The 259,256-nt window shown below is 37.1% G+C and overlaps 21 protein-coding genes, 3 long non-coding RNA genes, 2 other non-coding genes and 1 pseudogene across 29 annotated transcripts; 12 read left to right on the forward strand and 15 right to left on the reverse strand.

Annotated features, from left to right (window-relative positions):
- Positions 1–10,483: 10,483 nt before the first annotated feature.
- LOC130749141 (uncharacterized protein At2g29880-like) lies at positions 10,484–14,719 on the reverse strand (annotated as a pseudogene).
- On the reverse strand, positions 12,042–13,344 carry LOC130743741 (protein ALP1-like). The gene is made up of 3 exons (XM_057595968.1): positions 12,916–13,344; positions 12,589–12,814; positions 12,042–12,511 (listed from the first exon to the last, which is right to left on the reverse strand). Exons 1-3 carry the CDS (start codon positions 13,342–13,344, stop codon positions 12,042–12,044), a joined length of 1,125 nt encoding a protein of 374 aa, XP_057451951.1.
- A 332-nt stretch (positions 14,720–15,051) lies between the features above and the next one.
- TRNAG-CCC (transfer RNA glycine (anticodon CCC)) lies at positions 15,052–15,122 on the forward strand. The gene has a single exon. It is a non-coding gene; the product is annotated as a tRNA-Gly (tRNA).
- Positions 15,123–26,401: 11,279 nt separating this feature from the next.
- Positions 26,402–28,279, reverse strand: LOC130743742 (uncharacterized). Its single transcript, XM_057595969.1, has one exon. The coding sequence runs from the start codon at positions 28,277–28,279 to the stop codon at positions 26,402–26,404; it is 1,878 nt and encodes a 625-aa protein (XP_057451952.1).
- Positions 28,280–38,097: 9,818 nt separating this feature from the next.
- LOC130749375 (uncharacterized) lies at positions 38,098–39,891 on the reverse strand. The gene is made up of 2 exons (XM_057602720.1): positions 39,578–39,891; positions 38,098–38,402 (listed from the first exon to the last, which is right to left on the reverse strand). Exons 1-2 carry the CDS (start codon positions 39,845–39,847, stop codon positions 38,283–38,285), a joined length of 390 nt encoding a protein of 129 aa, XP_057458703.1. The 5' UTR covers positions 39,848–39,891; the 3' UTR covers positions 38,098–38,282.
- Positions 39,892–57,747: 17,856 nt separating this feature from the next.
- On the forward strand, positions 57,748–66,954 carry LOC130748214 (protein disulfide-isomerase 5-4-like). The gene is made up of 15 exons (XM_057601382.1): positions 57,748–57,972; positions 58,347–58,437; positions 58,667–58,761; positions 59,823–59,880; positions 59,996–60,180; positions 60,294–60,351; positions 60,724–60,764; positions 60,914–60,988; positions 63,863–63,919; positions 64,238–64,304; positions 64,415–64,558; positions 64,842–65,063; positions 66,264–66,416; positions 66,508–66,585; positions 66,675–66,954. Exons 1-15 carry the CDS (start codon positions 57,932–57,934, stop codon positions 66,750–66,752), a joined length of 1,443 nt encoding a protein of 480 aa, XP_057457365.1. The 5' UTR covers positions 57,748–57,931; the 3' UTR covers positions 66,753–66,954.
- A 683-nt stretch (positions 66,955–67,637) lies between these two features.
- LOC130749414 (early nodulin-like protein 9) lies at positions 67,638–68,922 on the reverse strand. The gene is made up of 2 exons (XM_057602769.1): positions 68,628–68,922; positions 67,638–68,354 (listed from the first exon to the last, which is right to left on the reverse strand). Exons 1-2 carry the CDS (start codon positions 68,824–68,826, stop codon positions 67,900–67,902), a joined length of 654 nt encoding a protein of 217 aa, XP_057458752.1. The 5' UTR covers positions 68,827–68,922; the 3' UTR covers positions 67,638–67,899.
- Positions 68,923–70,559: 1,637 nt separating this feature from the next.
- LOC130709521 (uncharacterized) lies at positions 70,560–77,183 on the forward strand. Its single transcript, XM_057558905.1, has 11 exons — positions 70,560–70,950; positions 71,955–72,050; positions 72,415–72,518; positions 72,763–73,040; positions 73,669–73,791; positions 74,324–74,412; positions 74,687–74,792; positions 75,146–75,243; positions 75,577–75,840; positions 76,006–76,089; positions 76,792–77,183. The coding sequence occupies exons 1-11, from the start codon at positions 70,861–70,863 to the stop codon at positions 76,804–76,806; spliced, it is 1,347 nt and encodes a 448-aa protein (XP_057414888.1). The 5' UTR covers positions 70,560–70,860; the 3' UTR covers positions 76,807–77,183.
- A 1,135-nt stretch (positions 77,184–78,318) lies between these two features.
- On the reverse strand, positions 78,319–81,004 carry LOC130743625 (thiamine thiazole synthase, chloroplastic-like). The gene is made up of 3 exons (XM_057595862.1): positions 80,515–81,004; positions 79,278–79,766; positions 78,319–78,697 (listed from the first exon to the last, which is right to left on the reverse strand). Exons 1-3 carry the CDS (start codon positions 80,950–80,952, stop codon positions 78,530–78,532), a joined length of 1,095 nt encoding a protein of 364 aa, XP_057451845.1. The 5' UTR covers positions 80,953–81,004; the 3' UTR covers positions 78,319–78,529.
- An 8,013-nt stretch (positions 81,005–89,017) lies between these two features.
- Positions 89,018–91,460, reverse strand: LOC130748514 (protein translation factor SUI1 homolog 1-like). The gene is made up of 5 exons (XM_057601745.1): positions 91,303–91,460; positions 90,839–90,925; positions 90,147–90,361; positions 90,011–90,064; positions 89,018–89,255 (listed from the first exon to the last, which is right to left on the reverse strand). The coding sequence occupies exons 2-5, from the start codon at positions 90,873–90,875 to the stop codon at positions 89,211–89,213; spliced, it is 351 nt and encodes a 116-aa protein (XP_057457728.1). The 5' UTR covers positions 90,876–90,925; positions 91,303–91,460; the 3' UTR covers positions 89,018–89,210.
- Positions 91,461–93,005: 1,545 nt separating this feature from the next.
- Positions 93,006–99,063, reverse strand: LOC130748704 (uncharacterized). Its single transcript, XM_057601946.1, has 6 exons — positions 98,906–99,063; positions 97,720–97,803; positions 97,429–97,526; positions 97,141–97,240; positions 93,852–94,034; positions 93,006–93,266 (listed from the first exon to the last, which is right to left on the reverse strand). Exons 2-6 carry the CDS (start codon positions 97,774–97,776, stop codon positions 93,144–93,146), a joined length of 561 nt encoding a protein of 186 aa, XP_057457929.1. The 5' UTR covers positions 97,777–97,803; positions 98,906–99,063; the 3' UTR covers positions 93,006–93,143.
- Positions 99,064–99,359: 296 nt separating this feature from the next.
- Positions 99,360–104,663, forward strand: LOC130748455 (uncharacterized). Its single transcript, XM_057601673.1, has 8 exons — positions 99,360–99,597; positions 99,682–99,737; positions 100,321–100,483; positions 101,455–101,543; positions 102,700–102,832; positions 103,299–103,391; positions 103,740–103,842; positions 103,932–104,663. The coding sequence occupies exons 1-8, from the start codon at positions 99,409–99,411 to the stop codon at positions 104,294–104,296; spliced, it is 1,191 nt and encodes a 396-aa protein (XP_057457656.1). The 5' UTR covers positions 99,360–99,408; the 3' UTR covers positions 104,297–104,663.
- A 1,963-nt stretch (positions 104,664–106,626) lies between these two features.
- LOC130749103 (F-box/LRR-repeat protein At4g14103-like) lies at positions 106,627–110,628 on the forward strand. Of its 2 annotated transcripts, none has more exons than XM_057602390.1 (4): positions 106,627–106,821; positions 107,804–108,774; positions 108,905–109,060; positions 109,160–110,627. In XM_057602390.1, the coding sequence occupies exons 1-4, from the start codon at positions 106,731–106,733 to the stop codon at positions 109,433–109,435; spliced, it is 1,494 nt and encodes a 497-aa protein (XP_057458373.1). In that variant the 5' UTR covers positions 106,627–106,730; the 3' UTR covers positions 109,436–110,627. The 2 variants fall into 2 exon arrangements, with proteins under 2 accessions (XP_057458373.1, XP_057458374.1); XM_057602391.1 differs by lacking the exon at positions 106,627–106,821 and adding an exon at positions 106,856–107,122 and having other exon boundaries at positions 109,160–110,628.
- Positions 110,629–116,248: 5,620 nt separating this feature from the next.
- LOC130743864 (DNA (cytosine-5)-methyltransferase 1-like) lies at positions 116,249–125,504 on the forward strand. Its single transcript, XM_057596086.1, has 13 exons — positions 116,249–116,404; positions 117,147–117,204; positions 118,280–119,774; positions 120,176–121,673; positions 121,950–122,114; positions 122,938–123,136; positions 123,220–123,331; positions 123,424–123,571; positions 123,657–123,854; positions 123,958–124,236; positions 124,324–124,485; positions 124,563–124,781; positions 125,077–125,504. The coding sequence occupies exons 2-13, from the start codon at positions 117,195–117,197 to the stop codon at positions 125,212–125,214; spliced, it is 4,623 nt and encodes a 1,540-aa protein (XP_057452069.1). The 5' UTR covers positions 116,249–116,404; positions 117,147–117,194; the 3' UTR covers positions 125,215–125,504.
- Positions 125,505–130,980: 5,476 nt separating this feature from the next.
- On the forward strand, positions 130,981–133,727 carry LOC130742390 (F-box/LRR-repeat protein At4g14103-like). Its single transcript, XM_057594494.1, has 3 exons — positions 130,981–132,412; positions 132,570–132,725; positions 132,800–133,727. Exons 1-3 carry the CDS (start codon positions 131,471–131,473, stop codon positions 133,076–133,078), a joined length of 1,377 nt encoding a protein of 458 aa, XP_057450477.1. The 5' UTR covers positions 130,981–131,470; the 3' UTR covers positions 133,079–133,727.
- An 871-nt stretch (positions 133,728–134,598) lies between these two features.
- Positions 134,599–135,812, reverse strand: LOC130742392 (uncharacterized). The gene is made up of 4 exons (XR_009021141.1): positions 135,661–135,812; positions 135,385–135,578; positions 135,254–135,294; positions 134,599–134,937 (listed from the first exon to the last, which is right to left on the reverse strand). It is a non-coding gene; the product is annotated as an uncharacterized LOC130742392 (long non-coding RNA).
- Positions 135,813–137,584: 1,772 nt separating this feature from the next.
- On the forward strand, positions 137,585–150,962 carry LOC130748593 (putative multidrug resistance protein). The gene is made up of 7 exons (XM_057601821.1): positions 137,585–137,963; positions 139,285–139,339; positions 139,493–139,680; positions 140,656–141,113; positions 141,487–142,027; positions 148,133–150,102; positions 150,402–150,962. The coding sequence occupies exons 1-7, from the start codon at positions 137,784–137,786 to the stop codon at positions 150,775–150,777; spliced, it is 3,768 nt and encodes a 1,255-aa protein (XP_057457804.1). The 5' UTR covers positions 137,585–137,783; the 3' UTR covers positions 150,778–150,962.
- A 1,264-nt stretch (positions 150,963–152,226) lies between these two features.
- On the reverse strand, positions 152,227–153,523 carry LOC130748720 (protein NDR1-like). The gene has a single exon (XM_057601965.1). The coding sequence runs from the start codon at positions 153,264–153,266 to the stop codon at positions 152,580–152,582; it is 687 nt and encodes a 228-aa protein (XP_057457948.1). The 5' UTR covers positions 153,267–153,523; the 3' UTR covers positions 152,227–152,579.
- Positions 153,524–160,856: 7,333 nt separating this feature from the next.
- LOC130742460 (uncharacterized) lies at positions 160,857–161,729 on the forward strand. Its single transcript, XM_057594566.1, has 2 exons — positions 160,857–160,965; positions 161,183–161,729. Exons 1-2 carry the CDS (start codon positions 160,899–160,901, stop codon positions 161,449–161,451), a joined length of 336 nt encoding a protein of 111 aa, XP_057450549.1. The 5' UTR covers positions 160,857–160,898; the 3' UTR covers positions 161,452–161,729.
- A 453-nt stretch (positions 161,730–162,182) lies between these two features.
- LOC130748538 (uncharacterized) lies at positions 162,183–164,038 on the forward strand. Its single transcript, XR_009022726.1, has 3 exons — positions 162,183–163,189; positions 163,261–163,388; positions 163,464–164,038. It is a non-coding gene; the product is annotated as an uncharacterized LOC130748538 (long non-coding RNA).
- Positions 164,039–167,367: 3,329 nt separating this feature from the next.
- On the reverse strand, positions 167,368–169,463 carry LOC130748811 (uncharacterized). Its single transcript, XR_009022781.1, has 2 exons — positions 168,742–169,463; positions 167,368–167,614 (listed from the first exon to the last, which is right to left on the reverse strand). It is a non-coding gene; the product is annotated as an uncharacterized LOC130748811 (long non-coding RNA).
- A 23,440-nt stretch (positions 169,464–192,903) lies between these two features.
- LOC130744219 (pentatricopeptide repeat-containing protein At4g04790, mitochondrial-like) lies at positions 192,904–214,030 on the forward strand. The gene is made up of 16 exons (XM_057596413.1): positions 192,904–193,313; positions 193,524–193,580; positions 193,727–194,350; positions 194,858–195,037; positions 199,953–200,017; positions 201,045–201,152; positions 208,676–208,789; positions 209,080–209,175; positions 209,286–209,384; positions 210,734–210,853; positions 211,482–211,586; positions 212,382–212,546; positions 212,621–212,751; positions 212,836–212,914; positions 213,123–213,340; positions 213,596–214,030. Exons 1-16 carry the CDS (start codon positions 193,142–193,144, stop codon positions 213,804–213,806), a joined length of 2,544 nt encoding a protein of 847 aa, XP_057452396.1. The 5' UTR covers positions 192,904–193,141; the 3' UTR covers positions 213,807–214,030.
- Positions 214,031–216,219: 2,189 nt separating this feature from the next.
- Positions 216,220–228,209, reverse strand: LOC130745938 (uncharacterized). Of its 3 annotated transcripts, XM_057598387.1 has the most exons (20): positions 227,966–228,209; positions 227,754–227,842; positions 226,689–226,798; positions 226,522–226,576; positions 226,007–226,095; positions 225,637–225,703; positions 225,487–225,549; positions 225,085–225,255; positions 224,891–224,984; positions 224,720–224,796; positions 224,521–224,596; positions 224,364–224,407; positions 222,473–222,540; positions 222,055–222,140; positions 221,614–221,771; positions 220,184–221,516; positions 219,765–220,048; positions 217,850–218,056; positions 217,618–217,774; positions 216,220–216,807 (listed from the first exon to the last, which is right to left on the reverse strand). In XM_057598387.1, the coding sequence occupies exons 1-20, from the start codon at positions 228,075–228,077 to the stop codon at positions 216,509–216,511; spliced, it is 3,639 nt and encodes a 1,212-aa protein (XP_057454370.1). In that variant the 5' UTR covers positions 228,078–228,209; the 3' UTR covers positions 216,220–216,508. The 3 variants fall into 3 exon arrangements, with proteins under 3 accessions (XP_057454370.1, XP_057454371.1, XP_057454372.1); XM_057598388.1 differs by lacking the exons at positions 225,637–225,703; positions 226,007–226,095; positions 226,522–226,576; ... (1 more) ...; positions 227,754–227,842; positions 227,966–228,209 and having other exon boundaries at positions 225,516–225,549; XM_057598389.1 differs by lacking the exons at positions 225,637–225,703; positions 226,007–226,095; positions 226,522–226,576; ... (1 more) ...; positions 227,754–227,842; positions 227,966–228,209 and having other exon boundaries at positions 225,506–225,524.
- A 1,594-nt stretch (positions 228,210–229,803) lies between these two features.
- Positions 229,804–237,597, reverse strand: LOC130743743 (uncharacterized). Its single transcript, XM_057595971.1, has 4 exons — positions 237,384–237,597; positions 233,560–234,031; positions 230,612–230,695; positions 229,804–230,353 (listed from the first exon to the last, which is right to left on the reverse strand). The coding sequence occupies exons 1-4, from the start codon at positions 237,595–237,597 to the stop codon at positions 229,804–229,806; spliced, it is 1,320 nt and encodes a 439-aa protein (XP_057451954.1).
- A 3,094-nt stretch (positions 237,598–240,691) lies between these two features.
- Positions 240,692–243,987, forward strand: LOC130749386 (probable galacturonosyltransferase 12). Its single transcript, XM_057602734.1, has 6 exons — positions 240,692–241,136; positions 241,511–241,566; positions 241,891–242,046; positions 242,158–242,748; positions 243,116–243,418; positions 243,567–243,987. The coding sequence occupies exons 1-6, from the start codon at positions 240,926–240,928 to the stop codon at positions 243,849–243,851; spliced, it is 1,602 nt and encodes a 533-aa protein (XP_057458717.1). The 5' UTR covers positions 240,692–240,925; the 3' UTR covers positions 243,852–243,987.
- A 1,982-nt stretch (positions 243,988–245,969) lies between these two features.
- Positions 245,970–246,049, reverse strand: TRNAL-UAG (transfer RNA leucine (anticodon UAG)). The gene has a single exon. It is a non-coding gene; the product is annotated as a tRNA-Leu (tRNA).
- A 1,438-nt stretch (positions 246,050–247,487) lies between these two features.
- LOC130748060 (transcription factor ILR3-like) lies at positions 247,488–252,406 on the reverse strand. Its single transcript, XM_057601148.1, has 5 exons — positions 252,074–252,406; positions 250,658–250,720; positions 248,381–248,458; positions 248,109–248,271; positions 247,488–247,940 (listed from the first exon to the last, which is right to left on the reverse strand). The coding sequence occupies exons 1-5, from the start codon at positions 252,217–252,219 to the stop codon at positions 247,674–247,676; spliced, it is 717 nt and encodes a 238-aa protein (XP_057457131.1). The 5' UTR covers positions 252,220–252,406; the 3' UTR covers positions 247,488–247,673.
- Positions 252,407–259,256: the final 6,850 nt, after the last annotated feature.

Raw genomic sequence — 259,256 nt, forward strand, 5'->3', positions numbered from 1 at the left:
GAATGCTCACCACTTTTTCCGGCCAGCTCTCCAATTGAGTCATGAACGTGACAAAGAGGGGAGTCGAAGCCATCATTATAAATTTAGTAAGGAGTAGTAGTAAATCTTCTTTCAAAATACAATTTATTTAAATCTTAGATAATTAGGGAAAATCTTTTAAAATTCAGGTTTCAAGATAAAATAGCACAACATAAGAGAGGCTATCTAACAAATTGACAATAAAAACAAAACAAAATCTTTAAAAAATATTTAATAAAAATACGATAAAAATTCGGATTTTTTTTAGAGTATTAATTAATTTAAGATAAAAATAAACAACCTAAATCCTAATTGATTTATACTCTAAAAACAACTCTAAAATAGAATAAAATATTTCCTGTAGAATCACATACAAAGGAGAATCAGAAAACATAAAAAACAAATCAAAATATTGCAAAATTCCATATAGAATATAAAATGGACTCACCATCCATGGCTTCCAAAGAATCTCTTTTGGTGGAATATCTATAAAAAAAAAACCTGAAGAAAAGAATTTGAAATTAGCATGGCAAGTGATGAACGAAATTGACCTTGAAGTCAAACATGAGTGAATGAAAGTTAAAGGTAAAGTAAAATAAAATTGAAAAAAACCATAACATATTATGCAAGCAAAGGAAGAAAATAATTTGAAACCTACATCTGCAACCTTCCCAATCAGTCCAAGGCAGCAAATCGGAGGGATGCAATTGCAAGTCGATGGCAAAGTGGTTCCGTTGAGAGATGAGACGATTTTGTGGGGGTGGTTCCGTTCAGTGGAGAGATGAGATGAAAATTGCACGGAGGAGATGAATTCCATGGAGGAGATAGTGGAGGTAGGCAGGGTTTTAAGAGGGTTTTTGCTGATGGAATGTATTATTGATTTAAATCACTTATCACAGATTTTATATTAAGATAAAATCATGAAATAAACAACATAAATCCTAATCAAATCTAAAATTAAAAAATGTACCAAATAAATATAGATAAAAACTATCAAAATCTAGCAAATCACAATAAAAACTCATAAAATCAGGAATTAATTAAAAATCCGAAAATTCAATAAAAATACCATCAAAAAATAAATAATAATATAAATTAAGATAAAATACAGAAATAAACAACATAAATCCTAATCAAATCTAAAATTTAAAAATGTACTAAATAAAAATAGATAAAAACTATCAAAATCTAGCAAATCACAATAAAAACTCATAAAATCCGGAATTAATTAAAAATCCGAAAATTCAATAAAAATACCATAAAAATTAATTAATACTCTAAAAATAAATCAAAAATAAATTAAGATAAAATCAAGAAATAAAAAACCTAAATCCTAATCAAATCTAAAATTTAAAAATGTATTTTTTTATTAAGGAGAAATAAGGTAAGTAAAAATCAGGGCACGTGTGGCAAGTGGGGCCAAGGAGAAAGAGCTTACATGTAAAATATTATGTGAGAATTAATCTGGGAGCGACACGTCACTAACTTGGCCTGTGAGAGCGATACGTCATGCTTGAAGTTGTTCTTTTCTAATATATATAGATTTGCTAGATTTTGATAGTTTTTATCTATCTTTAATTAGTACCTTCTTAAATTTTAGATTTGATTAGGATTTATGTTGTCTATTTTCTTGATTTTATTTTAATTTATCTTATTATTTATTTAATGTTAATTCTAGGAAAAATGAAGTTTAAGTTCTGAGAAGCGGATTACATTTTCCGATGTAATAAAAAAAGAAGCGGATTACATGAGAGGTGATCACCTCATACCATTTTTCTTCCTATAGTCTTTTCAATAGATTCTTTTTTTGATACATCATAAAGATAAATTGCGTCCGCCAAGATTTGACTCCTGGACCTCCTCCTACTCAACTCATATATCCGCTAGCTCATACCACTTGAGCTATCTTACGAGGATCTTTACAATAGATTCTAACTCTTTAACACGATAATAGAAGAATTTAAGAAAAGAAAATATAAGGCTAACGTACAGGATTTTTTGACAAAAAAAGGCTGACGGGATATTTCACATGATCAGATTTTCCAAATTCAAATAAAATGTTGTTTTGTTTTATCTTATATTTTAAAAGCAAATCAATCATTTTTTGAACGTAAAGCAAATCAATCATAAACTTCTGCATAATAGCCAATCATATATTTAAATCCATTGTTTTTTAACAAATATGGCTCACTAATAATTTTCAACGCAAAGCAAGGAAAACTACTCTTCACAATTTTCTCCTGGTTCCAAAAATGTTAACAAGGGGAAGGAAAGCGTTTAATGTGACAAAGAACCACCTCTTTTTCATTTTCTATAATCTATTTCCTTAGTGCAATCTACTAATTTTTTAATCTTCTCTACTGTTAATATACACCAAATGTAAATAAAACGATATTTTAACATACAATTTATCAAGGGCAATGTCATATGTACTGATCATCGAAGATGAATTTATAGCAAGTGCTAATTCCTTTCTATTTTGCTTCTATGCATGTATAGGGGTATTTTTGTTTAAGTTAAACTATATGGTTAAAAGTTTCTACGAGAAGGACATTTTACAAGAAAATTCGTATTAAATTAACAGAAAAATAAATTTTAATAAGATGTCACTATTTAACAATGTAACTTTAAATTAAATATAGTTTATTTTTGCCGGATTTAAGGCTAATCAATAATATGAGTTTATGTTGTCAAAAAAAAATATAGTCTATTTTTATTTTCTTTTATTTTGTTTAAATTACATGGAAAAAATGTCCTATGGGAAAGAACATTTTAACATGGAAATGCTTTATTGTCCAACATAATAAGAAAATAAAATTTTATATATGATTTAAGTCTATTTTTCATAGTTTTTTTAATGATTTTAGGAGTAAATATACATAAAATTATGTGAGATCACGGGGTGTGTGGTATTTCATTTGTGTTGTGGAGTTGTTTTATTGAATGATTATCTTTGTTAGTTTCTTAATTTCATCAGGTAAGAATCTCAACAAATAGTGTTTTTAGCATGTCAAATTTGTATAAACCAAGGTATTGATCCATGCCTCAAACACGAGCAAATTTCACCATAAAAACACTAGAAAGATTTGTTTTGGGATGCACACGATTTGCTATTGCTTATCCTTCTAAAGGGTCCTCTAGGAAATTGTGTTTTTTCTTATGAGAATAAGATTTTCTATCGTGTACCTACTCCAAAAATCTCAAAGGCAATAGAAAGATTTGGTCTGAGGATGCACACAATTTTGTGTGGACGATGGTGTTAAGGAGAATAAGATAATGATACTTTAACATTTAATTTAATCTCTTTTCATTTGTATCATGTAACTCTACTTTTTTATGATGATTTTAATTTTTCATGTGGAGATTAATATTTATTGATCTAAATTATCTGTGTATAATTTTTTTTAAGGTGTGTAATGTGTATATTCAAAGTTTGCTACTTTTAATTTGCTACTTCTGTACATGACTTCAAATGAACAAGAGGTAGAATACATTTTTATTCAAAGTTTGTCATCAAATTTTAATTTTAATTTTTTTATGAATGTATGAAGGGGTGGAATCACGGTGTGGTAATAGAGACAGTCACCACCCTTAACACAAAATTAATTGTTACTTGATATACTATAAAAGATAATAAACTCCCTATATATTTCGGCTCGCATTTCTTAGATGACAAACTTCAAGTAGACTAATCAATATATATCTCTTGCACATTTTTTTATTATATGCAACTAAAGTAGTACTAACCAAATTAATAAAAAAAGTCTGATGTATTTCATAAATTTTGTAGGTACCCTATAATATTGGCTCAAACTTGGATGATTTGGTATAAACACAAAATGATGTCGTACTTTATGATTTATCTTTCACAATCTTGATTTGCGCTACTATCACATTTTTTTTCTAAGATTAATATGTGTTCTGAAGGCTTTATTGGTGATTTCTTATATCTATGTTTTGTGTTATTGTCTTCATGTTCATGAAGAATGTGAAACGATTTTCTGTTGATTTGGATCAAGCTTAGTTTATTTTACCGTGTGAAAACGAACTCGCATAATCACATTTATAAAGAATCTTTTTTCTTTTTTTTTTCACTGTATATTAAATCAGCTATTGTTTATTAGTCATCATTAAACCATCCCCTTATATATTTTGCAGAATTTGAGATTGAGTTAAGCAGTCTTTTTATTAGTTATTTTACTGTACGAATTTCAATCTATGCAACAAAAGTTTCAATTTAAGACTCTTTGTCCACTTTGCACATCATTTCCGACTCTTCTATTTCATTTGTTGTTTATTATATTTTTAATAATTAAAATGTTAATTGATGTATAAAATACAATAGACATATTCCCCGTGCAACGCGCAGGTAAAAATACTAGTTTCAATATTAAAATTAGAAGTCAAAATCAATTTTCCCTTACCTATTTGTTTTTAAAATAATGTGTGGGCATTAAATTGGTCATTAAGTATCTCTTTGACTTATTAATTTATAATTTGTGCATTTCTAACAAATATTGTAACATATATTGTTATTGTTTCTATCTATCTATATATTTATTTATCTATAATCTATCTAATCTATAATATAATGGAGAAGTTTTGGCAACCTTGAGGTAAAATAGTTATTCAACAATTTATTACACTACATTGAAAATTTGACTATGGTTATTTTAGTAAAAATGAAAATTATTCTCTCAGGTTCAATCACAGTTGTCCGTTTCGTAGCAATGACATTGTATTTTTGCATTCCCAAATGCATTCACTAAACTTAATTATAAAAATCAATGCATGCATTCATAGGGGGTCCTAAGAACCTTTCAATAGACCTTCAATATTCTTCAGTTTTTTAAACCTTCAATCTTCTTTAAAGCTTAAACTACAGGTATAAATACGTCTTTGCTCCATTCTTTTTTTGCCGGTTTTCTTACCTTTATCTTTGCTTTTTATTTGGTTTATAGTAGACTTGGTCATAGTCCCTTCAAGTTTGATCAAACTCTCAAATGAGGAATGCTCTTTCACTATACGTTTTACTTTTTCCTTCTATTTTATAATTTCTTTGTCTTTTGCCAATTTTTTAAAAAGTGATTGTGTCTATCAAAGCTTGAGCTTCTACTTTAGAATATCATAATTTGGTTTTTGTTAATTTCAGATTCAGACTGTGCGAGTGGAAAGAGGATAAATTTAGATTGTTATGAGGGAATAGGTAAAACAAGATAAATGTTTAAAGAAATCACGATTTGAAAGTTACTTAATAAATTTGTATTTCTTTCCTTTAAACTTTCATGCTTGAATTTACAAATTGCTATTTTATTGGGTGAAGACTCAACTTGCATCATTTTTTGGCGTGACTTTGAAACACAAACATAAGAATTTGTGTTTGCAATTTGGTTTAAATAATCAAAATAGAGGAACTCTTGCATCTGTAACTGAACTAGTTGGAAGATAAACTGAATTGACTAGGAAAATGCACATTGTGAAGGGTAGTTACTACAACAGAGACACACACATCTTTAGAAGTGTGGATTAAAGAAGAATGAAACAAACGACGGTTGAAGAATCCAACATTGCTCATTAAGGTTTTGTAAGTTCGTGGAAGAAGATTGAGAACTCTGGTGGCTCAGAAAGGCTGCATAGTGCATAGCCTATTATGAAAAACATAAGAGTATGGTAGACAATGAAAAAAAATTGGGGGAGGGGGCAGTGATGCAGAGAAATGTTAATTGTAAGACCCGTGATTTGTAAAATAAGTAAACTCGGTTAATTTCCCATAGCTTTAATGCTTGTTTTGATGTGATCTTTAAGACTAAACTTGTTTGATGGATTTTATTCAATGGTAATGATATTATGTTATTGATATCGAAGTTATTCTCCAAGTGTTTCATTCTTCGTCTGTCGGAGAATTCGGCCGCACTTCGGAAAACGGTCGAACCGACGCGTTTTCGCCTATAGCGCCTTTTGTCATCAAATTATTATTCGAGTGTGAAATAAATATTTTCCTCATCACTATGACGATCTACGCATAATTACGAGAATTTTGACTATAATATCGACCTATTGTCAAGAAACTCGCCCGGTAGTGTTTTCGGCTTGAAAACGAGTCGAGTCGGCTCGTAAAGGAGCCAATCACGAAAATGATCAAACATTTTACGAAGAGGGGGTTGATTTTTCAGTTTGAGTGTTGGAGGTAAAAGGAGAATAGAGTAGGCTCATGAACCAAGAGCAAAAAGCCTACTATCATGATAGGTTTTGCCAAAAATGGTATGCATGGGTAAAGGAACCAAAACCAAAAGCACAGTTCTTTCCACTTCTGCTTCCCTAGCCGTCCATCACCCTTTCAACGGGCCTTTCACTCAGTTTTTTGAATCAAAGTAAAGGAAAGGAGAAGAGTTAGAGAGATAAGTGAGTAAGAGTGTAGAGAGAGAGAAAAAGTTTTCTTCTTCATCTTCAAAAGGAAACCCTAGAGAGAAATCCTTCTTAAACACCTTCAAGACTTCATCTTTACCTCTTCCACTCTTCACAAAGGAGATAGAATTCAAGGTGGGGATCATGGTGATGGTTTCCAAATTCGAAAAGAAGCCATCTTTCTCTTCATATTTTCAATAATCTGAGTTGTTGTTGTTGTTGTGCTTGTGGGCGAACTTGTGACCTCTTTGGCCTCTTGTTTGTGAAAATGCTTTTGAAAAAGATTGAAGCTTGTTGTTAGGGCTTCAAGCTCTTGTGTTTTTGAACCTTATATTTCGAAAATGAAAAACCAAGGAAGGAACTACTCACCATGAACCTTTTTCTTGTTCAAAACGTTGAGTCTTGATGTTTCAATGTTCTCATGAAGCTAAGACTTCAAGAGTATGTCTTCAAGCTTGTTTCTTAGAAGCCTTGAGGCTAAAAGTTTAGTTTTAAACTCTCAAAGATCATTCAAAGTGTTGTTTCAAAACTCAAACCCTTGAACTCTTTAGACTAAGTTGATTCATGAGAAGTTCTAGACTTAGTTAAGAGTGTGTGTGATTTCTATGTGATTTTGGTGATTGAAGCAGTTAATCAGCATTAACTCCGCTCTCCAAGCAATCATTATATCCCTCGATTAACTTACACGCCGTTTCAAGAACCAATTAGGCCAGCGCGTGAACCGACGCGTTCGTTGCCTTCGGTCACCATCACGACGTTAGCCAGCCACGTCAGATACTTGATCTACCTCAAGAATCCCGCCTCTAACAATTTACTTGTCTCTTGGCGGATCTCCTCTATCTTTTCATATCCCATTTTTCTTTTCTTTTGTGTCACTACCTTTGCGCCTGGATTTATGGCGAGTTGGTGACAAATTAAGTTCGGGTCAATTCCTGGTACGTCCTTGATGTACCATGCAAACAAATCCAGATTCTCACCAAGTAGTCTCGCCAGACGAGTTTCTTGATCCTGACTCAAACTTGTCTCGACCTTGAGTACGCGTCCCGCAACTATTAAATCTTTGAGCGATTCAACCGGATGAGTTAATTCCTCCCTCATATCATCTATAGGATCCAGGAAAGGGTCGTCATCAGGGCCAACTTCAAACACACGATGGCCCTCCTTTGCTCCTCTTTCTTCGAAGATACTGTACAGCTCGAGGTTATTCTCATAACACCTTCGAGCCGCTGCGTGATCCACTTTTACCACCCCCACCTTTCCATTGTTGAGTGGGTATTTGACAGTGAGATGCGATATGGAGATACACACTGCTATGACGACGTTGTAGGAGGAGACACACATATGACCACGTATTTGACGTGTACCCGCTTCACGTTCTCGCCTCTTCCAAACACGGTTTCAAGTTCCAACCATCCCCATGCAACTACCTTTTCTCCAACGAAACCCATTAAGCTCCCGCTGCAAGGTTTCAAACTGGCTGGATCCAATTTGAGTTTCTCGAACGCATCGCCACATATGACATCTGTTGAGCTCCCTTGGTCTAACAAGACACGTTCAATGTCATATCCCGTTATCCTTAGTAAAACGACTTTCGGGTTATCCTCATGCGGGGCTATCCCCTCAAAGTCTTTTGACGAAAAGGTGATATTTAGATGATCGAAGCCATGTTGACCGACATGGACAGAGCTGACCATACGTGAGTATCTCTTCCTTGCAGAGACGGTCTCACCGCCTCCAATAAAGCCACCGGAAATGTTGCATATTTGCCCCAAGGGGTCATCCAAATCAGAATCTACCTCCTCCACTAGCGCCACCTCATTATCTGCGTGACTGCGTTAGTGTCAGTCACAAATTCCACCAAGTGACCCTTCTTGATTAAGTGTTCAATTTCATGCCTCAAAGTCCAGCACAGATCAATTACATGCTCATTCATCCTGTGGAAATCACACCATTTCTCTGGATCCATGTTCATCGGAGGCCTAGAGCGCTCCCTTGGAAACGAGATCAGTTTCAGGCGTGCCGCCTCTTTCAAGATCTCGGAGACTGGCGCGTTCAGAGTGATGCCGCCCCGTGCTGTTCCTGTTGCGTTAACTCCGGGTCGCGCTGAGTAGGGTGCTGGGCGATTTGTCTTTCCTTGATTGAACTTGGAGGCGGGACCCGAACACTTTGCTCCTTTATTGGACGTGGAGTCGTCACACATTTGCTTCTGGCGGTTGTTCTCCTATCCCAGTATGTAACTTCGCGCATGCACCCGAATCTCCACCCTGGATGTTATGAGGTGTCTCGTCAATTTTTCATTTAGGCATTCTTCTCTAAGTCCATTCTTGAAGGCTGCTACACAAACTGAAGGATCGGAGTCCTTTAGATACACAGATAACTCGTTGAATCGAATCATATAACTCTTTATCGACTCGTTTTCTCGCTGGATCACCGTCAATAGAGCCGCTATGGTCGCTTGTTCAGATCTGCTCGCTAAAAACTAGGACAAGAATCTCGTCGAGAACTCAGTGAAATCTACGATGGATCCTGCAGGTAGTGTGGTGGACCACGTCATAGCAGATTTCCCGAAGGTGGACGAAAGTAGTTTACATTTGACAAAATCATTTACTCCGGCGATTACCATCCGGGTGTTGAATTATACCAAGTGCTCCTTTGGATCGGTGGTCCCAAAATATGGCTCCAGAACAAGCATCTTGAGGTGCTACTGGATATCCACCTCCGTGATCGCCCCGGCAAAGGGCTGGAAATTGACCACCGTCGCTGTCGTGTGGCGATCGGACCCTTGGTGATTCGTCTTGTCATGCGTCAACTCCGTCACTTGAGCCTGCAAGGCCTCGTTTTCCCTCTGCATCCCGTCGAGCCTGTCTAGGATCTCTTGCAGACCCGGATTCACACTGGCGCTCTCCGCCATGTGTGGTGGTCCCTGTCGAATCGTCGTTGATCTCGCCGCAACTGCTGTTCTAGTAAATCCAGCCAGCTCTCACTCTAGTGCGACTTATGGGTGTTGTCGTCGGGCCCCACAATGGGCGCCAAAAAGTGTTCTTACACGGCCAAGGACCCCTCCGATCAAGGGTTTATGGTCTAGGGTTTCGAGCCACAAACGCAATAAATGTATACAAAAATGAGAACTTGTTTATTCAATGAAGTCGTAGCCTTTTATAGTGGGGTTGTTACATTTACCCTAATCTATTACATTTGGGCCTCATCCATGGTCTATTGGGCCCTGAAACTAACTCACACACTTAACTAAGCCTGGCTAGATACTTGTGCGTCTTCTGTGTACTCGCCAATCCGCGCTGTCCTAACCTTAAGGTCCCGTCAACTCCGTACTTGGCGGGACCTGTCTAGATTTATTCTTAAATTTACATATATGTCCATAGAAAAATGTTCACTCATGTGCATTGTTTTATTGAATTACTGTTTTACCCTTAGGGCCCGTTTGGTGGCCAGGATAGGATATGATAGGAAAGCAGGATATCAACAGGATATGATAAGAGCAGGATAGATTGTTATCCTGTCAAGCGTTTGGTGTGCACCAGATAGGATATACCCATATCCTATCCTGTGTTTGAGGTGGACTGGATAACAACAGGATATGATAAATATTATACTCAAATGACAAAATTACCCTTTAATGTAAATTAAATGTATATTTTTCCAAAATTATATTTTACACAGTATTTAAAATTTAAAATTAATATCTAAAATTATATCTATAAAAATGGTTTTTGATTAGTTGTATGATATAAATAATTTAATTATTTTCATAAAGGACACTTTTGTTTTATTTCTTGGAAAACAAAAGATATGTTTGATTAAATAGTAGCATAGGCTAAAAACTCTCTCAAGTGACTAACAAAGATTATAACCAACATACAAAAACAAGAGCAACAAATATTATAAACTAGTCCTAATGAAATTGCTCTCTAATAATAAAAACCAAAATAAATAAGTTCAAACAATAATTTGAGACAACATTATCAGCACCCCAAGGCACATCCAAACTTGAAAAACCATGGGTATTAAATAAGGATACCACAAACAGTGAAAATATAATGGATAAGTTGAATCATGTGCTTTTTATAAATAACATAAACATCATAAACATCCTCCATCAAAATAAAGTAACATAGCATAAACACCGTCCAACAAAATGGTGTACTATCCGAATGTAATAGAGGAGCAATGTCATCTCCACCCTAGAAATAGCATAACAAAGCAAAATAACATAAACATCCAACAAAATGGTGAACTATCCGAATGTAGTAGAGAAGCCAACATAAACAAAGCAAAATAGCATAAACATCGTCCAACAATATGTCATTCTCCAAAGCAATTACTCAAAGCAATTATATCAATGACTTCACAAACTTGAGACGGTCCTCTCCATGACAAGCCCAAAACATGTGCACACGATGAGGCATAGACATTATCTTATCTCCAGCTGCATAACGCTCTTGATCCGTTAAACCCATTTTCAGCAGCTCATCCATGACGCCCCTGGAATCATCAAACATGTCTTTATCAACTTTGAGGCTATTACTAGCCTCAGCCAATCTTTCAGCACTCAATTCAAGCCATTTTCCAAGAGTATTTCCTAATTCAGATATACTATTAGCAATCAGATTTGCTCCTCTGTTTTTTTTTCCTTGATTGACTTTCCACAAGGTCATCTTTTCTGCATTGTGATTTATTAACAGATGATGTCGGGGTCATCTCCACTCTAACATCATCAGGATCAGCTTGTTCTTCCTCTTCTTTATCCAATTCCTCAACAACATCTGCAGGTGAATAAGCTAATTTTCCAGTAGCACGATCTTTTCCAAAGGCATAAGCAAGCTTTTCAAGGAGTGGAATCCGTGCATTCTTATAATCTTTTGCATTTGGATGACTCTAAAACAACACAAAATGAAAAGCATTTAATTTATCACAAATACATTGTCAAAGAAAAGAATTCATTAGGGAGGAAAAATTATAAACACTAACCTTTATATACTCATTCCACACATCTTCACTATCCACCTTAATCATCTTCTTCTCATCATCCCAACCAAATCCACTTTGATTTAGCATATCATAAACAACATTATAAACTCCTTTGAGCCTCTTCATTGCAGATTCAATATGTGGTTTCACCGTAATACCACATCCAGGAAACTTCTTCTCTAATTTAGCCTCAGCCGCTTTCAAAGTATTTCCTTTGAATTGTCCATTTTCATATTTTTGACCTTGGTTAACAGCTTCAATCAATATGTCTAATAATGCTTCATCCTCATCATTAGACCATTGTCTACGATCTCTCTTTCTCTTGTTGTTTTGCTGGATGCTGCTTTCAGAGTCCATTCCTATGAGATACTCAAACTTTTATTCAACATATTTCAAAAAAATAATTAAGACATAAGGCATGAGTATGTCATAGGCAAACACAATGACACAAATTCCATAATGTAGTGCAATAAATACAAACAAACAAACAGATGTCATAGTTCATTATCAAAGTACACAAACCAAATACATAACCAAATTTCCAAAAACATAACAGACAAGAGTACACCATAAACCAGCAAAGTAACTCAAATTCCAAAATTTATGACAAAAAATACAAACAAATGCATGTCCTAATTCATATTTCTAGTAGCAACCCATTCATTCCACATCTGTGTAGCTAAATTTTCTCTCCAGGCAGACCACTCCTCAGTTGTCTCAATCGTACTAATAGGATCATTATGTGCCACATCCTCATTGTGTAATTGTGCTTCAAGTTCCAAATCTAGTTGTGCTTCCAATGGGTCGATAGACATTTCTCTTCTAATGAAATTGTGTAAGAGGCAACAAGCAATTATTATGTTGTTTTGGACTTTGAGTGAATAAAAAGATCGACTTCTAAGTATTGCCCATCGTATCTTTAACAATCCAAAGGTTCTCTCTATCATGTTTCTAGCCATAGAGTGCCTCATGTTGAAGAGCTCTTCTTTACATTGTGGTGTGGATTCACGTTTCAACTCACTGCGGTGGTAACGATAACCTCTATATGGAGCAAGAAATCCTTCAGAGTTCGCATACCCAGCATCCACGAGATAATAGTAACCTATAATAAAATGTGTCAATTTAAAATATTTTTAATTTATATAATCATATAAACTTTGCAATATGCAATGCTTTTACCTGTTGGAACTTTTAAACCATTTCTCTTAGAAATTGCATCTCGTAATATCCTTGAGTCCGATGCAGATCTTTCCCATCCGGGTAACACATATATAAACCTCATATCTCTAGCACATACACCTAGGACGTTGGTAGATATATCCCCTTTTCTATTACGATATCTTGGTTTATCAATTGCTGGAACATTAACTTCAATGTGTGTTCCATCTAGTGCCCCAAGACAGTTCTATAGAAAAAACCCAAATACAAAATGAAAATCTTAAAAGAATAATACACAACTATTGACAATGAAAGTCATTTCTTGATCACAATAGGCTAACATCATACCTTAAACCACTTCCATCTTTCATCTAAACAATCTTCTAATACAGGATCCGGTGCTCTAAGGAGTGATGCATGCACTCGTACAACGCTATTCAACACCTTATTAAAATACCTACTAATTGTTTCTCCCGACCGCTTAAAGAGAAACTTTATGACACGATTCTTTGAATGATGTGCCAATATGTGTAGAAACATAGCCACTTGTTCCTCAATTGTGACCAATCCATCCCCTTTCAATTTACCTTCATTACGGAGGAGAGCACATAACAAATTAAAAGACCTAATATCCATACGAAGTTGATCAATACATGTCACATCATCTTGATTGATCAATCTCTGTAATAACTCTCCTCTTAAACCTTCTCCACTTATAGGTAGTTGCCTAAGACAACTATTTTCATAAAACCATTGTGCAGAAGAGCTAACTGCCATTGCAATGGCAAAACAAACCCCCACCATCTGATAGAACGTAGTTTCCATAATTAAATATGTTAACATTCGACGCTGCTTTTGATTCATATTTACCCCTGTTATCAAGACACAATTATGACAAGTATAAACATAGTAAACTATTAATGTGAAGTTTATGGTTCTATAGGGAAAAAATAGCAAGTTAGTAAACAAAATGTTCATTTAAGGAGGTACTAGGGGTACCTCAACCCAAAAGAAACAAGGAAGAAAGGGGAAGAGAGAATAAAAAAACTCAAAAGACAGAAGAAAGAGCCACCTAGACTACCCTAAAACTCAACAAAATCCTACTGCCAAGAATAGCATGCCATATACAAAGAGTCTACGAAGCCTTAAAGCCAATGGGGTCTACAAACTCAAAACACAAATAGCAGACCCAAGGGAGAAAAAACTGGTACATTAACCGTGAACCTTCAACCATGTTCTTCTCAACATGAAACATAAATTAGGCTACTAAATGCCAATGCAGCAACCAGAAAAAGAAGGGGATAAATATAACAAGCTTAAATTTTAAGCTTGTGGTTTGGTGATTACCATGTGTACTATTAATATTAAGTTTGAGCTTGTGTTTAGAGCTTTTGATGTAAATTGCAGTAAAATAATTTTAAGTTAGAAACAGGGCAGCAAATACCAGCAGCAACGAGGCAAGATAGGGAGCAAACTACAAATACATTTGAAATCAATGGTGGAGAAGAACTCATATATAACAAGATTAAATTTTAAGCTACACCCAGAAATAGAAATTAACAATTTTAACAGCTCAATTGAAAATTACAGCAACTGAAATTTTAGGGTTAGAATTTCATTCATTCACATGGCAACCCAGACCACCATATCAGTTCAATAAATTAGGGAAAATGAAAGAAGAGAGGAAGAAATCGTTTTCCCCTTTCTGAAAAACCAAGATAAATAAATAGAAGAAGAAGGAGGACGCAAGAGGAGAAGAGTTGACATACCTGCAACAGGTGCGTGCGGCGGCAGCGGCAAGAGCGGCGGGCGGCAGCGGCGAGAGCGGCGGCCGGTAGCACTGGAAGTAGAAGAACGAAGGAGGAGAAGAGTAGGGCTTGCAGAAGAGAAGACAAATGAAACGCGTGAAGAGTAAGGAGAAGAACGTAACTTTTTTTCTTATCCTATTCGGTCCGTTTCTATCATGTGTCCCCCCCTAGGATAAAAAAAAAATAACTAAAGAGGTAGGATAGGATATGATAAAAGGATAAGCTATCATATCCTATTGGGCCACCAAACACTGGATTAAAACAGGATATGATAAGTATCATATCCTATCCTATCCTTTCCTGTTTACCAAACGGGCCCTTGTAAAAACTTCTCCTTTATATATTATAGATATCCACCGTTTTGGTATTTTTTTCATAAAAGTACTCGCGTGTGTATTAACACATGCTATTAGTTGCAAAAAAAAAAAACATAATATTTGTTGATTTTCATCTATCTTATGATATGTTTAGCATAATCAATTTTTTAGTTTCATTTTGATAAAAATTAAGATACTATATATAACAGTTCATAAATGACCGATAGTTTTTTCGAAGGAGAAAAAATAAATTAATGACCGATAAATACTGCTTTTGTGTTTTGATATTAACATTGTATTCTTTATTTTAATGGAGTAAACGTCTATATTATCATTATTGCAGTCTTCTACATCAACCAGCGCATCTGGTGTAGTGGTATCATAGTACCCTCCCACGGTACTGACCAGGGTTCGATTCCCTGGATGCGCATTTTTTGTTATCCATTTATTTTGTTTTATTTATTTATTCTAAGTTCAGCATATTCTGTCAAGTAAAATGACTCAAGTCAATTATGTTATAAATTAAAACATGAATGTTAAATTTTAAACTAGAAATATACAAGAGCAATGCTTCTCATTATCACGGCCAAAAGTAATGGAAACCAAGTGTGCTGAAGTGACAATTGAATTTGCCCCATACTGGACATGTGATGACTGTTGGTTGCTATTTTTTTCTCGAAAGCACAACTTCAACTTCAGTTATGAAATTAATTAATAGTTATGAGGCCAACCTTCTCAACAAATCATAGACAAGTTAAATCTAGCCAAAATAAGTCAATAAAAGTAACCCTAAATGCAATAACGAAACCAACAAACGAAAGGGAAAACAACCCAAACTAAAAAAACATGCCTCAAGTAAGTGTGTGTTTAGACACAATTGATTGTAATTTTAACACATTTTAATTCACTTTTTATTTTAAATTAAGTGTTAATATCTATTTGTACTTATATTAACAGGTATAAGTACTTGAATAATATATATATAGCTCAAGTTGTAAGAGTTATAAGACATATGAATTAGAAAATAGAGGTCCAGAGATTAATTCATGAGAATGCAATTTATTTTTTTAATATACTAAAAAATATTAACAGTTATAAAAAACATAGCCATCATTCCCAAATAAAAAAATGTTATCACGTAAGGTGGCTTATTTTTAATAAGGGCATCTGCTGTTTTGTTTGGTCTCTCTCTAGACTTAATTAGCTGTAGGGTAAGCTAATAGGCGTAGCTAAATTATGGCTATGACAGACTGTGACGAAAATCTACATATGGGGGGCGTTTATTATGGACCACTTTTTTGTGGTCTATAATTGCACCACCTCCTTTTTGACTTGCTATTGTAGGTTTCCTAGTTTAAAAAAAAAAACAAAAAATTCATATTTATTAATCACAAAAATTAAAAATGATAAAATACAAAATTAGGTTAAATCCTTCTTCCCAAAATCTTTCTTATCTTCATCATCAACCTCCAAAAACCAGGTTTCCAAAATCAAACCCCCTCAACCACCAAATTTCAGAACGCAAAACAGTAAAACACAATTAACACGGCTAAGTATAACATGACCTGAATGAAATGTCAGATTCATTATTACATCAATTTATGAGAAATTATCACAACCTGAAATTATTCCAAAAAAATTTTTCAGATTAAAATGAAACCAAATCCAGGAAAAACAAATCCTGGAAAACTGAAGAACATTCGAGACCCACAAACTTTGATGGTGAAGTCGAGACCCAGGAAAAAAAAAACCCAAACAACAAATCGAGACCCACAAACAAATCCCAACTTAGAGAACCCAGATCGGAGCTTCTATGACCACCCAGATCGAAACTTCTTGGAGTTGCATGACAATGGTTCTACATAACCCAGAAAAACAAAATCCATTTCTCAATAAACACCAACCAGCACAAACGAAACAACCCCCACCCTCAACAGAAACCCCAACCGAAACCCAAACCCACCGGAGCGTCATCATTCACCGGTAGGGATGGCAATGGGTCGGGTAGGGTGCGGGTTTTGCCAAACCCAAACCCAAACCCGAAATCAAAAACCCACACCCGCACCCGCACCCGAACCCGAAATGGGTGGTGAACTTAAACCCACACCCGAACCCATTGGGTTTCGGGTTCACCCGACCCGTACCCACACCCGCACACAACCTCAAACAAACAGCTGAACCCGGAAACCCGACCCAATCCAATGGTGCTCTCAGTTCTCCAAAACAGCATTAGCTTCATCCCTAAATATTTTGCAAAGAACTTCATAACTCTTGTCCATCTGCATTTGAGAATCCATAAAAAATGAAGAATGAATAGCAGTTTCTTTTACCATTTATAACAGCAACGTTTACACCTTTTAGGTGTGCAATATTAAGTCAACCAATGCAAAATCAGATGCTGCATCAATATTAGCCCAGGTTGAAGGTTAAAGTGTCATACTGGATTTGCTACATTAAGTAATATGTCATTCTTTTTATCCTAGGATTTGCAAAGAGAATACTCATTAATGGTTAAACATGGATTTTCAAATTTGTAATTAATCTTCTTGAATCCTAATTTCATGCTAGTATCTTGCTGACATGCTCCTTCAAAGTTCAAACAGAATAAGCTATTTATTAATGGCTTACTTACAAGAGAGCAGAATGAAGACCATGTGTGAATGCACACCACAGACAACTGAATATATATATGTTAATCTAATCATGAATGAACAGATTTTAATTTCACTATTTGATGTATATACAATGAATCGGAGGCCTAAACTACATACTCCAAAAGTGTGAATTGATAAATTGATCAAAGTTGTTCCGAACATCCAAATCAGTGTTGACCCAAAGTGGGTCCTTTCCATCCAATTTCCAATTACAATTGTTCCTAAACTGGAGCCTAATGGAGGGTTCCTACAGCTGGAAAATGGAAATCTAATCTCCAATTCTCAAGAAAACATATGACTTTGAATAAAACTAGACTATGATATATGCATGTAAGATTATTATAGTAGCTCTAGTTGGGAAGAGGGGAAATTAAAGAATAGAGAAGAGGAGATAGAAGACATACTTTTGTCATGAGAATCAGTATTGAGAATGGGAATAGAGCAGAGATAGGCAGCATTAGTTCTACTTGAGCACTAATAGCATGAAGAAGCCACTTTTTTTATCAAAATCATCACTTCTCCAGTGACAATTTCCTTCCTCCCTTCCCAGGCAGTTGATGCAGTCCTGATTGACATTATATTTCACCTCAAACCCCTCATCCAAACCTTGTTCCAGATCAAACAGAGGCTAAGGGGAAACGGTTGAAGGGAAGAGAGAAAACCTGAAGCGGAGGTGACGGCGGCTCCGTGGACGCTTGGACGGTGGCTCCGTGGACGGAAGAAAGAGACGGAGCGGGCCTGGAAGAGGAGAACGACAGCTCCGTGGACGGAAGAAGGAGACGGAGCAAGACTGGAAGAGGAGAATGGCAGCTCCGTGGGCGGAAGAAGGAAACAGAGCAGAACTGGAAGAGGAGAAGAAAGTCGTGATCTGAAAGTGGAGAAGAAAGCCGTGACCTCAAACCCTAATTCTATTCTAATAACATATATATACCTAAGGATATATCTGGAATTTCACTTATACAAACCGGGTTCGGGTAGGGTTCGGGTGCGGGTTTAGCCAAACCCAAACCCGAACCCGAAAACACTTTCAGCAATCGGGTAAAACCCGAACCCGAACCCATTAACTCGGGTTTTCACCCAAAAAAATCGGGTCGGGTTGGGTCGGGTGCCCATGGGTTCGGGCTTCTCTGCCATCCCTACTCACCGGAGCAAACAAACCCACCCCCACCCCAACCGAAACCAAACCCAAACCTCCTACTCCCCACCCCCACCCTTAACCTCAACCCCAATTTAACACCAGCACCAGAAAGGGGAGAAGACAGAAAGAAACAGATCGCATGAAGAAAGAAAGAAACCCAGATCGCCAACATCGTGGTCTCCGTACCCAGATCGCGCCTCTTTTCTCCGATTCGACTTCAGATTCGAAGAGAGGGGGTGAAGATCTTCAAGAAAAGGCCCTCCTTTTTCCATAAAAAAAGCTCCCCGGAGTTTTGGCCGGAAGTCTTCTCCGGCGGCAGAGCAGGTAGAGACGGAGATGCCTCCATTCGAGGTTGAAGGTGGGGTGGTGGTTGGGGTTTCGGTTGGGGTGGGGCTGAGGGTGGGTATGGTGGGAGAGGAGGGAGGAAGATGAGAAGTTCAATGAGATCTAGGGTTAGTCATGCCATTAATCAGAATAAATGATGAACAATTAATTAAAAAGATTAAGAAAATATGTTTTTTTATTTTTTTTAAAAAACCTACTATTGTGGGTCAACAGGTAGTGATTTAAGTTTACATCACACAAAACTGGTCCATAGTAAATTTTCCCGTTCTTGCATGATGACAGATTTTCCATACAAAAAGTTTCTAATCATGTTGAAAATTACGAAAACTGGCTAACCTACATCATGCAGATAGTTAGTTACATTCGCATTATTGAGAATAAATAGTAGTTTGGCCAAATTGCCTTAAATGTGCTGCATTCCATTTCTCCTATTTCATGTTTGATTGGTTGGAAATACTGAAATACCTTCCTATTAACCTGGTCTGTACCCACCGATCCAGCGGCTAGTTTGTTTTAATATAGGAAAAAAAATTATTCACTTGTTTAGGAACTTTTCAGAAGAGAAAGAAATGGTTGTTTAACATTTCGTTCTTTAAATAAGTAGTTGGTGATTTAAATTTCAACTCTTGTGAATGAAAAAATTCTTTCACAAGCCTCCTATCGCCTATTCCGCTGACAGTAACGATGAAATTAGTCTCACAATTACCGACTGTATGACTACATTAGTTAACACCAAATTAAAAGAGTGAGAATAATGACGGATACAACTAATGAGTAATATTATACGAAAAGAATATATATAGAAATAAGAAGATCAAGTGAGTGAAAGTAAAATGAATGAAAATTAAAATGAGTTGAATGTTGTTGGCGCTCATTGGTTATTTTCATAACAGCTATAAACAAGTGAATTAAAAAGACATGTTAACTGATTTATGAGCAGCTAGCCATTTGTCGAGACGGAGCAAGTAGCCAATTAGTGGACAAATACAAAGAGCTTAGGCATGAGGACGAAGATATTCCCAAGTATGTGCTCGAAGTCTAGGATTTAACACGTGGAAATTGGATATGGTTACATCCCTTAAATGTAGGAATGACTATTATAAGCTTGGGACCATCCTATACAAGGAAGACCAGTTTTCCAAGCTAACTAGGAGTGAGATCCGTGAACTCTCCCCGTGATTTGTAGTAGATTTGCATGGAATGAGGATGTGGGTTAGTGGTTATAGGCTTGGATAACTGTTATAGTCAGCCGTGACTCTCCCTATAAATATGGAAAGAGTTATCTAGGTCTTACAAAAAACTTCACGATGATGTGAAAATGAGTTTGAAACGTTAAGGCTTTTATGTTAGAGATTTCTCAAGTTGAGTTTTTAAACTAAACTATTTTGAATAAGTTATTCACCATCTCTTGATCTATATAGGTTGAGTTATTTTGCTTTCCCAAAAGTTGCTTTTCTAAGAGAAAAGTGATTTTGAACTTTGGATTTTTGACTAAGCTTCATTATGAAAGTTTTTGTAGATGAAAAGGGCTTTCTTTTGATATATGCTTTATGTTGAGAAGTTGTTGTAATTAGAAGTAGTTTTCTCCTAGAAGTGATTTTGGACCAAGGAAGTAGTTTTTCCTTACATTCTCACTGTCCTCATGCTTGTGTACTTGTTTTGAAAGAAAAATCTCATCTTGCTAATTAAAAGTGTGTGGTTGAGCCCTATGTGTATGTATGGAGGTTGAAACTTTATTTTATGAACTAGTAAGAATGCTTGATGATAAAAGAGTAATTTTTATAGCTATTGACTAGGTTTTAAGTTAGAAAAATCTCACCTTTGGACTTGGAATATTTCGTCCATGACAAAATATGAGGTTTAGGGTTTCGTAAGAGTTGATTAAGTGTTCTTTTTTTTTTGATAAGTCAAAGAATATATTGAAGAGAAGTACAAGGGGTACTTCAACCCAATACAAAGAGGAAGGTGATGAAAGAAAAGTAACAAGCAACGAAATATACAACTGAAGAAAACCCACTAAAGCTAATACTACCCGACCCCCTCCCCCACCTTGAAGGGAGATTTCAGGGAAAATGCCTCATTAAAACCTTACCAGGATAAAACCCCCTTGGGAAAACCTGGACAAGGAAAAAGAGTACCTAATCACCAAAATCAAAAGTAACCCTCCAAGGAGAACTAAAAATCAGAGCAAGAATTACAACAAGACAAAGTGCTCCTCGTCCCAACCCACAACAACCCATCCAAAGCAGTAAAACAATTTTTCAACTAAGAGTTCTTCCACTGAAAGGTTCTGCCAGAAGAATAGGGGACCCTCAACAGAATAATTTTGCCAAACTCCAATTCATAAAATGCAATCAGATCCTGGCCAAGCTCCACGACAAAGTCTTTAGGTACCATAACCAATACTCTTCAAACTAGAAAGCCAAAGCAAGATGAAGTGCTCCAACAAAAAAATCAGCACAGTGCGCAATGCAACAAAGCTCCCCTGCGTCTAGACCTCCACAAATTGCTTGTATCAGGACCTGAAAAATATACAATAACAAGTGCGAATATCCACCAAACAATTCATCAGCAAGAGTATAAGCATAATTAGTGCAGAGACTTGAGGCACTCCACTGGGTTGGAAACCCATTCATAGAATGAAGAGAGAAAATTATTCTCTTTAGTTCTTAACCACATCCACACCTTATATTGCACCAATTCCACAATTCGATCCACCTCCACCCTCTCTCCCCTAAAAACAGAACCATTTCTACATTGCCATATAGCATTCACTGCAGCGATCCAAATTAGGAGCAAGCTAGACCAAGCTTTCTTACTAGCCAGTAGAAGATTTTCATGTTGTCTAAAGTGAGACTCAGCATCTATTAACAGAACCGTCTTGATCCCCAACCAATCGTAGAGTTTCATCCATACCCTCCAAGATACTTGACAACTGAAGAACAGATGTTGGCAATTTTCATCTTCAATGGCACACAAGCCACACACAAGAGAAGAGTTCATTGGCAGAGCATGCCTTCTTGCCAAATCAGTTCTTGTTTGGACTCTATTAATTATCACCTTCCAAGCAAATGCAATCTGATTTGAGGGGGACCTTGCTTGCCATAATCTCCTAAATACTCGACTTTCCTCCGAGTCCAAGCCAATATCACCAATCAACTCCACATATGCAGACTTAACGCTGTAAATCCCTGAACCCTCCTTAATCCAACACCAAGAATCACTAGTCCCCATCTTTGGAGAGAAACTGCCAATTTTTTGCAGCATCTCCTCAACTTTTTCCACCTCTCTTTCCAAAAGAGATCGATTCCAATTAAATCTCCAGCCCCAGCTTCCATTTACCCGTAGGCCCATATCAAAGATTGAAGCATCCTGCTGAACAGACAACAAAAAAAGCCTTGGAAATAAACTGCAGAAAGCACCACCGCCAGTCCAGTTTTCCTTCCAAAACGCAACATCTCTGCCATCCCCCAGCCTTCTACTCACTGCCTCATTAAACCATTTCCCCTCTTCATCACCATAACATACCGAATGCAAATCTCTCCACCAGAAAGAGTCTTTTGAATGCACGGAACCATTGTATTTTGACATCAGAATTTTGCACCAAAGACTACTTCTTTCTCTTAACAAGCGCCAACGCCATTTTCCTAACAGTGCACGATTAAACAAGCGTAGGTCCTTTACCCCCAAGCCCCCATCCTCTTTAGGTCTACAAATTTTAGACCATTCCACCCAAGCAATCTTCCCACTACCATCTGCTCCCCCCATAAGAACCTTCTCATAATTTTATTGCATTCATAAACAATACCTGCAGGCATCTTAAAGAATGACAGATAATATAAAGGAATAGATGAGAGGACAGCTTTTATAAGACACAACCTGCCCCCAAACGACAAATGCCTCTGCTTCCAGCTTGATTAAGTGTTCTTAAATGATAAAGTAGCTTTGAAAGTGTTTTGGGTAAAAAGGCAAATTTGGTTGTGTACATATGCATGAGGTCGTGGCTATGCTTAAGGTTTTAGGTCAAGATTTTGTACGTTGTTGGAACTTGTGAAGTGTTTTGATGCTTGAAAAATGAGTTAGGGACTAAGCTATGTATTCTATGAGTTAGGGATTAAGGATCTTTTTATAATTATGTGATTGTTATAATTTATGATTTCTTCAAGGACTTATTAATAATTGGTGTTTTCCGTAAGGACGTTTATAAAACTTGAAACTCGTTTTCAAATTGGACCTTGTCCTCTTTATGTGATGCATATGCATATATAGTCCAGAGGAACTTGTTAAATTAGACTTGAACCTTAAATCGTAGAGACTGAGTTTAGTTTGAATGTGTGCTTAGTACCTGATTTTTTTGAAAGATACCAAATGCATTAAACTTGTAGGTGAAAGTAACAAAAAGTACCCTTTTACAACTTTAATCGATGTTTGCAAGAGATTATCAAGGGGACATATATATATGCAATCTGAATATTCTGATCATTGACCTGGACTCGCTCAGTCAGAGTAAAATGATAGTAATCTTTTTTGTTTTCTTACTATTCAACATTTCAACGTCCCCGAGGGTTAACTCAAGTGGTAAGAGCTAGGGGACATAAGGGTTGGGGAGGGGAAGGTCCAGGGTTCGAATCCTGGAAGAGACATTTAAATGAATTTTCTAACTTACTAACAACTAATAACTAACATTTACCTATAAAAAAGAAATTCGAACATTTCAACTTACTCGTCACTTCATTTATTCCATGCATTCAGTGTCTCATGTTTGGTCTGCTTTTTACAGCAGAGAATATCCTATAACCAGTAGTGTGCTATTTCGGTGTAAAACTAGCATGCATGTACTGCTACTCCAAAGGACTAAATTAGGATAGAGTAGTTAAAAATGGTTCACTACTATTCATCATATCTACTACTTCTTATTCTTCGACTATTGTAGCTATAAAACCGCCAATTACACTTCGACACGTGTCCTTCTTTGACTTAATTCTGTTTTATATTTTTTTTTTCAACTCACAAAAGCAAAAACGACGCCGTTTTCCTTTCACACTGTTCATCACCGTGTCTGAGTCTCTCATCAACTCTAGGTCTCTAATCGCGTGTTCTCTCCCTCTCTACCTACTGATTTCAAGTTTTCGACGGTACCCATCACATCCCGCCAGACTCTTCGCTAGATACAGTTCATCCGCGTACGAGAAATTGTTCCCTGATCTGCTAGGTTTCCTCTTTCCCGTGGTTTTCTTCTCACAAACGGCGTCATACAACTTTCAAATCAAGAAAGGGTTATTAGGTAAGGATGCAGAAGGATAAGCGAAAATCGTGGAAGGAGAATGAGGAAGCGTGCTCTGTGTGGGTGCGTATGAGAAGGAGAAGCGAAGATCGTGGAACAACAGGTTCGTCTCCTCTATTCATTTCCTCACATCTGGATTAAAATACCATAGTTAATTGATCGTACAAATAGTTACCTAAACCATATGCAAATGATGTGCTACTGGTAGTAGGGTAATCGGTTTCTCCCTTTTTGTACTCAAGATCCTCTATAAATACTGGCATTGTTTAGCTGTTTTACCCATCTTGTTTCTGCGTTTGTATTTACGCTCAATACACCCCCTTTATCTTTGTTGATTTCATCTTTGTTGATTTCATCTGATGTCTTTTACCGCTGGATCCTTGAATCCTCTCTGCAGCTCTAAAATTTACTGATTGAAACAACTGGAATAATGGATGTGTAGCTTTTTAATTTCTCTCTTCTATAGTGTCTTCATTGAGTTTTGTTTTCCATTTTCTTTAATGCTTCAACTGCAGTTTCCATTTATGGTCAAGATTACAAGTAAGAGTCATGTGATCTTTAATTAACTTCTAATCTTTTCTTCCTTTTCCATTTTTTGTTAGGGTACTCTTGCAGATGAGGCAGAAATTGCTTAGAAAGGCTTGCAGAAACTTGGTGTGTTGCTTTAGAGGTAATCTTTTCTTCCTTTTTCCATTCCGTGTTGTTTTTTGTAATCTTGGTGTGTTGTTAATATGAGGTATTGACATTTTTATTTGGTGAGGTTTAAATTGTATCCCTTCTCAAGTATATATTAGGAAGTTGAAGGCATATAGAATCCTACTATGAGCACATCTTAATCATTTATCTTTAATTTTAGGTAGATTTACTTGCTATTTGTTTGCTGTCAAACTGGTTGAAATGAATCTTCGTTCACATTTCATCTTGATGTTATACTGCAATGAATAAGATTGCAAGAGCTTTTTGCTTATCATTTAATTGGAGGATTATTGATCTTACTTACTATATTTATGCAAACTGTAATATCTGTTACCAGGTGTGTAATTGCTGAGGATGGGAAGTGAAATTCGTATTCACCTAGGACAGATGTGATACACAATGTTGCAACAATGTGTAGCACAACAAAACACAATCAGAGTATCAATAATAAACAAACAGTTAAAACACAAGGAGTTGTTAACCCAGTTCGGTGAACATCACCTACGTCTGGAGGATACCAATCCAGGAGTCAATTCACTATCAAATAATAGTTCTCAGGTCACATAAAAGTCCCTCCTATACCTAAGTACTCCCCCTTAGTATAGAGCCTCTTATATGTTCACCACTATTACACAAGTGAATCAAGCTTAGCCCTTCTCCTCTAAGCTATGAGAAAACTTTCTCTAACTCCTAACAATCACTGCCACAGTGATCAAGACATGTTTATCAAAAACAGTTTGATGAGATTACAACTCAACTAAACAAATTCAACTCAGTACTTTGATGAACTAAAGCACTAAGTTGGTACAACACTCACAAGAGGACTCACAAACAAAACCCTAACACACTTCTAGGGTTTACAAGTTCCTTTTAATTCAACTCTGAATCCGTGCACAGCTAGGGTTTACAAGTTCCTTTTATATAGACGTTCACATGGGGCTTGGATCTTCAATGGGCTGAACGTCATAGAGTCCACTAACACACTTCTGGAAAGAATCTTCATGGAATCAAATCTTACCAGAATAAAATAACAGAACCAAGTAAAACAGAATTTGAGATAGACTTGGTCCATACGATATTAATCTTGTTACTTCAGCCAAGATTAAAACAAACACGCCTTCAGAAGATAAAACGCACAGCATAGGATAAAAACTTCTGAATCACCATACAGTTAACAACCTCACAACAAGCTTGACTTTAACAACTGAACAAGCAACATATGTAATTCCACCATGTTGCTCCAGATGTTGGAACATATGGTTGCCCATCATGTTTTGAGCAAAATGCAGCCAATCAAAAGAACTACAATCTCCCCCTTTGGCAAATTTTTGCTAAAACATGGTCAGACAGCCAAACAATGCTAAAAACAACAAACTCATCCATTTGCACACAACAGCACACAGCATATGATGAACGTACCACCCTACTGAACAACATCAAACTTAGTCTGAACAAAAACACTCAAGCAACAGTACTAACAAGCAACAGTACCATTCTCCCCCTTATTAGCAGAAATTGTCAAAGGGTGCAGAGAAACAACAAAAGTCAACAAAATAGTACAACCATATTGAAGAGATGAAGGAACAAGGGCACTAATCACTAGTAGTATCATCATCAGAAGTACCAACATCATCTTGAGCATGAGCAGCAGCATTGTCTTCAAGAGGCCTCTTGCCTTTAGTCAACTGCAGAATGAGAGTGTCCACATTCTTCTTCCTCAATGTACAACTAGTAATTGTGTCCTGAAGCATCTTAGACACAGCAATAAGCGCAGCAATTGGAGTCTCAGGAGTCTTCTGAGAGGAAGTACCCTCCCCCTGAGTCATCTCAGCCAAACCAGCAACATCAGAAACATGGGCACCAGCTAGCAGCCTGGAATCAATAGTGAGAAGACTAGCTTTCTGGCTAGGAACCTCATCATCACGGAGAATTTGAGGATGTTGACTCAAAATAATCCCACAAATTAAACAAGGAAAACCAATAGGAAGCCTGACAGCAAAAGTTTCAGCATGCTTCATAGTTTGAGCAAAGACATATTCACCAAAATCAAACTGAGTTTGAGTTCCAACCAGATAAATTAATTTTGCCAAACCTGAAGAAACATTTGAGCTATGAGTGGTAGGAGCCCAATTTGCAGCACCAATGCGATTCAAGATAGCATACTTCACACTCAAATAAGTAGAAGACAGCAATCCTTTAGCAGGCCATACCATAGTCTGACCAGCCGTGAGTTCTTTAGTGATAGCACTCAATGACAGCTCTTCATTTCCTGTGGCAACAGTGCTCCTTCCCAAATACTGGTTAATGATCTCAGGTGAAAAATGGACACACTTACCACGCACAAAAACTTTCCTGAAATCAGGATGCCCAGAAACAGTGCAATTTGTAGTCACATTCACAATAAATTCTCTCACCAACTTGTCATAGCAGCCACCTATCTCAGTAACAGTTTTCAATAACCCAGCAGCCTCAAGAAGTTTCATAATTTCTTGACAATGCAGAATCTCACCAGTCAATTCCCTCTCTTGAGCAATCCTGCGCTGATAAACATACTTCCACTTACCAACACTCTCTTCAGAGTGAAAAGAAATGTTATCCAAAGGAGCAGCAGGCACATTTTCTGGAATTCGTTTCCCAATCTTGCGCTTCCGAGCAGCAGAACCAGTATCTGACTTATCCAACTCCTCAGTTGGAGTCTCATCAACAACAGGAGCAGCATTATCTTTGTGAACCTTTCTCTTGACATTCTGGACAACAGGAGTATCATCATCAAGAATAATGGCCTTCTTGCTCTTCTTGTTCTCACTCAAACCCAAACCTAACTTCTTGCCAGAGGAACGCGTAGAGTACTTACGAACAACAGTCATCTTTTGCCTTTTTGAAGCAACAGAAGCAGAAGCACCAAGGGTGTTGATCAACACCTCATCAGATTCTGAGTTTTCAATAACATCCTGAACATCCTCGACATGCATAGTTTTATCAACAGAGGGAGTAGAGATGGGAACCATTACCTCTTCCTCAAGATGATCAGAATCCTTGTTGCAATCAGTATCAACACCGTGGCTTGATTGGTTGTTGCTTGGTGATGGAACAATTGGATCTACATTTGCATGTAAAACTTCCTTGAGAGGAGTTTCCAACACTTCAGTGATACGAGAATCATCAACATCGTCACCCGTACTTGGATTGATCTCAGCCTCGGAATTCACTCTCTGAGTAGCCTCAGAGCCTCTCGTTACCATCTTCCTCTTCGCTTTGGACGCATCTGACTTGGATCGTGCCTTTTTCCCTTTCTTCTTGTGCGGATCAGATGATGGTTGAGAGATACCTTGAGCAATTGCGATTTCACTGGTATGAGGAGAGGATTTGGAAACCCTTGAAGATTTTGGGGTTTTGGATTTCAGACCCATTACCTTTACTCCGTAAGCATTCATCTCAGGAGTGAGTTTCTTGCTAGAATCTTGACTCATGGTGAAGAAGACACACAGAAGGAAACACGGGTCTTCAAGAAAAGAATGGACGGTTTTGGAGTGAGTTTCAGAGATTGGAAGTTGCACAGTAGAAGTTGCAGGAGAGATTATCAAGAAACAATGGAAATTCCTGATTAAGCGTGTCTCAGAAGTAATAACAAAATAGCCGTTGGCACACAAAAATCCCTTTAATTGCTATAATTCCTCAAATAAACAGATACCCAATAACTGCCTCAATTTTTCAAACTGTGTGGCATCCAAAGCTTTGGTAAAAATATCTGCTAACTGCTTCTCAGTTGAGACATGTTCCAGAGTAACAGTACCATCTTCAACCAACTCCCTGATCAAATGATGACGAATATCAATATGTTTTGTTCTGCTGTGCTGAATTGGATTTTTGGATATGTTGATAGCACTTAGATTGTCACAAAACAATGTCATAACATCTTGTTGCACATTATACTCCTTTAACATTTGTTTCATCCACATCAACTGAGTGCAACTGCTTCCAGCAGCTATATATTCAACTTCTGCCGTAGAGAGAGAGAGACACAATTTTGCTTTTTACTGAACCAAGAAATTAGATTGCTTCCAAGAAAGAAACATCCACCTGATGTGCTCTTCCTATCATCAGCACTTCCAGCCCAATCCGCATCACAGTAACCTGTTAACACTGAATTAGTGTTGCGAGAGTACAAAATGCCATAATCACTTGTACCACTGATATACTTAATGATCCTTTTCACTTGAATGAGATGACTAGTCTTTGGTTCTGCTTGATACCTAGCACAGACTCCAACTGCAAAAGTAATATCTGGTCTGCTGGCAGTGAGATACAAAAGACTTCCAATCATGCTTCTATATAAACTAGGATCCACATCAGTACCTTTCCCATCCTTTGTAAGCTTGATATGAGTTGCAGCAGGAGTTCTTTTATGGCCAGCATTCTCAAGACCAAACTTCTTAACAATTCCCTTGGCATACTTACTTTGAGTGATGAATAAGGTATCTTCCATCTGTTTTACCTGAAGTCCCAGAAAGTAAGTTAATTCGCCTACAAGACTCATTTCAAACTCAGATTTCATTTGTTCAACAAATTGTTCCACCATATGGTTCGACATGCCACCAAACACGATGTCATCAACATAAATTTGAGCTACCATGAGTTCACTGCCATTTTTCTTAACAAACAAGGTTTTGTCAATGCCACCTTTGTCATAACCATTGTTGATCAGAAACTCTGTCAATCTTTCATACCAGGCTCTAGGTGCTTGTTTTAAGCCATACAGAGCCTTTTTCAATCTGTACACATGATCTGGAAAACTTGGATCTACAAACCCTTTAGGTTGTTCCACATAGACTTCTTCATCCAGGTAACCATTCAAGAATGCACTCTTGACGTCCATTTGATATAGTCTGAATTTTAGCAAACATGCTACTCCTAACAACAATCTGATAGATTCAAGACGAGCAACAGGAGCAAATGTTTCATCAAAGTCTACCCCTTCTATTTGAGAGTATCCCTGAGCAACTAGACGAGATTTGTTCCTTGTCACATTACCACTCTCATCAGACTTGTTCCTGAATATCCACTTAGTTCCCACAACATTTGCATCATCAGGTCTTGGAACCAATTCCCACACTTCATTTCTCTTGAACTGTCCCAGTTCCTCTTGCATGGATTGAATCCAGAACTCATCAGTCAGAGCTTCTTTGACATTCTTTGGTTCTATTTTTGATATGAAGCATGCATTAGAAACTAGATCCCTTGACCTTGTAATAACCCCATCATTCAGATCACCAATGATATTTTCTTTTGGATGTATCTTCTGAATTCTAATAGAGGGTTCTTTGGTAGCTAAAGGCAGTTGAGAGACAGTGTCTTCTTGTTCATTTTGGAATTGAATTGCTGGCTCATCTGGTTCCCCATTAGTATACTCATACGGTAGATCATCTTCATCATGTGCTTGTTCCGTTCTCTCATTGGATGTATCATCAACAACAACATTAATGGATTCCATCATGACTCTCATGCGGATATTATAAACTCTGTAAGCTCTGCTGTTTCCAGAATATCCCAGAAATATTCCAACTTCACTTTTAGGATCCAGTTTTCTCCTATGTTCTCTGTCAGTCAGAATGTAGCACTTGCTCCCAAAAACATGGAAATACTTCACTGTAGGTTTCTTTCCTTTCCATAGTTCATACTGAGTGACTGTGTCTCCTTGACGAATAGTGACACGATTGTGAATGTAGCAGGCAGTGTTGATGGCTTCAGCCCAAAAATGATATGGTAGATTTTTTGCATGCAACATAGCTCTAGCAGATTCTTGCAATGTCCTGTTCTTCCTTTCAACCACTCCATTTTGCTGAGGAGTGATAGGAGCAGAGAATTCATGTTTGATTCCTTCAGATGAGCAGAACTCAGAGAATTGACCATTTTCAAATTCTTTTCCATGATCACTTCGTATTTTGACAATCCCACTCCTTTTTTCCCTTTGCACTTGGAGACATAGTTCTTTGAACACTTCAAAGGTGTCTGACTTCTCCTTCAGAAATTCTACCCAAGTGAACCTGGAAAAATCATCTACACAGACAAAAACGTACCTTTTTCCTCCCAGACTTTCCACTTGCATTGGCCCCATCAAATCCATGTGCAGTAGTTCAAGCACTTTTGATGTAGTCAGATGTTGTAACTTCTGGTGAGACATTTTGACCTGCTTCCCAATCTGACATTCACCACAAACCTTTCCTTCTTGGATGTTCAACTTTGGTATCCCTCTAACTACTTCCTCAGCAACAATCCTTTTCATACTCTTAAGATTCAGATGACCTAACTTTTGGTGCCAGATTCTAACTTCATCTTCTTTAGACATCAAACATCGAGCAGACAAAGATGTTGTTTCAGAGGTCCACATGTAGCAGTTGTCCTTTGATCTAGCTCCTCTCATCAGCACATCCTTGTTCTTATTTTTGACAACACACCCAGACTGTTTGAACACCACCTTCAAGCCTTGGTCACAAAGTTGACTTATGCTGATCAAGTTTGCAGTTAACCCTTCAACTAGCAAGACATCATCAAGGTTTGGAGATCCTGTGTCAGACAATTTTCCAATTCCTCTGATCTTTCCTTTGGCTCCATCCCCAAAAGTAACAAAGCTCTTAGCATGTGGTTTCACTTTCTCAAGATAACTTTTTACTCCTGTCATGTGTCTGGAACACCCACTATCAAAGTACCAGTCTTCTTTTGATGATGCGCGCAGAGAGGTGTGAGCAATGAGAGCAGTAACATTAACCCTAGGCTTCCACTTTCTTTTGTCTGGACTTTTCTTTTCATCTTCTCGTGATACACCTTGAAGCATAGGATATCCATATAGCTTGAAGCAATATGGTCTAATGTGACCAAATCTGCCACAGTAATGACATCTCCAAGTTGAATTTTGATAGTTCCTGACTTGAGCATACGAATGTGTAACCGATTGCTGGGGCCTGTGGTTCCACATTTTAACATTTGATTGCCTTCCAATCTGCACATGTTCCTTGGTCATGTTCTGACTTGCCTTGTTAACAGCACGATAATCAAATCCTATCCCAGTCTTATCACCTGCACTTTTTCCCACATCAAGAATTTCATCCAGAATATCAGTGCTTTTGCTCATCATGCGAATGGACTTGGTCATTCCTTCCATTTTTGAGTTCAATAAGGCAACTTCTTCAGTTAGCTTCTTCTTCTCAGCTTGAAGGTCAAGGACTTGCTTCTTTTGTTGCTGACCATAGATACATGCTTCTTTCCACTTAGTGTAGAGAAGTTTATAGGCTTCAGCAAGTTCCTCATCGGAGATTTCCTTGTCACTGTCTCCATCATCTGAATCACATCTAACCATGAATGATGTTACTTTGTTTGCTGTTACATCTTCACCTTCAGTATCAGATTCATCATCAGACCAAGTGGTGACCATTCCTTTCTTCTGTTTCTTTAAGTATGTGGCACATTCAGCCCTGATGTGGCCAAAACCCTCACATTCATGACATTGAACTCCTCGGCCATTTCCTGCCTTGTCTTCATCTTTCATTTTTCTTTGAAATTGCTGATTCTTGAAGTTGTCAGGTCGTTTGTCTTGCACATTTGGCCTTGATCGTTTATCCAGCCTCTTCAAAACCTTGTTGAATTTTCTTCCCAGAAAAGCAATGGCTTCAGATATGCTTTCATTAGTTTCATTGTCAGACATATCATCATCCAAATCTGTGCTTGAGACAAGAGCAATGCTTTTATTTCTTTTCTCAGGTCTATCATTCTGAGTCATTTCAAAAGTCATCAAAGATCCAATAAGCTCATCCACCTTGATACTGCTTATGTCTTGAGCTTCTTCAATAGCAGTTACTTTCATGTCGAACTTCTTGGGAAGAGATCTGAGAATCTTTCTCACAAGCTTCTCCTCTGACATTTGTTCCCCTAAAGCGAATGAGGAGTTTGCCATATCACGCAGTCTCATATGAAAATCAGAAATGGTCTCATCTTCCTTCATCTTTAAGTTCTCAAACTGAGTTGTTAGAATTTGAAGCCTCGACATTCTAACTCTGGAAGTCCCCTCATGAGCAGTCTTGAGAATCTCCCAAGCATCCTTTGCCACAGTGCAAGTGTTGATCAATCGGAACATATTTTTATCCACTCCATTGAATATAGCATTCAGCGCTTTAGAGTTGCCCAACGCTTCCTCATCCTCTTCTTTATTCCATTCATCCTCAGGTTTCAATTCACCAACAGATGACCCTTCCTTGGGTATATTGACCGGATGTTTCCAACCTTTGACAATAGCCTTCCAGGTCTTGCTGTCAATTGATTTAAGAAACGCAATCATACGCGCCTTCCAGTAGTCGTAGTTGGTGCCATCCAGAATAGGTGGTCTATTCACAGAACCACCTTCCTTTGAGTTGTCCATTGGAACCGAATCAGTCTTCCCTGGAGCTCACCCAACTAGAACAGGGTGCCTGCTCTGATGCCAATTGAAATTCGTATTCACCTAGGACAGATGTGATACACAATGTTGCAACAATGTGTAGCACAACAAAACACAATCAGAGTATCAATAATAAACAAACAGTTAAAACACAAGGAGTTGTTAACCCAGTTCGGTGAACATCACCTACGTCTGGAGGATATCAATCCAGGAGTCAATTCACTATCAAATAATAGTTCTCAGGTCACATAAAAGTCCCTCCTATACCTAAGTACTCCCCCTTAGTATAGAGCCTCTTATATGTTCACCACTATTACACAAGTGAATCAAGCTTAGCCCTTCTCCTCTAAGCTATGAGAAAACTTTCTCTAACTCCTAACAATCACTGCCACAGTGATCAAGACATGTTTATCAAAAACAGTTTGATGAGATTACAACTCAACTAAACAAATTCAACTCAGTACTTTGATGAACTAAAGCACTAAGTTGGTACAACACTCACAAGATGACTCACAAACAAAACCCTAAAATCAATATCTGAATCTCTGAATCCGTGCACAGCTAGGGTTTACAAGTTCCTTTTATATAGACGTTCACATGGGGCTTGGATCTTCAATGGGCTGAACGTCATAGCGTCCACTAACACACTTCTGGAAAGAATCTTCATGGAATCAAATCTTACTAGAATAAAATAACAGAACCAAGTAAAACAGAATTTGAGATAGACTTGGTCCATACGATATTAATCTTGTTACTTCAGCCAAGATTAAAACAAACACGCCTTCAGAAGATAAAACGCACAGCATAGGATAAAAACTTCTGAATCACCATACAGTTAACAACCTCACAACAAGCTTGACTTTAACAACTGAACAAGCAACATATGTAATTCCACCATGTTGCTCCAGATGTTGGAACATATGGTTGCCCATCATGTTTTGAGCAAAATGCAGCCAATCAAAAGAACTACAGGAAGGTTATAACCTCAGGCAGGAATCGAACTACTGAGACACGAAATGTAATATGATCCATGAACTCTTTTCATATAGTTATCTTCTATACTTAGTTTCATATTTAGCTGTTCTAGGATATTGACATTAACATAAAAGAAATTGTGGAATAAATTGGAACTAAATTGCAAGTGAGAAGTTTTGTAGTGCTATTAGGTAAAGGAAGAAATATTTGTCATAGCATGGAAGAAATCATGAATTTAAATAAGTATTCAGTGGCTATATGAGCTCAACCTTTGTTACAATATCATGGTAGCAACATAAATATGAAGGTTGACTCATACATTTCTACAATCTGTACATCATAAGCTAAATTTCTTATCAACCGAACTCAAAAATATTGATTTATGTGATTGAAAGCTTGTGACAGAATACTTATAATAATTGGATATGAGTTATATGCTTAAAACCCCAATAGTGGAAACTGATTTAGTCATATTCTGACCTTAAAAACCATAAAGTATTTTTTTGAACATTCTATGCACTCTTCTAGTGACAGAAAATAGATAGAAAATTTGGAAAGTTGGAAAAGGTGAAAACATTAACTTAAATTGCTTCCGTTGATATTAGGTTTAATTTGCATGACATTTACACATGATCTTTTTGCACTCCGTTATTGGTTAAGGGCCTTAAGTGAGTGATCATTCACACAACTATGAAACTCTTGCTGTGTTATCATTTTTGCTATTTTCACAATGTTAATTCTGCAACTAGACCTTAGTTTAATTATATTATTCTTAGTAATTTCAATTGATGATGACTATATTACATGTTGTTTTTAATAGGTACTCTTTCAAGATCGAAGTGTTTAATGGGGCCGGAACTTGTGACAAAAGTTTACCATTTTACACTTTTCATTCCTTTGATGAAAATTGTTAATGCTGCAATGGTTTTTCTTTCTTTCTTTCTGTAAACCCACATGTACAGGTTATGGTTGCAAGTCTTAGTGAGAAGAAATGTGCAGAAGGCATTGGTGCACTGGATTTTCAAGGACAACTTGATGACAAGCCCCAAAATGGGGGAAGGCCTTGCAACATGGCTCATCTTAGGTTTCTTCTTAACCCTTAGAAATTAATGTCATGTTTTTAAGGTTGAGAGTGGTTTTTATCCACTTCTGGTTTCTGCTACTGTTATTTTCGGCTGTGCTCCTTGCTGATTTACTGCAGAAGTTGTTGTTGTGTGCCAAGCCTCTTCATTCTATTTTCGTTGCTGTTGGAGCCATCTTTTCTCAGGTTGATAGTGACCAGGAGTATTTATCCACTTCTGGTTTCTGCTACAGTTAAATTCTGATGTTCTCCTTGCTGAATTAATGTCAAGTTGTTGTTGTGTGCCATGCCCCTTGATTCGTTCTTCATTGCTGCCTTGGAACGTGATTAGAAGTGAGGATATAGACAACAGTGTTGCAGTTGTTCTTTTGTGTTACTGTTATTTATACAGGCTTTCCTTATCTAATTTCCTTTGCTAACTCTCTTTTATTTGTGTATTTTATTTTGCCCCTATCATGTAACTCTTCTTTAGGCTTTGCCTTGATTATATATATTTGGATTTTTCAAAAAACTTAGGGGCTAATTTGGCTTCAACCGCACAAATACATTTTGGCAAATTCTAATCATTTATGATATTTGCTAAGGAATCAAGATATAAGTAGTCTTTATCATTTAAAATTGAGTTGGTTTTTTTTTTCCAGGCATCATACTTATTTTTCCATGTTTCAGTTTTTCTGTGATAGTTTGAGGGATAGATTACAAGAGTCATTTTCATTGTTGTTTTAATGGTTTTCATCCTTAAGCGTCTCCTTCCTGTGTGCCATTTAGTCTTCTTCTTGGTTCAAGTTCAGGTATAAATACTCCTATTTCTATATTTTATACTAAGAGTAAGACTTATCACTTCTTTCTTTCTCAGTATGTGTACAACTATTGATTATCTACACCTATTACATAGTCTCTATATTGTTGTTTAGCTATGGTCTCCCAATAAAATATCATGAATTTAAAGCTTGATATTGCTTTTTCTCTCTTGGCCCCTTTATTTTTATTCTATACCCTCTTTGTCTCTAATTTTGATGATATGATATCTGATATGTTGCTGAGAAATTATCTGATGGTGTATATGTTTTATTGTGCAAGACAATAAAGAGAATAATGGATTCATCAAAAGTTGAGTGTTGTCACGGAGCAACTAAATGTTGTAGTTTTAGTTTTGATAGTCAATGTCAATCCTCAGACAATCTGTTTCTAATTAGTGACTTATGTTCTGTTCATTGGTGGATGCATGAAATGTTTTTACTCATCCCATAGGAGGGCTTTTATGTAATTCAAGGTTAAAAATGCAGATGAACATTTGTAATGCAGATGTACTGCAATATTTTGTTTCTGCATCTTCTGTTTGCAGTGTTCCTTTCTACATGTCTCTTTTTGCATACTTAAGAACTCACCCTCTAATTGCATATTTCAGCTTAATTGAAATTATATACAGCTGAGAAGTATCTTCATTCAGCTCGGTCCGCTGAGAAGTAAAAACTTATGAAAGAAATAACATCTATGAAGAAATTTTTCTGTTATTATTGCCCTTTAGTGGTTTGGACTCATGGAATAATGTTTTGTTGACATTTCTTATCCCCATCCACCTTAGATATATAAGAAAACAAAATAGAGAAATGTGTGGAAATGAGATAGAAATGAAAGTGAGATGAATAAATCATTACTCTTAGATATGTATACAATTTTAGTTTCAAATATCTCCCTCATAGTCTAATATGTTATTATATTTCAGCCAACTTTTTATCTTTTACAGCCAAAGCTGCGCTGAATTACAAGTCGACAAGGGGGTCAAACACAATTAACAATTAAAACTCATAATTCATATATATAAGAAAGATAAAATATTTAAACATAAACATAAGATAATAACGGTACAAGTGTTTGGCTAATTAAAATTGTATGTCTTAGAAAATTGTATTATTCCATATATATCAAATACTCAATAATTGTAATTAACATTGTAGTTCGTAAAAAATTATCCGTGCATCGCACGGACAAACGGAAATAAACCTAGTGCTACAAGTTCCACCACAATTTTCTTTGTGAAAATGGTTGGGCTAAATAAGAAAGAGAAAAAAGATGGAGAAATTATTAGCATGTTTGATTACTCTTTTGTAAAACGTTTAGTTTTTAAAAACAGTAAAAGAGAAAAAACACGTTTGGCATGAACAATATTTATTTTAAATTTTGAATCCCGAAATATTCTTAACATGTTTTATGTTTTTATTTTTGGCTTTGAAATCACATGTTTTTCAGCTCTGAAAAATAAATATGTCACCCAAAAAATATTTTCTTTTCTACTTTTGAAAAATTTATTTTAAAATTTTTCTTATTACAAATTTTAAATTCAAAAAGCTGAAAAGAGATTCAAACAAATCATATATAAGTAAATATTATACGGCCTTCATATATTAGCACATATTTTTATCTTTAATCGCATTTTCGCTGATTTTTATTTTTATTTTTATTTTGTATGGCATCATCCCCATACCTATTACTTCTCTCTTCTTTATGATTTTCTTTTTCTAGTAAATCAATGTGAGACTTATCAACACATATTTTAAGTGATATAAGTGGTCTCGATTAAATGATTGAAGATAAAATCTGATACATTATTATAATTTAGAAGATTGAAGATAAAATCTGATACATTATTATAATTTAGAAGACCTAATTCTACCAAAAAAAATTTAGCTTGACTCGTCTTATATATAAGTACTATTTTTACTAGCTATATTTGTAATCAATGTAAAATTTCTAAAAAAAAAAAGAAGAGAAACTAGATGAAATGAGATAGAAAAGAAGTTTAAGTGTGTGTGAATATAATGTATCAAAATCACAAATTTTGTCACCCACCCGCTCAAACTTTTGAGATATATAGTTAACTTATGACATCATCATATTTGAATGTTACCAAATAGTCTAGATTTCAATGAGATGGATGAATAATTCACATAAAACTAATCAACCAAGATAGTTAATTTGCTACCATTGGCTAAGGAACTACGCAAAGATCTCTCTTCTGTTGTTCCGCCGTGCGGTCGCTATCCCTCTCATTATTAAAACTCATCAATTCTTTTCGCCCTTCTTTTTGTCCTGAGGTATTGCCTTTCTCCTACAGGGACAAAACAGACAGGGCAACTAGTTAGTTGAAAAAGCACTAAATTCATTCCCTTCCAATTCCAACATGCATGTGTTTGAAACTGTACACAACTGAAATGATAGGGAACAAGAAACTTCATTTCAGAAGCATAAATGTTTTTGTTCACACACGTGAAGGGAGAAGAGAGATCGATAATAAGAAAAAAAAAAAAATATATTAGATGTGATATATAATATGATAAGAAAATATGACAAAGATAAAGACAAAATCAAATGAAAATAAAGTGAAAAAATATGAGGTATGAATAAATCGATGCGAATAAAAAAACTTTCTCACTTCACTTACACTTGACAAACAAAAAGGAAGTTATACATTTTTTTTGTTTATGTAATTCTTATCCCTTTTCCTTACCTAGTACAACTTTCTCCGGAAAAAGAAAAAAAATCATAAAAAGTACACACACAAGAATACTTTATAACATATATTTTATGTCAAAATCATTTTGATTGAACCTGGGAAAGGTTTACTATTTCTTTTTGTTTTCGGCCTGTCAAACTGTCGGTTGGCATAGGAATCCAAAGATTAGTAAGATACCATTGTTAAGTTACAGAACTAGTAAAATTAGGACAATTCGACTGTGGACCTGTTAAAATATTTGGTTCACTCATCATATTTTTTATGTAATATTTAGTATATGCTTATTTTTCTTTGCACATAATAGAAAAAATAATAAAAGTGTGTGTTTAGATCAGAGTTAGCAAAATTTATTTTAAGTAATTGATTCTACTAAAATTGCATATGATATGGTAAGCGCTTATAAAAAATAATAATATGGTAAGCGTGAGTTGAAATAATGTGAATTTTGTAAGATAATTATATTATATGAATATCAGCTGTAAATTTTTTGAATTAAATGTGTTTATTGCGTAAACAACTATTTGTTCATTTTTCGATGGAGAAAAAAAAAACAATTATTTGTTAGCAAGTATGAAATTGATTCTGTAGAATTGTCGAGCTGATTCTGGTTTAGTATGATGCATCCATCATTTTGAGATAGAATTGATTTTGAATCAAGTAGAATTGATTCTATAAAATTAATTGTGGTTTTCAAACATTCTCAAAGTTAATGATTATTAATAAACTTACACTTACTATAAGAAGAAAAAAAAATAATGTAGGAAAAAAACCTTGGGACTATTGAGACAAGAAGTTGCTGTGTCTTCCAAAGCCTCATCAACCAAAGCTTCTATAATATTCCTCCTCCTCTTGAAACTTGATCTCTTGTCGTTTTCATTCAAAGAAGAAAGCTCCTCAACATGTTCGCCACTAGGAATTTTTTTCTCTACCAAGGAAGTGGCATCAGAGACAATATGGGAGGAGCTAGCAACAACAGATAAAGACATGGAACAATTGTGATTATTATGATGATGGTCATTAAAGAATTCCTCAAAGTACATGGTCCAGCCACTTTCCTCAGTGGAAGTATCACAATTAGAGGATAGAGGAGTGTTCTGGGAATGAACATTGAGGAAAGGTATAGTACCTAAGGGTAGAGAGATTGTGCTAGCGAGAGAGAATAAGAGAGAGAATGCTGGATTTTATGTGTTACTTCATCAAATGAGCAAAAAGTCCCTTACACTTGATAACTACCTCCTATTTATAGAGCTTGGGTACTACCTATTGGGCCAATTGGGCCTCCGAGGTCAAGGCCCACCCAAAGGCCAGGGCCCCGCCTCAGGGCGGGATACATGCTGGGCGTTGCCACTCTAGGGGCTCGCCCAGTCCACTAGTCCACAAGACACCGAGCTCGAGGTACGAGAGCTAAGGGTGTCTTTTAAATGCTTTTACATATGTCCTACAGTACACCAGAATCTGCACTGCCAACATGGCTTAAGAAAAAAGAAGTAAACTATATCGCCAACACGGCGTGAGCAAAAGGAAACTTGCATTTTCAGTTACCCAGTCCACTGACTTGACGAGCAACCCGAGCTGGCAAGTCCACTAGTCCACAAGCGGCGAGAACGATTACTTCGTATTGGCGATAGGTTGGAGCAGGTGTATGATCGCTCGCCGGCGGGAAAGGTGACAGGCATGGGTCATGTGCCGATCATTCAATCATTGACTGGCGGTGACCCCGGCGAGCGACTGAACTTTGTTGTTGGTGTCACCCGTCAGGCGATGGTGTTTGATCCTTATGGTGGCGAGGCTTTTCGCGCTTTCCCTTATTTTAGAACCCTTTCAAATCTCTATCTGCCTCACGTGGCTGCCCCACGTGATGTGTTGGTTACATCAATTTCCCTCTTTCTCCGGAACCGTCACTTCTCCTTTCATAACCGTCCCATCGTGCGCAGTAACTCCCCATTGCACGCGACCCACCTCCCCAAAACCATCATGACTTCCAACCTTCCACACGCGTCCAACACGCGTCACCCCTCCAGCTTCTCCCCTTCTCCTATAAAAACCCTTCTTCCCCACTGTCATCCCTTTCCGAGACCCCTCTTTACTTCCCTAATCGCTTACCAAACTCCCTCTGTCCACTTCCGCTCCGGAGCCGTCGCTTATCACCCTTTCCGCTACCCACTCTTCACATCCTACTCCGGTGAGTCCCACTGTCCTTATCTTTACATCGCACACATACTTATCTTTTCCTTTCTTTCACTTCACTGTCTTCTAAAAATGGCTTCAAACCCTACCTCCCCTAATCACTCTTCTTCCTCCTCCGAAAGCGACCCTGACTCCACCGCTGCCGGCGGCCTCCGTTTAGAGGTTCCGGAGATCCCAGCTCACCGACTAAAAACCTACGCCACTCTGCCCCTTCCAGTCCAAGTAGCCCCCAAACACGAGGCTATAGATCAACCTTCCATCTTCCAAGACAGCGATCCCATTGTGCAATTCGTGAACTCCCTGGGTGGCTTGTCCAATGACGATGAGTTTAACGCCAAACTCAGGATCTGGGTTTGCAGTCCCGGGGATCGCCCCTGGCTTCACAAGCCAGACGGCGACGTAAAGAGATCCCATTTTTTCTTTGCGTACGAATACATGTTTAGCGAGCTTGGAATCAGGCTTCCTTTTTCACCCTTTGTCCAAACCGTCCTCCGCGACATCAACGCGGCTCCCTGTCAACTCCACCCTAATGCCTGGGCTTTCATTCGATGTTTTGAAATCCTAAGCGCCGCTGTCGGCATCGCCCCATCCCCCACCAGTTTCTTCTACCTTTACGACGTCGACCCCAAGTCCATCAAAAACAAAGGATGGATTTCCTTGAAGGCCCGAGCCGGCCGGAAGTGTTTGCATCCTCACAAAAGTAACGCGAAGTCCTCCTTCGCACGAAAGTACTTCCGTGTGGCGGTTCATCCCGCCTACCCAGAGGCATTCACCCTCAGAGACGGGACCGCCCTCTTTCCTCTTTACTGGACGGAGAAGCCCAACGGGATCACCGATCTTTCAGAGGAATCCTTGTCCGCCAACGATAAAGCCTTTCTTAATCTCCTTGCCCCACTTCCCATCCTTGACTGCACAACAGTCCTTGAGGGCGCTGACCTCTCAAGAACTCCCAAATACTTAGGTTGCCCATAGCTCACTTTTATTATTGACATTTCCTTTCTCGACTCCTATGTTGTCACTGATCGTTTTTTTTTATTGTTACAGAAGATATGAATTTCACGAACGCCGAGCTCCTGAAGGCTCGCGAGAGGAGAATGGCTCGCTTCTCCCCAAAATTCAACACTGAGGGCGACGCGAAAAAACGGGGCGGTGCTGAGAACCAAGCCGAGAACACCAAAGCTCCCAAGAGGAGAAGATTGGCCAAAGCCTCCTCCGGCGCCGGCACATCCAACCCTGGCGCTCAGCCCACCACTGCTGCTACGCCTAAAGGCAGAAATGTCGCTGAAGCCTCCGTCGCCGCAGCTACCGAGCCAACCGCCGCACCAGCTTCTACTCCTGCCTCCGCCGGTGCGACCGCTGCTGTTGCCGCTGAGTCCTCTGTTAACGCCACAAAAGCTGCTGCGTCTTCCGACACTCCTATTGGAGAGAAGGAAAAAGAAAATGAAACCCCAAAGTCTCCCCCTCGCCAAGATGCGCCTCCTAGCCCGTCCTCAACACATGATGCGGGCTCCATGCCTTCCCCGCCTCATCAAGGGGAACAATCCTGTCCTGGCGCTGCCACTACCTCTGAAGCGGCTCAAATTGAACAAGCCCCTGCTCCCGAGGTTGGTTCTTCAAGCTATTATAATATGCTCCCCAACGCCATTGAACCCTCAGAATTCTTACTTGCTGGTCTCAACCGTGACGTCATAGAAAAAGAAGTTTTGAGTCGGGGCCTGAATGACACCAAGGAGGAGACTCTTGCTTGCCTCCTACGCGCTGGGTGCATCTTTGCTCACACGTTTGAGAAGTTCAATGCCGCCAACGTTGAAGCTGAGCGGTTGAAGGCCGAAAGTGCTAAGCATCAAGAAGCCGCCGCTGCTTGGGAAAAGCGTTTCGACAAACTGGCGACGCAGGCAGGAAAAGACAAAGTCTATGCCGACAAGATGATTGGCACAGCGGGGATTAAAATCGGCGAGCTGGAGGATCAGCTGGCGCTGATGAAGGAAGAAGCAGATGAGCTGGATGCAAGCCTTCAAGCTTGCAAGAAGGAAAAAGAGCAAGCTGAGAAGGACTTGATTGCCCGAGGCGAGGCGCTGATTGCTAAGGAGTCAGAGCTTGCCATACTGTGCGCTGAGCTGGAGTTAGTGAAAAAGGCGTTGGCAGAGCAAGAGAAAAAGTCTGCGGAGTCCTTGGCCTTGGCGAAATCTGACATGGAGGCGGTGATGCAGGCTACGTCCGAGGAGATCAAGAAAGCGACCGAAACTCATGCCGAGGCCCTCGCCACGAAAGATGCTGAAATTGCTTCCCAACTAGCAAAGATCAAAAGTCTAGAGGACGAGCTGGCGACGGAGAAGGCCAAAGCCATTGAGGCGAGGGAACAAGCCGCTGACATCGCCCTTGACAACCGCGAGCGCGGTTTCTACCTCGCCAAAGACCAGGCCCAACATTTGTACCCGAACTTTGACTTTAGCGCCATGGGAGTAATGAAAGAGATAACCGCCGCAGGACTGGTTGGTCCCGACGATCCTCCCCTGATTGACCAAAACCTCTGGACAGCGACTGAAGAAGAAGAGGAAGAAGAAGAACAGGAGAAAGAAAACAATGAATAATGTAATTTTTAACATTACTTTTATCTTTTACTGTCACCTTGTAGTGTACTTTTCCGCCATTCGTCTATGTTTAAGCAACCCTTCGCCATAGCTTTTATATCGCCGTTGGATATTTTGTAAATCATGTTGGAATGCTTCCGCCGTACATTTTTTAGTCGCCGCCGCATCGTCATCACCATCTTGCTTTAGCCTTGTAAGAAATTAGTTTGACTTGCTCGCCATTCTCAGCGTAAGGCCGCCACCATTTTGCGGTAGGTCGCTACCCTCATTTTTGGCGGTAGGTCGCAACCCTCTTGCGGTAGGTCGCGACCCTCTTGCGGTAGGTCGCCACCATTTTGCGGTAGGTCGCTACCCTCATTTTTGGCGGTAGGTCGCGACCCTTTAGCGGTAGGTCGCCATCCTCTTGCGGTAGGTCGCGACCCTCTTGCGGTAGGTCGCCACCCTTAGCGTGAGGTCGCCACCCTTTTGGCGACTTTTGTGTGTCTAAACTGAGTCTTACAGGTCGCCACCCATAGCGTTTGGTCGCCACCCTTTGGCATGAGGTCACCACCCTAGCGGTAGGTCGCCACCCTTGGTGTGATCGTCCCATTTCGGGACTCAAAGTGCTTTGGGTTCCAATGGCCAGTTGGATTACCAAAGCGGTGCTCAGTAGAATGGGTAATTTGTACCCCACACATCGCCAATGAATCCGGTTGTTACGTGGGCTTTTCCGGGGCTAATTTAGTTCATCGTGAAACTTGTTTCACTTTGTAACTAAATCGCGCCATCAGGAGCTTGTCCCACCCAATAACAAACCGCTTATGGAAGAGTCTTCCAAGTTTCACAAAACTTTGATGGTGTGCCTCAATTCACGCACTCTTTCTCTTTGATCCGATTTGCTCCTCTCTGTCTGAATCAAAACCAGTGAAGACAATATAACTTCTAATACCAACTTCAAAATAAGAAAATTAGGAAATACAACAACTGAGAAGGGAATCAAATGAAAGATGGAGGAAAAGTTTGAAGGAATTGGAAAATTTGTTGGCCAGCGATCTTAACCATAGCAACGCTTTACTCGCCAAACTTCCATGGCCAAAACAAAACGTGCCCACCAGAATTCCGCCGCCGGAGTAAAACGTGCTTGATTCCAACGCCAACGACATTCTCTCGCCGTCGAACTCCATCGCCAACAACACTAGCTCGCCGCCTACCTTCAAAACGTGCTCGCCAAAACCAACACGTGCTCGCCAAAGCAAACGTGCTCGCCAAAGCAAAAACGTGCCCGCCAGAATTCCAACGTCTCGGGATTGGCTCTGCTCCTCATGTATTGTGCTCTGGACAGATTCCTCGCCTTTGTTCTTTTCTTCGTCATTACCGATCTGCTCTCCCTTGCCTACATGCTTCCTCGATCTGAAACTCCTCCTTTTATCGCTGCTTGGGCGACGTGTCGCCCTTTTCCAACTTCGCGCGCTTTCTTTTGAAAGCGTCGTCCTCCTCATCAAGAATATAAGTGCTGGCGCGAGCACGCATCTCCTCCATCGAACGCGCCGGCTTACGTGTCAATTTGCTGTTCAACCCTCCCGGTAGCAAACCGTTTTTAAATGCTAAAGCACAAGCTCGAGGCTCCTCGTCCTCAACCTTGACCGACGCTGCGCTGTACCTTGCCATGTACTCTTTCAGTGATTCTTCTTCTTGCTGGCGAATATTACATAGGTCGTTGATCGTCACCGGCTGATTCTTATTCGCCGAGAATTGCACTAGAAACTTGGATGAGAAGTCTCTGAAATTTGAAATCGATCCGCGCGGCAAAGTTGTGAACCACGCCATCGCCGTCGATTTGAACGTCGATGGAAACATCCTGCACTTCACCGCATCTGACGCCGCAATTATCACCATCTTCGTATTAAAATACAGAAGATGATCCTTCGGATCGGAATCTCCGCTGTAAGAATCCAGAACTAACGTTTTCGTGTTATCCGGAATCGCCACACTCTCGACATCTTCCGAGAACGGACGGAACTCAGCCACGGAATCTGCTTCTCTGCTTCCATCATCTCGCTGCTCGCGACGGTAGAAATCTAACTTAGCCTGTAGACGCTCATTACGCTGCTGGATGTTGCCAACGCTGCGCATCAAACGGCGCCATTGCTCCTGTGTCACCGCCGGTTGTTGTTCCGGAGAATCCAGGACCACACGATGAGGCCGCCGTGAATGATGTTGCCTCCTGCGTCGAGTCTCCATCCAAACCAGAAACGATGCAAACTCGATCGGAAAACCAATCACTAGTCACAGAATCAAAATCAGAAAACCAGAGAATTGCCTAATCACAATCAGAGGTAACTTCATGCACAATCAATCCACGTGAATGGGAGTAGAAAGTTTACGGTTCCCCACAGACGGCGCCAAATGTTCTGGGAATGAACATTGAGGAAAGGTATAGTACCTAAGGGTAGAGAGATTGTGCTAGCGAGAGAGAATAAGAGAGAGAATGCTGGATTTTATGTGTTACTTCATCAAATGAGCAAAAAGTCCCTTACACTTGATAACTACCTCCTATTTATAGAGCTTGGGTACTACCTATTGGGCCAATTGGGCCTCCGAGGTCAAGGCCCACCCAAAGGCCAGGGCCCCGCCTCAGGGCGGGATACATGCTGGGCGTTGCCACTCTAGGGGCTCGCCCAGTCCAAGGAGCTTTGCTTAAGGAACTCATATTTGAGGCTGTAACTGTTCAATGAGAGAGCTAAGAAGAGAAGATGAAGAATGATGTGATTAGTGGGGTTCGGTGACCAGCTCTAAAGAGGCAAGTTTCCAAAATAATACATATATAGTTGAAGAAATTCTTTGGTAGCATTATTTATTATTTATTATATACAATTAGAAGAAGGGTCCATCGGCCGGGCAGCATTGATAACTAGAAATTAGGTTGTGTAAACCATATCAAAATCATCTGTTCTCAAAGGAAAATATTTTCTTCACACCTCATCTTGAGGTGGAAGGAGGTGAAGGAGGAGAGAGATAGGAAGAAAAGAAAAGGTAAGAGAGAGAAAATATTAGATGTGATAGATGATAAGAGGAGAGAGGTAGAAATAAAAATAGATAAAATGAAGTGTTTAAAAGATGAGGTGTGTATATATCATTACTCGTTCTCAAATGGTGTTTTCAGTCCAAACAATGAGATTATATTATAATTAGGTTAAATTCATGTCCATAAGCTTTTTAATTGACTTTACATAATTTCATTAATTTAGACAAAAAAAATTATATACTATTTGAAACAAGCATCTTAATCCGTCTTAGGGTGATTTATCTTCACCCTAATTGACCAATAATATCATTTATTTATTTTTTAATTTTTGATAACAAAAGTTATATATATATATATATAAAAGGTCGATAGTACAAATAGTCATCTAGTGCTACAGAGCAGATATTAAAACTGCTACCCAGTGATCATGAGAACAAACTCAGATAAAAAGCGTACGAGGCAGACATCCGTCGGGGACCCAAATTGTGACAAAAGTCACACAACCCAACAAAAACGGAGCCACATCTCGGCACTAGAAAAGAAACAACGCACGAACTATCGACCATAAGCACCTCAGAACTAAGCCCAAGAGATCAAATCACCACCGAAGGCTCAAGCTGCATCATGACCACCAACCTAGTATGCATCGAGACTTCAGAATAACTCAACCGCACAACACCTCAAAAGCAGGTCAGAAGAAGCTCCTCAACTGCCGCCGGCATCAAAGTTGCAAAACGGTGAAGGATAAAACATCAATAAACACTCTGAAAGGTTCAAATCTGAGAAAGGACGCCGAAATCAACAGATTTGAGGAGCCACGAGCAGTGTTCTGAAAAACAGGGTGGAACTCCGAGCGAGGGAAAACAGGGGCGCCGCCGTCGCACTACACGGCCACCACAGACTCGTATCTGGCCTCAACAGGCTAGCACAGATCAAGGCAAGCAACGAGGCTCACCAACGACGACATGTTTGCAAGGCGCACTACCGACGGAGGCGCCAAAGGCGAGGCTCCGAACCGAACCGAACCGAACCAAAACCACAACGCAGCAAAACGACCTCTGATTTGAACACAACAGTGGCTTTCACACCAAGGGGGAAGGAGGAGGACGCCGCCGCATACAAGGCCACCACGCTCCCAGATCTGGCCTCAGCGGGCTATCACAAATCAGGCAAGCCAAAGACTTACCGGCGACACTCGCTACAGAGAAGAGCAGCGATGTCGCCTACGGCGAGGGGGAGGCCGAGCAAGCGTCAGAACGCCTACACCATCAGGAGCTCGAAAAGACTGAGGATCCCAGATCCGCCGCCGAGAACCCGGAACTGCACAGCCAGCCCAGAACCATCGTCGCCGACCTCTGACGGCACACCAAAGCCCAGATCCCGATCAACCAGACCCGTTGCAACGCACGACCACCCATCCAGACCCTGCGAGCCAGAAGGGGGCGGCGCACCGAGGAGGAAAGCGGAAGCAAGAACGAGCTGCGCACAGACCGAGCGGACGAAACCGGATCCGATTTATTAGCACACAGGAAGAAAATAGAGCATGAAACAAGAGAAATAGCAGAGAGAACAAAGTTGAATGCAAAAACAGGAGAAGGAGAAAATGGCCACGAGAAGAAGAAAGAAACGCCGGGAAACAGGAGTGGGAGGCGCCACCTCCGTGTAGGAGGGGAGGCGGCGCCGCCGCTGATGGCTAGGAAAGGCAAACCCTAGCAGAGGGGTTTTACACGAGCGCTCTTCTCAGCTAGTACCTTAAGTCAGGTTAAGGCGTGGTACCTAAAATGATATAAATTAATAGAAAAAATATAATTTGAACTTAGAGGGAGAGGAATGATGAAGATTTGCAAGGTTCAACATAGGTGGGGCATGGAGGAAGAGAGTCGTGACAAGAAAGGAACTTAAGTGATCTCTTAGAGCTGCAAATTGAACTTAAAACCCTAATTTTTCAATCGTGCATTGAATAACATAAACAAACTTAAGAACAATATGTTATTAGTTTATTAAGTCGTTGAACTTAAATTTTAAAAAATTGAAACAATAAATCATCCATTTCTTTTCAAGAAAAATAACAAAATTATAGTACATGAGGTACCACACCAAAAAAAAATTATGGGTACCACAAAATTCACTTTTTTTAATATTTTTCTTAAATTTCATTAAAAATAACAAAACACTAGCTAAAACATGAACTGTATTGCGTGAGTATATTACTACTTTTGTTTCTAATTAACTATTTGGAGAGAAAAAAAACTCAAATATTAAGGAGTGCAAATAATTACGTTAACTTTAGAGAAGTGTTATTTTTTTTCTTCCTATATACTCTCTAAAATGTATTTTTATCTTTCTTCATTTATTTTTTCTCATAAAGGCATTACTTGGAAAATTATAATTTAATATTCTCTTAAAATGCTAAGGAGACAAATAAATAAGAACAATTAGTTTCTTCTAAGTTTACAGTTAAAAAGGAAATGAAATAGTACTAATTATGTTTTATTAGTTTTATCAGTATAAATTGAGGTTGACTAAATAACCCATGGAAGTTATTTAATCGGTTAATTTCACTTAAATTTACCAATAGAATTATTTTTAAATAAAATAAAAAATAAAAAATGAAAATTTTATTCTATTTATTTTAAATGTGATTGGTCAACCGATGATCATGGGTTACTTAACTCAAACTATTCTACATACCAATACATCATGTTGTGATTTAAAATTAATAATTCGTTATTATAGGGATAAAATATATTTAACCCTTAAAATTATGACTCTACAATTCAAACCCTTGACATGGAGGTACTGATCCGTTGAAAAAGATCAATGTTATATCGTTAGAATATTGGGTTTGTGTTATTGACTTATGAAGGTAACCAACAATCGTTTTGAAATGTATTAAAAATTTAAAATAGTTGAAAACCCCGGCGTTTGTTGTTGTCCACTTCTTTTTTTTTGAAAGTGGATAATATATTAAAACTTAAAGCGCCATAGAGGCTAAAACATCTGAAGACACCAAAAGGTCAATATATGCCACAGTTTCTTAGCGGCATCTTCCATCTTCCATCTGAAAACACTCATTTGCACAAAGTTTCTTAGCGGCATCTTCCATCTTCAGCCTCAATATATACTCAAAGGATTAGGGTTGTATCTGTTGCATGGAATGCTACCGTTAGAGGGAAAATCTGTAACTTTCAGATTCTGCTATGGCTGAACGTCTTAGGTAAGGTCGTCAGGATAGTACAATTGCTTTTGTACTAGGATATCGACGTGACCCTTATCCTAATTGACTTCTAATCATGTGACTCTTCATTTTGGAACTTGTGAAGCTTGTTGATCAGAGTCAGAGGGAAGCTAGGATCTTCTGAGCTTCATATCTTCTGCTTCTGGACCTCAGAGCTGGAAGTACTTGAACTTCAGAGCCAGCTTACTCTTGAACTTCAGAATCTTCACTTCTTTGTTTCTGGACCTTCAGAACTTCTGGACCTTCAGAGCCTCTGGGCCTTCAGAGCTTCTGGACCTTCTGAACTTTTGGTCTTCAGAACTTTAAGTGATCTGAATCCACATCGGAGCTTGTCATCTTCAGAACTTCTAAAGCATATACTACTGTTCAAAAGAACATAGTGAGTGCGAAAGCGTTGCGTTGACTACTCTTTGGGCTTAATCCTTCTGATATGTGTGAGTATTGACCAGAGTTAGAGCCTGTCATTTAAACACTCAGAAAACAACGTTAGAGTACCATAATTGTTCATACACAAAAGTTAACATGTAATCATCAAAACATAGAGTTGTACTACATGACCAAATCTTGGTCTTACACGCCCAATGTCACCCTAGTAGTGCCGCTGCAGCCAACTCGTGGTGGATCTCATAGCGGTCGGAAACAACCTCAAGGGAGCGGCGAGGATGAAGTCGCTAAGGAGGAGAGGTGAGAAGACGATGGGTTGCGCAGGAACGAGCTGAGTTTCCTCTCCTTCACCATTTCACTATGTTTATCGATGGGATCTCCGATGTGGTCGACTATTCTCAAATTAGAGAGTTGTTTGCCCATATTGGAAGGGTTGGGAAGATGTTTGTGCAACGACATCGCAAGGTTGGGAGGAGATTCTGTTTTGGGTTCGTCCGTTTTCTTTCCAGGACATACACTGAGACGACACTGGAACGTCTCAATGGGGAGAAGCTTAGTGGAGTTCATATTTCAATGATGGTGGCCAGATCCCGCTGAGGAGTGGTTTCTTCTACAATCTTGGGCACTGGTAGTCTGGGTTCAAAAAAGAAAAGGCAGATGGTTTGATTTCTGATTCTCAGTCGTGTATGTCCAAGGAGGTTGGTGCCTTGCCTGCTCCCTCTTCTTGGCATGATATTGTGGTGGGCAAGGTAAGGGGGAAGCTTCTTCCGTCAGCAGAAGAGAGCACGTTCACAGGGTTGGGGCAGTTTTGGGCCCCGATGGATGGATGTTGTACTGATCTTGTGTCTCTCGAAGGGGCAATTTTGCGCCCCAGTGCGGTTCTCTCCAAACGGCGTGGGAAACCAAAGAAGGTTAAGAAAGGGCTTAGGGCTTGCGTTCTTCCCGTCGAGTCGGGGAAAGGGGTTGTCAGGGGTCGTTGTCCCTTTGATAAGCCACCTCGTCTCGGGAGTGGCCTAGGAAGGAGAAGCATATGGTTGTTGGTATGGAGGTTGAGGGTTCTTCATCACTAAGCCAAGACGAGGTGGACTCGTGCAACCAACTGACGGTTTTTTAGCCCCAAGGGCCCAAGAGTCCCCCGGGTGTTATCATGAGAGCGAGAACAACGTTGATCATGGGAAAACGACTAGAATTGTCTTATGTCTGCTCGGATGAGGAGGCCCTTTAAGGCATAACCGCCCAAATTGATGTCTGCTTTCTTTGCTTGGCCTTGTTGGTTGACTTGGTGTGTTTTCTCTTGGGTCTTTTTCTTCTTCTAGAGTGTTGTTCTTTATTGCTAGGTGATTAGTTTTTTTTTTTGCGCCTATCACCTTCTTACCCGATGTATTCTTCTATGCTTTGTTCCCAAAGCTTTTATCTAATACATATTTTTGCTTTGAAAAAAAAAACATATTATGTTAATTTGAGTTCTCTGCATTGAGGTTTATAGTTGCAATTTTGGTTGTAGAGGAGCTGATTTACCATATACCTGATTGTAAACATTGATGCTCAGTTGAAGGAATATTGCCCCAGAGATTTTATTTTATTTTATAATCATATCTTTATCCTTAAAAAAACAAATTTATATTTATTTATTTAATAATTTGAAAAATGATTAAGTCAATTTGACATATTTGAAATCAAGTACTACATTCGTCCCTAATTAACGAGAGAAAAAAGCACACATATTTTACCTTCTAGAATGTATTTTATTTATCCTCATGAATTATTCTCACAAGGGCATTACTTGGAAAAACATCATTGAAAGCTTTCTTGAAATGCTAATAATAAGGGGACAAATATATGTATACGTTTTTTCTTCTAAGTGAATAGTTAATACAGAACATATGTAGTAATAAGTTTTTTTTTGGTAAACATGTAGTAATAAGTTTTAAATATAAGTTATAATAACATTTTTTTATACGAAATAATTTTAACTTCAAAATTATAATAATTTATAATTCTAATATCGTAAAATATTATTTAGTAAATTTAAATTTATTCAAATATTTTTTATAATTATTTTTCTTTGCTATGCTTCCTGAGATTATTTTTACTTCCATATAATAGATCAAAAAGCATATTTAATTTTTTTTTTCACATAATACACACATTCAATATAGTTCATACCTTCAACTTGATTGCTATGCCATTTGAAAGAGTTTCGTCGTTGAATAAATCTCTGCTTAAGTATTTGTCTGCTTTTTAATGGTTTATTGCAACACATTCATAAATATGTCAAACGATCATCATTTATGTAAGACCTAGAATTTCATGAATAAATTATTATTTATTTTCTGATTTAGGCTTTAAGTTTATGTTAGCGTAAAAATGTTTGTAAGGAATATTCATAAATCATTAGATATGCAGTTATATTTCAAATGATGAATTTTGGAACGGTACCCGGTACTTATAAATTTGGTTAGGTTTCAAAATATACGAAAAACATTCCCTCGTTGCAAAAGCATCAAATAAGTCATGATTCTTAATCAGAGCGGGAATGACACTTTTATATGATCTTTATGACGATGTATGTTTGATTTCGTGAATTTTGACTATAATGTTGATAGGTTTTATTTTCAGAGCCTAGGGAAGTTTTTTTCACCTTTGCTGAAGTTTTGTAGAGGACTTTCGGGTGATAAACGAACATGTGTCTCAGACGAGTTGCGTTGACTTTGAGTCAATCAAGTTGACATTAAAATTTAGAGTCGGCCCGACCAAGAGGCCAACTCTACGAGTTAGATTCGACCATTTTAACATTAAATCAACTATAATGTCACTTTTGGGCCTTTTAGCTTCGGTTTCTGATTGATGCCATTTTGCATTTTTATAGTGTTTTGTCACCGCTGTCAATAGTGCTTAAAAAAAGAGTGATGGGTTATTTTGTAGGTTTTCACATCATGTCCTAGAATAATGGTCGGTCACGAAAAGGCTATAAGCCTAAGTGGTACCCAAAATATGGATGACTAGTATAAGTCATTTGAATTTGAGACAATATTTTTCCTTGATTAGTTTGGATATAAGTTTATAGGGATAAACAAACAAGTAATTAGTGGTTGAGCAGCATTAATGTTATGACATGCATGGAGCATCGAGTTGAGGCCACTACATAGTGGGTTCCCGACTAACATGACTTCTAAAAGAATTGTTTCTAAATTTAGCTCAAATACCTTTGTATTTTTCTTTTCAAAATGTAATCTAATCAGGGATTCTGGTCATAGTTAGAGGGATGGCTCTTTCAGAACATAATTATCATATGCCAAGATTGAATATACGGATGAAATGGCACATGGGATGCCAAGCTACCCGTTGCGTTTGACATGCCATGCCAGCATGTGAAGCCTCGAGTTACCAATATTTACAAACTAAAAATAAACCTTGCATGAACAAGCTTAACATAAGCACGTTTAATACCTCTGAAGCTTTGCACAAACACATTTTACCCCTACAGCTGGTGAAAAGTGAAATATGATAAAAAAAAATACTATAACATCACTTTTTTTTGCATTCTTCTTTTTACTTCCAATATGCTGGGATCTTTATAGATTTTAACCAATCAAAATAGTGTTAAAAAAAGTGTTAGAAGAATTGTTGCACTTGCTAGAGCACTCGATCATATGAAAATAGGTGTTGTCTAAGCTGAACTATCACTTAGGTCTTTCAAAATTGGTGAAAGATATTTCATTCTTTTTTTAATCCATTGGGAATTGTTAGATAACAATAGTTTGCCTGAGAGTTCATAAAGGTCTTCTCCTCAAATGTCTAATGTCTAAGCTGAACTATCTTTATGAAGAGTTTTTCTCATCTATTCAATCACCAATATCTCTAGAATACAATGCTTAATTATTTTTGGAAGTTTTACTAACTTAAATGTCTTATGATTTTGGGTGAAAAATATAGTATCCTTCACTAATCTAGTTTGTTCGTTGTCCAATATAGTGCATACATACCCATGCCCCTTCATAACACAACAGATGAGAGGCTCCATGATGACACAACATGAAGTGATTGTAAGAATTTCACTCAAACATGTTCTGACGATGAAAATTGACGTTAGGGAACATTAGAAGTGATTTTGTAGATGAGCAACATTAAACCAATCATACTAATAAAACTAGCAATTGAATTTGAACTTTTGGAACAAAGGGATGTTAGTAACAGTCTCATTTTTCAGCGAAAATGGTGGGTTAATTAACTAAATCACATTAGATATACTTTGTTGTACTCATACAGTGATTTGACATATACTTGAAAGCATAACTAATGGGTTCAATATGAACATAACATGGGTTATGATGAGAAATGAAATGAGTCATTCGCTTGGAAAATCACTTTCCCAAGAAGCAAACAGAGCTTTAAATGCAGCTTAAGAGGGATCACTTTCACTCTACCATTTTCCTTTGTCTTCCATAGGAAAATCTAGGTCCACACAAGATGATTCACAATATTATATCAGTATTTATGGAATGCCCATGATACCAAACTGTCTATAACAAGGTGCTGCAGTCATTCATACATCCATATTTTCACTTTTGCATCTGCATTTTTACCTCTTGGTCCCTTACTCATATTAATGTGTTCATCTTATACATATTCATTTGTGCTAGAGACCAATTGTTCTGTACCATTGGTTTTTTCCCAAAAATACAGCAGAATTGGCAGGTTGCCATGTTGAGTTACCCCACTATAGAGCCTATGTGACTACTATTCCACTCATCCTTTATTTGCAGGGCATTCATTTGTCCTTATTCATCCCAAATTACACTCACCCAATACAACAGTACATAAAATATCAGAACCAATTAGAATGTTTATACATGTACTACTAGTATATGTAATTGATTCAAATGGTACATACTTAGCTTGGTTTCCCTTAAGTATGATCTCGGATTCAAGTATTGACTATGGAAAAAACCTTGTAGGGAGAGCTAGCCCCATCAGATTGTGGATGTTCCTACTTCGAACTAGATTGTTTTCTGTTAAGAATACAACAAGTATAATTAGAAAATAAGATACAATTTATGCATGTTATCTAGGAGATATATGATTTGATTGTGGCGAGTTATGTACTTTTTGGGATTTTAAGAAGGTGATTGAAGAAGAATTAAGCTATAGCTCTATGTTATTATATATAATTTTACATGTTAAATTGCATTCATATATGTGTAATAACAATCGTTTTTGTTATGAATTATTTCAAGCTTTGAGCCCCATGAATTAATTCGGCATGTTTCATCTTGTGAAGATATTTGGCATATGCTAAATGAGACATGAGTAAGCCATTGGATTCATGCAATTAAGACCTTCACTTTCAGTCATCATGACCTTCAAGGAGTACGATGGGAGTCACTGATTGCGTATCTACTTTTTCTTGTCTTGCTCTTCTTGGACGGATTCAAAGTCCCACCTCGGCCACAACTTATAAACTATCTAGTTAGCAAAACTATAAGGTTCATTCTGGTTCTTCTCTGTAACCATTCCCCATATGCACCCAACTCCTAGTTGTTAGAATTAATGCTATGTTTATGATGGGGTCTACCTTCACCTAGATCGATGAATCTATTTCTTGATGCTCTTTTTTGAAAGCATCATAACTTGTGTCTTGTTTTGATACACAAAGAAAGATAACAGAATAGAATCATATGTTAATGACTTCAACTTTTAATTTAGAATAGGATATTATATATGTTAGTTCTACAAATAGAACGAATAGTTTTAAAACTCGGCTCGGACCGGCCGGTCTGACCGGTTGAACCGGGACTCGGTCACCTGGCCGGTCCGAGCCTCCTAACGGATCGGTCATGCAGTCAAACCGGTGGGAACCGGTACGGCTCGGCCGGTTTTTAATTGAACCGGTGACTCGGCCGGTTTTTAATTGAACCGGTGAGTCACCAGTTTTTTTTTTTGCAACATCTGTTTATTCTTTAAAAATATTAAAAAGGGAACCTGGCCAGGATTCGAGCTCGTTCCTTGGAGGAAGAAAGCAAGGAAATCCACCACTAGGCTAGGCAACTGGTTTGGTATAATTATTACAATTAATTATATATAAAATAAAAAATGAATAAATTAGTAGCAATAACAGTATAACAAAATCTCTTTTACGAAAAGAAAAACAGTATAAAATCTTTTGACAAATATAGATAAGTATTGTTTATCATAAAACTAAAATCACAATTCCAAAAGTGACAATATTTACTTGTGTCATTTATTTTAATGTAAATATTTAATAACTATCATTTAAAATAAATTATTTGTATGCTTTTTACTATTATTAAAAAATGTAGAACCTATTTTTAATTGATATTTTAAACTTATATGTAATATTTTGTTGTAGTTAAATATTTCTTGTTGGTATTTTAATTAGGTACTTGTGTGATGGTAATGATTTTAAATTTAGAGTATGGAGTTAATAATTAGTCTTAGCTAGTATATTATTAATTTTTAATTTTTAATTTTTTTTAAATACACCGAGTCAAGCAATCGAACCAGTGACCCACTGGTTCGACCAGTGACTCAATGACTCGGTGCCCCGACCGAGTCGATGACCGAGCCGAGTTTTAAAACACTGATGAACACTTCTAATTTGTGTGTGATGGATAATAGACTGAATGCTCTCGTGGAAATAGCAATGTCCACAACAGAGTAGGCAGGAATGGCAGGAGGGTGTAACTGCAAAATGTACTGTGACGCTAAAGTTATTTACTAGATCAGAGAAAGAATCTCAAATTCTTAAAAGCATATTCAAGTAGCAAAATGAGAAGTGTTTTTAGAAATGAGTCAAACTTGTATTTATATGTATTCTAAGACACGTAATTGAGGCATTGGGCCTTAATGAAGTCTTTGTGATTATTCAGCAAATGTGATGACATTGTTATGCTTGACTGACTTTAGGAGGAGATGTTTATCGCTTTGGTTGTCATGGCTGACAAACATGATGTTCACTTGATTGTGAAATCTTCAAATTATTCGGAATAATATTGAGCCTTGTGGTCATTTGGGCCTGAACATATCAAGTTTGTGAATGTTATTTTTGCTTAACACAATGGAGCCAAAATCACAACCCTATTCACTTAGACATTTGCATAAAACTTTAATGCATTCACACTCTATTTTTTATCTACCTCAATTTCACTTTTTTATTTTCTATCTCTCTCCTTATTTTTTATCATATTATCTATTACATCCCATACTTTCTCTCTTTTCTTCCACCTCATTTCCACTTAAGAGGAGTGTGAACCAAACATCAATCATTTTCCGTATTTTCATACATTGAGAACTGCTAATAGGAGAGTGTCTTTTTTTTTTTTGAAGATCCTACCCTCCCTCCTAATTTTTTTTGGTTGAAAGAAGGCCCAAAGGCCCAACTTAAAAAAATGATCCATCAATATATTCCATATTTCCATTGACCCCCCTTTTTATTTTACTTATTTAATCATTTGTTGACCCTTCACAACGTGCTCAAACTTCACTTCATAGTTTCACTTCACTTCACTTCACATATACACTTCCTTTTTAAAAAAAAACCTTCAAAATCTCAATCTTAATAAAAATTGATTAAGACATAAAGAGAGCTAGAGAGAGCGGGGGCAGAGGAAGAAGCAACAACAACACTTGAAGCCAAGCAAAGCAGCTCCTTCGATCTATAAATCCATTGCTCCCCCAATCTCTCTCAATTTTCGCAACCATGATTTCTTCTAGCAAAATCAAATCCGTTGATTTCTACAGGTTCCAATTTCAATTTCCCTCTCCTTCGTTTTCTTCAGCTCGATTTCAATTTCCAAAAACTCATACATTCGTGCCTTGAATTGTTGTAAACTTGCTTCTGCATGTGCAAAATCGTTGTTGATTTTGGTGAATTTTATTTTCTCGTGATCGTTGTTTTCCGCTATGATTATGGTTTCTTTTAGCTGAATGAACTGAAATGTAGTGTGTGAATTGAAATGATATGACAGATTGACAGATTTCGATTTGTTGTAAATTTCATCGATAATTTGCTGAATTTCATGAACAATTTGTGAATGCCTGTTTAGTGTTTGCATTTCTTGTCCATTTCTCCTTTTTATTGATGATTTTGTTTGTTATTGATTTTCATCAATTAGGAAAATCCCTAGAGATTTGACGGAGGCGTCGTTATCCGGAGCGGGATTATCCATTGTGGCAGCTCTCTCAATGTTGTTCTTGTTTGGAATGGTTGGTAGCTAAAAGTCTAAAACTTTACCCCATGTTGTTAATGAATTTTAGTTTTTGTTGAATATAATAATGTGTATTCTAGGTTGATAATGATGTCATATCAGGTCCTTTACTGTGTGTACCTCAAATTATGTTCATCTTCTTCTATTTAATTTTGTTAGGTTTGAAGTTTGAACATTCAAATTGGTTGTTAAGTTAGGTGGGTGTTTGTCTTTCTTCTTTGTTTCAGGAACTAAACAGTTATATGTCTGTCAGCACCTCTACATCTGTGATTGTTGACAAGAGTTCTGACGGCGAATTTTTGCGTATAGATTTCAATATCAGGTAGAACCATATGTAGATGTTTTCTTTCACTGGTTAAGTATGATTTTCCTGGAATGCAATGAATGCTCACATCTTAACTACTATTTACTGATATATCCAAATTATTGGTGGCTCACTGGTTTTCTTGTGTCTTGAGTGAACTTGACATAAAGCAACAAATGCTAGCTTTAGTCTACTTGTATTTGCAAAATGATGCTCTTGTTATGGAGATTGAGAACAGTCTAATGGAAAATTTGTACAGAGAGGGGATTGATAAGCTGTTTGCCAAAGTATTGGGTAACTGAGAAAATGATTTACAGTTTGATGTTTTAGAAGCTTGAAATTCTTAGGGGTGGTTTATTTGGGAGATGGTTTTTGGAGGGAAGGGAAGGGGAGGGCTTATTTATTACTTTTAGATTAAGAGAATTATATAATATTTATGATAATAAAATAAATTATTACTGTAATGTATAATATTTATGCTAATTTATCATTTCATAATTTTTTTTTAAATTAAATACTATTTATTGGAAAATAATAATAAGTCATCCCCTCCCCTTCCCTCCAATAAACATCTCCCAAACTACCCCTTTTAGTAGGAAGAGAGGTTAATAGTTAGTGGTCCAGTGATAAAGTGTTCATAAAGTATACGCTTATCATGCCTTAAAGATCATTCCCAAACTGGGTGTAGCTTACCTTTTGATGAAACTAGGCCAGCTTCATATGAGATCATTGTTGAAATTGGTTGTGGGATGGGGATGAGGATCATACATACGATCACAAAAAGGCTGGGAGTCAATATGTCTGATGTGTAGGTTTGTGAAATTTACATGAGGTCTAAGCATTGCCAAGGTTGTGCATCATTTGCTCACGTCCGTTAGTTTTTCCTAAGAGGCATGTCCTTCCCAACTTACACAGCAACTGTAGCTAGTCACATTATTATTCTTAGCATGATACTTTAATTTTATGGATATTTATAAACTTTATCTTCCTCTCTCTCTCTCTCTCTCTCTCTCTCTCTCTCTCTCTCTCTCTCTCTCTCTCTCCATTTTTGCTGGCTGAATCTTCAACTTATATTGTAGTTTTCCTGCACTTTCATGTGAGTTTGCATCAGTGGATGTGAGTGATGTGCTGGGAACAGTAAGTTTCTATTACTCCATTTTCTTATTCATTTTATACTTGCTTATGATATGCTACCTTATCTCTTGTTCCATGTTGTAACAATTGACTCTAATTTTTCACCTCTTATTTTCAGAACAGGCTCAATATAACAAAAACAGTTCGTAAGTTTTCTATTGATTCACATTTAAGACCCACTGGTGCTGAGTTTCATTCAGGAACAGTTGCAAATGCTGTTAAGCATGATGATGAAGTAGATGAAGAATCTGTCGAAGGTTCTTTTCCACTTACAGCACAGAGTTTTGATAAATATGTCCATCAGTAAGTGGGCTGATTCTGAAATTGATTCATTTGGTTCTTCTGTTTTAGCTATGTGAGAGTTCAAGAGTTCTTTTCTCCCTCCCTTTTCACCTTTTTTAATAATCCTTTTACAGGTTTCCAATTACAGTTGTAAATTTTTACGCACCTTGGTGTTCCTGGTGTAAACTTTTGGTAATTGTTTTATCCTGATTCTTTACATCTTTTTTGTTTAAGGAAATAAGAGATCTATGCCTGTGCCTGATGTTTTTGTTTTTCTAAATAGATAGACTCATGCATTGCTTAGTGCATCTTCAATGCTTAAGGAAATCAGTTGTGGCAAAATCTAATTCAATTGCTTAGTGAATCTTCACCACCAGTTACACTTCAGTAATGACTAATGCAAAGTCCTAATAGTATTAATTAAATAATGTCATGCAAAAGGGTGCTAACCAATTGCTTAGATACAAGAAAAGAATTAAGGAAAAGTTATTTTCTTTGATGGATGATGGTATGATTGATGGATTCTGAATTTGTTACGTGAATTTATCCTGTTTCTTCTTTCAGAAACCTTCATGGGAGAAGGCAGCCAAGGCAACAAAAGAGAGGTATTTTTATTGACTCATTTTTTCTCACATTTCTTGGAAATTCATTTTTGAAGGTCTTCTCCTGTATGTATTTCGTGAAATTGGTGGAGTTATTTTATCATCAATTACTAATCCAATGTCCCATGTGTGTATGACTACATTTTATTTAGATATGATCCGGAAATTGATGGGCGTATTCTTTTGGCCAAGGTAGATTGCACTCAAGAAGCTGACTTATGCAGGAGGTACTATTGCTAGTTTATATACCTTTTTATTTAAAAAAATATGTTCCTTACTTACACATGAATTATTTTTCTCCTGTATTTACTTTCTATCCTCTATTTAATGAAAATTGATTTTCTATCTTTTTTAAATATTGGCTTTTGAATCATATATTGACCATGGTACAAATTTTTACCATGGAAAGAACTGCATTGGTAAATTATAAAGGTTATGCTGCTGTTGAAGTTGGAAGGTAGACTTTGTTTATTTTGGTAAAAATGAAAAGCAAAAATAAAGACCATGAAAAGAAAAATAGGGGATAACTACCATGCACCCTGTTTGGTTTGTACAAGAGAACATAGGAGGAAACTAAAAAGAAAGTGTGAGTGGCCCCCATTTGGTTGTTGCGATAGGGAACAAGTGCTATAAAATGATGTGTGATGGGTATTAAGATGTGGATTTGTCATATTGATCCTTATACAACTTTAACATTTCATCAATTTGCCTTGCTCACTTATTAGGTATTACCTACACTCCTACAGGGAATTAATGCTGTCAGGTAGATTTGTCAAAACTCAAAATGCATATACAGGGCTAGTAACATTGCCAGAGTTTCTTTAATTATAAAATAATGAAAATAGGAGTATTCAAACACTTTGAAACTTCGAAACAAATTAGTTGCATTTACCCGAACGTATATCAACATTAAGTTGACAATGAATATATTGAAATTTCTATCTATTACATTATATTATAGTATTATTTTTTATTTTTTGGTTGAGAAGGCATTGAGAAAGAGGAATTTGTAATTTTGGATTGGATACTATCATTATATGTTCAATTTCTTCTCTAAGCTTATGAAGATATTGATATTTGAAGTTTTGGTTAGATATGATTCTCATTTTTCTTCCCTTTGTATTCATTTTCCCTCGTGCCTAAGGGAATGTGATTTTGGCCTCTAATTTTCATGCCACAAAATCATTATTTCCTCCACTTTCACTCTGGCACACAATATTTCAGTTTTCATAATTTTCTTCCAAACAGGAGTGCTAGCACACTATTTGATGCACTCTTATTAACGCATTCTTTATTATTTGGTGAATTTCATGTTAGTCCCCCTAAATAATTTGGGCCAAGTCTCTATTTAGTAGATCCCACATGAAATTGTATATTTTTAGTGTAATCTCTTATTCTTCATATTAAGGGCAAACGCGGTGCTATGAAACTCCCGCTTTGAGTGAGGTCCACAGAGAGACCGGACCCACTTTGTGGATCTAATGCAGGCAGTCTTACCTTTCACTTTTGCAAGAGGGTGATTCCACTGCTCGAACCTGTGACCACAAAGTCACATGGCAGCAACCTTACCGTTGCGCCGAGGTTCGCCCTAAATTCTCCTTAATAAGAAAACAGTTTTAGGCTCCCGATCTGGGAGAGATTGCTTCCGAAAAGATATTTGTGATCACTAGATGTTGGTCTTATATATAGCCATATCAATAGATGTTGATCACAACAACAAAGCATAGACACATGTTTCCCTTATCCATATCAAAATATATTCTATTCCATATAAGCTTGTCACGAAATTACTTTTTCCCTTAACAAATGTCTAAATGCCTTAGAAAACATCATTAGTCCTATTCAAAAGAAGCATTGGCTCTATTCAATCACATATTATTTATTAATTATTGCATGGTATTTACTATCTTATATCAATTGTATTATCTTTATCTCCCTCATTTCCATCATTTAAAAAAACACACTCCCTCCGTCCCCATATATAAGTCACTTTTTGAGAGTTTTTTTAGTCTCAAAATATAAGTCACTTTATAATACCAATGCTGCATTTAATAATTTTTTACAAACTTACCCTCATATTTAATATGAAAGAGATAATGTAATTTTAAAAAGAAATTAATTTGGAGAGAGAAGTTGATGGGTAATCTAGGAAACTCAATATAAAATTTTACAAATTTAATGCTAGCAACTTCTTTTCTTAATCCTAGAGAATTAGGTAAGAGTGACTTATAAATGGGGACGGAGGGAGTAGCTTATTGTGTTGTATACCACATAGATAACTTAGCAAATTCGAGACATCAACCACCATCAAGTGGATCATGTGCATGCCCATTAAGTTCCCACAAACTTCTCTTCTTTAGTACAATCCTGTATCTTTCTTAGTCTTAGACAAAAGTCAAAGGTTGGATTGCATATAAGCCAAAGCCTCTACCATTTTTGGATCTACTTTGTTTCTCTTCAAACTTCAAATAGTAAATATGTACTCCAATTCCTCTCTCAACGTGATGAAGACAAGGTTGCACAAGAATCTTTAAGGTGTTATTTCGGAGTTATATCCCAAATGTATCAGTTAATATGTTCTTTTAGAAAAAATAAAACACAAAAATTTGGAGGATATTCCCTGATATTGGAGAATCATGTGTATTAGTAACAGATGTCGATATGATAAACTCTAGCAACTTTGAAGTATCTGACTCTTTAGCTGTCTCCTTTAGGTTCAAGTCCTGGAAACAGCCTCTTGTGTAAAAAACAGGGCAAGGCTGCGTACAATACACCAAATGGTGGGACCCCTTCCCGCACCCTGCATATGCGGGATCTTTGTGCACCGGGCTGCCCTTTTAAGCATCTTATATTCATGTTATGAATCTTCATTGTCATTAAAGATTTCATAAAATAGGTTTTATAAATATTCATATCATAGTTTGATAAAGTACATAAATATCAAACACTTTCTTCTGTTGTTGCAATGTTGAGCTTGAAATTACTTTTACTTCATTATCACTTGTTACTTTCTTTGACTTGGTTTGTTGATATTGTCACTGTGCTCTTGTTATTCTCCATCTAAGCTTATTTTACCATTGACTCTCATGATCAATGTCCAGGAATCACATACAAGGGTATCCTTCTATTCGCATTTTTCGTAAAGGAAGTGATCTCAGGTAACAATGTCATCTGGTAAAATCAATTGCCCCCCACTCCCCTAAAAACAGAAAAAGAAAGAAATACTTTGCACGAGATGTTTCATGATGAATTCCTACTTATATTGAATATTTGAATTGATAATCATGTGTATACTAAATATTTATTAGACACAATTATTTGTTTCGTTTATTGTTATTGATAAAAATGTAATACAAAAAATGATTTCATGTATATTCAACTAACAGTTTAGCTTACTATTTCTGGCCTGTGATTGGATTTCTAAAGTTTTCGATTTTCTGATTAAAGCTAGTTTGTTGAATTTTTTCCTATTTCAGAAGTGACCACGGACAGCATGAACATGAGTCCTATTATGGAGACCGTGATACAGAAAGTCTAGTCAAGGTTGATACTATGTTTAGTTTGAATTAGCATAATTTGAATCCAATATAACTTGAAGTAGACTGCTTGATGGTTTTTGACGTATTCAACCTCACTTCTTTTACTTCTTGCAGATGGTGGAGAATTTAGTGGCATCTCTCCCAACAGAATCTCAAAAGCTAGCCTTGGAGGATAAATCTAATACAACAGAGAATACAAAAAGACCAGCACCATCGGCAGGTGGATGTAGAATTGAGGGACATGTGCGTGTGAAAAAGGTAAAGTCCCCAAAGGTTGAAATTTAGCTTGCCAACATAATTTGTAAGAAACATCTTTGTTTCTTCAGTATTCTGATGCGACTCTGGATTAAGTTTTTTTACATTGCTCTTGAAGTGACATACAATTAATTTCTTGCTCTAAAAATGAATTCTTTTAAAAGACGCTTGAGTTGTTAACACTAAAATCACTGAAAATAAATAATGGATGTGGCATATTCTAATTTGCCCCTAGATTTTACATATAATATGTGGAATGAAATATGAGCTGTTTTGCACTTTGCAGGTTCCAGGAAAATTGGTCATCTCTGCTAGATCAGATGCGCACTCCTTTGATGCTTCTCAAATGAACATGTCACATGTAGTAAACCACCTGACCTTTGGAAAGAAAGTGACACCTAGGGCCATTAGTGATATGCAGCGCTTGATACCTCACATAGGTAGCAGCCATGACAGGCTGAATGGGCGGTCATTCGTCAATACTCATAATTTAGAAGCAAATGTTACTGTAAGTATAATATTTTATACATAAAAAGTTAGTTTCAACTTAACTATTTGACTTTTAATGGCTGGTATAGAATGTTTGATTGCATATTTTAATGGGACAAGGTATACTGATTGCCATTAGCAGAACTAAGATGTTAGAGATTGTATGGATGTCTAAGAACTTGGCAGTTTTTTGCTTCTCTTTTTTTCTTTCCCTTCTTTTATTTCATTTTATAATGCCTTATAGAGAGAACCCCAAATTAGTCCATATTGCATTATTTTTACCACTGACTCCAAGTTAATCCCCAAATTAAAGGATTACTATTTTAAGCTCTTTAACCATTCAAATGTCAATCAGATTAGGCCTCGTGGTGTGAGTCATTTTTGTCCTTGGTGGGACTAATGTGACAGACATTTGAATAGTTCAAGCACTTCAAAAGGTGTTTCTTTAAGCTGAGGACTAGCTTGACATAGTAGTCAATGTGGGGGACAAATTAGGGGCTTTACATGTCTCATAGGATCATTATAGGATCTATTATACATTGGGTGGAACCTTATACCACTCCTAACCATTATAGGATAAGTTGCGCTTTCTTTTCTTTCTCTTTTATTTAGTCAAGCAGCCTGAAAAAACTGTCTCATCTGGAAAATCATTTAGGTATGATGTGGGATGCTTCTTGATTTTTATACGAAATCAGCACAGAAATCAGTTGCTCTGTGTGCTTGTTGTAGCATAGTCACTAACAGACCTCCTAATGTTCATCAACTGCCAAATTCACTTAGTTAATCACTACTATTGGAGATTGATAGAAGAACCCGGGAGCAATATTTGCAGTGTTCCCAGTAGAGTTTTTCATTCTTTGACATGGACATATCTTTTTCTTTAAGTAGTTTTTATGGTTCATATTAAGCTGTGCAAAGTTTTAGGACCTAAATTTTCTTTGGATTATCATCTCAATGCTCCCAAAATCTCTGAAGCACCCCTCAAGGAGACAACTTACTGAAAGAAAACAACAGACTGGAGAAAATAAAACCTTATAGTTATTCACCCATTGGTTACAAGTTACTATGTTAGTCTTTACTGAGATAATACAACTTTGTATTGAAGCTGATAGACATGATTATTTCTATCTGTATGGCTGCTGATAACTACAGAGTATCTTTGATATTTGGAGATTTATTGTGACCAGTGTTATACATTATCTGATATCTGTGTTTGCAGATAGAGCATTATATTCAGATAGTTAAGACAGAGGTAGTGACTAGAAATGGTTACAAATTAATTGAGGACTACGAGTACACAGCGCACAGCAGTGTGGCACACAGTTTAGACATTCCTGTTGCAAAGTTTCATCTTGAGCTCTCCCCCATGCAGGTCTGCAGATGGATGTTATAGTTTTGAGTGAATCTGTCGACTACTTCTAATAAATTTATATTAGGTTTACAATGTTTACTTTCGTGAGCAGGTCTTAATAACAGAAAACCAGAAGTCTTTTTCACATTTTATTACAAATGTCTGTGCTATTATTGGGGGCGTCTTCACGGTTTGTATTTGCTACCCTTCAAGAAATCGTGGTTCAATGCTCCTGTTATTAATTATATTATTGCTTACAAGTCTATTTTGCGGTTTCAGGTTGCTGGAATTGTCGACTCAATTCTGCATAACACTATTAGAATGATAAAGAAAGTTGAGCTTGGCAAAAACTTCTGATAGATAGGTAAAATTCTGTATAACGTAGTGCTTCAAATTTTGACTCAACACAGCTTTACTTCTGAGGTATTTTAGCAATTTGTTCGCTGTAGGCGTTATAAATCATACAAATGTAATTTTCTATTTGTTACTTCAGTAAAATCATTACAAGGATATAAGGATTTCAGGTGGATAATGCATCCGATATTTGCCTCTGCTAAAATCGTTTTCTTGCTTTTATTTTATGGTTCATGAATGAAATGTTGAGGATAGAATTTTGATATCGATTGGGAGGACAATGAATAACTTTGAATGTATTAGTGGAGTAAAGTGATGATAATCATGGCTTAAGCTTTTAGCTCGCAATAGCTTCACTTGCCGAGGTTTTCTTCAGTAAAATCAGTATTGAAAAAATGCCCTTGTGTTGGGTCCAAGGAGTTGAAATCAAATGGTTAAAAGGAGTAAAAAAAAAGAGTAACATAAAAGAGTTGATACACTGGCTGCTTTTGAGGCGAAGTCATTTTTTTATAAAAAAAATGTACTGGCTGCTTTTCCTTTCTTTTCAATAAGAATCTCCTTGTAACCCTAGAACATGTGGTATTTGTTGAACGCTTGCGATAGTTTCTATGAGCAAAATGAAATCTTGGGTGTATTTGGTTCCCTATGGAGTCTTCATATTGCGTTTATCAACAATCCATTTGTTGGACAAAAAATAGTACATTTATAATGAAACCATCATTCTTTGAAAACACAACAGTATAGTAACTATTTAATTTGTTTTTCTCCTCGCAAAAAGAAGACTACAAGCTTTGCTTTCATCCGTTTGTGGCTTAGTTGGTATAGTAAGCTTGCACTATGCATCTTATGGAAAATGTCTGGCTTTATATAAAACAATCACTAGGAGAATCACATTAAAAAATAGGTTTATTTGATTTCAACATGTACAACATTTTTACATCATCAAGTAAGAAGCACACAAAACGGTACATTATTGACGGCTTATTTTTCAATCGTCACAAACAAATAGCAAACAGCATCCCAACTTTGAACCAAAGACCCAGTTCAATGACACTGAACTCAAAGTATAGGAAACAAAGAGCAGCAAAAGGAGAAAATAAATAAAATTGTTGGAAAAAAATCATAAAATTAATACTCAACCACTCAATACTTAGAGGGATAACATTAGAACTGAGGCAATGAATGTTGCAGCAGAGCCTCCCAAGCTGACAAAGAGTGAAGCAGCACCATTAGGAGGAGAAGGATGATCATGGTCACTGGCTGGTGATGGTGTTGTGTTTGTATCTGCTGGTGGTGGAGATTGGCCTTCTTGCTTTGAAGGTGCTGGTGAAGGAGGTGATGATGATGACGACTGTGGTGACGGTGGAGAAGCGGTGGTTGTTTGGTTACTGTTGCTCCTGTCAGCCAGCACAATCACTGCTAGCTTCTCGTTTTTGTTACACTTGTCTTTGTTTCCACTGATGAAGAAATAAGGCCCTGATTTGTTGAGTTTGAACACTGTGTGGCCATCAGAATATTTTGCATAAGCTGAACCTGTGTTGCAACTGGCATAGTCTTCACTCTTCACATAAAGCACTGAGTCTTGGCCAGATTGGTAGTTGAACACTGCAATAAGCATGTGTGACAAGACAATTGAAATCTATACATGTAAAATCTTGCATCCCATTGTCTTGCTTATTACAATGTTTTAATATTCAGTCTTAAAAAATTTAGTCACAGCTGCAAGAACACGTATCAAAAAACTTAATTTTTTTGCTGTTAAAAAACAATAGTTTCCATTAATCAAAGTACAAATATGTCATTTAATTTAGACTTAATTGAAAACTTCCAAAATATGAATAAGAACCATATAGAATTGGGGATAGAATCACAACTCACCTAGGGAGTCTCCTACTTGAAAACGGCTTTTCTCTGCCCATTGATTGAAAGGATTGAAATTGGGATCACTTGGAACACTCCAACCCTTTTGGCCACCAACAACGAACTCATAGGCAGCACTCTTATGCACCATCAATAGGAGACAGAACCAGCCCAAGGCATGGACTGTTTTATTAGACCCTAAAACAAAACTGGCCATTGGATAGGATCACAGAGCAACTGAAATGGGGAAGGTGGAATATTGCAATTTGCAACCCAAATGCTGGAAATGTTGAAGCTTGAGAGGTGATAGAAACTGAGCCACCATCAGGGTTTATGTAGGTTTGAGTTGCATGGAAATTTTGCAAACTGTTCCAGGGAAGCTATTGCAACTTTTAATTATTCTCCCTTCTCTTTGGGTTTACTTTGATTCTGGTGCAAAGCATAAGGTCACTTTCATTGTCTATAGAGCATGAGCTCTTTTTGAATCTTTTCTTGTAACTTGGTATGTGTGTTTGTGCTTTGCTTCAGTGCTGTTAAGAATATTCATATCTTGTGATATGGGGCTAAACAAGCTGATTGCGTAAACTGTTCCATTTATAGTACACTCACTCAATATGAAGTTTTTTATGTGGTGGCAATGATGATTAATGACATGTCTACATTTTAGTTGGTGCCTATACGTGATTGATTAACACTATGCAAGCTTTTTTCTACGCCTTAAGCTTTTGCTTTCTCTCCTTTATCATCTAATCTTCTTAGTAAACTTCATCAACTTTTTCAAGAAATGAATTATTTGTTAGGAAACCATAGAGAAATTAAATGCAGGAGCAGAACATAAGAATAACGTGGAAAACTTTAAAATTGGAGAAAAACTACTATCGTTGTCAAAACCAGCAACTACATAATAAATACTATATGCAAAGTTTACAAAACACATAATTCACTCTCAACCACTCATAACCCCGGTATACCCCCGCTCTTCAAAGAAAATATTTGAATTACATCCCGCGATACTCTAAAACAAGAGGGTAAGAGAAAAAAACAATACAATATAAGTTTAAAGTGTTTTCCGGTGTTGTGCATCTTCAAACAAAGAACTTTGATCAATATATATAGCACTCGCCTCCCACTTCCTTCATAATGTGGGCAATGTAAGATTTCTCCAAGAGTTTCCTTAACCTCCATTTTCATTTATCATATTGGGCGATGTGAGACTTGTTCCACCATTACAATCAAACTCGACCTTATTCACCACATGGTTTGTGGCATATGACAGTCAAAATTTTTATTTCCATCAGCAAAAAGGCTTTGCATGATTTGGATACTTTTAAAGTTTATAGAAAGATGAGTCGTCTGTCCTTAATATTGTCAGTAAATAGAAAATTTTCATTTCCATCACCAAAAAGGCTTTCCATGATTTGGATACTTTCAAAGTTTCTAGAAAGATAAGAAGTTTGTCCTTAATATTGCCAGCAAATAGAAAACTAATGGGGAATACAAGGAGTACTACCTCTATATTTTGATAATCTCCTAATAATATGAGAATCCTGGTGCATATATTTTGTTCCCGCGTGATATCTATCTGTTGATTCTGTTCCATTCCATATCATATTTAACCACCTAATCATTCTCTGCCTAAAAATAAGGCCAATTGAACATCTAAATTTATGTTCATTTCTATCCACTCTCAATTTAATTTGTTAAACAAGACCATTTGCTTAATTAAGTAAATGAAAAAGCCTTCTCTGGAATTTGGACAAAACCAAATTCAAAGTCATCATACAAAAATACACAAACAGAAAATATAACCAAAAATTTGGAAAATAAAAAGGAAAACAGGGGAGAGAGAAACACTTCAGTTTGTGTAAATTTACGCATTAAACGGCCATTGTTGAGGTCGTGAGGTTGTCAATCATTTTTGACAGGGTATTAGGACTTCTCTTCCTCACACACACTCACAATTGTTAACCCCACAAAATTGTAAATTCTAAAGAAAACAAAAAAATAATAATTGAAAAAAAGGACATTTTTTTTAGTTTTTTTTGGCTTTGGAGCTTGGTCTTCCCCTTGGCTGGATACCCTTTGAATTCATCACCAAAGATTATAAGGAAGAAGTTGAATTTTTCTTTGTTTTCTTCATCATTTCAAAGGGGTCCATCTCCTAGGTATGCTGGCAAGGATATTCATATAAAAAATATTGCTTTGTGATTTGCATTTTCATTTTCTTGAGCAATCTTTTGGGTAGCTTGGGATGTGGAGAGATCCAGGAGCTCCGGCAGATTCTTTCTATGAAATCCGCCCTGAGTGCACAGATGTTCCCAAGTCAAGATTTAGGATAAAGGTTTGTTTTTCATGCATGCATGCATTATTGGGTTGATAGAAATTATGGTCTTTGATTTAGGATTTATGAATGCATTTGTTCATTCAGAAAGTTTGAGTTTGTGAAGTTAATTAACTGCAACAAGTTTTTGTACATTTGGGATATTATTAATTTGTCATTGCTTATGATTATATCTTGAAACTTACACATGGATATTTTAGATGGATTGACTTGTAAAAAGATGATATGATGGTGTTTTATCAAAAATGAAAAGATTATGATTGTTGCCTTTAGGTTAGTTTCATAAGGATCTTGGGTTTGAAATGAATTTTGAATTAACTAATGTCATTGAGTATCATGTTTGATCAATTGGAGCCCATTGCATATACGGGGAATCCACTATTCAGAAGATACCTAGGGATGGGTAGCTCACATGGTTGAGCTAAGGGTAATTGTAGGTGAAGGGTCAGGGTTCGAACACTGAGGAGGGATAATTTGTACTAATTTACTAACAACTAACATTTGCCTATAGAAAAAACTATTCAGAAGATACCTTATCAAACATCTAAAAATTTCATAAAATCTATGATATTGTCACGAATGAAGGGTGCTTAATTGAATTAAATCATCAATGAAACTTAATATAAAGTAAAATAAGAAATGTGTTGAGATTAACAAACTATTACAAGATTAAAGGATGCAATGTATCAGCTGGTTATTAATGGATTGATTGCTTTGTTGGATAAGTTCATCACTTATCAAAGAAGGAAATTTGAGTACAAATAAAATTGCACTTAGTGATTTATGATGGTACAAGATAAATATCTAATTCCTAATTACTCTTGTTCGGTTTTCATCTCATGAAAAAGTAAAATCTATATTGCATACTTTAATTGGATAGTCTGCACCTTAATTCAGTATTCATATGCCTTCAGCTGAGAACTTGCAGATTTACTTAACTTTTGATCTTTTAACACTAATGTAGTGTTCTTTAAATTTGAACTTCTTTTTGTTATGTGCTCCAGGCTGGTAAAACTCTAAGTGCAAGAAAGTGGCATGCTGCATTTTCTCCCGAAGGGTATTTGGATATAGGCAAGACTCTAAGCCGAATCCACCGTGGGGTAATTGCAATTTTACAATTAAAATGGTGCTTTAATATGTTCAATGATACTAACAAAGTTTATTTACTCTCATAATTCAGTTTAAATGGCATTTCGGTGCATTAGGAAACTTGACATTTTCAGTAAAACTTGAGTTTCTAGTTCTGTCTGGTAATAAAATATGAGCTTGATTAATGCTTGAAAATTTGGAACTTAACTGACAACTTTTTGTTCCATAATGAACATGAACTCCTATTACCATGGTTGACATAAAAATGCATATAGATTTTTTTTCATAAGACTATCCAAGGTTTTCAGTGCCTGAGCTGAAAAGGTAGCTTGCTATAATCAAGTTGTCTCACTCTATTGAATATTTTCAAACCAGGGAATTCACCCATCAATTAGAGGAGAAGTTTGGGAATTTCTACTCGGTTGCTATGATCCAAAGAGTACATTTGAGGAAAGAGATGAGATAAGGCAGCGCCGAAGGTAATCATATTTTCCTTTTCATAATCCCCTCATTACCATCAGATTTTACATCCTAGAGCGTTTAGAATTCACTGCAATATATGAGGCTTGTGTCTTCCTTTAAAATATAAATGGAATGGCTATATAATGTTACTACATACTTGATATGCTATGAAATTTATAGATGAATAAAATTTATGTTTGTTGTATTTAGAATTCTAAATGTAATAGGTTACTAGTTGCATAACATTTCATGTATATATAGGACGCAATATGCTGAATGGAAGGAAGAATGCCGCCAATTGTTTCCTCTTGTGGGAAGTGGGAGATTTATCACTGCACCGGTGGTTACTGAAGATGGTCAACCAATTCAAGATCCATTGGTTCTATTAGAAAATAATCCAGACGGTGGAGCGATTGTACCTCCTCAAACTCCTCAAGATAATAATGGTATGGGACCTCCCAGCACTGACGCTGCAAATAAATTAGAGAAGATGACAGACAAAGGAGTAATCCAATGGATGTTAACTCTGCATCAAATAGGTTTGTGAATATTTTTTGGTTCTGAATTCATTGTAATATGTTTCTCCAATTGAATATTATTTACAAATTTTCAGCCATATCAAATGTAAAAGTTTTAGAAGGAAGCTTCCTCATTTCTTTTCTCCATAATCCATTGATCAACTTATATCATAGCAGGACAATAATCAAGTTAAATTTCTATGTTAGTGAACACTGATATAGAAAATTAATGCTTTTTGAATTGCAAATCCCCCTTCTGTCCCTAATCTGTTTTAAGTTTATATCCCTTTTAAGTAACCTTCCATTGTTAATTTCTTCCCTTCTATGTATCTTCTATAGTTTACTACATCTGCTTTAAGATATTAAGTGCTCTACATGATAGTTAGGAAACCTATCATTGAATAAATTTAAGAGAGTAAGTCCATGTTGCATAATTTCTAGTTACATGTCCATGTTTCAAATTATGCGCGGAATTCTTTTTGGTACAAATTAAATTTTATTTTGGGTTCGAACTGTGTTGGCCTGCCTATGAAATGCGATAAGAACCTTCAAACACTAGTTTTCGAAAGTTTCCTCATGTAGAAAGTTAAAATCCTATTACCATAAAATAATTCTCAATGATCCTTTTTCTGGTACATACATATTTCAGGTCTTGACGTGATTCGCACTGATAGGACACTAGTGTTTTATGAGAAGAAAGAGAACTTGTCAAAACTATGGGATATTCTTGCAGTTTATGCTCGGATAGATACAGATGTTGGCTATTGTCAAGGTCAGTCATTAGATATGTGATCCATTTGAATCTTATATGTTTTCCCTGTTTTGAACATTGACAAATACTATATTTAGAAGCTCCTATTGATTTCATTTCTGAGAGCTTATATGAATGTATAAGATAATTCCATGCGGCCTCAATTCCAAAGGAAGGACAATATTCATACAGTATTTTATTATTAGATAACTTATGGCAGTTGTACCATGTTTGGTTCTAGTACTGAGGGTTTTTGAAATAACCAAAGAGTTCCTTGATTTTTGTCAGGTTTTGATACATTTTTTAAAGTGGTCAATAAATACTTGATTATTAAGTCCTAGAAATAACTTTCATTGAGAACTAGAGACATAAGCCATTACCTATCCTCCACCTAATGGCTTAAATTTGTAGGATTTAGTCTATGAGGTGGTTTCAGGAGACTCATTTACATATTGGTTTTTTCTTCTGATTTACTTGCAATCTTGCAAGAAACTAAATCTGGCCATCATTTTCAACTAATGCAAGCTTCTCGCTATCATTATACATTTGGCAGGAATGAGTGACTTATGTTCTCCCATGATAATTCTTCTGAATGATGAAGCTGACGCGTTTTGGTGCTTTGAGCGTCTGATGCGTAGACTGGTAAACTTTATCTGTATGATTTATTTTACATTTGGCAATCTTGTTTAGTATGCTTTTTTTCTTGAAAACTATCAAAGCAAAAAAAAAACTATTATTGATCTTTCCTTCATTGTTTTATTGTTTGCAAATATACAATTAGAAGAAATTATGTAATGTATTTGAATATTTAACAATGACAGCTGAAAATAAATTTTTGTTTAAAGAGATACAATTTTTTACTGCATTTGAAATTTATCTTCATTTCTTATGATCTATATTGTTTTATTTCTTAAAGCGAGGAAATTTCAGATGCACTGATAGTTCTGTTGGGGTGGAGGCTCAACTGAGTAATTTAGCTTCAATTACTCAAGTAATTGATCCAAAACTTCATCAACATTTAGGTATTCCCTTGCATTCATTCTTCTGGATTTTTATTTATGGTCAAGCAAGTTATAGAATTTTATTACTAAGTTTGCAGTTTTTGTGTACTTGTTTTGAGAAACAATGATGAGATAAACATTAAGGGAAAGATTCTTACTCCTTGGTATCCACTATATCAATATATTTAAGTCAATTGGTGATTTATCATTTCATCTGTCATTATGATCATTTTTAAGCTGTCATTTCGAAGGTGTTGAATACTTTACTCCATGTAATAATAGGACTTTTTGTAATATTTTACTGCTAATTTTCACAAATTGATGCTTGAGAAATGGAAAATAACAATGAATTGTCTTTCAATGTTGGATCACAGAGCATCTTGGTGGAGGTGACTATCTGTTTGCTTTTCGAATGCTAATGGTTCTGTTTCGTCGAGAATTCTCCTTTTGCGATTCATTGTACCTTTGGGAGGTTTGAATAACTTTCTTTTTCCACTGATTTGTTCTATCTCATTTCTTCACTTTTTGCTTATAAAAAATGTTCCTCCAAAATGCATTTATAATTTCCAATTTTCATTATGTCACTACTCATGTTATGCTATTAGTGTTTATACTATTTTCTATTAGAAATTGTTTGGAGTCCATATCTATCATGGTTGGACTATAGTATAAACCAATAATTCCTACAAAACCACTGCAAATATAATTTACAATCCTTGAAATATTTATCAGATGATGATTGTAATAAGTAACTACTTCAAAACAGTTTATGGTGATTGTAACAACTAGCTGAAATAATTGACAGATGATGTGGGCTCTAGAGTATGATCCTGACATGTTCTGGTTGTACGAAGATGCTGAAGAAACTTCTGATAAGTCTGAGGAAGCGAAAGCGAGATTAAAGTCAATACGCCATTACGGAAAGTATGAGAGAGAAAATATGAAAAATGCATCAAAGAGTTCTGAAGAACCTCCTCTTCCCATATCTGTTTTCCTTGTTGCTAGTGTGTTGAAAGAGAAAAGCGCAACACTACTCCAGCAAGCACGAGGCTTGGATGACGTTGTCAAGGTTTGTAGTGTGAATTTTGCACTAAATTAGAATGAACAATTACATTGATCTAAATGATAAAATTAAAAGAAAAGATTGTTTTTTTCGTTTGACGAACAATCTAGTACTTTATTTTTTCATATCTCTTAACTTCATCCTCTGGCTGACTGATTTAATTCTTCTCAGATATTGAATGATGTAAATGGAAATCTAGATGCCAAAAAAGCCTGCGTTGCGGCACTGAAACTTCACAAGAAATATTTGAAGAAGGTACTGCCATTCTTTCTTCTGCTTTTCATATCTTCATGTTTCTATATAATTGGAGGAAGGTCAAAGTAAGTGATTGATCATAATGATTGATCCCTAAAGATATGATAGAACACTAAAGTAATAAAGTTATCTTGCTAGAGATATACCCCGTATTCTAAAACTACTACTACTACTACTCTTACCATCCTTGCCTGCTATTTTTTATGACTCATTGTGTGCAGCACTAAGCAAAAGAATAACTGTGACTGGAATATCTTTTTTCCATAAGCACTTATCGCATAAGCTCTTATTTATAAGCTAATTAATTTGATAAGCTTAATGAAATGAGCTTGAAATAGCTTATAGATAGGTATAAGTGTTTATTCGTATGCTAATCTATGCAGAAAAAAAAAAGCTCAAAACAGATAGGTCATAGGCTATTTTCATAAAGTTCACTCTAACACTGGCATAAACACATATGCTATGGGATAAGCTCAACTAAGTTATTCCATACGCAACATATGTGCATTAGGCTCTCTTTAGTTATTGAAGAAATATGTATGCTATATGATTGTGTCATATGACATATTCCACTATTATGTCTATAAAATGTTTATCATGTCTGTATATTACTTCTTTCTTAGTTTCATATCTCTTTTCTTATTTCCTTTATAAGTTTGTTTATCATCCTCTCATTATATATGGAATTTGCATTTGCTGCAGGCCAAGAAACCCTAGCACCAAACCCTGCTGCAGACATTTGATTTTTTGTTGATCATATATCACTTCCTGCATGGTGCCATTTATTTGGGAGACCATATTGGATGTCCTTAATAACTTTGGATTAAATTCTATAAAATTGAAAAAGGGTTCTAACCATAAAGTCTTAGCTGAAAAACAATTGTTGTATATGAAATTAATTTGATTTTTTTGTATATCTAAAAATAACAAAGGTTGTGCATGAATTTAGTCTGTTCAACCATGTACTCATACTTTGTAATCTATGTGACATGGGAAAAGAGGGATACAAGAGAAAAACAAAAAGTGATACAAGATATAATCATCCCTGTTGACAAAATTAATGTTGGCCTTCATCTCTTGCCTTCAAATATCTTATGATTTCTTGCAGCAAAGTGATATATGGTGACTGTCATTGAATGCTCAAATGAACAAAGTAACACACAAAAAAGGCAAAATAAGTTCAAATATCTTTCTTCTTTTTTCATGATGTCAGATGAATATGAAAGGGGTAGAGAGAGACCAAATAAAACAAAAGAAACAATGAAAATGATTTATTACATGATGTTTACTCCTATTAATTGGAACAGAAAGAGGTTAAAAAGAACAGTGAAGATATTTTAAAAAATGACCTCACTATCAATAATATCCCTTAAAATTTGTTTTTTTTATCGAGCTCAATGGTGTAGTGTGTTCTATGTAATCAATCTCAGCCAGTGGGATAAAGCTTATGTTATTGTTGTGGTATGATGTTAGACGAAATTATGTATCCTATTCAAACTCCATTGATCAACAAGATAAACCAAGGGGTTGATTTTTTCACCAATATACTCCATTGATCAAATAAGGGGGGAAAATAATGGAAGTGAGAGTAAATCAAACACTTGAACCAAGGGGGTTGATTTTGGAACCCTATTAGAGCAAATCTCACCCCCTTTAATGCAGTCAATTCCTATAATGTTCTCACATTCTTTCGTTACTGTGTTCTTAGAACCCTGTACACGTTTTACATTTGTGTTCCGGGTTATAAAAATCGAAACTAAAAACTATATATTTATTTCCAAGTTCTTAAATGCACGTTTTTGTGTTCCAAGTTGTCAATGAGTATTCTACAGAACTTCTCTTAAATCAAGAATTTTATTTCTACTTCGGATCTCTTCTCAAAAGAATGAGGTAGAAAGCTTAAGATCAAGTTACTCTTTTACAAGTTTAAGTTTATGAATTTGACTTTAATATGTATGCAGATTCACACATCTCATGTGTCTCATTAGCTAGATGTGTTCCAATATATTGTATGTGTTTTGCAGGTATCTTTTGTATTAAGCTAAAGAACTTGATGAGAACAATATGTAACAAATCTTCAGCTAGTCTTTATATTCTAACACAAACAACATGGCTGTTACTTCTATGCTATAGTTAGAGTCGAATCTTCCTTCAAATTTGAAGAAACAAATGTATTGCAAACTGCGATAGTTCATAACATGGCACTAATGAGAGGAGAAGTACAAGGAGTTGGCAAACACATCCATTCATGTTATTAACAAAAAAACAGCATACACTGTTCACATAAACCAACTCATCCATTTTCCATCATCACTTCTCACACCACTTTCTCGCTAACAAGAAGGTTATTGTACCACTTTCTCCATAACAAGAAGCTTATTGTCATTACTGGCTACGGGCACTGACACTATCAACAGAAAGTTAATTGATGCTAAATTGATTAAGCATCTGCAATTTCAGCAGATTCAGTAGCAGCAGCTAGGACAAGCTCTGGGTGGATCTTCCCTGCAGCATTATTTTTATCCACAGCATTGGGAAGCCCCAGTGATCTCAAGGCCAAATGTGCTGCCTTCTGCCCTGATATCATCATAGCTCCAAATGTTGGACCCTGCATTTTCCAATATGCCCCAAAACAATTAGTTTCTTGATTTCAATTTTCATTAAAGAAACAACTCTTCTTGGCTCCACCGGCCAAAGCTTACAAATAAAAGCCAGTCCAGATAAGAAAAGGAGGTAGTCTAATAAAACACCTCAACAATGAAATCAAAAGCTCAACCACTCCATAAACCAAACTAGTAAAACCCATCAATAGAAGTTTTCTTTTAACATTGCTCCTCTAATCAGACTAGTTTTAAGTTGGCTTCTCTCAAATAGATCAAAAGTATGTGCAGGTAATTATCACCGCCCTCCAGATAAAAAAAACACACGCACAAATAAAGTAACCAAAAGAAAAGTTGCAAAAGGGACAACAAAGATGCCACTGAGCATAATGGATTACTAAATGTTAAAGAGACTATTGGGTCCATGAGACCATGACCCTTTATAAAGAGAGTTGTCACTTATCTCATCAGACATGACTTCCATTTCAGTCCTATATCATCTTATCAGTATGCTGTATATAATATCTGCTAAGAGTCCCCAAAATAGTTTGATTAGTGGTTTTCAAACATCAAAAGTTGAGAATTTACCATTCTTGGAGCACCATCAATCTCAGCAACTTCCATCCCAGTAACAATCATTCCAGGCACAACCTCCCTGGTAAGCCTGACAATAGCATCCTCAGCAGTGTTCATGTCAAGGGCCTTCATTCCAGGCACCCTATCAATCAAACCAATGCTCTTAAGCCTCTTCACCCCAGTGGCTCCAAAAGGCCCATCATGGCCACAAGAGCTTACCACCACCTTGGCCTCCATGACATTAGGATCCATGCAGGATTGGGTGTCATGGTTCATGGAAACCAAAGCCCAGTTGGTGACAACCCCACCAACTCTCCCATTTTTCACAATCAAATCCTCAGCGGCCACAGCATTGAAAAGCTTCACATTAGGCCTAGCCAGCAGCTTGCTCATGATTGTGGAAGTGAAGAGAGCAGCATGCTTGATCACCACATAGTTGTCCTGCTCATCATAATCCACTCCAAGCTCATTCAAGAACAGATGTGCTGGCTTGCGCACTACCTGCACTCACATATCCACACATCATTAGTGTCACATTTTATCAAATAGCTAAATCACAAAAAGCAAAAAATAAAAATAAAAATAAAATAATCCTCTATTATGTGACAATCTTTGGTCCTGCTTTAATCTATCTTCCAATTGCTATCTAATAACAATTTTTTCTTGCTGATTCAAAATCTAGGTTTTCATCAAACTATTTCAATTTCTTCAAATTCATCATATACAATCACAACCACAACAACATAATGAGTGTCACATTTTATCAAATAGCTAGATCACAAAAAGAAAAAGAAAAAGAAAAAGAAAAATTCTTCTATTTTGTTATCTCATATGTTTGGCCATGCTTTAATCTATCTACCAATTGCTATACAATAACAATTTTTTCCTGCTGTTTCAGAATCTAGGTTTCCATCAAATTATCCAATTTCTTCAAATTCATCAAATTTTATTCAATTTCTTCAAATTCATCAAATTATTCAATTTCTTCAAATTTATTCAATTTCTTGAAATTCATCAAATTTATTCAATTTCTTCAAAACAGACCATCACAATCACACACAACCACAAAGTGAATCCACCGTCCAAATTAAAGTGATTACAATAAAAAATTACATGAAAAATTACAATTAGATGATTACAATAAAAAAAATTAAAGTGGTTCCAAATTCCAATTACTAGCATGATCAATGGTTACTACAATTCAATTTCCAACAACCAAAAACAAAAAAAGAGAAAAATCGATTGTTACCATGGCAGAGAAGAGTTGGCCACCGAGCCACGCGCCGCCACCGGGGCTAACAGATTGCTCAATGATAGCAACCTGGACGTTGGGGTTCTTACTGAGCTCGTAGGCGCAGGTGAGCCCGGCGGAACCGGCACCGACGATGACGACGTCGGTATCAGCGAAGGTGACCATGTCGGTCATGTACCTGCGCGTCATCTCGCGTGAGACAATGGACTCCTTGATCGGCGCAAATTTGAAGGATCCGAGATCATAGGGTGGAGGTGGTGAAGGTGCAGATGATGCAGCCATGGACATGCAGAGCTTCCTCAGTGAAGGTTTCATGGATTGGAAGGTGAGTGGTTTGTTGAAGGAGGAGAGAGAGGATGGGGTTGGGATTTTGGTGTGGAGGAATGAGGAGGAGGAGGAGGAGGAGGTGAAGGTGGTGGTGGTGGTGGAAGCCATGATCGGTGAAGGTGAGTGTGTGTTACTCTGGTTTCAGTGGAGTGAGTGAGTGAGTGAGTGAGTGAGTGGTATTTATAGTACAAGAAAAATTTATGAGTGACAATTGTCTAGGCTCTGCATGGAGGACACGTGGCAGATGAGTGGGAAATGGTCAAATGGATGGTAGATGATGATACTCATACTAGTTGTATTCTACTTATCACATGTGTTTCATTGCGGACCTAATTCTATCATATCATATCATATATTATATACTATTTTGGAAATAAAAAAGTCGCAACTCGCACAAGTGCGACCCTTTCATTTTATATCTTTCTTTATAAGTTTATCTATCATATTATAATTAGTAGGTAAATGATATCATATTTATATTTTTCTGATTATTTTAGTAATTTAAATATTAAATAATTCTATATTTTTGAAAATAGTTAATATATTAATATTGTATTTAATAGATATTAATGACATTGGAATAATTAACAAAAGTCAATTATGACTTTATTTGAAAATAACTAATGTATTAATTTGACATTTAATGATTTTTAATTACATTAAAAAAATAATAAAAGTTAATTGTGATTTTTCTACTATTAAGATATATGTTGACAAAGTCTTTTTTAATGATTATGGTTTTTTTTACATAACAAATACCAACTTTTGTTCATGATTAATGCAAATTCCGTTGACTGAAAAAAAAACAAAACAACATTGAATTTAATATCTTACGTTCAAAATGATATCAAATATGACATAAAAAATTGATATAAAATAGTTTTAAATTTTAATTTGGAAATTAACTCAAAAAAATTGTATTTTCAATTTTCGTATATACATCTGTAAGATTAAAATGGTTTAGATATATTGATTCAAAGCATAACAAATTAGAAAAAAATTATAATGTAACAGCTAGGATTAGAAAAAAAGACTTAAATATGTGATATATGTATTTAAAAAACAAAAGCGAAAGAGAAAATATGAAAATGTTTGATGTATGCTAACAAAATACTCTTATTTCATTCGTGCATGACGCATGATCAATAATAGTTGTTAGTAAATTAGTCCATTCACTAGAATTTAAACAATGGTCATTCACCCTGCAAAACTCCTTCACTCTTATTCCAATTGTTGCCCCATTAAAATGCGATTTGAGTTGTACTGACTCACTTAGGATTTGGATTCAAAATTTAAACCCAACACACCAGAAAATGTGGGTCAACCCCATTTTTCCTACTCTATTATGATGTCATAAAACTTATGTGAATTTTTTTAACCAATAACCAGTCCACGTAGGTTGTTACGTTTTTTTTTTTTATAAGCATGTAGGTTGTTACGTGGTTTTCATATCCGTTTTAATCCATAAAAAATTCTTCTCATCAAATATTGAGAACCCATTATTAGCCGGATCTAAAAACAAATCAAATTCATAAAATTGGAGCATTGAGATCCGAATTATGTTGGGGAGAGTCACGGCGAGGGCCCATGGACCAAGGCCGAGAGGAGACACCAAGGAGATATTGGACACCACATCTTAACCCAAAACCTTAAGGCATTAGGTTTATGGGTCCATATCCTTATAAACTCTCCCTCTTACCCACGAACCATCGGCTCTGATACCAGGGAGAGTTTATAAGGAGATGAACCCATAAACCTAATACCTTAAGGTTTTGGGTTAAGATGTGGTGCCCAAGATCTCCTTGGTGTCTCCTCTCGACCTTGGTCCATGGGCCCTCGCCGTGACACTTCCCAACAAATTATTCATTCCATCACTGTAAAATACATTGCTAAGGTGCCTATATTTATATCTTTGTCTTTGTTTCAGAATTCATGCTCTTATGGTATTTAAATATCCACATACTGTACATATATCTAAATTTGTGTCCTGAACTCATGGATGGAATCATTCTGGAATATCAGTTAACTGCTACAAATGGCATTCATGCACGATAATGGGAAACAGCAAGTGGCTTCTAGGGTCCAAAGTCAGCAGACCAGAGTTCAAGTGGGTTATAATTTTTCATCTTTCCCACTTTTATGTGAAATTTAGCCATCAAATTAAAACTCCATTTTTTTGTCACGATATGCGCATTATTAATGAAGGGGACCAGTTCCTATTTCCTTTTTAACTTTTCGCACTTGTGTATGGTCGAATCACTTGTGGTATCAAAATAAAACAGTTAAATGTTGTCGTTTTTCCTTTAAAAAGTAATTATCTTTGGGGTCATCTTTCATTACGATCTTTCTAGCTGAATCATGATGATTGTGAATTGTGATTTTTTTTTCAATGCGATTTCGCTAGCTGAATCATGATGATTGTGAATTGTGATAATCCTACACCTGATTCGTTTGGATTATCCATTAAGTGTGTGCAGCAGGTGATGTCATGAAAAGGATTGGTAACAAATAATTTTCTGTAGAGTCTAAACTGTTCATCTCGTGATTATAATTTAGTCTTCAAATCTAACTAAAATTTTCAAAGTACTTGTCTGAATATGGCATACCAAAATTTTAGTATCTATATAATGTTTCCAATTCCTTTAACTATTGATTTTTTTTTTAATTTACTTGAGTTTTTGGATTTATCAATTATTTTGTATGCACTGAAAAACTACAACCCTAAAAACAAATTACGAAATTGAAAATGAGTCACTTAACATAAGAGGCTCTAACTCATAGAACGGAGTATCACTTGGACACCAGGCGGAGGAGAGCGAGCCCCAAACTTTGTAATGCAATATGCCACAACATTACATTCACGATGGATCCGACGAATACACACTAATCCTTTGTAACAGATTATTAATCTTTTTTGCAACTAGAAAGAGACGCAGGCTATCGAGGTATTCCAAAGAAGCTAATAGGTCCTTGCAATCCACCTCACATGCGACCCTCCTGAATCTTGGACGCCAAGCCAACTCCAAACCATATCTTAAAGTCAAGACCTCAGCCACAAGAGGATTATCCCCTTGCTCGAACACCGTAAAACTCACCAGCCAACAACCATTCGCATCTCGGATCAGGCCACAAACATCAATATTATTCTCTTGCTCGCGAAAGTTGCCATCAACTTTCAGCTTGACATACCCCGCCATTAGTGGTTCTCATCTACTACACAACAATCCCTCCCTTCTGGACATCAAGGATCTTGCCCAACACTATCGCGAACTCATCATAATCAAGGTTTCTCTTCAAACACTGTATTGTCCCTCCACTTCAAATTTTCCCACACATCAGCGAGAAACTTAGAACTATTTCTCCCTCTAATCTGATCTGAAATCCATCCCACCAGATTATTGTTCTAAAAATTCCTCCAATAAAATGCTCTCAACCTCGTCCAAAGGTCTCGCGAATGAGGGCACTCGCGGAGGCAGTGGAGCGCATCCTCCACCATAGTAGAACACTGCGAATAAGTCGGGAAACTAGCCAAATGGAAACTTATTATCATTAATTTTCTGATTAGTTATTGATTTCTGTAATTTTATTGAATTTTTTTTTAGAAACTAGGTATAAATAAAAAGGATATACATAAAAATAATAATTATAAGCTATCAAATTAACATAACTTATGTCCCGTAGAATAGCTCAAGTAGTAGGAGCTGAGGGACATATGGTTGGGTAGGGGAACGTCCAGGGATCGATTCCTGACGGGTGCTATTTATCTTTCTGATGTACCAAAAAAAAAATTAACATAACTTATAGGTTGGTTGTCTTAGGGAGAGAGAAGGTGATGAATTGAGTGTTAACAATCTAAAATTAGACTAGTCATAGGTTGCTTTGGGGGAGGTTTCTCGTCTTTTTGTGGTTCGTTTGTGGTCCTTGTGGGTAGGTGATAGGCCAATTGGGTTGGGTGTTTCATTTTCTAGCCATTGCTGAATTGGTACATAATAAAGTTCTCCTTTAAAATATAGAAATGTACCACTTTTAAAATAGTGTAAATTTTAAAGGCTTGTTTGATATGTTGTGTTAAGTATGATAGTATAAAGAAAATCGAAAGTATATGATCAATGTGTTGAAAATAAGTCATTCTAACACAGGACAAAGTACAATGCCAACAATAAAGAGTAACCTACACCACGATCACAACAATCCTATCAAAGAAAAACCGAAAATACGCAAATCTGTAAACAACATATAAAGACAATGAAGCATAACACGCTAGTTTGGATGTCCATATCCACAAGACCTCCACTAAACCCAACAACTTCGGGCATGAGAGCACCAATTCACTCTGACTTAGCAAAGGAGCCAATAAATTACGACAAGAGAGAATAACTCTAGATTACCAACAGAAATGACTTCAAGCGTGACAACAACAACTTCATGACCAACACCAGCAGCAGCGGCCCCCCGACCCCAGAGAACCACACCCACAATCTGACTCGGACGGACCAACAACCCATACTATGAGAGACCTCATGAAGCATAACACGCTAAAGACACCTCATGAAACATAACACGCTAGTTCGGATGTCCATATGCACAACACCTCCACTAAACCAGCAACTTCGGGCATGAGAACACCAATTCACTCTGATTTAGCAAAGGAGCCAATAAAGTACGACAAGAAAGAATAACTCTAGATTACCAACAGAAATGACTTCAAGCGTGACAACAACTTCATGGCCAACACCAGCAGCAGCGACCCCCCGACCCCAGAGAACCACACCCACACTCTGACTCAGACGGACCAACAACCTATACTATGAGATCTGAGCAAGAGTCGTGACCATAACAACCCAAAACAATTTCATAGGTTAATCTTGTCTCGAGTAATGGGCGCTCAAGAGACAGAGAGGAAAACCATTGAACAAAATGAGGCATAAACAACAGCAAGGGTGGTTACGACGCACATAAGAGAAAACGACGATTCAATGATTTCAAATTGTCCAGCGTCCTCCATCCTACTCCTCATCTTGTATGTGTCAACAAATGATAACATAGAAAAAATACAACTCAGTATTGAAACAACAATCACGAAATGAATTGAATGAAAGGCAAATAGAAGGTAATATCGAAGGAAGAAGCACAATAAATCTGGAAGATGACGAGGGCATGGTCTAACTACGACTGCAACAACGGTTAGAAAAGGAGAGGCGCAACTCCTTAATCTATAAATAAGAGGTTCCATCTGAAACCCCCGAAGATAAGGGAATTTGCAACCAAACCCGTGTTGAAACCAGCAGCGAAAGGGGTACAACAGTGGTAGAGGAGAGGCGGAAAATGAGGGCGAACCAGATCTGAGTAGCGGGTGAGTCACAAAATATAGAACGAACGCCACTGCCACCGTTATTTCTACCACAGCTGCGCTACAACATTGCCGCCGCCACAACCAGAACTAACTATAATTTTTAACAAGATCACTTTTTATCACTCGATCATAAACCAAAAAAACTTGATGTCATATTAGGGCTGTCCACCGGTCGGGTTCGGTCAGATTCGGGCCCAAAAAGCTCCATCGACCGAACCCGCATGAGACAAAACTGGGCCCATAACCGACCATGAGTTGTGTCGGTTTGGGTCGGTTTCGGGTTGGTCGGGTAACGGGCGGGTCGAGCGGGTTTGCAGAGAACAGAAAGATGAAGAGCGTAAAACCCTAATTTGAGTAATTTCATTCAATTTCATCAACCAAATTAACCAAGAACAACATACTGTGTCAGATCAGATCTAGAGATACCATTACCAACTTACCATGAAGTCAAGAACAAGTTTTTTCCATTGCTTTTCTCATGCGAAAGAGAATGTTCACTTCATCCTTGCAATTTCACATCAGAATCGATTGATGAAGATGAGCAAACTCTTTCGGATCAGAGAAGCATGGAGGATGAAGCGATTTCAGAGGCTTAGGGTTTGAGATGTGCGATTTCTAGGGCTGTCCACCGGTCGGGTTCGGTCGGATTCGGGCCCAAAAAGCTCCACCGACCGAACCCGCATGAGACAAAATTGGGCCCATAACCGACCATGAGTTGTGTCGGTTTGGGTCGGTTTCGGGTTGGTCGGGTAACGGGCGGGTTTGCAGAGAACAGAAAGATGAAGAGCATAAAACCCTAATTTGAGTAATTTCATTCAATTTCATTAAGCAAATTAACCAAGAACAACATACTGTGTCAGATCAGATCTAGAGATACCATTACCAACTTACCATGAAGTCAAGAACAAGTTTTTTCCATTGCTTTTCTCATGCGAAAGAGAATGTTCACTTCATCCTTGCGATTTCACATCAGAATCGATTGATAAAGATGAGCAAACTCTTTCGGATCAGAGAAGCATGGAGGATGAAGCGATTTCAGAGGCTTAGGGTTTGAGATGTGCGATTTCAGAGGCTTAGGGTTTGAGATGTGTGAGGGTTTGAGATGTCTGAGATGAGATGTGTGATGAAATTATTGTGGTGGAGTGGCGGCCGAGAGGATAAGGAGAAGGGTGGTGGCGGAGAGGATGAGGAGAAGGGTGGTGGCGGCTAGGGTTCAGAGTTTGGACTTTGGAGAGAAGAAGAGGAGGAGAGGTTGGGACGGCTAGGGTTTGAGAGGGTGAGGGAGGGTTAAAATAGAGTATTTATAGTGGGTGGGGTAATGGGCTAGGGTTACTTCTGAAGCCTTTTTTTTTTGTCAACATGGATTTTTTTTCCCTCCCCTCTCAAACACAATGGGCTGGGTAGTTGGAGTTTTTTTTTTATCCCTATTCGGTCGGGCCGGTCGGTTCAGAACCCAGACCGACCCCGACCAAACCAGACCGGCTAAAACCGATTTTTTTAAATTGCAAGACCCGAGAACCGACCCGGCCCGCCCGAAAAGCCTTTTTTTTGCCACGGGCCGAGCGGTTTCGGGCGGGCCAAAATAAGTTGGACAGGCCTATGTCATATATAGCTTTTTAGAATTCTTATTCCAAGTAGGGTTTGAGAAATTGGGTTTCACCAAGTACCATTTAGGCCACCTTTTTTTTGCCACGGGCTGAGCGGTTTCGAGCGGGCCAAAATAAGTTGGACAGGCCTATGTCATATATAGCTTTTTAGAATTCTAATTACCAGCAGGGTTTGAGAAATTGGGTTTCACCAAGTACCATTTAGGCCACCGGTATATATAGTTAATCAAAACAAGACTGAATTAATATGAAGTTTAGGTTAAATGAAATTATAAAATGAATATATAACAAATATTCAAAAGAAAATTCATTTAATATCAGAAATACGTTCTATACATGTAATATTTTTGTTCCTTTAATTTTCGAAGGTAATAGACGAGTATAAAAACATTGTGAAAAAAGAAGTATATCAGTGAAGGATGAACTAGTTTTAACCAATTCAATTCTGGATAAAATAAAACCAAACCTCAGAGTCAGGATAACCGTATGGTAATTCAAACTCATTTCTAACCCACACAGAATCACCAAAGAAGACTACACTATTCTTCTAATGGTCCAAGATAAGTCCCGATTTGTATAATTTGAGAGGAAATCTTTAAGGGAGGTATATCATCAGTCAAGGCACTGATGGGTGTAAAAGGCTCTGACGCTTGCTGAGGAAGACAAATAAAGCCAAGGAAGACAAGGGTATGAAACCCTTCCATAATGTGAGGGTTTGGAACCCTTAAATTTTTAGAATATAAAGAAATAAAATGCAATTTAGATTAGTAATGGCTCTTATGTAGTTTTTGAAGAAAATGAGGGTGAAGCATCATCAACATCCCACCAAAGAAGAGGCAGCGAATGGTGTGGGGAAAGGTTTATGGTTTAGATTGGATAATTGATACTTTAACAGATGCCAATCATGCCAGATTATATGGCAACGGAATGATGTGTCAGCAATTTAATGTGACATGGCATTGATAAAATAGCATTCCGTTTGATACATCAACTACCTAAATTCACTTGAAAACAATAACAAAGACCAATTTCATCACTAAAAACCCCACTTTAGAACAATGAAGGACAAAAACCCAGATTTGAGCCTTAAAATTAGCTTCTAGAATTTGTATGGATTTCTCTCAACTTTTCTTTTTATTTCAAGTGACTGCATGAAAACTACGACCAATCAATCAGCTGTAGATGAATGCATCCAAATTTCAGACATGCAAAATGAGAGAATAGGACTACATTAAACTGTTTTTATATGTCTTAAAAACACACACATAGAGTATTATAAAACCCATAATCCAACATCACACGGTAGAACACCAAAACACACTAGAAATACCAGTCACATATAAACTCAGATCATCTATATGCCCAGCACAAAGGCAGTTAAGCTTGACCCTTAAGTTCCAAGCTGCTCAGAAACCATGAATCTTGATATTATCCTTCTTCACGATACCAGCCTGTTCACATTCACAAAGTGAAAAAGGACCAATAAGACCAAATTATCCAGATACATTTTCTCCCATAATACTGGAGGTATGAACCAATGTTTAATTATCATTATGTGGCAGAACAAGTATAATCAGCTTTCTACAATGTTACATAAAGACTGCACAACGTTATATGAAGACCCCAATTATTTTCCCAAAGTAAAGTTGAATCGGTTCCAACCATGACTAGTTCAAAATAAAGTTAATTCTCTTCGTTGCAGAATAGCTAGGAATACTTTTAAGGTCTAATTTATATAACTCCAGCATATTGGGTATGGGCAACCCACTGCCCACTCAAATCCCATTCACCTTACTCAGAAAAAGGCACATAATAATTTTTAACTGCCAAGTTGTTTGTCAAAAGAATAACCAACGAAGATTGCGAACATCCAAATGACTTCTGAAGGAATTTTAAAAAGATATCCAGTCCCTAAAAAAACCGCAGCTAGAGACACAGTCAAGAGTTTAAGTATGTTTGGATAAGAGTTCCAAACTCCAGAATTGCTTACACAAAGACAAAACCAGTCAGGGCATATGAAATATTCTCAAACAGATTTGAAACATGCACTAATTCTCTCAAAGAGGCTTTCCAATATTTGGCCTTTCAAACAACAATAACATACACAGCAAAGCAAAAAGAGAAAGGAAAAAAACGATAATTAACATGGAGAAACTAATTAGGGAAGTATACTTGCTGCATAACACAAAGATAAGGTGAGAGATACCTGGACTAGGAAGGTAGAAACATTCTTCCGCTGATCACCTTGAAGTTGGATAACCTACACCCAGAAACACATGTTACTAAAAGCAGCAAGGGATATATCATGGTTTAACATGAGTATGTCAAGTGTCAACACAAACCTGTCCAAGTTCTGGGTCCTGAACAACTGTACCATTGCAACAGAACTCTTTCTTAAGGTCCTTCAGTATCTTGTTATAGCTGAATTCTTTCTTCAATCCCTGAACAGTTGTCAGGCTTTTCCTGCCATTCCTCTGCTGCACGCGGATATGCACATAGTCCTTTGTCCCAGCACCCCCAGCACCCGACTCGTCAACATTTGCCTCAGCAAAAGGATCTACGAATCAGCACACATCATTTTAGACTACAATCATTATACCTAATTCATATAATCAGAGTAGCAGCAAGCAATAACCAAGCCTAACACATTGGAAAAGGTGCACAACTTCAAGACTTAAACGAATAAAGTGCATAAATGTCATATTTAGCTGGCCCCGTATGGGAAAACAGCTTAATTAAGCGCTTATGCGCTTATGCTTAATCATAAGCTATTTTAAAAAAATTAAAAAAATTGAAAATAAGCTATATATATATATATATAAGCATAAGCTCTTTTTCATAAGCTATCCTGAGTAGCTTGTGAAAATAAGCTCAAAACAGCTTATGGCCCAGCTTATGGCCTTATGGTAGGCCATAAGCTGTTTGCATAAGCTCTCCCAAACACTTGCACAACGTATGCTATCAGATAAGCTCAAATAAGCTCTCCCAAACGGAGCCATAAACACCAAATACTTTTCAGGAAGTCCCAACATACCGAAGGCAGTAGGAATCTGAGCGTCTAATTCAGACATAAAACTTAATTCTCCGAGACAGACGATCCAACCAAACAAATAGCTCAAACCTGAATTCACCATCAACAATAACATGTTAGCAGAATTGCTATAACAACACACTTCAGATAAATACAAAATTGAAAGAAAAAAAAATATCCATCATCTCAGTCAAATCAGAATAATATTCCAGAAACCATGGCAAAGAGCACAGAAAACGTAAAATCAAACATGGCAGATGAAGCAAATTCAATTCAACGTTGATACAGAATACCCTAAAATCCCAATCAGAACCAAATCAACGATTGCTACCTAAAATACCTAATCAAATCCCCAAAAAAAAAACACGTTCCGAAGGGAAATTGAATGAAACTGAAAAGTATTGAAAGATCGATGGTGAAACAACAAAGGCAAACCCTAAAATTGAAGATGATGAGAGATTGAATACCTGATCCAAGATTCAGGGTTTCGAAGGGTGAGAAATTGGGTTGAGAACCGAAACCCTAAATTGGATTAGGCTGAATGAACTGAAACCTGTGTCGCTGTCTCTGTCTTCGACTCGGTGAGGTGTGTGAGATAGTGTTTGAGATTTTGGAAGGAAAAGATATTTATTTATGTTGAAAACGCAAGGTGCACGTGATTGTCACGTGCGATGTAAGTGTGTAGTCGAAGCAAATGGTGATGATAATCTTTTATGAATTGTGAGTCGAAAGCTTCTTAATCGTGAGCACAAAAGCTACTTCGGCAATGTCTTTATATATTCTCTTTATACTTCCAAATCTTCTACGAGAGAAAGATAGTCGTTGGAGCGTGTTCTTCACAAAGATTCTAGTCGTTGGATCAAACGGTACTTTTTGTACTTGTGTCAAATGCATAGTACTGTTTGATGAAGATCTTTTGTCAAAAATATGTAGTCTGTCATATAGTAGATAGCATATGTCTGAACTTCTATCCGTTGGTGTGAAGATATGGTAATTTGATAGTGACACCAATGTCCTTTCACTTTTTGTAATGTACCATGTCAAATCATGTGATATTGTCTTTCAATACTTCTTTATGAAGTTACCTTGAGATCTTCTCCAATATGAACGTAAAGTTCATTCTTCAGACATTGTAGTTTACTTTCCACGATAGACGTTTTTCTTTCAGACGATCCTTCCGCTTCAACGTTCTTCCTTTCTTCAGACGATCTTCCTGCTTCGATCATTCTTCTTTCCTTCTTTCTATAGGTTATTTGGAACTAGACGATAACTTTTGACCAAATACTTGTAGCTTCTTGCTAGGAAGAGGCTTTGTCCATATGAAGCTTTGTCATATTAAGGTAGATCACTGTAGGCGTAGACGACAAGCTTTATTCCATTCCTTCTATGATAGAAAGAGGAAACTTTATTCTGATAACGTTGTATTTATTTCCTTGATCAATGTGTTTTGTAGAGTATCACGTGGTTCTTAGCACATGTCTTTCTCTTCAAGAATGTCAGAGAAAGTTCTTCAATTTGAACATGGTTATATCTTTCATAGTAATTTTAGAAACTAAGAATTAAAAAAAGCCAAATCATTCTCTATGAGTTTTTATTAGATATAAAAAATATTCACAAATTATTCAATTTTTAAATAAACGCTTTTAAAGGTTTTAGAATTTGTTGGGATGGACTACCCACTTGTTGTGATCTGCGACTGCGAGCCTTTAAGAGATCATTTCATGACCGCGATGTGGAAACACTTGGGAAACAAAAAAAATTGTATTTGATGAAATATTATGTAATTACAGTTTTAAAAGTTTTACTGAACAGTTTTTAACTTAAAGGAACTTAAGTAAAAAAAATTGAAAAGGGTGAAATGGCTTTTACTGATTTTATAAAGCTCTTAGAGCTTTAACTTAAAAAGTAGTTTTTAAGCCTAAAATAAGCAGGACCAAACACTACATTCTAAGTTCATAATAAAAAATGATCCAAATTGCAAGGAACGCCATAACTCATTTATCAATTACTAATGATAGTATACGGATATTTTACTTCACAAATCGGTTTGAATTGTGAAATATGTTAGCTAATCATATGCCTAATCAGTGAAACATCTGTATCAAGCCCAGAATAAAAAAGAACGAGGAAGACAAAAAGATCCACTTAAAAATATAGAGAACTCCCACTGTTAACGTCAATATCATATCATGATTTAATAAAAGATTTTCTACTGTATATGAAGTTTCATCAAAATGCACACAGCAAAAGGCAGAAAGATAATAATCTATTTGGGAAAAAGATGAGAACAACATTACAAAACAGAATACTACTCATCATCCTTGTAAGGATACTCTTCTGGAACTTGCTTGAGAAGTTTTACCTGCAACTCAAACACATCATCACCTCGAAGCACGTCACGTAACCAAGTGACCTCAGTCTTCATTGAAACCTGAATATAATGTAGAAATATCATGATTACTAAGGAAAGAGTGAAATGCGTTGTAGAAGACAACTATTATGCTTCACCTTGATACACAGCATGTTATGCCTCAGTTTCCTCTAGGATAAATAACTATCATAAAGTTGTTTTTCCAATTAAATTAGATTCAGTTCAGTTGTATAGGTTTAGACAAGCAAACATTTTGCCCTAAAGATCAAATTCTGTTTAAGTTAAACATGACTTCGTTTCTACATCCCTACAAGAGGAGAGCTAAACATTTGCCCTCAGAAAATAATAAATGAATTATAAAGAAAAGAATTGGCAACTCAAAGCAAAAGCTGATAAAAACTTTGTCGTTTTCCATATAAGGATACAAACCACACAAAAACATGGGTAATCAATTTCCTATTTGAGAAAAATACTCAAATTTCAGAAGACCGCAGCAGAAGACTATAGCAATCAAACTAATATACTTTCTTAGTTTCCCAAGTGTTGAAAGCGATAGCAGAAACTGATCAAAGAATTGATATCTTGAAGATTTATAGAGTAGAGGTAATGAGTAAAATTCGGTAATAAATAGGAACATAAACTTACCATATCTAAGGCTCCTCTAATGACTCCACTCAGGATGTTGCAGTAGTACAGACCTTGGCAGGTATCAGGAAGCTCAACAAAGTCTACCAAAGGATTATCCTCCAAAACAATACTGCAACATGTGCCTTCAGCATCCCAATTGGTGACAGATGCAGTAACACCGAGGAACATTTTAAAACCAACCTGTATAAAAGAAACATTAAGGTTGATAAAAATAAAACTCACCTTTTTTTGGTAAATGGTAAGATCTAAGGGCATGGCCAAACTTATCTCTTGGAAATATGCTTTACCAGTGTTGTTAATGGCGGATAGCGTCGCGTAGCGGCAAGCCCAAAAAGGGCTATAGCGCTATAGCGGGTAGCGCTACGGCCGCTACGCAGATTTTTTATATATATATATTACATATAATTATACTACATATATATATATATATATATATATATATATGTATGACTGCTCAAAAATGATAAATAGAATTGAAGTCTGAAATTATATTTCACTCATAATTAGCTACAAAAAGACATTAGTGATTAAAACAAAACTTTCTAGCTTGTAAGTAGACATTAGTGTTCTACTTCTAACTTCTAAAACCATGAACATCAAATGAAAGCTCATACTACTAGCTGCTAGTATACAAAAGGCAGCAATGTTCTAACTTATATAAACATAAATCATCAAGTGAAGGCTTCTTAATCAATCATCATCCTCTAGATAGAGGTCTTCCTCTTTATTGGCCACACTTCAAACCAGTGTTGTTCTGAGAAGGCCCAGAACCTCCAAACGACAGAAAACCTGCCGGAAAACCGCTGGAAGTGGTGAGGGTGTGGAGGAGAAGAAGAAGAAGTTTGAAGAGGAAGAAGGAGCGTGAGGTAAAAGATGAAGAAGAATAGAAGAGAAAGAAGCGTAAAAGAGAAAAGAGTTGTACGGTTTTGACAGAGGAAGCAAGGGGGGGAAGTGGGAAACAGCTGTAGAAATTTCATTAATTGAGGGGAAAAGACAATTTTGCCCTCATTTTTTTTAACCTAAGTAGGGTCAAAATCGGAATTTCGACTTCATCCCCTTCCCCAAATCAGATCGCGCCGCTATAGCCCCTAACCAGCCACGATTCCAGCCGCGATTGCGGCCGCTACCACCGCGACGCGATTCCCGCACCGCTACGGCCACCGGCGTCGCGCCCAGCTGCCGCTCCGCCACGCAGCGCCGCGATAGCGGCGCTATAGCCCGCTATTGACAACACTGTGCTTTACTAGTAATATAATTGACAAACAAAGAAAAATGCTGATCCACAATCAAGTGGCAACACATAGCCCACCCTTGTAAAAGTAAAAATGTGCGACAGTTTCCCAACTGTTTCAGACCGAAATTAAACATCAAAAGCCAAACCAAATATAACATGTGACTATGCCAGGGAAATCTAATTAAACAGATATGAAAAGAACTCCAAATATGATCTCAAGGACAGCAAATAAAAATTGGCCAAAACAAACTTTGTTTGATGGTTAGTATAATTTGAAAAAGAGTCAGTGTCCAACAGTGTCAGCAAAGGACTTGGATAAAGTTGACAAGGAAAGACACCATATTCACAGAGATAGGAAAAATTATCACAAGACTTAAGTCACAATTCTTTAAGTGGTTGAACTTATACAGTGCGCTCTATAATCATAGCATTTAATGTTAATTATGCATATTGTGAGGCTACATCCAGAATAATTTAGGGTCCTTAGCTCTGTTTTCATATTCGGGCAACAGCATTCTCCAAACAGGATCAGTATTTCATCTGTCCTAAAGAAGTTCAATAACCCCCCCAAGTAAAAAATGCATTGTGCAGATTTGAATGCAAGCCAACTACAAACTCACAAGAGTGAAATTATGAAAATTCTACGTTGTTGTTGCCTCCTCTACTGCATAAAATCTATTGATTTAAATTCACATATATTCATAAGAAAATATTCATTTCACAAATTGATCAAACCATTAACCGATTTCTTAATAGGAGTTCTGTTTCTGAGGATGTAACAGATGAAACTTTTTGTATTATATGATTAAAGCATGGAAAAAACTGAAATGATAAAAGAATTACTTGTTTAATGAGAAGAGAAAATAAGAACAAACTTATGAAACTTGTCAGTTTAAGATCTAGCTTCATTTAAATAGTTTAAAGAGAAAACATAACATTAGATTGCAAGTTATTTTTTTGGCATTGACTTCAAAACTGAATAGAAAGATAACTCTTAATGCATCGCAAAAAGTCCAACCTCCAATGCCCATGCATATGATATCATTATATTATAAGAGATCTTAACAACTGAAGCCATAGAAGTACACGAACATAATTTTTGCTTTTATGGGTTATCTTAACGAGTGTTCTACTCATTCTAAAATTCTCCTTCACTAGTGTTCACAAGAATGTAAATTTATACTATGACATACATGTTATAGACATTATACAAGAGTTATGACATCCATGTGATAGACATTATACAAGGGCTCACATATAATATGTTAGGTACAGAAGGCACTTGAACAAATGTTCAACTTTTACACAACAAGGTCTCTTATTTTCCACATAAAATACAAAAGGTAGTGATTCTACTAACTTTGTAGCTGACAACAAAATTTTGTCAGTTCTTAGGTACTCCCAGTGAAAGACACATCTCTTGCACCCAGTTAATTTGTGCCACATCAACACGGTTTTCTAGTTAGACTGTCAGAGAACCAAAGATATTTTATCGTGACACATTAGAATCTCTTTCCAATCTTCTGAAGAACTCCTAGCTTAAGCTAAGTAATGAAACTTGATTTCTCTGCCTACTGTATACTTGAAGGTATTTGATTATATGACAAGGATACCTTTATCCTAGAACCAATACACTTAAGCTCTATTTAATAAAATTTTACTATTTAACAAGAATGTGGTCAAGAAGTTGGTAGATGAACTATTACAAAAATAAATTGTAACTTCACCGGGCTGCAATTTTTTAATAGGTCAATTGATTAAAAAAGTTTTTAAAATCATCTCTACCTCATGATTTTGGCAACGACTGCAGGCAGTATGTTTTCCAACATAAAATAACACCTTGAACACTCGAGTATTCAACAAACCACTCAAACCTACGTTCATACCTTTTTAACACTGGAACTCTCCAACAAAAGACAAAGAAAACCAAAACAAAATATGATCATTTGAGCGTTCGAAGTCCCACAGCAAAATGAAAAAAATTACTAATCAAGAAAATTAAGGAGACAATAGCAACACAGATTAAATGAAGCATAGCCTTAAACACAATACCTTTGCAATCACATCGGTAGTCTCTCTGAAATCAACGCACCTCGAGACATTAGATTTAGCTAAAAACTCATCAACCAAACGGATTCCAATGTTATAACCCCTGAAAATACCAACCAAACAGAAGAATTCACATCAGTGAATATAAGTGACAATAATAAGAACATACACTGAACAATTGAACTAGAAACCCCCAATTAGACACGAAAACTAATTTTAAAAGATCAGAATATACATGTAACAGAAATATTGAATTAAAAAAAAGAGATAGAGAGAGATTAAGAATTGCACATTTGATCTAGCTGCTTGTTAACCTCCTCAACCTCTTCCAGATCCGTGAGCAATTGACGCACAATGGCCCCATATGTCAAAGTAAAAAGCTCTGCATTCTGCACAACCCAAAATCAATTTCTAATGCAAGAGGATACTATGAATTTGGATTGATGATTCCATTAAGTTCAAATCAAATAAAAGTGAAAAATTAATATTGGTGTGAAAATGGGGGAAAGTGGGACTTTGAACAGTCTAATTTTCTTGGGGACCAAACAGAGCATAATGAGGGTTTTGGATTTGATTGCTTACAACGCGTTCAATGTTAGCAAATATCGCATCGCCAGATCGAGGTGCTACAGGAGCCATTGATGGAGATCACTCAGCTTTGCTTTGCTGCATAAATAATAAACTAAAGGTATTCAAACATGGCAGAAATGAAACAGATTCAATATTTATTTACACTCCCCACAATTTAAAAACCTATTTCAAGATCAAGATCTTGAGAACAAAAAACCAAAATATTTTCCTATATACAGTTTGCCTAAATATTGATACAGTAAACGTGTGTCTGCATTTATGTGGACATGAATGTGAATGTGCTTTCAGTCCAATCCTTCAACTCAGATTCATTGGGAAAAATGCCTTGGAATTCCCCAAACAGGCATTGTGGATGGTTGAAACACAAAAACAAACACAGGTTAAGTCAGTAATTAACCATGGAACTAGTTATAGTGGCTAGTCTAGCGACTATATCAGTAAAAATTATCAAAAAAAAATCCTAGTGTAAAAAATCAGTCGACCAAAATTACTGTGAAAAAAATAAAGAATCGCTCCTTCAGAACCAAATAAAATTGATGGGGAAGAGACTATCAAATCTTATGAAAAAGTAACCGTTTAGAATAACCGTTTAGACTTTAGACTATCAAAAATTGATAAATCAAAGCATTTTCATTAGCATTGCGGTCTAAGATCAAGTAACCGTTTAGACTATCAAATATTGATAAATCAAAGCATCTTCATTAGCTAAAACTTCCTCAGAAGCACCAAATATACAGGGAAAGGATATTATCATTGGGTCGACGGAAATGAACATAAAGGGGGTGGGTGGGACTATATGAAACCCAATTAGAATTAACAGTTTCATCAATTGAAGCATGGTGTGCCACATAATATAGTTTATTGCAGAAAGTAATCAAGTTAGAATATTCAAGCATAGCACACTCGCTAAAAATGCACATACATAACACAACCTTTACAAGTGTAAGCAATAGCATTCTAGTATTTTTAACACAGTCACAAAGGAACTTCCATTTAGAGAAACAGAAAATAAACTTTCTGCAACCAAAAAAATAAATAACAGTAAAAAAATAAATCAGAGGTGATTTCACACTTAGAGGTGCGATTGAAAACGCTGAATTCACACATATATGTGTGGTGGCCTTGATCTGTACAGATCGCACTCCACAATTGAAATCACGGGATCTAGGATGCTTACCGTAGCCCAGAGGAACCGTGCGTGGCAGCTGCTGGCGGAGGAGCACCGTGGCTGGGCGCGGATGGCAGAGAAAGATGGGTTTGGGAGAGATGGTGTGACTGTGTGCAGTGCAAGGGGAGAGAGCGCAGAAGGTTAAGGAATTCTCCCTTTAGCAAAGTTCTTAGACCATTGGATTCATCCAACGGTCTGGATATTTCACTCATTAAAAAAGATAAAAAAAACTCACGTGACATTTTCTTTTCTTGAAGCCAACAATATATTCATTTACCCGACAGGGGTGGTAGCTCAGTTGGTAACGTAGACTGTGCGGGAAAAGCACTCGCGTTGGAATCTTCACACAAAATATTCTGTAGAGCTTAACTATGACTAAATCCTGAATCTGCCGGCATCTTTTAGATGACCGGATACCGGATATTTATATATAAAAAAAACCAACAATATCATCAGCATCATCTTCAGCTCACAAAACACAGTTTGAGCAACGAAATTCCACCAACCAACAAATGCTAATGAGTAGTTCCTGCCAAGTTCACATGTCATTTCGCATTCTACAATTTCCATGCTCAAAGCTACCCAACATGCTTCTCTTCCTTCACCTTCGTCCCAACACAAACTCTACCTTCTTCCCCTCATCAACCATTCTCTGCTCATCTCTCAGCGACGACTCGTTTTCAATCCCTAAACCAACCCAGGTACACACTTTTACACCTTTTACCTTGAAAATCTAATCAAAATCATTTTGTTGTGTGGGTAATGTGATGGTGTTCTTGCAACAGTTGGGTTACACTCCTCCAGAGGACCCGTTTGGACTCGACGTGGAACTCAAACCAAGGTCTCAATTTTTCAATTTTTGTTATTCATAAATGAGTAGTTTTATATGACTGAATTTCGATTCTTTGCATTTGCAGTGGCATTGTAATGAAAAAAAGTATGATGTCTATCTAATATTGTAATACCCATTGTTTCAATTTCAAAAAAAATGCATATTATGATTTGAGTGGTGTTGGTAAGAGTACTCAAGCCCTGTTTGGAAGAGCTTATTTGAGCTTATCTGATAACATAAGCGCTTATGCCTTATGCCAGTGTTTGACCTACCATGAGCTGTTTTGAGCTTATTTTCATAAGCTACTCAGGATAACTTAGGGAAAAAAAGCTTATGCTTATATATAGCTTTTTTCAATTTATTTCAATATTTTTTTTAAATAGCTTATGAATAAGGGTGATTTGAGCTGCTAACATAAGCGCTTATGACCATAAGCGACCATAAGCGCTTATGACCATAAGCGCTTATGACCGACCATAAGCGCTTAATTAAGCTGTTTTCCCAAACGGGACATGTTGGAGATTTTAGGGAGAAGGGTGATTCCTTTGTGCAGAGAGTGAGTTTAATAAATTTCAATTTTTTTTTATTTCAGCAAAGCTAACTCTCAAACACAAGAACCAAGGTCCTGGTTTGGTCCCAATGGACAGTATATCAGAGAGCTACCTTGTCCAAGCTGCCGAGGAAGGGGTTATACTCCTTGTACTGAGTGCGGGATAGAAAGATCAAGGTCAGATTGTCCAAAATGTATTGGGAAGGTACTTTACTTTCTTTTGCAGTTATATTTGTTCACTCAATAAGACAGACTTTCAACTTGATATTTGGAGGGTTTTATTTTATGAGTTCGATCATTTGTGCCATGAATACACTAATTCCACTAAAAAGCTAGGATCATCAAATTTCTGTACATGTGTCAGTCATACATATACTATTTCCATTTAGGATACCTTGAAATTAACAGCGTGTTTCGTTTTGAGTCTGGTATACTCAAAGAATCGATTCTGGTCTTACCAAAGCAACTAATAGTTGCTTCATTCTAACTTCATTTTAGCCATGCGTGATTTTAGTTGTGTTTTCCGAACACACTAACTCATTATAAACTTGAAATTCACTTTAAGGATGGAATGCATGAGCTTTTACTTCTTTCCTCTGTGCACTCACAAGGGAAAAATTCACATTTAATCGACATGATAATTTGACATTGTTGGTAGCTCCTTTAGAAAGAAAGTCATAGAGTGCTTCATGGGTCGACCATGTCAGTCAGCACCTAGGGAACTAGACTCATTAAATAAACAGCGTGAAATGCTGAAAGCCTTATCTCTTACAGTCCTTTTTAATTGAACTGATTTCCATGGGCCATGAAACACTCTCATTGCATATATTCAGTTTCATGGCTAAATGGCCCATATGCTTACAGACATACATTGATACACACACTCATACTTCAACATAGCTTGATGCCATGCCCATGTTGATGAGCCAGTTGCTAGTCATGTATTGTGTACTAAAATCACTGCTTACAATAAAAATCACTTGTTGAAGAAACCATTTCTTATTTAATATCTTAAGTTTTTATGACTTTCTATATTGTTGTTTACTGATTCTTGCTTGCTATTTCCTAATATTTACATCAATTGTGAAAATATTAAATAAGATATAGAACATTATATTTATGCAAATAGTCACTTTGTTTTGATTTTTTTTGTCCTTTCGGTCTTCATGTAAATAGGGTATACTGACTTGCCACCAGTGCTCTGGAGATTGTGTCATATGGGAAGAATCAATTGATGAGCAGCCATGGGAGAGAGCCCGTTCTGTGTACTTTTTAACAAACTTAGTTTGTCTTTCTTACTATTCTTATCTTCTGTTAACTCCTTGGGCCTTGGCAATGTTGTTAATACTTTTTACATGGTCATGTTTATGTTATACAGTTATAGTAAATACACGTAAATGCAAATAATTTCCAACTCTAGCTATCACAAGCACAAACACTTCCAAAAGTAGCAGTCAATCTATTGGACAAGTTGAGTACTTATGTCATACACATGCCAGACACTTGTTTGACATGACAGTCCACATCCTAATATGACACCTTGAATTTTATGTCACAATATGAAATGCCCATGCTTCTTAGTTTTAGTTTTTCTCCCATGTCAAGCCAATATTGTTTAAAAATATTGCTGCAGAAAAGGTTCAGCAATATACCATATATTATAAAGTAGTATGATATAACATTCCTTTGCAATCTATCTGAAGAGATCAATTTCTACCCTTAATATCTTGAATATGAACGCAAACTGCTCAGGTGGCTGTTTCCATATTCACATTATTTTATGATGGTTTTCTTTGTTTTCCCTTGTGTAATGCATGTTTGTATCTTTTCATCATCTTGTGGATAGGAGATTATATCAGAATATGCTGTTGAACTGCTATAACCTGGCATTGCTACTCTACATCCCTTCACTTGTATATTGAATTCTGAAATTTGGTGATCATTTTTCTGTTAATAGATAATCATGATTTAGCCATGTAAAATGTTAAACATGCTTCAATTCCCATAATAATATTGTATATTTTCTTTCAGAAGGAACTAGACCAACTTTTTGGTATGGGTTATAACATAGCAGTTTCTGTTGCGGTATTAAAAAAAATCTTGTGGTTTTCATATATTATTATTATTATTAACCATGGACGAGCAAGCACCTGGGTCGGGAGCTTCTGGTTTTTATTGTGTATAATTGGCTTGAAGTTAAATCTGTGTGAAGTGTGAACTTAGCAATATGATGTGATAAAATTCTTATTATCTTATATAATGGTGGTGTATGTTGGTAACATAGTTGATAAACGTACAAGTTTAGTGTATAGTTTGTTATGCTTCTAAATCTTTGAATTATACAGAAATGGTTTTTGACCTTTTGTCTTTGGGGCATACAGAACAATTTCATCACGGGTTTTACTGTTTAAATTTTCTCAGCTCCCCGCTTAAAGTGATGGAAGATGAGGAAGTTGACAACTTAGACATAAAGCTAGATGTGAAAAAAAGGTCCAAGCGTGTTTACCAGTCGCCACCACCTGAAGTTGGATTAAAGATCAGTCGCTCATTAAAAGTTAGTTGGATGCTTAACCACCTCACTCAATATGCTTGTTTCTAATTGTTATAATGCATATGTTTTAGATGAATCACAGACGTTGAGCGCATTAGCTTGCTCCATTCATCGATTGATATATGACATGCATCATGCATGCACATGGACACTCAAAACAGACAGAAAGCGAGAGAGCATGCATCTTTGCGTTGAATCAAATTGCAATATGTGTAGTTTGATACAATGAGAGCTAAGTTGATTAGAGTGCTTCTTGTCATGCAGAAGTAGTAGTAATTTCATCTTGTGCATGGACCGATCATGACAAGTATGTGTAGGATAGAGGACTTTTATCATTGTGTAATGATTTAAATTTGATGCACTGTTTTATTTTTCCTTCTGTATTAATATGATAAACTGAGAAAGAGGATTTATAGATGACATTAAGGTTTCAAAATTTAAATGTTTTTGTTTAGTTGAATGCTTGCAGAGTCTCAATGCTAAGACTGGTTTATTTAGCAACCGAATGAAGATTATCCACCAGGATCCCATGCTTCAAGCACAGCGAGTGGCTGCTATTAAGGTTTAAAATTCTATAACTTGTATTTCATTTGAAGTTGAACCTGGTGATTTTGAAATGATAATTTTTCTCAGTATTATGAAAGGATTGCTCCCTTCATATTAATTTTAGTTGCAATTTTCTTCACAATATCTATTTTATAGATTGACATTTAGGATTCACTTGATTTGATCCATGAAGATATATCAAGAAAATAAAACATGACACCAAAATAACTATTCTTTGTGTTTATTTTTCTGACACATGTAGGAAAAGAGTAAACACTCATTTTCGTCATCCAATGATATACATGACATCACTTTACTATACTGAAAATTCTGCACAATGAATATTTGCTTTTCATGGATGCAGAAAGCCAAGGGAACTGTTGCAGCAAGACAACATGCTTCCAAAACTATGAAAGTTTTCTTTAGTGATCCAATAAACCGTCAGAAAAGGAGCTTGGCCATGAAGGGTAATTTTTTATATCCCTGCATCCATGACTTAATTGCTGGTAGGCATGGTTGAAGTTCTGGCTCCTTAGCTTTTACCCTTCTAATGCAGGAGTGAAGTTCTACTGCCAAACCTGTGGACGTGAAGGGCATAGGAGGCACTACTGTCCAGAACTCAAGGATAGTTTGATTGTTTCGCAATTCACGTGTAGTGTGTGCGGGGGAAAAGGCCACAACAGAAGAACATGCAGAAAGTTGAAGATAAGCCATAACAATGGGGGAGTTACAAATCACCATCGGTGTAAAATATGTAGCCAATATGGCCATAACCGCAGGACATGCCCTCAAGTTGTCTCTAATAAAAGGAGAGACATAACTTCTCGAAGAGCATACAAGTGCCGATTGTGCCAGAAAGAGGGACACAATATTAGGACCTGCCCTGGTAGTAGAGCTATTACTGAACATCCTCTGGAGTAATAATCCTACTTGTAACACAAGCGTCTGAACCTAAATCTTATTGAGGCCATTAATTTGAACATACAATGCATTATATAATTTGCTTATTGAGTAATACAGACTAGCCAAAACTCAGGCAGAATTCAGCTAGGTATTTAAGGGTGGTTGTTGGATAAGATGGCAGGGGTCGTGTTCATGTATTCAAGAGTCTTCACCAAATTCTGGTTAGGGATAGAAAAATTACCCACAAGTCGATACGTGCAATTTGTGAGATCTACACTTAGGGACTGAAATCTCCTGTTCCGTAAATTTCTGATTGCCATTCTTTGTGGCCATTTCAGAATTTCCTTTTTTCTCCTATCTGTTGAATAAAACCTCAGAGTTACAATCTTTTGGACATTCAAATCTTTGCTTTTGTATTTAGTTCTGTGATTGTTTATTACCTGTAAGTTGATCCCTCAGTGACACATTTGAGATGTGCTCAAATACAATGAATACTATGCTTATGGATTGGGGAGGGTCTTGATGAGTAACGACAGTGTCCTAGAAACTCTCTCCATATTCGTATGTCTCAAATTGGGTAATACCTCTAAGTGCTGCATAATGCTATTGGGCAAACCCTTGCGCTATATTTTTATACAATTAACCAGGACCACAGGGCCATCTCTGAGCCAACCTTTATATGGCTGTCTAAATATGGTATTAAATGCCTGTGGGTTCCATCTCATTATAAGTATGAATCCATAAAATTTGCAGAAATCCGTTTACTTGTCCTTGTGATCCTTCTTCCATAAGATATGGTTCTGTCGAAGCAATCAAAAAAGTCTTTGTTATTCCTTCACTCTGTCTAAATCCTAATTGTGATTTAGGTAAGCACGCTTTGGGACTGGAACCCCTAATCAAGTGGCGATTTATGCAGTTTTAGCGTTTCATTTTTTAAAAATGCTTCCAACATTGAGAAGGACAATGTCGCGGATCAAGTGTTCCTTGCCAACATGGAAGCCGCTTTCAAAGCCCATCCACTTTGGTCTAGCCGCTTTGAGTAGGAGCTTGAAAATGCCGACGAAGTCAGTTTCTCTTAAACTCTACTAGTTTTTAGGTTACAAAGCGAAATTGAGGACAAATATGGGGTTGTGGACGAGACCATATAAATTGAACTTTGAACTTTAGCATTGGCCCATCCGACGCTAAGTTTTGATTTTGAAACATCGTCGGCATATGGACGCTATCCATGGGGTCTCTTGATCTAAGCCTCCTACTTAGGGTCGGTTGTAGGCCTGCAGTCGACGTTAGGTCACAAACAACATAGTGTCAGTATGTATGAGATGTAGAGTAGGCATAGCCAACGCTATTTAGCATCGGCGGGTTGAGGCTAACTTTTTAGTAACAAAATTCTTATTTCGACTATTTGCGTCTACTTTACGTTAATTAGATTGGTGCTACGCTGATGCTAAACTAAGCATTTGTTTATTGTCATCGGGTAAGCATGATTTGACCCCTTTGTTGGAAGTAGGAAAACTGATGTTGAGGATATGAATTGTAGTTTTGATGCTTAGTTCTATTTGTGATCTATGTATCTGTTCTATTGCTATAACTTGTACTAATTATGTGTTGTATGCGAGTTTTAAGCACCCCTTATGCTTAATTTTAATACAATATAACTTATCAAAAAAAAAAAGGTAAGCATGATTTGACCATAGCGTCACCTTGCCAAAATTATTCCTAACATGTGACTCGAAGTGTCTTTTACTTGTGTCTCACCACATTCCATCACTCTTACACTAGAGTTAAGCAAGGACGACATTAACCTGAACCACAAGTCAGTATCCTTTGGTAGTGGTTTGAACACAAACTAAATCACTAATTTACACAAATTATATTATTTATTCATTCAATAGTAGTTTGGTTGTATTATTTTATTTTAGATATTCAGACGCTACTAGTATCTTATGTCCAGTAAAATTTTAGTTTTTAGACAAACCTCATCAAGGAGATTTATTTGCGCTTTTACCTAGGAATGAGTCTATGCTGGTCTTCTCAACATGTCACTAACGCTCTGTCAGGTAGTCTAGGGGTGAAAGTGCTTTTTCTTCTACAATTTTTTTATTAAAAATATTGATTATTTTTTAAAGAATGGTAAACACATATTTTTGGCCCCAGCCATTAGCCAACCATATGAGCTCCCAGTCTCCCACCATCTCACGTTGATCATTAGATTTGACACCTCACTCATTAGAAATATCATCCCACTTACGGAAACTCAGTTTCCGAAATATTTCGGAAATAAAGTTTTCGAAGCTCTTTTTCACTCAAAAGTGGGGTGTTACATGTATTTTACACTACAAATCACGAATTAATTTCGGAATCTAAGATTCCGAAATAATTCGGAACTTGAAAATCCGAAAATTGAGGGTGTGAAATATAATGGTTGGGGTGGCAAATCCAGCTCTCTCTCATGTTCCTTTTCCCTCCTTTGTACTCCTTTTTACCCCTTCTTCTCTTTCAGTGTTTGATAGTTGATACCCACTACACACACTCGCTTTCAGGTATGAACCACTTCCTCGCTCTCTGATTTTTCACGATAAAGCAAACTTCGATAATTTCATGATTTTCTCTTTCTGATCACAGATTTTTGCTTCAGTTACTTGTTTTATGCCTCTTCTTGCATTTGAATCTGACCAAATATATTTAGGGATCTGCTAAAATGACAAATGTTGTAGTCTCTTCCATACAATTGTGTAGTTCATATGAATGAATGAATGACCATTCGAATTAGGGTTTCTTTATGTTTCTTGCTATGTTTTTTCCTCTCAATTCAAACCTTGTTGGGATGCAACACAATTGACTGTGAGTGATCCAATACGCTATTATGTACACCATTACTCAAAAAGCCACGTTTATTCTCTGTTTTTTTTTTTAATTTTTTTATAGGCAAATGTTAGTTGTTAGTAATGTTAGTGAATTAGTCCCTCCTCAGGGTTCAAAAGGTTCAAACCCTGGACCCTTCATCCTTCATCCCGCGGCCCAACCCGTATGTTCCCTAGCTCTAACCACTTGAGCTAACCCTCTGTGTAACAAAAGGATAGGAACTTGGCTATTGGGGAATTAGCTTATTAGGATTTAATGTTTGTACACCGTCAGTGTAAACATTCTTTACACATACACTCAATTGTTTTCTGTCACATCTGAAATTAAAGCTTTTAATTTAAATAATAATGAAATGTAACTGTTAGTCTTACGTGGCACAAAGTGATTGGATGTCGTGTAAAAAAAAACTACACTGACGCTGCATATCCATTACAACTCGGTAGTCAGTTAATAACAAACTTCGGTTTTAACTGAATTATTGAACTTTTCATTAGTGACTTGTATAAATACTGTGATCAATGAGAATATTTTCACTTTGTTCATTTCTGTTTCTGCACTGAGTCTCAATACTTGCCTATTAATTGGATCTATATTTCATCATGCTAGAAGATTTGACTTGTGACTTGTCTGCTTGATAATTATACTTTTTTCATCCATTAGGCACAGCAGGGGTTATGGCTGGTTTAATCTCATCATCACCTGATACACATAAGCTCCAAAGAAGTAATGTGGGTGAAATGAAGGATATGATCAGCAACTTACCTGATAGCCTTCTTCATTACATTCTTTCTTTGGTCCCTACCAAAGATGCTATACGAACTTCCATTTTGGCTAAAAGGTGGAAGTACTTGTGGACCTGCTTATCTGTCTTTGATTTTGAAAAGGATCGGTCATTTATCTGCATGAAAGAAGACCAAAGACAGAAATCTCTATATTGCCTCTTAGATCAAGTGCACAGACTACTTTATCATTCTAATTGTGTGAAAAAGCTCCGTGTCAATTACTTTGGAGTTGCCATTGATGCAGATCGAGTTAATTCTCTTATTTCTGCTGCAGTGAAGCACAAAATCGAAGAGCTTAAGCTTTACATACTTCTAAAGGCTCAGTTTGTGTTACCTCATTGTCTCTCAGCTTTTGAATCATTGAATAAGCTGGTTTTAGAACTGGGTTGTGCTCTAAATGTTCCTAGTGGCATTCACTTCCCTGGCCTGAAGAGATTAAAGCTTTCGTGTGTTAACTTTGCAAATGAGAAGTCAGTTCAACATCTTTTCTCTGGCTGCCCTGTCCTACAGAAGTTAACCTTGTTCAATTGTAATTGGTGGAACATCAAGCAGGTCGGCATTACAATTCCCACATTAAAGACATTAACCATCTTTTGCGACCGTTCTGATCGAGAGGATTTGCTCAATTCTAAAGTCAAGATTGAAGCTGTGAATCTTTTATACCTCAGTTGCTCAACCTATCTAATAGTAGACTTTGTCCTTGTTAACCTAGCCTCCGTAGTTGATGCATATATTGATGTTGGGTGTTGCTATCCATTATGTCCACAAATCTCTGGTCCCCGTGCATTTAAACTATTGAGTGGACTTGGTAGCATCAAATCTCTTAGACTATCAACTGATACTCTTGAGGTATGTTTAGTAGAACTGCTTGCTGATTGTCTTCATTTTTTAACTGTATAATAGCTATTAACATTGTTTGCCTTCAATTATGTGTTTATTATATTAATTTCAACTGATAATTTTTTTTCCCTTTTGCCAGTCTCTTTCATATGCAAAAAATACTCTCCATCTCCTTCCTTTGTTTGACAATTTGACTCATCTTGTTGTGGATTTGGGAAATTTTGAGTCCACTAATGAAGCACTAATGGAAATTCTCCAAAAGACACCTAAATTGGAAGTTCTTCATATTCCTATGGTACATCTTTTATCCTGCTTGAATACTTGCATTGCCATGTTTCAAGGCTAACAGTAGTATTATTTCTGTCCATTGATTTGTTCATTGAATCTTATGTAGGGATTTGACCCACAGATCTGCTTGGATGGTGAGGACTGGAGGTTGAACTCAGTACCTTGTTGTTTCAAATATAGTCTCAAATTATTCTCTATTTCAAATTTTGATGGGAGTGAAGCTGACATTCAGTTGCTGAGGTTTTTGTTAGAAAACGCCAGAGTTTTAGGGGAGATCCGGATATTCTGTTCTAAAACTTTATCTGCTGATTTGAAGAAGCAGGCTGAGATCAGCCGGTTGCAGCTTGTAGGCCTGGGAAGTTGTGTCATTAAGTTCCAGTAAATCTTCTTTCCTTTATTTAGTCTTATTTTGCTTCTTTTTTTCTTTCAAAAAGGTATTTATTTATGGACAGATGCTGATGTAACCTCATGACAAAGCTTGAATTGTGGTCAAATGAATTCGCTTTGCCTGGTTAGACTAAAACGACTGTTTCATGGTCTGGCACTTTGCCAAATGACTTAGTAAGTTATTGGAAATATTCATAATATTGGATGAAACTGACATGTTAAAATTTTCAGAATTACTAGTATTGCCTAGACCCATTGATCAATAGGAAGCCTCATCATAATCAGCTTTAGATTTTTTTTTTCCTAAGCAGCATTTTTAGGAAGTGTTCCAAAAACATTCCCTTCCTTGCCAGGCACCCTTCAAATTCAATTTTAGCTTGATAGAAGACCAGGGTACATATCTCACCATAAATAGTGCAACTACTTTGAGACAGCATTTTGTTTCTTGGACTTGCATGAAATAAGTGAGTTGCAGAGGAATACATAACAGCCTGTGGTGGACTTTCAAGTGTCCACACAACTTTCCCAATCTACATCCGCATAACCATTAATGTTAAGAGAGGGGTTAGAAGGAGCACCCTTAAGGTGTCTAAGTATATGGAATAGCAACAGCATGAAGTTGTGTAGGATTAGAACCGCGGGTTTACAGTCTATAAAGTGGTGGTTTGATACAATCTCCCCAGAAATGCAAGGGATTATCAGATTGAAAATAGAGAGATCGAGCAACACAACTAAATTGATGAAGGGTGCCATGAGAAGCCAGAAAATTAGTAAGGAATTCCTTTACATTTTCGGATCATAATTACTTTACTTTTGTATTGAACTGGGCTTCCACCATATTGAAATCCTAATTGAGAAATTCAGTGTATGTTTAGCTGGGATAAGACTATTGTTTAGGTTTATGTTAGACTTGAATAGATAAAGAACATTGTCCAAGCTACCTTCCCAATCATCTTTAGGGACTTCTGGCCCTCTATCAAGACAGAATTGTTAGTGAAGATGATGGAGATGTTATGGACAGTGAGAAGACAATTCACAAAATTAAGACTCGTCTGAAGACTAGAAATATGAAGGACATTAAGATTGTAAGTTTATTCTTTAACATTACTATACACAATATGTGCAACTTGAATTTTGCTATTATTTGGCAAAATAACAAAGGAACTGTTAACAGCAGAATAAGAAGTGGAACTCACACTTGTTCCCATCCACTTTCTCTTCCATATCATTTTCATTTTCACTACTTTATTCCTATCTTTTTTCTTATCATGTTATATATCATATCTCTTTCTTCTATTCTTATCTCTATGAGTGTGCGTGGATTGGACTTGAGGTATTGATGAACTATTTACTTCAAAGATTCAAATGTTACTGGGCCTTGTTGTCAAACGACAGTTGTCTCGGTGGCTACCTTAACTGTAACTATAATTTGAGCTCAATGCTTCAGGGCTTATTATTCATATAAAATGTCGTAAGTGGAAAAGATACTGGTGAAAGAAATTTTCTGATAATTAGGGGTTTCATCATTTGGATCGACCTGATCAACACAATAATTAATGTCAAACTAATATAATTGCTTAATATTTTTTTATTAATTTAAACTCAAACCAAACCAATTGCAATAAATTCAATTTTATGATTTATTGTTTTCAATTGAACCAACTTGATAAACTTCTTTTTTTCATATTTAGCATGTGCGTTTCCAACTTCTAAACTTTATTAGTTCGCACAGTTTGAAATATAGCCTTGATGAGGTTGCTCTTGACTCATTAGTTCGCGCAAATTGAGATTAGGGTTTTTTGAAGAGCAGTCAGAGTCGACTTTTAGGCAGGACGATCTCTATCTTTGTTCTCTTAGCTTTTAGGTTGTTTTTCTGTGTTTATGGTTTCTTCTATATATTCCTCGCGGTTGTCTTGTTGGGCGTTTTATCTCAGATTTAAGGGAATTACGTATCGATGTTTGGTGATTAGCTTTTTGTTGCAGCGATCACCTTTTCATGCTATGTGCAATTTTGAGTTTTCTTCCCAAATTAATATATCATTTTGCTTTAAAATTTTTTAACTTTATTATTAGTAACTCTTATATTTTTTTTTATCTTTTCAAATCATGTCAACATTTTCATTTTTATAAATCACAGCCTACCTCTTAAGAGGAGGATCCTTCCGAGGTATCCTCTGCATTTTCGAGGCCAGCAACTAGGTTAGGAGTCGACCCCACTTCTATTCCTTCCTCCTCTAGGCGCACTGTGTTTAAGAGGGAGCCATTATCTCCACCTTCTTCGCCCTACTACACACCCTTCTCACATTGTCACTACCATGTGGATCATTTGATACGAGTGGAGGATAGGGTTGTGGAGATAGAGATTATAGATCTAGAGACTAGCGAGGTTAGGAGAGAGTAAAAGGTCGACCGACGCGAGATTGTTGATGTTGATGCGGAGATAATCGTTTTTGAGGATGTAACACCCCACTTTTCGTTATTAGGTTATTTATTATTTTATCTTAATTATTATTATGCTATATGGTATTTTGATAATTTATGCGATTTAATTAGATGATTATGTGATTTAATTAGATGATAAGGTCATTAAGTAATTTTATTAGATAATTAAGTTATTATGTGATATACATAAATAAGGGTTTTAGGTTTTAAGTGAGTAGTTGAGAGTGAGGCCCATTGTAAGATTATTTAAGGGTTATGAGAGAATTAAAAAGAGAGAAATCAGAAAATTAGGATTAGAGAAGCAGCAGAACAGAGAAACACGTGAAAGGTGAAGGAGAGGAGAAAAGGTGGAGAAAACCTAGAATTTGATCTTCAAGAAGAAAAGGGTCAAGGAGGCTTTGTACCGGTGTCATAGAAGGTAAGGGTTTGAATTTACCTTGTATAATTGTAGTATAACAGAGGTTGAGTTTAACATGAAGGAACCCCCAACTCCTTTGAAAATTCAGAACTGAGAGACTGTGTTGAGTGTTAACATGTGGTGAGCAAAATTGAGGTTCTAGGGAAAATTGGGTTATGTTCTGCCTGCAGATACCCTAACAGTGTATGCTGTAGAGAGCATAACTCTCTCTACAAAATTCCGAATTAAGTGAAACCAATTTTGTATGAAAGATAACTCATAAGGTTATGTTGGGTAATATTTTCATAATTTTTGGATTTCTGGTTCAGTACCAGAATTATCTGCAAGTTCATTCTGTTTCTGCCCACAGACACCCTAGCAGCCTGTGTTTTAGAGAGCATAACTCTCTCTAAAGAATTCCGAATTGAGTGAAACTAATTTTGTATGAAAGCTAACTCATAGGGTTATATTGGGTAATATTTTCATAATTTTTGGATTGCTGGTTCAATACCAGAATTATCTGCAAGTTCACCCTGTTTCTGCTCGCAGACACCCTAACAGCCTGTGCTGTAGAGAGCATAACTCTCTCTACGGAATTCCAAATTGGGTGAAATTAATTTTATATGAAAGCTAACGTATAAGGCTATGTTTGGTAAAATTTTCATAATTTTTGGACTGCTCATTTAGTACCAGGATTATATGCAAGTTTGCTATGTTTCTGTTTATTTCTGGGATTGATTCTGAAACTGATTCTGGTAATTGATGTGAAACATTTGATGATTTTGTGTTGCTAGTATGTTGGTGGAATAATGAATGATTTGATAATTATATTGAAGTGTTATTTTGTGCAATTTTGGTGTGATTTCCGTTATGGAATTTGGTGAGAAAATATGTTATATATTTGGGGCTGGAGTGGTCTCAAATTGCATGTTTTAATTTATGAGTTTTTGCACGAAATACACTTCATTTAGTCAAGAGGCAACGTGTCGGTTTTCATCGGAAAACTGAGGTTTGTTCCAGAACTGGAGTGGTTCTGGAAGTCTGGAGTGGACTTCATTGGTGGTTAACTGTCTGGAGTGGACGCGGTGATACCGCTAAGGTTAACAATTGGTACCACATGCATACATTAGAGTCTCACACACTAAGTTTCACATTTTCAGTGGTTTTATTTGTTTGGTGATTTGTTGGTGAATTGTTTTGCTGTTGTGGTAAAGTCGAATTATTATTCTTCTTAAAGCTTATAATTTTCCGAAACATTAATAAGAATTGTGAAACTGTCTTGAGAGCAAATATTATAATCACTCAGATTTTAAAGAAAATGTGAAGTGTTTATAAAGCTGAATCTGAATTGTTTACTTGCTCTTTGTTATGCTATATTTTATACAATGTAAGTTCTTACCCTTCTGTTGGAATGATGTTCTATGCGACATCGCTCAGGTACTGGAGGTAGAGATGTGGCTCATGAGGAGTAGCTTCGGAGAGTCTTAGCTTATGTTGTTATTATTATTATTATTATTATTATTATTATTATTATTATTATTATTATTATTATAAAATAAGTGTCTTGCTCTGTAATGTAACACTGGGTAGATATTTATGTTACTTTTACACTTATGTTGAAAGGATTTTATAACCTCTCCTTATGGAAGTTGTTGAATAATTTTCTAAATGATGGCGATGTCGTACTGTTGATGGCCGAAGTGCCTATGAAATTCAGTTTTGAGTATGATGAATTTTATTGGAATATTATGGAAGATAAACCTATTTAGATAAGTGATTTTATGCATCTTAGGATTATCTGGCTGGTTTAGAAATTTTATTGGCAGGAATAATTCATTCTTTAGAAAGCATATGAAGTTATAAATTTTCAAACACAATCAGTGTTAATTTTAATGAGTTTTCGTGAAGAAGTGTAATGCTCCCTTGATATGTTTTTAAACTCTAATAAACGTTTTTAAATAAAACAATGGAAAAAGGGGGGTGTTACAGAGGACTCTGACGACGACTCAGATTTCCTGAATGACGAGGAGCAGATGGAGTAGCAGGGGTTGTGTTAGTATATATAGGAGAGTAGAGCCTACAGGTTGTATGGCATTACTTTTGACCAGTAGGTGTTTGTATATTTGAGGCAGGGTAGGTCCTCGGGACATTACTTTTTGTGTGGTTCTCTGTGGATGAGAATCACAAGGAGTAGTCGGACGTAAGGGTCTAGAGGAAGTCATTTTGGGCTGACTATTCCTTTTAATCATCGTAACATTTGTACTACTGAGGTTTCTGTCAACTTTATAACTTCTGCCTTCGGGCTTATGTTCATATTATGGTGGGTTATTCTTTATGTTAAGTCTTATGCATCATATGTTAAGAAAATCTTTCATTTGAAAAAGAAAATAAATTACCCGCGTTTTAGTAAACTCTTCACATATGCTCCGTCAAGATTGACGGGTGGTTATGCAGCTCATTCCTCACGAGAAGAATTCTGCAGCAGATTCGCTAGCACGACAGGCTACCTGGGAAGCTTCTCATATACGCTACTGACAACAACCCTGCTCGTGTTAGTGCCTTGCTGGTGCAAAAGATGCTCTAGTGTAGCTTTCCTTTTTATTTCCTTATGTAACAAAAAAAAAACTCTTTACATATTTATTTCGAGAAAGGTTACGATTGTGACCCCCGAAAGTCGGGGTGTTACAATAACATTCTTCTAGTCCATCTTTTATGGATGTCATCAATTTTTTATAATTTACAGTGTGAGAATTCTCACGGGAAGAAACATTGTACATAAAAATACTTTTATGCAATAACTAATTGTAACATACATTTTCATTTAAATAAAATTATTGTAACCAAAAAAATATAAATATAATTATTGATATTAAAGACATGTCGTGCAGACTGGAAAATAATATTAATGTATAGGAAAATGATAAAGTGCACGAGATATACAAGCACGACCATGCACGAAGGTTTTTTTTTCTTTCAAAAAAATCAGTTTTAAAATAAAAATAAAACAACAGTTTGCTGCTAACTCTCGCCGGAAACTCCATTTGCTGCTACATCTGCAATCTTCTTTCTGCGCCGGCAACTCCATGTTTCCTTTGGATGTGCGAGCACGTACTTGCCTCCCTTTGCGTCAGTGAATTCTGCCAAACCCTCTCACCCACCGCCATGAATTGTCTTCCAATGTTCTGAAAAATAGCAGAGCAAGGCTTGGAGAAGCCACATGTGCGGTGTACGCGTGGTAGTTGGGGAGGCTGTGGGGCAAGTCTCCATATCCGTACAGATCTGAAAGGGAAGGTGTATGCGGTGGTGGCTTGCGAAGAAAGTGGAGAGAAGGAGGGTGACGTAGAGGAAGAATCAATCTATGGCAAGATAGAGAAATAATGATGGGGATAGTTTTGGAATTGCACAACGACCTAGAGAAATATATAACATGTTGTCGCTCTCGTGCGCTATATAGCATAGCTCTAATGTATATCCTTACAATTATTTATTTTTTATTATTCGGGAGGAATATGTTTAATATCGCAAATATGTAGATTTCGGAACCTTCATATTAGTTAAATCAGTATATGAATTCCCAACACTATGATTGACTATCTGAATTTATATTTTTTAAATATCCATATTCTCTCACGACTCTTCATCATAAAGTTTCCATAATAAAAAGAATTAATGCATGTATCATATAAAATAACAAATTTTGCAGTGCCATTTCTTCTCTCATTCCGCCATTTTGAGTGCTTTCACCTTTTAGTCGTAAATCTCGTAATTTCGCCGTGCCATTACTTCTCCTCGCTTCCCTTGAGATCGATTACCCTTCCAAAGTATTTGGCAAGGAGCGAAAATGAGATAGAAATCTGGATTTGAGAAGAGATAATATAAGATTTCTCCAATTATTTTATTAGGACTTTTTTCAAAACAAATTTTAGAAATAAAAAATGAATAAGACAAAATATTGGGGAGGGAAATGCAAAGAAACAGAGCGGGAACCAAAGAGGAAGATGAAAACTTATATAAAGTACACTGAAGTGAACCCTAATCGGAATCTCTATCCGGCGACGGCAATCTCTCTTCCGCCGCCGTCTCCGCCATCACCATCACCATCACCATCACCATCACCATCACCAGGTATTTTCCTCTTCATGGTTCTCTCTCTTCGGTTGAAATTAGGTTACGGATTATTTGGGAATTTGGGGGTTCTCTGATTTTTTCATGTAAATTTGTCACCTTTATCACGTTACTAGTTGTTCCCATGATTTTTTTGTATAGCTTAGTGTGTTGCTGAGCTGACATTATAGATATGAAACCAGTGGCAAACAAAAAACCAAAACTTTTCTCACATTTTTTATGAGGATAAATTAACCAAGTGCATGTTTTGAAGAATAGTTCAGAAAACTCTCTTACGAGTAAAAAAAAAAGTTTTTTTTAATTTTTTTTTTATCAATTCATCCCAAAATGAGCAAATTCAGAAAACTTTGCTAATGGGGGAGTTGCTGGGGTGTTATTGAGTTGGATGTTTCAATGAAGAATGCTAAAAGATGCAAAGGGGATATTGGTTTCATGTTTTAATTCGAGAAAGCCGAACATTTTTTAAAGAACAAGTTCATGGTGGAGATGTCATTCTTTTTTTTTCCATTTTTCTTTTTTCATTCCAATTTTTTTGAAAATCAGTTCAATTTAGTTGTTATTCGAGTATGAAACCTAAGGCTGCCTATGAGAGATTTGGTTTGAAATGCTCTCCCCCATATCAAACGGTCGAGGGTTGTAAGTGGTTAGATCATGGGTTTATATTGTCAACATTGCTTTCCATATGAAACATGGTTGGTTGTTTATTTTATTTTTTCCTGATTATAATTCTTTAACACTGTAGATCTTCAATTTGAGTACTTCGGCCGAAGAGTTCTGTCCATTCTCAGTCATGGCAACTAGTAAGTGTGACATATATGTTTTATCTATTGTTGAATCTTTTTTCTTTTTGTAGGGGTTTGTTTCTATCCGTAGTTATTTAGTGTATCTATTAGTATTACTTTATGATCTTCTTTGGTTGGAATCTTTTTTAGTTTTTACTTTTATCACACAGCCTTGGTTGATGAACCTGTTACCTGTGAGCATTGGTGACCAAGCTTACTGGTTGGGTAACTAATAATGATTCATTCTTCTGTTTTGATGTCTTCAAATTTTAGTCAAGTTTTGTAGCTGTGGTAGATAGTGGAAGTAATGGATGCTCATAAATGTAACACTTTTAGGTGGACTTACAAGATGTTATTTATGCACTGTGGTGTGTTCATGTGTAGCAATTAAGTTTTATATTTATGTGTGGAATTGTTTTTAGTTTAAGAATTAAATTGGAAACAAATCAAATCTTTTTGAAATCTACTTGATGCTAGCACATAATAAGCATGGTTGACACTCTAGGTATATAGTTGGGCCCCTTAAGCATGCTACCTAGGGTTCAATTCTTGATTCTGTTTATGGCAAAGGCTTTGTTGGGAGAGACAATGCTCACTAGTCTCTCCATGCTATGAAAGAGATCAGTATCTTTCCGCAGACTAGGGATACTCTTAGTGCAAGAAAAAAAAGGATATGGATTGGATTCAGTATCTAATGCAGCCCAATGCATTTAATTAATTGAGATTGACCTGCATGGCTTGCAATAATACTCACATAAAGATTATAACACCATTACATTTTTTTAAATAAATGCCATCTTTTTTAATTAATACATGTACCTTCTTCTGCTACCACTTTCCACCCCCCTCCTATTCTATGAATTAATCATGTATCTTTCCCCCCATATTTGGCGCATTCTTTTATTGTTTGATCGTTTCTGAGAGTTCTATTTTTGTTTTTATTATAGAGGAATTGTGCATGATTATGATGCTTCTCTTACTTCTGTCTAATGTCGGTTTCAGTTTCCATTTGTTGTGGCTTTATCACTAACCTTGGTTTCCTTATAAATTCTGTAAATTAACTCTTTTTTTCTGCTGTTAATATCCAAAATAGGTGCTATGAACAGGAAGAGCCAAAAGAAACCTGTTGTTTCCAAAACTAAAGATGAAGTTAAGGCTGGAGATAAAAAGAAGCGGAGTTTGTCAAAGAGCAGTGAGCAGCCTGCTGCTACTTGCAAAAGGCCAAAACGAGCTGCAGCATGTGAAAATTTCAAGGAGAAATCTTTTTCCATATCTGAGAAATCCTGTCTTATTGAATCAAAGAAGGACCAGATTGTAGATGAAGAAATACTTGCTGTCCGCCTGACCTGTGGACAGGACGATGGCCGTCCAAATAGGAGACTTACAGACTTTATCCTTCATGATGAAAGTGGTACAGCACAGCCACTTGAGATGCTGGAAATTAATGATTTATTTATCACTGGGGTTATATCGCCACTAGAAGGAAGTACAGAGAAGAAAAAGGAGAACGGTGTTAGATGTGAAGGCTTTGGTCGAATCGAATCATGGGATATATCTGGATATGAAGATGGCTCTCCAGTTATATGGATTTCGACTGATATTGCTGATTATGATTGCCTAAAACCAGCCCCTAGTTACAAAAAATTTTATGATCATTTCTTTGAAAAGGCCCGTGCATGTATAGAAGTATACAAAAAACTTGCAAAGTCTTCTGGTGGGGACCCTGACATAAGTCTTGATGAGTTACTTGCTGGTATAGCACGGTCTATGAGTGGCAGCAAGTTCTTCTCTGGAACTGCATCTCTAAAAGATTTTGTTATTTCTCAGGGCGAGTTTATTTATAAGCAGCTCATAGGTTTAGACATGTCAGACAAGACAAATGACAAGATGTTTGCAGATATTCCTGCTCTTGTCTCTCTTAGAGATGAGAGTAAGAAACAAGCAAACTATGCACATGCACAAGTGGCGCCTTCAAATGGGAGTTTAAGAATTGATTCTGGAATTGAAGATGAGGAGAAGAAGGATCCGATGGATTCAATACCTTCTTTAGCTGAGGAAGATGATGATGTAAAGTTAGCACGACTATTACAGGAAGAAGAGAATTGGAAATCCATGAAGCAGAAGAAAAATCCCAGATCAGCCTCATCTAACAAATACTACATCAAAATTAATGAAGATGAGATTGCCAATGATTATCCCCTCCCTGCTTATTATAAAACCTCCCTTCAGGAGACAGATGAATTCATAGTTTTTGATAATGACTATGACATATATGACACTGAAGAACTTCCTCGAAGCATGCTGCACAATTGGACTTTATACAACTCTGATGCAAGATTGGTTTCCTTGGAACTTCTTCCTATGAAACCTTGTTCAGAGATTGATGTAACCATCTTTGGCTCAGGTATAATGACTTCAGATGATGGAAGCGGGTTCCATCTTGATACAGAGTCTGGCCAATCTTCTTCTACTGCTTCTGGAGCACAGGAAACTGATGGAATGCCAATTTATTTAAGTGCCATAAAGGAGTGGATGATTGAATTTGGATCATCTATGATTTTCATATCCATCCGAACTGATATGGCCTGGTATGTTACCTCTTGTCTAAAATGAATGGTATTTCTAATTTTTTATACTTCTCAGATCTTTAGTAAGATCCTATTGATTTCTGTATGTTTAGTTTATACTATGTACCAATCTTAGTTGGAATAAACTAAAATTAGAGAATTCATATGATTACTTGACTATCAAACTGTTGATATCAACTATTTGCAAATAAAACTATTGCAAGTACATGGGGTTAGCTGTCCGAGATCAATTTGTCATATGAATGAGACATCTATGCATACTTGAAGAATATGTACATATACATAAACACGCTCATGTATCTCTTCGTGTGTTTGTGTGTATCTTATAATATTTGGTTCTAAAATGTCATAGTTCCTTTGTGAAATTGTGACCAGGTTCAACCATATTTCATTCCTTTCAGGTATAGACTTGGGAAACCATCAAAGCAGTATGCTCCTTGGTATGACACAGTAATGAAAACTGCAAGGGTTGCTACAAGCATTATCACCTTGTTGAAGGAGCAAAGCCGAGTATCGCGACTTTCCTTTGGAGATGTCATCAAGAAAGTAGCTGAGTTCACTCAGAACCATAAGTCCTATATTTCTTCTGATGCATCGAAAGTTGAGAGCTATGTTGTTGTCCATGGACAGATAATTTTGCAACTGTTTGCAGAATATCCTGATGAAAAGATCAGAAAGTCTCCATTTATTTCTGGTCTCGTGAACAAAATGGAAGCACGACACCATACTAAATGGTTAGTGAAGACGAAGAAAGTTTTGACAAGGAGTGAACCAAATTTAAATCCTAGGGCAGCAGTTTCTATTGTATCCAAGAGGAAAGCTATGCAAGCTACAACAACAAAGCTGATCAATAGAATATGGGGAGAGTATTACTCAAACCACATGCCAGAGGATTCAAAAGAGGGCACTGCCAGTGAACTAAAGGATGAGGATGAAGTGGAGGAACAAGAAGAAAATGAAGATGAGGATGCTGAGGAGACAATATGCTTGGAGGGAACCCAAAAGTCACACTCAGTTTCCACACAAACCAAGACATTTTCTGCTGACGGAGAAATAAGATGGGAGGGGGAACCTGAAGGGAAGACCTGTTCTGGAAATCTTCTTTATAAACAGGCAATTATCCATGGTGAAGTTGTTTCTGTGGGAAAATCTGTGTTGGTGGAAGTTGACGAATTGGGTGAACTTCCTGATATATATTATGTTGAATATATGTTTGAATCAAAGAATGGAAAAAAAATGTTTCATGGTAGGATGATGCAGCGTGGTTGCGAGACTGTTCTTGGCAACACTGCAAATGAGGGAGAGGTGTTTTTGAGTAACGAATGCAGGGATTTGGGACTGCAGGATGTTAAGCAGACAGTTGTTGTTAATATTCAAAAAAGGCCTTGGGGACATCAGCATCGAAAGGATAATATCATTGCAGACAAAATGGATAGGGCTAGAGCAGAAGAAAGGAAGAAGAAAGGACTACCCACTGAATATTACTGTAAGAGCTTGTACTGGCCTGAAAGAGGTGCTTTCTTCAGCCTTCCATTTGACACTTTGGGTCTAGGATCTGGAGTTTGTCACTCTTGTAAACTAAATGAAGACCAAAAGGAGAAGGATATTTTCAAAATAAATTCATCGAAGTCTGGTTTCCTATTGAGAGGAACAGAATATTCTCTTGATGATTACGTTTATGTAAGTCCTTTATACTTTGATGAAAAGATAGCGCAAGGAACATACAAGAGTGGGAGGAATGTTGGGTTGAAAGCTTATGTTGTGTGCCAAGTTCTTGAGATCATTGTCCAAAAGGAAATAAAAAAAGCTGAAATAAAGTCTACTGAGGTCAAAGTCAGAAGGTTCTTCCGACCGGATGATGTATCAAATGAGAAGGCATACTGCTCTGATGTACAAGAGGTGAGAGCTACTTACAAATTTTAACTTAATAATTTGATAAACACACCCACACAGGAGACAAACATTAATAATTCTACTGAAAGGGCAAGTAAAACTTACCCTAGCTTTTGAATCTGACATTATGATGCAAATATCTTCAATGGTTTTATTTACTAAGCCTTCCATGCTTTATCTTTTTACGTCCATTTTGCTGTTATCTTTTGAATATTGGTTCTACTTTGTGTATCTTGTTTCTGAGTTTTATATTGACTTAGATTTCATGATATAAAATTTCAGGTGTATTACAGTAATGAAACACATATAATCTCTGTAGAATCCATAGAAGGAAAATGTGAAATCAGAAAAAAGAAGGACATCCTTGAAAGCAGTTCCCCTGGAATATTCCAAAATGTTTTTTTCTGCGAGCACTTGTATGATCCTGCTACTGGGTCAATCAAGCAGGTATTGTTTTATTGGCCTTGTTGTTTGTGTTTAGTATGCTTGCTAATCCATCAGATAAACCTGGAAAGCTATCAGGATGTTTTAATTTATGCAGTTTTATGCTTTTTATTTGAAACAAGTGTGGACTATTTGTACTCATGTTACTGAACTGATCCATATGTAGCTGGTCATTATCCTGTAAACCGTGTTCTGTTCCCTTGTCATTTAATTAAATTTCTGTCCTGGTCATTCTCTAGCTGGTCATTATCCAGGCAAAATTGTTGTATAATATTTGGACTATTTGGTATGACGTTGTTTTCAATTTTTAATTCCAAATTACTTCCAACATTTGACCCCCTAACAACATAAAATATTTATAAACAGTTTGCAACCAAGAAGTGCCACTACCGAGCAACTTAGGTCTTTTACTTAACTTAAAAATCAACTCTTTTGAAGCAGATGGTGTCATATACACACGGTCCAGTGGTAGTGTATACACTGTTGGTGGATCAAAATTAAATGTAAATTTTCAAATTTTAAATCATTCCAAATATACTATAGAAATATTGTTGTTGCCGCTTTTTTATATTTTTTCAAACTCTTATTATGCATTTAAGTTTAGCTTAGTGCTGATTAATTTATTAGATTATTATTGTTGCTGTTGGAAATATGGGAAAGGAATATATCAATATTATTATTATTTTCTTCTTCTTTTTATTATTATTATTATTTATTTATTTATTATTATTATTCATGATGTTAATTAAACATTCTGGTACAAGTAAAAAGGTTGCATTTTATGATTTTCAATAATTAACTATTTTCTTGTTCCAATGCTCGACAGTTACCAACTCAAATCAAAGTAAAATATTCAAGTGGACATACAGCTGATGCTGCAGCTAGAAAGAAAAAGGGAAAATGTACAGAGGGAGATGACATTTCAGATACTGATAAGGAAAGAAATTTATCAAATGAAAAACGTTTAGCAACGTTGGACATTTTTGCCGGCTGTGGTGGCTTATCAGAGGGATTGCAGCAGTCAGGTAATCTTAACTACACTACCAATAAACAATTATATATACTGTCAACGCATAATTTAACTTGTGTTACTGCTTGCACACTTCAGGAATTGCATCAACTAAATGGGCTATTGAGTATGAAGAACCAGCCGGGAATGCGTTTAAAGCTAATCATCCTGACGCGTTGGTGTTTATTAACAATTGCAATGTTATTCTTAGGTAAACTATCCAGTAGAGATAAATTATTTCAGGCCACAAGGTTAAATGGAGTGGAACCCATTTAAGTGACTCAGAAATGCGTTGTAATGTAGGGCTGTAATGGAGAAGTGTGGGGACCTAGATGATTGTATCTCAACGACTGAGGCGGCAGAATTGGCTGCGAAGCTTGACGAGAATGAATCAAGTAGTTTACCAATCCCTGGGCAAGTTGATTTCATTAATGGGGGACCTCCATGCCAGGTTTGTCTAGTTGTTGTCTTTGTTTCCATTTTACTGATAATAGGACCTCATGATATATTGATTTTTGAATTATGTGTTGTTCCAGGGTTTCTCTGGAATGAATAGATTTAACCAAAGCACTTGGAGTAAAGTCCAGTGCGAGATGATATTAGCATTCTTATCCTTTGCTGATTATTTCCGGCCAAGGTATTTCTTGTTGGAGAATGTCAGGACCTTTGTGTCCTTTAATAAAGGTCAGACATTCCGTTTAACCTTGGCTTCACTTCTTGAAATGGGTTATCAGGTAAAATTATATAGTTGTATCTTTCTTCCTATGTAATTACACTTTAGACTTTATGAATAGAATCTTGAGGAACTAATGAATGCTGATTTTGCTGGTCCAAAAGGTAAGGTTTGGTATCCTTGAGGCGGGAGCTTACGGGGTTTCCCAGTCAAGAAAAAGGGCATTTATATGGGCAGCCTCTCCTGAAGATGTGCTTCCTGAGTGGCCAGAACCATTGCATGTCTTTTCGGCCCCTGAGTTGAAAATCAGATTGTCCGGAAATGTCCAATATGCTGCGGTTCGCAGTACTTCAGACGGTGCCCCTTTACGTGCAATAACTGTCCGAGACACCATTGGTGATCTCCCACCTGTGGGCAATGGAGCCTCAAAAACAAACATGGAGGTATCTAATATAGGAAAGATACATGTTCCCTCTTTAAATAATGAATTGCCTATACACTCATTACTCACCAGGTTTTGTGTTGCACAGTATCAACATGATCCTGTCTCATGGTTCCAAAAGAAGATTCGACGGGATATGGCTGTCTTGACAGATCATATCTCAAAGGAGATGAATGAGTTGAACTTGATTCGGTGTCAGAAAATACCGAAGAGACCAGGTGCTGATTGGCGTGACCTTCCAGATGAGAAGGTAAAATTAAATTTGAATAAAACTTTAGCATAACCGTTTTGTGATTTATCTAACTTGTGATATCTTATAAAATGCAGATAAAGTTGTCTACTGGACAAGTTGTTGATTTGATACCATGGTGCTTGCCAAACACAGCTAAGAGACACAATCACTGGAAGGGATTGTTTGGTAGGTTGGATTGGCAAGGTAACTTCCCAACTTCCATCACAGATCCTCAACCAATGGGGAAAGTTGGAATGTGCTTCCATCCTGATCAGGATAGGATTCTTACTGTTCGTGAATGTGCACGCTCTCAAGTAAGTTGTTACCATAAATGCTATGATAAAATGGAATCCTGACATACTGTGATTTGATTTGTCATGACTGAATTTTTATGGAGAATACTGAACATGTTATCCAAGTATTAGTTCATAGTTTCGTTTGTGTTGTCCAAAACATTAGATTGCATAATTGGTTGGTGGGTGTAATAGTCCTTAATTACTTAGCAATGGTCCCAACTCCCAACCCCCCAAAATCTCTGCCTAAGAAATTGGAAGATGTCATCTGATTTGGTATGATCTCTTGTCTTATCTTTTTTATCTATAAATGCAGGGCTTCCCAGACAACTACCAATTTTCTGGCAACATTATACACAAGCACAGGCAGATTGGTAATGCTGTTCCTCCTCCTCTAGCATTTGCTTTAGGGAGAAAGCTCAAGGAAGCAGTGGATAGTAAGGGCTCCACTTAGGAAGATGGCCAGATGGGGCATATTCCTTAAAGGGCATGCTCATCATATTAAAAGATTAGATAATAGTCATTAAAATATTGCAAATTATATTTCAGGATTCAAGAAACAATTAATCCTTGTATAGATCATTACCCCTTGGTCAATTTTCGGTTAATTTACTGTTTGATTTTTCTTGGTGGAAGAATTGGAAGGGTAATCTTTTCATACCCAAATCGAGTCCACACTTCATGTTCTACATAACTGCCTGCATGCAAGAAAGTTTTGGCAATGGTTCCAACTTTGCATCATAATCTGTAAAAATGGCACTTTGCGAGCAATCTTGGCTCAACCCACTTTTTGGGTGAATTGAGTTGGGAAAATGAAGGCTCATATTTAAGTGAGTCTTTCTTAACTCCATTTACTCCACCCACTTTTGGGGTGGGTTAAACAGGTTTAACTCACCATGAGCTGGGCCAGCTTCTTTTTTTTGTAAATAAAGTGTTTGATCATAATCTTTCTACACCACTCTTTGAGAAGAGTCAAAGTAGAAGCCAAATTCTTTGATTTGGGAGAAATCCTAAAAAATACTTATAGGAGAAGTCCTGTCGAATACTTATTGGGAGAAGTCCTGTCGAATACTTGTTGGGAGAAGTTCTATTGAATACTTGTTGAGAAGTACTTGATGTAACATCTTGCACTCTCGCCGGCCAGTTCGTACTCGATGCTTTAGCATTGAATTTGTGCGTGTACGCGCGCGTGCGTGCCAATCCTCGATTTACAAGTGGTCGAACAATTGATCGATTAGGGCAACGCCGGTGATAAGTACCAAGGACATGGTTATCACAATTCACAACCCAATACGAATTCAAAACCCTAGAGAGAAGTAATCTGATCAACTCTCTTAACAATGGGGAACATTGTCTCTCTGCGATCGTAACTTGAGCTGAGTCGGAAGACTGAGACTCTATGACTCATATCACATGACATTGAGCCTTGAGAGGAGAAATACACTCTCATAACTCAGCACTATGCCTGATTGATGGAGCACAGTGACTTGTTCGTCATGTTCTGAAGGCATAGTTAAAGTCGATTTGAAAGTACGACCAATCGACGCAACTTGTGACTATTTCTGATTGATAAGGTCATTATTCATCAATAGTAACTACCTAATGATGACCTCTGTTTTTCATTACTAACTGATCATATTATGCTTTAATCTTGGTGATTGATCTTTTATTTTTTACTTTGAAACATGAGACCTACATTTCTATCAACATACTCCTACGTCATCCTACCTAATAACGACCCCAAGTTGTGGTATGGAGTCTCATGATTGCACTTAAATGCTCATTTCATGAGTAGAGCACCAAGAAGGCCAAATAAAGCAAGAAAGAAAACAAATGATGAACCAAGGAACCCAAATACCTTTAGGATGCATCATTCAACTGTAAGGTGAAAAAGATGTGGAGAGTACAGATATAACAAGTGAACCTGTAAGGGGTAGACAACAACTAATCGAGCCATACATACTGGAGGAAATAAGGCTCCTTTTTTCAGCCATTGAGGTTTATGTAATCCATGACATCTTTATTTCATAATCTTTAATATATGTTAATGATATGTTCACTTCACATATTTCAAGACAACCATCAACTATTGCAACCTGAACAAAGGAGACTTAGGGGTATCAATATTATAGAACCTGATAGTAGCTCCCAGCAACCTCCTTAGAGGCAGTCATCACAGCCTCCACCACCTCAGATTCAGGACATGCATCCACCAGCTCAAAGCTAGTCATCACAGCCTCCACCACCTCAGATCCATTCATCACATACTTCACAAGCTCAAGTAAACGGGAACAGAACAAAGAAGAGGACCATTGGAGAATTTATGGGCAGTCAGTAGTAGGATGTAGAAACTCTAATGGATGAAAGCTTTTGTTAGATGATTTGTGATGTAATAGGATTAAGGTTAAGACTTCTGCTGAATGATTTATGTTTATGTTTTGTATTAATTATCAGTTCTTATTTAAATGCTGACAAGTAATTGCCATTTTGGCCATTCTAGATGTTGATCACCCGTTGGGGATTTAATTCAAAAAATGCTTGTCTTTTTGGATGCTTTTTCAATGCTTGTCTTTTTTAAGCAAACATTCTCAACCTATGGCTAACATATTGTACATTCTATTTGCAACACACATTTAGGGATTTTATTCAAGAAATGGTTGTCTTTGTTGGATGCTATAATTTGCAACAATGCTTATATTTTTAAGCAAACATAATTAATAAGGTAAGCATAATACACATTCTATTTGCAACTCACATTTAATTTGTCATTCCTAAATTCAACAAAAGGAGTACGTTGGGACATGGAGAAAACCTTCATATAAAAGGAGTTCATATTTTTTCCCTAATCCTAAAATGTCATACACAATTCCCCTTCTTAGTTATATAACTAACCAATAATAAAATGACCAAAATAAATGCAAATGGTCAAAGACAACCTCAACAATCTCTCTCTCTATTTCATCTCTTCAATATTCCTTGACGGTACAACAATAACTTTGTTGTCCCTTGCATAACCATCTTCATCATACCATTTAAAGTATGAGTAGCATCTCTTACCATATACCTGGAACTTTTTTAGTAGAACAGAGTGAACACCACACCATAAAACAAAGAGAACACCAAAATATTGAGTTAGGATAAGGGGAAGGTTGTCCACATCCGCATCCAAAAACTCCCTACCAGGGTTACCTCTGGTCCATGATGTTACAAGTGGAACCTCAATTCTACAATGGCACATTGCCTCCTTCTCCTCTTAGTTGCAGAAGATTACCTCCACCCATATTTTCCAACCTAGGCTTGTCTGAGGTACACACCTTGTTATCCTTCCCTTTTGCCTCACAAAATTTCAAGGTCGTGGAGAGCATAAAGAAATTTAGGCAATTGCTTAGGACCCCAAAATTAATAAAATTGTTTTAGGCCCTAAAAATAATAATTAGTACCTATATAGTATATAGTATATATTATTGAGACTTTAGAGAACGAACTTGGATATGTAATATGGGAAATGCAACTTTGACAATTATTAGTATTAGTGTTTATATTAGTGAATTTACATTTTTAAATAAATAAAATTTTCATTATTTTTACATTTCTAAAATTGAAAAATAAATTTGTGTTTACTCATAACCATTAGTTTTTTTTATGACTTCTATATCTATAGTACTGTATAAGTTTTCTCTTCACTCATTGTTTCTTCTTCTAAAAAAAAGAAAATTCTCATTGTTTCTACCTTGAAGTGAATTATTAAAGGAGATATTTAATATCAAAATGTTGCAAAATATCTTATTGTTTCATTCTGTGCGTTTTAGATTCTATTGTTCATTACTTTTTTATTATTTTGCAGTATTATTTTATTTATATTTTTATTATTTGCATGAGAAAATGTCAAAAAGTATGAATATGATTTTAAAAAATTGAGGAAAAAAAGAAAAGTTGAAAAACTAATTGAATCTCAACCTGATGATATTGATAAACTTGTTTACTATTTATAGAATGATGTAGAAAAACGTGATAGAACAACCACCTACAAGATAGATTGAATGAGTGAACTATCTTATCTATTCATAGCGAAATGTTAGAATTTCTTGATTATAAAACTCTGATAAATAATTTCGTTGAGCTAGAAAGTTAATATAAAAGATATTTATACAATATATTAAGCCTCTTTAAGAAACTCACTTTAACATCTTCGCCTTAAGTCCAAAATGTCTGTACATGACCCTACAAAATTTCTTCCCATAGCCACCAATTTCGTGAGAACGAGATATCCCCCTTTGCTAGGGATTTTGGTTTTATCGATTAAGGATGGAGAAGATGATTGTTGCATATTATAGTCACGTGAGGAGCACATGGTAGTCCATATCATCTTTCTCTCTCCAATGTAGGTGGGTGTCAGGTTTGAAATGAAGGTCCACACAGCAGCGAGATTTCTCACGAAAGATGGATGAAAAACCATTCTTGCAAACAAAGGTCTTCGCTGTGAAATGTAATTAATTTTTGTTGCTGACCGTAATCATGAAAAATGTATAAGTGAGGACCAAATGTGCAATTAAGCTTATTTTCAAAATGCATTAGCCATTTTTTTCTAGGGTCCTAGGGTCAAAGCTTTTGCCGTTGATAGCAAGAAATTAATTACATAACATATGCATTTTTAAAATTCTAAATACTAACATTTTAAATTATGCTGGTATTAATCTCCCACCATGCAAGGATGAAATAAAAGTACTTTGTCGGCATACTTCAAACTTTTTCATATTTCCTCTTTCATTTTTTTTTTAAATACGTATATCACCTATTTAAGTTTTTTTTTTTCTAATCCTAGTTTCATTCTAATTTTTTTTTCTAATTTGTTATGCTTTGAATCAATATAGAAAAACTATTTTAACCTTCCCGACGTATATACAAAAATATAAAATACAAATTTTTTGAGTTAATTTTCCAATCAATATCTAAAAACTTTCAATTTTTTTGGTATATTTAATATCATTTTGAACGTAAGATATTACACTCAACAAAAATTATTTTGTAATATAAAAAATAACTATAATCATTAAAAAAACTTTGCTAGCATACATCTTAATGGTAGAAATGTCTTTTTTTTTTGAAACAATTGTTTTTTTTGGAAAGGCTTAAATATGTTGGAGGTCCCTCTAAAATAGGGGTTATTTGGTTAAGGCCCCTATAATTTTTTTTGGGTGGAATAAGCCCCTAATGTGAAAATAATATACAGTGATAAGCCCCTGCCGTGAAGTTTCGTTTAATTTCTGATGATTCTGCAAACGACGCTGACGTGGATTATATTTTGTGAAAATTATTCAATTCAAGAAGGTGTCACGTAAGTAAATTAGAGTTGAAAAAATAAAAATAAAATAAAAACCCAAAGTAAAAACCCTAAGTACGTTTGGGGATTTTACTTGGTTTTTTACTTTGGGTTTTTATTTTTTTTATTTTTTCAACCCTAATTTACTTACATGGCACCCTAATAATTTTCACAAAATATAATCTGTGTCAGCATCGTTTGCAAAATCATCAAAAATTAAACGGAACCTCACGACAGGGGTTTATCACTATATATTATTTTCACATTAGGGGCTTATTCCACCCAAAAAATTTTGTAGGGGCCTTAACCAAATGACCCCTATTTAAGAGGGACCTTTAACATATTTAAGCCTTTTGGAAATTGAAACAATGGTTGAAAAGTCACAATTAATTTTTATTAATTATTATAATGTCATAAAAAATATTAAATGTTAAATTAATAGAGTAGTCATTTTCTAAAAGGTCACAATTGACTTTTGTTAATTATTTTAATTTTATTAATAACTATTAAATGCAATATTAATACATTAGTTATTTTTAAAATATGAAATTATTTAATATTTAAATTACTAAAAAAGTAGAAAATATAAATATGACATTATCTACCTACTAATTATAGTATGAGAGAAAAAGCTTATAAAGAAAGACATAGAATGATGGGGTGACATTTGTCAGAGTTGCCACTTTTTAGTTTCGAAAATAGTATATAGTATAAGATAAGATAAGATATGATAGGATAAGATAAGATATGATACGATAAGATTTCATTAAAAGGAATGTATTCATTTATATATTTATATTTACAAAATTATTTTGTCAACCGAAACAATGGTAATTTTTTTAAAACATATAAATAAAATCACAATGTTTTTAAAACGAAAGCAACAATTAAGGGCAATAATTAAGTATTAATAATGGTTTAGCAGGCAACGTACACCATGACAGAAGCTTTCCAAATTCGAATGAACTGCATTATTATATTCAAGTGACCGTGATTTTGGTTGATTCAAATTTCCCATTTTTCGCTTCTCTTTCAGTGTTTGATAGGCACACGCTTCTTCAGGTATGAATCATTTCCTTGATATTCCAGTGTATTTTCCTTCTCCAGTTCTAGTTCTGTGTCCTCACCAATTGGTTAGATGAGTTTGCTGTATCCTAGGGAGTTGTCGCATCTCGAGCGAATGAATAAACTCTTGAGAAGTGTCATGTGACATGCCCCATGCAATTGTGTTTCATATTGTATTTTTGATTTCATATCAATGTAATTTTTATTGAGTTCCCAGTGCAATATTTACAACATAAATATCCCATGAAGCTAGAAGCTTATCTTGTGACTTGTCTGGTTGATAGTTATATCTGTTTCCCTTTTTTCTGGTAGGCGCGACGAGCATATGGTTGGTTTAAAGTCATCACCTGATTCACATAAGCTCCAAAGACATAATGTGGGTGACATGAAAGATATGATCAGCAACTTACCTGATGGTATTCTTCATTACATTCTTTCTTTACTCCCTACCAAAGAGGCTATACGAACTTCCATTTTAGCGAAAAGGTGGAAGTACTTGTGGACTGACTTATCTATCTTTGATTTTGAAAATGATATACCAATGGCCAGCATGAAAGAAGACCAAAAACAGAAATCTATACATTGCCTTTTGGATCAAGTGCATGGACTACTTTGTCATTCTAATTGTGTTAAAAGGCTCAGTGTCATGTTTTTTGGGGTTGCCGTTGATGCAGATAGAGTTAATTCTATTATATATGGTGTAGCGAAGCATAAAATCGAAAAGCTTAAGCTTTCTGTACTTGTAAAGCCTCCATTTGTTTTACCTAATTGTTTCTCAGCTTCTAAATCATTGAATAAGCTGCATTTAGATCTGGGATGTGTTGTAGATTTCCCTAGTGGCATTCATTTCCCTAGCCTGAAGACATTAAAGCTTTCGCGTGTTACCTTTGCAAATGAGAAGTCAGTTGAACAACTTTTCTCTGGGTGCCCTGTCCTGGAAAAGTTAACCTTGTTTATTTGTAATTGGTCTAACATCAAGCAGATCAGCATAACAACTCCAACATTAAAGATATTATCCATCTTTTCGGGCCTGGGAGTTGATAAGCTCTATTCTACTGTCAAGATTGATGCTGTGAACCTCTTATATTTCAGTTTCACAGGCTATCTAGTTGTGGATTTTTCCCTTGTTAACCTGGCCTCCTTAGTTGATGCACGTATTGAGTGTCTCTATCCATTATTGCAAAAAATTATTGGTCCCCGTGCAATTAGACTAATGAGTCAACTTGGTAGCATCAAATCTCTTAGACTATCAAATGATACACTTCAGGTATGTTTAACTACTTACTGATCATCTTCATTTTTTAACTGTATAATAGCTATTGGCGATGTTTGCCTTAACTATGTGTTTATTATATTTGTTTCATATTTCCTCAATAATAGCTGTTGTATTTCCTACATAAGTTTACTTTTATTTCTTTTACTAGTGTCTTTCCTATGAAAAATATACTCTCCATCTCCTTCCTTTGTTCAACAATTTGACTCGTCTCCATGTGGATTCGGGAACTTGGGAGTTCACTAATGAAGCGCTAATGGACATTCTCCAAAAGACACCTAAATTGGAAGTTCTTCATATTCCAATGGTACATCTTTTATCCTGCTTCAATACTTGCATCTGCTATGTTTCAAGGCTAACTTGTTTATTGATCTTATGTAGGGATTTGACCCACAGATCTGCATGGATGGTGAAGACTGGATATTGAACTCAGTTCCTTGTTGTTTCAAATATAGTCTCAAATCATTTTCTATTTCATATTTTGATGGGGGTGAAGCTGAAATCCAGTTGCTGAAGTTTTTGTTAGAAAATGCTACAGTTTTAGAGGAGATCCGGATATTCTGTTCGAAAACTTTATCTTCTAATTTGAAGAAGCAGGCTGAGATCAGCAACCAGTTGCAACCTGTAGTCCTGGAAAATTGTGTCATTAAGTTTCAGTAGAACTTCTTTCTTGTGTTTTGTTGTACTGTTGTTGCTGCTACTACTACTACTGAATATTGGATAAAATTGACTAGTGTTAACATTTTCAGATTGCATTGACTAGATTCTATTGATCAATAGTTATGTTTCTTCATAATCTGCTTCAGATTATTTTTTTCCCGATGCATATTAGGAAGTGGTCCCAAAATATCCCCTTCAGTGCCAGAAGATCATATTTTAGTGAGTATGATTCGTAAAAGTTGTGATTGAGAGACAGACTTGAAGAAACACAGTTTAGAGAAGAATACAAATGATGTGTTCTCTGAAAGATAATATATGTGGTTTTCTAGAGAAGTTGCACCCTAAATGTTCAATAAAATGTGTGATAAAAGGGGTGTCTTCCGGTGGATGCATTCTTGTCGAAGCAACAAATCTACTTTTGTTGGTAATTACCAAGTTAATCTTTAATTGAATTCTGTGTATTGTTTACTTGAGAGCTTTGAGATGAAATGGTTTTCATTCATCACCCTCCAACATGAACTGAATGTGACCTTTAATACTGAGTGCTGCATTAGGAAAATCAAGATGGAATGTTTCGAGCGGCTGCATTCTGCCATAGAGGCTTCAACAAGTCAAATGTGTTTGGTCATGGTAGCTTTGAACTTGTGCATCAGGGAGTGCTCATTGATGACAGGAAAGAAAGGTGAAGAATTTAAACTAGACTTTAATTTCTTCTTAGAACATATAAACCAGCCTTTTCTCTTTTATAGTAATTGCTGTAAAGAACTTGCATTGTTCTCTGCTGATAATAAACCAAATTGCATTGTTGAGTAAGAATTTTATTTTATTTTATTTCTTTGAGCCTATTAACTTGATAGCATTCAGTGGCTTGGGAGCGCAATTCACTGTGGAAGTTGAGTTTCATTGGTTGATTACATTTATCTGTAGATGGAATTGCTAAGTCTGTTGCATTTTCGTATTTGTTGGTATTGCTTGGGGTCGCTCTGTTAATAATTATAAAAGGCTGGCGTACGGACCTGAGTCCCATTTTTTTAGAAAGCTAACAGAGTAAGCTTTGAAATGGTACCAGTTTAAATTCAGTTTTATTGTCAATCAATACCAGTTTTTTTAGTCTAATCTTTTTTTTGCATGACTCCCATTTTGTTCTAATTATGGCAGTAGTAACTTAATCAAGCTAACTTCAGCTGTTCTTGCTGGATTTGAGTACTGTGTTTTTTTTGTTAGAAAGCGAACAAAGTAAGCTTTTAAAATGGTACCAATTTTAAATCCAGATTTCTTATCAATCAGTAGTTCAGTACCAGTTTTTGTTTTCTTTTGGAAAAATTCTGCATAGCTCCCATTTTGTTTTAATCCTGGCAGCAGTCACTTAATCAAGCGTAGCTTGAGCTAAGCTACGCTTGTGGGATTTGAGTACCGTTTTTTTGTTAGAAATCTAATAGAGTAAGCTTTAAAATGGTGCCTGTTTTAGAGTCAATTTTCTCGTCAAATTTATGAGTTATCTTTATCGGAACCGGGGTAAATCGAAGGAATAGGGAATTGATAGGAACCTAAATACCAATCTGATAGGAACATCAATTAAAACAATATCAATAACAGATATGAAAAAGTGCAGCACAAGATTTCATTTTGGCCATATAAAAGAAATGACATACTTGCATGGTCATTTGTTCATTTTTGTTGACAGCAGTTCTATAATTTTGTGCTGAGATTTCCACTACTGGTCCATGACTCTTGAACTTGCATTGATTACTGTAAATCTCAAAGAACACCCTCTATTGAAGGCGCTTACTAGAAACCTTCGAGAGATAGATGCTGGTAATCTGAACTGCAGGTCTCATTGATTCATACGCATAACTTCCCTGCAAGGAAGGATCAATTGCACTTCTTGCCATTTATAATTCTTCAATGGGGTTTAAAACATTATCATGTAATATTAGGAAATTTTTGATTTATGAGAATCTAAATTGAAGATATCTGACTTAGAACAAAAAGTCCTCTACTTCAATAGAGGATGCTATTTGTCTGCCTGTGATAACTCCAAATAGAATCACACCCAGCTGTAGATATATTCCTTTTCTGCTCTATTTGTGCTGCATATGGGGTTAAAAACATATTGTACTTACACTAAAGCAGTGGAATATAACAGAAGAAAAAGGTAGTAAGCAGAGGAAATACCTGGCGTTTTGATTAGTGGCACTTTGTTCATGAAGTATGTTCTGGAAATCGTATCATTACAGGTTAGAGTTTTGGATGCAATCTTACAAATAGTGGTGAGAGAATAAGCAAACTATGTAGCCTGTCCTAACCTTGGATGGCAAGGGAATGCTGTATCCACAACCTTTGCATTGAGAATATCATCCAACAGAATGTTCTCAATCTTGTAATTATTACCAAATATTCCTGTAGCAACTCCTGTGTGCAAAAACTTGACTCCTCTTGCATTGCCTATACTGATTGCCATTCTTTGTGGCCATTTCAGAATTTCCCTTTTTTTTCCTATCTGTTAAATAAAACATCAGAGTTAAAATCTTTTGGACATTCAAATCTTTGCATTTGTATTTCATTCTGTGATTGCTAATTACCTGTAAGTTGATCCCTCAATGACACATTTGAGATGTACTCAAATACTATGTGTACTGTGCTTATGGATTTGGAGAGGGTCCTGATGAGTAATGACAGTGTGTCCTAGAATACTCACCATATGCCTATGTCTCAAATTGGCTAATACCTCTAAGTGCTGCACAATGCTATGGGCCATGGGGCAAACCCTTATGCTTTATTTTTATACAACTAATTAATCAGGACCACTTAGCCAACCTTTATATAGCTGTGTAAATATGATTGATATTAAATGCCATTACAAAATAATGTTCACTCCTAACAACATTATGCTAGCTTACACCAATTAATTTCTCAGTTACTTTAGTTCTATTTTCCCCCTTAGCATTCTTAACATTACTCGTGTATTCCTGAGAGTTGTAAAAAATTCTTGTTACCTTATTCTATAATTTAGTCCCTTGGGAGTGAGTATTGCACCCTTCATCATATTGAACTATACTATGAATTTGTGGCCTATTTGGACTACCCCTTAATGGATGTATGCTTTGTTTATCTTAGTTGAGGCTTTTTAAAATTTTGTCAAAAGTTCTATAAGGGATAAATTAATGAGTCTAAAGTTTAAAATTCGTTTGTTGCAGGTCCTTTACTGGCAGTTGAAAACCTCTAGAAACTGCACCTATGACTATAGGGCTAATCGAGTAATTTCCAATTTAAATATAGTATTGTATCAGTACCCTACCTATTTTAAGGGGTGCATTAACCAGGCCGTAAATGAATTAGCTACTTTTTAAAACTTTTTGGTGAATATATATATATATATATATATTATAGAAAGGAAGAGTTTTGGTGCAACCGTAAAATTGTTGTCATATGACTTTGCGGTCACCGATTTGAAAGAATAATAACTGTTTTCCCATTAAGCATGCTTTCATACCTACTGCTAATGACAATATCCACCCAAGTCCAATCGTTGTAAGTTAACCTGTAAAACAAAGGGACACAAAATCTATTCTACACCAAAACAAATACATATTGAAGCACCAAAATTAAATCCTTCTAAGTAGCTCAAAGAACGTCATCACTTGTTAAATATAGATAGTTTTATAAATTTAAACATTAAAAGGGGAATCTTCAAGAGCAAATCCGGTTTGCATTGGACACGCAACATTGTGATATAAAAATGGGAGTGAAAAAACATTGAATATGACCAAATGTCCTCAAGTAAGGCCGGCAGCATATTTTTACACTCTAATACCGCATGCCCTCATGCTCATTACATATGGCAAACAAGTAGAACAACTGGATCTGCCTAGAACAAAGTGAGCACTTACATCATTGGTTCACTCTTAAAACAATGAACTATTTTATATGTATAATAATTGATTGACTAATTGATAATAGCTTTTCAGTTATTTATTTGGCTTGAATATTAACAAGTGCTATTGAACAATGTCTCTGATTCGAATTTTGTGTGTAGAAAAAAAATGTTTCATTCCTCTTAAATCAGGTCTCTCCGAGTCTTGTGTATTGAAAAAACACACCGTAGGAAGTAGCTCTGTCAACCAACTCCTATGGAGGATAAGTGTGTTAGGAAAAAAAATATTTGGCAAGAATGCTATGAGTGAAGACACATAAACAAGAAAGTGAAAGTTTGCACTCCATATGTGACACTGACTATGCAGAGGCAGGAAGATACTTCCAATAAGCAGGCCTTAGAAATATCGAATATTGTCTCTCTAAGTTGGCACTTGGCAACAATACTTGACTAGGTCCATTTGGCTGCACATAATTTTCACAATACTGACAGGGGAATGATTCCTTGCAGAATGCAGATATCTAATATTGCTATAAAACAAATTAACCGTGACCTCATTGACCTTAACCAGGTGGTACTATAATAAGAAAAAAACTCAGCACATAAGTCACATTGTACCGGCCTCCATGTTGTATTCAGAAACGGCTTTGTTGTAAAAAGACAAGAGTAAGAGCCACGTTTTGGCTGCTGATTTTCTTCTAATCTAAGAGAATCTGAATGAGTATATATGAGTCTTTCCAAGTGTATTTTTTACTGAGGTTGTTGGCAAGGCTTATTGAATCCTGAAAAATAAATTAAAGGGTGTCTCTCCAAAGGGAGGGTATAGAGAAAATGGGGAGCAATAGCATGTTTCGCTATGCTGATGGGGTGGATAAGTTATTGATGTTTTTTGGGACCCTGGGAAGCCTTGGAGATGGACTGCAGAACCCTCTCATGATGTATGTTCTCAGTGATGTGATCAACGCCTATGGAGACAAGAATAGCATTTTGACAAAGCATATTGTAAACGAGGTGAGAACTTGTTCAACAAAATCACTACAAGAGCAATTTATGTGGCATAATACCTACACAATTTTGCTGGAAATTGCTTTTGTTACATTTTAAGAAGTTGTTTAATTTAGATGCTAAAGCTGTCTGGTGAAATTCAGAACATATTTTTTGTTTACTTCTATAGTATTATGCAGCTATGAACTTCATTTAAGTCCAATTGTGGTGCTAAAAGGATGATGTACACATTAAAGTAGATTAGCTATTACTTTTGTCTGGAGCAATGCTATATGTTATGGTAAGAAAACTAAGAAATACAAGAATTGATGACGTGACAAAACTAACAGTATTATTTGACGGAAATCATGGAGGGGTTAGTGGGATTAAGCTTCCACTGCTTGTGTTTCATATCGTAACTTAAACTAGCATTTTTCTTTTGTTATAGTTTATGCCTTTATGGTGTTACACATTAATATGTTTTTTAAGTAAAGCATCTAAACACACCAAGTAGAAACTATGCATGTGAGGAAGGATAGCACTTATGCTAGGTCTTACTTTTTTATTATGTAACACTGGACTTCCATGTATGAAGAGACAGAGGTTTACCACTCACAAGGTTGAGAAAATTGTCATTCCAAACCTAGCTGTTATAAAAATGAAAATAAAAGCCAGTTCTTTTTCTGGAGAGAACAAAAAAAAGTGAGGTCCCCATATGAGAACATATACTGCATACTCATGTCTTTGCGATAAATAAAGATCTAATAGTATTGTTTGTGAAGGAGGCCTAACTCAACCCAAAAGCTAGCTCAAAAGTTAATGTTTGCACAACCATATATAGCCAATGTGGGACTCTAGGGTGACCCAAATATGGGGAGTCAACAAATGGATCTAGGATAGGGGCCCAGGCCCATGGTCAAACAACCATTGACTCTGATACCATGAAGGAGGCATAACTCAACCCAAAAGCTAGCTCAAAAGTTAAGGTTTGCACAACCATATATAAGCAATTGCTTGGCCACATCTCTAGCCAATGTGAGACTCTAACAGTTTGGATCAGCTTCTATTTCTTCATAATTAATTCTGACAACCAGATGCTACCCTCAAATTGATTTTAACTTTAGAATCAATTCTAGAACGATTTCCAAACATGCACTTATATATACTACCTAAGTTACAAGAGACTGGAAAATATCCAGCCCCAGTGTCTAATAACTAAAAAGCATCATTCTTTTCCCATTTTAGGCATGCATGCAATATATCTAATTTGACTTCTTTACAACAAATGATTTTTATACATGATTACTTAACAGTTTTTGAGATTGCCACTTCACTTTCCTTTTTTCAGTATGCATTCAGGCTTTTATGTGTTGCAGTTGGAGTTGGGATTTCTGCTTTTATAGGTAAGTTGTACACTTCAATATAGCTCAATTACCTTCCTTGGATCCTTGAATAATTCAAATCAACTTGGAAGTTATGCAAGAAGCATAGCTATTATTAGAAAAATGAATCTAACTACTTTTCATGCTTTATACCAATTGATAATGGCTAAACAGAAGGAGTATGTTGGACAAGAACAGCAGAGAGACAGGCTTCCAAAATGAGAATGGAATACCTAAAATCAGTCCTAAGACAAGAAGTTGGTTACTTTGACACCCAGACTGATGGTTCTTCAAAAACCTACCAAGTTGTCTCACTCATCTCCTCAGATGCAAATACCATCCAAGTTGCCTTGAGTGAGAAGGTTTGTCAGCAATTATGCCTTTCCCACTTAGGATGAAACTATGATCATAAATTATATTTCATTGAGGAGGCTGTGATTTTTTTGAGGTGAAAGTTATAGACCTATGTTAATGAATTCACAAGATGCAAATGCTCAGATTATAATGGCTTAACTTCAACTTAGTCCTTCTGTTATAGGCATGTGTGATTTTGACCACCTCAATAACTTTTTGGCTCAAATTTAGTTCATTAATCTTTTTTAATTGCTACAATTAAGTTCTTGTTTCGGTTTTCCTATCTGTAAAACCTTCAAATCCTTGTTTTAATAATCTTAATTTTGAGGTTTGTGATTGATAAGGGATATGAAATGAATTGAAAAGTTCAAAAGTCAGATATTTGGGAGACATCTAATAAATTTTGAAAGGTCTACAGAAAGAAGAGTTTCTGGTTCTGAAGATGGGGAATTTGGGATTTTATATTTTTAAATTGCATTTAATATAATTTTAATTAGTGAACTGAATTTAATTTGGTATAACCAATTCAGTTTGAGAGGCTGTGTGTATAAAATAAGGATTTGAGGTAGAGAGAAATTGACAGATGGACTTCATTATAACAATAAAAGAATTATAGTAATTAAAACATAATATTATTGAGAGATCAAAATCTTGCATATTAGAGGGATTAAAAGTTCATTTAAGTCAATTATAATTCTTCAAACAAGAAGGATCCTTTCGGTGATGTAACCCAAAAAGTGGATAGGCCTTCAGGTAATAGACTAGTGCCTATTCAGTTTATGTGCATCAGTGACATACTTATTTATACACTTATATATCATTAGTATGTGTTTGTTAGGACTTAGGAAGGGAACCAATGGATCTGAAAATTGCATGAATTTGAAAGCTTATTAATTCTGTAACCTGATAAACATATGGATTTCAATATCTAACAAAAGAATTTTTTTTATGCTTTACTAATTTACACCTTCTTCTGAATGTAGATACCTGACTGCCTGGCTTACATGTCAACATTCTTATTCTGCCACATCTTTGCATTTGTACTTTCATGGAGACTTACACTGGCAGCTATACCACTCTCTTTCATGTTCATTGTTCCAGCACTTATGTTTGGAAAGATTATGCTGGATGTCACAATGAAAATGATTGAGTCTTATGGGGTTGCTGGTGGCATTGCAGAACAAGCAATATCTTCAATAAGAACAGTTTATTCTTATGTTGGGGAGAACCAAACACTGATCAGGTTCAGCAGTGCACTTCAAAAAACTTTGGAATTTGGAATAAAGCAAGGTTTTGCCAAGGGCTTGATGTTAGGAAGCATGGGAGTTATTTATATAAGTTGGGGGTTTCAGGCTTGGGTTGGAACTTATCTGATCACTGAAAAAGGAGAACAAGGTGGCCATGTGTTTGTAGCTGGCTTCAATGTCCTCATGGGAGGACTGTAAGTAATTTTATCATTATTTACTGGATTTAATTTATATGCATGGACATTGTGAATAGTTTTACACCAACATCCAATCATATATTGACATCTTTCTTTTTTGGTATTTTCTGATGGTGTAAAGATTATTGAATAAAAAACTGTTTCTCCCTCACTTTGCAATCTGATTGGTTTTTAACATTGTAAATTGTACCTTTTTCTCATTTTCTTATTTTGATTTATTAATGATGTGACAAAATAGTTAATCCCGATTGGACGTTTGTTTAAAACTTTTTTACACTGTCAGTACATAGTTATTAAACTCTTATTGATTATGGTTCACATTTCTAATGTTGAATGGTTTTACTAATATGTTCAACATCATGAATTTCAGGAGCATTTTAAGTGCCCTTCCAAATTTGACAGCCATCACAGAGGCAACTTCTGCCATCACTCGCCTCTATGAAATGATTGATAGGGTGCCAGATATAGATTCTGAAGACAAGAAAGGAAAGGCTTTATCACATGTGAGAGGAGAAATTGTATTTAAAGACATCTATTTCTGCTACCCATCTAGGCCAGATTCACCAGTCTTGCAAGGATTTAATCTCACTGTTCCAGCAGGCAAGAGTATAGGCCTTGTGGGGGGTAGTGGTTCAGGAAAATCCACTACAATTGCACTGCTTGAAAGGTTTTATGACCCTGTTGAAGGAGAAATACTCTTGGATGGCCACAAGATTAATAGACTTCAATTGAAATGGTTGAGATCCCATTTTGGCTTAGTAAATCAAGAGCCAGTTCTTTTTGCCACATCAATAATGGAGAATATAATGTTTGGAAAAGAAGGAGCTTCAATGGAAAGTGTAATAGATGCAGCTAAAGCAGCAAATGCACATGATTTCATCGTCAAGTTACCGGATGGATATGAAACTCAAGTAAGTTGACCTCAACTCTTTTGCTCAGATAAAAATTTGGAAACTAACTAAAATTAGATATGAAGGACAAAAGAAGAAAACAAGGCACTTAAATTCTATAAATATGTTCATGTTTGAGACGATTTTCTAAGTAGCTTGGAATTTTAAAATTTATTAATCACATCTGAAGCTCTCAAATGATTTGTAGCACATGAGTGTATCAAAGTAGTTTGACCATTAACATAACATTAAAAGTGTTAGAAATACAATACAAAACCATTCATCTGCCATTTACCCAACACCTTAAAGGCTTAAACTTTTATGATAGTGTTGGGAACCCCCCAACCACACAACACGCAATTAACAGAGAAAAGAGTTGAAAAGCAATTGATTGTTTATTGATGACAAAGGGAATTACAGAGAAGGGAATGGACCCAAATTCTGACACAGAGCAGTGCTCCTATAAGAAGCTTAGAGCTTCTTACTCATGACTCAATTTAGCTAAGAATCTAGATACCTCTCAACCTCCTCTCATCACCCTTATATTGTTAGGTGGAATTACAATCAGTATCTCTCTCTCTCTATTCCGTTAGAGCCTAATTAGTCTTGCCCACTTTGCCCCTTCTAGAATACACCCTCCACAGCTTGGGCCCTTGTGAGTGTTGATTGACCAGAGGCTCCGCATTTGGGCTTTGCTGACTTATGGCCCCATCAATGCCTCCTCCTGAGAAAGCAACCTTGTCCTCAAGGTTGAAGGAGGGAAATTGGCTTTGAATGGTGATGATGTCTTCCCAAGTTGCCTCGTCCACAGATTTCCCCTGCCACTGAATCAATGCTTGAGGAATCGTTGCCCCTTGTCGAGTCACAGCACGAGTGGCAATCACAGAGACAGGTTGTAATGTATTCAAGTCCTCACCTTCCATGTCTCCCGGTAACTCAGGTTCAACAGCATAGTCCCCGATGGCTTTCTTCAACATGGATACATGGAATACAGGGTGAACACGAGCCCCTTCTGGAAGTTGCAAGCGATAAGCTACTGCACCAATGCGAGCCACGATGGGGTATGGTCCATAGTATCTTGCTGCCAGTTTGGGAAAGACTCTGGTGACCACAGACTGCTGTCGGTGAGCTCTAAGCTTCACAAAGACCCATTCGCCGACTTTGTAGGATTTGTCCACACGTTTAGAATTCGCGTAGGTAGTCATGCGATCCTGAGCCCGAGTCAGGTGACTCTTCAATTGGCGCAATGTTTCATCCCTATCCATCAAATCTCCCTGTACAGATGCCACTCTGGTTTCCCCAATGCCCCACCTAGTTAAGGTTGGAGGTGGCCTACCATACACAGTTTCGAAAGGCGTAAGCTGTGTGGCAGAATGGAAAGTGGTATTAAACTAGTATTCTGCCCAATGCAACCACAATGCCCAAGTCTTTGGTTGATCAGCCGAAAAGCACCGCAAATAAGTCTCAAGACAACGATTCACCACCTCCGTTTGACCATCGGATTCAGGGTGATATGCAGAGCTCATTCTCAAGTGCGTTCCTTGGAGGCGGAAAAGTTCCTTCCAAAAATGACTGACAAAGATTGGGTCCCTGTCACTTACTATGGAAGATGGAACTCCGTGTAACCTGATGACCTCCTTAGCAAACACTTCCGCGATACTTCGAGCTGAATATGGATGACGGAGGGGGATGAAGTGAGAATATTTGGATAAGCGGTCCACCACCACTAGAATGGCATCAAACCCCTTCGATTTGGGCAGCCCCGTGATGAAGTCCATTGAAAGGTCTTCCCAAATCCTCTCAGGGATTGGCAGTGGTTGAAGAAGGCCCGCAGGAGACGAGGCTACATACTTCTGGCGCTGACACACATCACAATTTTGCACATATGTTTGAACAGTGCTCTTCATGCCCTGCCAGTACACATTAGCTGCCAGTCGTCGGTAAGTTCGAAGGAATCCGGAGTGTCCTCCTTGAAGAGAAGAATGATACTCATCCAATAATTTGGGAATTAGAGATGAATTGCGTGGTAGAACCAACCTGGTATTGTATGTTAACACCCCATGTGTGTATTGATACCTAGGATGTGATTGTGCATCCTCTTGCAGGTCTGCAATGAGCTTGGTCAGCTTGTCATCTGCCTTAATTTCCTGTTCCAGTAGCTGATGATCTTCCCAGATTGGAAAAGAAACCAGAGCCATAAGAGTATGGTTTTCATAAATGCGAGACAAGGCATCAGCGCCACGATTTTGTGGCCCAGGTTTATATATAATGTCGAAATTATACCCCAATAGCTTTGCGGCCCAATTTTGTTGGTCCCCTGTCACGATTTTCTGATGTAAGAACTCTTTCAAACTCTTCTGATCTGTGGATACCGTGAAACGTCTGCCCAGCAAATATGGTCTCCAATGTTGTATAGCCAGGGCTACTGCCATGAGCTCCTTCTCATAAGCGGATTTTGCCAAGTTGCGTGTTCCCAAAGCCTTGCTAAAGTATGCTATTGGATGCTTCCTCTGCTGAAGGATTGCCCCGAGACCATGCCCTGATGCATCACATTCTATGACAAATTCCTCATCAAAATTGGGTAATGCTAGGACTGGTGCTTCAATCAGTTTTTGCTTGAGTTGAACAAAAGCAGCTTGAGCTTCAGCACCCCATACATAAGCGTTTTTCTTGGTGAGCTCGGTTAATGGTTTTGCGATCTTGCCGTAGTCCTTAATAAATTTGCGGTAGTACCCTGTCAATCCAAGGAAACCGCGCACCCCCTTCACATTAACCGGGACTGGCCAATTCATCACGCTGGAAATTTTATTGGGATCAACTGCGACCCCTGCCTCTGAAATTTGATGCCCCAGGTACTCAACCGTGGTCTGTGCGAAATGACACTTTTTGCGATTCGCTGTAAGGCTCTGTTCTGCTAGAATTTGAAGGACCTGTTCCAGCTGACGTAAATGTACAACCCAAGTTGCGCTGTAAACCAGGATATCGTCAAAAAAAACCAACACTCCCTTACGCAACATGCTTTTGAAAACTTCATTCATCAAGCTCTGAAAAGTTGAAGGGGCGTTCATCAGACCGAAAGGCATTACGAGGTATTCGTAATGGCCTTCATGCGTTCTAAATGCAGTTTTGTGTACATCTCCTGCCCGCATCAAGACTTGGTGATACCCTGACTTAAGATCCAATTTGGAGAAGTATTTGGCCCCGTGGAGTTCATCCAAAAGCTCTTCGATTACCGGGATTGGGAATTTATCAGGGATAGTGACTTTGTTCAGAGCTCTGTAATCGAAGCACATTCGCCAGGATTGATCTTTCTTTTTCACCAAGATCACTGGACTGGAATAAGCACTCGAACTGGCCCTTATGATCCCGGCTTCCAACATCTCCTTTACTTGCTTTTCGATCTCATCCTTGTGTAGATGGGGATATCTGTAGGGTCGCACATTCACTGGCCCTTGTCCCTCTTTGATGTTGATTTGATGCTCTCTTCCTCGACTTGGAGGAAGGCCCTGTTTTGTCTCAAACACGACACTATAACGCTGAAGCAGTGCCTCCAATTCCTTCTGTTGTGTACTCGTGATTCCTGCTTTGGATTCTCCTGTACTGCCAGCATTTTCAGAAATCCACCCTGTACCAATTTCTCCCTGTCTAACCGGGTGCACCAAACTCTGTAATGCCATGAGTGAATCCTTACTTGATTCCACCCCTTGGAGTTGTATCCATTGTTGATTGCTCCAAAAACTCATGTGTTGTTTCTGCCAATTGATGATTGTGTCCCCCAGAGTCTTAAGCCACTCCATTCCTAGCACCAAATCAGGTCCCCCAAGGTCAAACAATTGGGGTGAGCACTGAACTTGGTACTGACCCAAGGTAATGGTGAGAGGCTGACAGCGTCCCTGTGCGCGCGCCCTGAATCCATCCCCAAGCTTCACCGTCATTCCCGGCGTAGCATCCACCGTCCAACCCATTCGCTGCACGAGGTGTTGATCGATGAAATTATGTGTTGCTCCAGAATCAATCAACACCAGTACAGGAACTCCGGCGATAGTGCCCAAGAGTCGCATAGTACGGGGTTGGTCCTTTTTTTCCCTATCCAAGTTGTAAAGGCTCATCAAGCTGAGTTCCCCCTCAGAGTCTTCTTCATGCTCATTGACCTCCATGGCCAACACCTTGCCTTCTTCCATGTCGTCGTCACTCTCCTCCACTACCAAGACCCGTAAGTGCTTGTCGGGGCATTGGTGCATAGGGTGAAATGGGCCTCCGCACTTGAAGCAGAGACCTTTTTGCTTTCGCTCCATCAGTTGAGGGTATGTGAGGTGATTAAATCCCCTATCCCTTGGCCCATTGCGTCTGGCCTCATTCGGTCTTTCACTCCTTGGGCCGTTTAGCCCATTTGTGTTCGTCACTGGGGGTCGGGTTGTTTGAGTCGGGTCTTTACTACTCTTGACCCAAACCCAGTCCGCTCCACCCGGTCTCGTTGAGCTTCCACTGTTGGGCCTGTAACCCGAACCCCCATAACGGTTGCTCCGGCTCTGACCCGCACCGTTCTCGCCCCGCACCTCCTTCTCTACAGCTCTCGCAACTAACAACAGCTTAGATCTGGAAATTTCTCCCATGGCGACGAGACTCCGCACTTTCCCCCGAATTTCCTCCTTCAAACCATGGAGGAAATACCCCAGATGCTGCTTATCGGGCAATTTTGGGATCTGGGCAGTGAGATATTCGAACTCGGTGATGTATTCTTCCACCGTTCCTCGTTGCCGGAGTTCTGTCAACTGCTCATAAACATCGCCTTCTCCGTGTCCTCCATACCTCTCCAAGAGAGCTTCTCTCAGCTTCTCCCATGTCAGCTCTTCCTCTGCTTCCAGGAGTGAGTTGTAGAAATGGATCGTAGCTCCTTCCATGCTCAGTTGAGCCAGACCCACCTTCACCTCCGGCGAAGTATCCTGAACTCTGAAATACACTTCAGCCCTCGAGATCCATCCAGCAGGATCTCTTCCATCGAACATTGGCAACTCCACCTTCCTGACCGATTGTCTGAACTCGGTAAGAACATCTCCTTGCAACGACGGTTGTCGATGTGTGCTCTCCTTGTCCCCGATTGGTTCCGGCGATAGATTTACGCCTCCGCTTCCGTCGTCTTCACCGGGAATCTTCTTCCCCATTGCACGCTCCATCATCAGCGCCAACGACGCCGGCAGATCCTTCACCGCGAGTGTGACCGCAGCTAGGGAAGTGCGCATTTCTGCGATTTCGCCTTCCAACGCGTCTACCTTCGCCTCCATCTGGTGTTTGTTTTGCTTGACCTTCTTAGGTGGCATTCACTGGCTCTGGAAAGAATAATCCGGTAGGTCGGACCAAATTGTTGGGAACCCCCCAACCACACAACACGCAATTAACAGAGAAAAGAGTTGAAAAGCAATTGATTGTTTATTGATGACAAAGGGAATTACAGAGAAGGGAATGGACCCAAATTCTGACACAGAGCAGTGCTCCTATAAGAAGCTTAGAGCTTCTTACTCATGACTCAATTTAGCTAAGAATCTAGATACCTCTCAACCTCCTCTCATCACCCTTATATTGTTAGGTGGAATTACAATCAGTATCTCTCTCTCTCTATTCCGTTAGAGCCTAATTAGTCTTGCCCACTTTGCCCCTTCTAGAATACACCCTCCACAGCTTGGGCCCTTGTGAGTGTTGATTGACCAGAGGCTCCGCATTTGGGCTTTGCTGACTTATGGCCCCATCAGATAGTTGGTTCATGACATGGTATTGAAGCTAATCCCAATTTGAATTTGAAATTAGATATCTCATGATGGGGATAAGGGCATTGACCTACCCGGTCAATAGATATCCCATGATGGGGATATGTGCATTTTGATGAATATGAAGTTTGTTATCTCCACGCTCCAGATGTCAAGTCTTGGGCGTGAAGAGGTGTTAAGTTTCACTTATAAGTGGGGAACAATCCTCACGTCTAAGATAGATTTTGGGTAGAATTAGATCCACCCAAAATTTTAATAAAAAGGAACAAGAAATTTTAGTTTTTTTTTCAAAACTTAGCTCTTCTCATTATGATAGCAGCTTTGGCTGAAGCCTTATTATTGAAAACTACAATTGTTTTGCTAGGTGGGACAGTTTGGGTTTCAATTGTCTGGTGGGCAGAAGCAGAGGATTGCAATAGCAAGAGCTTTAATTAGGGATCCAAAGGTTCTCCTACTTGATGAAGCAACCAGTGCATTGGATTCTCAGTCTGAAAGAGTGGTACAGGCAGCTCTTGATCAAGCTTCAAAAGGAAGGACAACAATCATCATCGCTCACCGCTTGTCGACAATAAGATCAGCCAACCTCATTGCAGTCCTTCAAGCAGGAAGAGTGATTGAATCAGGCACTCATAATGAGCTCATGGAAATGAATGGTGGGGAGTATGCTAGAATGGTAGAGTTGCAGCAAGGAACAGCAACTCAAAATGATGAATCCAAACTTTCCAATCTTCAAATAGAAGGAAACAAGAGCTTCCACTCTCACAGGATGAGCATTCCTCAAAGTCCAGGAGTGAGTTTCAGATCAAGTGCAACAATAGGCACTCCAATGTTATATCCCTTCAGCCAGGGATTTTCCATGGGGACACCTTACTCCTACTCCATCCAATATGACCCTGATGATGATAGTTTTGAAGATAACAACATGAAAAGATCAAATTATCCAGCTCCTTCGCAGTGGCGTTTAATGAAAATGAATGCACCTGAATGGGGAAGAGCTGTGCTAGGACTCTTGGGAGCATTAGGCTCAGGAGCAGTACAACCTGTGAATGCATACTGTGTGGGAATACTAATATCAGTTTATTTTAACCCTGATAGCTCTGAGATGAAGTCTAAAGCTAGAACCTTAGCCCTCATTTTTTTAGTAATTGGTGTTTTCAACTTCTTCACTAGTATACTCCAACACTACAATTTTGCAGTGATGGGAGAGAGGTTGACTAAAAGAATAAGAGAGAAAATACTTGCAAAATTGATGACTTTTGAGATAGGATGGTTTGATGATGAAGAGAACACAAGTGCATCCATTTGTGCAAGGTTATCCTCTGAAGCCAACTTGGTTCGCTCCCTTGTCGGCGACCGGATGTCTTTGCTTGCGCAAGCAGTATTTGGATCTGTATTTGCCTACACTGTTGGAATTGTTCTCACATGGAGGCTTTCCCTTGTCATGATTTCAGTGCAGCCGCTAGTCATTGGAAGCTTTTACTCAAGAAGTGTCTTGATGAAGACCATGGCAGAGAAAACGCGAAAAGCGCAAAGGGAAGGAAGCCAGCTTGCAAGTGAAGCTGTCATAAACCACAGAACCATAACTGCCTTCAGTTCTCAGAAAAGAATGCAGGCACTCTTCAAATCCACAATGGTAGGACCTAAAATGGAAAATATCAGGCAGTCATGGATTTCAGGCTTTGGTCTTTTCAGCTCCCAATTTTTCAACACTGCATCATCAGCATTGGCTTTCTGGTATGGTGGGAGGCTCCTTGTAGAAGGGCTTATAGAACCAAAGGAACTCTTCCAAGCATTTCTAATATTGCTCTTCACTGCATACATCATTGCAGAAGCTGGAAGCATGACTTCTGACATATCTAAAGGAAGCAATGCAGTTGGATCAGTTTTCGCTATCTTGGACAGGAAAAGTGAGATTGATCCTGAGACTGCTTGGGGAGGAGATAAGAGAAGGAAGATAAGAGGCAGGGTGGAGCTGAAAAGTGTGTTCTTTTCTTATCCAACTAGACCTGACCAAATGATATTCCAGGGTCTGAATCTCAAGGTTGAGGCTGGGATAACAGTGGCACTGGTGGGGCACAGTGGTTGTGGTAAATCAACCATCATTGGTCTAATTGAAAGGTTTTATGATCCTTTGAAGGGAACGGTATGCATAGATGAACAAGACGTCAAGTCCTATAATTTGAGAATGCTGAGGACACACATTGCATTGGTGAGTCAGGAGCCAACACTTTTCAGTGGAACCATTAGAGAAAACATTGCCTATGGGAAAGAAAATGCAACTGAATCTGAGATTAAAAGGGCTGCAACTCTGGCTAATGCTCATGAATTCATAAGGTAAGAGAACTATGCTAGGAAAAAAATATGAAATTTTTGACAATGGTGATTTTTAAACAACATGGATCCTCTGCAGGTTGATTCATAAAAGATTAAAGGTTAAATTGGTTAAAACTTTTATATACTTCTCAGGATCGAGTGTACTTTTAAATTGGTTAACACTTTTTTTCTAATGTTGGTGAATGACTTACCATAAAACTTTTACATACTTTTATATCGAGTGTACATCTCCTTGTTGATCACCAAAATGCAAATTTCACTAACATTCTCTTTTGTCTTCTTGGTGTTTGTGATGGCAGTGGAATGAATGATGGATATGACACATACTGTGGAGAAAGAGGAGTTCAACTTTCAGGAGGTCAGAAACAAAGAATAGCCATAGCTCGAGCCATACTGAAGAATCCTGCAATTCTTCTTCTCGATGAGGCAACAAGTGCACTTGACAGTGCCTCAGAGATCTTGGTCCAAGAAGCACTTGAGAAGATAATGGTTGGAAGAACATGCATAGCAGTGGCACACAGGCTATCCACAATACAGAAATCAAACTCCATTGCTGTGATTAAGAATGGGAAGGTTGTGGAACAAGGTTCACATAATGAATTGATTTCCCTTGGACGTAATGGAGCATATCATTCTCTTGTTAAACTTCAACATGGTAGCTCCCCCCCTAGATGAACTCAAGTAGTTGTAATATATGGTAGACTATTTTATCTTTTTTGCTTTGTAAGGATAATAACGTACCAAATGTAATCATAAAGTCTAGGTTGCTCTATATGATATTTGAGTGTGCATCTTCAAGTTTGTAATATTGTATGCTTGAAAAGTGGTATAGATTATAGACGAGAAAAATATGTTTTTGCTCTGTGTATTAACATCAGGGTCTATCAGCTTTAATTACTAGAAATTTTATTTTATATATTTGAGTCCCTATAAAATAAAAAATATAGTTCAACGACAGTTGATAGATAGTTAGGCTTCTTAAGCATATACAGGTTTGATCCGTAGACGGTGTGTATGAAGAATGATTTTTTAGGAGAGACTCTACCCACTTAATATATTCTCCGAGTCTCGAGGGGAATAGTTTCATAACCGTCAGTTGTGGGATACTTCAAAAGAAAAGAAAAAAATTCTTCTTGTTAGTGAAGACTATTTAAGTGGATATCTGATCATTAGAGACACTGATTTAGAAACAGGGTTTGAAGAACAGTTTAAGCCTCATAATACAAGATGGCATAGAGATAAAGTGAAATGTAAAGGGCACTTTTGAATTCAAGTTATGCTAACCCTGAGCATTTAATTTGAAATGGCATAGAGATAAAGTTCAAAAATTGTGATTTGAAAATTGTTAAGGTGATCTACAAGCATAATTGCAACTTATGTTAACCTACCGAACTTGTGCTTTCATGGATTTAAGATTTGGTGGTGCACACATGAAGATGATGATATTTTATTTTCAGTTGACTCTTCTCTCTTCATGCGTACCCTTGTTACCACTCTATTGAAATTATACATGTGAGTTTCTCACAGGGCATTGTAACTGATGCTAACTATGATGTTGGAGTGAAGCCAAATAATCCAGCCAGCACTAATGACGTTGTTCCTTAGTCAAGAGGGATCACAAGATGAAGACACAACTATTATCTAACACACTGCACTCTGCACATATTTTTGGTATGATGTGTAGTGTAGGATAGATTTGTCAATAGGACTTTTTCAATTAGTTGTATAACTGTGGCTTTATAGTCAACAAATTTTGTTGGCATGTAACTAGTTTACTCAATTCAAAATGTCATTTTCTTTTCAAAAACGATACTTTGATGCCTCTTAAGTCTTAATGCACTTTGCAATTAGTTTACTTTGTCTTTTCAAAAAAAAAAGTTTACTTTGTGCCTCTAATACTACTTTCTTTTGCTATAAACATTATCTGAATTGATGAAATTGTTGAATTTTTGTTTAAAGTTTATTTAGGGAAGATCATTACTAATTAATGTTCATTAAAAGAGATTACCAAGAAAAGAGAAATGTGTGGGGGGAAAAAGAGAAGAGAAAAAACTTGGCAAATGATATAATGAATGTAAAATCAAGAAAAATAGAAAATAACAATAGTATAAATGAGAGGTTGAACTTAAATTTTGCAAATTTTACAATGTCTTTTTCTTTCATTGCAACATTTCTCTTAAACCGGACAGTCTACATCACATTAGAATTTGGAATCCTTAAAAATACAATGAAGCAATTAACAAACACACCAAATCAGTCTTCCTCTTAAAAAAATACACACCAAATCAAGTATAAAAGAATGTTTAAAAAAAGTATAAAAGAAATAAAAAATCGTTGCTTTCACATTATTTTATTTTACCCTCTTGTCTTGCCTATTTATCTCCGCAATTTTTATTATGAAAATAATTATTCTCTCTTTTTTTTAGGATAAAAAACAATTTAAAGCAAAAAAATTAAAAATAAACACACTGTCAACTCTAAGTAAATCCAGTGAGAAAAAAGAGAGCGAGGAACAATCCGAGAACAGAAGCACGGAATCCCCGAACCTGAGCAGCTTCGGACCCGAACCGCGGCGGAACTTTGCCGAGCCTAATCCCCTTGGGTCCCACCTTCTCACCGGAGCTAGCGTTCACCTCCACGTTAGCCCCTCCAAACAAACGGTGCCGTTTCGTGGAGAACAACGACAGAATCTCATACTTCACCTCCGTCGCAAACTCCACCCTAACAAACACCATTCCGTTCTCCGCCAACGCCACCGTGTGGTTCACCCCGCCGCTGCGTGCCACGGCGGAACCGTCCTTGTCGGCGGTCTTGCCGTGGCCCTGGTAGAATCCGTCGACGGTGGCGTCGACGAAGGGCAACGTGGTGTTTGTGTCCGTGAAAACGGAAAACGCGAGGCGAACGGCGTTGTATCGGACGCCGGTGTAGATGTTGGGGTTGGTGAGTTTGAGGTGGAAGAACACGGTGTTGTTGGGGTGGTTGTGGTGGCCGTTATGGCGGTTGGTTGTGGTGGTGTTGAGGGAGGGAATGTGGAGGGATTGGAGGTAGCATTTAGGGTGTTGGGTGCGGAGTGTGAGCCACAGGAAGAGGCATGTGATGCCCGTGCTTATGAGGAAGCTCACGCAGCACGCGCAGCAGTTCTTGCGTTGCGCCCGCCGCGCCATCCACGGTGGTGGTGGACGGTGGAGGAGAGAAGAAACAAGGAAGAAAAGAGAACAATACAATACTTTGCTTCTTCTTTTTTGGTTTCTCTTAGTTTGGTTTTGGAATGTGAATTGTGAATGAATGGCTATGCATGCATGTTAAAGGCTGCTGCATGTTCTTTCTTTGTATGCTACGTTTCCTCTTTATTTCTTCTTTTCTTTTCCCTTTTTTTTTTTTGAAAATCATGGCTTCACAATGGAAACACTCAGCCACATGAGTAAAAAGTAGAGTATATTTATCATTTGATTGAAGTTTATGATATATCAAACTGCTTCTTCTGGTTTAATTCTGAGTAAATAACGAAATATATGGTAAATTGCTTTCTAGTATTTGGTTGATATATGTCGGCCACCACCAACGTGACAGAAGTTTCCCGGAAAGAGATGAAAATTCTCTCGTATTCATATATACTCATGTTAAAAAAATTATGTAAATTTTTCTAAGCTATGTATTAATTAAGGTAGGATCCACTTTCAAAAAAAAAAAAGTAGGATCATAGGAATGTTTAAAAAGAGAAAAATAGACATAAAAACTCCAACATAAAAAAAACATTAGAAAATTTTCACATGTGGAAATCCTAATGGAAAGTTTACAATATGTGTTGCCTTCTAATGGTTGATGTCCTTCAAACTTGTAACTTTGTCTTTGAAATGGAAAGGAGGATAGTAAATGTATTCCTAACAAGTGCTTAATATAATGTTCTATAATAAGCTTAGTTTATTTCTTCACACATTTAGATTTACTAAATTATATTTTTAGAGAAAGCAAAGAGTTTTTTTTTTGTTACAGAGAAAGCAAAGAGTTTATTGAAGAAAGAAGCAAATGAATACAATCCTTTTTGAAAAAAAATACCACGAAAAAAAATATCCCAAAGAAAACGGGCCAGCCAAACAACCACCAAAGAAGAGAAAAAATTAGGTTTAATAGCTCTTTTGCTCCCTCATTTATCACGATTTTGCACTTTTGGTCCCTCTAGAAAAAAAATTAGTAAAATTAGTCTCTCACATTTACACACTTTTGCCGTTTTAGTCTCAAATAGGGATCATTTTTGCAAAAAATTTAGCAATGTGGAGGACCAAAAGTCTTCATTTTAATGGGGACCAAAAGTGCTCATTTTTTTTTATTGGGGATCAAAAATGAAAAATCATAATAAATGAGGGACCAAAAGAGCTATTAAGCCAAAAATTTAACAGCCCCCAAATTCAACCAACAAACCGACAAAACCTTCAAGGAAAGCCAACCACCAAAAACCAAAGAGAGCACAACACAAAAACCTATGAGAAATAATGTGTAATGTATTGGCAGGTGCAACTGAACATGAGAGAAAGTGATAAACAATGTATGTGGTTGCTGGGCGACTAGGGTTACCTAGAGAAACAATGTATGAGGTTGATGAGTCACTCACATGATTTTTTTATTTTAATAATTACACATGTTCAGGTCGATTCATCAGTTTATCGGTTTTCAAATCTTCTAATCATAAACGAAACCAATTATCCTTAACCTGACATTGATTTGTTTTTGGACCCGAACAACAAAAACATTCAAACCAACTAAATTGGTTTGGTTTGTCAGTTGCATCAAATTTTTCGATCCGATGAATATCTCTATGTTAGGATGCAATGTTTCAAATCTCCAAATTATTATTTCCAATTACTTTTATTTATTGAGAGTTATATATGAATTTAGATTGAACTAATTAAAGCTTCATTTAGTAATATTGATTTGTATACTACTAAGTTTTATTCTTTAAAAAGAAGTTTTATTATGAATAAAATTCGTCTGCAATTTAAAATAATGGAATATTAATTTTATTATTATTTAAAATATTAATGAATAAATTAATAGTTTACGTTATTTAAATGGCTGACGCAGCAGCGGATTAACCCTAACTAGTATCCGAACCCGTGCGTCGCACGGATGAAATAATATGGAAAAAGAAATTAAAATGAAGTTAAGAGCAATAAATAAAGTTTTTTATATGGTCTTTTTGTTTTAACCGAGTCGAGTTACATTTAGGTATGTTTTGGTTATGTTTACTTTTTACTTTGGTTTTAGAGAAGGCACTGTCATACACAAAATCATGTGTGTATTATATTCATAGGTATAATCTTGCATCCGTTGATCACCATGAGTTAAAAACAAAGTAATAAAATATAAGATAAATTTCATCCAAATTGGCGTAACGTTGAAATATGAAATAACCCACATCTAAAATAGTATTTTAATTAGAGATATAATGAATCAAATTACATAACAAATAGATTTGGAAAGAACCTTAAAATATGAAAATCACTTGAACTGGAAAATTCATTATAAAATAAATAATAGCAATGTAAAAATGCCTTTGATTTTTTTTTTTGATGAAGTGACATTTTTTCTTTTTCTTTTTCATAAGTCTTCACCTGCAAAGAATGAGACACCATAAAAATTACATCACTAACTGGTTAGGACTAAAACTATTTATTTAAGAGAAAAAAATATATTACTAAAATAATAACATATTTGTAGTCAGATGACAGATTAGTGCATATTTAAGTAGCTTGAAATTTCATGTATGTAGTGATAAACAATTGTATTCCCACACGTAATAGCTTAAGCATCATATGAACATATAATATCATAACATTTGACTAATATGATTCCAAAATAGGATGAAAGCAATATGCACTTCAAATAAATTATCAGAATCAATAGTAGAAATCATCTAACAGCTTTTAAGTAAAACTATTATTACCAACACAGTTATTTGTCGGGCTGAAAGACTCCATGGGTATTTTGCCACACAATATCTCTTGCAAACCTTCAATCATAATATTCAACAACAAAAATAAAAGGAATCACACAATTGAATTGGAATCTCATCATTCAAGTACCAAATAGAAATAGCAACATATTATATGATATATTGAAAGTACAAAGTAATTTCAATTGACTAAAAATATTAGATAAAGAACAAACCTCAAATATTTTCAAAGACCTCCCTGTAGACAACATTTGTTGCTGAAGTGGTAATTTTTCCTTCATCATCCAGTATTAGGATTCTTAACACTTTTCTACTTTTGACTCTTGATACTGCTACGTAGAACTGACCATGAGTGAATACTGGTCTAGGAAGGTATAATCCAACATGGCTCAAAGACTGCCCTTGACTCTTGTTGATGGTCATTGCGTAACAAACAGCCAATGGAAACTGTCATCTTTCAAATTTGAATGGAAGACCAGAGTCTTGGGGAATCAAACTCATTCTACCAATGTAAATTTTTTGCCAGAATTTGTTCCAGTTACAACACCGCACCGATCACATTTGGGCACAAATCCTCTATTAAAAGTCTAGTTCCATTACATAATCCAGAGGATTGGTCTAAGTTTCTTAGAAGCATGACAAGCACCCATTTCTTTAACACCAATTTGTGATTTGGAATTCCATAACATTTTACTTCATGTAGAAAATCCGGGGTTAACCATGAAACTTCAACATCGTTGTCCTCATAAGATCTGCAAGTAGAATCACAACTCAGATATTCTTTTCTTCCCCTTCAATGCAAGATAAAATATATTGATTGACTTTTTCAACTGATTCTAATGTGAGGGCTAATATAGCTCTTTCTTGATAAAAGGTTGGATCTGTAAGATGAGAAACCATATCTGGATAAACAAACTGTATAAGTTGGAGCAACGGTTCAGATGGATCAGTAATAAAAAGATCATGAGGAACATCAATAAGCATTTTGCCGTCATCATTGGGTGTTGATTCACCGTTTCCCAATTTAAGAATCTACTCAGAAAATTCTTTGACATCATCATTATCTTGATGTCCATTTGTATTGAGTAACCTCATATTTTTTGTCAAGGAAAAAACTTTGCAGTTTTCCCATAAATATGAAGAATTTACAGTTGCTGTAACTATATCTTGTCTAGACCCCTTTTGAATAACATGGAGTATTTGTTTGAAATCCCCTCCTAATACAACTACCTTACCTCCAAACGGTTTATTGGCATTTGCTCGATTCTCAGATGACATTATATCCTTGAGTGTCCTATCAAGAGCTTCAAAGCAAAATATGTTCAACATAGGCGCTTCATCCCATATGATCAAAGAAGATTGCTGCAACAACTTAGCCTTCAAGCTAGCCTTGCTAACTTTACAGGTTAAGGTTTCATTGATATTAAGGGGATTTGAGAATCTTGAATGTGCCGTTCTGCCCCCGGGAATCTTGAATGTGTCGTTCTGCCTACCGTTGATGCAATTCCACTTGAGGCGACATTCAATACAATTTTACCAATTGCTCATAGGCCAGCTGATAAAGTCTTCCAGATGTAAGTTTTTCTCGTTCCTCCATAGCCGTAGACAAAGTAAAAAATACCTGAATATTTGGTTACTGCACCCATGATTTCATCATGCACCTTTTCTTTGTTCATCAGTTAAGGATGACACCAGGTTTGCATGCATGTCTTGCATTTCTTCACTATTGTATGTCATCTCATCCACACCAAATTTATTCTGGTAGTGTTCCACCCCAGATAAGTCATAATTTGAGAAGCATGTAAAATCTGCCAAAGACTTCCCATTAGATTGCAAAATGTTGTCAATTTTTAGAAGACATTGTTTCTTCAGTTATGTTTCTTCAATTATCAAATCTGCAAAAAAAAAAAAGTATTATGCATATTAATACGCATTAGAAGAATTTTTAATATAGTTAGCATGTTATCTGGTCTATCAAGGGACATGCGTAATGAGTATTCAATGCCTTCAGCCAATAACTGCCAAGTACTTTCCCATACATGGTCTGGCCTGCTCATAGAATTTGTTATGATCAAGGAAACAAATAACCCTCTTAACTGGTTACCTGATCCAAGCTCACTGGCCTCTCTGATAGCACCAATGTACTGTTTATCGTCAGACAACAATCCAAGAGCATAACATGCTTTTTGGTAAGTACTGTGAATTTCCCCTTTTACGGTCCTTATGCTCTCAAAGCTAGTGCATCCTCTTTGAACAGCCAATAACATCCTCATGTAATATAATTCTCCGGTACCTGGTGGAATATATGTTAGTCTTCTAATTGAGTATCCTTGTTTCCTCAACTCCCATATTATGAACTTTTCATTATACACAAATTTACTTGGAAACTCAGAGTAGGTCAAATCCACGCCAAAAACATTGTGGTATAGTCCTTTTTTATCCAGTACATCCGTAATGTCTTCATGATCTCCAAAAAGAACGGATTGTTGATTCTCAAGGTGGAATTTTAATCCTTTTACCAGAGGCCACCTGAGATGAATGTCAAATGCAAAAGAAATAATTAGTAATTTTATGAGGGCATCAAAGATAACCTATGTAAAGTTGAATACAATACTACAATTAAAAGTAACCATGAAAGTATAAGTAGAATCAAAGACTTATTAGGTCTGCGTGTTTTGATGAAATAATCACCTTTCATGGATCTCAAACTTAAAAGTTCTCCAAACTGCTTCACACGGTGAAAGGTAGCGACAATCATAGTACTGCTTTATTTCGTCAACAACACGTTTATTTCCAGATGATTCAGCAGTTGTTGTAATCTCAGCAGTGACCCTGTCTGATCCTTTGTTAACATATTTGAACAGATACTTGATGGAATTTGACTTGTTGCAATACTCGACATTAATATGCGCATGATACCTCATTAGCAATTTTGGGTTATAAGGTACAACATTCCTGCTATCAAGTTCAATTCCATTCTTCAGAACTTTAATGCCAGACTGTCTTCTACGATAATGTGGATACCCATTGTCATCAATAGTTGTAGAATTCTGGAATTTCTTTGGGAAGTACTTAGTACACTTCCCATTCTTCATGCATGCACATGTTGGATTAGCTTTACCACATGGTCCATGCATTATTTAGGTGGAAACAACATCATACAATTTGGGGTATAATTGTGGATCTGGCAATTCTGCTGATATCTTTTTGTCAATATCATGAGGTGAGGTAAGCTTGCTTTCACCATGTAACCATAATAGTATATGAGCATGCGGAAGACCTCGCTTCTGGAACTCAATTGTGTACATTCCTATTTTAATCAAGGAAATTATTTTGTAGGTGTCAGTAGCATAAATACTTGAAATAGATATAGCTAAAATTAACTAACATAATTGTAAGTTAATGAAACTTGTAAGTAATCTGACCTGCATCAACTTCTCCAAAAATATTTTCCTTCTTAAGATCTGCAATGAGATTATCAACCTTCATCTTGAACACTCGACATACTATATATGGTCGCTCATCTGGTTTTAGGTTTATGGAACACACAAAATCTGCGATTTCTTTCCAATTAGAATTGCAAGTGATTGTAATAAAAAGGTATGGAAAGCCCATTTTCTTACATATCGCCATAGCATCCTGGCAATTATTGAACATATCAATACTTAGGTTGATCAGTTGAGAATATGGAATGAATGAGAATCCAAACATCGGGATGTTTGTTTCCTTAATCACAACAGCTGTAGTTTTTTCTTGGAAGTTTAGACGACAAGAGTGATATGTTGATTTGTACTTTCCGATAATACCCGAAACAACTAAACCACTAAATTGGTAGACCACACCTTCCATGAGTTTGTCATTAAAGATCTCAATGACAGTCGAGCCTTTTATTGATGCTTGTATTTTAGAACTCTGTAAATTATAAAAAAAAATTATGCTGAAATATTTGAAAATTTTCCAAGAAAAAAATTGTAAAGTTCGTAAATATACCTGATGATCCATCAATACCATGTCAATACTACCTATGTCTGATGGATTGTCAAAGGAAGGTAGAGTTCATAGACGTAATATCCTTGCAGCGAAGGAACTTGTTGCTTTTGAAAGACAAACATCTGATATGAGGCCTGTCATGGTTGAGGGGAAGGAGGGGAAGTAGAGATAGTTGTGTGATAATTTTTGAGATGGAGAACGTGAATTCTGAAATGTGTGATAATGATTTTTTTTATAATGAAGTTTTTATTTTTAAATTATTTTAAATTTTGTATTTTAAATTTGCCTCTTTTTTTATGAGTTAAAGATGATGAATATAAGATCAGGTGCATTGTTAACCTCAAGTACTTCTACTTGATTAAATCTAAACTAATCCACGAATTTAGAGTTAGTTAAAAAATCAAAATTCAATTATGAGTTTTTAAAGCATTGATATGTGACCAGGTGCCATGATGTTTCAAGTTTCTTTTTCACCTTAAATTGTGGGATTTTTAATTCAAAATATAATATTATATTATCATAATTTTTATTCAAAATTCAAAACTTTTGACCACCGAAGTTAAAAAAATCATTCAAAATTTTTTTAGCTGGTTGTTACGTTTGTTTTTTCTTTTCTTTTATATTTTGAATTTCAAATAGTATATAGGTTTATTAGATGAATATTATGAAGCTTGACTATATAATATTTCATGAGTTTTAATAGCTTGACACATGTCCCTACAATTGTGGAAGCTGTAGATTGTTGACACCTAAGCTTTCAATGACTCTCAAACTATATATTATTAGATTCCCAGTTCATTTTGCTGCCTGCAGTAGTTGTTGTCGCAAAGATGCCCATTCCCACCACCAGAAAACTATGCGCTCTCAGCTCCTTTTTCCGTTCGAATTTAGGCCGCAAACCCAAAATCGAAGCATCTTGCATTGTAAGTGTTTGTGAAATTTACTGTGAGTTTGAGTCTTGTATTTTACTCTAGAATGATGAGAGAAGTAGGGATTTCAAATAGATTAATTTGTATGCGCCCACAGTGTAACAGGTTTGGCTATGATGCACTGACGGTGTAAAAAGTTCGCCTATGATTTTCTTGTTATCTTATATCTGTTTTGTTTTGTGTGTGCTGTTTCTCTTTGTTGCTTCTCCAGTTAAGAGGATTCTTTTTAAGGAAAATGGTAAAGAAGAAAAAGGGAAAAGAATACCAAAGATACCATGTATACCAGACCCTCCTACTGGGGATATTCCACCTAAACGAAAGGAGGTATTTCGTGTGAGGAAACAAGAATGGATGTCTAAATACACTAACGAGGACCAATCTGCCAAGTTACTTGGTAAGTGTGCAAAAAGACTAGGATCAAAAGCTATTGTTGAGGTGTTTGGCCATCTGGGTAGGGAAACAGATCTCAAAGAAGGCTAGCTAGGGAAGGTGATGATGAGAATATTGCTATAGAAGAATTGAGTAAGGCTTTTCAGCTTCTCAAAATAGTGAGGGAATATTGTTTTCACTAGGAGAGCTAACATATCACCCACTTCTTCAGTATTTAATTGATATGGGTATGGTTTGACAATTTCAACTTTTCTCTGATGTTAGTATGAAATGATGCTAGTTGGCTGTATGGAGAGTAGAGTATTAGTACTTCTTTTTAATTCTGATTTGTTTCTTATGTTCTTATTTTACTATCGTATCCGAGCACCTTTGTGGATGGTAATAGAGGTGGTACAGTGTTCTGTTTTTAGAAAGCAGACCTTTTTTTATATATATTTTTCTTTGTCTCTCAAATTCTGTTTACCTCATTTTTCATGTATTTGCTGATTTTCTCTCTAGATTTTGAAATTAACCACATATATAGAATTTGTAAATGGAATACTATTTCTAATGTTTGGGCTGCATGATTAACAACTAAAATACAATGACACTTATATGATTAATGTTTTCGGTTTTCACATTTCAAAGCTTTTGCAATAGTAATTCTTTATATTTTCATAATACATACATGTATGCTTTTTGTTGATCATAGTGACAAATGTATGTTTTCTTGTTCTTCCATTTATCATCAATTTCACATTTATTGTCTTAAATGTGGCAAGTGCACGCCTGATGCCAGTATATTGTAACAAATTTTAGTCTTGATTTTATCTAACCTAATGTCTAATCAAAACATTAAGACAACATTGTCCCTATATCTCCTATGAAACTCTCCATATAAAAGCACATGCTTTTGTAAAACCCCTTTAATATTCCCTTATGGGAAGTTTTGCTTTTACGAGTTTCCTGCAAAGGCATACATAACCACCCAAAGCTAAAAATCCTAGAGGAGGTGGAAAGATTGAAATTCTTAGATTTCGGTGCAAGCCTATCTCTACTCTTAAAGCTAACCCCGGAGACTTGGATTGCTCTATCCTTATAAGAACTTATTTGGCCACTCCTTCTTGGGCCAAATCAGGGTGTTCCAACGCATGATCTTGAACAAGCCACAGATGAGGAGGCGGTGATTAATCTTGGTTGTTCCTCTGCTGCAAACCTAAGTCTCGAGGGTGTAGTGTCTGAAACCCAAGAGGTGGAACATCTAGAGGAGAGCAAGACAGAATACTCTGATTCATTGGTCTATTCTTTGGCAAAAAAAGGTGTGAGTAGAAAAAATAAACTCAGAGCTTTGGAGGTCTTGGGGAACGAAAGAAACAGGAAAGAATATGCAGGAAGAAAGAGAGGCCGAAAACCAAGGTCTGAGGTGGGCTCATCCATTCTAAGAGAGGTGACGAAAGGTTCGGCTGGAATCGACCCAACGATTTCAAGGCTCCAAGAGACAACGGCTAGGGAGGGCGCAGGTAGCTATATTACTCGAGCTACAAAAGCTTGGTTGTTAGGGAAATCTGTCGGCTTGCGGTTTCCAAGGTCTGATGAGGAGGCAATAAGGGGTTTGGCGGAGGAATTGGAGAATGACAGGCCTGTTTAATTTGGGGCCCTGAGAGGGCATGATCGGAAGTGGCTCTCATGGATCGTGAGAGGCCTTGGTGAAGGGGAAAGTGTTGGTCTGTTGTAGATACCATATAGTCTTTCTGGCTCAAGTTGTCTATTATCTTTTAATAAAGCTTATTATTGTAAGGGAAGCCAACTCCTCGGCTGTGTTACTAGCCAAGCGTGGGTTTATTTCATTGTGAGGCTTGTTCTTCTTAAACATTTCCATTGGAGCTGTTTGATGTTTGCTGATTGGAATCTCTTTTGCAGCTGTCCGTTGCCGTGACAAATTCTGGTGTATTATGGAAGTATTAATGAGATGCAGTTTAATCAATTGATTTGGCATTCTAAATGTCGTATCTATTGATTTGACATTCTAAATGTTATATCTGTCAGAGGTAAGGAACTTGAAGGGAGATTTGATTATTGTGTTGCTTTATTTAGATGACATTCAGTTTATCCATTATTGACAGGTTCATGGATTCTATCTGGTTGTGGGTTGTGGTCCACGGGTAGTATATCAAAGAAGGCTTGAAAAGGTTTCGAAACTTAGTGAATGAGAAGGCTTATTGCTTGCAATCTTGTTGGTGTGACTCTTCCTTGGAAACCTCTATGGTCGTGGGCCATTGACCAAGTTTATATTGTTAATTAAGTTGTGAAGGGTTGCTGTTTGTTTCAAGTGAAGAGTTGGCCTTTGGAATTTATGATATATGCTTGGGGCTCAACTTTGTGCAAAATTAAAGAGCTTTTGGAGTTGTTTTATCCTGTGCATTTCAATATCTCAGAGTATATTAGTGTCTATTTTTGGTTTTGAGCTTGGGCTTGAGTACTCTTTTTCCTCTCTGGGGTTTTTCCCACTGGGTTTTTCCTATGGAGGTTTTAATGAGGCTCTTCTCAAGCTCTCTAGTCACCAAAATAGTACATGGGTTGGTTTAAGCCTTTAGTCATTTTGGCTTGGCTTGAGTTGTTTTTCTTGTCTTATCTTTTACCAATTTACATGAGAGGATTGTTCTCATGATTTTTATTTTATATCAATATAAGCTTTTTGTTCTCAAAAAAAAAAAAGAACTTATTTGGTCATACCGTGAGACCTTAACACCCCTCTCACACCTAAGGCTAAACATCTGGAGCATGAAGTTTGTAAGTCTATACATATCCAGGTGGCCCATTTATGGGTGGCCTAATAACGGATCAAGTTAGGCTCATATATCATCTTAGAATTTGAGTTGAGCCTAACTTTACTCTAAAAGCTAGCTTAGAGGCGAGGGTTACTCTAACCCACTTATTTGATTATTTTTATAGTCGATGTGGGATCTTAACCCAAAAATCATGGTACTCAACAACAACAATGCAGTTATGGCTAAAGTTCACAAGAGAATGGTAGAGGAAGTGAGTGGTGGTGATTGTCGATAGGGTAGGGAGAAAAGTGGGAAACATGAAGGGGAAGTGTACTGATATGGGCGTATCATTTTTATGATGTATTGGGCTTCTCATTATTTGTACAGTTATTGGGCCGGGCGACCCATGATCCCAAGCGGGTCAGAACCAAGCTATAAATATCAGACACCACCCAAGCGGTGGGGGATCTAACTTTTCACACATTTTCTCATTTTGTCAGTTTTCTATCGCTCTCAAACTGTTTAGCCCTTGCTTGATAGTTCCAGACCGGAACATTGGCGCCCACCGTGGGGCTACTGTAAAACAAATCCCCACTACCACGAACAAGAGGCTATGTCAACTCTACTTCTGAGAGAAGAGGGCGAACAAAATTGAAGGGAAAACGATGCAATAAATCTCTGTCAAAATGTCAGTTTCAAAAGGAAATAATGTTTTGACATCAAAGAGGAGGGCGAACGAAATTGGTGACATCAAACCAAAAATTCAAATCAGGAAACAAATCGAGGGAAAAGGGAAGGAGACGAAGAGGAGAACAGAAATTCACGGCAGCGCGATCTTCAACGGCGGGGCGAAAGCCCATACGTGGGCGAAATTTGATGCTTGATGACAGGATATGCAATACAAACCGCCGAAGCCCCAACTTTTGGGTTGAAACCGTCCACTCAATATCAACCGCCAACTCTAAATTTAAACGGTTTTTTTGTCTCAACTGCCACTTTGGAGTTTCAACCGCTCATGGCCGCCACCTCTGAATCGAAATTTTCCATGCTCGCCCTGCCAAAATCGACCCTGAACGATGACTCTTCAAGCCATTCGATTTCTTTGATCCCTATCTCTGACTATTTTTCATTTTAAAAGTTTCTTTGCACATTTCCATTGAGACGATGCTCTCTTCTGGCTAGAAAATTTTCACCCGCTATTGTCATTTGTTTTTTGAAAATTGCAGATTTCAACATTGCACACAAAGTGTTTGATCAAATGCCACAATGAGATGTTGTTTCATTGCGAGTAGGGCGATGCAAATTGGACCGCCCTGCCCAACTCTCAAAGGGGCGAAAAGATATGACATATGTGCCGGTGACTTTCGAAAGTGGTACCCTTTAAACTCACTCATGTTATATGTTTAATCATAATCTTGCCCTTTTGGGGCTGTTTGTATGATTCCACTACTATGCGATGTGATGATTTATTCGAAACTGGATCTCTTTCATCAATGATTTTAATTACAAGTGATTCTGGCATTTCGTATTCGGGCTTAGTGTTTTTTGAAAGTGAAGCATTTGTTATTTTCCAAGGCCAGTTGACAAACTTTAAGAAAGCCCATATGTACATCTTGAAAAGAATGGAGTATATTTAGTAAACGTTTTTGAAACATATGTGCTTAAAACATGTTCTTTTTCTCGAGTTACATTTACATGATGAGTTTGTGTAACACATGATGTTTGTATACATATGCTTGAGTTGCTCTTGTGTCGAAATTCTTCTTTGAAAGAGTGCAAGTGTTGGGCGTTTCATTCTTCTAGCAAGTATTAAGTTTTACAAGATTTTATTTTGTTATTGCAATTTTTAAAGACAAATAAAAGGAGATGAAGATTAGTTTTTCTTACTTGGGTGTGTAAATTAAAACATTGGGCGGAGAACAACTAGTTTTGATATTGTCAATGTGTTATATTATATTTTATCTTATGCTAACAAGGTGATGAGTTGACTAAAAACAGTCAAAGCATACAACATTATGTACAGAAAAAGAAAAGAACAACGAGCGTGAACTCTTTTCTCTACCTCGGGCGGGAGAGTTTAAATGAGGCATAATTTTTAAAACATTGCTTGAACAAGCATGTTCGTCATTTTTCCAACTTAGGTCTATCAATTGGGCGATGTCAGACAATTGAGATAAGAGTAAGACTCTTAAAACTAGAGCATCTGACCACGAATTCATAAGCACAGCCTTGGTTGGTTTAAGCTTACCCAACTCAAGCACAAAGTCTCCACGCGAGCACCTAACTGTATCGGATAGTGAAACTCTGATCAAATTATGACTAAGATCAAAACGTGAATTTTGACTAAGTAAAAAATGCAAAGGCCTTATGATTTAAAGAATAGTTGATAGAAAAATGATAAGATTGTTGGGCGATATTAAACAATATCGTCTTTTGAGCGATATTAAACAATATCGTTTTTTATGATAAAGTTCATCTCACAAAGGACACACTACACTGAGCATGGATGAATGTGCAAGCGATATGAAGTAAGTGTTTTCCATGTTATTGATTTACATTTAAGTTTTTAACTTTTATTTTGTTCAAGTTTCAAAGTATTGTGCATTATTACTTGTGGTATTATGAGAGCAGGTTGTGATCATGGTTTAGGGGAAGAGAAAATTAATCATAATAATGACAAAGTGAGGCTGTGATCGATGTGAAGAGACGATTTGGGTCAATTTGCACACGCTACACAAAGATCAAGAAGTAACAACAAAAGTTGAAATGACAAAGAAATGACTACTTAGCTTTTATGCCTTTTAAATTTTGATTTTGGAGCCTTTGTGCCCATTATTTCCTTTGCACATTTTGGGCGTGTCAATTACTTGTTAGTCTTTGTGTAGTGTTGGGTGAGTTGATTACTTGTGGGCTCGAAAAGAAGACACACTTAGTCTTAAAGCTTTTAAGACTGGGTGTCTTGTGGGCTTGTGTACTGATACAGGAGTATCAACTTTGTACTGATATGGGCGTATCAGTTTTATGATGTATTGAGCTTCTCATTATTTGTACAGTTATTGGGTCGGGCGACCCATGATCCCAAGCGGGTCAGAACCAAGCTATAAATATCAGACATCACCCAAGCGGTGGGGATCTAACTTTTCACACATTTTCTCATTTTATCAGTTTTCTATCGCTCTCAAACTGTTTAGCCCTTGCTTGATAGTTCGAGACCGGAACAGGAAGCAAGGTGGAGAGATGTGGGATCGAGTAGGATTCAAAGGATAAGGAAGGGGCCGGAGGCTAAACCAATATGTTGTTCTCTACTTCTCGACATTGATTATCGGAACAATGCTGCAACAGCTTCAGTACCCCATGAACGTGCTTCCAATCCTCCTGGTCATTAATCTTTCACAGGGATGTGCAGTTTCAGTTCTAGCTTTGACAATGATTTCACCCCCCTTTGCGTGGATTGCTTTCGCCTTGTGGCTCTTCATCTTTGCTTTGGTGGGATATCGTCAAAAGCTCTATCAAATGATTCCAAACAGATTCAAGGATTTAATTGAGGGTGGCATGTCAAGTCAATCCACAACTCAAAGGTGCATGGCAGTGTAGAGCAAGTGATTTGTAGCATGTAAATTTACACATTTCTTAGTGCAGGAATGAGCATTCAAAACATACATAAGCTGCAAGCCTGACTCACATGGAAAATCTTGTATTTGAATTTTGAACCCCAAACTCCTTGGTTTGTTGTGTATGGACCAATTTGTTTTAAAGTGAAAAAAAGAAGTGAGTCATTGAAGTCTCTGTTTTTATTTTTTCATTTTCATTTTCATTTTTTGGTCTCTGGGTTTTCTATCACCTAAAGTTTGAACATAGCAAGCATGGTGAACTCACTCAGAGATCGGACCTAGGACTATATATGCAGTAGCATAATTCAGCAATGAAATGATAAGTATATACAAGATACTGCCTAAATAAAATCACCTTAAAAGTTAAAAGAGAACATGGTCTCATGATGCAAGAATTAGACTCGTAAACCAGATTCCATGACGATTTAGGGACACCAAATCGGACTTTTATCCACTACATAGCCTACAAATTAAAACCTTGATGTCCACAATAGCATCCCAATGTCCTCATTAATTATGCCAACGGATAACATCCTAGATGAAATGACTATATAATCACTTGAAGGTTTAGTCCTTTCTTCATATGGAGTATTTTATCAAACTTCTACAGGCATAAAAACCTTGTGTGCAGAAGCTATGTCAAGTAATTCATTAATTGACTTATTCTACATCTCACTGTATTTCATAACTTATACGTCAGCTAATTTGAACAACTTAAGAAAGTAAACTCAAACAGCTTACAGGCAGGTCATAGGTCATAAGCTAATTTTACAAGCATACCCAAGTTAGTTAGTTACCACAAACACTTTTATAAGCTAAGCTCAAACTAACTTTTCCAAATGCGGCCTTAGTTACCCTGTCATAAAACATTAGTTTTACGATAGGCCTAGGAAAACCTCAATCATAATTCTGCCTACAGTATGAGGATTGAGGAGCCAAACATGGAACAATCAAAGCTAAATTTTCAAATGGAAAACAGCCCTATTATGCAGAAAGCATACATAACAGAATTTTAAACCAACCTTTTTCATTCTTTAGAATCATACTTGAAAGTCTGCAATGATCACTGAAACACCCCAGAAAAGATTGGGTTTTTGGCAATCTTGAATGTGAATTTGGCCATTGAACCTGGGCTTCTAAAGAGACATTTATAAATTTGGCTCTAAACAATACTCTACCCCTTATCACAATCTTGACACAATCAAAAACTGAGAAAGTTTCCTTATCACTCGTTCTAATGAGGAGAATACAAGAGTTGAACTTGTTATTTATCCCTCTTCCTGCTTAACAAACTAGAGCCAACCATAGGCTCATCTTACACTAGTGTACATAATACATCTGAAAAGAGAATGATAAGAGCATATACAATATCAAATCTTGCTACCAATCTGAATTTCAGTAATCACTACTAAGATGATGTGAATTATGCACATTCGAGAAATGGCATATTCTTTAATGTAATAAGATCGACTGAGATTTATTTATATACTAATATACGCACACATAACCAATCAGACAAAAGTTGCATAACCCCTCTTCATTATTTTTCACTTAAAGCTTTACAAATGAATCTGAAAACATATGGTCAATCCCTTTCATACCTCCATAGTATTTTGGACGATTGCAGGATGCTCATGTCTGGTTTGGGAACTTGCTCTTTTGCTCATGTGAATCGCCAATGTAATATGGCGGTTGATTTCATGTCAAAGTGTGCTTTTTCTTTTATTGATAATGTATGGATCGAGGTGGGTCCAATTGGTCTAGGTGAAATATTGTTAGACGACCTATCCCCCTCCTCTCTTTCTAATTAATGAATTATCCAGTTTACCCGTAAATTAAATAAGTTTTTGGTCCCCAACCTTTACCAAATGCTTGGTTTTCGTCCCTCGCCGGAGTAAATGTGGGTTTTAGTCCCTAACCTTTGTCACAAGATATGGTTTTGGTCCCTCCGAAGCTCTGGGTCAACGCCGGAGCTCCGGTGACTCATGTGGCATGGCCACGTCAGTTTAATGAGCTGACGTGGAATTTGTTTTTCTTTAAAATTAAAAAAAACCTAATTAATTTAAAAAAAGAAATTGTATAAAATTCTAAAAAAAAACTAATTTATTTAACTTTAATCCCTAATCAAATGTTTAATTTTAGTCCTAAATTTTTTAACTATAATCCTTCTTCGTCATTTTCACCATAAGCCCCAAGCTCAATCAACCTGCTGCAGCAAGAGGAAAAACGCAAAAATAGGGAACACAAACAAAACAATGAATCAAACAAAACAAAACCCACCATAAACTAAAGGCGCATTCTTTGAGCAAATTGAGCACATAGAAAAAGAATTGAATCTCTGAATTCTTCAACCAATTTCCATTTGCTTTATTTTTTATAAGATTTGTACAGACAACCATAGGGATCTATTCCTCTGTTTCACTCACTTTCTTTTCTGAAATTGAGAGCCACCGATATAGCAACTTCTGGGTTTCATAGAAAATTAAGAAAAAAAATCAAATTGTTGGGTTATATTTCTTTTGCCTTAGATTTGTGAGAAGTGGAATTTTTTTTGCAACTTTACCATTTATTTGGGCGCTTGAGTTTGGAATTTGGAAACCCTAATTCCCTAAATTGAAGAAGAAGTTTTTGTTTCATGGCGGTTTCTACTGTAGCTTTATACGCGAGTCCACCGAGCAGTGTGTGTTCAACGCCGCATCCTTGCCCGCCGCACACTTCCTACGACTTCGAATTGGGGTCTAGATCTTCCTCGCCGGCGTCGACAGCGACGATAGTTGTCGCATGATTCGGTGGTGAAGGAGAAAGATTTGATGGTTGAGAGAGAGAAGTTGTGGGTGCTGGAAAAGGTTCAGTGGAGTAAGGGTGAAGACGATAGTTGAGAGGAGGTGGATTCAGTGGTTGATGGAGGTCTTAGTGAGAGGAAAATGTGGTGCTGGTGGTTCAAGGTCAGGGAAGAAGAGAAGCTTTTGTTTCATTTTGATTTTCCTTTTTAATGTTTAATTTAATCAATATATGAAATTAATTAGGGGGTAAATAGGTTTTTATTAAAAGTTAGGTTTTTTTTTTAATTTTAAAGAAAAAAATTCCACGTCAGCTCATTAAACTGACGTGGCCATGCCACATGGGTCACCGGAGCTCCGGCGTTGATCCAGAGCTCCGGAGGGACCAAAACCAAATCTTGTGGCAAAGGTTAGGGACTAAAACCCACCTTTGCTCCGGCGAGGGACGAAAACCAAGCATTTAGTAAAGGTTAGGGACCAAAAACTTATTTAAGCCTAAAAAAAAAAGACGCGGCCAACATATGGTCATGAACTCAAATACCGCCCACTTTCTACAGGGCACCAATACTAGTATGGTCACTCTCATAAAATTAAATAGACACAGGAAATACAAGCTCAAAATATATTTAAATTAAGTGTCATGGCCAATTTGCCTGAGCATCCACTATCGCACATTTCAAACAATGCATAAAGAGAGTTTCAATTTGGTACAATAGTGTTTTGGAGTGGCGCAGCGGAACGCTGGACTCTTCATAAGGGTTGTGAGTTTATCATCCACACATTGGGTTAAGAGGCTAAGAGCATAAGTGGTTTAAGACATTATCCACATACATTCACCACAAAACCTTAAGGCAATCGGTTAGTGAATCATTCCACTTATAAACTCTTTAATTCTTACTTATATATCTAATGTGAGACTATTTCATTCACAATTGTTACTTCAACACTCTTCCTTCAATTGTGAATCCATTTTCATCTTTTCAATTTTTTTCTCCACTTCAAGTCTAACTGATCTGATCATATTTTTTCAAATTTTTTAACATTTTTTTTCTCCTTGGGAATTTCCCCCCTTTTATTCTCATCGAGCACTTCACTTCGTACATTCTTGTATCGTCGTTGGAACTCAACACCAATGGGGCTCACTGCCTTATAATCTCCACACTCCCCTAATGATTTAACGATACAAGGAGTCATCACATCATGGTTGCATAATTGACTTCATTCGCTATTAACATTTCACTTGGGTCATCACACCATTGTCACTTTATGGTTGCATCATTGACTTCACTCTCCATTGACCTTTCACTCGGTTGTCGCACACCATCGACTTCACTCGTCTTTGACCATGGTAGCACCATTGGCTCTTTCTCTGTCACAGGTTCACTCGAACCAATGCTATGATACCATTGTTAAGAGTGACGCATCGGAACGCTAGACTCTTCATGAAGGGGTTAAGAGTTTCCTATCCACACGTTGGGTTAAGAGGCTAAGGGCCCGTTTGGTGGACATGATAAGCATACATGATATGATTACAGTAATCATATCATGCTGTAATATATTGTTTGTTGCACCAGCAGGATAGGATAACACTCTCTTGTCTATCATGTGTAAAAGACTAAAAGTTATTCTGAGAAGGGAGCTAGGATATAAATTATCCAGACAGGATAGGATATCAGTTATTTATTTATTTATTATAGCCGAAAATTAATTTTAATATTTATATTTTGTATAATTTTATAATAATATTCATTAATAGATATAATTTTTTGATTTTAATAAAATATTAATTTTTTAAAGAATAATATCTTTTAATATTTTTTTAAAAATTTGATTAACTTTTATCATTGATCACTTACCCCTACTAAGTTAAAACTCATTGGTTACATATATAACAGTTTTAATTAAACTAGACTCCCTTTGAAAAAGTTAAAATAGTCGAGTTAAATAAAAATTATTTCACTTCAGTCAATATTAAAATATAAGCTTATTTATAAAAAAAATGTAAAAACATTAAATTTAATAAAATAGTCAATTTTATAAAAAAACTATTTAGAAAATAAAATTTTAAAAAATATTATGTATTTTGAATTTCAAAGAAAAAATTGATACATTATTCATTGTTTGTATCATATCATATCAATATCATGTCCACTTCAAACGCATGATAGGATAAGAGTTTATCATGTCTTTATCCAATTATTTATCATATCATGCTCTTATCATATCCTTACCACCAAACGGGCCCTAAGACTATATTTGGATTGATGGAGCATGAACGGAACAGAGCGGAATATAATAGAATGAAATGAAGCCTAACAGAATGAAATGAAATCTCATTCTATTGTTTGGATATTTTATGATGGAACAGAACAAAGTTACCACTTCATTATTTGGATAATGGACGAAGCGAAATGACTTATAACATTTTTATTCATGTATTACCCTTTCATATATCTCAAGTAAACATATTCCTTTCCTTTCTTATATTTTTTAATTCTTTTATTTTACCTCTCTTGTCACAGAATTCATTTAGTATTTATCATCCATTCATTTTTTATATAAAAAAATCAAATATTTGAGCTTTGTAGTATCAGCCTATCAGGTGCCAACGTCTCTTTCTCACTACAACATATATCTATCTTATTTACATATAAACATATAAACAGGTTAAGCACTATATTCATTGTGGCTGTGACTTTAATTAACACTGTGGCTACGACTTTAGCAGGCTCATCAACATTGAAGAGGGAAAAAAAATACCTTGCCAAGAGAAACAATTGATGGCAAAAACTGAAGGAGCGAAAAAATGAATTTTAGCGGAAATGCAATAATATGAACACAAAAGCAGAAGCTTTTTTACAGTTTCAGCAACATAAAGCTAAGGGAGAAGAATGGTGAAAACATGGAATTATGGAGGGAGTTACAAAAGAGTAAAATAGTATATTAATAATTTTATTAGACATGAGCTTTTTTGTTCCATCCCACTCCTCCCAAATTTGGGGAACAAAAGTGGAGGAAAGTAGTGGTATGTGATGGAATGTGTGCCACTGAGTTCCATCACTTTCCATCCATTTTTAATTAATCCAAACAAAGGACATCTTCCTCCATCCCATTCACTTCATCCCACTTCATTCCATTCCACCAATCCAAACAAAGCCTAAAAGTTATCCTGAGGGGGGAGTTATGATAGAAATTATCCTAACAGGATATGATATCAGTTTATGAATATTATGAATTTTTTATTTCAAAGGAAAATTTGATACATTTTTCATTGTTTCTATCATATCCTATTAATATCATGTCCACCTCAAATGCAAGATATGATAAGAGTATATCCTGCTCTTATCATATACTGTCCTTATCCAATCATTTATCCTCTCCTGCTCCCAATCATTTATCATATTCTGCTCTTATCCTATCCTAACCACCAAACGAGCCTTAAGAGCATAAGTGGTCTAGGACATTATGCACATGTTAAGTTCAAACGCTAAATACATCGTTTATCATATTTTGAATATAACAATTTTTAAAAGATTACGTAAAAAGGTTAACTATTTCATGTGAACTATATTTCAGGAAATAACCTACACATCCTCATAGTCTGATGACTAAGTGCAAGACAAAACATGAAGACGCTCAAGGTAGACTTTACAAGCAAAGAAAGTCAAACCAGTCAGATCGTCTTAACAAGAAAAGAGAAGAACGATCGAAGAAAGAACAAAAGTCAAAGCTTCGGGTCAAAACTGTGCAAAATATATCCAAGCTGAAAGATCGTCTGGGAAGACTATGATTAATAAAGATCCACATCGTCTATCTCAAAGGATGAAGATCAAGAAATGTCTAGAGAAAGAGCGGTATATTCAAATTGAAAGTTCTCTGACATTGTTGAAAGAGATAGTCAAGTGCAAAGAATCACGTGATATCTCACAAAGCACATTTGACAAGTAAACAGGGACAACAATGCCACAATCAAAGTTTTCTTTTTCTCTCTCAAGTAAAATATGAAGAAATGGAGTAAGGCTCATTGTCTACACCTACAAGAATCTACCATATTCAGACAACACAAGACAATCCACTTCTAAAGAAGAAGAAGATTTGATCAAAGGCTATCACTCACATTCTGTATGACCAATAGAAGAAGAAGGATGAGTCAATCAGAAACATCGTCTAGAGTTTAGAAGAACGATGGAAGCATCACTTCTGAAAGGAAGAACGTTTATCATGAAATGAAGTTTGCAGCTTCGGAAGGAAAGAAACAAGTATAAGCTTCACAATTAGATCATCTGAAAGAAAGTAGAATGACTGAAGCATGAAACATCGTTTGAAGAATAGAAGAACGATGAAGAAAGATCGTCTGAAGCAAAATGAAGATGACAAAAGCAGAAGGATAATCTGAAGATGAAATCAAAGCTTACATTCAAAGAAAGCTACAAAGTCAAATTAAGTACACTTCCCGTTGAAGAAGAAGTCAAGAAAGCTTTGTGCAGAAGTTTCAAAGACTACGTCACATGAACTGACACAATGTTATGATGAAGATAAAGGAGTTGTTGTGTCACTATCAAATTGTCATATTTGTACACCAACGGATAGAAGTTCAGACCTATGGTACTGCTAGATGACCAAATACATCTTTTCGGCAAAAAGGTCTCAATCAAACAGTACTACACATCTGACGCAAGTACACTTTGTACCGTTTGAAGGAAAAAGATTCAAAAGTATAAAAGGAAGAAGAGAAGACTTGTAGAGTAAGCTTTTGGGCACATAACTAAATGAGTCTTTGTGCTCAAGAATATAAGTCTTTAGCCCACAACTTCAGAAGTCGATGATATACTCCAATGAATAGATTTTAATCATCATCTACTATAACATGAAGAGTACATTTTCTTAAGAGTCAAATCATATCTAACTCTCTTGTGTAATAGAGCATAAAGTATATACTTAGAGTCAAATCTGACAAAACGTACTTTATAGTTCATATTAAATGTATCTACCACCACTCTTGTAGATGAAATGATCTTGAAAAAGATTATTTAAGGAGAAGTCTTATATACTGTTGTAAAGGAGGAGTCCAGATAAAACTTAGTGAGGAGGAGTCCTACAAATACTTGTTTTGCCTGGAGAGGCAGCGTCCAAATAATACTTGGTTTGCCTGAAGAGGCATTGTTCAAAGAATACTTGTAAAGAGAAGTCTTTGATACTTGACTTAGAGAAATCTTAGTATAGCCAAGGACTGGATATAGCCCTATCGTTCAGCGGTGAACCAGGATAAAATAATGTGTTCATTGAAATCGTATGGAAATCAATTTTTTTGGATGACACAACTCAAACTCCCCCTTTCTTGTGCTACTCTGATCAACTTCAGCACATACATTTACTACAAAACCTTAAGACAATGAGTGAGTTGGTTCTTCCACTTATAAACTCTTTAACTGTTGCTCATATATTTAATGTGAGATTATTTTATTCACAATTGTTGTTTCAACAAATGTAAGCAACAAGGTATTTGAACTTCTAAATCTAAAAGCATAACTAATCAATCTCTCAGGGTGCAATTTATCTTTCCTATGTAAAAAAAAATCATTCACCAAAGTCCAAATATGTTAAAAAAATATTCATGATAGAATAGAATATTCTTGTAATTAGTCTTATGTAATTATGCCTATAATTAGGGTTTAGCTTTTATTAAAAGTCAACAATATAATTGTATAAATAGGGTGTTTACCCATCAATAATATTCACGGAATTGATTTCCTTCATGGTATCATTGAACAGGTTCAGATCCCCTCTTCAAATCTGACCTAATTTTTATTTTTTCTATCCTTCTTCTCTCTCCAAACCCACCCACAGCCGCTGCCTCTCCCTTCTTGCAGCCGCTCCGCCGCCGCCGCGTTCCTCTATTTCCAGCGTCGCCGCAGCCGCCTCCGGTCTCCTTTGCTCTCGCGGTTCCTCTTCTCCCATCGCAGACCGCTCCCACGCCGCACAGGGTCTTCTCCCCTTGTGCCCGCGTGCATCTCCGAGCAGGACCTCCGTGCCCCGCTCCGTCGATCGGATGCTCCACCGCCAGCTCCGGCCACCGTCGTCCCTCGCGCCGTCCTCCCGGACACTAGGTCTCCGTCGCTGCCCCTGTTTGCAGCCACCGACCCGTGCAACCCAAGGATCCAGAGGACCCGACCCGCGTCCTCCTCCCTTGTTATTTTTATTTTTCTTTTTTTTTATTTTGCTTTCCGGTTCGCCACAGACCGGCTCGCCCTGACCGGACCGGTTCACTTCAAACCTGGTCCAACCGCACCTGCAGCAAAAAAAAATACTTTTTTTTTATATTTAGCAGGTTACATGGCAACTTCTGCTTCTGCCCCTGGCTCTCCAAACGGCGCCCCCACGAGTGACACTGCCACCACTATGGTCACTCCGCCTGTCCCGCTAGCATCTGCCAAGTCGGATTTTCATCCGGCACTTGCTGTCACCAATATCAAAAACAACATTCCTTTCAAACTCGAGCTAGACAAGGATCATTATGCTCTGTGGGCTGAATTGTTTGAAACTCATGCTCACACCACTCAGGTGCTCCACCACATCATTCCTCAAGCTGACATGGAGCCTCCTGCGCGCACCGATGCTTCCTATGCTCGGTGGGCCACTCTTGACTCTACCGTCAAACAGTGGATTTATTCCACCATCTCCTTCGACCTTCTCGCCACTGTTATGGAGAAAGGTTCTACTGCTATGGCTACTTGGAACCGTATAGCTTCTATGTTTGAGGACAATCAGAACTCTCGTGCAGTCGCTCTCGACCAGGATTTCATCTCCACTCGCATGGAGGATTTTCCTAATGTTTCGGCCTATTGTCAGCGTCTGAAACATATCTCTGATCAGTTGCGGAATGTTGGTGCCCCAGTCAGTGACCATCGTCTTATTCTTCAGTTGGTCTCTGGTCTCACTGAGCCTTTTCGTGGTGTTGCCACCCTGATCCGTCAGAGCGAGCCTTTGCCTCCTTTCCTCAAGGTCCGCTCCATGTTGATTCTAGACGAATCTGGTCTCGCCAGGATGTCAGGTCCGGCCTCTCAGACTGCTTTGCACACCTCTGCTTCCCGTCCACAGGCCTCCGTTGACTCCTCTCAGCAGCGCCCCACCTACCGCAGCGATCAGGGCCACTCCAACCATCGTTATGGGTCAGGGCAAAATCGCAATTATCAGGGTGGTTCTGGTAAACCTAAGAAGAAAGGTGGCTCCCGTTATCCTGGATCATCTGGCTCCTCTGGTTCCTCTACTGCATCTCCTCCACCCTGGCGCCCACCACCGCAGGCATCCTGGAATCCCTGGGGTTGGGCTCCTCCCCCTGGTTGGGCTCCTTCCCCTTGGGGCATGCCTCCTTGTCCTTACCCCACATCTCAGTGGTCGCGTCCCATGGGTGCTCCGCAGCAACCCGGCGTTTTAGGTCCGCGTCCTCAGGCTTACACCGCTACTGCTTCTCCAGCACCCACTAATATCGCTGCTGCCATGCACACCATGTCCTTGACTCCTCCAGACACCACGTGGTGCATGGACACTAGCGCCTCATCCCATACTGCGGCATCTCAAGGTACTCTCACGTCTTATTCTAATTTAAGTCATTTAAATCAGAAACTGATAGTTGGTAGTGGTCAGGGCATTCCAATTCAGGGTTCGGGACACACTTCTATTCCTACCCCTCACAAACCTTTAGCACTCAATCATGTCTTGCACACTCCGCGAATTATTAAAAACTTAATTTCTGTGCGACAACTCACTAATGACAATAATGTTTCTGTTTCTTTTGGTCCATTTGGATTCTCGGTGTCTAACTTCAAGACGGGGATGCCTCTCCTGAGATGTAACAGCCTCGGCGACCTCTACCCAGTCACTCGTTCCTCTCCTTTTGCTGGTCGTGCTTCTAGTGTCTGGCACAATCGACTTGGTCATCCAGCTTCCTCAGCTTTAAACTATCTTAGGAATAATAAACTTATTTTTTGTGAACCTACGCGTTCTAGTTCTGTTTGTGATTCTTGTGTTTTAGGTAAACATGTTCGGTTGCCTTTTAGTTCATCTGAAACTATTACTTTGAGACCATTTGATATTTTGCATAGTGATTTATGGACGTCTCCTGTTTTAAGTACTGCTGGTCATCGTTATTACGTTTTGTTTTTTGATGATCACACTGATTTTTTATGGACGTTTCCGATTAGCAAGAAATCTCAGGTTTATGAAATGTTTACTACTCTTGCTACACTTATTAAAACACAATTTTCAGCACATATTAAATGTCTTCAATGTGATAATGGACGTGAATATGACAATGAATCCTTTCATCGATATAGTGATGCTAATGGCCTTATTTTTCGCTTCTCTTGCCCTCACACTTCTTCTCAAAACGGCAAAGCAGAACGGAAAATTCGCACCATTAACAACATGATCCGCACCCTCCTAGCTTATTCGTCAATTCCTCCTTCATTTTGGCATCATGCCCTTCAAATGGCAACTGATGACCCGGGTTTATATGATGTTTTTAGGGTTTTTCCTTGTAGGTTTTGAGTCTTTTTCTTGTGTCTCATGTAGTGTTTCATGCATTCTCATGCATTTTTACTTTTTTTTGGTGCATTTGCATTAGTTTAGTAATTTTGTAGTTTTATAAGGGCTTTAGTTGCATTTGATTAGAGTTTAAGAGTCATAGGCAATTTCCACTTGTTTTGGAGCCTTTGTGCAAAACTAACCTCTGAATTTCTAGATATTTTCCTAGCTTTGTCATCAAGTTTTCAGGTTGTAACAGCTGAAGATGGAGTGTCTAGAGGTTTGGAGAATTGAAGGGAGGCTTAAAGAGGCTTAAAGAGGAGTAAAGAGGAGTTAAAATGAAGATCAAAAGGTTTTCCAGCGAGTCAGAGCGCCTAGGCGTGCTCCATTGGCGCCTAGGCGCCAATTGCTTTTTCCAGGGTTCTGGAATTGGCGCCTAGGCGTGCTTAATTGGCGCCTAGGCGCCAATTACCTTCCAGAAGCTCATTTCCAGGATGGAATTGGCGCTCATGCGCTCTGAATTGGCGCCTGAGCGCCCGGAACAGCCCAAACTCGTGATTTTTGCCTATAAATAGGATTTTAGTCATTTTCTTTTGTAATCTTTGATACTACTTTCATTTTTACATAAACTCAGAGGTAGAGGAGCATCTAGGAGAGTGTGAGAGGGCTTCTAAGCTTGTAATTCAGGTTCTTAGCCATGCTTGGATAATCTCTCTTCTTTTGCTTTGGATTTCTTTGTAAGACTTTTTATATTTGAGTTATAATCTTAAGTTCTTTCCCACATGCTCTTCTTCTTCCCTTGAATCCCATTTTCTGAATTTCAATCTAAGCTTGTATGCATGCTTGCTTTATACTATTCTATAATCAGAACAGAAGTTTGTTATAGATTAGGGAACCGATTTGGGATTACCCCTTCTATACTTGCTACTAGGAATAGAGGAAGGGTTGGGGTTTGATGGCCTGAATTTGCATGATCTAAAACCTCATATAAATGACTAAGTACACAAGGAATTGGGCTTAGCTTTTAGTATGGGAGAATTGCTTATGTGAGGAATCGATAAGTGAGTAACTAGGCTATATCATCAAGGAGAGATCCATGAGAACATGTGCATAGAATGATGTGCTTGAATTGACTAGTTGAACAAGAACCCAAAGCATGTTATTTTATGAATTGTCTTTTTACTTTTCCTTTTCCTTATTACTACTTCAACATATCTCTTATTCAATAAAACAAACCTTCAAACTCGAGGCTTTAACCGAAACTATTCACTCACAATCCCTGTGGTTCGATATTTAAAACCGGGTGGATTCCGTACACTTGCGGATTTACCAACAACAACGTACCTTCTGAACATTTTGCCACGCAAGACTCTTCAGAATGATTCTCCTACTCAGCTGTTATATCATCGCGACCCTTCCTACTCACACTTACGTGTCTTTGGTTGTCTATGTTTTCCTCTATTTCCTTCCGCTACAATAAACAAATTGCAACCACGATCGACTCCGTGTGTTTTTCTGGGTTATCCGATGAATCACAGAGGTTATAAATGTTATGATTTGTCACACAGAAAAATTATCATATCATGGAATGTCATTTTTTATGAAACCCGATTCCCCTTTGCTGACCTATCCTTGACTCCTGCCCCTTCTTATGAGTGCTTCACCGAGGACCTCCCTCCTTATTTGATCCACCATTGGCAAACCGTATCCTCCCGACCACCTGACCCTCCGGTCCCGCCGTCGAGTCCCACTGACTCTTCGCCTCCCTTATCGCCTCCCGTCTCCCCTACCGCTTCTCCCTCGCCTTTGCCCTTGCCTCCGGTCCCTCCTGCACCACCCGTACGGACCATGACTACCCGTAGCATGCACGACATTTCCAAACCTAAAAAGCCTTTTAGTCTTTCGGTCTCTATTGATGACCCGTCTATCTCACCCTTGCCTCGTAACCCAAAACAAGCCTTATCCGATCCCAATTGGAAGTCCGCTATGCAGTCTGAATTTAATGCCCTTATAGAAATAATACGTGGGAGTTGGTTCCCCGTCCTTGTGATGTTAATGTTATTCGTTGCATGTGGATTTTTCGCCATAAAAAGAAGTCTAATGGTTTGTTTGAGCGTTATAAGGCTCGTCTTGTAGGTGATGGCAGGTCTCAAATTACAGGTGTGGATTGTGACGAGACTTTCAGCCCCGTGGTGAAACCGGCTACCATACGGACAGTCCTCAGCATTGCTCTCTCCAGATCCTGGCCCATTCATCAGTTGGATGTCCAGAATGCTTTTCTGCATGGTGATCTCCATGAGATTGTCTACATGCATCAGCCTTTGGGTTTCCGCGACTCTCAGCACCCGGACTATGTCTGTCGTCTGAAGAAGTCTCTTTATGGTCTGAAACAGGCGCCTCGTGCTTGGTATCAGCGTTTTGCTGACTATGTTTCCTCTATTGGCTTCCAACACAGCAGTTCAGATCATTCCCTTTTTATCTTCCGGCGGGGTACTGACATTGCCTATATTCTGCTATATGTTGATGACATCATCCTCGTTGCTTCATCTCATGATCTTCGCAAATCCTTTCTCCGAATTTGCTATGAAGGATCTTGGTCCTCTGAGTTATTTCCTTGGCATCGCTGTCACTCGGCATGTCGGTGGCCTTTTCCTCAGTCAGAGCACTTATGCTAGTGAGATCATTGCCCGCGCCGGCATGGCATCGTGCAACCCTTCTGCCACCTCGGTTGACACCAAGCAGAAGCTCAATTCTTCTTCTGGGACTCCTTGTGAGGATGCCACTTTGTATCGGAGCCTTGCTGGTGCCTTATAGTACCTCACATTCACTCGTCCTGACATTTCTTACGCTGTTCAGCAGGTGTGCTTACACATGCATGCTCCCCGCACCGCGCATATGCTTGCTCTCAAGCGTGTACTACGCTATGTTCGTGGCACTCTGACTTATGGTCTTCACTTGTATCCATCCCCTATTGTGAAACTTGTTTCTTATACGGATGCTGACTGGGGGGGATGTCCTGACTCCAGACGCTCTACTTCTGGCTACTGTGTTTTCCTCGGTGACAATCTCCTTTCTTGGTCCTCAAAGCGGCAACCCACCCTCTCTCGCTCTAGTGCTGAAGCTGAATACCGGGGTGTTGCTAATGTTGTCTCCGAGTCTTGTTGGATCCGCAATTTACTTCTGGAGCTTCACTTTCCTCTGTCTCAGGCAACGTTGGTTCATTGTGACAATGTTAGTGCCATCTACCTCTCTAGAAATCCAGTGCATCATCAACGAACCAAACATATAGAGATGGATATCCACTTTGTCCGGGAAAAGGTCGCGCGTGGCCAGGCTCGCGTCCTTCATGTTCCTTCCCGCCATCAGATTGCGGACATATTTACCAAGGGTCTTCCTCGGGTCCTCTTTGATGATTTTTGTTCCAGTCTCAGCGTCGGTGAACCTCCCGCTTCGACTGCGGGGGTGTGATAGAATAGAATATTCTTGTAATTATGCCTATAATTAGGGTTTAGCTTTTATTAAAAGTCAACAATATAATTGTATAAATAGGGTGTTTACCCATCAATAATATTCACGGAATTGATTTCCTTCAATTCACTTTATTATTAATATTAGATAAAATTGAAAAGCCCCCAGGAAATTCCCTTGAAACAGTTGTTTTTAAGCTTAGCTTTGACATGTAAAATTCATGACTCGGTTTTGGTGTTACCATACAAATATACAAAAATAAGATTCACACTCAAGTGTAAAAGCCACATAATATGACTCACTTCTCAAGTCCACCTATATGTCAATGTCATGGCAATTTCGGTTTTGATCATGTTCCCATACGGTCGGATAAAATTGGGGAGAGGGTGGGGCAAATGCCTCCCAATGTACTAAAATTTCTACATACTATACTATGTCATATTCTATTTATATTATATTTAATTGTCCCCACCAGAAAAATAAATGCCCCATAGCTATGCAAAATCATGAGTGGTTGAATGATTGTTATAGCGAAGAAAATATTTGATAGTGTGGAGAATGAAAAAATTGTGCAATGTTTTCAAAATATGAAAAATTGTAGATAACAAATATAATGTTTTTTGAGATGTTTAATAGTAATAATTATGATTTCAGTACTGTAAATTTATATGTGTGCCGCATGACTTAAACTTCCTGGATTAGCCACTCTTCCCATACAATACAAATATCAAAAATAAATACACTATGTGATAGTTTTCTGAACGTACACTACTACAGAAAAGGCTTTTCGCTACGGTTCCGCACGCCCTTTTGCCACGGTTCAACCGTGGCGATAGCCTGCGTGGCAATTGCTCAATTGCCACGGTTCAAGGGCAAACCGTGGCAATTGCTTCGCCTGTTGCCACGGTGAAAAAAGGCAACCGTGGCAATATGTGGCCTCTATTGCCACGGTCAAGCATGGACCTGTGGCAATATGTTGCATCTATTGCCACGGTCAAGTGGGGAACCGTGGCAATAAGTATCCTGTCAGCCACATCTATTGCCACGGTCAAGTGGGGAACCGTGGCAATAAGTATCCTGTCAACCACATCTATTGCCACGGTCAAGTGGGGAACCGTGTCACAGTCAATTGGGGAATTGTGGCATATTTTAGAGCAGAATTTCTCAGTTTCAACTGCTTGCATATCAACAATAATTAATTGACGGGAGAGACAAAGGGTATTCCAAAGGGTATTCCAACGTAATGCACACTCTAATCAGGATACAATTGAAAAGCCGCAAACCCCACCTTGAAATTCCCCTGAAAGAGTTGTACTTGTTTTTCTGTTTGGGTTTAACGCGTGTTTGGCTTTTACCGTACGTATTACACGTTAATTAGACGGCTTGTTTTTGCCTTTTTGGTGATTCATACCCACATTAGTCATTATAAATAACCACATGCACTTTTGTAGAATAAAAAACTCATCAGTAAAGGTTGAATGCATGGAAAGAACAATGGAGGAAGGAGCAACAGTTGCAGTGCATTCTTCCATTTCAACAACACCTGCTTCAAGAAGGTATAATTAATTCATTAAGGAGTTCTGATTTGAGTACGACACTACTGTCACGGAAGTGTGGTACATGAATACTCTAGCAACATGAATCATTTTCTGACCGATATATGTTTCCCTTTTTTTTAAGTGATCAGAAAGTTGTCGATCTTTTAAACGAATTGGCAAAAACAGTGGTCAAATTCTTGGAGATGTTGTTTGCAGTCATAACATTGGCAACAGTGAACATTGACGGTGACAAGGGAAGATCTCTGTTGATAACATGCCACTTAAAAGTGATGGCTTTGGTTTTCATGGTTGCTATCTACTTCGTGACATTGATGCTCGCAACAATAATGCTGCAGCAGCAGCTTCAATACCCCATGAACTTGCTTCCAATCCTCCTGGTCATTAATGTCTCAACAGGATGTGCAGTTTCAACTCTAGCCTTGACAATGATTGCACCCCTCATTGCGTGGATTGCTTTCGCATTGTGGCTCGCCATCTCTGCTTTGGTGGGATATTACAACCGTCAAGAGCTCTATCAAATGATTCCAAACAGATTCAAGGCTTTATTTGAGGGTGACATGCCAAGTCAACCCACAATTCAGAGGTGCATGGCAGTCTAGAGCAAGTGATGAATTGAGGCCTAAATACCTCAATGATTTTATTGAGTTTTAGTAAGGGTAATGTGGTTTGTGGTTTCTGCGGGATTCGCCAGCGTTGGAGAATCCTCCGGAGGGTGGTTTTAATGCAGACATATATTAAAAAAAAATTGGTTTGTGTTTAATTATTTTCCAACATTACATCGGCAAATTCTCTGGTGCCCAAAGTATTTTTTTGGGTATGGTACATGAATGATTTGGACCACTCAACTAACTACCTCTGTAATATTTGTTATTATTAATATTAAGAAATAAAACTTAATTTAATTATAGAAAAAACCTTGAAACTTATGATGTAAAATGCATTTTAGCCCCAAAACATCTAAGTATTTAGGTTTTCTGTCTCTTCCCCAAACAGACATCTGAAACCTACACTTGCTGAAATAACCCTTGCAATTTCAGATCTCCCTCATCTTCCATTCCCAATATGCAAAATCAACATCAATTCTTGCTTCCACAACCCTACCTCTCCTCGCATTCGCATTCGCAGTCCCACGCGGTGATTTCCTCCTAGAGGTTCATTCATGAAAAAATCACTTTTGCTCCTTAGATTTTATCCATCTGATTCGTTCCCTTGTGTTGCGGCTACGGCGACGGTCGTGCAGAAGCATGGGTAGTCTGACGTGGTCGATGTCTCGGCGTGGCATCTCCATGCTTAGAAGCTATTGCATATGCTCCATCTTCCTTTACGTCTGTTTCCTACTGATTCTGGTTTTGAATTGTGGGTTTTTGGGTTTGAATGGTTGAAGCTTTAGGGTTCTATTGAGAGATTTTGGGTTTTAATAGATTCTTGTTTATCGGATTTTGGTTTGAACGTTGCTCAGTTTTATTTTGACTGGGAACAAAGGAGAAGATTGAGAAATTGAACTTGAGTGAGATTAGTGTGTTGGTTCTGTAATGATTTTTGAAGAATATGAAGATGGATCACTCTAATGATTGAAATAAAAAGAAGCATGTAATTACAGAATAAAACTGGGGTCTTTACATAATTAATAAAATAATAAGGATATATTAGAACACAGAATAAATTTATCTTAGGTGTCTTAATATTATTTGTACATGTCACTTCTGTACCTACACTCATTTGTAATTGTGGGTACCAGAGCAAGCACCCATTAAATCAGCTGTAATGTTTTTGTTTGGAATTATCTATTGGGCTTGGTGACGAACGCACTGTCGCGGGTGCGTGCCAAAGTATTCTGCTTTGAATGCAGTACAAGGTGTTGAACACCAGGATCGATCTCACAAGGACTCGGTGAAGTATTAATTGATAATAGAGTAAAACAAAGCAATTAAAAAGGGGGTTTGATTGATTTGAGTGTAAAGTAGCAAACAAAACTTAAAAGAGATTTAATCAGATAAAAGAAAGTGTTAGTCATCGGATTATAACATTCAAGTGCAACAACCCTTCATTGGTTACAAAAGATTAATTCTTCCTTATTGTTTCCCTAATTCGCGAGAGTTGATTAACTAAGCGAAAATCAATTCACAGTTTCCTAAACTAAGCGATTAAGAAACAGTTACGAACTAACATGAACTAAGCGAACATGCATCAACTCTTATTTCTAAAACTACGGAATTAAGCAAACCCTAGATCAGAAATAGAGATGAAGAGAATTAATAAAGAAGAAATTTTCATTAAGAACAGAACCTCAAGTTTGCAAACACAAGAATATTAAAAATCCTAAGACTAACTATGGAGTTTAGCAACTCATACTAGAAAAGAGGGAGAGATAGGAGGAGAAGGTGAGGAGGTGTGATGGTGGTATGTGGTGAGGTGGTGGTGTCTAACAAAAGCCTAAACTCACTTATTTATACTAATAAATAAACTTGTTCATCAAGTAACAATCTTTGTTATCTAAATCTTTTTTAAATCTTCACAAAATCGGGCCCACATAAAGGAGTAAGCTGCTGAACAATCAGGCATTCGCGGGTCCCCCAAGAAGTCTGAATCTTCAATTGAGGTAAACATGAGAGTTGTAGCTCTTTAAGTCAGCTTCGCGGGTCTTCAATCGGATCCTAATTCGTAGTTCTGTAACCCAAGATATGATCATTTTAGTGCAGACTGTTCCAGACTCGCAGGATTAGCGACAGCAACTTTTCAAGGAAATTCTGACCAAGTTAGAGGCTGATTCTAGAATTGTGCTGAACATGAAAGTTGTAGAGCTTCCAGTTATCTTTCCAATGACATATTATTCGCCCTATTTCGATATTGATAGCTCCATATTCAATCTGTTCTAGCAAAACAGTCATAGAAACTAAAAGTGTAGAATTAAGCTCTTTTCCATGAATAATCCAAATAAACACTAATGGTCAAAACATGGCTAAGTCATAACAATTAAGCACAAAAATGTATATAATGAAGCTTAGAAAGACACACGTAAAGTGTATCAGTTATGCGCTTATCACTTGGACTTGGAACCCTTGGTCCAGAGCTTTGGAAGAATAAAGCTGAGTTGGGAATGTAATGAAGGTACCTGAAAATTGATTACTCTTTCTTTCTGTCCTTAATTATAAGATCTTGTTAGGACAATTATGCTTATAAAAAGCATGTAAATGCATTGTTTTCAAAATGTTCATAGAATTTTCCATATTCACCCTCAATGAATGCATTGTGTAGTGTGAAAAAGTATTAATTATTAATGGTAATGAAATTTCAAAATTATTAAAGTATAAGGTAGCATTTGGTCTAACTTTTTTAGAGTTTAAAAGCTTCTCCCTCCGTTCTTATATAACTAATCTTTTAAGGTTGTTGCACAAGTATTAAAAAAGTAATTAATGTTCTTGTTTTATTGAAATTACTATCTAACTTCCTATCATACCCTTTATTTCTCTTATTAATATGGTTTTGTGATTAAGATTTTTAGTTTCAATAACATGTAACTTCATCACCACCACCACCCCCGCCACCACCCACTACCACCATCGCCGCCACCACTACCCTCCACTGCCACCACAACCACATTAACCTCTACCGCCGCCGCCGCCACCACCACCATTGCCATCACCACTATAACACTACTAAAAAAAGCTAATTAGCGACTAGAGAGGGACAAAATCCGTCGCTAAATAAGGAAAATTCCGTCGCTAAATATTTAGCGACAGAACTCTGTCTGCCGTGGTAAGTGGCCTCGGTAAATATTTAACGAGGGATTCTTAAATCCGTCGCTAACAGCGACAGAAATATGCCATCGCTAATCTATATATTTTCATCGTTAAATCGTTTGTTGGATTATCCCATGATTTTGTCGCTATTTCCGACGGCACAGTCTGTCGCTATAACTTCCACCGCCGTCACCATCCTTCAACACCACCACTTCCACCTCCACAACCAACGCTGACTCCACTGCAACCACAACCACAATCGCACGATAATAACCACCACGTTGTTGCCACCACCATCATCGTCACGACCACCAGGTAACATCGCTCTTCATCACCGCACCTTCATCGCCAGCACAACCACGTCCATCGTCGCCGCCACCACCCGCACTACCACCTCCACTAGCGTCACCACCCCCGACCATCGTCACCACCACCACCATCGTCGCTATACCACCCTCCATTTCCACCACAATCATCTCCACCACCACCACCTCAACTTGCATCCTCCACTAGTGTTACCGCCTCCACCACCCCCACCACCTCCTCCATCGCCACCACCACCACTTCTACCTCCACCACCAACGTCAATTCCACTACAAGCACCACCTCCACCACCACCACACCTTCACCGCCACCACAACCACCTCCACCGACAATGTAAGACCCAGGATTTTAGAATTAAATAATTAATTAATTTCCAACTCACGCATAGGATTATGTGTAAGCGTGAGGGGAACTTGACTTGTGTTTGATGTTTGGATTAGTATTATGAAGAAGAAAGTTCAGGAAATGACTAAGAATAGTCCTATAGTCGCTATAGGTTATAGCACGAGCTTTATTCACTTCCGCCTTAGGGAGAAAGTGTTAGTAAAGAGCTAATCTGCTCTTAAAGCACTGTAGAAGCGAAATTCAAAAATCTTCAAAGGAATGTAAGAATTTATCTTACTCCTTTCCATGACAAGTGTTTCGATACAAAACCCTGGACTGTACACACGATAGATTTCATTTCTCAGAAGTTTGCCGAAACTAAGTTCCTGACAACTCAAGGACCTTAAAGTTAGCCTTGGATGAAGACTTTTTCTATTCGGAGCTTCAAACAAAGATTCCACACGCGGATACCTATTTCTGTCGATGTTTTCAACCTTTCTTCAGAAGGAAGTTTCTTCATCCGACATCAACTGCAAAAAGTAGTTTTTCGGGTTAAATCGATTCATACAGACATTGGATCGTTTACTTTAATTCCAAGAAACCTGTTTTGAGTTCTGGAATTCTGTCGCCAGAATCTCTCTTAGAATTCACGGAGGAATGCGCAGGATAAATCGGAATCGCGAAATAATCATTTTCCCGCATTTTCCCTTTCCTATAAATAGTGGGGAAAAAAAACTCACCATTTTCACCCATGGTGGCCGTGAGCAAGGAGGAAGAGAGGGGGAGGAGAGCTTTTCGCCGTTTCTTGCCCGATCGTCGCTCTGTTCGTTGCTATGCGTAGACCTCGAGGTATAGATGCTATTCCTTACCACTAATCGTAAATTCTATCGCTAGTCTACATGTCTTTCTGTGCTCAAAGTTTTGAGCTTTTTGTAAAAGTGTCCAAATGACTTGATTTCTCTGTCTAAACTTATTCCTTGCATGCCCAAGAGCATGAATATCCAATTGTTTTCCGCTGAATCTCGCCGAATCGCCGCAGAGATCCGATTATGTAGAAATACCCATTTTTATGAGAAAGCCTTGCTTTTTGGTTCGAAAACTCTCGACTGAGCTTAGAGACAGTAGGGTTAGTTGTTATAAATGTCGTCAAGATCAAGCTTATCAAATTTAATTTTCAAAATTCCAATTTTGAATTTTCAAGCTAAAAACACTGACCAAAATACCCCTGTTCTAGTTTTCGACCCAATAATTTTTCTGAGAGTTTCCCTGACCTAGATATCGCCTAAGAATACCTAGGAATTAAATTAGATCGAAGAAAAAGTTCGGGAACCCTATTTTTGGAAGTGGCCGAAACTTGTAGGAATTGGACCGTGTCCAAAAATAATTTTTGGGTCTGTATGGTCTGAGCCATAGTGTAGCTCTTTCGATTGTCAAAATTTTGGCTTTGGTTTCATGTCATTCCGAGTTGTGTAGCTCGAGTTACTCACATTTTAGCGAACAAAGGTCATGTTGTCTATTCGTGCCTAAATGTCGAACTCCGAAGCTTCGAACGCTTCTTTTCCAGTTTTGATTAGTGTCATTAGTTTATATTGTTTCTTAGTGACTAAGAAATGATATTTTGCTTAAGGTTTGGAACGAGTTGAGCTGAAGAAAGAGTTTTTGGAGCAAGTCGTGAGGTTTCACGACGGAGGAGGACGCTCCAGAGGACTTACTGAGTTCGGGAGATTTATTTGGATTCGACTGCGATATTGAGCTAGGATGGAGAAATAAAAAGGTTAGGGTAACTCAGTATAGAGTGTCTTAGAGTCTTGCATGATTTATCCGCACTGCATGCGTTTGAGATGAAGATGTTTAATTTGATTGGCGTTGATTGAAATAGTGGTATGCTTGCAATGTTGTATGCTTGCTTATGTTGACTGTTTCTGAGGCTTGTGCCAAATGTTTTCTGAAAGCTTCGGCCGTGTGAACTGATTGAGACGTGCGTCTCTGTTTTCTGAGGCTTCAGCCATTGGTTATCGTTGATACTCTGACTTGATTATTGGATTGAGAATTGTTGATGTTTTGATTGTTGCTATGGTTGATGTTGGACTGGATCACATGCTATGTATGTGCTAAATAGCTATATGTTGTGTTGATATTTGTGCACATGTGTTATTGGATTATATTGTGGAGACTGTGTGGGATACTGTGTGGCCTGTGTGGCGTGGCGTATTGTGGGGCCTTCGTGGCATATTAAGTGGCAGATCAATGGTTTTCGTACCAGGTGACTGTCCCGTCTTTCGAGACACTTTTGGATTTGACCTGTCTGGGTAGTAACACATAGTTGTACTACAGGGCACTTATTTTGGTTTTATTGATTCTGATTTGATTCTATATTGTTGAGGTTATTGTCATATGATTTGATTCTATACTGTGAAGGTTATTGATATCTGAGTTGTTATATGCTGTTAAGTTATTGATATCTGAGTTAATATATATGTTGTTAAGTTGCTGATATTTGAGTTGAAATATTGTTGAGGTTGTTGATAGATGATTTAAATCTATATTGTTGAATATATGTTTCCATCTATTTTGAAATAAGTTGCTAGCTTATGTGCCATGTTATGCACTTAAATTTGAATAGCATGTTTTTCTCTTTTATATGTGGAAGTTGTATGAAGTTAACCATTTATGCTTGCTACTTGTTGTTTGGGCGCTTAACGCTATTAGGCGATGGAGAATCTTCGCTGGAGCTTAACCTTTTTGCGAGTTGGAGACAAGGACTTGAAGAACTGTGGAAGACTCGAAGAATATAGTCGGGTGTAAGGCTAGAGCCTTGGGTTAGAGAGCTTACCATTATCGGTTAAAGCTTGCATAAGGATTCTATGGATTATGTTTGAGGTTTCAGGTAGGTTCTGATACGTTGCTTTCCTGCATTTCCCTGATGTGGAAATCGTAGGGAGTATGTCAGATTTGTGGTGTCTTGCATAATGGATTCTTTGTTGAATCTGATTCTTGTTAGGTTTTGTAGGTTGTGTGTCTTTGTTTTACCCTCAGACACTTGCCTTGTTCAAGGCTTGATGTAAATCTATTGTAGTTGGGAGTATGCATGACATGTTTTAGAAATACTTTGAAAATGAAAAAAAATACTCGCATTTATAAATCTCTTTTTGAAAATATTGCATGTTTACTTTAACTGGTTACTAAAGTGACATCCGAAAATCGGGGCGTTACAGTCAACAGCACCCCCACCACTGCCATTGTCGCCACCTCCACCACCACTGCCACCCTCTACCCCCACAACCGTCTTTGTCATCGCCACTAGGTAACATCGAAATTTTACCACCACTGCTACTTGGTCCCTCTATTATAATTTTGCCGCTACCTTTCATTATCTTGAATTCATAAAGTTAATTATTATTGTGATTATTGGGGATTTACAAAATTGACACCTTTTTTTTAATACTGAAAACTTGAAAAAACTAAAACTGAGATTTGAAAACAAAAATCCAAAATCTACCCTGAATAGGGGCTTAGTGTCTAATTCAATACCAGTATCTAAAATAATGAGAAAAAAAATCCTTTAGCCATCACTCCCTTTTATTAGTTTTATTAGTTTGATCGATCGTTTGCTCCACCAAACTAAAAATGATGCCCATCAAATTAGGACTGACACTCGTATAATCCAGTGGGCTCTACATAAATTTTAACTAGTAAAAAATTGTGATGCAGAGGTGTTTATTTTCCAATGCTATAGTTTTTGTACTACACCAATTATAACACTAACACATGTTCGTGTATGGTCAATTAATAATTTTTAGCAATTTTTTTGAAATAAAATGAGAAATATTTTTCTGTGAGTGGGAAGAAATACGAGTTATATATTTTTTTTATTTGAAAATAGAGTTATCAATACTACAATAGTGCTGAAAATTTGCTTCTAGGAAAAGATTTAGTTAAATAAAATGATCTAGGCATCTAGCATTTCCCTAGTAAGAAAATGCTTTAATTTTCATGAATTATTTTAATTTATCATCTTACTATTTTTTTGTTTTTATAAATGTTACCACTCGTTTAGGATATAGTTGCATGCTCCTTACTAATAAATGTATTTTTCGATATTCGAATTTGTACTATCATTCTTATGGAGGTCCAACTTACTTACCACAATTTTATAAAAAAAAACTTACTTACCACAACGCCAACAACACTTTGATGGTATTATCTTTTTTGAACATTGATATTTGATGGTATCATCTTACTTTTTAATTCAATTCATAATCCCATCTTTATTTTTTATTCTATAGTACCTATTTTTAAATCAATTTCTAATTCTAATATTTTTTCATGTACATTTTTTTTTTGAAAAGATTTTTTGAAATATATAAATTGGAGTCTTATAATAATTTACTAATATGGTTCAATTTTTTCCTATGTGCCCGGGCATCTAGGTATACTAAATAAAACCTTGTATTGTGCACTTTTGGAAGAAACTTTGCATGAGCTTCTTCACCATATTCACCATTCATTCACACACATTACACATAACACTCTTTTTTGCTACCTTTTCGTTTTTGTTTCTTGTTGCAAACTCCATTTCTTCTTTCTTCTTCTATTTCCCACTTCAACTCGAAAATCATTCAGAAAAAGTAGAACAATTTCTTCATTTTTTGAAGCAAACATCAAATTCATCTTCATCTTCTTCTTCTTCACATTGTAGCCTAGATGCGCGTTCGAAAACTATGCACTCTCAGCTCCTATTTCCGTTCAAATTTACACCGCAAACCCAAATTCGAACTCGCCATTTCCAATATAGTCTCTTCTCCTGAACCCCATCACGATTCCACTTCAGACTTTCAACTCTCAACTCTCAAACTCCACCGTGCTTCTACCCCAGGTGCTTTAAACTATAAACCCACATCAAAGTTTCAATTTTTACCCATACCCACATTTTAGTTTTTGTTAAAAGTTATTGATGCGGTTTATTGCTTTAATGGGTCTTGTTTTCTGGAGCTGAATGAGCAAAAAGTGTTGTTTTTGTTTGCTTTCTGTGTTGTTGGGCTATTTTTGTGTGTGACAATTTTGGTTTTTTGATGTTTTGGTGCAGAGGATTCGTCTGATTCGGATGTTGCGACGACTCAGCTTGCATCTATTATATTGCCTTGTAAGTGTTTGTGAAATTTACTGTGTGAGTTTGAGTTTTGGATTTTACTCTAGGATGATGAGGGGAGTAGGGGTTTCGAATATGGCTATGGTTTTCTTGTTATCTTATATCGGTTTTGTGCGCGCGCGCGCTGTTTCTGTTTGTAGCGCCTCCGGTAAAGAAGCTTGTTTCTGAGGAAAATGGTAAAGAAGAAAAAGACAGAAGAATACTAGAGATACCATGGGTACCGGATGTTCCTAGTGGGGATATTTCAGTTAAGCGGAAGGAGGTATCTCGTGAGAGGAAACAAAAATGGGTATTTAAATACAGTAACGAGGACCGTTCTGACAGGTTACTTGGTATGTGCGCGAAAAGACTAGGATCTAAAGCTACTGTTGAGGTGTTTGGCCATCTGGGTCGGGAAACAGGTCTGAAAGAGTACAATAAGTTGATACAATTGTGTGTAAAGAAGGCTAGGGGAGCTGATGATGAAGACATTGCTATAGAAGAATTGAGTAAGGCTTTTCACCTTCTCAAATTAATGAGGGAATATGGTTTCCCACTAGGAGAGCAAACATACCGCCCAATTCTTCAGTATCTAATTGACTTGGGTATGGTTCGAGAATTTGAACTTTTCTCTGATGTTATCAAAGCTGAGAATGCCAGTTCGACTTCACGGTTGGGTTACTATGAAATGATGCTGTGGTTAGGAGTTAACCATGAAGAAATGATCCGGGATATTTGTGAATATATTACAGTTGAAGACAGTGAAGACACTACTGCTTTACGAGGTTGGTGAACCTGTTTTTTTTGTGTGTGCATGTTTTGCATAGCTTGTTTCTTCGAACTTATGTCTGAACATCCTGTGCATGGTTTTAGCATTAACATCTACATTAGTACATTAGCATGCGAGAAAATCATGAGTTTCTTTATTTTACACATATTGTCAAGGATGATGCCTTTCATGACACATTTTCCTTCATTTGATGTGCTACCATTAGCATGATGTGGGAATACTAAGTACCATAGTGTCATGCATGACTGCATTTGATATGAACGTTTTATGCCATGACATTGCAGTCGTCATTTGCTTTTTCTTATTTCATGTCTTAGCTATACTAGAAACATAGTAATAAAACAGAATTTATGCAAAATTGTTTTCTAAGTAAATTACTGGCATACAGCTCACTAATACTAGAAGTCTTTGTGCAAGATTAGGTTTTCCATAATCAGTGCATCTGGTTTCCTATGATTTTCATGTGGTACTAGAAACTTAACTGGATTCAATCTTAATGCAGAAAGTTACTTATTGGCTCTTTGTGAAAGTGATCGAAAGACGCAGATTTTGGATGTGTTGAAAAATATAGACATAACAAAGCTTACATCTGTGGAATCTAGATCGAATATATTCCAAGCCTTAGGAAGGCTACAGCTGGAATCTGATGCAGAGAATTTACTGTTGGATTTGAGAGCAAGCGGTATAATTATGTTCTTATTTTACTTTCGTATCCAAGCACCTTTGTGGATGGTTATAGAGGTGGTACACTGTTCTCTCAAGAATTAGGGTAGAATGAATTGATTTCATTGAACTATGCTGAGAATACATCAGTCATATATACAAGGCTAGAAAGCTATTTTAGGAAATACAATAACACCTATACAATCAGATCCCTATGATTAAGGGATATTTCCCTCATACACTATAATTGTAATATGCTAAATAAGGAAGTAAGACAACTAATAAAACACTGATTCTGACAGAAATAATACAGCTAATATAACAGATTCTAACACTCCCCCTCAAGCTGGTGAATAGGTATTCTCCATTCCCAGCTTGGAAACAAACTTCTCAAAGCTGTTGCTATTCAGCCCCTTCGTTAGAATATCTGCAAGGTTGTCTTGTGAGGAGACATATGGAGTGCAGATCAGGCCACTGTCTAATTTTTCTTTGATAAAATGTCTGTCAACTTCAATATGTTTGGTTCTATCATGCTGCACTGGGTTATGAGCTATGCTAATAGCAGATTTGTTATCACAATAAAGTCTCATTGGTTCATCCAACTTTATTCTCAAGTCTTCCAAGATGATCTTCAGCCACAATAGTTCACATATCCCTTGTGCCATTGCCCTGAACTCTGCTTCAGCACTGGATCTAGCCACCACAGTTTGTTTTTTACTCTTCCAAGTCACAAGATTCCCTCCAAGGAAAGTGCAATATCCTGTAGTCGACCTCCTATCCACATTCGACCCTGCATAGTCTGCATCTGTATATGCTTCAAGACTTACACTCCTATTCCGTTCAAACAGAATTCCCCTGCCTGGGGTTCCTTTCAAATATTGCACAGTTCTTAGTGCAGCCTGTAAGTGAACCTCCTTCGGTTGGTGCATGAATTGGCTGACTAGACTCACAACGAATGCAACATCAGGTCTAGTGTGAGATAAATATATCAGTCTACCAACTAGTCTTTGATACATTTCCTTGTCAACTGCAGTATCTTCTTCTGCATTTCCCAACTTCAGTTTGGATCAATTGGTGTACTTGCAGGCTTGCATGCTGTCTTACCAGCCTCTTTCAACAAATCAGTGATGTATTTTGTTGAGATATGAAGATTCCCTTTTTAGAATGGGCCACTTCAATTCCCAAAAAATACTTCAATTTTCCCAAGGTCTTAATTTCAAATTCCTTGGCTAGATGTTGGCTTAACAGTTGTTGCTCCTCCTCATCATCACCTGTCACTATAATATCATCCACATAAACCAGTAACACTGTTACTCCCCCTGACTTAGAGTGTTTAATGAACAGAGTGTGGTCTCCTTGACTTTGTTTGAAGCCCTGACCTATCATAACTTTAGTAAACCTTCCAAACCATGCTCGTGGGGATTGTTTCAGCCCATACAATGCCTTTTTTAGCTTGCAAACAGTGTTGGCAGTGGTTTTTCAGCCCATACAATGCCTTTATAGTATATACCTCTCTTTGAGCATTGCTGAATCTGCTGGGCACTTGGCTTTTATGACCCTGTAATGATCTAACTCCATCCACATTGATTTGAGTTGATTGGCGTACTCTGTACAGTCTTGTTTCCCTGTTTTGCAGCCATAGTCTTCACCTTCACGTCATATATTTGAGCAGCATCTTTAGCTTTGGAGTATGTCTCCTCCATGGCCTTCCAAATCTCCTTTGCAGAATTAAGAAACATGCAAGTATCAGTGATTTCTGGGATCATTGAGTTCCATAGCCATGCCATGATCATAGAGTCCTCTTCGTCCCATTTTGTAAATTTGGGATCTCCTTCTTTAGGGGCATCATCAGTCAAGTGGTTAGCTTTCCCTTTACCTTTCAAAGTTCTGCCAACAAGCTGGGACCATTTCAAGTAATTCTTCCCATTCAATCGGTAGGCAGTGTTGTATGTTCTGCAGTTCTTCCTGAGTTTTCTGCACCACTTCATCAACTGGGTTCACCATGGCCACAGCAGTACAACAACCTCAATGCAGTGAGGATGTATTCTGAAAGGAATGATCAACAGCAATGAAGGCTGTACTAAAAAAGGATGATTGACAGCAATGAAGGCTGTCCTCTAGGGTTTTGATTTGCGCAGTCAGAGGCGGCTCCCAGAATTTGAGAGCTCTGATGCCATCTCAAGAATTAGGGTAGAATGAATTGATTTCATTGAACTATGCTGAGAATACATCAGTCATATATACAAGGCTAGAAAGCTATTTTAGGAAATACAATAACACCTATACAATCAGATCCCTATGATTAAGGGATATTTCTCTCATACACTATAATTGTAATATGCTAAATAAGGAAGTAAGACAACTAATAAAACACTGATTCTGACAGAAATAATACAGCTAATATAACAGATTCTAACATGTTATGTTGTTAGAAAGGAAACATCTTTTAATATATATTTTTCTTTATCTCTTAAATTCTTTTGACCTCATGTTCTGTCTAAATTTTGAAATTAACAATATTAATATATTATATAGAACTTTGTAAATGGAATACTAATTCTAATGTTTGGGCTACATAATTAACAGATAAAATACAATAACACTTATATGTTATTACTTTTCAGCTTTCACAGTTCACAGATGTTGGAAAAGTAATTTTTAAAATTTTCGTATTTCATAAAGCGTATGATTTTTGTTGATCTTATGACAAATATATGTTTTCTTATTCTTCCCTTTATCATTAATTTCACATTTATTGTCTTAAATTTGGCAAGCGCACACCCGATGACAATACACTGTAATAAAATTTGAGTCTTGATTTTTTTCAACCTAATGTCCAATAAAGACATTAAGACAACTTTGTCCCTACATCTCTTATGAAACTCTCCATATAAAAAGCACATGCTTTTGTAAAACTCCTTCAATTTTCCCTTTTGGGAAGATTTGCTTTTAAGAAATTTTTCCAAAGGCATGCATAATAACTACCCAAAGCTGAAAATCGTAAAAAATAGGGAAGAGGAGGAGGAAACATTGAAATTCTTAGAATCCAGTTTAGGCCTAACTCTACTCTTAAAGCTAGCTCTGAGATAAGGATTGCTCTATCCTTTATAAGGACTTATTTGGCCATATCTCTAGTTAATGTGAGACCTTAACACCCCCCTCACGCCCAAGGGTAGACATATGGAGTATGAAGTTTGCAGGTCTATACATCTTCAGGTGGCCCATTTATGGGTGGCCTAATAAACGGATCACGGATGATACCATCTTAGAACTCGGGTTAGGCCTAACTCTACTCCAAAAGCTAGCTCAATGACAAGGGTTGCTCTACCCTTTATAAGAACTTATTTGATCATATTTATAGTCAATGTGGAACCTTAACCCTAAAATCATGGTACTCAACAGCAACAATGCAGTTAAGGCTAAAGTTCACAAGATAGCCGTAGAGGAAGTGAATGATGACTGTTGATAGGGTAGGGAAAAAAGGGAATGCATGAAGGGGAAGCAAAGCGGAGAGACGTGGGAACAAGTAGGTGTCAAAGGAGAAGGAAGGGGCAGGGACTAAACTAATAAAAAGTTAGATCATATATATATAAGGTTGTGAATCAGATAGAAAGAAGAATCAAGAAAGAGAGGAAAGTCAGACGAGAGATTTAGAGTGTATATGATAGGTATATCTGTCAAAAGAATTAATTAACAAGTTAGTTAACAGAATAATAATTAATTAGTTAGTGGGTTAATGAACAAGGCTTGTTGCCTATAAATAGGAGAGGGGTTGAAAGGGAGGGGAGTCTAGTCATTTGAGATAGTATAGGGCCTTTGAGTATTCGGAGGTTTGCTAGACCCTCAAAGTTATGCTGGTTTTGATCTGTGATCAAGAAAGTTTATTTTTTTGAGTAATAAAGATACCGGTTCCTATGAACTGGGATGTTAGGATCCAATTGCAAGGGATAAGACTTGAGTCCCACATCAGAAGTATGTGATCCTAGTGTGGGGTTTATAAGCCCTTGAGCTTTCCAACCATTTTTTTGGTCTGGTTATTCTAAGGTTTAAATCAATATGTCAGCAGTGTACTGGACTTGGTGGTTGTTGAAATTTTAGGATTTACTCTTTAGTTTATGAAGGCAGAAATTGGGGGTATTCTAAATAGCTGTTGATACTTCATTAATAGTACTTGATTCAGAAGTACAATATTAATAGACTAGATTCCTAGAGGTTTCCTAATCAACTACTAACCCTAAAAGGCTAAAACAATAAAATCTAAACAATGAAATCTTATTCTAATCTATCATAACAATATAAAATCTAATCCTAACAAACCATATCCTAAAAACTCTATATCAACAAGACATATCCTTATAGATATCTCTTAATCGATATCTTAACAGTGGTCAAAGCAATTATCATGCTATGCCTAATACCAAACTTTTGTAGTTAAAACCAACTTTGGTGGCTGGTGATTGCAATTGGAGCTTCTAATCCCTTATAGAGATGAAGAGAAAGATGGACAATAGAGACAAACTTGTTTTAATGTTTTATCATTTGGAATCAGAATATCTAGAGATATGTGTGGGGATTAAATCTGGAATTTTATAATTCCTAGGAATTGTCATCTGGAAGCAGAGCACTAGTTCTAAATGGTATGCCAAACTCATTATTTGGCTCAATTCTAACCACAAAATAATGTTTGATATAAATTAAGACTCCAAGAATCTATTTCTTAGCAGAAAATAATTTGTTGGCAGTGAAGGTCTTATATTGTCTTATTCCAAAGGTTTTTTTGTGGTTGCAAGTTCACACTAATTTAGGTTCTTCTAATGCTTTTCCAATATTTATCAGGAGTAGTAATGGATGGTAAAAACTGCAGTAGGCGAGTATTACCGTCTATAAATTTTTTCCCAGTAAGTATTTTAACTAAGGATTCTTATGTAATGCAGATCAAGATCCGGATGATATTTCAAACTTCATTGCTAGTTTTGCTGTTAGCATTCCAAATTTAGCGGTAAGGAATTTCTCACGAATGTTGCTCGTAAACATTCTTTAATGCTATGTGATACTGGGAGGCACTTCTGCCTGTCTACTGTTTTTTGTCATCCTAGAGTTATGTTTCTACTTCTACATTTTAAAGTTACTCACTTTAGTCACAATGGATGCTTGGTAGTTTATTTTAGCAACTTGATATATACTGTAATAATTACTTGATAATTGATTTTGAATATAAAAGAAATGGAACAAACGGAGGACTCTCTTTAGTAAACCACTGCCAAATTATTTTAAGTTTTTTAAATTAAAACAGACAAATGGGGTTGTCCAAACAGGGAATGCACATAAACATGGGCGAGTGTTTGTTGACACTGGTGTTAACTAAAATGAATCTGGCACCTACAATGCTGTCGGGTTGAAAGTATGCATCTTTCTTATCATACTACTTGATAAACTGATTTTAGTTAATCTGAATACTTGAGAGATGAGCTCTTTGCCATTTGAATTTGTAATATATCAATACAAGCTGAATTCCTTAAATTTAGGGATTAGATAAGATAAATGCAATTGATTCTGAATCTACAGAAGAACATAATCAAATACATAAATCTGAATATTCGAGAAAATCTCTGCATCCAAAAATTTCACATATATCCAAGATTGTTGTGAACTGTCAACTCTCATAAAAGCTTAAGTTGCTAGGTGGAAGCCCATGGGAAGGTTTATATCTTCAGTGCATAATAATGGTATAAATTTTTATATATTCTTAACATTCTTATTTAGGCTTAATTGCACTTTTGGTCCTCTAGTTTGGACTATGTCTGATTTTAGTCCCCAAGATGGAAACCATTGTGCTTATCTAGGACAAAAATGCTTAACTTCTTGTGAAGTTTGAGCACAGTAAGAGATGTCAGCGGTCAGCCAGTGTTTTTTTTTTAATATTTCCATACATGTTATATGACATAACATTTGCCTAAAGTAGTTTTATGTTACAGTAAATTTTATTTTTTGGTATTTTCTTATATGTATTGTTGCTAATGTTGAAGGCTGAAGATATAATCGTGAAAGTCGAGAATTTGCATGAAGTATTGGATGTTTTGCCTTCAATGTCATCGTATAAAAAGCTTATTCAGTATTGTTGTGGCTTACTAAAGGTATAACCTTCTCTTATCTTCATTCTTATATCCTTGATTCCTTTATTGATGGAGAGGCTGGTGTCATCTTGAGTTTTGAAAAAGAGATTTCACATTATTTTCAGTCACTAGGGAATTTTCTGCAATGTTGTGAAAAACTAGATTCTACGTAGAATCGGAGAGGGGGTTCAAAATCGTATAATCGTAAATTGAATCGTAAGATTCTACCATAAATAGAAAAACAAAAAAATAGCATTGATATCTTGTAAGTCACATCATTTAACAAAAATTGGAATAAAAATTCATCAGATTAACATCCATACAAGTCATAATCTCAATCCAAAATCATAAGAGTACTAGAACATGAAATTAAAAGATGAAACAGAGACGTTAGAATGAAGGAAAACAAAGATGTTGAAGAATGAAGAGAAAACATAAGAGGAAGAGACCTAGATAGAGACTACAGAAAACAGAGCATGAATGCGTGATTCAATTCACTCTACTATGAGTGAATTAAATAGGCAATTAGAGGCATGAAGGTTGGGTCACATAGGTTGATTATTCGAAATATACAATCAGTTATTAATTCTTGTCAATTAACCATTCAAATTTGGCAACTACAATCAATTAGAGCTTCAATTTCGAAATCTCCTAAATGCTGGGTGGTGGGTTGTTTTTTACACAAAGTCAAAAAACTCTCTAGTTTCCCCAATTTTAGGAATCAGCTTCAAAAATTAAAAAATACTAGAATCGTAAGATTCAATAGGATTTTACGATTTTACGATTAAAATCTAAGATTCTACGGGATTCCACCAAAAAAAGATTTTGCATGCGTTTTGAATCGGAACAGTGCTGCAAAATCGTAAAATCTTAGGATTTTGCGATTTTGCTATAGATTTTGCTAACATTGATTTTCTGTATCTTCAACAAGACAGAGGCAAGAACAGAGGGGAAAAGGGGTAATTAGACCTGGGCAGTTATACTACCTGGCCTATATTTGTTCAAATGAATATCTAGGACTGCATTTAAATGTACATGAAATATTCCTTCATTCATTATCGTAATGACACTACTCTAATTCGGTGGAGCCTATTCTTTCTCCCGCTGAGCCTAGCTTTATTGTTAAATTTAAAACTATTTTGATTTCTTTTTATTATGTTCCACCAACCTAGTAGCATTAAAACATACCCGGATCATTCTACTTCTTCCTAGTCTACAACAGTTATTAATTAGTTCAAAATTTCACGGATCCCCCTTTGAAGTTACGAACTTCTAATTTACGTTACCGCTACTAAAGTATACTCTCTGTTAGAAATAGTGAAAAAGAGACCGAGTTTTAATAGAAAGAGCCGATCAAAAAGTGAAGACAGAAAATAAGGAATTGGTCTGTATGAATTCTCTGCATCACCAACTGAAGTACAAAGGAGAGGACCTCCTTCCAAGGTTTTCCCCTTCAGCAAAGAATCTGTCCTCTTACAGCTAAGCCACTTCTCTGTGTAAACTAACTAATCTGAATCCTCCTCTTCTACCTCCTACAAGTAACGCAAAGTCCCTACTCTTAACCGCTTTAACCTCCTAACCACTTCTTTGGCTATTCTAACTGACTACTCTCTATTAACAAACTCTAGACCACTTGGTCATAGAAGTTCTGGTACCATCTTAGAATTTGGGTTAACTCTACCACAAAAGCTACCTCATAAGGTGAGAATTGCCAAAGCCTTTATAAGCTCTATATTGGTCTTATCTCTAGTTGATGTGAGATCTCAACAATAGTCCTATCACTCTTAGAGATTCTAACCTAGAAAGTGATATCTCCGTAACAGACCATATGAATTATAATAGTCCTATGATTTCCCGTTCTAGACATTTATCCCTCAAAACATGTAGATTCTCTGCTTCTGTAGAAAGTCCAGTACTAGCCTACTAGGTGATACTGGCACTTAGGAAGAGCAAGAGAAGCTGCGTTAGAATGTGAAAAACACAAATTATTGTACTTTTTTGTTTCTGATGCAGCGGAAGTCGTACTAGGATTGCAAGCGCAAATCCTAAGGAAAAGGTTTCTGGAATCCACCAGAAAGGAAATTAGCAAGCGCTAAAACCCTAGAAAATACACTGGAATCCACCAGAGAAGAAGAGAAAACTCTTAAATTTTATTATCAATCAAAACTGAATAGGCTATGCCTTACAATTGCTTAAATAGGAAAAGAAAGAAAATCCTAACCAAAAAGAAATAAGATCTTGAAAGATCCTAATTGAAAATAAAAGATCCTAATTGAAATAAATAAGTTTCTAACAAAAAATAAATAATATCCTAAAAGATCTTAATTGAAAATTAAAGATCCTAATAAATAAAATCCTAATAAAATACTTAGATTTTGTTTTGCGGGCCCGAGACTGATTAGATGGGCTAAAATCCGATCGGGCTCATTCGACGAGCGACATCATCGTCGAAGCGCGCAGCCAGCCGCGCTACATCAGTCTCCTCCACCCCTGAGGAACTCGACCCCGAGTTCTCATCGTGATAAAGGGCCGCATCTTCCTGATACTCATAGATGTCAGCTACGTTGAAAGTATTTGAGATATTCATGTCATCTGGGAGAGCCACCACATAAGCATTGTCATTGACCTTTCGAATCACCTTGAATGGACCATACTTGCGTGGCTTCAACTTGTTGTAAGTACCAACTGGGAACCTCTCCTTCCGTAAGAACACCATCACATCATCTCCCACATTGAAAACTTTAGCTCTCCTGCGTTTGTCGACGGCAGCCTTGTTCTTCATTCCAGTAGCCTCCAACCGGGCCTTTACAGCTTCTTTAACAGTCACAATCTCCTTAGCCATTGTCTCAGCCGCTGCACTAACCCCAGGTGCTTTAGGCAATTGTAACAAATCCACCACATGTCTGGGCACAGAAGTGTAAACGAGAGAAAAAGGTGACTTTCCGGTAGCTGAGTGCACAGCACTGTTATAAGCAAATTCCACCTGTGGAAGAGCTAGATCCCACTGCTTCGGTTTATCCCTGCAAATACTCCGAATCATATTTCCCAAAGTCCTATTGGTTACCTCAGTTTGTCCATCAGTCTGTGGATGTGCCGTAGAACTTCGGTTCAGCGCTGTTCCAAATAACCTCCAAAGAGTAACCCAGAAATGACTGAGAAATTTGGTGTCCCTGTCTGAAGTAATCGACGTAGGAACCCCGTGAAGGCGCACCACCTCCCTGAAGAACAGTTTGGCTATGTTGGACGCATCAGCAGTCTTCTTACAGGCAATGAAGTGCGTCATCTTGGAGAATCTGTCTACAACAACAAACACAGAATCCACACCTCGTTGTGTACGAGGCAAGCCCAACACGAAATCCATAGCCAAATCTTGCCAGATATCATCAGGAATAGGCAAAGGCATATAAAGACCAGTGTTTTGTGACTGACCTTTAGAAACCTGACAAGTGTAACACCTCTTGACTATAGTACCAACGTCCCTCCTTAAGTGTGGCCAATAATACCTCTCTTCCAGGCTAGCAATGGTCTTGTCTCTGCCCAAGTGACCGCTGAGTCCGCCACCATGTAAATCTCGGATCAACTTTTCCCTTAAAGAGGAGCAAGGGATGCACAGCTGATCCCCTTTAAAAAGATAGCCATCACGGATATGATAATCTGCCGAAGGATGCTTACCACTACACTTGGCCCATAATTCCTTGAAGTCAACATCACCTTCATACAGCTCTTTAAGGCACTCAAAGCCTACGATCTCCTGCGCTAAAGTAATTAGCAAGGAAGCTCTCCTACTCAACGCATCTGCTACCTTGTTAAGAGCTCCCGATTTATGCTGAATAATAAAAGGAAACTTCTGTAAGAAACTCACCCACCGAGCATGCATCTTGTTTATCACTTTCTGGCTGTGAAGAAACTTCAAAGCTTGGTGGTCAGTAAACAGAATGAACTCTCTCTGAATTAGGTAATGTTCCCACTGGCGTAGAGCTCTAAAGACTGCATAGAACTCCTGGTCATAAGTGCTCCACTTCTGGCGAGCATCACTCAACTTCTCGCTGAAAAAGGCCACCGGTCTCTTCTCTTGAGACAACACCGCTCCTATGCCAACTCCACTAGCATCACATTCAACTTGGAACACTTTATCAAAATCAGGGAGTGCTAGCACCGGTGCAGAGCATAATTTCTCCTTAATCAGGCCAAAACTTTGCTCCTGTTCAAATCCCCATTTGAACTTTCCTTTCTTTAGACATTCAGTGATAGGTGCAGTGATAGTGCTGAAATCTCTGATAAACCTCCTATAAAAAGTAGCCAAACCATGAAAACTGCGTACTTCAGTTACTGACTTTGGTGTGGGCCAATCCCGGATTGCACTCACCTTCTCTTCGTCAACATGAATCCCTTCTTCTCCAACAATAAAACCTAGGAAGAGTAATTTGTTGGTGCTAAATGTACACTTTTTCATATTAATGTATAACTGGTTCTCCTGTAAAACTTGCAACACCTGCTTCACATGCTCCAGGTGTTCTTTCTTGTTCTTACTATAAATCAGAATATCATCAAAGTAAACAACCACAAAAGAACCAATAAATGGACGCAGAACCTGATTCATCAACCTCATGAAGGTGCTGGGGGCATTTGATAACCCGAAAGGCATCACCAACCACTCATACAATCCATCCTTGCTCTTGAAAGCTGTCTTCCACTCATCTCCAGGCCTGATTCTGATCTGGTGATAGCCACTACGCAAGTCTATCTTTGAAAACACTTTAGAACCAGCTAATTCATCAAGCATATCTTCCAAACGGGGAATTGGGAATCGATACTTGATAGTTATCTTATTGATGGCTCTACTATCAACACACATTCGCCACTGACCTCCTTTCTTAGGGACAAGGAGGACTGGTACAGCACATGGGCTCATGCTCTCACGAATGAATCCTTTCTTCAGCAAGTCTTCAATCTGCTCCCTTAAGATTTCATTCTCTTTCGGGCTCATCCTGTAGTGAGGAAGATTTGGCAAGCTAGACCCCGGAATCAGATCAATGTGGTGCTGAATATCTCGCATCGGAGGCAACTCGTTGGGTAGCTCATTTGCAGTCAGCTCTTTAAAGTCCTCTAGAATCTCTAGGACTTCTTCTGGAATTATCGGTTCCTCTTTGACAACGCTCATCAATCCTTTAATTACCACTGGACAGAAGCATTTAGTTTCTTTTACATCCTCATCAAGCTCCTTTTCATTCTGTGTCATCACCAAGAAACTGGACTTCTTTTCTACTGGACCCTTGTCAAAGTGCAAAACAGGAGCCATAGCAATTTTGTGTGTTCCCCATGTAAACAACATCACATTATCCCTTCCTTTGTATGTAGTATCAGTATCATACATCCAAGGCCGCCCAAGTAAAATATGACAAACATCCATACTCAAAACGTCACACAATACCTCCTCTCTGTAGTGCTTCCCAATGGAAATAGGTACCTTGCAAGTCTGTGAAACTTTCACATGTGGCCCTTTACTCACCCACCCCAAGGTGTACGGTTTCTCATGAGGCTCTGTTGTCAGCTTCAAGTACTCTACCAGCTTTTGGGAAACCAAATTCTCAGTGCTGCCGTTGTCCACGATCAAGTTACACACCTTGTTCTTAACAGAACAGTGTGATCGAAACAAATTCTTCCTTTGACTTTCTTCTTTGGATGATAGCAGGATCCTCAAGAGCACAAAGTTTACTCTTTCCTCAGACTCCTCTTCAGCAAACTCAACCCCTTCATAGTCATTGTTCTCCTCTTCCTCCTCAGTCTCCTCATTCAGAATGGCGGCGGTTCTCCTAGAAGGACAAACATTGGATCGATGACCTTGCCCACCACAACGAAAACACTTATCAATTGCCGGTCTCGCATAAGGATTAGTTGGTTTCTGGTTGGGTGTCTTGCTCTGTTGCACACCGCTAGAACTGTTGGCTCCTTTGTTTCCTGAATTGGGATCCTTGGTTGTTGGGCTCTTTTCCTTATCGCATGCTGACTCGATGTTGTTTTGGGGAGAGTATCTTCGGAAAGATGGGAAATTTCAAGGGGACTTCTCTATCAATTCAGCCTTCAAAGCTAGACTGGATGCTTCAGCCACAGTCCACACAGTTTGCAAACCCATCTTCTCCTGCAAAGAACCCTTTAAGCCACCTTCTGATTTTCAGATTCTCCCAGTTCGTTACGCTCAGAAAGACGTAAGAACTCAGTTGTATACTCCGTCACAGACTTCTTTCCTTGCTCACAATCGATATACATCTTATAAAGAATCTGCTCGTAATCTTCTGGTAGAAATCGCTCCATCATCAATTGTTTCATTCTTCGCCAAGTTCTGACTGGCCCTTTTCTCTGTCTCTGCCTCTGGATAACAAGCTTATCCCACCACACAGCAGCAGTACTCTTCAGCCTGATTGCCACCATCTTGACTTGCTTATTCTCGGGGACGCCCATGACGTCGAAAAATCTGTCAACATCAATCTGCCAGTCTAGAAACTCCTCCACTCCCATAGTTCCGTAGAACAATGGAATATCAGCTTTCACTCGGTAGTCCCGGTTATGATTCTGATTCCCTTGGTCAACTATTTCTTCTTCATCAGCTTCATCTCCTTCAGAACTTGAATTTTCCGTAATAATGGCATGACCGTTGTTGCCACCGTGCGGAACCCTACGCGGTACTCTTCCCCCGTCTCTTCGCTGGTTCATGTTGTTGATGCTGTCAGTTAAAGGCGTCATTAACGTCGCCATCTGTTGTGTCATCTGTTCTGTCATCTGTTGTGTCATAGCAGTTAGGGCCGCGGTAAGAGCCGCGGTAACATCCTTCAGGTCTGCTTTGGTCAATGGTTGATCTTCCATGGTTGATCAAGCAAAGAAAGGAGACAGGAGAAAGCCTGCTCTGATGCCACTTGATGCAGCGGAAGTCGTACTAGGATTGCAAGCGCAAATCCTAAGGAAAAGGTTTCTGGAATCCACCAGAAAGGAAATTAGCAAGCGCTAAAACCCTAGAAAATACACTGGAATCCACCAGAGAAGAAGAGAAAACTCTTAAATTTTATTATCAATCAAAACTGAATAGGCTATGCCTTACAATTGCTTAAATAGGAAAAGAAAGAAAATCCTAACCAAAAAGAAATAAGATCTTGAAAGATCCTAATTGAAAATAAAAGATCCTAATTGAAATAAATAAGTTTCTAACAAAAAATAAATAATATCCTAAAAGATCTTAATTGAAAATTAAAGATCCTAATAAATAAAATCCTAATAAAATACTTAGATTTTGTTTTGCGGGCCCGAGACTGATTAGATGGGCTAAAATCCGATCGGGCTCATTCGACGAGCGACATCATCGTCGAAGCGCGCAGCCAGCCGCGCTACATCAGTTTCTATCTTTTATAACATTTATATGCCATAGATCTTAATCCGTTTGATTTTTTGTGCCACTTATTTCGTGATTTACGAAATACTTTTTCCTTTTCAGATAACTCTAGGCTTTGGATAGCTTGGGGTCTGCATTTAAGTTGACTTTTTTTTTAATGCAGGTGGATACAGCCGTTGATATTGTTGATAAAATGTGTGAAGCAGGCTTTACGTTGTCTACTCAGGTGTTACAATCCATATTACACATTTGTGAGGAAACTTATGATTATATTTTGGTAAGATATATCTTCCATGCAATAGCTCCTGTGTTTCTTTGTGTACATGATAATCCTAGTCATCTCTTCGCAATTCGCATAACATATATCATAAATTGTTTGAAATATAATATACAACAATTCTTGTAACAGGCTAACAGCTTAAGTTTTTGAGATAGTTGGTTCACGACTTCAGTTTGATGTTATGTTGAAATTAACTGCCATAACATTTACACCAAGCCTTCGTTCTTATTCATCATATTATATTGATATCTGCTTATTATTTATTTACTTGCTGTACTACATTGAAGGTTCATCGAATCTATTCCATCATATGTCGCCACCATTTGGGGTTGAATAATGAAATATGCAGGAGTTTGGTCTACTTTTTTGTGAGGTTAAAAGATGTAAGTTTAACCTACTCTACATGGTTGCATACTCGACATTTTTCTATAACCTGAACTTTTGAAGGTAAACTTTGCAGCAAATTGATATTGTGTTTACTTTTATAATGCAGTTTAAAGGTGCGTACAAGATGATTGAGGACTTGCAGAAAATGAATTTTATACCTACTGCAGCCATGTACAATGCTATAATGGGAGGATACTTTCGGGAGGTACTATTCTTGGATTTTGATGATACATCTACTCTCACTCAGATATTCAACTTTTATTTGCTTTGCTTTTATTTCAAGTGTAATATGTGGCAACTTTTGTCATTACCAATATTAAGTTCAAATAGCCTCTTCACATACATCCTAGACGCTGCATAAGTTAGATTGCAGAGGCATTTCATCCTTTACACACAAGATATACACTTAGATGGATATATAAATATTATATTCAATTATGAATAGGCGAGCTTCTGTTTTTACACCAAACTAATAACCTAAGATTGGAGATATTGATTGTTTGTTAACCAAGGGGTTAGTTCATCTATTCTTAGGGCTTGAATTGACTTGAACGTATTTTCTTCTTCTGGTATCGTTGGTATTTAATTTAAGGAAGAGCTTATTCCAAATAGATTATGGAACATAGAACCGCTGCACGAAATCATCTTCCTGACCTTTCCTTTCTGTTCCATTAGTCGTCATACCCTGGGTTGTTACTGTAGTGGAGATAGTGCTCCTGTCATTATTCTTCTTGATTGGAATATATTTCATAAAAATTGGACTAAGCCAAACCATGGAGAAATTGTGAAATTGTGACTTGATACTGAACCTCATCCTAATTACACCAAATTCCCTATTATGCAATATGAGGACCTGGAGAGCAAATTCTGACTGTTTTGAGGGGCAGGAAAGGCCTGACAATTCGCCTGTATTTAAGCAGTAATGAGATCATTATGTTTCATATAGTTTTCTTCCATATACCCTCATTCTTAAAAGAACGAGTTCTAGATTACATAATACAAACAATAAATAAATTATTTAGGTTCTAAGAAAAAATACATTAATTTTTTAGGTGGTTACATTTAAATCATGACAGGTGGCTGTTGGCGAGTTCAAGCTCAGTTTTGAACTTATTGGCTGCTTGTGGACATTAGCACGTTGTATTTATGGAGATTAGGCCAGGCCATTTGCCCAACACATTGCTTTCTTATTTTACAATTCTCTTCTAGATCGTAGTAATAATTTTTGTAGATGATATCTTAGTAAGAATGTCTGTTAATAATGGTATGATTATCATATACTAATTGTATGATCTTTAACTGCTGAAATGACCTTTCAAGATGATTTAGGAGGTCTTCCATTGTCGATATGTGGAAGGATTGCAGTGCACTTTTGAGTATATTTGCTTCTTCCTTTTTTTCAGTTCTGGTTGCCTAGGGGGATTGTTTTATATTTGTTTTGGTACTTCTATTTCTCTCGATGACTTCTTATTTAATAAAAAAGCATTCAGATGAAACTTTGGAAATTCTTTCAAATATTGCATTCCTTTTCTCACGATGTCTGAAATTTTGTAGAAAAACATCAGTGGTGGGCTGAGTGTCCTCAAACATATGCGAGAGGCCAATGTAAAACCTGATTCACAGACTTTCAGCTATTTGATTACCAATTGTCAAAGTGAAGAGGATATAATCAAGGTAAGCCAAGTATGATAGTATTATAGTAATAGTGTAATACTTCACTCTAAATTGGGTGTAAACTATTATGTTTTGATCGTGTTGTACTTTTTCATCAAATGTTTTTGTCCAACAGTTACTGCAACTTTTAATGTTTACTTTGTCTTCAAGATTAATTGTTTATGGATGTAGTCATGTAGACATGTTGAAAATATGTAAAGAGTGTTGAAATTCATTGTATAGGCTAGTCAAATCATATAATTATGTAATTAGGATATTTGTGATTTGTCTAATTATTGCTTTCCTGTATATGTAATTCAACCCCTGGTATGTGGTTGAGACACTGATTTTATGGAATGTCTTTTGTTTTCACTTTACTTGACATCCTCTACCGTTTAGTTGAGACTCAATTTCATCAGATATCTTGTTTTCTCTATGATAGTAGTGCTATAATGCACTTTCGATAACTACGTTTATGCCCAAACTATAAACACCATCAGTTTTTAATTGTTCATTTGATGTATACATTCTAGTAGCTTCACCAAAGCAGTTTTGATGTATTTATGTAACTAAAACTCTATTAACAGAAATGATGAGTTACTTGATGTATCGATAATTTTGAGTTTCTAATTAAAATATTTCCATGTAGTATTATGAAGAATTGAAGCTATCAGGAATCCAAGCTACAAAGCAAATTTTTATGGCGCTTATTAATGCATATGCAGCTTGTGGCGAATTTGAGAAGGCAAAACAGGTATAGGTGCAAGCAGCAAGGGTGCTACCCGGCATTACATTTACATGGACCAAAATGGGTGTATATGCATTATGAAAGGCTTAAATAACTAGATGATTGAACCATCATACTAACTGCGTTTATTGTCATCTTTACATAATTACTTCTGACAGTAATTTTAATCTAACCAAATTGCTATATTTAAACATTATTGATTTCTGAACTAGTAGGTTGTAGACTTGACTTCAAAATCCTTTGAGGGCTGAGTGGGGATTATTTTGGGGAAGTTTGAACTCTGCTAATTCTGCCAACTCCAGTTCTGTTTAGTTTTTTAATGACACGTCTGCTACAAATACAATAGATGTTTTCTCTTCTTTGTAAATATTCTCAGTCTGTTTTATTCTAGATATCCACTATTCATGCCTTCCATTTTCAGACTATATTTATTAAATTGACATATTATCACAAATGCTATACATTTGTCAAAAGATCTGTTTTTACAATTTTACTTACAAAAATAAACCCTTAAAATATGGTCCTGAACAGCTCATACATTTTAGTTTAGACATGATATATTAAACTATTTTCTCCTGCCTTGAATCAGCTCATGTACTATGAACTGCGAATAGAGTTTCCTACAGGTTATACGAAATAATTGAATTATCTTTAGTAAATACTAAAAATTAGCCAAATTAATTAATTTCTTCATTATGCGTAATGCTATGCTTTTCTATAGTTTCCTTTTGGGTTGACTTTGTAAAGGACTGGGCATTTTGTAAATCTCTTCTTTCTTCACAGTTTCCTTTTGGATTGCAGGTAGTTTTAGATTCAGAAGTACCACACAAGTACTTACATGAAATAAAGAGTGTGCTTATCTCCGCTCTTGCATCACACAAGCAATTGCCCGAGGCGCTTCTTATATACGAGGAGGTCAAGAAGGCCGGACTTGGTGTGGAGCCAAAAGCTGTTATAAGTCTCATTGTAAGGTTTTGTATTATCAGTGATTTGTAGATCTCCTACTTTCAACTTAATAACTTATTACCGGACATTCTTAGGAAGAATTGACTCAATTAAGTGGAGAGTTGGATGGGTTGCTTCTTCTACTCAAGGAATTGAGTGATCTAGACTATTGGGTTGATGGTTGCTTCAGGGTTATCAAGTATTGTGTTCAGAACAATCATTTAAGGTTTATTTTGCCCCCTCCTATATTGAATTTGTCTGCATTGATCTTGAATTTGCTCATGTTCATGTTTCATTGTATATGCGTCAGTTCTGCTATTGTGCTGTTCAAACAACTCAAGGATAAGTTCGAAAGTGATGAAATACAATTGGAAGTTCTATTTGACTCTGTAAGTTCTGGTTTCCTCCTGACTTAATTTTTATAGATTTTTGACATTGTAATAATGAATATGTTGAGTTATGATCAAAGTCTGTACATGTATTGAATTGTGAAATGGAGATTGACAAAGTTTAGTCTAGTTTTCATCCTTTTCATCATGATTTTTGTTCTGACTGGCTGGCGCATTATTAATATCAACTTTGTCCATGCATGTATAGGTATTTTCTGTAATTGCGTCGTCCAAGTCCACACATCTACAGTTTGGCCTCGACTTGCTTTGGGCAATCAAGGATGAGATTGGCCTTATTCCTTCAAGGCAGAGTCTTGATTTTCTTCTAAGTGCTTGTGCCAATGCTGGAGATTTGAATAATGCTCGTTTGATTTGGAGAGAATATGAGGTTGCTGGATTTCCTTACAATGTATTAAGTTACTTGAGGTAAGTTCTAAGCCTGTTTGAGTTTTTCAAAATTATTTCCCTTTGCCTCCTAGTATTATTTCCATGAGCAATGCTATTATTCATGAAGGATCATTGCGTGATACACACACGAAATCAAAAGTTGTCAGTTGATTAGTTTTTTTTTAAATAAATGAAAATTTAAATCAAACAATCAGGCAGTTACAAATGATTTGTTTACTCTTGTGCGGTATTATTTCGTAATAATAATCATCACTGTTATTTCCACTGTTGTAGGATGTATCAGGCACTTTTAGCATCAGGAGATCATAGATCTGCCAACCTTATGCTCAAAAAAATTCCAAAAGATGATATGGAGGTCTGTTCTGTCATCTTATCTTGTCAAAACACGTACTCTGCTAATGACAATCTTAACTCTGTAGAAGTGAAGAAACCGAAAGGAAAGAAAAAGAAGAAAAAGAAGAAAAAGTGTAGTGTAGAGAGGTAGAGAGATTAATGTCTTGCACATTTTCATTTGGCTTAAGAATGTGCTTCAGCGGGTGAAGTATTTGACATGTTATCCACATTTTTGGTCTAGTTAATTGCGTGGTCGCCTGCGCTGCATGCTATGCTCATTCCATATTTTTATTTTGTTACTAGTTGGGTGATTCATGCTTCATGGCGCCACAGGTTATACTCGTGATATGAAATATTTTAGTTTTTCATAAGTAATTATATAAGTAATCTCTATGAAGAAACCGAAATTGAAGGAGGGTAAAATTTATACAAATTTCTATTTGGAGAGGGAAATTAAAAGTACGTTCATATTAGAATAAGGCTTAATTTTTTAATGCTTTTTGTCCCTATACTTTCTAAAGGAGTAATTTTAATCTCTAGTTTTATTTGCATCCAAGTAAAATCTGGTTGCTGGGAAGAAATGTTTATTAACAAAATTGCGGATTTTCATATAGATTTATATGTAATGCAAATGTGAGGAAATCCTTAATATAAAGCTTTGTATAAGCCTATCCTGAGTAGATAAAAGTTGTGCTTTCATATGTTGTCCTTAACAAATAATAGTCATGAAGATATGCGTGTGGGGCGATTGATTGATAGAGTGAGAAACTTGGAGGCATCTAATATGGGAAAAAATTTCTTTGTGTAAGATTACACAACCAAATAAATTGACCATTTTACCCTTACTCCAAAAATTAATTCCACCTTCATCCTTCCCATCATCCTCCGCCCCAAGCACCGCCGAGCTCAACCGCAGTTCCACCATGATCACACCACTGCAAGCTTCACACCCAGTGAACCAAATCTCTTCCATCTTCTCCTCTTCGACCACTGCACCGCTCTCTTCAACATTAAAGTTTGAATCTTTTTCCCCTTTACATAACCAGCTCTCATTCTTTAAGAGCCACTTTGTCTCAACAAACCCATTTTCGGAACCATCTGTTTCAGAACCTTCAACCAATTTGAAGAAGTCATTTCGATTATAAATCAGAAACCGGTGCCCAGTGAACTTACAAAGCCAACCACCACAACCTATAAATCAAAATGCAAGCTTTACATAAAAGAGGGTGAAAGGAATGAACTTTTAGCACCCCACTACCCACACATGTATAAACCTCCAGAATCCATAATCTGAGATTGAATCGTTGATGCTAATATGAGGAATTTTTAGATCTGCTTCCAATCTTCATCGGAGGGGTCAAAGTTTGGTGGAGGAGGAATTTTCAGATCTGCATGAGCAAGTGGAGGTGTGGTGATCGGTGGGGAGGATGGGAAGGAGAAGAGTGGTTTGCGGTGGGGCTGGGTTGCAGTGAAGGAGAAGGAGAACGGTTACGGTGGGGGTGGCTTGCAGTGAGAGAGATACTGGGTTTTTTGGGTTGAAGATGATGAAGATGATGGAGATGGAATTAATTTTTGGAGTAAGGGTAGAAAGGACATTTTGTTGGGTTGTGCAAGGTTGCACAAAGTTATTTTTGTCCATATTAGATTTTCCCGAGAAACTTATGCTTTGTTTGGTTTTGGAGAGAATGAGTTAAGAGAGGAAGAGAGATTAGAGAATGTAAGTATGTGACTAGAGGGAAAGATGTGAGAAATAGAGCAGATTTTGTAAATGATTTAGTATGATTGAAATGGAAGAGTAAGATAAGAGATAGAAAGATGAGAGAATGTAAGTTGTATTTTTCTTCAGAAACATTTGTATCTATGTGACGGTTTGTTTGGCCAAATTATCTTTTTAGTGTGGTTTACGTGTTTGGACTGAGGAAGCTTTGACGAAACTTGTTTCCTTAATTCAAGATGGTGTACGGGCATTTACACCTCTCGTTATTGCTTAATATATCAGAAACAATTTCAAAATAAAAAAAAAACCCTTTAAATCTAGGAGAGGGCAAAAAGCTTCAGGTGGATTGCTTGTTATAGAGAGAAGAGGTCGCTAAAACATAATAAAAACATTCTGCTACACGAGCAACACAAGCACTTATAGAACAAGTTTTACCTTTTTTGTTTCATTGCAACTTGGGAACTTTTAACTGAAAGCAAGTTTGTAGCAAATATTGACACTCAGAACTTTTCATGTTTGTTCTCACTCGCTAGCGCATTATTAATCGATAAAACTTAGGTCAAGTTCCTTACCTCCATTCCATTAAGTTTATGTGTAATTTTTCAAATTTTGACAATAAATTCTTAATAAATGACATTTATTTTTAGAAATAGTTGCACATGTGTCATCACATGATTGGTAAACTTGATGAAATTGATTTAAGAAACTTGATGTAAGTTTCTCCCATTATGGATGAAATGGATTTAATATCATCAACTTTGTCCATGGTTGGTCCCACAAGCAATTGAAATCTAAAGTAGAGGGAGTCACTTAGTAAAGCAAAGTAAATTATCATAGTAGTCAAGGGTTGAAATTAGAATAATATACTTGCACATGTATAACAAACTATAATGCTGTTGATGGTAAATACAAGAGATTATAGTAGAAAAATTAAGACTTGTGCTTTTGTTTATCCAACATGCAATACCTATTGTCCCCGACACATGAGGAGATCAAAATTTTCTGTCACAAATGGGGAGCTTAATTTCTGCCTAACTTGTACAACGCTCAGCATGTGGACTTGCGCTATATACAAAAGAATTATGTGAATCAAAAAAATTAAAATACTAATTACACAAAAAAAATACCCGAAGGTTTTAAAGTTGATTCCGTAATTGCATCATTAAACCCTGCATCGACTCAATCTTCTGACTAAGCTGTTTCACAGCAGTAAGGTGCTGAGAGGTAGATTCAGAAGTGCCAATATCAGTTATCAAAGCATCAACTTTAGCCTGTGAATCCACAACTGCTTCCTCAAGCAAAGTTAGTGTTGATTCCATCGATTTGCGCGGGCTTTCGTTTATAAGGTTTGGTAATGGAGAATGTCCTCCAATACGAACACTACCATCGATGCTGAGTTTCTCAGGCGAGAAAATCTTGTCTATGCCTTCACTTCCTGCAAATTATCATAACATTGTTAGAAAATGCTGGCGGACCGATCCCTTGAAACTCTAGGACAATGAGCATTAAGGCATGCCAATGCTAATTGAAAGGAAGGAAATGACCAGGGAAATAGAGTATAGCTCCTGACTTCAGGAACATGGCAACATTATAGTGACAATAAAGTAGAGCACTAGCTTTAGAGAACTTAGTAGAGAAACAGTGATGTGGGCTCATGGAGAATAATATCTTTCTGATACTATACCGAGGTTATTGGAATTTAGTAAAGGAAGAAAAATAGAATATAAAGACTGAAAAATCTGAAACTGGTATTGATTTGACGTGATGTGATATGTATGATACAGAAGACAAAGTACTCACTAACCGTCGTCCCTTATACTAATATACTAGACTCATAATTTTAAGATATTAAAAAATATTATAATATAGAATATTGATATTTTGAGATTTTTCTAAATATTCTAATACACATCAACAATAACTAAAAGAACTCAAAAGAATAAGAATTTGGGTGTGTTTGGGTAAACAAGTTAATCAAGTGTTTATGACGATAAGCGCTTATCATAAGATAATTTGAGAAACTTAATGGAATAAGCTGAAAATAGGTTATATAGGTAAGCATAAACTCTTATTCACCAGCTAATCTGAACAACTTGTGAAAATTGGCTCAAAAAACTAGGTAGACCATAAGCTATTTACATAAATTCTCCCAAATACCTGTGTAAGCGCTTATGCTATGATATAAGTTCAACGCCTTTATCTATAAAGAAAAGCATTGGCTAGATTAGAAAAAGTGGCAGCCTACCTAGGTTGCCTAGCTGATTCATTACAGACTGGCCAACAGAACCTTCTAGCTTAAGCAGTCTTAGAATTCCAGCTGTTATACGGCCCATGGAATCAATTTCAGATTTGCACAGAAAAGTGAGGTATTGGACCTCATCCTTGGTTACAACAGCCTCAATCTGCATAGTAAAATCTTCATTATACAGACCTGTAATGACAGACAATGACCACATCACATAAGAGATTCTTATTACCGGTTGCTTTATAGAGAATTTTAGGTTTTCCACCTCCCAATTAGCCTTTTCATCATCGACATTATCCTCATGTAATACCAAGCCCACTTCAAGATTGATACCCCCAACGCTGTTGGTAAATTCTTTAACTGCATCTGCAGTTAACATTGATGAAGGAATATCTTTTTGGGTAAGGGGCTTCAAGATCTGAAGCCCTTGGACACCAACCTGCAAGTCCCAGCTCAAGATATAAGGGGCACAGCAGGATGTCTTATAACAGGTAAGATACAGAAACAAAAGATACTCCATAAAATAAACCAATTAGTATAGCTTTTGCAAATATTGAATATTTCAGTGCAAGTACACACTAAATGTCTTTAATTCAATATATTTGTGCATGTAATCCAAGATAGAAGAAACTTCCCTACTGACTTCAACAACACACAATAAACAAATACTGAAATACCCACACATTCTAGTAGCCAAAGGTTGAGATAATCAATGGAGATGTAGACCCAGCATAAAAAAAATTAAATTTTAAAGAGGAATATCAACCAAGAGTTCATGAATTAGCAAACAACCTATTTCTCTAAAACGGATCAAAAATATTCATGACCTACAAACTTACCCAATCAGCCCTTACATGTGGGATAAAGTCATTATTTGGAGTTGATGTATATGAATTTCATATCAAAATCGTCAGAAGGCAGCTACTAAAACTAACAAAATCATCATAAAATTCTTATCAACTAAAACGATTAAAGAATAAAAAATCAAAAGTTTTAAAAACAGAAGGAAAAAAAATTATAGACCTAAACCCCCTATTAGTATGGTGTATAGGAAGAATAGGAGAGATGTAGAGGACCAAACCCCAGAGAGTTAGTTATAAATAATTGCAATTATTTGGCTTTTGTGTGATGGGCTTTTAGTTGAAATTAGTTATACTAATATTAGAAAGAAGAGCAATGTAAGAAAGGGATTTATGTCATTTTTGTAAGAAAGAGAATTGGCCTCTCAAAGCCAGAAGTGAGTCTACCCATTTTGAATTTTGAATTTCCTTTACTATCTTGGTGCAAGGGTTCTCAAGTGGGTTCCCAGCAATATAAATCATTCTTTTACCTCTTTTCTGGTCCAGTTCTATCAAGATATATTAAAAAAGATCAAATATAAGCATGTAAAATTAATAAAACTTTTATTAAATGAAAAAACAAGAGCCCAGATATGTCTTTAAAGAGATGTGAAGAACAAATGATCAACTGAGAGTTTGCTTAAGTCATTTGACTAGTTTCTTGTACTAGAGAGAATCAATACCAATGTTGCGATTCTCTATTTTATACTGATTCATTTCACTAACAAAATGAATAAAAAACGACAGAGATGAAATACCCATTTTGATCTGATTTAACAAGTTTTTGAATAATAGGTTATGACAAATCAGTTTGCCAGGTTTCCTGATAGAAACTGGATGGAATTCCAAACTCCCACCAGATGGAATGCCATACTTTTCAAAAAAGTTGATCTTGTGTTTCTCCTCACTTTTTTAGTGTAAACCAATAAAGCTTATTGAATTTAGGCTAGGCTTAACTCAACCAAAAAATCTAGCTCATATGGTGAGGGTTGCCAAAGACTTTATAATCTCTATATTTGCCTTATCTCTAGTTGATTTGGGATCTCAACACACTTCTCTCACGCCTAGGAATGGACATCTAGAGCATGGAGTTTATATCACTTCTTTTTTATTGCACTAGAATAGAAATCTTTGGGACCAGGTTGATTGCACAGGGAAAGCGACGGGCCAGGTAAATTGCATGGGCAGCTAAATTGTCTTTGAAGTAACGCAACAAGAAACTCCTTAATTCCCCAGTATAGCAATGCAACAACTCATGCACACAAACTGCATTCAATCTTAAAGAAAGAAGAAAGAGGCACTTATTACCGTAACAAGTTCTAGGGGATATTGTTGTGTTCTATGTGATTGTGATTTTCCGCCTGGAACATTCTTTGGACTACTTTTAGCATTTACTTGTAAAATATGGAAAGTTGCGTGCCAACACCTCTGCTCTCTGCCTACTTCTTCGTGGCTGGAGAACCACCATCTTTCAGCCATCTCTTGTGCACTTTCAAGAGCAAATAACCAATCTCTCAATTCTATAGTTACATCCACATTATCCGGCTTCAAGTGTGGAAATTTGATTTCTTTCCCTTCTGTCACACTCTCAACTAATGTAAAAATGATTAGTAAGAAAACTATTATTGAAAGTAACAAAAAAAGCACAGCGAAAGTGAACACAAAAAAATACACTATATCAAAGCAAATACACAAACCAAGGAAAATGAGATGAGACTGTTTCATACCATCTTCTGAATTGTCAACAATGAGAGGTGTTGTCGTGAAAAGTTTTGCCAAAGGCCCCGTTTGTAAGTTTTCCAGCCCTTTAGAAAGACCCTGCGCGGGACCATCATCAGGCCCAAGTATTCCAAATCGATGCAGGAGGGCTTCAGCATAGTTCATTCCCCCACCAAGACGAACACCAGATACAGAAGCTGAGACATTCAAACTATGGGACTCCATGTCTACTTCACAAAATGGTATGACATGTACCACGTTTACATCCAGAAATGGGACTGAATGAGCATTTGCACTCAGTAGACGATTCTTGTTATCCACCCAAAAAACAGCTCTCATAGGGTATCCATTATCATTCACAGAGGAAACATTTTCTCCCGAACTAAAATAAGAGCCATTTTCAGATGTCAAGTATTCCTCAGAATCCACACAATCTATCTCAACACTCTCCCAACATAAAGTGGATGAAATGACAACAGCACCACCAAGGGTTCTATGAGTGGCACTAATGAACAGATCATCCCCAACAAACTGTACTAGAGGCATTCCCTCAACATCCATTGAAGAAGACTCAAGAAATCGAAGTTGGAGGTCTTTTACTGCTAAACTTACAGCAGTGTCACTAGGAACCTTGTCCAACAGCTTTCCATTAAAAGATTTGTTCCCCATGTCATTCCATTGTTTGCTTTTTCCAGCTGCTGCAATTTTCTCACTAATTCTCCCGAAATAAGCATAGAGATCCAAGACAAAAAATAACTGTTCAACAGAAGTATTGGATAGATACTGTTCACAAGCAACACCAACCCTAACAATACCTCCAGGAGGAGGAATCTTTAACAATGGACTACCATCAGCAGTTACCATAGCTACTTCAATGCAAGCATCTTTCAGATCGACACATCTCCACATTCCAGCAGTCCATCCGAGAGAATTCTGATGCCTAAGGGTGCCGGTACTTGCTTCTAGAGATAAAGTAAGATGGGATGCACTGGCAGCCCATTTCTTCTGGCTAGCATCAATTGGCTGATCCTCCCAAAGACAGAAGCAAGCAGGATCCTTCTCCAGATTGAGTATCCTTAGCTTCATTGAGGGTGAATCCAAAAAGAGTAGGTTTTCAACATGAAGCCTTGCTCCAGCAAATGAGGACTGGACTGTATTGTCAATATAGCTTTTAGAAATATCCAATTGACCCTTATCCAAAGGAACTGTAATATCCAGTCCCTTGAGAGTGAAAATAAAAGATTTTACGGAGAAATCTGGCAAAATATCACCAGGATTGATAACAATACCATCAGCTAAGAAAGATGATATCCTAAGGCAGGATTCTTCCTGGAGATGGATCTGGAAAATAAATATTGAAATAACATAAATGGCAACAAAAATTTAAATAGATGCACCAGAAGACATTGTTTGAAATAATTTGCACATAGTCACATACCGCAAGAGGCTGACAGTCAATAACTGTTTGAGAAGCAAGGGATGGTGGAAGAGGAGAGGGCATGATCTGCAGGGAATGGAGACATATTATTGGAGTTCCCACGATTGATTGCCACTGCTGTTCTCCTAGAGGATATATTGGAGGGCAAAAGCTTCTGGCTGCCATAAGAAAGGAATGAAAATATATCATTAAACAAACATATTCATTTCTCAGTAATATGAGCCAATGGCTTGGAGTTCACTTTATGTTCCAGTGTTGGTATAGAACTTATTTAGATTATCATACTATCATGTGTTGCCACACCATAAAAGAATTGGACTTCTTATGTAATTGGTAATAGTTATTAATCACAGTCAATGCATATGAAAGTCAACATGAGTGGACAATAGTGCAGAAAGTTTTCACAATGAATGGATCAAAATTAAAGTCATGACTTAATACCAAACTCTGGCACTTCAAAAGCATCTCTTGTGACAGACTGCATTGATGGTTGCACTAAGGTACATGGAGGCCGTGAAAAGGTATCCCTGCATTTCAAGAAACATAATTCAGTCACGTTATAACAGTTACTTTAGTCAACTAAGAAAATATGACTGCATCATTACAATTATCAAGAAATACCAAAATAATCAAGTAGTGTATATTACTGTAACTCCTCACAAATATTAGAGGTTGTTTCTGATCCTTTATCCATCTCATTTGCATTAACTGCTAAAGTGTCAGCCTAAAATATCTAACCATAGCGACTGCTACATAGGCCACCACACATACAGTGAAACAGACACCCACAAAAATGAGCAGAAATAGACCACTTAAACCTTTCAATAGTAGTTATACGGCAGAACACAAAGAAACAAACCTCAAAAATAGTCCTGCAATAGTAATCCTGGTCAAGTTACAATCAGAATCTCCTTCACGAAGACTGGCCTGCAAGAATAATCTATCAAACAATAATTCTCCCCAGCTGGAAGCCTGATAAAATGGCACTGCGAAGGGACTACAAATATGGCAAAATGACGTTTAAGAGAGGGAAAGCTTCATAGCACCCTGACAACCATTATTTCTATCATTTTAGGGGCCACAGTGGCCTCTACACTGATGTGTAACTGTTGAAAACCTAAACTGAATCTGAAAACTGAACTGAAATTATCATTCATTCAAAGGTAAAGATTACAAGAGTGATTCTCAGTATTTATACAGAGAGAGTAGCTTGCTAAGCAAGTGCACTAAACTAACTAGAATTAACAGCTAGGCTAACCAGAGTTAACAACTAACCGTAACTAACTTGTAACAAACTCAGCCAGAGTTAACAACTAACCGTAACTACTAACAGACTCAGAGTTTAATCAAAGCATAACTGCTTTATACTCTAATAGTAACGCCATGTGACAGGCACAGCCTGGAGCAGCCAGGGGCAACTAAATGCCAAAATACTGGTGTAGCGCTCCAGTAACATGCTATTGACTTGGGCATGATGGGATATAGGAGGGTTGGCTAGGGAGTACGGCAATTAGGAAAGAGAGCGGTACCACTGTAGATAGGGAGTGAATCCTTGAGGAGCCTTAGGGTCTAGTTGTATTTTCTGGTTTACTTGTAAGGGCTACGAACTCCTCAGTGAGTGATACAATTACAAACTCAATCAGGATATTTTCTGGTGCTATATCATATGGACCCAGTTACTATTAAAGCTGGGCCTGAAAAGGCTCTGCAAATTTAATTTCACAGACCAAAACATTATTTTTATGAAGGAATAATATATATGAAGGGCTAGTCAGAAGAGAGAAAAAATAGATGTGATAGGATTTGTCTAAATATGAATTTGGAGATGTAGGGAGGTTATGCGATTCCTCTTTCTGCTTTTCAAATTTCTGCTTGGGGCCAGAGAAATTTTCCTTGACCGGAACATTGCTCTTACAATTCTGTATTTCCTTATGTTTGATAACTAGAATGAGAGAAAGTGAAAGAGAGAAACTAAGATTTGTGTGAAATGAATAATAATCACAATAATACTTCAGAGAAAAGCTTTTACACAATGAGTGGTAATTGATTCCACCAGAATCATTTACCGATGCAATCTGTCACTAACAGAAAGCCTAAGAGGCTAAAACTAACTAACTAATCAGTTACAAGAGAGAGTTATACTCTACAAACAGAACTACAATACAACCACATTAGAGCTATGTTCTCGATATACGTATTACTCTAACACCTTATAATTTCACAAGTAATCAAGTCTACCGTTGTCAAATAGGAATCATTGCCTATCACAAATTAACATACACCGCATAAATTATCTGTAGAATTTTCTGTTTGTTTCCTCTATTTTCTGAATCATTCATATCAATTGTATCAATATGTAACATATTGATTCATAAGTATGGCTTGGGTTATCTCCTAACTTTTTATTGAAGTGTAAATGTTTAAATATCAACAAATATCTAAAAAGAAATATAGAATATATTGAGGAATCAGTCATCTAATTCGGGGAGCAATCCCAAGAATTACTTCCTCTTCTAGCAGCATTACAATTATACTAGGCCTTATTTTTTAGTTAAAAAAGGGTCCACCGGCTTCGCATTTTAAAGATATAACACATCAATCTATTATCAAATAATTCAGGACCTCTTAGTTCTCTTTCGTCCTTTCGTATCTAAACCCTATATTTCAATAACTAACGTGAACAAATCCAAAAAAAGAAGAAAGAATGCACGAAGAAAGAAACAAAAAAGATTCTTATAAAGGAAAATTACCCGAGAAAAAAAGAGGGACTGCATTAAAAGCTCAAGCTGGAACTCTGCAATTTAATGCCAATTGTAGGATCATTTTGCATGCAAAACAATTACTTTTATAAATATTTAATGGTGATTTAGGGACGTTAAAATCAACATAAGAAAAATTAAGATATACCAGAGTCTTTAATGCAGAGAAATATATGGTCCACAACAATTGAGACAAGAGAGCGCCCAGCAGCTTCAGTTGACCGCTGTCATGATTGATTCAAAAACAGAAAAGACCCAAAAAGCTAGAATGAGACGAAGTGTTTGTCATTCAAAACTTTTGAAAAATGATTTGCTCAAAGGAGGGAAAAGTTAAGACAGTATGAAACCTGGGCCTTGAAATCTACATCTCCCCTGTTTAGACAAACACACAATCCAGTCATAAAGCGGAGAAGTGCACGCAGTCCTGCTCACATGTTATATCAAAATTGTGTTACATCTGTGCCTTTTACATCAATTCAAAAGGGACACAAGAAGCCTCCGAAGACCCTTTTACTTACCTGGCTCACTTAGTGCCGGACAAACAGCTTCTGTGACATGTAACTGAACCTCCAGCCCAAGTGGACTGTTCAATTCAGTTCTCTGAACTGTGATCTGGTAAATATAAAGTTCAAGCCTTATTTCATGAGTACACACAAAATTCTAGACAAAAACAGAACATTTGTATAACTAGTTTGTGAAACTTAATCATTACATATGCTTCTCCTGATATTCCTTCTATAAAACGTTCACCTCCAAAGAATACTCGCTTTGCACCATCATCATCTCTCAGGTTTCCACCCCCTTGAGAGTGGCCTAAAGTAGCATCCGTGAACATGTCAGGATGAGGCAAAAGATCAATAGACAGTGATTCCCATTCCAGTTTCTGAAAAAAGCGCAAGAAAAGTAAGAATTATATGTGGTAATACAAATATAAGCAACATCGCATGCTCAATATTAAACAATGTAGCCAAACTACATTCGGATGAAAGCATAAATGTTCATATAATGATAAAAGGAGAGACATGATATGGAAGAGTAACACGAAGATGAGCAAATCATCAAAATGCAAATTCCATACAGACATAAGCAAACCAAATGAAAGTTGGTACAGTACTTTGAAGACATATATATACTTCTTATTACATGAGAATTCTCGTGCTTCCTTAAGATTTACAACCTGAAAAAGAAGGGGGAAAACCATTAATAAACTTTATACTCAAAGTGTCTAGAAATTTGTGGTAAGAATGAGTCACAACATAATTACCTGCCAGCTTTCATTTGTAGTATACAACAAAAGGTTGTGTATAGTTATAGATGCCATGGGTGGTGCCCTACAAGCAAAGGCAGGGAACAAGCATTCTTATAAATAGAACTCAGGTAAAACTTATAACATATCTTTGAGTCAAACAACAAGTATATTTCATAAGTTTAGTGCTAAAAGTTATCCCATATAACCACCAACTATTTTGAACTCCTTTGAAAATGGCATGTTAAATACTGCACCAACCCCAGCAGAGAATAAGATACTAATACGGTAATCTCAACATTCAATTTCTATAGATCAATAGCGTTTGCCAATAATATTAGAGCATAAATAACATACCCAATTCAGAGGACTGGTAAGAAGAACTTACCATGTTGCTCCCCCTTGGCGACGAGCACTTCCACGAGTTTCAAGTAATAGATTAACTGTATGAATCTGTATAGTCATTCCATCTGCAATCTGAAGGTTGCCCACAGTTATTAGAAATGAGGCATTCGAATCAAATACCAATATCTATAGAAAAGTGACAGGTTTTTGCAAGGAACAACTAATCTTATCTTATTCTTCTCTAAAGTTGTGCAGTAAATAATATCCCCCACCTATAGTCAGGAAATTATCTCTCTACCTACATATTTACTTTTATCCTACTAAAAAGTTCTCCTCACAACCACTGGCAACAATTTCAACTGAAGGACAAGGGATGACAAGTATGACATGAAATGAATAATTCAAATCCCCTCCAACTGCATTACAATTTTGGAAGAACGTTTGCTTTCCTTTCCCCCTTTTCCAATTTTGAAATTTTTGCTACAACCATCGCATGGTTAGCAGAATAATAACTTCACTTAAAATTCAATTTAGACTTAGAAATGAGAGTCAAACAACCTTATCAGCAAAACCATACCCGCTACCTTTGGCAGAGGCACTTGATGACGTAGAACTGCATACAACAGTGTAAAAACAGGATATAAGTACTTCATAGCTAACATTAAAAGCATCATTCTATAACAAGATTCCTCAGACATAATATTCAATGAGACTAATTCCACTACCTGGTTGGACTTTCAGATGGTATAAAATCTGAATTCTCCTCAAGAACCAAATCGAGCCTATCAATTTGCACAATGATTGGTTCTATCTGTACATTGCTCACTGATGGTAGCTAGAAAGTCATATAAAAAATCATTAAATTTAATTAAGAGAAAAAAAAGGAGAAATGCCAAAGAAGACATAGCTAGAAGAAAAATTTAAGCGAAAGGCCAAACAAGACAATATAACGATGGAGTTTGGAAAGTTTTTTGTTTTCATCTTTAGCCGATACGTTTTTACTAATAATTGCAACTATGCCAGCTTATTTCCATTTTGTTTCAAGTTCTCTAAGAAATTGTGAAGAAAATGCTGAAAGAAAGGTGTCTCCCAATTCGAAGGGGAAGAGCACAAACATTCCCTAATTAAAAAAAGTAATGTAGATATAGACGCATGAATATGATCACATCTCAACTATCTATAATTAACTTATTTTATGATTAAAAGTGACTCCCAAGTCCCAATTCAATTGAGCCAAATTCAACATAGATAATTAGAAATACATAATTGACGAGTCAAACAATTAGAACATTATAAGTTATTTGGTTGGTCATTGGTGCAAAAAGCTACAACTTTTTTGTACCCATTTTACTAGTGATTATAAGGAACCATTACCAAACAGCAGCATGAATATGCATGAATATGATCGCAATCTCAACCATCTATAACTACTTTTTCACCCTCTAAAGTGACTTATTTTATCATTTAAAGTGACTCCCAATTCACATGAGCCAAATTCAACATAGACAACTAGATAAACATAATCAACAAGGCAAACAATTAGAACATTATACGCTATTTGATCGGTACAGAATATTAGAATTTGGGAGGCCTAACTCAACTCAAAAGCTAGCTCAAGAGTTGAGGATCGCTCTATCCTTTATAAAGGCTATCTATGTCATATCTCTAGCAAATGACTTCTAACACAGAAGGCTACATCTTTTTTCTACCCATTTCTCTAGTGATTCTAAGGAACCATGACCAAACAGCAACATGAACCAAAAAAATAGTAAGAGTGACAATTGACAAACCATGATCTCCAATTTGCCAACTTTTGCAGTGGCGACATTGAGCGCCGGCGGAAATCCAACGCTGGAATGCAATGCATCCCCATTAATATCTGAACAGAAAATCAAAACTCAAAAAAATAAATACAAAAAAATCAACCAACCCCGTTCATTCCCAATAATCCCCACCTAATTCTGAAAATTGAAGGAAAAAACAAGAAGATGAGAAAGTGGACCTAAATTGGAGAGCTGGACGGTGCGACCCTGCAACTTGAACTGGTCTCTGGAGAATGATTTGAGCCAGTACTTGAGAGTGTACTCCAGAGCTCTTGCGAGGATCGACTCCATGGATTGAAAGAAGAGGAGCTTCGAAATCTGGTGTCTCCGACAAACGACGAGGAATCACAACAGATTCTGTTACCGACAATGTATGTTGCATGTTAGATCATGGTTTTCTGTCTGTCTGTCTGTGTGTAATGAAACAATGAATGCCAACATGAAAAAGATACGGTTTTTGCTTAGTCGGGTTCGGGTTGGATCATTCGGACCGGATAAATGAAAATAATTATAATTAGTGTTATTTTCGTGAATATGGAGAGAAAAATAATTATTGACGAATGATAGTTTTTTTATTTATATAGAGAGATCATATGATAAAAATAATTTTTGTTAAAATAATTTTAAAAATCCGAAAGTTTTCTTGAAAATGTGATTTAGAGATTATATTTAGTCTTTGAAATTTGATTCTTACACTTTTCCATTTCATGATAGCAACAATAAAAATAAAAGTGTCCCACTTACTATGTGCATTAGAGTTTGTTCTTGTTATCATTGTACGTGGTGATAGTAGCCTATGAAACACTGACACCTCTGTCATATGGAGTGTCTGGTTGTCACACACTCGTACGACATTGACACTTGTCGGATACTAGGATATTAGTTAGGGAATTGTTATTCAGACCCCCCCCACCTATTTAGACTAAAGGAAATTTTTGAAACCCGAAATTACCCCTTTCGAACGCACCCTTATAATGCGTTTCTCCCTCACCTGCCCACGGAGCGACGTAGACGCTCCTTAAACATGCGTTGCAGGCGCATGTTGAAGGTGCGATTAATTAGGGTCAGAGTTGATGTCCTAGTGTCTGACTATACATAGGAGAGGCACATATGCGCCCTTAGTGAAGTGCGTTAGTCGCGCAGTTACAAAGTGCGTGATATGATTCGCTCTTTTTAACGGCGTTACCATCGCGCCCTGAGCGTGCGTGGTTGACGCAGTTCCGTAGTGCGAGTTTTTGCAGAAACTTGACAGAAACAGGAACTCCAACAGAAACATAAACTTTAACACAACAGAAACAGAAACTAAGATTATATTACATTTGTCATTGATACATTAATAAACTTCAAGTTAATTATTACATTATAATCTGTCATTGATACATTACAATTAATATGAAAATTTGCAAACTAATCTTCAGCGAGATTTATGATTCCTCCATCGACCTTATGTATGTTTGCCTCTCGGGAGAGTTTGTTGAATAGGGCCATGCGATCCAGGTATGGTAGCTACCAACCACGAGCTTCAACAGTACAATGATAAATTCATTGTGGATTAACCGTTGGTAAAGGAAAGTCAGTTGAAATAAGAACCTACATAATGATCAATTATATTGTTAAGTATCTCATAAAGTTCATGTAATGTAAGGTAAATTCATACTAAATGTAATATTGATCAGTACCTTCACCCAGTGGTTGTTGTTGACAAGGAGTAAACATATAATTTGGTGCCCTGACGGATGTAACACTGGACTGGTGAGAGGGAAGTAGGTGGCGCCCCCCCGATTCGACAAGGTCACGAACACAACCTGGTACATCGTAGCAACAATGTGGCCCATATCCGGCACTGATAACCACTTCTCCTCCATTGCAAACTCATTTGGAGCAAGATGCAAGGCTTGTAGTACTTTTTCGTAATGTTTGTCGGTGTCATACATACCATGATAAACACCTTGCCGTAATGTAAGCTCCTTTATCATGTCTTCTCAGACTTGCTTCCAATTTTGTTCTCCCTTACCCATCAAGGAAGAAATGCATCTATATCCAAAATTGCCATCATCTTCAACATTGTGAATGTCAATGACATACTCACGGAGGAATTCGGCACTTCATGGATGTAGTTGGCCGAGTAAACTTTGCCTTTCGGGTGCTGTGGCGGGAGCTGAGCTGACTTGCTTGTTATCCTCTTGCTTCTCTTCTTAGGTGCAGATTGATTGGAAGGAATGCTCTTCCGTTTTGTTGACCGGGTCTTACGCCCCTTGCCTTGTGGAGCTGATGAGTTGCTACCTTGCTTTGACCCAAGTACTGCATCAACATTCTCCCAAGAACAAGGAATGCGTCTGGTAGAACCCTTAGGTTCATTGGGCCGACCCCTTGTAGGCAACTTGTTTGGAGGATGACACATAGAAGTCTGATCTGGGTATGCAATCTCCCGAAGCCTCTCTTTGATAGTTTGTCTTATTGAAACATTAGCTTTTTCAAACATCTTTACAATGACTTCTAACTCTGTCGCAATGCTCAATCCCAAAACAGGTTGGGATTCATCAGGTGCAGATGTTGATGTAAACCTCCTTCAATGTTGGTCCACTGCTGTCAATGGAATAGTGTTCATCATACCAAGGCGACATGAGCAAGGCAGGCCGTATGTCCTCCTGATAGTGCAGCCGCATTTTCCAACGCGCGCTTTCTCCGTTGCGATCAACATGAGGGCATATCTTGAGACTACACCACGTAGGTTGTCGTACAGCTTGTCCTTAAACGTATGCTCTCTGATGAAGATACTTGCCTGAAAAGTAGCATTAATCCTTGTATGCTGGAGAAGTATGCACCTATGTATAGCTGCCCAAGCCGCACACATGTCACTCTTACTATCTTTGATGCACGCTTTCAGTTTTGCGTGTGCACCTTCAACCCTGTGCAAAGTTATAATGTGCATATTAATATATACTTAATGAATGTAGCAAACTTATTGAAATGTCAGTGTCTAAGAATGTACCTGTTAGTAGTTGTGTTACCCATGTGCATGTAACGGTCAATCGCATACTTCATGTAACACCCCGACTTTCGGGGGTCACCATAGTAACCTACTAAAATAAATATGCAATGTTTTCCAAAAGGATTTATAAAACGAGTATTATTTTTTTCCTCCCAAAGTATTTCCGAAACATGTCATGCCTACTCCCAACTGAAATCAAATTACATCTAGCCTTGAACAAGGCGAGTACCTGAAACCCCAAATATAAATTTCTAAAATCATTATGCACGCTTAAACCAATAACGGTAAGCTTTCTAACCCAAGGCTCTAGCCCTACACCCGACTCTATTCTTCGAGTCTTCCACAGTTCTTCAAGTCCTCATCTCCACTCGCACAAAGGTTAAGCTCCTTCAAAGATTCTCCATCGCCTAATAGCGTTAAGCGCCCAAACAACAAGTAGCAAGCAGAAAGGGTTAACTCCATACAATTACCACATATAAAAGAGAAAAGCATGTTATTCACATTTAATTACCTAGCATGGTAAATAAACTAGCAACTTGAATTAACTCAGATATCAACAAAACGAACAATATAAATCAACTCAGATATCAACAAAACCAACAATATAAATCAAACAATAACGTCTCGCAAGACGGAACGATCACGTGGGACAAACCCACCTCATCGCAAGTTTAGCGTCTCAAAGGACGGAACAATCACGTGGGATAAACCCACCTCATCGCCACTTAGGATAATACACAATATACCAATAGACAAGCTAACAATACAATCCAAGATAGATATCAACGAAATCAGCAATATGAAATTAAATCAGATACGGACATAATCAACAACATATAATTAAATCAGATATAAACATGATCAACAACATATAATTAAGTCATATATAAACAGGATCAACCGCGTATAATTAAATCATATATAAACATGATCAACAACATATAATTAAATCAGATATAAACAATATCAACAACATATCATCAAATCAGATATAAACAATATCAACAGCATATCATCAAATTAACCTTAACAATATAATATCAAATCAGATATCCACAACCTCAACAATATAACATCAAATCAGCTATCAACCAAAACAACAGAAGCAATTATTATTGCCCTATAATGCAACTATATGCTACCACCAAAATGGATCGATCAGTAGTGTCTCGCAAGACAGGATAGAGCGAGGAACAGACTCCCCTGAACTATCACCAAATAGCGTCCATGAAAGACAGGACAGACAGAGAACGGACTCCCCTGAATGCCACTTAATAACGCTCATGAAAGACGGGGCAGTCATGTGAAAATATCCACTCCACTGCCACTTAATAACGCCCATGAAAGACAGGACAGTCATGTAAAAATATCCAATCCACTGCCACTTAATAACGCCCATGAAAGACGGGACAATCCCGTGGGACAAACCCAAAAATTATTTTTGGACACGGTATAGCTCCAAAAAGTTTCGGCCACTACAAAAAATCGGGTTTCCCGAACTTTTCTTCGATCTAATTTAATTCCTAGGTATTCGTTGGCGATATCTAGGCCAGGGAAACTCTCAGAAATATTTAACGACTGAAAATACGACTTAGGGGTATTTTGGTCATGAATTAATTACCAAAAACTCAAAGTTGAAATTATGAATAACAAAATTGATGGGGTTGTTCACAACGACGATTATAGCACTTAATCTCAAGGGCACTAAGCTTGGTTGCGACTTTTTGATAAAGAGTAAGCACATGTGAAGAAAATGAGTTTTTAGTCTGTTTTTCAGATCTACGGCGACTCGGTGAAAATCCGAACGATCCGACAATGATTATAGCATGTTGGGTTAGTGGGGAAGATAGTTGAAAAGAAAAATCAAAGCTATCGGACATTTTGACATTTTGCCCCAAACTTTGAGCACAGAAAGACATAGAGAAAAGCATCAGAAAGAAAGAAAGGATGCAAGGGTTATGAAGGTTACCTCGCTAACAATCCGATGCAACTGAAATCGCAACGATTGGGCAAGATACGAGAAAATGGCGTCGGAATCTCCTCCTCCCCCCTTGCTCGTAGCCATGGCTAGTTGGTGGTGGAAAATGGTGAGATTTTTCATTTTCTCTCCTTTTATAGCGGAGGGAAAATGTGGAAAAAGAAATATTTTGCGGATCGGGTCGTCCCGGTACTTTCATCTGTTGATAAAAAGTGAATATTTGGCGACAGAATGCCAAAACTCAAATTTAGGTTCTTTAAATTGAAGAAAACGATCCAAACGCAGTATGGATCGATTTACGCCGAAAAACTACTTTTTGCAGTTGACGTCGGATGAAGAAACTTCCTTCTGAAGAAAAACTCTTCATTCAAGGTCTTAGTTGAAGTTTCCGAGAAGTTAAAATCTAGCTTCGGCGGATTTCCGGGAAGCGAAACCTAACAAGCGTACAGTCCAGGTTTCGTATTGAAACACTGGTCATGGGAAAAATACCTAGAGGTTCTTATTCTCCCTTCAATTCTAAAATTCTCTTAAACAGTGCTCTAGGAGAGGATATAGCCTTTTTCGGACACTCTCGACCATAGTCGAGTGCGAATATGGCTCGTGCTATTACTTAAGCTGACTACAGTGTCAACCTTAAACATAATCAGAACTTAATTATTATATAAATAGTTTTCGTGACTCGTAATAGGATTCGAGTCATGAAAATAACATAAAACTATAAAATATAATTACTTAATTAATCAACACGACGAAAGTAAATAAATAATCTAATTATTTAATTCGGGGTCTTACACTTCACAAACTTGTGCTTAAACGGCAACCAAGTTTCCTTAATGTAATTCATGAGGTCAGAGTGCTCCCCAACAAGTGAACGTAAGAAGTCCATGCCTGCATTAAACTCCTCCGCTGACTCGGCATACATGACTCTATTCCATGCGTCCCCGACATCATCCCACATCTCCTTGTCTTGGATAGTGAGCTTGCACTTTGCCTTCACACACTTAGATATATGGAATTGGCATAGCAAGTGAGCTGCTGTAGGGAATGTGGCTGTAACTGCGTTCATCAAAGAAATGTCTTTGTCAGTAACCATGACTTTAGGCATGTCCTCTTCTTTAAGTAGCAACCCCCTTAGTTTTTGAAGTGCCCATGTAACTTCAGGTTCACGTTCATTGCACATGTAGCCAAAATCGATTGTGTATGTGAATCCAACTGATGTCATGCCAACCATCTCCAACAATGGTATCATATACTTGTTGGTCTTGTACGTGCTATCTATAAGAACCAGGATTTTAGAATTAAATAAATAATTAATTTCCAACTCACGCATAGGATTATGTGTAAGCGTGAGAGGAACTTGACTCGTGTTTAATGTTTGGATTAGCGCTATGAGGAAGAAAGTTCAAGAAATGGTTAAGAATAGTTATATAATCGCTATAGGTTATAGCACGAGTTTCATTCGCTTATACCTAGGACGAGAGCGTCAGTAAACGACTAATTTGCACTTAAAGACGCGATGGAAACTAATTCCAAAAATCTTCAGAGAAATGTTAGAACTTCTCTTAATCCTTCCATGACAAGCGTTTCGATACGAAACCCTAGAATGTACGAACGTCCGATTCTAGTTCTCGGAGGTTTGCCGAAACTAAAACCCTGATAGCTCAAGAAACCTAGAATAAACGGTTGATAAAGACTTTTTCTATTCGGAGCTTCAAACGAAGATTCCACACGCTTACACTCATTGCTTTCGATGTTTCTAATCTTTCTTCAGAAAGAAGTTTTCTCATCCGACATCAACTGCAAAAAGTAGTTTTTCGGGTAAAATAGATTTACACCGACTTTGGATCGTTTGCTTTAATTCTGAGAAACCTGTTTTGAGTTCTAGAATTCTGTCGCCATAACCTATCTTAGAATTCACAGAGGATGGCACAGGAGAAATCGGAATCGCGAAATTTTCATTTTTCCGCATTTTCCATTTTCTATAAATAGCTTGAAAAATGAAGAAAAAAAAAACAAAAAATCTCACCAACACACACACCCAAACCCGCGGCCAAGGAGGAAGGAGGAGGAGAAGAGTTTTTCGCCGTTGCCTGATCGTCCCACAGTTCGTTGCTACGCGTAGGCCTCGAGGTACTGATGCTTTTCCTTACCTCTGATCGTAAATTCTGTCGCTTTTCTCTATGTCTTTCTGTGCTCAAAGTTTTGAGCTTTTTGTAAAACTGTCCAAATAACTTGATTTCTCTGTCTAAACTTATTCCCTGCGTGCCCCTGAGCATGTTTAGCGGATTACTTTTCGCCGAATCTCGTCGAATCGCCGCCGAACTTCAATTCTGCTCAAAATACCCATTTCTGACAAAGGTTCCGCTTTTTGAGTCAAAAACTCTCGACTGAGCTTAGCGTTAGTAGGATTAGTCGTCATAATCGTCGTTGGTGTCGACCCCATCTAATTTATTTTTCGAAATTCTGATTTTGAGTTTCCGAGCTAAAAATATTGACCAAAATACCCCTGCGACAGTTTTCGACCCTATAATTTTTCTGAGAGTTTCCCTGACCTAGATATCGCCTAAGAATACCTAGGAATTGATTTAGATCGAAGAAAAAGTTCGGAAACCCTATTTTTGAGAGTGGCCGAAACCTATTTGTTAGGGTACCGTGTCCAAAAATAATTTTTGGGTCTCTATGACCTGAGCCATTGCGTAGCTATTTCAATTGTCGAAATTTTGGTGTTGGTTTCGTGTCATTCCGAGTTCTGTAGCTCGAGTTATGCTCGTTTTAGCGAACGAAGTCTCCGTTGTCAATTTGTGCTTAAATAGGAACTCTGAAGCTTTAAAAGCTTTCTTTACGATTTCGATTAGTGTTATTAGATAGCGTTGTTTCTAGTGAGGCTTGTGTTGATGATTGTGTTTCCTTGTTCTAGGTTCACAACTTCCATGCACAACTTCTACTCACGAAGGTAAGGGTAACTCAGTTTTAGCGTGTCTTTGAGTCTTGCCTGCTTTTATCGCATTGCCTGCGTTTGAGATGAAGATGTTTATATTGATTGGCATTGGATTATGATTATTATGCTTGCAATGTTGTATGCTTGCTTATGTTGACTGTTTCTGAGGCTTGTGCCAAATGTTTTCTAAAGGCTTCAGCCGAGTGAACTTATTGAGACGTGTGTCTCCGTTTTCTGAGAGGCTTTGGCCGTATACTGGTTTTTGTCATTGAACTGAGTTGGTATGCAATGGAATTGATTTATGTTCGTTGATGATAGAAATAACATGTGGTTACTCCGAATTAATAATTGGTTTGGGCAGTGTTATTGACTGGCTTGGCATTTAGGGCCTAAGCCTAAGAGGCGATCAGGTGAATGTGTTCACCTGGTTGTTCCGCCTTGTGTGGCGATAAGTGGCAAGGAGGTGGTTGTGTCCACTCGAATGTCCCGCCTTGTGTGGCGCAATAAGTGGCGGTCAGGTGATTGTGTTCACTTGGTTGTCCCGCCTTGTGAGGCGTATAAGTGGCGGTCAGGTGATTGTGTTCACTTGGTTGTCCCGTCTTGTGTGACGTATAAGTGACGGTCAGGTGATTGTGTTCACCTGGTTGTCCCGTCTTTTGTGACGTATAAGCGGCGGTCAGTATTGTGTTCACCTGGTTGTCCCGCCTTGTGTGGCGCAATAAGTGGCGATGAGGTGGGTTTGTCCCACGTGATTGTCCCGTCTTACGAGACGTTATTGTTTGATTGATATTGTTGAGGTTGTTGATATCTGATTTGATGTTATATCGTTGAGGTTGTTGATATCTGATTTGATGTTATATTGTTGAGGTTATCGATATCTGAATTAATGTTATATTGTTGATTTTATTGTTATCTGATTTTATCGATATCTGTTAAGTTGTGGATATCTGAATAAATATATGTTGTTAAGTTGTTGATATCTGAGTTAAAACCATATCGTTGATTTTGCTGATATGCTGATATATGATTTTATTTCATGTTGGTAGATATATGGTGTTATCTATCTTGAATTAAGTTGCTAGCTTATGTGCCATGTTACGCACTTAAACTTTGATAGCATGCTTTTCTCTTTTATACGTGGTAATGGCATGGAGTTAACCCTTTCTATTTGTTATTTGTTGTTTGGGCGCTTAACGTTATTAGGCGATGGAGATCCTTCCGCCGAAGCTTAGCTGCTCGAGTTGGAGATCGGGTCGTAGGCGGTGGAGTAGAGGTGTAAGAAGCAGCTTTGCTTCTCCTTTATGGATTATGTTTGAGTCTCCTTTCCTATATGAGAACTCTGTTATTAAAGCCTTGATTCCGCCACTATTAAAGTGCGCATACTTATTCTGAACCTTACTTATGGTGTTGTAAACTATTATTAGAGTATATCGGGAAACAGGTTATTTAAATAAAGTTATGATATGTTTCCAACCTTTTAGCCGAAGTATTTAGTTGTTTTTTAAAAAAAATACCCTTGGATTTTAGGGATTGCAGAATAGTTCTTAGACTTTGTTAGGTTACTTAATGTGATTCCTCAGTTGAGAAATTGGGGCGTTACACTATCAAGCAAGACAACAGTAGGAAATTGGTTGAATAGTTGGATGGGAACTGGATGGGCCCAGAATAAGGACCGGATCACCGTGGAACCCTCTTCAGTTCTGGACCAGTGCCTGTACCTGTCTTCCTCCAACAATCTCATCAAGTGTTGCATCTCTGACAATTGTCCCCTCTTGGCCCTAATGTGTGTCATCCGCTCATTGTACACTTGCCTTATGGTAGTCACATTCTGAGGGTTGACATCCTTCAATGCAAGCAACATGTTACCTGGCTTCACTCCAGTGGCGGAACTAGACCATAACATTTGGAGGGGTAAAGTATTTTAATTTAATTTTTTGTAGATATCATTTTTACCACCACTTTTCTGATCACTTTCATTTGTCACAATACCTGTTATATATTCTCCACATCTATTATAGTACTACCCTTATTTCTAAAAATCTCTAATAGCCCCTCTGTTGGAAACTAAGTTCACCTTTGCCACCACTATTATTATGTTGAGGGTGTGGCCAGTATTGACTAGTATCTCAATCTTCATCTTATGCTACTTCTAATTCCATCATATAAAATATACCAACACCATTGAAAGTTGAAACAAAAACTATACATATCTTGAAATTAAAGCCCCTTCTTTATGTATGGATGAATGTATGTTGCAACTATCAAACAGAATCACAGATTAATTGGCATAGTTAATTGGGTGGAAATTTTGTGGAAAAAGAAAATAATGAAATCAAGGAAGAGATGAAAGAAAACTGAGTTGAAACAGGAACAAAGCAGCAGAGAGGGACAATTAACATTTTCAACTTATCCAATTATCCAAGCCAACCAGTGACCAAGAAATAAAGCTCCAAGTAAGATATTTGACAGTTGAGACCAATATAATGAACCATTCGGTAGCTCCCAGTGGATGCTTAGCTAGAGTTGGTTTAGAGACCCAACTTCTTATGTGCTTCCCCTTACTTCTCAAGCCCCGTACCGGTAATTCAATTTAAATTTTAAAATATTGGGGGGCAGTGGCCCTCCCCTGTCCCAATGATGTTCCGCCACTGCTTCACTCTATTGTCAATCATTTTAGCAACCATATCCTTTTCTTGACTTGTAAGGCGGCCGACATAGGCATGGCCAACCAGATTCTCGGCTGGCTGATGGTTGTGGTCACCACGCACCAACACAGGCTTGTATTGTTTGTACTTTCCGCTCATCTCGCACACCAAAGTAGCCACTTGTCTGCCTTTACTCCCACGGCCCTTGCTCCCACAATCAGACCTTCTAATTATGATCACAAAGTCATGTTGCTTTCCTACATTCTTAGCCCAATCCAAAAGCTCCTCCCGAGTAGCAAAAACCTACAAAATATTAACACATATACGCTCACATATAAATTCAACTTATTGACATAAACTCACTCATTGGTTATGAAAATACCCTGTCTGTGGTAAATTGTTCTGTGTAGTCCGCTGCAATTGACACATCATGTATATATTCTACATTGGCTAATTGCCTTTCTTGTGGCATGTTCACTTCATATGACTCAGTGAGACTCATCCTGAAATGCAAAAGAAAATATGCAAATAGTTTACTGTTTCTGTTACAGGCCAGAAATGTTTTAATCGCACGTTGAAAGCGCGTCACACACGCATCTTATAAGTGCGACAGCGACGCGGTTAAACAATGCGTCTGGATAAATATAACAGATAAACGCACTATCAATGTGCGTCCCTGTCGCACTCTCAGGGTGCGAACCTGACGCACACAAAGAGTACGGTGCTCACGCTTAATGAGAGTGTGATAGATCTAGATCGGGATTAAAGTGCAGTACCTTCACAGATGACGACGGCAACGAGGTAGGAGAAGTCGGGTGACAACGACGACAGCGGTGGCGACGTTGGTGATGGTGTTGGGTGAGGACGACGGCGGCGGTGGCGTGGGTGGTGGAGGCGGTGGCCGGCAACAATGTGGGAAGTAGAGAGTGGGTTTGGAAGAAGAAAGAGTAGATGTTGTCTAATGGTAACTGATAAGCTTCCTCAGGTATGTGTAGCCTGTTATATTTCTAAACAATACTGTGGTTGTTTATATTTTTTAAATTTAAGATTGAGCTATGATTGTTAAAATTTCATTTATTTTTTGTTTTGTTTTTATATAAGTATGAAATTATTCTTTCAATTCGCATGAGAAGCTTTGTTAACTGTGATGCCAAAGTGAGGATACTACGGTGGGAATCTTCTTGTTGACCTTTGTAAATACAGACATTGTATGAGTAATTATTTGTAATGTGTGGTGTAAATATTACCAAACAAGTTTTTTCCTGTTGTTCTAAAAAAATTCTTTAAAAGTGTTCTGTAAAATAGTATTTGAAAACATAAAACTGAAAACACAATTAAATAGACCTTAATCACTGATGAAAAAAAATCTTCGCTGGTAGAGTTAACTCCATCATGATGCGAATGTTCCCGACTCGAACAGGATTGCCTCCGAAGGAGGACACCTGTCCCAAAACAAAAAAAAAACAGACCTTAACCACTAATTGCCTTATGATGAAGAGTTAATTAGTGAGAACTACTCATTAGCTCGAGATTTAACAATAGTTCTACTCGTTCTCATGAAAATTCTGAAAAGTTTCTAATCATATAAGTTTTAATTAAACTACAAGGAATTACCGAAAGCTCCAAACCTTTCATTACCAAATACCAAGTAGTACCACTACCAACCCATGTCTGAAAATATGTAGGTTTCATTTTCTGTAAAATTTGTAACATCCTCCTTTTATCATTAACAAATGTGCATTGTATAACCAAACTCTGTTCAATCCTAATTAGTCTTTTTTTCCCAATACATAAAAGAAATGACCGCAGAACTACACAAGGTTAGTGATGCAAATAAATAATTCTCAGACCAATCAGGCCTACCAACAACCGGTGGTTGGTTCAAATGGTACATGTTTGCAAATAAATAGTTCGAGTTTTGTGTTAGAAAAAAAGCTTTGGGGTGTGAATGTTCCTGAATCCAATAGAACTGTGGAGGATGAAAATGCTCTTATTTACATTTCAGTTTCCAATTGACAGAAAATAAACGTTTCCTGAATTTTCACTCCACCGACCACATCCTGAACCCCCACCCTTGAGAGAGAGAGAGTCATTGTCCATGTAGATGTAGAAGTCCTGGTCTGTCACAGTCCAAACTCTACATGCTTAGAAAAAGAACTTCATGTGGAGGCAAAGCCAAGCATACACCAAACCAAACAAATCCTTAAGCTCATATTTAATTTTCTACCCATAGTTCCTCAACTTGACTCCTTCAAAACCAAGTCAATAGCCAAAAATCGAAAGTTGAAACAAAAAACATTTTTCTTCTTAGTCACATGTCCCTTTCTCTTTAACAACCCCCTCCCCAGACAACAACATTAAAGCCTTCAAAGTTCAAACCTCAAATGCTAAGCAATGTTAGGTGAAAGAAAGCAACCTTAAGTACCATCAAAACCTTCCTTTTACAGCGAAGCCTCAAGTGGCTTATTGCAGTTCTCCTCTGTTGTTGCTCTGGTTGTGAATTGCCAAATGAAGAAAACTATTGCTACCCATTGAAGAGGAGGGACTCAAAGCACTGTTGCTTCTACTTTTGTGTTTTTGGATACAATGCAGTTGCAGATATCACCAAGTTTAAGGCATGTCACAATACTTTCAGGAAAAGGGTTGAAGGAATTTATCAAAGTGAGGGTTGCATCAAGGAGGCTTTCTTATTGGATGCTCTTTTATTCACTCCTGTTCTTCACTTTTCTTCTTCGGTTTGTATTTGTTTTGACAGCAGTGGATAGCATAGATGGTGAAAACAAGTGCTCTACCATAGGTACATTATTATCACTTTTACCAGATGTCTTTCTGTCAATGCATCATTGACAGAAAAATGTAGCAGATGCACATACACCACAAGGTGGATAAGGCTTCAATTTTCAGTATCAAAGTATATATGTATTGTACAAAGCTTTGAAATAGATATTATATTATGCTCTTAAAATTACAATAACAAAGGATGAATCTCACAATTATGCAAATCTATAGTTCACTCAGGAATTTAGAGTGATGATAAATTCTGACTTTTGAAGCAAGTGCATTACGTTTTACGTCTAGGAATTATAATTCCAGCAAATTTGATTATCTATTTATGTGGGACTGTAAGTGCATATTTAACCTTTTGATTTATGCTAACAAATATGTTTGCAGGTTGCCTTGGAATGAAACTGACGCCAAAGGTTTTGGGAAGAAGTCTTGAATCAACTGTAATCTCCTTCACTCTTTCAAATTATATTTCTCACCATGTCAATCCACACGCTGTAATAATTTACCTGAATTCAGGCCACATTTGGAAAAACTTATGTGAACTTATCTCATGGCCATAAGATAACAAAAACAACTTATGACCTATCTATAAGCTGTTTTGAGCCACCAATCTATAAACAATTTTGAACTTATTTCAATAAGCTTCTGCAATTAGCTTATGAATAAGCACTTATGTGATAACTGCACATTGCCATAAGCGCTTATCAAGTTGTTTACCCTAGCGCATCTTAATGGTGGCTAAAAATGACATTGGTTTCTGATAGGTCCCAGAAGTTATATACGGAATATTAGATCAACCCCTTAGCAAAGATGGACTGGAGGGAAGATATGATGTTCCTCAAACTTTAGAAGAGTTCGTGTCCCAAATGAAGGAAGGTGGATATGATGCCAAGACATTTGCACGTAAACTACGAGAAATGGTACCATTCTCCCACTCTTTTAAGCTAGACAAACTAGAAGATTAAAGTAATGCAAAAATAACAACTTTCTAAATTCAACTCTCCATCACTAAATGCTGAGCACTTTCTTAGGTAACCCTAATGGAACAAAGGACCAGGATGGCAAAAGTCCAGGAATATTTATACCGTCATGTAGCATCAAGCAGCATGCCAAAACAGCTTCACTGTCTTGAACTGAGGCTAGCCAGTGAGCACACGAACAACGCCGCAGCGCGCCTTCAGCTACCCTCTGCAGAACTTGTCCCTGTCCTTGTTGACAATTCCTACTTCCACTTTGTCCTTGCCTCAGACAATGTGCTTGCCGCCTCCGTGGTTGCCAAATCACTTGTTCACAACAGCTTGCAGCCTCAGAAAGTTGTTCTGCACATAATAACTGATAGAAAGACTTATTATTCAATGCAAGCTTGGTTTTCATTGCACCCTTTATCACCAGCTATAATTGAGGTCAAGGCCTTGCACCATTTTGACTGGTTTGCAAAGGGAAGAGTGCCTGTGATGGAGGCCATGGAGAAAGATCAAAATGTGCGGTCACGGTTCAGAGGGGGTTCATCAGCTATTGTTGCAAATGCTACTGAGAAGCCGACTGTTATTGCAGCAAAGCTGCAAGCACTTAGTCCCAAGTATAATTCAGTGATGAATCACATTAGGATACATATTCCAGAGGTAAAAGTGATAGCAATAGTGATAAAATTGTAAGTTTCCTAGTTACTATATATTTCTAATTTGATAATATAATCTTAACTGCAAAGATATAGTATCCTAATTGCATATCAGATATGTTTTCTAATATCAATGATAGCAACAGTGATGAAATTGTAAGGTTTCTAAGTTGCCACATATTTCCAACTTGATAATATAATCTTATTTACAGAGATATAGTATCCTAATTTCATATCATATATATTTTCAAATATCAGTAGAGATATAGTTTCTCTTATACCTAGACTTTCCTATAAATAGAAAGTAAATATCAAATAACCAATTATTCTTTTGTGTGATGCTTAATGCCATGAAATATTTTTCATAACAGTTGTTCCCAAGTCTTTACAAGGTGGTCTTCCTAGATGATGACATTGTGGTACAAACTGATCTATCTCCTCTGTGGAATATTGACATGAATGGGAAAGTCAATGGAGCAGTAGAAACATGCAGTGGAGATGATAAGTTTGTGATGTCAAAGAGATTGAAAAGCTATTTGAACTTCTCTCACCCTCTAATATCAGAGAATTTTGATCCCAATGAATGTGCATGGGCTTATGGCATGAACATTTTTGACCTGGAGGCATGGAGGAAGACCAATATAAGCTTTACATACCATTACTGGGTTGAGCAGGTATATCTATCTTTCATCCTACTATATAATACTGGAAAATGAAAGGGGAAAATACAAGTAAAGTAAATTACTATAACATGTTAAAAATTATAATCTGAGTTCACATATTGGAGAAAGATAGTACAATAATACACTTCTTGTTATGCAGAATATAAAATCAGACCTCAGTTTGTGGCAGCTAGGGACATTACCTCCTGGATTAATAGCATTCCATGGTTATGTCCATACTATTGATCCTTTTTGGCACATGCTGGGATTAGGATATCAGGAAAATACAAGTTTTGCTGATGCTGAGAGTGCTGCAGTCATCCATTTTAATGGCAGGGCAAAGCCATGGCTAGATATTGCTTTTTCACAACTAAGGCCACTGTGGACCAAGTATGTTGACTTTTCGGATAACTTCATTAAGAGTTGTCACATTAGAGCATCATAACTTGGATCTTGAGAAAAATGTGACCATTTTGATGAGTTGAGGAAAAAAAAGGTATTTCCGAGAAGGGAAGATGAAATGAGAGGATTTCTAAGCAAAAGCTCATCAATGATATGGGATGATGCTCCCTTCTTGTTTAGTTGTTTAACTCTTCAGTTGAAATTGCCCAATTCTTTTTCTCTTCAACTGTGAGTAAGACTATTTGTAGATCATATACGTATGTATAAAGAAAATGCAGTTCTTTTCTGAAACAAAAAAGCAAGCTAAGGATTAAGAATAAGCTTTTCATAAGATGAAGAAATAAAAGATTTTGTGGGAGAGACAAAAAGACCATTCAGAATCCTTTTTCATTGCTATGTATATGTATATCACAATAATAGCAAAGCTTGTGTTTGATATTCAGGTAGTGATTATACTTTGTGCAAAATATCTCCCATAGCAACATGGATATGTGCTTATACTTTGTGCAAAATATCAAAAACTTCAGAAGATCTCCTAGGGCAACCTGATTTCTGATTCATAATTGGTTGGTCCATTACATGCCCAACATTGATTGGGACATAATTTCTAAAATTCGGGTTAGGATTTACTCTGCCCAAAAGCAAGTTCAGCTTTGAGGATTCCTAAAATTCATAAAGACAAGCATTCATGTCCAATGGTCCAGTCAATTTTGAACCCTTTTAAGATGAGGTATTGGCTTATACTTATAAAAGTTAGCATTAAAGACATAATATTTTCAAGGTCTTCTTCATTAGAATTATTTATCAAGCTGCTAATAGTAACATTCATCACAATTATCCTGCAGGTTGAACAAACATGAACAGACATGAATTGCAAGTCATATTACACTAAATTTTTTTTTTTTCGAAAGGATATTACACTAAATTATACAACAACTAAATAGCATTGATAATTCCAAGAATCCATGCCATTTGGATCACAAAGGGGAATAGAAATTATCCAAACACAAATAAAAATTCTAAGATCCAACAACTTTCAACAAAAAGGAAAACAATAAATCACGAGTATTCCTAAATATAAAGAACAAAATCTTTCTTCCGCCCATCTGATAATGCTACAAACAGATCTCTCCAGAGAGAATCTTCTTTCAATATTTTCAAAGCCTTGACGAAAGAAGCACCATCAATGCCATCAAGTTCTTCAAGGGCCTTTAAACAAGCCATCAATGATTCCATATCTTGCATACTGTTTCCTCCAACTACTTCCCTTGTATCATCAGCAGATGACACTATGAGTTGGCCTGCATTTATCCTCTCCCAAAATTTAAGCTCCATCTCAGCAGCATCTCCAAGAATTGTGAAAGCACTAGTAAGGGCTTCTTGAACATTCTCCTCTCTTGCTTTCCTTTTCTTGGTGTCCTTATTACCTTTTGCTTTCTTTTTGGAACGATAGCTATCTTCCTCCTGACCAAAGTTATTGACTTCTTTACTATCATCATCATTACCTAGTCCTGTCTCCATTTTCCCGAGCTTGAAAGTGCTCTATAATGCCAAACTACAATGATAAAAAAATATGGAAACCATGAACTTGAAAGTGCTCTATATATGATGCCAACATGTACTGGAGCTAGCCACAGCAAAATTGTGCCTAGAAAGCACTGATATAAATTTTTATTATGTACACAAATGCACAAATTATGCAGGAAAAAAATCTAGAATTAGACAAACAAATATACATATATAGAAAAAATAATTTATTAAGGCTGAAGCAGCCTTTAGTGGAGATTGGGGAATGATTATGAAAGTTGATATTATTCTAGCATCTTACAACGAAAATGTTGGGGTCTTTTAATATGCTTAAGAAAACAGAGTAGCTTGTGTAATGTCTACAACGCAGTGTTAGTTTTTTAATCACAAAATCAGGTGCTAAAGCCATTAGCCATTCTTGCCATGCTCAGAACTCTATGCAAGGCAGTGTTCTTCGATGGATGTTGAAATTGCCACAAAATGCGACAAAAATGGATGGAGGGCCAAAAGTTCACTATTTTTATAGGGACCAAAACCAATGAAAAATATTGAAGAGGGACCAAATTCAATAACTCGCTATTTTAAGGGGACAAAAATAATATTTTACGCTAAAACAATATTAAAAACTAGAAAATGACAGCTGTGGGATTTGAACCCACGCCCTTTCGGACCAGAGCCTAAATCTGGCGCCTTAGACCACTCGGCCAAACTGTCTTGATGGTAAACAATGAGACAAAATATATACTAAATCTTTAACATCTGAATGATGACCAACTTCCAAGTATGATGAGTGTTTTCAACCGTTATGTAATTGCGAGAAAGTAGTGAATATTATTGTGGTAAATTTATGGAGGGGATCATAGGCCATGTGAGATTATTGTATCTCTCACAATTTATTCTAATTTTATTACTTTTTCCTAAAAGTAAATGGCAAGAATTGTTTAATTTTTGAAAGTAGTTTTTGAAATTTGAGCAAATATATTACGCAAAACACTAGGTATACTGGTATAGCATCATCCTGGATTAAGGAAATAAATTCAGTCAAAACATCCTCAATTCAAATGAAAGAAAAAAAGTTTGGGCAATAAACAAAAAGGAAAAATCCACAAAATCAAAAGATAATGTTAAGTCTCGACAATTCCACACAATAGAAGATAAATACGAACGACTCCCGAAGGGCCCTCTTCCAGACCTCAAACAGAAGAAGCATACAATCAGTCTTGAAACTAATCCTCTGAAGGGTAAGATCAAAAGCCTAAGAAAGGGACCACTGAAAAACCATAGACTCCACAATCATAGGTGAAAGGCATTGTTTAATTGATTAGGAGAAGAGTTGATTTTATATATATGTAATTTATTAAATTCGTATTAATTTATATACCTATTTTATGATTCTACTATAAGATATCAAAAAAGAAGACTAAGATAGAAATTGTTAATAGATGAAGTGAGTTTTTAATTATAATTTCATTGTTAAATTATAATTATGAACAAAGTTGTGATTAGAAGTATGTTGAATTATGATTAAGAATTTAAGATATTAAAAGGTAACTATGCTACAGATTATTAGGAGATGAGGTGGGTTTTTAATTATAATGTGATGATTAAATTGTAATGATGATTAACGTTAACAAAGATATTGGACATATGTTGAAGTTGACATCTTACCTAAAATAAAAATCTGACATGATAAAAATATAGGTGAAGTTTATAGTGCACACGCATTTAAATGATGTGTGAATGCATTTTAAACTCTGCTTGTGCATTCCATTCGTGAAAAGTAGTTATTTTTTGGGTACAATTGGAAAGAACAAATAGAGTTATTGAAGTGGGTAATATATACCTTAATTTAAGAATACAATAATAAATTGATCGATTGATAATGTTATAACTTATAAATATTTGGAAAAATACATATATTTAGTACATATTAAGTGAAATAAACACGTAATTATTAAAGAAAGTTAAAAGAGTTTACAATTGAGAGAATTCTGATATGTCACAGCATTGCTCTACTGCATCCATGATTATCAAAGCATTTATACTCGCAAAAATGCATTTATCTAGTAAGCCTAAACCGAAATCATGTTACCATTTACCTAAACATTGGATTTTCAGAACACAGTAGCAACCACTAAAACTGATACCAAGATAGCAGAATGAACTTATTCACATTTACACGAACATACCAGCATTAAACCATAATAGTATCATTTGTCAAATACAGACAGAAGCCACCACTGGGTCCAGTTAGAATACTTACTAGAGAACTAACAAATATGAGTAATTGGATACAATCTTGGGCCAAAATGAAAGTCCAAAGAATTGCACTGCTAGCTTAGGCAACTGGTGGACGAAGCTCGTGATCCTGTGAGGTATCACGCGCAGCAGGAGGCAAGAATTGCCACATGGCAACTCCTGGATAGCTGATAAATGGCACTAACTTGTTGCCATGGGCTTGGCCTTGTGCAGCGAATGCAGCAGGGAGTGCTTGAGGGGGGGGCATGAAACTAGGTTGTGCATTCATAGATTTCAGCTGCTGCTCCAACCTCTCTTTCTCTGTCTTGAGCCTCTGCTTCTCATCACGAAGCTCATTCTTCTCAGTCTACACATTAGATACGAACTTCATTTTTAATTCAGCAAGTATTAGGACTTTTTTTGTCACCAATACTTTAGAAAGCTCAAAATGATCTAGAATACAGAACTCCCAAGAACTCATGCCACCTCAAAAAGAAAAAAAGAAAAAGATACTGAATATAAATTGAGACTTGACCTTTAACTCTTTAATCTTCTCTTGAAGACCCATATTAGTGTCTTTCATCTTCTGGGCTTCACCCCTTAACTGAGTCACCATTCGGACAGCATCAATCAGGATAGCAGCCTTGTCTGTTTTGGGAGGTCTTCCAGGCTCCAATATGGAGCCCAGTTCAACAAACCTAACCATGTCCAACACATACAAGGTAAATGCCAAAGCAAAATATTTACACAAAAACCCACCAGTAACATAGAAAAACAGAGGGAAGGTAGTTGGACGCAAAAGTTTACTTGTCATTAAGTTTGTCTCGACGCAACTTCTCCCGGCATGCTTTGGAGCTAGTAGCAGAACATGACTCAGATCTGACCCTGCAAATGGAAATGAACAAGAGAATGAGGATGACTTCCCCTAAGGATAAGCTATCTGAACTGGAATAAGTCATGCGGGTTTAAAAGTATTCAAAAGAGCAGCCAATACTACAAGACAAGAAAAGATGATGCTAGAAAATGAGCCTAAAAATTTAATAGAAAAAATAAAGTTATAATTGAGCAAGATTTATATATATATATATGTGTGTGTGATGTATATATATATATATAGGGAGCATATCAGGTGAGAGGAGTGGTTTATGGTGAGAGATGAGAGGAATAATTAATAGCCCTTGGATTAAAATATACGGTTGAGATTAAACTTCTATTTTAACAACTCACGTGACCTATTCCCTCTGTTTCTCCTCCCTCTCGCACTCTGCATCTTCTCTAACGCTTCTTCTCTGGTTCAATCATCTCGCAGTCGGGCAGCATCTCCTTCCATCCTCGGCGACGACGACGACAACGTTTCTGCCCACTCCACCGTCGCAGCGTTCCGGTGGACCAACCGCCCACACATCTTCTATCCTTTCTAGTATTCTGTCCCTTCGCGTGAGCGCAAGGTTGTGCGTTGTTGGTGATTTTAGTATCATCAATGGATTTTAGTAGTAATGTGATTTATTGAAGGCCGATGCAATTATGCGTTAAGCTCGGAAACGAGTTAGGGTAGTGCGGAGCGCACGCTTGTTGAGCCAACGCATAATTGACCGAATTTCGAAATTTTTTGAAAAGAAATTCGGTTTTATTAACCGTTTTTCAAATTTCTGAAACAAATTCCTTATAAAGGAGTTATTTGGCCCTCAGTTTATATACAGAAAACAGAAACCAAAATTACGCTCTACATTCTTGATCTGTTCTTCATTTGCCTGAAGCAGATTGATCTTCAGAATTATCCCAACAAGGATTTCGTGAACCCAGGCAAGAATAGGGTCGAAATACTTTGTTCGGAAAGTGTTCAACACGATTCTTCGAAGTTATCCATGATTATCATACCCTAATTTCTAACATGCGTCTGTCATCATTAATGGTGGAACTAGGCCGCAGTCATGGAGATCTGGCGGAGGTGTGGCATGCAAAATGGTGATTGGGGCGTTTCTAATGTAGGGCCGCCGTGAATTTATGTTCAATCTGGTGTTGCACGCAGAAAATTTTGGAAGAAAATAGACGAGAGGACTATCGTCTCCGGCTAATCGATGGCGATAGGCATGGTGTGGTGATAAGCCTAAAAACTAAGGGACTTATGAGGGGCAAAGTTAAAAAGAGAAATTGGAGCTATCAAATTGGAGTTTTAATTCTGGTTAAAATTAACTACTTAATTCTTGAGGAAATTGGTTTTAGTTCATTGTATTTACCAAGTATAATTGATAACGAAGAAATTGATTATTGAGTAAAACAATTATCAAAAGGGCATATGCAGGAGGAAGCAGGAGACGTCAGCAATAGAGGGAAAGGGAAGAACAGACTTGGATCTGATGAAGGATTGGAAGACAGGGAGACGGGGAGGAAGACGGAGAGAAACGATGGTGTGCGTCTGTGCGAAAAGAATGAATTGAAGAGAAAGAGATGGTCACGTGAGAGATTAAAAGTGGGATTTAATCTGAACTCTTTATTTTGATCCAAGGGTCATTAATTATTCCTCTCATCTCTCACCATAAACCACTCCTCTCACCTGATATGCTCCATATATATATATATATATATATATATATATATATATATATAAAAGAGCCATTTATATATATTTTTCATGTTCATTTTTTTATTAACATCAATTGCACTAATCAGCAATAGCAGAGAAACTAAGTGCCTATTTCTTCAGAAATCTCGATTGTGTCAACAAACTCATGGTTTGTATAGTGACTACAATGTTTGGCATCTTTTTATTTTTTACTTTTTAAAAATCAACTCTTCTATTAATAGAATTGAGTTTGAGAAAAGTGAAATGTTTTAACTTTTTCTTTGAATTGAAAGAAAGAAAATGAAATAAAGCAATAAGTCAACTAAAATTGAAATAGTAAGAAAAAACCACACAAGTAAAACAAAATTGATTTGGAAACAAAGTGAACAAAGAGCTTTAGTTACAGTATAAGATTTCTAGGTGGTTAGACAAGTTGATTCTTTATTCTTTCCTTTTATTAATATGAAACAATTTTGTGATTTTGTCCAGTTAAAAAGAAAGGGGGATAGAAAAGTGCGTACCTCTTCTTCGAACCAGGCTCTTTGAGACTGTCAGAATCCCCTAATGAGCCATCAATCTCAACACTAGGAGCAGATAGTAAAGCAAAAATGAAAAAACAAGTGAGACAACAATTTTTTTTTATGAGGGAAAGGGGTACCATCATGCAAATTGTGCTATAGATATAACAGTATAATTAGTAGCAATGCTATCTAGATTGCAACGTAGATCATCAAAATATTGATGGCACTAACATTTCTCAAACCACTATTAAAAATATTGGGGTCCATAACTGGGACAAACAATTCATTCTATGATCATAAATCTTCCATGACAGGTTAAAGTCAAACACCTTCAGAAATATTTCAGATAGCAGTCTAGTCACTGTTCCTGAAGATCCTAAATCCTAATTCAACCATATAATGCACATTTTACCCGACTTGAAAATTCAGATGGCATGGATCAAAAACAGGGTTCAATATACAAGAGTCTGGTATAAATATTTCCAATTCTCATATCCAAACCTACAATTTGTGGAAAACGGCCCTCTCGGTAGTGGGAATAAAACAACCCAGACCTATCTCAGTATGACTCGGTGTTGGTTATGTAGATCAACCAATCCATTCATCTATAGCAGAAATGAAGTTTTAACTCCATTTCAAAAAAAAAAGGATTTTCTACGTGGTTTATCCTATAAAGCTTTCTACGTCTTCCTCTTCCTCTTAATCAGAATATCCTCTTTTTTATCCCCTTTATTCACTGGAAAGTTATCTGTCAGCTTCTCAACTGAAGGTGAGTTTTCTCATCTTCTCTTCAATAAGTGCTGCTCCTCCAGTCCATCTCCCTCTCAAATATGTTTCCTTATAGTATTGCAATTGTCCAATAATCTATTACACATTTCTCATCTACGCTACATTCATTTCTTGCGCTCGTTGGCCCTTTTGTTATCCCCAACATTCACTTCTACTACTTTAGTGCGACAGAGTAATACGTTAACTGCTGCGAAGATTTAGTGCACACCTTCCATATTTTCCCCATCCTATTACTCTTTTCCCTATCACAAGTGCAGAAGCAAGTATAAAACTAAGCTTTCAATGACCATTAGACAATGAAAGTGAAAACTGCAACAGCAATTAACCTTGCAAGCCTAAGAATATTCTGAAGCATCTAAACTTATCCTAACCACAAGTTCTACTTCACATTCATATCCCCAAGTTGACCAAACTGAAAAAATTCAGAAACCCATGAATTTTATGGATAAATAAAATAAAAAAAAAACAAATAATTCATTCCTAAAACTAAACTAATAAACAAAACATCAAATCCTAAAAGTTGAAAATTAACAAAATTCACATGAAAAACCCCTAATTACAGAGGAGTGAAAAAGGGGGCAAAATTGGAGAGAAAAGCGTGAATTGAATGAAAGGATCTGCGAGTACCCGACGACATTGGAAGAGGAATTCAAGGGTTGAGAGGAGGGCCAGGTGAATCCGGAGGGAGGGACAGTGAAGGTGACCTCAGGGGCGGGAATATCGTCGATCAAACCGTAATCGAAGAGCCAATTGGTGTTTTCCCGGGAAACCATTCTGCGGCGTCGGTTCCCGGAGAATTTTCTCGGGAGAGAAAAACGCTTTTACTTTATCTGTTGTTTGTTATTGTTATTTTCCTGGGAAACAAACAGGGATTATTTGAGATGAGAGGGTTTGCTTGCTTGCACGATTGGGAGTTGAAGACAACAAGAGGAAGGGTGAAAAGATGGCTTTTCTTTATTATTATTAAATAATACTAGTATGGGTTGATCTATCTTAAATCAAAGGCAAAGGCTCCTGTCCCGGAATGATTCCTCAAGTGTAAGAACTAGGCGACATATAGGTTGGGTGTAGGAGGTCCATGAATCAATTTCTAGCGGGTGGAATTTATCATTTTGATATACCAAAAAAAAAGTTATGTTATGAACAAGTTGTAGCACGTTTGATAGATAGTTGAACTTTTTAAACATTTAGTCTAGAGTTCGACTATTGGGAGGTGCTCAGGTGCATATGAACTATGAAGAAACATTTGTTATTAGAGGTCTACCATTTGCTTATCAAAAAAAGAAAAGGAAAGGTCAACCATTTAACGTAATCTCAGAGCATCGGAGAATTAGTCTCATGGTTGTCAGCTGTAAAGTATTTTAGAAAATAAAAAGTCTCATTCTTTTTGAAACCCTATAAAGTACAAATACTATTGCGTTAAATATTTGGTTGATTGAGTTAACTGCGTTAAATATTTAGTAGAATGAGTTTTGTCGCTCATAATGGTATATCCCACTTAAAATTGCCAAGACAATTAAATACAATAAAAAAAATATTTAGTGTTTTCTGGGAAGATGGGGAATCTGAGTGTCTGAGAAGGAAGAGAAGAAGGGATTGGTGGCAAGTGACAAGTGGGTGAAGGGTGATGCAATTCTTTTTTTATTTTATTTTTTTGTCAATGATACTTGGAATTAAAGCCCTAAAGGGTTGCCAAACGGCACTTACAACATGTGAGACTAAATCTCAGGGAGTGCTACAGCAATGCACTAAAACATAAGAAAATGAAGCTTAAACATGCACTTAAACATGCACACTCAGCTGACTCAATCAGCATAAATCATGAAGTAAAACCCTAAAAACTCAAACAGAAACCTCTCAAAACCCAAATTAACAGAACAGTTCCGGGCTCGCCCCTACACCTTGGGCTTATTGGCCTTTCTTCTAAAACGAAAAGATTTTTAAAAAGGAAATTGGCCTGAGCTCAGCATACGAAATTAGGTTTCGGTATTAAAGTTTAAAGTAAAAAAAATCAAGTCCCAATCAGATATGTTGTCATGATATAGATTACTGTTGGAATAAAAATTGATCTACACCCATTAGATCAGCACCAAATAGAAATAGAAAAAAAATTGCAGAGAATGTGTGGTATGATTGGAAGAACGAAATTGAGAAAAAAGAGTGATGTCTCAAGTTATATGCACTGGGAAATAGTATGTGTATCATTATTGCTACTTTTGAACACATGAGTTACTTTTTTAGAAATAGTTGTGATACATAATACATAGCTACTAACGCTACATACTTGTACCCAAAAAAAAAAACTAACACTACATTACAGTCATACACCCCCTAAGCACTTGATTTTTTTTTACATCTCCTTCTTATCACATCATTCGTTTCTACTCACTTCTATTTCTTTCTTACTCCAAGCATTTACACTAATTAGTGGTCCATGAAACATTTTCCTCATAAAAGTCTTGTCTAAATTTCTGTTAGAAAACTGGTTGTGATAATCCTGGATAAAGTCAAGAATCGTGAGCGTCCACTTTCCGAACAAATTATTTCGACCCTACAATTGTCTGGGTTCACGAAATCTTTGTTGGGATAATACTTGACAATCAATCTGTTTCTTGGCACAAGAGAACAGATAAAGAAAGTAGAGAGTTTTGTTATTCGAATTTCTGTTTCTGTTTTTCTGTACTTTTTCCTTAGGCTGCAAGCAACCTTATATAGAAGGTTGTGTTTGCACGAATGATCACGATTGTAAAGTCACAATTTCAAACTAGGGTCACCAACGTTCAGAAAAAATTTCGAACGGGACCCCAGCCAGGGGCTCCGCCCCTTGGACCCCGGTTCGTATTCGCGGTCAATTATGCGTTGGCTCACCGAGCGTGTACTCCGCACTAACCTGACTCGATTCCGAGCCTAACGCGTAATTGCATCAGCCTATAGTAGATCACATTACTACTAAAATACATTGATGATTCTAAAATCACCAACAAATCCCCACCATTTTAGTGTAATCCTTGATCTACTCAGTTTATAACACACAGATATAACGATCAAACAAATGCATAAATGAAAATATCTTGCGATTGAATTTCCACTTTAGTACAAATACACATTCCAAATACTCGAGAATCGGGGTGTCTTTAAAGATTGAACCCGTCAACCCATTTGAATATCTAAAGATACTGTACACATATGTTTCTACAACACTCTACTATTCATACTTGACACTTTACAAGCCATGTGTCCTTATCCATTAATAAGCATATAGGAAGCCAAGTCCAAGCTTCTTGAAGCGGCAAAACTTCATGCTTACATAGGTGATCCTTTTAATCTTGCACCTGCATTTACAATTTTCAAAAGAACCATTAAGAAGATATACTTCAACCTAGCCATCACTTGCAGGTCTGAGCACATACTTTGGGAAGATAAACACAAGTGCTCCAATCTCTAACTATGATCTTTCCACATTGAATTTAGCTTCTAACGTTGTATTAGAAGGGAATTGGGTATAACATAGGTAGTAGATTTAAATGGACTTTAATCCCATTCCAATTACCGACTTCTTCACTAAGTCTCTAGCTAACCCCTTCGTCAAGTGGTCAGCTAAGTTTTGTTGCGACCGAACAAACTCAATGGATATCACCCCATTCAAAATTAATTCCCTAATCATACTATGTCTAACACCCAAGTGTCTAGACTTTCCATTGTACATTTGACTATAAGCCTTGGCCAATGTGGCAGCACTATCACAACGGATAGAAATTGGTGATATCGGTTTAGGCCATAATGGAATCTCATATACCAAGTTTCTTAGCCATTCCGCTTCTTTACCAGCAGCAGCTAATGCTACAAACTCAGATTCAACTCAGATTCCATTGTAGAACTAGTTATACATGTTTGCTTCTTGGAAGCCCACGAGATGGCACCTCCCCCAAGCAAGAACACCCAACCACTTGTAGAGGATGAGTCTTCAACATTATTTATCCAACTAGCATCCGAATAACCCTCTAATACCGAAGGAAATCCCACATATGACAATCCATAATTCATAGTACCCTTCAAGTACTTGAATACCCTAGTTATCGCATGCCAATGATGTCTACTAGGATTACTAGTAAATCTGCTCAACTTTCCAACCGCAAAAGCAATATCCGGTCTAGTGCTAATCATAGCATACATCAAAGAGCCTATAACTTTTGAATATTCGAGCTGATCCACAGGTTTACCTGTATTTGGCATAAGTTTTCCACTCGGATCCATGGGAGTACTAACCGGAGAACAACTTTCATGATTAAACTTCTTGAGTATTTTCTCAATGTAATGAGATTGCGTAATTACAATCCCCTTATTCTCCCGTTTAATCTTAATACCAAGAATAACATCCGCTTCTCCCATATCCTTCATGGAGAACTTTGATGACAAGAAATTCTTTGTTTTATCAACTTGATTTTGGTCCGTGCCAAAGATCAACATGTCATCCACATATAGACAAATAATAACTCCTTTACCGGATGTATCAAATTTGCTATATACACATTTGTCAGCTTGGTTTAGAATAAAACCACTAGACAAAACAACCTCATCAAATTTTTGATGCCATTGCTTCGGAGCTTGTTTCAGCCCATACAACGACTTAACTAGCTTACACACCTTATGCTCATTACCAGGCATTACAAATCCTTCCGGTTGCTTCATATACACTTCTTCTTCTAAATCACCATTCAGGAATGCTGTTTTGACATCCATTTGATGGATCACTAGATTGTGAATAGCCGCTAAAGCAATCAACAATCTAATAGTAGTTATACGAGCAACTGGAGCATAGGTATCGAAGTAATCAATCCCTTCCTTCTGTCTAAAGCCTTGGATTACCAATCTAGCTTTAAACTTGTCAATTGTACCATCGACTTTCATCTTCTTTTTGAAGATCCATTTGCAACCCAATGGTTTTAAACCTGGTGGTAAATCAGATAATACCCAAGTATTATTTTCCATGATAGAACCCATCTCTTCATCAATTGCTTCTTTCCAAAAAGCAGAATCTCGAGATTTCACAGCTTCATCATACGTTCTTGGATCCTCCTCTATACTATAGCAATAATAGTATTGATTATCAATCTGATCCTTTGATCCCTCAACTAAATATAATTGAAAATCCGAACCATAAGATTTAGGTTTTTTAGCTCTTTTGCTTTTCGAGGTTCGAGTGTCTCACTTGGTACATCAGTTGAATGATCATCCTTTGTAGGTTCATCCGACTTAGATATAAGGTCCTTTGGTCTGGGTATAGAAGAGAAACAATTCTCATCAAATATGGCATCTCTTGATTCTATAATTGTGTTAATAGAAAGCGAGTCATTAGGTTCTATGTTATAGAACCTATAGGCTTTGGAATGTTCAGCATATCCAACGAAGATGCAAGTTACACCCTTTTCACCCAAAGTTTTCCTTTTAGGATCCGGGAGTCTGACCACGACCCTACAACCCCAAACACATAGAAATGTTAAGTTGGGTCGTTTCTTATACCAAAGTTCATATGGGGTAGTCTTGTTCCTTTTATTAGGAACCCTATTTAACAAATAGCAAGCCGTTAACATGGCTTCTCCCCAAAACCCTTCACTCAAACCAGAATAGGATAACATGGCGTTCACCATTTCTTTAAGAACTCTATTCTTCCTTTCAGCCACACCATTTTGTTGAGGTGTATAAGGTGCCGTAGTCTCATGAATGATTCCTACGGATTGGAAGAATTCAGGATCATAATATTCACCACCTCTATCCGTACGTAATGTTTTAATCATCACATTCTGTTGCAATTCAACTTCAGTTTTATAAACTCTAAATTTATCTAAGGCTTCATCTTTAGAATGCAACAAATAAACATAACAGAATCTAGATGCATCATCTATGAAAGTGACAAGATACTTTTTATGTCCTAATGATGGAGTAGCATGCAAATCACATAAATCATTATGTATCAATTCAAGTATGACAGATTTCCTTATTATGCTTTTAAAAGGTTGCCTAGTGATCTTTGTTAACATGCAAGTTTTACACTTTTCTACATTTCCATCAAAAACAGGAATTAAATCATCTTTAGACATTTCAAGCATTCTTTTATAGTGTACATGTCCTAGACGAGCATGCCATAAAGATGAATTGGTAACATTCAAAGAAGACATAAATATAGAACCAGAATCTTTAGGAACACCGTTCAAATTCATCATAAACATTCCATTATTATAATATCCAAATCCTACAAACACACCAGACTTCGATAAAACATATTTATCGGATTCATACACTTGCTTGTATCCAAGCTTATTTAATACAGGACCAGAAACTAAGTTCTTACGTAGTTTAGGAACATACAAAACATTAAACAAAGTAATAGTTTTTCCAGAACTGAATTCTAACACCACGCTTCCTTTGCCTTCAACAGGATCAAAGTGATGATCTCCCATGTAGAGGACATATCCATCTTCCACTGGAAAAAAAGTCTTGAACCAGAAACGATCCTTGCAAACATGTGTTGTGGCGCCAGAATCAATCCACCACGCAATAGCATCATCCTGCACATAAAATGCTTCAGAAATTAATGAAACTGAATGTTTAATCAAAATATTCAAGTTATGAATTGATTTCTGACCTTGTTCTTGGGATTGGTCCTTAGACCCCTTTCCCGAACCACTTGCATTCTCGTTATCATGCTTCTTTCCAGAACGGCAATCCCTCTTGAAGTGGCCTGTCTTACCACACTTCCAGCATTCTAGTTTCGGTTTCTTGTTAGAACCGAAACTTCCTTTGTTGTTCTTGAAAGCACGCTTCTTTCCTTTGTTTTTGTTGTTATTGTTCTTACTACCCTCCTCAATCATATTAACCGAGGGACCAGCAACTTCTTTTCCTTTTCCCTTGTCACTCTCCTGCGCTCTTAGAGATTCTTCTATGCGCAAGTGACTTCCAAGTTGGACCAAAGACAGTTCGTCTTTTCCATGCTTCAAATTGTGTTTGAAATCCTTCCATGAAGGGGGCAACTTGTCTATGATACTTGAAACAGATATTGTTTCATCCATCTTCAATCCGTGCAGTGTGAATTGTCCAAGAATTCGTAGAAGTTCATTGTATTGTTCCATGACAGACCTTGATTCAACCATTTTGTAATTGTTGAAATCAGTCACCAAGAACTTCTTACTGGATGAGTCCTCTGCCATGTACTTGGCTTCAAGACAATCCCACAATTCCTTTGCAGATTCCACATTTTGATAAATATCGAATAAAGGATCAGACATACCGTTAAGAATGTGTCCTCTGCATATGTAGTCGTCATTCTCCCACTTTGATCTGCTTCTTATATTTTCAACAGTTTCTTCCTCCAGAAGTTCAGGAATCGGTGTAGACAGGACGTATACCACCTTCAATGTTGTCAACAAGAAATGCATCTTCTTCTGCCAACGCCTGAAGTCTTGTCCTTGAAACTTGTCCAATTTCCCGAACTTAGTAGTCATCTCCTTGACAGCGCCTTCTCCAGCCATGATTATCAGAAAATAATTTGTTCGTTTGTTAGAAAACTGGTTGTGATAATCCTGGATAAAGTCAAGAATCGTGAGCGTCCACTTTCCGAACAAATTATTTCGACCCTACAATTGTCTGGGTTCACGAAATCTTTGTTGGGATAATACTTGACAATCAATCTGTTTCTTGGCACAAGAGAACAGATAAAGAAAGTAGAGAGTTTTGTTATTCGAATTTCTGTTTCTGTTTTTCTGTACTTTTTCCTTAGGCTGCAAGCAACCTTATATAGAAGGTTGTGTTTGCA

Source organism: Lotus japonicus, chromosome 3 (assembly GCF_012489685.1).
Source record: "Lotus japonicus ecotype B-129 chromosome 3, LjGifu_v1.2".
NCBI classification, from domain to species: Eukaryota; Viridiplantae; Streptophyta; class Magnoliopsida; order Fabales; family Fabaceae; genus Lotus; species Lotus japonicus.

Excerpts from the sequence above, each read along its gene's own strand:
- LOC130749103 (XM_057602390.1), top strand. The coding sequence starts at position 106,731 with ATGTTCCTTTTCCCTCCTTTGTACTCCTTTTTACCCCTTCTTCTCTTT. Across the intron at positions 106,822-107,803 it reads CTACACACACTCGCTTTCAG|GCACAGCAGGGGTTATGGCT; the intron begins GTATGAACCACT and ends TTCATCCATTAG. Across the intron at positions 109,061-109,159 it reads AAGTTCTTCATATTCCTATG|GGATTTGACCCACAGATCTG; the intron begins GTACATCTTTTA and ends AATCTTATGTAG.
- LOC130743742 (XM_057595969.1), bottom strand. The coding sequence starts at position 28,279 with ATGAGTCAAGATTCTAGCAAGAAACTCACTCCTGAGATGAATGCTTAC.
- LOC130748704 (XM_057601946.1), bottom strand. The coding sequence starts at position 97,776 with ATGGCTCCTGTAGCACCTCGATCTGGCGATGCGATATTTGCTAACATT. Across the intron at positions 97,241-97,428 it reads AACAAGCAGCTAGATCAAAT|GGGTTATAACATTGGAATCC; the intron begins GTGCAATTCTTA and ends TGGTATTTTCAG. Across the intron at positions 94,035-97,140 it reads CTACCGATGTGATTGCAAAG|GTTGGTTTTAAAATGTTCCT; the intron begins GTATTGTGTTTA and ends TCTTTTATACAG.
- LOC130743864 (XM_057596086.1), top strand. Across the intron at positions 123,332-123,423 it reads AATTGCAATGTTATTCTTAG|GGCTGTAATGGAGAAGTGTG; the intron begins GTAAACTATCCA and ends GTTGTAATGTAG. Across the intron at positions 124,782-125,076 it reads GTGAATGTGCACGCTCTCAA|GGCTTCCCAGACAACTACCA; the intron begins GTAAGTTGTTAC and ends CTATAAATGCAG.
- LOC130743741 (XM_057595968.1), bottom strand. The coding sequence starts at position 13,344 with ATGGCAGTTAGCTCTTCTGCACAATGGTTTTATGAAAATAGTTGTCTT. Across the intron at positions 12,815-12,915 it reads AAAGATGGAAGTGGTTTAAG|AACTGTCTTGGGGCACTAGA; the intron begins GTATGATGTTAG and ends TTTTTTCTATAG. Across the intron at positions 12,512-12,588 it reads TGGTTTAAAAGTTCCAACAG|GTTACTATTATCTCGTGGAT; the intron begins GTAAAAGCATTG and ends ATTTTATTATAG.
- LOC130742390 (XM_057594494.1), top strand. The coding sequence starts at position 131,471 with ATGGTTGGTTTAAAGTCATCACCTGATTCACATAAGCTCCAAAGACAT. Across the intron at positions 132,413-132,569 it reads TATCAAATGATACACTTCAG|TGTCTTTCCTATGAAAAATA; the intron begins GTATGTTTAACT and ends TTCTTTTACTAG. Across the intron at positions 132,726-132,799 it reads AAGTTCTTCATATTCCAATG|GGATTTGACCCACAGATCTG; the intron begins GTACATCTTTTA and ends GATCTTATGTAG.
- LOC130743625 (XM_057595862.1), bottom strand. The coding sequence starts at position 80,952 with ATGGCTTCCACCACCACCACCACCTTCACCTCCTCCTCCTCCTCCTCC. Across the intron at positions 79,767-80,514 it reads GCCAACTCTTCTCTGCCATG|GTAGTGCGCAAGCCAGCACA; the intron begins GTAACAATCGAT and ends ATGTGAGTGCAG. Across the intron at positions 78,698-79,277 it reads TTGATGGTGCTCCAAGAATG|GGTCCAACATTTGGAGCTAT; the intron begins GTAAATTCTCAA and ends TGGAAAATGCAG.
- LOC130749414 (XM_057602769.1), bottom strand. The coding sequence starts at position 68,826 with ATGGCCAGTTTTGTTTTAGGGTCTAATAAAACAGTCCATGCCTTGGGC. Across the intron at positions 68,355-68,627 it reads TCAAGTAGGAGACTCCCTAG|TGTTCAACTACCAATCTGGC; the intron begins GTGAGTTGTGAT and ends TGCTTATTGCAG.
- LOC130743743 (XM_057595971.1), bottom strand. The coding sequence starts at position 237,597 with ATGTTATGGTCTAGTTCCGCCACTGGAGTGAAGCCAGGTAACATGTTG. Across the intron at positions 234,032-237,383 it reads CTGGTCCAGAACTGAAGAGG|ATAGCACGTACAAGACCAAC; the intron begins GTTCCACGGTGA and ends TGGTTCTTATAG. Across the intron at positions 230,354-230,611 it reads GCTTGGGCAGCTATACATAG|GAGGTTTACATCAACATCTG; the intron begins GTGCATACTTCT and ends CCAACATTGAAG.
- LOC130748593 (XM_057601821.1), top strand. The coding sequence starts at position 137,784 with ATGGGGAGCAATAGCATGTTTCGCTATGCTGATGGGGTGGATAAGTTA. Across the intron at positions 139,340-139,492 it reads TGGGATTTCTGCTTTTATAG|AAGGAGTATGTTGGACAAGA; the intron begins GTAAGTTGTACA and ends ATGGCTAAACAG. Across the intron at positions 150,103-150,401 it reads AATGCTCATGAATTCATAAG|TGGAATGAATGATGGATATG; the intron begins GTAAGAGAACTA and ends TTGTGATGGCAG.
- LOC130749375 (XM_057602720.1), bottom strand. The coding sequence starts at position 39,847 with ATGTACTTTGAGGAATTCTTTAATGACCATCATCATAATAATCACAAT. Across the intron at positions 38,403-39,577 it reads CTTGTCTCAATAGTCCCAAG|GAGAAAGGCAATACCTCAGG; the intron begins GTTTTTTTCCTA and ends TTGTCCCTGTAG.
- LOC130748214 (XM_057601382.1), top strand. The coding sequence starts at position 57,932 with ATGATTTCTTCTAGCAAAATCAAATCCGTTGATTTCTACAG. Across the intron at positions 57,973-58,346 it reads AAATCCGTTGATTTCTACAG|GAAAATCCCTAGAGATTTGA; the intron begins GTTCCAATTTCA and ends TTCATCAATTAG. Across the intron at positions 60,352-60,723 it reads GTTCCTGGTGTAAACTTTTG|AAACCTTCATGGGAGAAGGC; the intron begins GTAATTGTTTTA and ends TTCTTCTTTCAG.
- LOC130742460 (XM_057594566.1), top strand. The coding sequence starts at position 160,899 with ATGCGCTCTCAGCTCCTTTTTCCGTTCGAATTTAGGCCGCAAACCCAA. Across the intron at positions 160,966-161,182 it reads AAATCGAAGCATCTTGCATT|TTAAGAGGATTCTTTTTAAG; the intron begins GTAAGTGTTTGT and ends TTGCTTCTCCAG.
- LOC130748514 (XM_057601745.1), bottom strand. The coding sequence starts at position 90,875 with ATGTCTGAATTAGACGCTCAGATTCCTACTGCCTTCG. Across the intron at positions 90,362-90,838 it reads TCAGATTCCTACTGCCTTCG|ATCCTTTTGCTGAGGCAAAT; the intron begins GTATGTTGGGAC and ends GCTGATTCGTAG. Across the intron at positions 89,256-90,010 it reads TTTCTACCTTCCTAGTCCAG|GCTGGTATCGTGAAGAAGGA; the intron begins GTATCTCTCACC and ends GAATGTGAACAG.
- LOC130748455 (XM_057601673.1), top strand. The coding sequence starts at position 99,409 with ATGCTAATGAGTAGTTCCTGCCAAGTTCACATGTCATTTCGCATTCTA. Across the intron at positions 99,738-100,320 it reads GACGTGGAACTCAAACCAAG|CAAAGCTAACTCTCAAACAC; the intron begins GTCTCAATTTTT and ends TTTTTATTTCAG. Across the intron at positions 102,833-103,298 it reads AGATCAGTCGCTCATTAAAA|AGTCTCAATGCTAAGACTGG; the intron begins GTTAGTTGGATG and ends GAATGCTTGCAG.
- LOC130748060 (XM_057601148.1), bottom strand. The coding sequence starts at position 252,219 with ATGGTTTCCCGGGAAAACACCAATTGGCTCTTCGATTACGGTTTGATC. Across the intron at positions 250,721-252,073 it reads TCCTCTTCCAATGTCGTCGG|TGTTGAGATTGATGGCTCAT; the intron begins GTACTCGCAGAT and ends ATCTGCTCCTAG. Across the intron at positions 248,459-250,657 it reads GAGCCTGGTTCGAAGAAGAG|GGTCAGATCTGAGTCATGTT; the intron begins GTACGCACTTTT and ends TTCCATTTGCAG.
- LOC130709521 (XM_057558905.1), top strand. The coding sequence starts at position 70,861 with ATGTGGAGAGATCCAGGAGCTCCGGCAGATTCTTTCTATGAAATCCGC. Across the intron at positions 72,519-72,762 it reads GAGATAAGGCAGCGCCGAAG|GACGCAATATGCTGAATGGA; the intron begins GTAATCATATTT and ends ATGTATATATAG. Across the intron at positions 73,041-73,668 it reads GTTAACTCTGCATCAAATAG|GTCTTGACGTGATTCGCACT; the intron begins GTTTGTGAATAT and ends TACATATTTCAG.
- LOC130748720 (XM_057601965.1), bottom strand. The coding sequence starts at position 153,266 with ATGGCGCGGCGGGCGCAACGCAAGAACTGCTGCGCGTGCTGCGTGAGC.
- LOC130749386 (XM_057602734.1), top strand. The coding sequence starts at position 240,926 with ATGCAGTTGCAGATATCACCAAGTTTAAGGCATGTCACAATACTTTCA. Across the intron at positions 241,567-241,890 it reads GAAGAAGTCTTGAATCAACT|GTCCCAGAAGTTATATACGG; the intron begins GTAATCTCCTTC and ends GGTTTCTGATAG. Across the intron at positions 243,419-243,566 it reads ACCATTACTGGGTTGAGCAG|AATATAAAATCAGACCTCAG; the intron begins GTATATCTATCT and ends CTTGTTATGCAG.
- LOC130745938 (XM_057598387.1), bottom strand. The coding sequence starts at position 228,077 with ATGGAGTCGATCCTCGCAAGAGCTCTGGAGTACACTCTCAAGTACTGG. Across the intron at positions 222,541-224,363 it reads AGTCCCTCTTTTTTTCTCGG|GCCAGTCTTCGTGAAGGAGA; the intron begins GTAATTTTCCTT and ends TTATTCTTGCAG. Across the intron at positions 221,517-221,613 it reads TTGACTGTCAGCCTCTTGCG|ATCCATCTCCAGGAAGAATC; the intron begins GTATGTGACTAT and ends TTTATTTTCCAG.
- LOC130744219 (XM_057596413.1), top strand. The coding sequence starts at position 193,142 with ATGCGCGTTCGAAAACTATGCACTCTCAGCTCCTATTTCCGTTCAAAT. Across the intron at positions 195,038-199,952 it reads GTTGGATTTGAGAGCAAGCG|ATCAAGATCCGGATGATATT; the intron begins GTATAATTATGT and ends TATGTAATGCAG. Across the intron at positions 201,153-208,675 it reads ATTGTTGTGGCTTACTAAAG|GTGGATACAGCCGTTGATAT; the intron begins GTATAACCTTCT and ends TTTTTAATGCAG.